The 287,550-nt window shown below is 38.6% G+C and overlaps 12 protein-coding genes and 1 non-coding gene across 22 annotated transcripts; 10 read left to right on the plus strand and 3 right to left on the minus strand.

Moving 5' to 3' along the window:
• Positions 1 to 38,913: 38,913 nt before the first annotated feature.
• On the minus strand, positions 38,914 to 54,664 carry LOC128615220 (ras association domain-containing protein 1). Of its 2 annotated transcripts, XM_053637113.1 has the most exons (7): positions 54,194 to 54,664; positions 52,962 to 53,500; positions 47,128 to 47,252; positions 41,376 to 41,480; positions 40,941 to 41,235; positions 40,378 to 40,493; positions 38,914 to 39,998 (listed from the first exon to the last, which is right to left on the minus strand). In XM_053637113.1, the coding sequence occupies exons 2-7, from the start codon at positions 53,269 to 53,271 to the stop codon at positions 39,852 to 39,854; spliced, it is 1,098 nt and encodes a 365-aa protein (XP_053493088.1). In that variant the 5' UTR covers positions 53,272 to 53,500; positions 54,194 to 54,664; the 3' UTR covers positions 38,914 to 39,851. The 2 variants fall into 2 exon arrangements, with proteins under 2 accessions (XP_053493088.1, XP_053493089.1); XM_053637114.1 differs by lacking the exons at positions 47,128 to 47,252; positions 52,962 to 53,500; positions 54,194 to 54,664 and adding an exon at positions 44,201 to 46,886.
• Positions 54,665 to 54,778: 114 nt separating this feature from the next.
• On the minus strand, positions 54,779 to 64,551 carry zmynd10 (zinc finger, MYND-type containing 10). The gene is made up of 12 exons (XM_053637112.1): positions 64,335 to 64,551; positions 62,063 to 62,171; positions 61,829 to 61,945; positions 61,690 to 61,743; positions 61,349 to 61,501; positions 61,003 to 61,091; positions 60,783 to 60,883; positions 58,110 to 58,282; positions 57,032 to 57,157; positions 56,541 to 56,662; positions 56,315 to 56,440; positions 54,779 to 56,094 (listed from the first exon to the last, which is right to left on the minus strand). The coding sequence occupies exons 1-12, from the start codon at positions 64,418 to 64,420 to the stop codon at positions 56,013 to 56,015; spliced, it is 1,338 nt and encodes a 445-aa protein (XP_053493087.1). The 5' UTR covers positions 64,421 to 64,551; the 3' UTR covers positions 54,779 to 56,012.
• A 1,178-nt stretch (positions 64,552 to 65,729) lies between these two features.
• On the minus strand, positions 65,730 to 73,154 carry nprl2 (NPR2 like, GATOR1 complex subunit). The gene is made up of 11 exons (XM_053636976.1): positions 73,075 to 73,154; positions 72,811 to 72,902; positions 69,837 to 70,005; positions 69,634 to 69,742; positions 68,820 to 68,956; positions 68,471 to 68,568; positions 68,347 to 68,383; positions 68,150 to 68,243; positions 67,309 to 67,423; positions 66,775 to 66,917; positions 65,730 to 66,683 (listed from the first exon to the last, which is right to left on the minus strand). Exons 1-11 carry the CDS (start codon positions 73,150 to 73,152, stop codon positions 66,616 to 66,618), a joined length of 1,140 nt encoding a protein of 379 aa, XP_053492951.1. The 5' UTR covers positions 73,153 to 73,154; the 3' UTR covers positions 65,730 to 66,615.
• Positions 73,155 to 75,351: 2,197 nt separating this feature from the next.
• Positions 75,352 to 84,414, plus strand: thumpd3 (THUMP domain containing 3). Of its 4 annotated transcripts, none has more exons than XM_053636904.1 (10): positions 75,352 to 75,422; positions 75,789 to 75,982; positions 77,789 to 77,866; positions 78,158 to 78,574; positions 79,733 to 79,863; positions 80,461 to 80,530; positions 80,616 to 80,731; positions 80,917 to 81,024; positions 81,730 to 81,853; positions 83,209 to 84,414. In XM_053636904.1, exons 2-10 carry the CDS (start codon positions 75,791 to 75,793, stop codon positions 83,410 to 83,412), a joined length of 1,440 nt encoding a protein of 479 aa, XP_053492879.1. In that variant the 5' UTR covers positions 75,352 to 75,422; positions 75,789 to 75,790; the 3' UTR covers positions 83,413 to 84,414. The 4 variants fall into 4 exon arrangements, with proteins under 4 accessions (XP_053492879.1, XP_053492878.1, XP_053492881.1 ...); XM_053636903.1 differs by having other exon boundaries at positions 75,357 to 75,422; positions 75,784 to 75,982; XM_053636906.1 differs by having other exon boundaries at positions 75,361 to 75,710; positions 75,784 to 75,982.
• Positions 84,415 to 84,858: 444 nt separating this feature from the next.
• On the plus strand, positions 84,859 to 94,725 carry LOC128614560 (prostacyclin synthase-like). The gene is made up of 10 exons (XM_053635963.1): positions 84,859 to 84,980; positions 85,556 to 85,679; positions 85,860 to 86,035; positions 87,909 to 88,055; positions 88,698 to 88,825; positions 90,049 to 90,224; positions 92,400 to 92,544; positions 93,181 to 93,362; positions 94,077 to 94,228; positions 94,560 to 94,725. The coding sequence occupies exons 1-10, from the start codon at positions 84,913 to 84,915 to the stop codon at positions 94,723 to 94,725; spliced, it is 1,464 nt and encodes a 487-aa protein (XP_053491938.1). The 5' UTR covers positions 84,859 to 84,912.
• Positions 94,726 to 97,256: 2,531 nt separating this feature from the next.
• LOC128614907 (potassium voltage-gated channel subfamily B member 1-like) lies at positions 97,257 to 139,188 on the plus strand. The gene is made up of 2 exons (XM_053636612.1): positions 97,257 to 98,374; positions 134,059 to 139,188. Exons 1-2 carry the CDS (start codon positions 97,820 to 97,822, stop codon positions 135,958 to 135,960), a joined length of 2,457 nt encoding a protein of 818 aa, XP_053492587.1. The 5' UTR covers positions 97,257 to 97,819; the 3' UTR covers positions 135,961 to 139,188.
• Positions 139,189 to 142,686: 3,498 nt separating this feature from the next.
• On the plus strand, positions 142,687 to 153,519 carry rae1 (ribonucleic acid export 1). 2 transcript variants are annotated; one of them, XM_053635719.1, is made up of 13 exons: positions 142,687 to 142,793; positions 143,409 to 143,520; positions 143,628 to 143,732; positions 143,824 to 143,916; positions 145,703 to 145,789; positions 150,241 to 150,327; positions 150,559 to 150,630; positions 151,230 to 151,337; positions 151,647 to 151,753; positions 151,849 to 151,924; positions 152,103 to 152,297; positions 152,558 to 152,643; positions 153,176 to 153,519. In XM_053635719.1, coding segments are annotated over exons 2-13 (1,107 nt in total). In that variant the 5' UTR covers positions 142,687 to 142,793; positions 143,409 to 143,430; the 3' UTR covers positions 153,177 to 153,519. The 2 variants fall into 2 exon arrangements, with proteins under 2 accessions (XP_053491694.1, XP_053491693.1); XM_053635718.1 differs by lacking the exon at positions 153,176 to 153,519 and having other exon boundaries at positions 152,558 to 152,647.
• Positions 153,520 to 155,440: 1,921 nt separating this feature from the next.
• rbm38 (RNA binding motif protein 38) lies at positions 155,441 to 164,585 on the plus strand. Of its 2 annotated transcripts, XR_008387041.1 has the most exons (5): positions 155,441 to 156,200; positions 158,225 to 158,348; positions 158,513 to 158,567; positions 160,893 to 160,999; positions 162,772 to 162,858. XR_008387041.1 is itself a non-coding variant. In XM_053635727.1 (4 exons), the coding sequence occupies exons 1-4, from the start codon at positions 155,988 to 155,990 to the stop codon at positions 163,088 to 163,090; spliced, it is 711 nt and encodes a 236-aa protein (XP_053491702.1). In that variant the 5' UTR covers positions 155,441 to 155,987; the 3' UTR covers positions 163,091 to 164,585. The 2 variants fall into 2 exon arrangements, 1 of the variants encoding a protein (XP_053491702.1); XM_053635727.1 differs by lacking the exon at positions 160,893 to 160,999 and having other exon boundaries at positions 162,772 to 164,585.
• A 16,883-nt stretch (positions 164,586 to 181,468) lies between these two features.
• Positions 181,469 to 189,772, plus strand: LOC128614437 (cytochrome b-c1 complex subunit 1, mitochondrial). Its single transcript, XM_053635714.1, has 13 exons — positions 181,469 to 181,581; positions 182,595 to 182,735; positions 184,038 to 184,124; positions 184,224 to 184,353; positions 184,637 to 184,835; positions 184,952 to 185,031; positions 186,074 to 186,189; positions 186,365 to 186,508; positions 187,262 to 187,422; positions 188,302 to 188,387; positions 188,864 to 188,952; positions 189,030 to 189,105; positions 189,214 to 189,772. The coding sequence occupies exons 1-13, from the start codon at positions 181,519 to 181,521 to the stop codon at positions 189,276 to 189,278; spliced, it is 1,437 nt and encodes a 478-aa protein (XP_053491689.1). The 5' UTR covers positions 181,469 to 181,518; the 3' UTR covers positions 189,279 to 189,772.
• A 14,271-nt stretch (positions 189,773 to 204,043) lies between these two features.
• On the plus strand, positions 204,044 to 207,896 carry cidec (cell death inducing DFFA like effector c). 3 transcript variants are annotated; one of them, XM_053635725.1, is made up of 6 exons: positions 204,044 to 204,281; positions 204,825 to 204,904; positions 205,035 to 205,176; positions 205,704 to 205,853; positions 206,814 to 207,004; positions 207,359 to 207,896. In XM_053635725.1, exons 2-6 carry the CDS (start codon positions 204,855 to 204,857, stop codon positions 207,546 to 207,548), a joined length of 723 nt encoding a protein of 240 aa, XP_053491700.1. In that variant the 5' UTR covers positions 204,044 to 204,281; positions 204,825 to 204,854; the 3' UTR covers positions 207,549 to 207,896. The 3 variants fall into 3 exon arrangements, with proteins under 3 accessions (XP_053491700.1, XP_053491699.1, XP_053491701.1); XM_053635724.1 differs by having other exon boundaries at positions 204,045 to 204,281; positions 204,804 to 204,904; XM_053635726.1 differs by lacking the exon at positions 204,044 to 204,281 and having other exon boundaries at positions 204,542 to 204,904.
• A 21,534-nt stretch (positions 207,897 to 229,430) lies between these two features.
• Positions 229,431 to 231,023, plus strand: LOC128614561 (G-protein coupled receptor 22-like). Its single transcript, XM_053635964.1, has one exon. It carries the CDS (start codon positions 229,431 to 229,433, stop codon positions 230,898 to 230,900), a length of 1,470 nt encoding a protein of 489 aa, XP_053491939.1. The 3' UTR covers positions 230,901 to 231,023.
• A 3,932-nt stretch (positions 231,024 to 234,955) lies between these two features.
• Positions 234,956 to 235,028, plus strand: trnaf-gaa (transfer RNA phenylalanine (anticodon GAA)). The gene has a single exon. It is a non-coding gene; the product is annotated as a tRNA-Phe (tRNA).
• Positions 235,029 to 266,677: 31,649 nt separating this feature from the next.
• ip6k2a (inositol hexakisphosphate kinase 2a) lies at positions 266,678 to 274,572 on the plus strand. Of its 2 annotated transcripts, none has more exons than XM_053635716.1 (5): positions 266,678 to 267,862; positions 269,941 to 270,154; positions 271,599 to 271,771; positions 272,044 to 272,219; positions 272,723 to 274,571. In XM_053635716.1, the coding sequence occupies exons 1-5, from the start codon at positions 267,652 to 267,654 to the stop codon at positions 273,311 to 273,313; spliced, it is 1,365 nt and encodes a 454-aa protein (XP_053491691.1). In that variant the 5' UTR covers positions 266,678 to 267,651; the 3' UTR covers positions 273,314 to 274,571. The 2 variants fall into 2 exon arrangements, with proteins under 2 accessions (XP_053491691.1, XP_053491692.1); XM_053635717.1 differs by having other exon boundaries at positions 267,795 to 267,862; positions 268,380 to 270,154; positions 272,723 to 274,572.
• The last annotated feature ends 12,978 nt before the right edge of the window (positions 274,573 to 287,550 follow it).

Consider the following 287,550-nt stretch of genomic DNA (forward strand, 5'->3'; position numbering starts at 1 on the left):
GGAGCTAACTGTATATTGGGATTGATAGTCATGAATAGTTCTAGTTATGATAATCATGATAATTTGCCGTTTTGCAAATTTATCTCACTTAAGCGACCTGGAATCCACCTGCAGTCTGTGGCTATAAAGTAGCACCACATTATACAGAATATCCTAATAACAATAGAGAAGCAGGCAGAACAAAGAAAGACTACATTCTTCACACTAAATGAACAAGAAGTCTCAGCACAGACATCTGCATGACTTACAGGCTTGCAGGAACCATTTTATGCATAATTATCTAATAAAATACTATTTAAATCCTATAAAGAAGCACAGAAGTGAAAAACGCTGTTGCAGCAGAAGTGTGGACAATTTATACCATTATTTATTTAATAAAATCATATTTATATATTCAATATTGCCATCAAATGACAGTCTAGCTTTTGTATTTACATTGGCCAAGATGTAAGTTTATATGGTTAAAACATTGAAATAACGTTGCTACAACACACAGTTACAGTGTGGCACTGAACATAATACACTTCCACAACACAGTGGACAACATACAAAATGTCTTTGTTATGCATGTATCCCTGTTCCCTGAGAAGGGAACGAGACATTGCGTGAGCTTCACACAGTGGGAAGCGCCCACGCGAGTGACTGGCATCTGAATCTTGTGTAACATCATGGTATTTATAGGCCTGCCGTGATCAAGTGATGTGCCAATTAAGTGCGTCACGTGATATAAAATGGCACCTGTGAACCACACCGTCTATTATCTGAAGCGAAGACGCAAATCACAGGCATGCCCCAGTATTACAATGGTACACAAAATCTCATTCCCTTCTCAGGGAACAGGATTACATGTGTAATCCAGACATTTCCTTTCAAAGGGAACTCAACGATGCGTGAACTTCACGCTGTGGGAACGAGAATACGTTCCCGAATCCGTCATGTTGAGGGTATGGCCTGTTCAAAAGTTCCAAGCCAGAGGGTCACTGCAAGACACTCGATCCCGGGGTGGAATGTATATCCAGGCTATAATATTGAATGAATGTGTGTGGCATAGACCACCATGCCAAAGTACACACATCCTGTAAGGGTGCCCCTTTGGACAAAGCCTTCAAGGAGGCAACCCCCTAGTGGAATGAGCCCTTGCTTCCACCATCCAATTAGAGATGAGCTGCTTCGACACAGCATCACCTCTACTGTCACCGCCAAAACAGACGAGCAACTGCTCCAACCTACGCCACTGGCCGGAGCGGGGGACGTAAGTAAAGAAAGCCCTTACTGGACACAATAGGTGCAATCTCTCTTGATCTGGTGTGCGGAACAGAGGAGGGCAGAAAGCCTGTAACATTTCCGGCTGGGCAGCAGACATATTCACTTTAGGAATATAATGCAGTCTAGGATATAGGAAGGCCTTGGCTAATCCAGGGGCAAAGTCAAGGCAGGAAGGGGCACCAGATAGAGTTTGTAGATCTCCTAATAGCTTGAAAGATGTCAGGGCCAGCAGAAGAGCTACCTTTAGAGTCAGAAACTTCTCTGAGGCTGGCTCTAAGGACTCTGGGGCACTTGACAGACCTTCCAGGACCACAGAAAGGTCCCAGAAAAGAATGCATGGCCTGCAGATGGGCCTCAGACACCTGACACCATGCATAAACCTTGATGTTAGAGGATGTTGCCCCACAGAGGCTCCATCAATAGGGGCATGGCTGGCCGAAATGGCGGCCACATAGACCCTGATTGTAGAAGGAGCCAACCCTGTTGAGAAACATCCTTGTAAGAACTCCAGGATTTGCGCCACTTGAGCACATACAACTTCCTCATGGATGTTGCTCTAACTTTCAACACGGTCTCTACAACCTCAGTTGAGAGACCAGAATCTATGAGCTGGTGCCCCTCAGGAAACCCACAGTTTCCATAGTTACGACCGAGGGTGATAAATCAGCCCTCCGGCTTGAGAGGTGAACTCGACACGATGGGGAAGGAACTGGCTGAACGTCACCGTTTGCCGTTTTGCCTTGCAAAACCTGTCGGCGATGGCGGTAATCGTGCCACCAAACAGGCCGGAAGGTTCAACAGGGGCATCCAGCAGGGAGACCTTATCGTTGTGAGGTATCCCTGAGAGGTTGAGCCATAGGTGCCTCTCCACCGCAACTAAGCTATCCACTGAACATTTGCTTGGTTGTCTGGAGAGACAAATCCATGGCATGGTGGTTTGAGTATTTCAGAAACTGGTGATCTCCTGGGATTTTCACACCCAACAGTCTTTTGAGTTTATTCAGAATGGTGTGAAAAATAAAAAACACTGATTGAGCTGCGGACACTCCTTTTGGATGAGAAAGGTCAGAAGAGAATGGCCAGACTGTGTCAGAAAGGCTTCAGTAACTCAAATAAACACTCTTTACAATGGTGGTGAGCAGACAAACACCTTAACTTGCATAACTCCTTGAGAAGGATAAGCTACAACAGCAGAAGACTACATCAGGTTCCACTCCTACAATGATGTTACTGTGTGCGTACATTCACCGAAATTGGACTGTTGAAGATTGCCTGGTGTTTTTTTTTTCAATTTTCAACTGACCAGTTTTGGTGAGCCTGTGCTCACCAATAAAGTGGTCTGCGAGAGTATATCAGTGTTTCCAGGATTTTGCAATTGCATAAATGAACAGAAAATTAAGCAAACACTGCAATATTCAGAGGAGCTTGCAATTTTTCACAATTGCCACAGATTTTCTGCCGATTTGGGCCAAGGCACATTGTGTGACGTCATTACAACACGCACTCAGCCAAAGCCCTGTCCGATTCACGTGTGTTGAATGTTTTTATCACTGTAAAAGACCATGCAAAACAATTTCATTCAATTGCAATTTCACCAAGTCAAGTCCTTTTCTGCAAAAAAAAACTCCACAACTTGCAAATTTTGAAAAAAGCTGCAGCAAAACCAAGCATTTACATACAGTATATATATATATATATATATATATATATATATATATATATATATATATATGTATATACACACACGCACACACATATATAGTGTATATATATAAGTTGTTGCTGTGATTTAATGTTCAGGAAAATAATAGACTATCTAACATATCACAATAAATAATAATGAAATGCTCTTCAACTTTCCTTTTGGGTAAAAACTGAAGCTAAAAAAAACATTCTGAGCTGTACAGGAGAATGTGGACATGATGTAGTGACCTTCAGAACTGTCATTATAGTCTCCCTAATTGGAGGACAGCTCTTTAGAGCTAAATAATTCACTGTCATTCTCTAGTGGGAACTCTGCCACATACTGTACAGAGATAAGCTGGGAAGGTGGTTAATATTTCATCAGCAGTGAGTAGAGGGGAATGCACATCTAGGCTGATCAAAAATCATGGATCTCTGGAGTTTGGGATGTAACGGTATAAAAAAATGCCTTACATCAGCAGAGCAAGAAAAGGTCGATATCCAGGCACACAGCAGAGCAACCTTTCACAGCTCAGTAATGAAGTGTGCATGGATGGATTCATTTGAACAATAAACAATTAACCTGGAGTAAATCTAACTGTCTTAACGCAGCATTGCAAATAATAAATGTGCACTGTAACGCATAGAGTGGTTGCCTATTCTCGGAGAATAAAAGTTGTTTACATTTTTCCATTCATATCCATCAAATACATGATTTCTGACTCTGTCATTATCAATCATCATATACAGCTGTTTTTCTATTTAAATGCAAAGCACATTTAAAGACAACTATGTTCCATAGAGACAAGAAGAACATAGTAGCTGAAGTTCTTTTTAATTTTTTTTTTCTTTCTTTTTCAGCAAACCTGAGAACAACCTACAAAATTAAACCCATAAAGCCATTCTAGACATTCATAATGATGGTGAGCAAAAATAACACTGAATGTTTTGGATAATATCCCTGTATCAGAAGGCATGTTTTTATAACTGTAAAGAAACTTCTGAAAATATGCCAGAGATTGAATCATTATTGAGATACTGATAATTTATGGAATTAAATTTTTCAAGAAATGAACAAAAATATGCAATGAGAAAGACGAAAAACACAGTGGCAAAAATGTAATATGGTCTTCAAATAAACAGCATTCTTTATTAACAGTTTTCTAAGCTATGTTTTTGCTAATCATGGTAAATGGTCTGCACTTATACAGTGCCTTTATAACCTTAGCGGTTCTACAAAGCTGTTTCTTATTCACCCATACACACCCACTCACACAACAGTGGCAACAGAGCTGTCATGCAAGTCACTCCTTATAATTATGAATGCGCTGCAAGTTTGCGTTTACACTTTCAAACGTTTCGTTTACGCTCTGCAAGTTTACGTTCGTCATTCTAGCACAAACCTCTCATGCGAGGGGGGGGGGGCTTAACTGTGATTTACTCTCATTGGCTGGTGAGATTTGGATCTGGACAGCTTCAGTGTCCAGTCGAGGAGGAGGATGACGTGGATGATGATGATGATGATGCCGCTCCAGAGAGCTCATCTCGAAAAAATAGTCATATGAGACTACTCAAACCTCAAATATTAATTACAAACTAATATACTGACTAAGTAAGTAATTTCCACTACAAAGTACAAACACTATAACTATACTGCATCTAGAATACTCTACAAAATTTCACAACACTGAAGTGTCTACTTCCTAGACAGGGAACTGTTGATCCAAATCTCACTAGCCAATGAGAGTAAATCACTGTTAAGCCCCACCCACACGAGAGGTTTATGCCAGAATGCTGAACATAAACTAGCGGAGAGTAAACGAAAAGTTTGAAGGCATAAACGAAAAGTCTGGAAGTGCATTCATAGACCATGATTAGCGAAGCTTAGAAAACTGTTTATTTGCTGTTAATTTGAAGACCATGTTTAGTTTTTGCCACTTAGTTCATTGTTTTCAGTTTCAGAGTGTTTTTCTTCCTTCTCATTGTATATGTTTGTTCATTTCTTGAAAAGTTATGTTCAATACTTTTGGCAAAAATTTAATTCCATAACGTTTGGGGTTTAGACAAGTATCCCTGTACATGTTCAAAAACAGGTTATTTCCACTTAAATATTTCACAGTCTTTAAAAAAAAAAAAAAAAAAAAATTTGAGAAGAGTATCAGGTCAGTTGTGCTGCTTTTACCTGGCTACTACAATGTTATGCGATGAGCAGAAAATGGGGACATCGTTTGTGAAAACCTTTCAATGCTGGCCCACTTTCCCCAGCTCATTTTTCATCTTCCTGCAGTTATCATAACTAACAGGTTTTTGAACCCTTTATTGACCCAACAATTGCAGAACTAAAACTACACATGAAATACACATTGAATGCATCGAAAGAGGAGCAAATTCCATTTTTGAACACAGCAAGCCACCAGTTTTCTAGTGCATACACTGAAACAGCATAAATTATGTAGTGTAACCTATTATTCTTTTAGTAATTTCATTATATATACTATGAGTGCAGCTCTAAAAGATGGAAACCAATATCTATTTATACTTCAAAAGAAACTTGTGTCTGCTTCCTGCTCCCTACACTTTGGCATGATATATGGGAAAAATACATTTAAATGAGGACGAGAGGTAACATTCACCATCTCTCTATTTCTCTCATTCTATCTCTTGCTCTGCTTGTGTGTGTGTGTGTGTGTGTGTGTGTGTGTGTGTGTGTGTGTGTGTGTGTGTGTGTGTGTGTGTGTGTATGTTTCTGTCTATACTGCAGGAGTGTTAGCCTCCATCTGCCCCAGACATGAGGGAGGAGTTCAGTAATTGCCTTGCAGTGATGCCCTGTAGGAAAGGAATCTAGGAAGAAAATCAAAATGAACCATTGCATTCCCACTGTATTTGCATTTTCATCTGCAAGTGTGCTGCAGCATGACCACCAAGAACATCATTAGCAAGGTAGACAAAGAGCACACATCTGACAGCATGCTGTGCACATGGACATATTGTGCTGTGGGTAATCTTGAGGTTCAATTTCCATTCCTGAATATTCTTAGTACTGTGCATAATGATTGTAATGATAATTACAATATATGATACATTTTATTTGTTTTTGAGATAAAGACTCCTCATAACTCTTAACGAGTTGCATCCTTTCTCATTACATAGAGCCAGATGTTCTTTCCACTGCCATATAGACAGCTGGAGCAATCATTATGAGACAGAACATATGTGTATGCATCTTTATTTGGGGTTAAACATCACTGTCATGGTTCCTGCCTGGAGTCAACAGGCAGGCAAGGGTAACAAGGGGAAATCTATGTTTACAAGCCAGACAGACTAGCAGAGTTCAAAACCAGAAACAAACAGTATAAATAGGAACTATGGGAACAGGAAATGGCTTTAAAAATGTAATACAAAGCATGCAAGACTTTACCAGGTACAAGGTAGCAACCATAGCTTAAACAGAGACATGGATAAGAGGAACAAATAATATTCTAAGACCATACAAGGAAGGTGGAAAGTGTAGAGGTCCAAACACAGGTAGAGTATGGAAAATGAAAGTGATCAAAAATCAGCTGTAACAGGCAAAAATTAATAGCTTTTAAGCTTCAAGCTCTGTGCATATGAATTTGGACACTTGCACAACATGTATATGCTTTGTTTTCTTCACTTTCCCCCTAGACACAGAAAACACAACTGAAATTAAACAAATTACTTTTTCATAAAGAAAATTGGAATTCAAAAATAACTCATAGCAAGTGCCCATCTGCTTCTCTTAAGAAACAACCAGCTGGCAGCCAATTGCCAGTTTCTTTTCAGTCAGCAAAGACCTGTACTATTCAGTGAACAAACACCTATATCACGTTTGACAAACTTGCATTTATAGTAATTGAAATGAAAAACTATTTAAAAGAATCTGATGCAAATCTGAAGACCAAATCTGTATTTTCCTCTTGTTAAAGTCAAAGAATGCTCTCCTTGAAATAATCTGCTGTAAAATCTGCTTTTTGGTAAACAATATGACCTATCAATTATTGATTGTCCTGACTTTTGAGGTCTGCAGTCTTTGTCTATTTACACTGACATCCAATACAAAATGAGCAAATATCTGGAGCAAAATATCTTGTTCCACAATCAATAAAAATGCAACTGTAATTATATAGGCATATAGTAAATGTGTAATATATTAAGTTGGTCAATAATTACTATAAGGCAAACAAATTACTGCCAGGTGCAGAGATGTTTTTCATTAAGTATCTAATCAGGGACAAGGTTTAGGCTGCATAGAAATTCACCAGAATTACAAGGATGAAGACAGTTAAAATGTTTTTTTTGTAATGATTGCTTTATATAATTTATGGCTTTTGGCAGATGCCCTTATCCAGAGCGACTTACATTTATCTCATTTATACAACTGAGCAGTTGAGGGTTAAGAGCCTTGCTCAAGAACCCAACAGTGGCACGATGGCGGTGCTGGGATTTGAACTCTGATCAGTAGTCTAATGTCTTAACCACTGAGCTACCACTGCCCATGTAATGAAATGCTTATTAAAGTAATTCTCCAAGGTGGGCTATACTGCTAACAGAACACCAATATGAGGCAACCTGAGGCACTGTGGATGTTCACAGCATGCTATAAAGTTCCCTAGAAAAAAAAAGAAAGAGGACCATGACAAAGAGCCTTACCCAACCTTCATGTGCTAATCAGCTTCCTTCTAAAAATACACATTCGGTATGCCACATCACCCCCATTCAGTCTCTCAGTCTAAATCTTGGATGCTGAAAGAATTAGATAAAAAGAGAACAGAAAGTCCTGGCTTTCCCTGTCGCAGTAGAAAATATCTCTGCAGGATTGAAGAGGAATTATTGTCTGCAGATAGGAGAGGAGTTAGTGGCTGACAGGTGTAAGGCTACAAGCTCACAGCTAACTCCAGTGTTGACCACTTCCTCACTCTGCACCCTGTCTCTGAGAAGACTTGTGTTAGTTACTCAGTGAAGATACATGCCAGCTGAGTGTCTATCACATGCTTCCCTGTGGAAAAGGGAATTCAATAAATCCTGTAAACCTGAGGCATTTAAAATGAACACTCCAGACTAGACAAATAGTGCAATATAAAGCGAATGACTGAAAATGGACCATTAATGGTATGCTTTCATTATAGTCTTTCACTATAGTATTATAGTCTGTCATTCCAAATGACAATATTTTAGGAAAGACACCAGTAATGTGTATAGTGCATGTATACACCAATCAACCATAACATCAATACCATGAAAAGTGATGTGAATAACAGTGATTATCTTGTTACAGTGGCACCTGTCAAGGGGTGCGATATATTAAGCAGCAAGTGAGCAGTCAGTTCTTGAAGTTGATGTGTTGGAAGCAGGAACAATGGGCAAGTGTAAGGGTCTGAGCGAGTCTGATAAGGGACAAATGGTGATGGCTAGGTGACTGGGTCAGAGCTTCTCCAAAACGTCAGGTCTTGTGAGGTGTTCCCAGAATGCAGTGATTAATACCTACCAAAAGTGGCCCAAGGAAGGACAACCATTGAACCAGTGACAGGGTCATGTACACCCAAGGCTCACTGATATGCGTAGGTAGCAAAGGCTGGTCTGTCTGTTCCAATCCCACAGAAGAGCTACTGTAGCACAAATTGCTGAAAATGTTAATGATGGCTATGATAAAAAGGTGTCAGAACACACAGTGTATCGCAGCTTGCGGGGCTGTGTAGCCGCAAACATCAGTCAGAGTGCTGAAGCCGACGCCTGTCCACTGCCGAATATGCCTACAATGGGCACATGAGCATCAGAACTGGACCTTGGAGCAATGGAAGAAGGTGGAAAGAAGAAATTTTCTTTTATGTGATTCATCATGTGGACAACAGCGTATGTGTGTGTCACTTACCTGGGGAAGAGATGGCACCAGGATGAACTATGGGAGGAAGGCAAGCCATCAGAGGCAGTGTGGTGCTCTGGGCAATGTTCTGCTGGGAAACCTTGGGAAACCTGGCATTCATGTGGATGTTACTTTGACACGTACCACCTACCTAAACATTGTAGACCACGTACACCCCTTCATGGCAACAGTATTTGCTAATGGCAGTGGCCTCTTTCAGCAGGATAATGCGCCCTGCCACACTGCAAAAACTGTTCAGAAATGGTTTGAGGAACATGACAAAAACCACAGCAAACCTTCAGAGGTCTTGTGAAGTCCATGCCTCAACAGGTCAGAGCTGTTTTGGTGGCGCAACGGGCAATTACACAATATTAGGCAGGTGGTTATAATGTTATGGATGATCAGTGCAAATCAATTCAAAATGTCAGCCAGGTATAATTACAAAGAGTCATGCACAAAACAAAATGATCTACTGAATATATACTGCAGACATAAAAATACTCTATATGTCATCAGCTGTAAAAAAAAAAAAAAAATTAAAAATTAAAAAAAAATAATAATAGGGCGCACGGTGGCTTAGTGGTTAGCATGTTCGCCTCACACCTCCAGGGTCTGGGGTTCAATTCCCGCCGGGGCCATGTGTGTGTGGAGTTTGCATGTTCTCCCCGTGCTGCGGGGGTTTCCTCCGGGTACTCCGGTTTCCTCCCCCAGTCCAAAGACATGCATGGTAGGCTGATTGGCGTGTCTAAAGTGTCCGTAGTGTATGAATGGGTGTGTGAGTGTGTATGTGATTGTGCCCTGCGATGGACTGGCACCCTGTCCAGGGTGTACCCCACCTTGTGCCCGATGCTCCCTGGGATTGGCTCCAGGTTCCCCCGTGACCCTGAAGAAGGAGTAAGCGGTAGAAGATGGACGGATGGAAAAAATTATAATAATTCTAGTTTATGAGTTCTGTCAGTCATTGCTAAAGGTTGGCAAATAAATACAAGGCCACTACTCTTTTAGTGACTCTTAAACAAAGGTTTTCTAATGAGCAACAATTCAGTGATGGAAAGAAAGTCATCCAGATTTATCTGAGTTATAAATTGACTTCAGTATCATTAGTGGAACTGATTGAATGCATTCCTCATATTAGGATAGTGAATACATTTGAATATTATTGGTTAATGGTGTAATTTAAATGGTAATGGTATAGTTTATACTTTCCTATATGGCTCTGTCTATCACCAATACATAGAGAAAATGAGACTCTATAATCTCACAAAACCTTGTGCTGCCCTACTTGATTGAAACCACTGCTGTCACAGACAAGGAAACACAGCTCTCCTCCTCTCTGAAACTCTTTCTTTCTGCTGAGTGAGCAGTGCATCCAATCTTGCTGGTATAAGCAAGTCAAACTGCACGGTTCCCTTTGTTGCGATGTCGCCCTCTACACTGGGATCTGTCAAAAGAACCTGTGATAATTTCACACTTCAGGAACCATAAACACTTCCGTGTCCATGCTTTTGTGTGGCTGCCATCAGAGCCATCTCTTGATATGTTGTTACACTGAATATAATCGCTGCCTGGTGAGCCTGGTGCTTCTCTTATCTGTGTGCTTTTAATAAATTCAAAACATGCAGTCAATAGTGATGGCAGCCACAAGTCTCTCACTAATCTATATATAGACAGAATCCAGACGCATGTCAGGATTATAGAGTAGCTTTGCAAAGATTTCCAGATGTTAAGTTAATTTCACTGTGACTGCCATAGCTGTGGGGAGATTAGCTTGTGTACAGCTGGCTTTGATCCCATAAACTAAATCAGCATAGACTGACGCCTGCTGATATATCAGTTCTTTAATGTGCTTCAAAAAGAAAAGAAAAGAAAAAAACTATCAAAGGGAGATGGGTGTAATGGACTGGAGCTAATATACCTCTACATTTGAGACTCTACTACAAACCACCCACAAAAGTAAATTGAACTACTGCATAGTCTGTACATATAATCCCTAGTGCAGGTGGCTCATACACACAGATTCTTTGCTGTTCTACTTCACAGTGAGATGCTTTTCTCTGCATCACTTCACACAAATTACAAAGTCTCTTAAAGATTTGCAATAAAATTTGCCAGGAGTCACTCATTTTTCTTTGTACAGGTCCTGCTGGAAAGACAATCAGGCAAAGTTCTCTGTCATATTCGATTGCTTTAATCAGCCCTCTGCCTCTCAGTCCTCCTCTCAAGCCACTCTTCAAAATCCTTGCTGTTACGGTGATAATGAGGATGACCATCTTTCAGCACCCTGGGTTTGTCATATTTTATTTCCTCTTCTTGTTCTACATTTTCTTCTTCTTTCTTATTTTTTTAACTTTTAAATATTGTCTATCTGGAATGTACTATATATTCCCCAGCATAGCAATCTGTCTTTGAAACATTTTGTTTGATTGAAATATTTCGTCTGAATATTACTTGTAAACGAACTCACTTTTCATCTCTCTTTTTCCATGCCATGCTCTCTGCCTCTCTCTTCCTGTGGCTAAATTCTATTCGTTATTTAGTACACTATTAGGTGTGCAGCCATTTTGCAGTGTCGTGAGAATTCCCAGGGGACAAAGTATATTCCCTGAATAGCTCAATATATTATACCCATAGTGCATTGTAAATCGACTGTACAACTGACGCACACTACTTGCCCACTGCCGCAATGCATAGCAATTTCTTTTACTGTAAATTGTACTTATAAGTATTGATACCTAAGCAGACAACTTGTTTAATGACCAACATTTTTGTGGTTTTAATACAGAAAATTCCTTGTTTGGTGGTTTCAGTTTGCTCTGTAATTTGTAACATTCAGATTGTCTATATAAATGTAGGTCACAATGATGTGTTTCCTGAGCACATACTTCTTTATCCTTTCTATTCATTCTTCCTGCTGTCCTTTATAGTGCTCTATAGAGAACATTCTGTATAGTTAACGGTGAACTAGTGAGTGATGGAGCAATCTCAGACACAGCGTCCATTTCTCTCATCACCCTACTCAGTGAGGTCTCCTACAATCTTTCACCTTATGCACACTGATTATTCTCTCGTTATTTTTCTATTAGATGTCACAATTTCCCACTTAATCAGCTACTAATTAAAATAACTTCAGAAGCCCTTCTGGAGTTTATTTCCCCAGAAAACCCACACCACTCAATTGGTGTACCATTTGGTCTAATTTAACGTCTTGAGTGTCAGCCTCAGTGGAAATGTCTTAGTGTGAAGATGAATCTGCCACGTGCTTCCCAGCTAAGAATTTCACAAGCTTTCTCTACTGTAAAGATAGAGACTTATTTTCCATGAAATTTTAATTTTCCTACACAGGGTGGAATGCCCACTTTACCATCTGTTAGCCATATATTATAACAATCATTGCATTCAGGATCAAGCCATTACATTAGCATTCCATATCTGATATGCCATTAGATACATTATACATTGTCAGACTTTCTTATATGTTGCATTGTGTGTTGAATGGATAATTAATCTTATGTGAGCTGCTTTAGCAGCATGGTGTCAAAATTGCAGGGTTTGCCTATATGTTGTAGGGTAGAGGATCACAACGCCTGTGTCTGGTCTCAGGTTGTCATGGTAATAGTATGAATGGCTGGATTTTCAGCATTTGATGAAGGCTTAGCAGAAATGGAGCATGGGTGAAATGCTGCACCAACATTTAAACAGAATATGTATGAAGTGCTGTAGTCATTTCAAGTTGAATATAATCATGTCATGTACTTCACTTGAACTTGCAGATCTCCACTACAGATTCTTTATATGCTTATGTGGAAAGCTTCTTTCTTTCACTTTACTTGTTTGATACAACAAAACGTAGAGCAAAAACTAAAAACACTGCAGCTGTTTTGAATTATCTATGGTTCAGACATTTACATACAACGGAGCATTAACATTTTGTGGTCTCTGTATTATAAGGTTCTATCTGGGTTAAGAATGAATGGGAGATAGAACCTTATAATATTAAGGTTATGAGTATTACTGTCGCATCCATTCAAGATAATATTGTTAATTTTCCAACACACAGATCCTAACACCTTCCCTGAGTCAGGTACATTACAATTACTATTTTATACTATATACTACTTACTATATAAGTACTTAGATGATATGCCATGGTAAGCATTCTGTCCCTGAAATACCAAAATGTTCTATGACTATCAAGCTAAAGGGTTTGCCAATGTGGCTTGTTTACTGAGCAAAATGTTTTAAGATGGACAATTTCTGAAAGAACAAAGGGCATAACAGCAAAGTAGCTTAATATTTAAATTTCTTGAAATCTGTTTAATTTTAAAATGAGTGAGACAGAGAAAGCCCTTGACTTTAGACCACTGTGGCCATAGGAAACTATAGAGATTATTTATGATAATGCATTTTACATCAGTCTGGGATAGATACAAATATTTACTGGAGTCTCTGCTATTGCATCATGGATACTACATCAGCTCGTGACACCTTAAGCAAATTCTCAAAGCAAATGGATTTTTTACAGACTTTTTCCTACCAAACAATTAACTGGAGGCCAAGTAGATGGTGTGGTTCCACACCATATTAAATCGTGGCCTCAAGTTACACAATTCATGGATACAAGGTACTTAGTTTTGGCTTTAGAATTTTAAGTCATGGCCTAAATATATTATCCTGTGGCCTAAATATATTCATTTATGGCTATATATTAATAAAACTAACCAAGGTGTCACCTCAGAGACTTCACAGATTTCACCCACTTTTAAGATTTAGGGTTCTGGTTAAAACATTCATTAATAACTCAGTCATGGAATACTAGTCATCACATTTTTATTATTAGCATTATATAGTGAACGTCCATGCCAGTTTGGTTGTTAACAAGTCTGCTAAACATACTGGTAGAAAATCCAACTTTATCTGATAATAACAGAGCAACCATTTGCACTATAGGAATATGTTAAACATTTATTTCCTAAATTCTAATAATATTCTTACAGGTATAAAACAGGTAATAATACATTACAGGTATAAAATAAAATATTGTAATTGATAATTTTTCTCCTGATGTTAGCCGATACATTAATCCTGTGTGAGGCATTTAGTTGAAATGTGAGAATTTTGAGGTCGCCAAGAAGTGGATTTATAGAGATGTTTTCCAGTATAACAGGCATACTCCCAGAATCTCAGTTCAGTCATATAATCTAAAATTGTCATGATTTTTTTTTTTCAATGACAACAATGGAATGAATTTTGTATATGAGAATCAACGTGAGAGTAGTGGCAAATACGTTTATGCTGTCTTTGTATGTTTTGATTGATTTTATAGAGGGTTTTATAGGGGGGTTTATGGACAGCTAACAGCATTATTGAAGTGGACAGTCAAAGCCAGCCATGAAGACCTGTGTGTAAACAAACTGCTGCTATCATAAGAATAGTGTCTGTTTACATGGTCACCAAATTCAGAAGGAACAACAACAGACGGCTCTGCTTTCAAATGTGCTCTCTGGATTCAGAAAGTTGGAACCCGTCTTGGCCCTGCTAGTGATCTCTATGTTCCAGTCTCGGTTGCAGTTGCCTCAGCCAACATAATTATCATACACCCATTACATCGTTTCCATCCTGGAATTTTGATGAAAACAGGGATTCAGTAAAGTTTAATCATTGCTGTCAGAGATTTTCCCGAGCACCAGAGCAAGCAGCGCACTCAGCGGTCCAAAGCGCGGCAACATGATTTTGACATTGAGTGTGTTTACTGTTTCACGTGTGTTTGTTTTGGTTTATATCCTGTCTCCATCCATGCCATATGACTGGTTGTGTCCTAATCATTCTCATCTGCTCCCTATTACCTCCTCTGATGAATCTGTGTATTTAAACCCCTCATGTATCTTTGTTCCTCGCAATGTATTCTGTTTTGCCACCAGAGCCTTACCAAGCCTGCAGTCTTTGTCTGCGTTTCATGGTTTTCAATCCTGTTCCTTGTTTCTCATTTTGCTCCTTGCCTAGCCTAGTTTATGTTGTCTATAAATCACCTGACCCTCACCTGTTTTGGATATCGAGTGTGCCTCATGTTTTGGATTTGTCTGCCTGCCTCTCATTAAAGCTTTCAACTGCACTTGCATCCGTCTCCACCTTGTTTACATGGCAATCGCATTATTTCAGAAACAAAGTCCCAGTGTGCCAATGCCTCTTCCACTCTGGCAGCAAGGCCTGCCAGCCACTTTAATCCTTGTTTTGATCTCCTAAACCCTGTGATGCCTGGTATTGAGTAAGGCCCCAGAGATCAGCAGCACAATGCAGAGGAAGCCCAGAGTTCAGCAGCATGGTGAGCGGTATAACTTTGAACCTCATCTTCTTGTCAAGGGAATGGCACGAAGATGAGAGAGAAGACTTTTTCTTTTCGAAGGCTGGGCTGCCAGGACACAGTGATTATGAACTACAGTGTAGAGTATAGGGCCGTGTGGATTTAAAAATGAAAGGAAATACGCCACTATTTAACCAGAAACAACATTTAATAACAAAGAAACCTTCTTAACTGTACCAACTACAAGCACCATCTGGGTCTAAATTATTCCACAGTATGTCATTACAGCTCCACAGGCAAATGAAATATTGAAAGTTACTGCTCCAACCACATTTATAGCTACCTAGCATTCCTGCAGTAGACATTCTAAGGATGGGTTGCATCATATTCTCTCACGTCTCAGTCACGGGCAGAGTGGGCTCAAGGATTCACCTCACATCAACCCTCAGGCCACAACCCTCTTATCTGGACCACCTGATGTCCTCTCTTCCAATGGTTGGAGTTACTAATAATACTAGCTGATGTACTGACAAGTTGCTGATTGCTGCAGGGCTGAGAAAATGGATGGAGGGAGCATTCGGTCACTTGCCATTTTAAAAAGAGGACTTTATGAAAGCCTGCAGAAAGGCACAGAAGTGAAGACAACTGGAAGCTGCAGAATCTGCTGACCAAGCATCACAGGGACAATGGGAGCACATTTGGCTTCCTGGAAAGCTGCTGTTTGCCCAAGATCATTTGTGGTGTTGTGACCCTGCAGAAATCTCCATGAATCTTTAGTATAATTGGTGCCATCTCCAACTAATCAATAATCCATTCACATTTCACAATGTGAAATTCACAACAAATCATATACATTTTTATACATTCACAAGGAAACACTGGCCTGTTCAGAGTTTGAGTCTTTCTTAATTCTTATTATTAAAGGAAAACTCCACCCTGAAACATTAAATATGTTTATATTGAAATGTTTGTGATGTGCTTAGTGATTCTAGTGCTATATTTGATCTGTTCCTATGAGAAGTTAAATGTTTTGTACTGCGGACATTGCTAATGCAGTTAGAATGCCATTTAGGAGAAAGTTTTCTCACTTATCATTTCCCAACTCAGTTCAATGTCTTATTAATGAGACATTCATCATAGAAGTAGTGGAGACAGCAAAAGTTGGACTCCAATTTCCAGAATGCAATGCAGCTATATGAAGCTCCTTTGTTGATTTACTACAGAGATTCGGTTCGGATATTGGTGATCTACGAGATGACAAGCACGATGGTGTTGAACATGGACAGCATCAGCATGAGTAAAAGACTTGTAACTGTTTGTGTTTGAGGCAGAATATACCGATAAGGAAGTGAGAGTGATGGAGAGACTAAATGATTGAAGAGGTGCTACAACAGTCTCTTTGGGTAAATATGAGTTCCCACAGGCACCACTATCAGTGAACAGTCAAATGGTATTGTGGATAAAGTCAAAAAGAGACCAGCTTGTTGATAAAAGCTGTTTAAATCAAAAAGGTAACCTCAGAATTTAATCAAAAAAGTAATCTTTTGCGCAACTGAAGATTGTATATTGATTATAAATATTAATATGCAAGTCATTCAGGGTGAAAAATTTCTTCCAGGTTGGTGAGAGTGCTCCTGTTCACTATTCATATAAAAAACCTCTTTTGTCCTGTGAATGAACTGTATGCTTGTGGTTATAATGTGCTAAGATGACTGACCAAAACCTGCTATGTGTGTAGGTAATGGCACACTGTCTCTATCACTGCCTGTGTTCTGTTCACAGTATCCTCAAATGATTCACTGTGGCTTTTCTGAGGCTTTTATGGCATGTATTGTGTATTCCAACACAAGCAAACTGGGCTGCAATATACCTAAATTACTGCCTGTGGCTGTATCATAGTAGTTACTGGCTTTTCAATCTTTAAACAGCTCTATCATTAACCCTGAATGTGCAAGACTGGGTCTATATGCTGTCCTTAATAGCTGTAATAACTGTGAGGAATTGTTATGTGTCGTAAGCTATAAGCTCATCCATCTAACATGGCTTTTCTGTCATTTACAATGTGCAGAGCAAATTTGAAAACTGAGCTTCACAAGATCTAGATTAAACTCTTTGAATGTTTTCTTCATTACTTTATATCATTATATAAACTGCCTTTATAAAATTGTTCATAAGAAAATACTGCAGGCACAGTAGTGCTCAACTGCCATGAAAAAAATCACTCAGCCATTAGAAGTGTAATATATAAATACATCGCACGAGGTATGAACTCCTGCTGGTCAGACCATACCTGGATTTCATTATTTTATGTGGTAGAGTTTTAAGACTGGTTATCGTAGATATGTCTTATTTGAAGGTATTGCTTTTTCCCCACACACTCAGTAAGCATTATTAGATTTTAAAAAATTTCCAGAAGCACACTTTGCTCATATCTCTCACAAACTCAGTAGCAATGTTATAAACTTGATCCTAAATGTTGGCATATAAAAAGATGTGAGCAGTGCCAAACCTCTCCCTGGAAACAGATTTAGATTGAATCCCAGTGTGTGTGTTTACATGCACATTAAAAATCTTATCACAGTAATAATGGATTTTGTCCATTATTAATTTATTTTAGTACTCATATAAACTGCACAGTCTGATATTATTAATTGAATTAAAGTCATTACTGGATTTCAAGAACTCAGGTGAAGCCATCTGAATTTTAGCCCAGTAATCAGGTTATTCAGCTTATCTGTATGGTTGGTTGGATGTCGTTTAGCTTTCATTTACATTTTCTACATGTAAAACTTGACAAGAGAGACAAAACTTATCTCAGCCAGGTCAGTTGTGCTCCAACAAGTCAGAAATTCAACATGATGGATTAAATCTATAGACTGTGTATGATGCAGAATTTATCAGCTCTACTCTGCATACTAAATAGTTTAACTACTTTTACTTACACTATTTTATTTTAAAAAAACAAACTACTAGGAAATATAGTTTTAGTATAGTTTTTAATATACAGTGCCCTCCACTAATATTGGCACACTTGGTAAATATGGGCAAAGAAGGCTGTGAAAAATTGTCTTTATTGTTTAACTTTTTGATCTTTTGTTCAAACAAAAAATTTACATACTCTGCTCTCATGGATATCAAACAATTGCAAACAAAACACAGGTTTATCAAAAAAAAAAAACCCATATCTTTGTTAAATATAGGTGTGGAACAATTATTGGCACCCTTTCAGTCAATACTTTGTGCCATACATCCTTTTGCCAAGATAACAGCCCTGAGTCTGCACCAGTAATGCTTGATGAGGTTGGAGAATACATGGCAAGGGATCTGAGACCATTCCTCCATACAGAATCTTTCCAGATCCTTCAAATTTCGAGGTCCACGCTGGTGGACTCTCCTCCAGTTCACCCCACAGGTTTTCTATCGGTTTCAAGTCAGGGGACTGGGATGGTCATGGCAGGACCTTGATTTTGTGGTCAGTAAACCATTTTTGTGTTGATTTTGATGTATGCATTGTCCTGCTAGAAGATCCATGGGCCATTTTAAGTTTTCTGACAGAGGCAGTCAGGTTTTCATTTAATATCTGTTGACATTTGATAGAGTCCATGATGCCATGTATTCTAACAAAATGTCCAGGTCCTCTGGCAGAAAAACAGCCACAAAACATTAAAGAGCTACCACCGTATTTAACTGTGGACATGAGGTACTTTTCCATGTGGCTACCTCTCTGTGTGTGCCAAAACCACCTCTGGTGTTTATTGCCAAAAAGCTCTATTTTGGTTTCATCTGACTATAGAACCCGATCCCATTTGAAGTTCCAGTAGTGTCTGGCAAACTGAAGATGCTTGAGTTTGTTTTTGGATGAGAGTAGATGCTTTTTTCTTGAAACCCTTCCAAATAACTTGTGGTGATGTAGGTGACTTCGGATTGTAGTTTTGGAGACTTTCTGACCCCAAGATGCAACTAACTTCTGTAATTCTCCAGCTGTGATCCCTGGAGATTTTTTGGCTACTCGAGCCATCCTCTTCACAGTACGTTGAGACAATATAGACACATGTCCAATTCCAGGTTGATTCATATCATTTCCTGTTGACTGGAACTTCTTAATTATTGCCCTGATGTTGGAAATTGGCATTTTAAATGCTTTTGCTATTTTCTTATAGCTACTTCCCATTTTGTGAAGCTCAACAACCTTTTGCCGCACATCACAGCTATATTCCTTGGTCTTACCCATTATTATGAATGACTAAGGGAATTTGGCCTATGTGTTACCTCATATTTATACCCCTGTGAAACAGGAAGTCATGGTTGAATAATTTCCTGTTCCTAGTCACCCAAAATATCAATGGGAATATACTTCAAATATGTTTTTTCATATGAATTCATAGGGTTGCCAATAATTGTTGCACACCTATATTTAACAAAGTTTTTTTTTATAAACCTGTGTTTTGTTTATAATTGTTTGATATCCATGAGAGCAGAGTATTTTTGTGATTTATTTGAACAAAAGATCAAAAGGTTAAACAATAAAGACAATTTTTCACAGCCTTCTTTGCTCATATTTACCAAGGGTGCCAATATTAGTGGAGGGCACTGTAGTAAAAATATAGTTTTGGTAATATAGTATAGTAAAATAAGAATTTCACCAGAGAGAGAAAAGTGCTATGTTGTTTTTTTGTTGTTGTTGTTTGTTTTGTTTTTTGTTGTAAGGATTTAAAAAGACATTCCTACTAGTTAAAGATGACAGATTAATGTAGATTAATAAAAAAAACAAAAAAAACAATAAAGTTTATGATAAAATTAGGATTTCCACCACCCCCTTGTAGTTTTGGAGGATTAGTATTGAATAGTTCTTTCACAGATTAGTGATGGAACCATCTGTATTATGTAGTATATCATTTTAATTACATCAGTTTAAATTATTCTTGTCTTGATTCATCACCACCGCTTGTTCTAAAATCCTTAATTCTGTGTAGTGAAAGAAAAATGATTACTAAAGCACTTATGAATGCAGTGATCGAACCACTGCCAATGTCTTAAGTTAGCAGATTACTTTGTACATATAAATGATAACTGCTTCCAGTGACCTTATGTCAGACATCTACTGATGTAGACAGATACTCTGATAGATGCCCCCAGTCAAGTGAAACTATTTCAAATTGAAAATAACACATTTTATAACGTATATTTTTATTGCATCTTACACAAGCATAAAAATCAATAGGTTTGTTAAATTAATCAGTAGTTTTGTTTGAAGAGAATTTAAATCATTTCTATTGTGTCCTTTTATACATTCTTGCTTTTCACCTGGTGCAATAAGAACTGCTGAACATGTACTGTATGTTTGTGATAAACATAGTAGTTTGATTGAGAACTGAAAGAGGCAAAGTGCTCCAAGCCTTTTTTTGATGTTTCAGAAGGCTCAGAGGCTTTGTATGCATGAGTGCTCATCGGCCACAGCCAAAAGCAAATCATTTACATGCACAATGTTAAGTAGATTGAAAGAGTCTGTTTTTAAAAAAAATGTTTTTGTTTTGTTTTGTTTTTTTGCAGAGTAAGATGGTGTTTTTGAATCTCAATGTTGAACTTTCCTCTGCAATACAACAATAGAATCCCCCTTGGGAAACACAAAGAATGAAAACCCACACAGCCCTCGTGAGAGTCACAAATGCTTTCAGACAATGCTAATCAAACAATGCTGCCCTCTATGCTATATCTTTTTATGAGGTCTTTATATGTGTGCATGTAATAGCCTAAGGAATTGTACTGTTCACCACAATACACAGAAGCACTGCATACATAAACAGTCTAAACACTAAACTAGGACATGCAGGAATGAAAGAGCCAATGTTGTTGAGCCAGTACAGGTTGATACTGTGTATGAAATTCAAACTGATATGCAGGTGGACGTTTTTAAATGGAGAATCAATACACAGCTCTAATCAATAGGCGCTTCTAAAATGCAGACCTAAGTATAGCCGATCAATGTTCAATAGCGTTCTGTAGTGTTGAAACTCTGAACTCTATGGTGCTTACATCGGGTAGAATCCTCTAAATCTTTCTAAATATGACCTCATTCCATGATGTGCTTGACTAAGTCACCTACAGAGCATGCAAAGTGTGAGAGAGCAACTGTGTGTAAATGCTGCAGCTTCAACATCCAATTCCGTGTCTCCCTCTGCTCAGGCATGACATAGAGGTCCAGCAAACATCACAGAACAGGCCCAGGAGCTCCTACAGAGCCAGCCATAAAGGAAGGAGTGAGCTAGATGGCATGTTGCTGTAAGGCTGTGTGAAATAACATCCGCCCAAGACCACCCCACCCCCTGGAGTGAGAATATGATGTAACATCAATCATGATATTGCTTCACTGCTGAGTTATTGCCCCTGGAAATAGGGTTAAGAGTAATCTCATCAAGTCTGCAATCGGTCACTGCATTCTAAGATGTCAGCCAGCCTTTTCCTTAGCCGTGGCTTCCTGCTGTTGTGGGTTGGAGTAGACTAGCTTAAGATTTATTCAGCCCAGGTTGAAATTTTAAGACTTTCATTTGTACAAGGATACATTTTAGGAGCAGTTTAGTAATAGCATAATGTGCCACTGTGTGACAAACTTCATATTACTTTCTGTGCAGTGTTCCAGAGTAAAAGCCACACTCTCTGATATTTGATAGTCTTCAAACAATGCCTTTTAAGTGAACAAGAAACTCAAAGTACCTTTTCTCATATTACCATGTACAAAGTCTAAATGTAGCTTTTGGAGCATTAGAATATGTTTTGTCCTTTTAGCTAAAGTATTCACCTTAGAGAAAAATTACTTCCACTTTAAAACAGTATTTAAAAAGTAAAACAAAATTAATGACTGTATGTGATATAAAATTCCAATATAAAATTGTTTATTCTGAAACCCTACTGAAGCAGTAAGAAACACTGTGGTTAGAGACAGTGTGCTGATAAATTACAGGCTATAGAATCGAACCCTAGGAATAACATCAAGAAAACAACTTTACTTGATAATGGTAATTTTCAAATGATGATGTTATATGTTTCTGCTCAATTTAATATATAATGCACACTTTAAAATATTTCAGTGAGTCTGCTTATGCATTGTGTCACGCCTCTTTTTTCCCACAACTCACAGTGTGGCAAATCTGCAGTTACACAAAGCAATAAAAGTGATAAATAACTTCAAATTATGCAGAGAGTAAACAAGTCTTAAATATTTCAGGAGACTCTGCAAGATGAAAAAAGTCTGGAAGCAAGAGAGGCAAAAGCTCAACCCACTATAATGTGCAAGTGTTCATTTTCAAAGGGAACTCAACATTACGTGAGCTTCACGCTGTGGGAAGCACACTCGCACGTGACCTGTATCTGAAGTCTGTGTGAAATCACACCTATTTACAGGCCTGCTGTGGTAAGGTGACGGTGCCTGTAAACCACGTCATCAGCCTTATTATCTTCAGCGAAGAGCGCATGTCGATTGTTTGTGCGAATGCTCCTAAAAACTCCTAAATATATATATTTACATTACTGTCCCTTTGCAAGTCAGAGAGTTCAGGAAGTGTGTTACTCCTTGCTCACGTTTTATTACGGACGTGGACAGACACACTGACATGTGGTGGCAGCCCTTGAGGGGGCTGACTGCGTGCACTGTGAACGCTTCACAATCAGATAGCTCTGCTCTCAGATCTCTTGCTCTGTCCTCCGGATCCGACTCTCCACTTCTGGTTTTTGGAGCTCACCTTGCGACTACTTCTTTTGGTATGGAGTCAACCCACCCTCTCTGACACCGAGGAGCCGGGGGGGGGGAGCCAGTGCACCAAAAATGGAGAGCAGCTCTCAAGCATATAAAGAGCTACTTGAAGTGATCACTAGGGCTGTAGAAAAGCTGAATTTAGACTGGCCTGGGGAAGAGGAAGTGGCTCATAGCAGGCTGGACGAGCGCTTTGTCCCCAGTGAAAATAAATCTCCCTCACACTGCAGAAAACTCCCCTTTTTTTCCAGAAGTGCATGATGAAATACGGGGAAAACCGTACACCAGCCATGTTTATAACCCATGACGTCGGATTATTCAGCCACTGTGGGGAATGAACAGTATGGGTATTTAGCTATGCCGAAGGTGGAGGAGACGCTTGTGAGCTACCACTCTGCATCAACGACAGGGAATTTAAGGGGGCCGGCTTTGCCATCCAAGCCGGGTAAGGCCACCTTGGCATTGGTTGGCAACGCCTATGTGGTAAAGGGTCTCGCTTGTGGGTCACTGCATAGAATGGCAGCGTTGCAGGCCTACCAAGCAGACCTTCTGAGTGAGCTCTACAGTGGGGAGGGAATTGGGCCTGAGGCAGTGGCGGTGCTTTGCCACGCCACAGATTTGTTTCTTCGGGCGAGCAAGCAAAGAGGCACCTATGGCTCAACCTCTCAGGAATAAGGGATAAGGATAAGGTGTCCCTGCTGAACGCCCCTGTTGAACCTTCCGGCCTGTTTGGTGGTGTCGTTAACGCCATAGCCGACAGGTTTCACAAGGCAAAACAGCAAACAACAGTGTTCAGCAAGGTCCTTTCCCCTTGTGGGCCAGCACTAGCGCGAGGGAGGCACAGAAGGTGAGTGTGGTGGCCTACCTACCCCCACAGAAACCAGGGGGGCCAGGCAGCCACAGTCACAGCCTGCTAGTAGATCTGATCTAAAAATGATCATTAATGCCAGGCAGGCAAAGAAGGAGCGGTCCTGATGGGCTGTGGAGGGACATATCAAGGGACGTAAGGTTGTTAGGGCAGTTAGCCCAAATATTACTGTAGGGCCCCCCCAGCCAATGTCGTCCCAAGTTTTCAGTCTTCTCTGGTCAGTGAGCTGTCACAGGACATTAAAAATTTGATGCTTTCCCTCCAACAGAATGTGGAAAAGTTAACATCACTAAAAGACCATTTGGCAGCATGGAAACTATTGCCAAATGTGTCTTCATAGGTTCTGAAATGCATGGATGCCGCTCTGGCTCCAAAGCAACTCCAGGGCATCCATGTACTAAACTATCTGGACAACTGGTTAATTCTAGCACAATTCAGGGAGTTGGCAATTCAACATCGAGATGCTGTTCTCGTCCAAATGAGGAGCTTGGGGTTCAGGTTGAACCCCAAGAAAAGTATGCTTTTTCCACTGCAGAGTACAACTTTTCTAGGGGTTATATTGGATCCTACAACCCCAATTCCAAGTTACAGCGTTACAAGTTGGGATGCTGTGTAAAATGTAAATAAAAACAGAATGCAATGATTAGCAAATCTCATAAACCCATATGTTATTCACAATAGAACATAGGAAACATAAAATGTTTAAACTAAGGAAATGTACCATTTTAAGGAAAAAATAAGGTAATTTTGAAATTGAAGGCCGCAACACGTCTCAAAAAAGTTTGAACGAGGGAGAACAGCTGGAGGTGACATGATTGGGTATAAAAAAAGAGTATCTTATAGATGCAGAGACTTTCAGAAGTAAAGATGGGCAGAGGTTCACCAATCTGCGAAAAACTGCGTCTACAATTTGTGGAACAATTTTAGAATAATGTTCCTCAACGTAAAATTGCGAAGACTATGAATATCTCATCATCTACAGTACATGATATCATCAAAACATGAGGGCATATCTATCCCCAACACATGTAAGATCAATCCTATCAACATTGAGCAAGATAAAGCTGGGTCTGGGCATCCCCTCCAGTCTCCAGCAGCCAATGTCATGCAGCAGCAGTTAACGTTATTCAGCAGCAGTCAACATCATGCCACTGGGCATTTTGCACATGAGACCATTTCAGTGGTGGCTGAAAAGTTGGGGGTTTCTTCCAAGGATGAAACCCCTGAGAGTAATCAGTGTCACACAGTGTCAGTAATCAGGCCAACGTGCTCTGAGAATTTGGAGTTGTCTCCGGTTTCCAGTTTCGGTCACACTCTAGGGGCATCTCCTTAATGCAAGACGGTAATGACAGACACCTCCCTCAAGGGTTGGGGCGCGGTCTTAGACAACCGCCCAGCTCACTGTCTCTGGAGTAGCCCTCATCTAGAGTGGTATATAAATTGCCTAGAAATTCTTTCTTCCTCAGTTCAGAGGTCACCATGTGTTAACTGTGACAGACAACACAGCAGTGGTCTCACATATCAACTACCAGGGACGGTTAGGTTCATGCCCCCTGTTCAGGCAGGTGCAACTAATTCTTCTCTGGCAGTTTTTGTCAGTGAGTGCAATGTACATTCTGGGCAACCAGAATGTGGGGGCAGACATCCTGTCGAGGAAGGGGCTGAGGGCCGGTTATGGAAGGCTCCATCCACAAGTGGTGGAGTCCATATGGTGGAGGTTCGCTCAAGCGGAAGTGGATGTATTTGCCTCTGAGGAGACAACACACTGCCCACTGTGGTTTGCCCTCACTCCTTCCACATCACTCGGGCTAGACACCATGGTGCACATGTGGCCAAGGTCACATCTGTACGCTTTTTAGCGTGAGTTCGCCAAGACCGTCTAAGTCTGCTACTAGTAACACTTTATTAGCCAGCTCGAATATTTCTCTCAGAGATAATATCCCTGCTAGATGGCACTCCTGGGAAGATTCCCGTCCGCAAGGCTCTAATGTCTCAAGTCGGAGGGTTGATTTAACACCCTCGGTCAGAACTGTGTGTCTGGCCCCTGAGGGGCACCAGCTCATAGATTCTGGTCTCTCAACTGAGATTACAGACCACGCATAACTTCCTGGGACCTTTCTGTGGTCCTGGAAAGTCTGTCAGGCACCCCATTTGAGCCCTTAGAGTCAACCTCAGAGAAGCGAGTAGGAAATCTACAAGCTCTCTCTGTTGCCCCTTCCTGCCTTGACTTTGCCCCTGGATTAGCCAAGGCCTTCCTATATCCTAGGCCACATTATATTCCTAAAGTGCCTACGTCTGCTGCCCAGCCGGTAGTGTTGCAGGCTTTCTGCCCTCCTCTGTTCCTCACACCAGAACAAGAAAAATTGTACCTACTGTGTCCAGCAAGGGCTCTCTGTACTTACTTCCACCGCTCCAACCAGTGGCATAAGTTGGAGCAGTTGCTGGTCTGCTTTGGCAGCGACAGTAGAGGTTATGCTGTGTCAAACCAGCATATCTCTAATTGGATAGTGGAAGCAATCGCTATCACTTATGAGGTACACAGTCTCGCTATGCCTCTGGGCATAAGGACACTTTCCACTAGGGGGATCGCCTCCTCGAAGGCTTTATCCAAAGGGGTACAATTACAGGATGTGTGTGCGGGGTGGTCTGAATGGACACATTCTTTTGATATTATAGTTTGGACGTGGATTCCATCCTGGGCTTGAGTGTCTTAGAGTGAGGTTTGGGGTCTGACCTTTTTGAATAGACTATACCCTCAGTATGACAGAGTGGGTATGCTCGTTCCCTCAACATGAAGCTCACGCAACGAAGAGTTCCCTTTGAAAGGGAATATCTGGATTACACATGTAACCCTGTTCCCTGAGAAGGGAATGAGACGTTGCGTGGCTTTATCATACTGGAGCATGCCTGTGAATTGCGTCTTCACTTCAGATAATAGAGGGTGATAACATGGTTTATAATTATGGGACGCACGAAATGCCCTGTCACCTGACCATGGCAGGCCTATAAATAGCTGTGATTTCACACAGACTTCAGATACGGGTCACACACGAGGGTGCTTCCCACAGCGAGAAGCTCACACATCTCGTTCCCTTCTCAGGGAACAGGGTTACATGCATAATCCAGACGTTTCTTTGACACATACAGCAAATTCAATTTGAAAGACCCTAGCTATGTGAGCAGGAGGGATTTTGAGAGTGTAAAATCTCTCAAATAATAAAAGCCAACATTATGTAAGGGCTTGAAGATGATCAAAAGAATTTTTAAATGGACTTTTTATTTGAGCAATGGTCAGTGCAGCCAAAGCAGGGTCGATATTTTAGTTCTGTAGAGTTCTGAGATTTTTGCAGCACCACTTTATCAGGCCTGTGGATTTAGAGTTTGCTGCAAAACCACCTCTGTATTTCTATAGTACAGACGTGACGTAACAAAGGCATGGATTCATTTTTCAGTAGTGTCAGTACTGATTGATAATATCACTTTAGAGATTATTTTTATGAGCTCTTGTTTATTGTGTTAATGGTATTGAAATAAGACTCGGAGAGAAATTTAAGTTTGCCTTTAGATTCAAAGCAAAGATGTGGGAAGTAGGGGTACTGATGATTCTGCAGCTCAACCAACTTTTAGGATACCTAACTGAAAATTGCAACTGTAATATTAATTATAATATATAGATAACCTAAACAAATAAAGAAATAGGCTAAACAAAGAAAAACTTAGCATTTTGGGTGGTTTTTGAGTTTGATTGTTGGAGATAGTATGTATACAACAGCAATTTGCTAATGATTACAAATTTTTTTTATTAATGAATGACACACTACAGTCTTTAACTGTTCTTAGTTACATTTAATGTTACGGAGTGTCTGCGAAACCTGGGTTTTCAGGACAAAGGAGTTTTCACTTTCCGGTTTCTCTGTAGCATGACATGCAGTGTCATATCAAGGTTTTTTTTTGTCTCATGAACGACTGTTAGCTGCTATAACGTAACTAATAACAGGAACTAATTCCTGTGTCATTAAACTTACTGACGTATACAAAACGATGATACTACTTCAATAAGTGTCTCCTAATGCAAATCTTCACCATATCCACAATTATACACTTTTGTTTGTTACATAACAACACGTTTTAAAAATGTTTACTAAAAAACTCAGCTAAAAGAAATTCTTTTTGACAAAAATATATGAAAAATTATCATTCGGTTGTGACGTCATAGCGCATGCTACGTGCGCGCTCCTTAAAATTCCAGCATCCCCAATGAAAAGCACTTCCCTGTGTCCCAGATTCAGAGTAACTAAAAAGAAACTACCATAGCAAATGCCTAAAAGGAAAGCTGCCAATTTACTACTGTTTAGGAGATGAAAAATGTCTTATTTTATTCTGGTTTATTAAACAAACTGTTTAGACATTCACTGACGGAAAATGAACTTCTAGTAAAATTACCTACTAAAATTTACTTTCAAAGTATCTCTTTGATTGACACACGGTTTTACATTGTCGGCTTCACTATTACATGTGGTTATGGTTTTCACAACAGGTGAAGTGAATAACATTGATTATCTCCTTACAATGGCACCTCTCAAGGGGTGGAATATATTAGGCAGCAAGTGAACAGTCAGTTCTCCAAGTTGATGTGTCAGAAGCAGGAGCAATGGGCAAGCATAAGGATCTGAGTGACTTTTACAAGGGCCAGATTGTGATGGCTAGATGATTGGGTCAGAGCATCTCCAAAATGGCAGGTCTTGTGAGGTGTTCCCAGTATGCAGTGGTTAGTATCTACTAAAAGTGGTCCAAGGAAGGACAATCAGTGAACTGGAAACAGGCACCCAAGGCTCACTGATGCTTATGGGGAGCGAAGGCTAGCCTGTCTGGTCTGATCCCACAGAAGAGCTACTGTAGCACAAATTGCTGAAAACGTTAATTGCTGAAAACACTGGCTATGATAGAAAGGTATCAGAGCATACAGTGCATTACTTGTGTGCCCCAGATCTGACAAGAGTGCCCATGCTGACCCCTATCCACTCCCGATAGTGCCTGTAATGAGCACGTGAGCATCAGAAATGGACCATGGAGCAATGGATGAAGGTGGCCTGGTCTGATGAATCACATTTTCTTTTACATCATGTGGACAGTTGGTTGTGTATGCATCGCTTACCTAGGGAACAGATGGCACCAGGATGCACTATGGGAGGAAGGCAAGCCGGCAGAGGCAGTGTGGTATTCTGGACAATGTTCTGCTGAGAAACTTTGGTTCCTGGAATTCATGTTACATTGACACATACCACCTACCTAAACATTGCTGCAGACCAAGTACACCCCTTCATGGCAATGGTATTCCCTAATGGTAGTGGCCTCTTTCAGCAAGATAATGAGCCCTGCCACACTGCAAAAATTGTTCAGGAATGATTTGAGGAACATGACAAAGCGTTAAAGGTGTTGACTTGGCCTCCAATTTTCCGATCTCAATCCAATCAAGCTTCTGTAAGATGTGCTGGACGAACAAGTCTGATACATGGAGGCCTCACCTTGTAACTTTTAGGACTTAAAAGATCTGTTGCTAATTTCTTGATGCCAGATACTACAGCAGACATTCAGAGGTCTTGTGAAGTCCATGCCTCGACAGGTCAGAGCCGTTCTGGCAGCACAAGGGGGACCTACGCAATATTAGGCAGGTGGTTTTAAGGTTATGACTGATCGGTGTGTGTCTCTGTATGTACATTCATCCAACCATCCATTTTCTGTACTGCTTATCCTGCACAGGGTCATGGGCAGGCTGGAGCCTATCCCAGGGGACTCAGGGCACAAGGCGGGGGACACCCTGGATGGGGTGCCAACCCATCACAGGGCACAATCACGCACAGATTTACGCACCCATTAACACACTAAAGACAATTTAGATGACAATCAACCTACAATGCATTTTTTTGGACTGGGGGAAGAAACCAGAGTACCCAAAGGAAACTCAACGTGCACAGGGCAGAGGCGGAAATTGAAGCACCAACCTTGGAAGCACGAGGCAAACATACTAATCACTACGCCACCATGCCTCTCTCTCTCTCTCTCTCTCTCTCTCTCTCTCTCTCTATATATATATATATATATATATATATATACACACACACACACACATATATATATATATATATATATATATATATAAATGCAAGCACACCTATATACATACACCGTTGCAATATGGTAGAAAGTTTACATTTTCTGTAGTCCTATATTATAATTGTATCTTATTTGATGTTGAATGAGTTTATATGAATCTGGGACTTTCCCTTTGTATACATGAAGGTTAACCGAGTCACAAAGAAATCTCAAAAATATTATGTAAGGCAAATTGTCTTCTTAGTTTTATATATATATATATATATATATATATATATATATATATATATATATATATATATATATAGTACTGTTGTATTGTTTGCAAAATACAATGTCAAGAACTTTGCTCATGTTCTACCCAGCTTGTGAAAGAACACAATATTGCATAAGACAGTAAATATTCAACAAGATATGCTATTTTTAAAAGATTTTAAAAATATGCATCAAAAGCAGAATTTCAGGTTTTAATGTACCTTGCAGAGTACTTTAGATTCAGAAACTGTGTGGATAATTACCCACTACATAATTCCCCCACTCCTCTAGCAGATCCCAGTCACACATTCACACACACAGCACCCTGAAGAAGAGTTGAGAGGTCTGTCATTAATATCTCTGCAGTCTACTCTCCCTAGCCAAGACATCAGTCAATTAGCATGCTTCCAATGTACCTATAGCTGAGAAAAGCCATGTGTCCTTCTCCCCAGGTTGTCGCCTTTGCATTATTAATTGGAAAGTTCAAAGTAAATAATTACATCTCATTATCAAAACCCAGGAATCTACACTGGAGGCTTTTTATGTCTCTCTCTCTCTCTGTAAGGATGAGGTGGCTGAGAGCAAGAAACTAGAGCTGTCACTGGCAGAGATTCAGCAGAAGATAAAGCAGTATACTGCTCAGATAAACAGCAACCTCTTCATGTCTCAAGTAAGGACTTGCTCTGTCTCTCTCTCTCTCTTTCCTTATTCTTCTGACTCACACTCACTCTCTCTCTCTCTGCCTCTTTCTATAATAAGTTTTTGAGCTGCCTCATTTTTTTTGCAATGTTAGAATGAGGCAACACCTTCCAGGCTGTGGCATGCTACATGCTGAAAGCAGAAGGGGTGAGAATGGAACAACCCATATGTAACACCATTATATACAGGGATATAGACTGGGGAAATAATAAAACTTTTTGTCCCCCTGGCTTATTTGGCTCCAGAAAGTGTCCAGTTCATGGGATAACTATATCACTGTTATTGGGGAAACCAAAAGAAGACCCATAAACGCTGACAGATATAAGTCATCAACAGCATGTAAAATCCATGTTTAGTTCTCTCTTGTGAAATTAATGATTTTTCATTTAGAAACAGCATGAGGTGTATAGATACAAGATCTCCCACCAAGCAATTCTGTGAAATGAAAGGCCCTTGGCAAATCACTTATTGCACTCCTCATTCATATCTGACCATGAACTGCATTTGAATGAGAAGTCTGAATGCTCCCTTGCATTTCACTAACATTTTTTTAGAATCACGGATTTGCTGATCTTTTACAGCTAAATTTCAACTATGGTGACCTTTTAACCTTTGAGGATTTCATTTGTTTTTCAATCACATGGTTTTGCATAAGGCTCACAAGTTTTTTTTTATTCTTTTGTCTTATTGTGTCGTCTACTTCTCTGAGTGGATATGGAAAGTGTGATTAAATGGATGATAGTGATGATGAGCTTGGTTGGAGGTGAGGTTGATGGGGGACATCATGCTCTGTGTGAGACTGATGTCGATTGCCTTAGCAAGGTGTGTTCTTGCCTTGAAACTTGCCATGACATTCCCTTCACACTATACAAGGACTCTATCAGATGCTCCATGAGAAATAAAATAGTATGGATTTGTACTGCATTAAGAGTGATAGTAGGTCTTTGGTTGTGAGATTGGTTTGCATGCCTTAATTCATCTATTCCTATAAATGATAATAAACAGCACAGTCATGTGATCTAAAAGTATGAATTAATACAAATTAATGTCAAAGGTAGAGTAGCCTAAATAGTGCACTATAAAATAGAGTATTCTCTTCTTACTCCTATCACTAAGCAACGTACCAGCCAATAAGGTGGGTGCATGTTCATGTAGAGAAGTCGAGTTCTGGAGTTCTCCTCTGAGCGGGTTGAAGTACTCAGCAGCACAGCGTAGCCAGCAGGGTGAATACATGCTGAGGCAGGATTCATGTACATCAGAAGAGGCATATGCCAAACAGTGACAGGACTAACAGTCAAGATACTTACACACTCTGTGAATACATACATTTAGGAGGAAAAATGGATATGAACAAAAACAAAAATTTTTGTAAGACATCATGCCCAGTTTGGACACAAATCTATTTTTAGTCTTTTAATGTCTCATTTCTATCTGATATGCCTCATTTGCAGTGCTGCATCTTCAGAAACCATCAAAAGCATTTTAGGTGGAACGTGTGGTCCCTTTTATCACTTGTTTGTCACTGCACTGCCAGCTCACTGTTACGCTTTGTAACTAAGCATTCACTGCTGAGGACTTCTTAAAATATGCTTTTTCCTTGTCAATCAGATTTGAAATCAGCCACAAAGATACAGTTGAACAAACAAACCTATTGCAGAGAAGAGAGCTTTGGATATAATTGCAAACAAAGCCTGTGGTTTGCCTTCCAAATTTAATGATACAAGAAGCAGAATTAATGGGCAGGGTCAAGCCTAATGGGTTCATACCCAGAAACCAACAAACCCATGAACCATCAGAAACCACCCAAAATGAGCCAATGCAGAATGCACGTCACACAAAGGGTCCATTTATTTGGTTTTAGAGACTACACTGTTAATATCACCTGTCTAAAATAAGGGCAAAGCTGCATTGCATTTGTGTGTACAGTGAGGGAAAGAAGTATTTGATCCCCTGCTGATTTTGTACGTTTGCCCACTGACAAAGAAATGATCAGTCTATAATTTTAATGGTAGGTTTATTTGAACAGTAAGAGACAGAATAACAACAAAAAAAATCCAGAAAAACGCATGTCAAAAATGTTATAAATTGATTTGCATTTTAATGAGGGAAATAAGTATTTGACCCCCTCTCAATCAGAAAGATTTCTGGCTCCCAGGTGTCTTTTATACAGGTAACGAGCTGAGATTAGGAGCACACTCTTAAAGGGAGTGCTCCTAATCTCAGCTTGTTACCTGTATAAAAGACACCTGTCAACAGAAGCAATCAATCAATCAGATTCCAAACTCTCCACCATGGCCAAGACCAAAGGGCTCTCCAAGGATGTCCGGGACAAGATTGTAGACCTACACAAGTCTGGAATGGGCTACAAGACCATTGCCAAGCAGCTTGGTGAGAAGGTGACAACAGTTGGTGCGATTATTCGCAAATGGAAGAAACACAAAAGAACTGTCAATCTCCCTCGGCCTGGGGCTCCATGCAAGATCTCACCTCGTGGAGTTGCAATGATCGTGACAACAGTGAGGAATCAGCCCAGAACTACACGGGAGGATCTTGTCAATGATCTCAAGGCAGCTGGGACCATAGTCACCAAGAAAACAATTGGTAACACACTACGCCGTGAAGGACTGAAATCCTGCAGTGCCCGCAAGGTCCCCCTGCTCAAGAAAGCACATATACATGCCCGTCTGAAGTTTGCCAAGGAACATCTGAATGATTCAGAGGACAACTGGGTGAAAGTGTTGTGGTCAGATGAGACCAAAATGGAGCTCTTTGGCTTCAACTCAACTCGCCGTGTTTGGAGGAGGAGGAATGCTGCCTATGACCCCAAGAACACCATCCCCACCGTCAAACATGGAGGTGGAAACATTATGCTTTGGGGCTGTTTTTCTGCTAAGGGGACAGGACAACTTCACCGCATCAAAGGGACGATGGACGGGGCCATGTACCGTCAAATCTTGGGTGAGAACCTCCTTCCCTCAGCCAGGGCAATGAAAATGGGTCGTGGATGGGTATTCCAGCATGACAATGGCCCAAAACACACGGCCAAGGCAACAAAGGAGTGGCTCAAGAAGAAGCACATTAAGGTCCTGGAGTGGCCTAGCCAGTCTCCAGACCTTAATCCTATAGAAAATCTGTGGAGGGAGCTGAAGGTTCGAGTTGCCAAACATCAGCCTCGAAACCTTAATGGCTTGGAGAAGATCTGCAAAGAGGAGTGGGACAAAATCCCTCCTGAGATGTGTGCAAACCTGGTGGCCAACTACAAGAAACGTCTGACCTCTGTGACTGCCAACAAGGGTTTTGCCACCAAGTACTAAGTCATGTTTTGCAGAGGGGTCAAATACATATTTCCCTCATCAAAATGCAAATCAATTTATAACATTTTTGACATGCGTTTTTCTGGATTTCTTTGTTGTTATTCTGTCTCTCACTGTTCAAATAAATCTACCATTAAAATTATAGACTGATCATTTCTTTGTCAGTTGGCAAACGTACAAAATCAGCAGGGGATCAAATACTTTTTTCCCTCACTGTACATATAGAGAGTCATGTGCTGATGAAGCATGGAGCAGTGAGTGGGTTTGCTCTTTACTCCATCTCTACCCCTGAGCTGTCATGTCTCTTACATATCATTATTTACTTAGACTTACATCACCTGACTCAGGTCTGCATCTACTCAAGACGACATCAGGTACAAAGGCTGAGGGAGTCCAATATTAAAGACAAACATAAACATGCAAATAATCATAAAAGCACAAGTGAATGAGTTTACACCTTCTAAATACTGCATATCCAGTGCAGAGCACCACATTTGGAAAATGGCCTGGCCTAGATTTTGAATGAAATGCTAGTGGTTTTAGCTCACATTAGAGTCTTTGAAACTTCGGCTTTGTTTATGAACTTGTTCTCTGGTAATGGGCTCTTTAATGTTTTAATCAAGTTCATGGACTTATTTGTTGAACTAAGGGTAATAGTATTTTTCTGCTGTAAACACTTACACTCACACTCCATGCTCTTGTATGTGTGTGTGTGTGTCTGTGTGTGTTTCTGTGTGTGTAGGAGAAAATGTTCATGAGGATAGTGATTTCAAAGCACCTTTGTTTGTGGTAATCAGAGCAACCAACAATCCACTTGAGAGACCAAAAAAACTATCCTGCAGGTATGACGCACACTGACTCATCGTACTGACTGCTATATCACAATTTTATTAACAATGACTCTTTCATTCAAAATGATTAAATGTTGAAGACATGTTATTTTCATAAGTTCAAAGCCATTGTATAGATTTAAAGGCTTCAGTTACGTAAGCAGGTGTAGGAAAATAGACTTATAGGCTTGGGGCGGAAAGAAAAGGAGCGAGTGAGAGAATGAGACTGAAGATTCATACTTCATTACAAATACATGTGCAATGCATTTAATATTGTGTTAATTAGCATAACATTTTGTGTCTGTCTGTGCAGCTTTGCATGTTCTCTCCTTGTCCATGTAGTTTACCTCATTAAAGATACCTATTGGCCATGCTAAATTGCGAGGTGTGAATATGTGTATATGGTGTCCCATCCAGGGTGTATCTCCGCCTAGCACCCGGTGTTCCCAGGAAATAATCCGAATTCACTGTGACCCTGACCAGGATAAAGTAGTTACTGAAGATGGAAGATGAATGAATGAATGAAATGTAAACAAAATGTTGAATGTTCCAACTTGTTTACGCCAGTGGAGAGTTTGATGAACAGTCTTATCTTTTTTCATGCACTGATATTTAAGACAGTGGCCGGATAATCTTGTAAAATTCACACTACCTCACCAGGGCCTAGTCAGTAACAACATCTTGACATAACAGCATAAAAGGTTTTAGCTACTGAGTTCAGATCTCTTGAACTGCTCCCTCAAGTGCTCATAATAATCTCCCATCTATTATCCAGAAGTTTTGATATATAGTTTTGTCAGACAATCAATTTAATTTCATTGGATTTATTTCTCATTCAACTGTATTGCTCACTTGGCTTCCAGTCTCATTATCATTAACTTGCTTAAAAGCAAACAGAAATCACAGTCTGCATTCAAATCAGAGCAAACCACACCCCAGCCAGCCCAATGCAGCCCTGTGTATATTAAATAATATTTGATCTTCATGTGGACCCATCCAAAATTGATTGAGTAGTAAACAGTGAAATGCTTTTCAACATTTTGGCTGTTGTAATCAATAATAAATGTCAAATGTGTAGATGGGGCATGTGTTAGCGGCACAAAGCAACTCACCTATGCAATTAACAAAATTATGGCATATTAAAATTATTAATATAGCATTAGGTACACCCAGAATGTGTGATCTGTGTATGTATCAAGAAGATGAAACATGATTCATTTTAATTTCCCTCTGCCATCTGTTTCTTGCTCTCCTCTCAGAAGATGCCTTCTTACCTGACAGGGAGTGTTAATGAAGAAACAACTCAATGAATTAAGTTTAAAAAAAAAAAAAAGAGTAGATGACACAATATTATAAATAAACACCGCCATGTTTTAGCTTTCCTTTTGAGCATATCCAGGCGTTTAGCCTTGTCTGTTTTTATTTCAGTTTATGGTGGAGAAACCTTCTGACATGACTTTACCATTTGTTGAGTTTGCTTTGCTTAGTTTAATAATCCAATGGCACTTAGACAACAAGTGTTAACTTTTCGAATTCATTATTCATTTGGATTGAAGCAATAAGCTTGCTCAAGTCATTTTTCACTGTCCAGCACAAGCTTTAATTAAGACCATATGCTTCAGAGTGCCAAAAGCCTCAGTATCTGTAGCGGTGGAAAATAGGTTGGCTGGCTCACACATACATGAGCTAACATCTCCTTCCCTTACTTTTCCCTGTTGGCCTAACATTTTTAGGGAATCCCTATATGAAAAGGGGCTCTTGCTAAATTATGTGTTTACACCTGATCATCCTCTCACCTACTCATGCTTTACTAATGTCAAATTGTAAACAAATCAGTCCAATACCCTGATTGAGCAATCAATGTTTACCCATGATTCACCCATACAGTTCATTAAACTGCACCTCCGACGGCACAGAGTCCCAACCCTGGTGCTGGATTATCCCCTGTCCTGGATATTTTAATGTTTTCCCTGATCAATCAACTAATCAACTAATAAAGAGCCCTTCTGAGTTAAAGTGGGCGTGAGCAGGATGAGGGTACTCCAGGATCAGGGTTGCGCATCCTGTCTAACATCCTACCGTTAGGATGAAACACTAAGATACCTGTTGGAAATGAGGACGTAGAGGCAAGAAAAGAAGGGTTACGATTTCAATGTGTATTTTTAAACTCGACCAGTGTAGACCTACATTTATAGACTAATTGCACATTAGTCTATTTCTAACCCAGCAGTGCATAATTGTTCATTACTGCTTTCCTCAGAATTTTTAAAAGCTTTTCTCAGGCCCATTGTTTTGGATATAGTATATCTAGGTCCTTCTCCATGGAAGATATGGTGCATAACTGTCCATTAGGCGTGTGAATGACATATTTGCTGTGTAGTAAACACATGCATGTGTTGGATTTCAAAGTTGACCCATTTGGCACTTACCGTCTGTGGTTTCAGTTTACAACTACGTCTGTTGATATTTGCTTTCTTGCGAATCGTCGACTTCCCCCGAACCGAACTCTGTCCACAGGACGATTTAATTTTTTTGCAAGAAAAAGACGCAAATCTTATAAATCTCGGAAACTAAAAAAAAAAAAAAAAAAAAAAAAAAAGAGAGAGAGAAAGAAAGAAAGAAAAAAAAATCTGTTGCGCTGTCCAAAAACAGAGGTGCTGAGAGTCGTGTAAGACAGTATTTCTGTGTGTGTCTCTCTGTCCTTTTTTTCTTCTCGTCTTCTACTCCGGCTGCATTCGCTCGCGACCGAACCGCCGCTCAGTCACGCTGATCCGTGTCGCGTGCAGTTCGAGCTCGGGAGGATGACTAATGTTAAGCAGCAGCACCGTTAATGCACACGCGCACTCTGACACAAACACCGTCCAGGAGTAGCACGGGTGTTTCTCTGCATTCAGCGCCCCCGACACATACACACACTGCACACTCCAGCGGTGAATAGGCACACACCACACGCCAAATGAAAAAAGTTACTCCGAGCACGCGGCTAAACCGAAAAAACTGCTGATTTTTGTTGGGGTTTTTTTGCTTGCAATTTGCTGTAATGAAACGAGAAATATCCAACCCCAGTACACACCTCCCTTGATGCCTGGGACTATTTCTACATTAATTTGCGACAAAAATACATCTTTCATCTCTTCTTGAGAAAGAGATCTTTTACTATTTTACTGTTACTTCACCCTGTCAAACATTTATTCTGTGATTCAAATCTTTCCAGCAATCAACTTCAAAGCCACACGCTACATTGCTACATACAGCACCTCAGACTAGCTAAGACTGAAAGACAAAAGAGCTCAACAAAATATTTATAGGCTACTGTTACTGTTAAGAATCTCTAAAGTGGCTTTTGTTGTAAATTTATATATAGCGTTTGGGAATGCCCTAAGACTTGTGAATTCCGAGACCTATGAGAATAAACAAGTACGTCAGGTTATGAGTATTCTAGCTTAGTTATCTCTTGCCATCTACTGGAGCATATGTGCTTAGATCAGTTTTCTTCCACCACCTTGTTGTAGAACATCTATCCATCCATTTATTGTACCGCTTATCCCACAGGGTGACAGGGGACTGGAGCCTCTCTCAGGTGACTTGGGTCACAAGGCTGGGGACACCTTGGACAAGGTGCCAACCCATCCCAGGGCACAATCATACACACATTCATACACTAGGTACAATTTGGACTATTAGCCAACAATGCATGTTTTTTGGACTGGGGAAGAAACCCCTGAAGCACAGGGAGAACTCCACACACAGACAGGATGGAAGCAGAAATCAAGCCTCCAACCCTGGATGGGAGTGCTAACCACTAAGCCACGTGCCCCCTGTTGTAGATTATCATAAACCAACGTTTTAAAGTTAAATCAAAAAGTTATTCATTCAGATTCCAGTGTTGTCATCAAAACTGAGTACTTACACACGATTCTGCAATTAATTGGTCCAATTCAAGAACAGACACAGCCAATAAAAAGGAAATCATTTATTGTGGGGTGGGGGATAGTGTCAGATAGTTGGGAAGGCTTCCAAAAACTTAAGTGCACATGTGAAAAGGTAAAGTTTGAATACTGTGCAACAAGGTGACTCACAAAACATACATATAAAGGACATATAAAGTGACAGAACAGCTTTATTAGGTATGCAACAAGAATGGAGTTAATACAAATAAAAACATGGACAAAAACTGTTTGTTTGAGCACAGTGTTCCAAGAGAAGTACAAAAATTAATGTAAGCAAACCAAGCAAAAACAATCTAGAAGTAGTAAGTTAAGGCAACTGGTCTTGTTGCTTTAATGCTGAAGATTTCACCACTCATCTAAGGGGCTTCATCAGTTCAACTGAATAATCGGGAATTCCCCGGCATTCCCCACCACTCAGTAGTACTGAAGGAGTCGGATGGATGAGTTACGAGACATTTTCAACATTGCACAGCAGGTCCAGTCACATGGACTTACTACAACTAGATTCTTCAATAACCTGGATATGAAAGAAGAAGAAAAAACTCCATAGTCTCATGGAGAAAGAAGAGATGAAGAAAAAAGTAAATTTAAAACTTCACCAACAGTGAAATCAAGAGAGTCCTGTGTAGTCTCCATAGAAACACACTGTTCTATCTTGAGTACTCTCTACACTCACTCGAACAAATCACACACCATTCACGACAAGGTGTTCTATTTTCACTCGTCCATTCCCCAGTATGCTTTCGCTCGCTCTCAGTCACGACTCATTCTCTCCATGTACGCACATCTGGTTGCGCACTTACATTTCCACACGCGATCACACTCTCGCTCTCTCTCTCACACACACACAAATCGCACTGATGCTAGTCCGTATGGATAGTTGGACATGGTGGAGACTGAGGCCCCCTATTGGCCACTCATCAGTAAGACAGGCACTGTGAAGTGATCAGCCAGGTTTGGTGCTGACCAGAGCTTGCTGGATGCGATCATGAGCGACTGCATAGCGTTGCATGATCTGCTTTACATGTTCCTCTTCCTCTCTCTTCAGAATGCGCAGAAAATTCTGCAGCTCCGGCAGAGAAAATGCATCCCACTGAGACAAGAGCAAATAATAAAGTCAGCGATAAGCAACCATGTAATTAATAATGCATGAGTACATGATAGAATTTTGCACTAAGGTCTCTCACTACAAAGCAAGGACAACCTCAAGGGAAAACTTCAATGAATCCAACCGTCCTAACGAACAAAGCATTATGTCTAAATGAAGTGTTTCTGCAGACAAATTTGCGTTTTTTTTTAAACATGAAAGGATCCTTGCTATCAAATTACTGAGCATCTTGGTAAGAAACCTGAACATTAACAGGAGATGTTGCAGGTACTGGAAATTGGGAGATTATATACTGAGGTAAAACTGAATCAGCAGATGTGTTAATCGTGTTAGGGCGGTGTGGGCTGTGGCTGGTTTTCCTTACATTGACTTCTCCAGTCTCATTCTCCTTTAGTACCAGACTCAGGACCTTCTCGTTCGGACCAGCACACAAACGCAGGAACAGTGGACACTCATCATCAGGCAGCTTCCTTAGGTACACTGAGAAAGACAGATGAGCTCAATGAATTTCAAACCAAGACAAAACTCAACTCTACCAGAAATGGTCTGTCTTATGAAGCAAATACTCCTAATGTTAATACAAGCTTAATCTTCCTAACAGGCAGCCTTTTTTTGAGGCAGCATGGTCAGCTGGAGTTGTTGACTATAACTATGAGCGCACAATGCAACACAAGCTTTGGCAATGCAACTGTCCCACCATTTGTCCTGTCAATAAAGCACCTTGAACTGAAATGAACTATGAGCAACTTTAGAGGTTGCATTCTTTCAAATTAATTAAACTGTAATGTATATCTTTAACTTAAATAACAGTATAACTAGAAATCAAACTACAAGTTTATAATAAACAGTCAGACGATGCATCCAAGGTCACTAAGTAAACGGCATTCTGATTTTGTCAAAATTAATTCAAAGGAAACATGGCCATACCTTGGTCATGGCGCTCAGTGCGCTCAAACAGTGCAAACTTTGCAGGATTGTCGATAACTGTGAATTTCTTCAGCAGGGCCTGAATCACTTCTTGTGCACGAGTTCGAGAGCTGATGTGCAGATGTTTGGCCGTGTCCTTTGGGAGGTAGAAGGACGTGCGTCTTTTCACTGCTCCCCCCCTCTTCCCATTGGCTGGCTCCTGAGATGTAGTACCCTTTCGTGGAGGTGGAACAGACACAGGCCGTACCAGCTTCAGATGAACTTTGATGAAACCATTGTAGGAGCCATCTTTGTTCTGTGTAAGACAAACAAATAACCATGGGTCAGATGATTATGCAAAGGAACGGCTAAGTAAAAATCAGCATAAGATAATCAACTTGAAGGTGATGTAACTAGAAAAACTGGGCATGTGAATTTGTGAATGTGAAAACTTACCAAAGACATGAAGAGGTTGCTGTTTATCTGAGCATTGTACTCCTTTATCTTCTGCTGAATCTCTGAATGTGACAGCTCTTGTTTCTTGCTCTCCGTCACCTCATCCTAGCAGACAGACAGACAAACCATGAGTCACAAAATTGTGCATGACTGACCGGATAAGAGTTCATGTGAATGGGAGCTTAATGAAACAAGCTAGCAGAGTGTCTAAGTATCTGAATTGATCACTCATCCTTACATTATAAAATCTCTTAGAGAAGCCCATTTTCCTTTATTATGCATTTTTTCTCTAAACCACACAGTTTCTGCTGAATTACCAGAATAGGAACTGTCAAATGATTGTCAAATACTCTGGTAGAGGTAGTTTCAGAAACAGGCTGTTCTGGCTGTGTATCAAACAGCTGAGAGAACAGCTGGGGACAACTGACACAGTTCAGTTCCTCTTACAGTCAATTCCTCCACCATGTTCTCAGACACACAAACACACAAGAGCTTTTACTATATCCAGTGAGCATTTTCACATCCTATAAAACGGCCCTTCTGAAATCAAAATCAAACAACAGTAATAGTAATAGAATTTGAGGCTGTATGAGATTTCTCCAAACTTGTGAAAATGACCCAAAATTGACTACAAATATATAGAAGCAGCATTTCAGATGCACTTTGTGACACTTGCGCCAAAATATGTGGATGTTAATTATGTATTTATTTTACTTCTAATATTAATACCCTCCTATAAAAATCAATTATGCCATCATTTGGCATTCTGCTTTGAATCGAGTAAAAGAAGCCCAGTTCTTAGAAAGTTGCATCAGCCTCTGAACACTTCCTATTGAATTTAACAGGGAAAAGACATGATGTCACCACCAGCCAATCACAAACTTTGGCCCATCCCATTATTCAAGAGCATGAAAGTATGTGGATGGTTTCAGAGGACAGTCATGCATGTTTTGGCTTTAAAGCTGGAATTCCTGTATCCGGTTTGAGTAAAAATAGCCTCTTCCTCTCTCCAGTCTCGCACCATGGAAAGAAAGCTTCCTTTGTGTGCCTTGCTCACATGTGGGTGTCAGATGGTGTCATTTTTCAAGTTTCGTCATCCTTCCTGTTTGTGCATTACTACATCTATATCTGCATTTATCAGAAACAAGTTGCTCTACAAGCTGTGTTCACATGCATTATATTCTCATGCCAAAATATTTCTTATGCACTTGAAAATGTATTCAGTGTTTTACAAAGTTCTACTGCAAGTGCTAGAGACTTTGATGAAATCAAGGAGACTCAAATTAAAAAGCAGACAATAAAAAGAGAAGCAATTCAACCTAATGGATTGGTAGAATTTTTTCATATGGCACCACTGACACTGATTTAAAACCTCACTGAACCAAGATGAAATACATCTATTGATCCTAAAAGCCTGCCATGTGACTCTGGCAACTTCTTATGTTTGCTTATTAATAGTCTGCTTAGATAAAATTATTAGATTAGATATTAGACCAATATCTGTAAATTTTAAGTGACTGCTGAATACAAATAGTAAAAAAAGGGAGAGACTGACTAATCAGATGAAATTCAAGAACAAGAAAATCCAACTAATGTTTCGTTTGTGGTTCAAAGATTATTCATCCATCCATTTTAAATACTGCTTATCCCACACAGAGTCAAGGGAGAGCCTGGAGTCTATCCCAGGGAACTCAGGGCACACCCTGGACATGGTCGCAACCAAGTAAAGGGTACAATCACACACACATTCACACACTACGGACAATCTGAACCTGGAGCTGAGAGATGATGACACTACCTGTTGCACAACTATGCCACCCTTATAGCAGTATAGCCTAACCCATCCATTTTCTATACCGCTTTATACAAATGGGTCACGGGAAACCTGGAGCCTATCCCAGGGAGCATGGGGAACAAGGCGGGGTACACTCAGGATAGGGTGGCAACCCAGCGCAGGGCACAATCACACACACTACAGACAATCTGGAAATGCCAATCAGTCTACAGTGCATGTGTATGGCATGGGGAGGAAACCGAAGTACCCTGAGGAAACCCCGTGACACGCTCTGCGCACACAGGGCAGAGACGGGATTCGAACCCTCAACAATGGAGGTGCGAGGGAAAGCTGCTAACCATTAAGACGCCGTGCCCCTCGGTTCAAAGACTATATCATTAGCAAATGCAATAAACAGGAAACTGGTTACATTAGATAAACCAGACTTAGTATCACATAAAAGAGGAAGTGGTTTCAAAATGAGCATGAACTCTCAATGTGTCATGCATGACAGTAATAAGTTTTTCAGCTTTTCTAATGAATCATCCACTTAACATTTCTTCCCTCCTCTCTCCCACCCCCTCCTTCAAACACGTCTGTAGGCCTTCCTGTCCCCCCCCCCCCCCCCCCCTTTTTAACAAGTTTTCCCCAAAGCTTTTTGTTAGATAAATACAAAACATACAGAACATACTAGACATACTGGCTGCAGTCCATCCGTAAATAAGAACACACTTTCTAGAGGGCAGGAAAAACGTAAACGTTTATCATTTAGTCTAAAAAAAAACTGATACTGTAATCAGCCGAAATCCTTTCAGAGTGATTTTCAACATGGTAAATAAAACTACTCGGCTATAATGCACTCTTAAACAGGAATGGGCGGAAGTAAGGAGCAATGTTCCGGTCAGAGGAGATAGCCACAAGGAGATGTTGCCTGTGATGTTTCTAGATGTATCTAGAGCAACTTTTCGACAATGTGAGGAAAAAGTCTCAACAGGAAATGAAACAGCATCTCAGAAGCCCTTGTACTGAGTGCGGGTTTGATCGAGCTCACCTTCTGTTTTTGGGGTTTGTGAAAGAAGGAAGTGCGCGCGGTGAAATACTGCTCGAGCTCCGAGTCCGAGTCTTCCTCACTGCAGTATCCGCTGCTCGCCGAGCTGCCCCAGGTCTTCTCAAAAGACGGAGTCTGGTCGACACAACTAACTCCACTCATCGCGAAAATAAAGTTTGCGAGTGGTTACAAGTTGCTAATAAACCGCTATTCAATTGTGGGGAAGGCTTATACGTAAACCGATTCAACACACAGTCGTTTTCTACCCAAATGAACAGTGTATATAATCTAAAACCTGTAGCTCTTACTCTGCTGACCGTCTCGATGTATCAGGCGTGGATGAAGTATTAACCCACGTTGCTCTAGCCTTACACCGGAAACGCTCCGCCCTGGTCGTTAAAATTGGAAAATATACAGCTCAGGCCAAAGCGCGCTGTGATTGGCTCTACACAGGAAGTTCCAACTCGACGGTTACGACATCGCAATGCGCCATGTTTACTCAGGCTGCATCTCAAACCGCTCCAACTGGCCATATAGTGCACTACATAGCCCAAAATCTATTAGTCCATATCACTGACTAGTGCACTTCTGTAGGGTATAGAGAGGGTTTTTTCGGTATGTAACACAAACTCCAATTTCTGAAAATGCCCGTTTTCCCCCCGCGGAATTGGGATACTTTTGAATGACGTCTTTTTTGTCCGGCGCCGGATGTGAATTGGGTGTGTTGTATACATTAGATCCTTGATTCGGGAAGCAGACAAGGGGGCTGTGATTTCTTTTTTTTTTTTTTTTTTTTTTTTTTGCATTTGCTTATGTGGTAATAATATCCACTCTTTTCAAAGTAGTTTTTTTTTTTTTAATTATTATTAAGTTTATACAGTTACTGGCCTATTTGATTGGTCACATTAACTGAATGGATTTAATCCAAAAGTCAATATCTCAGATTATATGTACACCATGGACAATATCAATTGGAATCTAATGACAATCTAAATTTCTCCAATAAACAGACAAAATATTGTTCTAAATATTTAAATAATAAGTGTGATATTTGAATAGATAATGGGAGGAAGTCAGTGGGCTTTTTTAACAGTTTACAGAGTCTCAAACGGAAATAATTAACTTATGCCAGATTCATCCAAGATAATCACAAACACACATGGAAACCCATCCCTAAACATTTTTAAGCATTTGGTGTCAAAAAAGGTTCTCGCATCTCATATATTTCCCTTCTGCCACCCTTCTCAACATACAGACAGGTGACAAATTAAAGGGGTTTAGAAAATAATTGCTTTGCTATGGGGCATTTTGCTAATACGATTTCAGTCCATTTGTCCCGTTAGAAGGAAGTGTCACTGAATATCAATACAAATTATTCAGATTCATCATCTTCATCCCATGATTAAACATTTCTACCCTGATGGAAGTGGTCTCTTCCAGGATGACAATACCTCCATCAAAATTGCACAAGGTGTTAGGCATATGCTAATTATACTACACGGTTGCATTAGTAACATGGCTGTTTGCCCTATGATGCAAAATTAATAGCCACCATAATGGCTTTATGTAATAGCTTAATTTTTTCTCTATAGTTCTTTATATTCACAGAATTTGAGTTAAATATCTACAACACAACAATGATGACTGCAATAAACATACACCGATCAGCCATTACATTAAAATCACCTGCCTAATATTATGTAGGTCCCCCTTGTGTCACCAAAACAGCTCTGACCTGTCGAGGCATGTACTCCATAAGACCTCTAAAGAGGTATCTGGCACCAAAACGTTAGCAGTAGTTCCTTTAAGTCCTGTAAGTTGCGAGGTGGGGCCTCCATGGATCAGACTTGTTTGTCCAGCACATCCCACAGATGCGCAATCGGATTGAGATCTGGGGAATTTGGAGGCCGAGTCAACACTTTAAGCTCTTTGTCATGTTCCTCAAACCATTCCTGAACAATTTTTGCAGTGTGGCAGGGCACATTATCCTGTTGAAAAAGGCCACTGCCATTAGGGAATAACGTTGCCATGAAGGGGTGTACTTGGTCTGTAACAATGTGCACTGATGCACTGTGTGTTCTGACACCTTTATATTATAGACAGCATTAACATTTTCAGCTATTTGTGCTATATTAGCTCTTCTGTGGGATGAGACCAGACGGGCTAGCCTTCACTCCCCACACATATCAATAAGCCTTGGGTGCCCACTGCATACCAGGAACACCCCACAAGACCTAACGTTTTGTAGATTCTCTGACCCTAGCCATCACAATTTGGCCCTTGTCAAAGTCACTCAGATCCTTACCCATTTTTCCTGCTTCCAACAACTTCGAGAACGGACTGTTCACTTGCTGCCGAATACATTCCTCCCCTTGACATGTGCCATTGTAATGACATAATCAATGTTATTCACTACACCTGTCAGTGGTTTTAAAGTAATGGCTTATCGGTGTAAGTTAGATAGGATTCAGTAAGTGTGCAGTAGTTAAATAGGAGAAATAACAATGTGATTTGAGTCAGTATTGGGGTGGCAATTGGAGTGGCAAGGCTTATTTCAGATGAGGTAGCTGCCACCCTGTTGCACCCATAGGACCACACCCCTGCCTAAGTGGAATTATAAATTAGGTATTAAATGAAAACTGGGACTTCAAGCTGCAAAATTTTGCTCATGAAAATTATGATCTCCAGTAAATATCTGCGATTTGTTATGGGGACACCATAGCAGAGCCAAACTGTTTAACATTATGACTGTGTCACAGAAGGTATTAAATGGCATGCATCGACATGTACTTTTGTTACTACTTTAATGTTGAAGACAAAGTCACGATAATAACGTACAAATAATTGTGCTAACTAGTTAAATCAACTATTAATTATTAACAAACAGACAAACATATGCAACCATACCAACCCTCAAATATATATCTTACCACGTTGGTGTCAGTTTCAATGCTGTCCTGGACATCACTGGATTGATCGGTTGTAGAGGCATCACTCTGATTACAGTTCAGTTTAATGAGAGCTCTACAGCGGTAATGGCAGGTGAACCTACAGTCTGGCAGACACAATTAGGTGAGAGATAATGAGAAATTTGATATATGTTCTGTCATTAGATACCAGAAACATATCTGAAGCAGATTAAGTGGAGTAAAGTGCAATTCTGATACAGGCAAGAAATTTAGACCATTAAACTGATGACAGGTAAATAATAAACCATGTCATTTATCATAATAAAACAGTGAGCGGGAACAAAGGAGCTTCTCAGCACTTTGGGATATTTATAAAGAGAAACAAAGCTGTACTGTGAGAGCATGAAGTGTAGCACATAAATAAAACAAATCTCACAGAACGCTGTTAACGTTGTTTCTTTAAGGTTACTTATGTTTAATTAGGCCAAAAAAGACCAAACCCTAAAGTGTTTGTTTCCAATTCCAATTCAGTCTCCATAAAAGGTAGGAAATTTGTTTTTGGATTGTTCCGATACATACAGAAGCATACGTGCATAAAAATATAAAAATCCATGCATGGTAAAAGTAGGTACCAATTCCGTGAGCACTTAACTAACCCCTAAAATGCCAACCCCCACATTATTTAGAAAAAAAAAACAAACAAAAAAAACCCACCTTACTCTGGCTCTTACACCTCTACTCTGTGCACTTTGCTTCTCTAGAACTCAATTATAAATCTTATATGGTAGCACTACTTGTATTGTTCTTCGCTTGATATATCGCTTTGGTTGCATTTCCTCATTTGTAAGTCGCTTTGGATAAAAGCGTCTGCTAAATGAATAAATGTAAATGTAAATATGTAAGTATTCAGATAATAAATAAGTATAGTATATAATACTGAAAGTGTTAATATTCAACCCCTGAAAGTATGAGGGCAAAGTAACTTCCTGTTCCAATATACATATTCTGTGAACGGGGTAAACCACCATCACCTCCTAAATACATATTTATTTGTCTTTGAGACATTTAATGTATGAAGAACCACAGAATGTTTAACCAAGCTTTCTTAAGCATGTCACTAAAACATTTTCTGGTTACATTTTCTTTTACATTTATTCATTTAGCAGATGCTTTTATCCAAAGCGACTTACAAATGAGAAAATATAAACAAAGTTACATTTTGGTTACATTTTACTATAACAATAACATTGGCCAGAGAGGAGAAATTGCCTATGTATTTTATAATATACAGTACACAGTATAATGTTTAATTATACACATGTTTGTATTTGTAATTGTACACATGTTTAATTGAAATGTGTGTTGTGCTAACAGTGAAGCTTAACACTCAGCATGAATAACTATGTTCGCACAATATTTAATTCCACTATATGTACCCTCATCTCAGTAGGTATGTGACATTATCCTTCTGTCATGTATTGTTCTTTTCATATTATAAAATTACCTAAACCAATTCATAAATCATTTTTAATATTGCATATGAACACATTCACAGTTAGAAACAACCACTGCAATAAGTAACATCTGTCTAGTGTAGACATTCTGTCAAGTGACATACATTGCAACAGAAGTAACAACAGAAGTAAACACACTCAGCCCCCATTCAGACTTTGTATTAACATCCATCTAGAGTGAGCAAATCACAGATCTAAATGTGTCTTGTGATCCAATCCTTCAGGCCACTTGTGGAGCTGGTCTGGGATGCATGTGGCTGTGTTGCTATTTGGCTGTATTGTTATTTGTATTGTGCATGTCAGTGGGTCTGATGCATCCCTGTCCACATCAGAAGACCACATACTTGTGTATGAAATGTTTTATTTAGGGGTTTTTTTTTCAATTGCGTGATTTGTTGAAAACACATGAAATGCAATTAGCTGAGCAGACATTACACAATATGTGGCCCAGCCTGATTCTAGTATGAATATAGCTTTTATCTGTTTGATTAGGAAATGCTATCTGGCAGCTAAATATAAAGCCTTGTTTTAAATTGAGGGTTTTAAAATGACATTTTGTAGTGTTTGACAAATCTGGCAACCCAGCTAATTTTTTTTTTTTTTTTTTTTTGAAGTACAAAATTAAAAAAAAAGAAAGCACTACATGTTACATTCGACAGTCAATTCTATTTCTTTAATATGTAATATGTAATGACCTACTTGGAGATCAGGCTGTATTGTTATTGCCTCATGTGTGCACTGTTCTTCAATGCAAATGCACTGTTCACACTGGAAAGCTGTAGTCATTTTATATGGTAGGTTACGTATGATCAATTTTATTTTTCACTGAAAAAATAGTGTTTATTGAATTATAAATTCTCTGCTATTTCAACTAGGGAATAAAACTTCCAGATGCAATGGAAAATCCAATACCATGACATTTCACATTGTGATAAGAATTTGATTTATACTGAACATTTGTAAAGCAAAAATATGTATAGATTATAACACACACACACACACACACACACAACACAGCACACAAAGCACAAATAAAGGTCAGAGACAAACCTTCATCCGACAGTGAGCCTTTGAAATAAGTTTGAATAACAAAAACCCACAGAAGGGAATTTTTGGCTGAGGATAAAGCTTTAGAATGAGAGGTTCCTCTTTAGTTAACCTTCCATATTTATACATTAACTACAGGAACCATAGGCAAAACATCTAAAACAACTATTCAAATGTACAGCTGCCAGCCAATGCCAGTCAAGAAGGAGAAGTGCAAATGTCCTGTTCAGGTAAAAGACTGAGCCAGTGCAGCATTGACATAAAATGGCAGCTGTTTCATGTTTTCTCCAAAAGAGCAGACAGCGTAGAAGCAGACAGAATAGAAACCACATGTTGAGACTTAAAAAGCGAACAGTATAGTTCAGGAAAGATCAGAAATTCCATGAATGAAATGAAATCTAAAATGTTCTACAAAGAGTTAAACAAGAATGTGTAAAGAAATGTTTGTAAGTATGGAAATAAAGCAGTGGAACACAGTAAGACAGCCACCACAAGTGGGGGTGAGAGGTAAGGGCAAGAGTCTGTGAGAGAGAAAGAAAGCAAAGAAAATTTGCTCAGCAGGAAACATGCTGAATTCATATATACAATTCTGTGGTTAACTAATTTGTTCCACACCCACATCTGTGCTGAAAAGTACATAGGCATGTACAGCATAATTCCATTCCCACACACGAACATAAGTGAACTCTGTCATCTAGATCAAATAGTTATAGGCAGGTTTTATGGTTATGGTTCTATTTTCACTGTAGTTAATATACTGCATGTACACATGAGAAGATTAGCACTGTATCAGGACATTGCTAATGTTTGGTTACAGAAGCAGATAATGTTGGCACTTTTGATCATACAGTATGTGCCTCTTTGCTATTTTAATTTTGGAATCATGCCATTAAGGTTTCCTCCAAAGTGGAAGCTATGGTTCAATGGTGATGTGGTAATATTCAAATATCTTTGTCAATACACAGAGCGGTCTTTTTACAATTTATCATGAAACAAATGCAAACGTTCAGCATTCTGTCTCTGAAATGTCCCAAGTTTATCCCCCAAGTTTAAAATCTGAGCTCAGCTATGTGTGTGTCCATTTCGGTCTTAATTATTTCAATAATGCAATCCTATTTATCACTCTATAAAATATATTAGAATATTCAGTTATGACAGCAATATTATGCATTACTAAATAAATATCAATATCTAAAATGGGAAAACATTTATACATTTTCAAATAGCTCAATTATGGAATCACAAAACATTCACAGTAAATGAGAAAGGAAAATAAGTTCAAAAAGTTAAGTATGACAGACACACACCAGTCATAAACCACCAAAACTTCTGTCAAGATCTGACTGGAGATATCTGAAATATCTGGTCGTGCAAATAGCAAAAGGATAACAGATAAGATGGTTGTGATTTCAAATGAAGTTTTAAAAGTGGTTGTATATCTATTTGTTTGCAAAGTGTACTTTTTAAGGACTTCAATGAGAACTACAAGTGAAACTAGTATTGACAGTATTGAGGAAGTGGTGGCTCAGTGGGACCTCATGCTCTGACCCCAACTTCCCAAGTTGGGACATGCAAGGAAAAGAATGTCATTGTACTGTATGTAAATATGTGGCATTAATGGCTTTCTGCAATAACAGTACAATCAACTTTGAACCCATTGTTACAGTATTGGTATATCACAATATTTGTTTCTGTCATGTAATGGAGGCTGAGACAGAAGACAGTGCAAGTTAAGTAGTTTAATAAGACAACAACAATAGTCCAAGGGAACAGGCAGAAATCAATAAACAAAGACAGGCAGAGGTCAGGCGATCAGGCAAACAGTCAAACAAGGCAAGGCAAAGAGACAAGGTAGTAAATATGAACAAGGACAAAACCAGAATAAGCAAACACGGTATCAAAGCTTGGAACCGACAGAGACAAGGCAACTGCAAGTATACTTTGCAAAGAGTGAATGCATAGAGAGTCATTTTAAACTGTGGTTGTGATTGTGTGAGTTTGGATGTCGGTGTGCATGATTAGAATGAAGGTCAGTGTTCTGGGAATTGCGGTCCTTGGCGGCCATGTTTGTAGACCGCAGTGCAGGATGGGAAATGTAGTCACTGGTTTGCTGTGACATGATTTGGAACTTTATGTTTTCTAAGAGGATAATGTTAAATGTCATTTTAGCACTACAGTGACAAGTATTTCATTAAACAAACTTGTAAAGCGTGTCACTCATACTTCATTACAACAATGTACTTTTTTTCTCTGATTTCATGACTGGACTGTTCACAAGTTTTAAAAAGTATGCTTCTAGTGTTGTTTCTGAGTAATCATTTTAAAAATCATGCATCTCACGCCAATCCTGAAAACACTGGGCGCAATTCAAGAATACGTTCCAGACATACCAGACACCCCTTGATTCACACCTAGGGGCAACAGGTCTCTAAATATTGGCATGTTTTCAGGAGGTGGGAAGAAACTGGAGAACCCAGAGAAAACCAATACGAACACAGGGAGAACATGCAAAACTCCACCCAAGCTGTGGACCCTGGAGCTGAGAGGTGGTGACTCTGCCACCCCTATAGCAGTAAAGCCTAATCCATCCCTCCATCCATTTTCTATACTGCTTAACCTACTGGGCCTATCCCCGGGAGCATGGGGCATAACGCGGGGTACACCCTGGACAGGGTGCCAATCAATCGCAGGGCACAATCACTTACACACACCCATTCATACACTATGGACACTTTTGACATGCCAATCAGCCTACCATGCATGTCTTTGGATTGGGGGAGGAAACCAGTCTTTCGATTGGGGGAGTACCCAGATAACATGCAAACTCCGCACACGCAGGGCCGCGGCGGGAATCGAGCCCCCAACCCTGGAGGTGTGAGGCAAACGTGCTAACCACTAAGCCACCATGTGCCCCAGTATAGCCTAATGTTATCTGTATAACTGTGTCAGATTACATTTTCACTCCATAATGGAATATTTTCATAGTTATACTTTTAATGCATGCTGTTTCACAAAACACTCCTTCAGCCCTGTTTGAACATATACTTACATAATAGACCTTATCCAATGGTTTAACCCCATCTTGTTTTTCATATTATTCAGTTATTCATCTTAAAGCATATTATTCAGTACCTACAACTAGTTATTCAGTAAATATTATGGAAATAATAGCTAAAATTTGACTTTGCTTGCTTTTATATGGATACTGTTATCACAGACCACACAATTTTCATTAATAGCAGACATAGTACACTACTATTACACACACAACCACATAAAGAGACCAACACTCACTGGCACAGCGCAGGCTTTGTTTGTACACCCCCCAGATGAAGTCTCCACACAGATCACACCAGGTGGGTTGAGCATGGCTACAGGGATGGAAGTCGTGCCCTTCTCCTGTCTCTTCAACCAGCTGTGGGTCCTTCAGGGTGTCTCCCAGGAGCCTGATAATGCGCACACGGTTCCAGAGCTCCGGGAATTTTCCTGGGCTTATTCTCAAAGCATTGACCCTCTCTAGGCGAGGAGTCCGAGGTGGTAAAGAATCAGCAAGCTCAATGCGCTCCTCAAGCTCCTCAAGCTCAATCAATTCCCCCAATGACATGATGTTCTTCACAGCTTTATTATGCCCCTGTGTTGAAATAAACTGTCTTCTGGGTCTTTAGGTCATAGTATGCTGTCTGATTTGGAGTCGACTGACTGCAGGTGATATCCAATTCTATTTAAGACAAATGTCTGAATGAGATGTCTAAGGCCTTTCATTGTTTCACAGTTGGAGACAGTGAAGGTCTAGCAGGTTCTGAAGGCTTGTGTCAGCCACTGAATTTGTACTTCTGGAAAAAAATATATATATAAAAGCAAACTCAGCATTAAGTTTTGACATTCGTTAACACGTTTAGCTTTTGGAAACATGCCCGTCACATTTGCCTTAGTGTCTAAAAATAAATCAAAATCATTACAGTAACATTAACATTAACAATAACAATAACATTCTAATGGTTTCCATTACAAATACCATTACAAACTATCAGCTAACCATTAAAATAATATTACCTTTACCATTATTGGTCCTTAATGGTATCCACTAGACATAACACGCCACCACTAGAAGGCAACAAATTATCAGGAACCATTATACAGTCCATTAAAACCAATACATTTTCCACTATAACCATTAAAACCATTACAAATTCTATGAGGGTTTCTGTTGTTATTTCCAGTAGGGTAAAACTGCTTTCCTAAGGCGTCTGAGTGGAACTGTTTCGAGTTTAGTTAGTCTGGGTTTTCCAGCAGTTGATGTGCGAGTACTGCATAGTTTCAGTTACAGTAACAGAGACTCAGAGGAAACTGAGAATCTTGCCCTTGGCTTATATTTTAAGAGACAAAAGGAGAGACAGAAAAAAAGGACTTGAGAGAGTCCCATGTCAGATTACGGAATTTAATAGTGAGTAATAAAAATGAATGCAGATATGAGATATACGTCAGGGTTCAGAGATATGTGAAACATGAATTTTGTAATGACCTACCTAAGCGAACAGAATGATCACTGCATTTAATCTGAAAAGATCCGTTCACAAGAAATGGTCGGTCTGAGAAAAAATCCTCCAAAACACACAGAGGCTAATAAAGTGCAGAGGTTCTACATCACGACACCCGTGTCGGAATCGTCTGGGTAAATAACTGTGTAGTGAAAACAGAACCGTTCATTCTTATCACTTTAACTGCTGGAAGAAAGTTGTGAGTGAACACGCCCAGACTTCTTGACCAGTTTTCATCTCGAGCTGCATTTTGTTTTAATCCAGCGCGGTGTCAAAACTGAAACAAAACAAAAAAAGTCCCGTGATATCGCTGTAGTGCAGAATTTAACGCAATAATGGAATGGATTCGCGAGCCACTTCCTGGGAGTGTGTGCGGGTGTGCAGTTCCTCCTCCTCGGGTCGCTTAGCCGGGACCCCTCTTCTCCGCTTAGCCACTAGCATGCAAGTGTACATGCGTTTTTAAATCAGACTGACACGCTTAAAATCAGCGTAGCATGCAATTCTGTACATCCGACGAGTCTCTCTCTCTCTCTCTCACACACACACACACACACACACACACACACAGTGTAGTCAAACTCGAAAGGCTGCTTTACTGGCATGACAAATATTTGTATTACAGACTTTGGGAACAAATTAGAAAATAACTACAGAAAAAAAATAAATAGAAACAAACTCTCTCTAAATTCATTTCAGTTGTGAGTTGTGTGTGTGTGCGTGTGTGTGTGTGTGCAACATTCACCCTGGAGCAACATGCTCAGAAAGCTCAACACTGACTTAGAAATCTTCTCAAACAGTTAAAACAATGGTGGTCATACCTACAATTCCCTTTTAATTAAAATAATAATAATAATAATAATAAAAATAGCACAAAAAAGTTCTCAGTAATTCAAAAAGTTACATTTAAGTTCATGCAGTCACACACAGAGCTCCTCCTCTTCCTCAATTTCCATCAATACCATAGCAACCCAAGCTATAGATCATTCAGAGGAAGGTTTTTATAGTCATTTTGTTCCACTGATCTTATAGAATATAAAGTGTAACCACAAAGCTGACTAATATTTCAATGCGTGTAACTACAAAACGTACTAATGTTTGGATATGTTAATCAGGTATAATCTGGTATGTATACCCAACAGTTAAGAATTACTTGTGGGAAGCATTATCTAAATTCGTAGTACACTTGTTGATCAAGAGGTATTCTAAGTGTGTAAATTAAGAACCTTGTGTTTGTCTAAAGCAGCTTCACTATGTGGCAATAAAAAAGTAATTAGACACATACCAGAACTGGGTTTCTAAACAAAGCCCTCTAAGCTTGCAAATTAGTGTCAAAAGAAAAGATAAGAATTCAAGGAGGAAAAGTACAAAGATGAGAATATAGGGTGAATTATGTAACAAAGTGAAAAAACCTGGTCTGGTAAAAATTTAAAGAAAATACAACTGACTACGCATGCACCACAAATATAAGGTATCATATGGATATGAATAATTAGTTAAGGCAATGGAGATTGGTTTGTTTAATAGAACGAAAAGGTGAATGCCCCGCCTAGGGATAATTTTACTGTATCAGAGAGGTATATAAAGACATGTTTGTGTGTGTATAATTCAGACCCTCTGCAGACTCTCTCACTTTATTGTTTCAATAAAGTTTATTTACTTTTTGACAACTACAAACCCTCTGTCTCTGAAGTTTTTTGCCTTAGGCTGTAAAGATTGTTTTTCACGACGATCTCTGTAAGAATGAATATAAAGTCTCGATCTCTTTCCTATCAGTAAGCGGTGGAGTCCCTCGGGTCTTGATGTTCAGCTATTTCTGTAGTTCCTCTGTGGCTTCTGCATTCATTTGGCATGCAAGTTTGTGCTTGGGCCAGTGCTTCACCTGGCATTCTCTGTGAAGAAACACATTTCTTCATTAGTGTAGTCTAGAGTTAACTAAAGTGTAGTGTTTTCACTATTCCGGATGGTGAATAATGGTACACGTTTATAATAACATTTTATCACAAATTTATTATTCATAATAATATATGTTACAATCAAAGCTGGGGTACTCTTATTCTTTTAAAACAATAATATTTTTGTTTTAGAGTGTGTTACGCTGATGTATGACACCTGTTGCAGTACCACTCTCCCTGGCAGCGGGAACAACGCTTGGCCCCCACCGCTCCACACGCACCACACTTCGGTTTATCTGGGATGAGACACTCCAACACATCAGATTTATAAATCTCACCCAGCCTGATGATAACACACACATATACACTGAATTGATAAGTGTTCCAATGTGAGATGATACGGGATTGTAACGCATGCAAAATATTTTAAATAAATGACTTACCTGTTTGCTTGTTCTCTCAGCTCATCCACAGATGGGTTGAACACCTTGTTCACTTGGTGTTTAGCTATGGCCTTCCATTTCCCAGAATTCTCTGCGGCAATCTCATTCCAGATCTCTGGTAGCTGGATGTACATAATGAAATGAGTCTTTATTGGACACATATACATTACAGCGCAGTGAAATTCTTTCCTTCGCATATCCCAGCATGTTAGGAAGTTGAGGACAGAGCGCAGGGTCAGCCATGATACAGTGCCCCTGGAGCAGAGAGGGTTAAGGGCCTTGCTCAAGGGCCCAACAGTGGCAGCTTGGCAGAGCTGGGGCTTGAACCCCTGACCTGCTGATTAATAACCCAGAGCCTTACCACTGCAGGCACCACTGCCCCCAATGCCCCCATGATGCATAGTTATAATGTAAACATTTACTCTATCAGATAATGAATGTCAGTTTGTAGACATAACTCCTGAAACACAGCACAAGTGTGTGTATGTTACCTGCTCAAGGATAAGGTCTTTTTTTGGAGGTGCAGGGTCTGTAACAGCTAAGTGGCTGAGGAAACGCTGAAGATCAGCTAGATTTGGCAGCTGATCGATAGCAACATCTGTCAAAAATGCACGCAGCTACAAACACCCAAACAAATACACACACAGAAGAACAAATGATCATCATACAATGACGCTTGTCTAAATTCTGTATGGTTGCATGGTGTGTCTTATTGGGGAAAAAAATAATATTAAATGCTCCACTGTGGAATGAGCCTTAAATACAGACTAGATGAACAACAAGGAAATAACAAGAGGGGAAAGTAAGACAACAGGATAAAGAGGGGAAACAGTGCTAAAAATAAAATACAGCAGCACCACACATAGTGTTTTACTTATCAGCATGAAGATAGATCAGATAAGACTTCATTAGACAATGACTTGGCACAGGATGAGAATGACATACAGACATCACATCCTGAAGGATGTTGATGATAAGGTAAGGCTAATAATGTTCAATAGGACACGAAGGAGTCACATTTACCATCACCTTTCCAATATGGTATTATATAATAATGTATTATATAAGTACATGTTGTTAAATGTAATATGGCTATCACTGTTGATTACCAGTCTTTAATATTTCTGCATATGGGGTTGGGGGATAAGTCTTCTGCATAGCACCACTCTTCCACTTTAACATGAGTTGGTGCTATTTAGCAAGCAGAACACAATACTAGAGGTGTGTCCCAATTCGCATACTTATGCACTATTCTATGCCGTTTTGTAGTATAAATAGTGCAAGTATTGTGTTCACACTGAAAATTCCAAATAGAATAAGTACACTTTAAATACCCGGATGATGCACTTAATAAACCGAAAAACAAAGTGTGTAATGTTGGACATTTCATGCACTCAACGGTCGCAGCTTTAATTATGTAGCGGAGGGGCTATCAGACTCCGATGCGAATGAAAAAATAACCTTATAAAATTCATACACTACACGGTTGAGTACATAGTGCATAGTATGTAGTGGGTCATTTGGGACACAACTTAAGGGCTTAATTACTTCAGTACTGGTATGCTGTACCTTTAAGAGCTGGTTTTTGTTGAAGTTGTTGAAATCATATTTCCTCTGGCAGTCTGGTTTAAGCAGTAGATTCAGCAAAGTAATCCACACCTGCCCTTCCACTTTGGTCATTTTTAGACTGTCCTCTGCAGGGATCTCTTTCCACTCCCCAGCCTCATACGTCTGTAGATTACCTACAGAGGGAGACAAAGCAAAATCATCTCTTTTGTCTTAAAACAGGTGAATTAAATAGGCTATATTAGATATTTAGTGGAGTAGTGGATGTTTATTTAGGCCATTTCTTTTTCATTACATTCCAGACCGCCTGGCCATTTTACTTGGAAACAGGTGGAGTAGTGGGTAGCCTAAAAAAAAGCTCCTGCTTTCATAGGCTTTATTTGCCTCGTTCCCATTTTCATTTTGCAGATGAGTTGAAGAAGTGAATTCAAAGATGCACACTAATCCTTCATTTTTTGCTAATAATTTTTTGCTAAGTCTGTTTTGCTCTTCCTGCCCTGTTTGACTGTGTCATAGGAACAGATACATGTCCTGTTGTACATGTTGGCCTGCAGCAGCATTGTTTCTGTGGACACAGAGTATAACTAATTTCATAAATTCATAACATGTTTCACAGTTCATGGCAGGATATCAAACTATTTGTTATGCCATGCCCAGACATAGCTGGATGATGGACATGGTCAATGCCCAAATTGTTTAGGACCCGAGCATCTTTAAAAGGCACCTACAGAGCCTTGCTCTAAATGCAGCACGATGCTGATAGCAATGTGTGAAGAAGGCCTTGCAGGTTAATGCAATGTATTACACTACAGCATAATACATTGCAGAGCTCAGAGGATCTTATTATAGTACATATTTGAGTACTAAATACACCTTAGGGGAGAGTGGTGATAGCCTGCCATCACAGAATTCTACTTATCAGAAGGTAATGCAGGATTGCAGCTCAGCTGCAGCAGTTAGTTAGTTCATAGAGTTAATGCATTTATCACTCAAACACAAAAATAGTTATCAAAGTGTTTTTCTGTTGGATTTTTTTTTTCTAAACTAGTGGCACTAATTCACGTTAGGCTTATTGTACATTTAATTATTGCAATGCTCTATTATTGCATTCCTACACAAATGTAAATAAATTTAAACCATTAAAGAACGTCTTTTAACAGAAATTGGTTGATAATTGGGTTCAATTAGACTAGATACACCCAAGCACAATTACTGTCAACCCTGTTGAATCTAAACATCACTTAAACAGAACCTTTCCAGCAATGTGAAATAGGCCAGAAAGTCTCAACACACTATGCTACAATGAAAATAAATTCTGGAAGAAATGAAAAAGAAAGTTATTGAAATATATCATTCTAGAAAGGGTTACAAAGCAATTTCTAAGGCTCTGGGACTCCAGTGTTCCACAGAGAGAGCCATTGTCTCCAAAATGGAGAAAATCTGGAACAATGGTGAATCTTCTCAGAAGTGTCTGTCCTGAAACATTCCTCCAAGAGCCGATGACTCATCCAGTAAATCACAAAAGAACCAAATGAACATCAAAGGAACTGCAGGCCTGGTTCGCCTCATATAAGTCAACATTCATAATTCCATCATTAAAAATATACTGGGCAAAAATGGTGTCCGTGGGAGAGTTGTAAGGCAAAAACCACTGCTAACCAAGAGGAACAGAAAGGCATGTCTCCCCTCCAAAAATAACCTTGCTGACCCCCAAACCTTTTGGGATAACGTTCTATAGAGCCGAAAGTGGAACTTTTTGAAAAACATGGGACTGGTTACATCTGGCATAAAGTTAAGAAAGCATTCCACAATAAGAACATCATACCAACAGTCAAACACGATGATCAGACATCTGTCTGCAATCTGAAACTCAATCACAACTGAACTGTGCAGAAAGACAGCAATATACAAAAACAAGTCCACCTCGTAATGGCTCAGAAGAAACAAAATTGAGGTTTTGGAGTGGCCTAGTCAAAGTCGTGACTTGAAACCCATTGAGATGCTGTGGCAGGACCTTAAACAGGCAGTTCATTCTTGAAAGCCCAATTTAGCTGAATTAAAGCAATTCTGCAAAGAAGAGTGGGCCTAAATTCCTCTACAGCAATGTGAAAGCTTGATCTCCAGTTATCTGAGCATTTGGTTGCAGCTGTTGCTCTAGTTAGTTGTTGCTGCTAAAGGTGGCACAACCAGTTATTACGTTAATGGGGCAATTCCATTGTTGCATAATCTTTTTCTTTCAATAAAAGAAAAGATCATTTTAAAACTGTTTTGTGTTTCCTCGTGTTGGCCTTGTCTTTTGTTGCATTTAGTGTGACACAAATTAAAGGATATCAGGAGGGGGCACTGTATGTACTTTTTTTATGACACAGATATTATATCCTATTTGACTGGTCACATGAATTGAATGGTTTTAACAAATAATTAGAGCTATATAGAAAGATAACTTGAATCTAATAATTTTAATAAAAATGCGTTCTTTGAGTTGAAAATTCAGGAAGAAAAAAATTAGCACTCCAATAAATAACCTAAAATGATTGTGCATGGATTAAATAATGAGCGTAATAATTTAATAGTTGAATTATGTTTATAAATCCGTACTGAGATGGTTTGTACACTTATGTTTACTGTTAAAGTAATAAAAAAGTGTTTAAGAACCCCTGCTTTAGCGTTACTAACCTCCAGATCTACGGCTCCAGGGACTATGTTTTACAAGTTGAACCAGTACACAGGGCAGGTTATGAATATTCAGCATCCTCGTGAGAACACTCAAACTCAAACTGTGTCAAACAGAACAATAAGAAGCATCGTCTTTAAACAGCCATTAGAACGAAGGTTTGAGCAAATTCTGTTGTATAATGTTCTGAACAAGCCTAAAAGCAATATGTAGGTCTCAAACCTCTCTACATAATCTGTAATGTAGCGTAGCACAGAGAGAGCCTTGAGAGAGATCGCAAATTCTAACATTGTGCTCTGATTTTGCAGATCCTGTAACAGATAACCATAAAGATATTAAAGTATTGGGGTGTAAATAGATTTCAGTTCACATTTCTGAAGTGTGAAATATCCAGAATGTTGATGCAAGCCACATTTCAAAACAGTCCCTGGTTATAGTAGTGTACATTACAAGCTACTGTATAAGTAAGTAATAATTCAGCTATTATTCAATCAATCAAGCTGTGAATGGTCATGGTTAAGATTCAGAAAAATTTTAATGATTTTTTCTAACACTTTTGCTCCTTTACCTGTACAGAGTTCATGTTTAAGACCTCTGTGTGTGAGGTTCTGTCTTCAGTGGGGATTTCTCCCCGGGCACAACGCCCTGCCAGCAGAGTCAGCTTACGATGGCAATAATCGACAAGGTCCACAACAGCACCCTCTGCTGCCTCACATGATTCCTGCAATGTGCCAAACCTTAACATTCACAGCTTCACAAATCTCTTTACTTTGAGCAACCATGTTTTATACAACAGGATATGTTGTAGTCAGGGTCTGTCAGGAACATATGCATTGCTTCTCTCTCTTTTTTTTTGTTTTGTTACATGTCTCTAACATTTAAATAATCTAAATGAAAAAATGTGCTTACTTTATGGTATAAGATCGTCTCCAACAGATTTATGATTGTAACTTCATGGCGAATCTGAGAACATTGAAAAATATATATAACATCGTTATTAATTTTAATGTGAAATTTTCATTTCATAAGTTTGGAAATGTGCACATACCACAATGTGCAGTGGAAAGCTGCTCATTGGGCTAAAGTCTTGAAGCTTGCAGATGATAGGGAACACTTTCTGCTTCCAAACTTCAACGAGTATCATTCCATGAACCAGTGTGGGGATCTGCACATGACACATTCCCCACAAATCATTCATCTGTATTCATCTTATTCATATTAAATATTACTGTCCAGCTGTGAACATTGCAGGGACTCAGAACAGCCGCTCCACTTGAGTTACCTTTCCAAGTGACACAAAAAGGTCTTTGATAAACTCCTCTTGATTAGCGCGGGCATGAAGAATTGCTTGCATATTGAGTTTCTCAATGTATTCATGCTGCCGAAACCACCTATTGAACAGAATATGTTAAGAATTTAAGCAGCTACATACAGTAGCAAAAGATATTCCTGATACAGTCTGACTGTTTGTTACAATACTGCCTCAACTAACTCCAACAGACCCCAACATTTTGAACAGTAGTTGGCAATCCCTAGTCCCTAGTGCAGTGGTTCTCAACCTTTTGTGAGCTGTGGACCCCTAGCATATTTCAAACAATCCACAAGGACCCCCTCACTCCACAACAATTATAGGCTATACATTTAACAGTCATTTCTGTATATGTGACTTTCTTTTATTAATATTTAACATAAATAATATTAACATTGGACATTTAAAATTGAATCAAAACATTTCAAGATTGAATTTTTTAGTTCTAGTTAGTTCCAGTTACATTTATATAGCAGTTTTCTAGACACTCAAAGTGCTTTACATAGTATGGGGGGGGGGGGGTCTCCTCAACCATCACTAGTGTGTAGCATCCACCTGGATGATGTGACGGCAGCCATAGTGCACCAGAATGACCATCACACACCAGCTATCAGTGGAGAGGAATGGAGAGTGATGTAACCAATTCAGGGATGGAGATTATTACAGGGCCATGACAGATAAGGGCCAATGAGGGAATTTCGGCAGGACACCGGGGTTATACCCCTACTATTTTACGAGAAGTGTCCTGGGATTTTTAATGACCACAGAGAGTCAGAACCTCAGTTTAACGTTTCATCCCAAAGACAGATTTTTTACATTTTATTGTTGGTGGGACATTAAATTTGACTATCTGAATTATCTTTTATTTTATCCATCAATGCAACACTTGAAATTGTCTAGAACTCATAGTTTTTTGTGAATTATCATTTCATTTGTAAATAAATTTTAAATAAATCCATCAATGAACGATCGTCAGCTCAGCTAACACGATATTTGTGAATGCATACATATAACCAAATTGGTTCATTTTAAAACATATAGTAAATTGTTCTAACACTTGATAGGCGTATGATATATTTGAAAATATTTTGATATATTTAAGGAAAAAAAATTATATATATATACATATATACAAATATATATATATACATATATACATACATATATATACACACACACACACACACACACACACATATATATATATATATATATATATATATATATATATATATATATATATATATATATATAAAATGTAAAGATTTTTTAAAATTTTACACGGACCCCCTGTAATTACGCCACGGACTGCACTAGTGTACTTAAAAACAAAGATGTATCGTAGTGAGTCAAAATATAAGAAATTATTTAATTATGTCCTTAAGTCTCCACAATTTTTGATAAATTAAAATAAATATCACTTTATATTACTCATCCATTTGTTATTTATTAACTACATTTATTTCTTAAATCCTTGCTTTTTTTTATCTGCACTACAGTAATAATTTATCGATTTCTCATTTCCCATAATTTTTGAATACGAGAATAGGTACGTGTCTAAAGGAACTATTAAAGCACAGGAATAGTACAACCAAATTCAGCTAATAACTGTATTACATTAGAAATCAGGGAATCGAAAAAAAAAATGCCATTGCTGTACTTGCTTTGTTAGTGTTATGGTTCTCAAAGTGTGGTTAGAGGACACCCTGGGTCTGTGAAGCACTGCCAGGAGATCTGCATTTATTTATTTATTTATTTATTTATTTATATAAGTTAGAGTGGTGCAAATCACAACCCACCATTACCAAAGCTATTGTATTTATTATTGAGGTATTATAGTTCATTTGAATTGAATGGGTTTAATTCAAACCTCACTAACTCAAAAATAAGCAGTTCTATAATGTGAACTTGTATGTACATATTCTGTAAGTGAAAAGTTCAGGAAAGCTCGATGTCTGTAGTAATAAATAGACAAAATATTCTTTTACAACACATTTTAAATAATGCTCATGAATGACCCTGTACTGATGGGGTCAGTGGAATTTGTTTTGTGTCCCAGGTTATTAAAAGTTTGAGGACGTAAGTTCGCGTGATTAAACATTGAACACGTTCAGACAACCGCAATATGAACATATCCACTGTTGGGAAACAAAACTCAAACACATGGCAGCTGGTTAAACTCGGGGATATACAGTCACAGACCCAGCTACCGCTGAGTGCTAACTATAGCGCTGCTAAAGCTCACCTGGGACTCCCAATGTCGCGCAGTGCTACTCTTTCCAAACCTTGGATGTAACCTTCAGCCTCTCCGTACAGGAGCAGAGAGTCCATCACTGCTGCTTAATGATTCGCGTAGGGGAACAGAGGTACTTAATAAACTAGCTTATCCTTCTTCTTTTATTTTCTACAACGCACAAAACAGACCTGCGTACTCAAGCTAACGGTGAAGCCTCGTTACTATGCCAACGAGTACACACAGACTTGCGCACGCACTCACAGGTCGAGAGGGAAAAGCGATACCATCGTTTTCTCCCCCGATATTAAGTTATAGCAATAATAGTTTATACACTCCCGGTGTGTATAAAAATAGGGCATTTGAGATTTCTACAGTAAGGATTTAGACATTGGAATACATTATTATTATTACTATTATTAATATTATTATTATTATTTAAATATATATGAATATATGAAATAATTTATTTAAAACTGTTTCTATCTGTCTATCAATCTAACATATATCTATCTATCTATCTATCCACCCACCCACCCACCCACACACACACACACACCCACACACACACACACACACAGTGGGGTCCAAAAGTCTGAGACTACATGGAAAATTTGGGATTTTTAAAAACATTTTTAACATTTTGGAAATTCTAAAACAAAACAAAACAAAAAAGGAAATGTAGAACATCTTAACTATTCAACATTTAAGATGCACTATTTCTATGTCCCTTTTGAAATGTAAGCAAATTTGTGATATTGACCATGTTAACTGCATTGTATATAAGTTCAGATATTCTGTGAATCTTATCCCTTCCACTGAAGCAAATGGTGAGACGGCACAACAACGGATTCGATCTAACATGGACCATAAGGTTTTACACAAACTTGTGGAGTCTGTGACTACTCGAGTGCACACTGTCATTAAAGCAAAAGAAGGGACGTACCAAATACTAAAAAATTCTGAAATTCATGTAAATATTTCAAAGATTCTTCTTTTCACTCAAGTTATTGCTGATAAAATCATTTGTAATGAAAATCTTTCACTAGTGGTCTGACTTTTGGTTTTATATATATATATATATATATATATATATATATATATATATATATATATATATATATATATATATATATGAGAGGCTTTGATATCACTTATAACATGTTCTCTCTCTCTCTCCATCTCTCTCATTCTTGCCTGTGTGTCTGAAGTGGACCAGCAGGCAGAGGGATATGGAGGAAGAAGCAGTAGATCATGTTCTGCACATCATTAGTACATCCTACATTTTATGTTTGATTAAAAACAAATATCACAACATATCAATATTTGTATACAAAATTAGGGTTGAGCTTTAAAGAGATCTGCCCAACCCAGGTTATATGTCCATATTTTTACTGTTATTAGTGGAAAATAACGTGAGCAAAATCAACATGAAATTTACAAAATTTGTAATAATAATATAATATAATGTATAATAATATGTTTGAGCATATTTATTTAATATATTTTCACACATTTGTACATACAAGCTTTGAAATACAACTGCACATTTCAGCACTTAAAAACATGAAAGCGAATATTCTTCAAAGAACCAGAATATTTTAATCAAAACCAGGTTGCCTTTTCCAGAAAATTCAAGGTAATGGCTTCAAACATGCAAACAAATTAACCCTAAAAAGTCAGTAAACTGGTCACAGGATGAATGTTATGCAATGTCAGTTTCTAGATTCTAGGGTAGGGGAGGCCAAAACTTTTTTTCTGTGCTGTAAGGTTAGAAATGAGGGCAACAATTTCCTATCAAGATGATGGAATAAAGAAAATGGAAAGATCGGAATGTATATATATATATAAGAATCCAGAGAGTAACTACAATATCTACTTATTGTAGATAGAGTAAAAGTTAAGAGAAGTGCACAAACTTTCTAGAGAAACTTAAAAATGTAGTTCCTTAACACTTGGGTAAACTTTAAAAATGAGTTCTACGGGTACCAATAGTTGTGGTTTTGTTAAACACTGTATATGTTAAAGGTTAGATTTCTCTCATATATCAGTGTGAGATTAATCTAGTTAATGACAAATACCCCCCACCCCCACAAACTTTTTTACCCATCTTTTCCAAGGGTGCCAATAATTCTGGAGCCGACCGTCCCAGGCCCTGGGTAAGGGTGAGCCACTTAACACATCTGCTTATTCGTCTCAGGCTGTGGTCCCAATGACTGCCTTATAGCTCGACTGCGTGTGCTGGTCTACCTCATCAGATAAATTAATCCACAAATCCATAATTATGATGACATCACTTCCAGCAGATGATAATATTGGGGTCATTTTCTAATCGCTCATCCAGCTCCTTGTAACTCATTCCTGCAAAAGTGGACAAAAATAAAGCTCAGTATTTCCTTATCTTTAAACCCTACTGCATTTGATGAAAGAAAAAAACAATAGAAGCACTTGCCAGTTTTGCAGCAGATCTCATCATAACTGTGGCAACCAGTATAAAGTTTTGGAGGACGACTCCTCTCATCTCGAACAATTTTAACAGGATATTTCTGCAACCGGCGAATCAGGCCCTTCATTAAACCAAACTGGATCAGCTTCCTACAATCCGTAAAGCATAAGCATTCATGAATGGGCATTAACTTCCCTAAAGCTAAACAAGATATTTGTCAAGATCTAAATTAAATCAACTGTCATTAGTCATCTACTAAGCTAATAAAACCAGAAACAAAATAAAGATTTTAACTAAGTAAGAAGGAAAAAAGGAAATACGCAGAACATAATAAGACAGTTACATAGCCAAATGATTGAAGGAAATAAGTGTGGACTTGGTGATAGGTTCCAGTAGGACAAAGAGTTAAAAGAAATAGCATAATAGTCTCTTTAAATTAACATTATTTAAACAAAACAAACCCTTTAACCAATCCGAATCGCATACTATACGATTATTAAATGTCCAAATAAGTGAGAAAAGAAATACCTTAACGCTCACCTCTCGTCTACTCTTTGTAGTTGCTGAGCATAGCGGGAACACAGGTCACGTACTGTAGTTCCTGGAGTCAAACCACAATAAAGCTGGAAAACATCTCGGAAGCTCACTCGCTGTCCTGAAGTGCCACAAAACACACACACACACACGTTTTAGTACTTGTAAAGACCTATATATCAGAGAAGGAAAATGTTTATTTTACTAGGCCTAAATAATTCCTGACTCAAACACCAGTTTACACTTTAACTTGAGTTGAGTAAACATCACATATTTTGAGTTATCGGTTAGAGAGCAGCAGATAAGAATTCCCATGATCCCATGACAGGGGAAGTGGTAGCTCAGTGGTTTAGACGTTGGGCTACTGATCAGAATGTTATGAGTTCTGAGGCCCTTAACCTTTGACTGCTCAGTTATGTAAATGAGATAAATGTAAGTCTCATAAAAATCCCTCATCAGTGCAGTGGTGATAAATGGATTCCCAATGATTGTAAGACAAAAAAACATGCATCACAACTTGAAGTACAAAATACTGAGGTCTGAGTATGCAGACTATGAATGTGTTATCATATTTGGAAGATATTTTTATCATCATTATTCATCCATATTCAGTCAGCGCTTTATCCTGGTCGGGATTGCGGTGGATTCGGATGCTATTCCAGGAACACCGAGCACAAAACAGGCATACAAAACTATAACATTACCATACTCCTGAACTCTAACCATAATGATATGCACAAAATAGAATATTTTAACGTGTTTATTTTTGACAACAGGAAATCCCTGGCACATTCACACACCGAAACACTGGATTAATTCAAATTTATTCAAAGAATTCCCTGCTTACCAGGTTTACTGACATAATGCAGGCATTCTTCCTGAACAGCTTTGTCATCGATCAGGCTCTGGACTTTAGGTGTTGGGCAGTAAACATTAGAATACTAGGAAAATCAAAGATAAGAGTTAGCATGGAAAAAAAAAAAAAAACCAATCACACGAATCAACAGAATATGATTACGATTTTTCTAAATCACTGCCACACACCTGAAATATTGACACTAGTGTTACTACTCCATAATACCTGTGAAATAAAGTGTTTAGTCTCTGCTCAGGAATTTTAGAAAAACATGTGTTATTTTCTGCTGCTGTTCAAAAGGGAAAAACTCACAGTAAGTTCTGAATGGCGATTCGTACTAAGTTTAATTCAACATCAGCCTCAGCAGAAATCTTCTGAATGTGTCGATATCCATCGATGTAGGGCAAAATCTACAACACAGTACAGTGAAATAATAGCAATGGCATCAATATTACATAAGGTGCCACACCAGTGGTACTGTCCTAATCATCTATTGTCACTCATATAATTGACCCAATCATCTATTGTCAGATGTGCAAAAGACCCACATCATTATCATGTAGTACATCAGTTCAGTCATGTTTCACTCATGTTTTTAATCACCATAACTTTCACCATTTCGTTCCTGTTTCCTGTTTCTTGGGGAAAAAAAGATGGAAACCTGCTGTGTGGTGAGATCCCACTGAGACTTGATATAACGTTCCTTGGTTTGAGTGAAGACTGGAACATCATACTCCTGAACAATGATGGGATCTTTCCTCTGCTCGATCAGCTTCAGGTGAATTGTATTCGACTCATCTGTGTTAAAATAATAAAACAATAAAAAAATAAAATATTTTATTGACTGTTTTTCTCCAATTTTTAGATGAAAAAAATTATGGAAAAAAATTTAACATAAAGAGAGATGACAGTGTTGACAGAAAAAAAACTGGCTGAATGCATGTTGCGATGACGTCATATGAATCGTCTTGGCCCAAATCTGCAGAAAATCTGTGGTAATTTTGAAAAATTGCAAACTCCTCCTAATATTGCGGACTTTGCTTGATTTTACGTTAATTTTTGTAATCGCAAAATCGCTAAATCCTGGAGGGACTGAATAATACTATCTAGGGTTTTAGTAAAAATGACAAATAGTCTACGCATTAGATGAACTGCGAATTCTACACGGGTGTCTAATGAGAGTGTGCGTATACAGTGCATCCGGAAAGTATTCACAGCGCTTCACTTTTTCCACATTTTTTTTCCACAATACTTATGTACATGTGCTTTTTTTGTTTTTTTATTTTTAATAAATTTGCAAAGATTTCAAACAAACTTATTTCATGTTGTCATTATGACGTATTGTTTGTAGAATTTTGAGGAAAATAATGAATTGAATCCATTTTGGAATAAGGCTGTAACATAACAAAATGTGGAAAAAGTGAAGCGCTGTGAATACTTTCCGGATGCACTGTAACAGAGAACGATATACGCACCAATAGGAAGAGTGCAGGCTCCTGTTGCATTGAGCTCCTCAAGTAATGTAGACATGATGGGCAACAGCTTCTGTTTACTCTCCTCATTTGAAATAAAGCCACTCTCCAGCTAATAAAGTGAAAGCTATGTTAACTCACATAATTATATTCAACTTCAGTCCTTTAAATCTTAAGCTGTCATCTGTAATCATATTCAACTTCACCTCCAGAGTTGTGAGGTATTGTGAGAGTTTCTTGACTATGGGCTCAAGGGCACATGTCTTCGTCTGAGCATCACACACAAGACCTAAGTTGAAAAGTAAAGCATTGCGACTGTATTTTTTATGCTCTATGCACACTGGACACCCAATTAGCTTCTTATCCATTGCAGTCCTAGAGGGGTCAGAAACAACAAAGGTCTTCAGTGTAATGCAAGTTAAGATTATAACATATATAAGATATATAACATTTATATCACAGCACTGAGTATGTTTACACGCACGTCAAATTCCGTTTAAGGTCTATAATCGGGTTGCAGCCATATTCTGAATACGATGTTTATATGCGTACAGGCATCGGAATATTCCTGTAAACATGGCTATTATAAGTATGCCTGAGTTGTCATTCATAAATACCTAGCCTACAGCTAATCATCTGTAAGCACCCACAATTTCTTGCAGACTGAGCAAGCGCATATATCTCCTTTCAGTGGATTTTCTGAATAAGATGTCTAAAGGCAACAAATTTCTGATTAAAACAGGCATATTCCAGGGGTGGGAATCAGAATTTGGGGAATCAGAATATTGTCTTAATCTGAATTGGGCAATTGGATTGTGGCGTTTACACTAATTCGAATACCGCCAAATTCCAATTAATATCGGAATATTGATGTGCATGTAAACACAGTCACTGCTGAATGCTTGATACTGATTAGAAGATGATTGATTAGTTTTCTATAACAGCATGAATCAGATCTTAGTTCCAGATGCTGCAAACATGCTTATTCTAATCTGTAATCAATTTTATAGTAACAGCTTACACAGGGATTTATATGGCAAACTCTTGACATGAAAAGGATTTTTTAAACATATGCAATTGTTAATAGAGTGGTTTGAAAGGGTGACGTTTATTTAGCATTTTTAAAGGAGTCTCCAGTGTCAGTACTTAGAAACAGTAAAGCTGTAACTAAGTTCTTGGTCATGGGACAGTCTTCAGGACAGTTTACCGTTTCTCTGTAAAATGACAAGCTGTGTTTTGTCTTAACTTCAAGAGAGAGAAAAAAGGAGAACAACAGTTTATATGCTGTAGCAGAAGTGATAACAGGAACTAACACATTTCATGGAAGTTCCACACGACATACAGTGGTGCTTTGTTTGTGAACCATTTAGCATTTTCTATATTTCTGGATAAATATGACCTAAAACATCATCGGATTTTCACACAAGTCCTAGACCCAATAAAACAAATGAGATAAAAATATTATACTTGGTAATTTATTTATTGAGGAGAATGATCCAATATTACATATCTGTGAGTGGCAAAAGTGTGCGAACCTTTGCTATAAGTATCTGGTGTGACCTTCTTGTGCAGCAATAACTGGAACTAAATGTTTCCGGTAAGTGTTGATCAGTCCTGCACGTCAGTTTGGAGGTATTTTATCCCGTTCCTCAGTACAGAACAACTTCAACTCTGGGATGTTGATGGGTTTCCTCACATGAACTGATTGCTTCAGGTCCTTCCACAACATTTCTATTGAATTAAGGTCAGGACTTTGACTTGGCCATTCCAAAACATTAAATTTATTCTTCTTTAACCATTGTTTGGTAGAATTACTTTTGTATTTAGGATCATTGTCTTGCTGCATGCCCCACTTTCTCTTGAGAGTCAGTTCATGGACAGATATCCTGACATTTTCCTGTAGAATTTGCTGGTATAATTCAGAATTCATTGTTCCATCAATGATGCCAAGTCGTCCTGGCCCAGATACAGCAAAACAGACCCAAATCATGATACTACCACCACCACATTTCACAGATGGGATAAGGATCTCATGCTGGAATGCAGTCCAAACATAACACTTCTCATTGAAATGAAATATTCTATTTTGGTCTCATCCATCCACAAAACATTTTTCCAATAGTCTTCTGGCTTGTCTACACGGTCTCTAGCCAACTTCAGACAGGCAGCAATGTTCTTTTTGGAGAGCAGTGGCTTTCTCCTTGCAACCCTGCCATGCACACCACTGTGGTTCAGTGTTCTCCTGAAGGTGGACTCATGAACATTAGCCAATGTGAGAGAGGCCTTTAGTTTCTTAGAAATTACCCTGGGCTCCTTTGTGACTTCGTGGACTATTACACGTCTTACTCTTGGAGTGATCTTTGTTGATTGATCATCCAGGGGAGGGTAACAATGGTCTTTAATTTCTTCCATTTGTACACAATCTATCTGACTGTGGATTGGTGGAGTCCAAACTCTTTAGAGATGGTTTTGTAACCTTTTCCAGCCTCATGAGCATCAACTCTTTTTCTGAGGTCCTAAAATATCTCATTTGTTTATGCCATGATACAATTCCACAAACATATGTTGTGAAGATCAGACTTTGATAGATCCCTGTTCTTTAAATAAAATAGCATATTCGCTCACACCTGATTGTCGTCCCATTGATTGAAATTAACTGACTCTAATTTCACCTTCAAATTAAACTGCTAATGCTAGAGGCTCACATACTTTTGCCACTCACAGATATGTAATATTGGATCATTTTCCTCAATAAACAAATGATCAAGTATAATATTTTGTCTCATTTGTTTAATTAGGTTCTCTTTATCATCTTTTAGGACTTGTGTGAAAATCTGATGATGTTTTAGGTCATATTTATGCAGATATATAAAACTTCTAACTTTCGAGCACGTCTGTTACTATATAAAAAAAAAAAGTCGTTGTTCTATAATTAAAGATAAAGTGTAACCATTGCCAGATTGCTGTGGTATAAGAGGAATAAAACACTACAGGAAGTGCTGTTGGAAAATAGGGGTGGTAATGTCATCACACCACAACACTGATTATTTTCCTAGAGCATCATGCCCCGTTGTGACTTATTCTTGATCTTGTTGAATATTGAAATACACTTTAGAACCACTCTCTGTGTTAGAAAACACCAGCCCTATGAGGGCAGAATCCTAAAAACTGAATACATACACTGTAATGAGCTTATTCTGTAGCTCTGGTTTGGTGATGATGTATACTTGCACTGTATCAAACAACTCCCTTGATATATATTCTTCAGGAACCTGCAATAAAAAAATAAAAAGACACCATTTTAACTCATTGGTACAGTCTGGATTGTTGTTGTTGTAAACATTGCCAGCAAGAGCACTAGCACATTTAGCAGAAGTCTGTTCACCAGTCAACAGATTCATTGCCTCTACATGCACCCAGAACGCTGTTGCTTTATCTTCTCACCTGATAGGTGATTTTAGGTCCAAGAGTTGGATGAAATTCACTAAAAAATACACACTCGATTTGCTTGTTAGTGCCCATGATCGTCAATGTGAAGCAGACTACAATATTGACGGCTAGGGCTGCAGAATTCTCGCCGCTCGGTATTTCAGAATAAAAGTGCTAGTGAACGTACACTGAACTATTACTTCATAGGCCATGTTATAGACTTCAATGGTTTGTGGCCAAAATATGTGCTTTTTGAACATCCTATTTCAGATTTAGTCTCCCTTAGCTGTTATAATAACCCCCACTCTTCTGATAAGGCTTTCAACTAGAGTTTGGAGAGTGGATGTGAGGATTTGTAGGCATTCAGCCACAAGAGCATTAGTGAAGTCAGGCACTGATGTTGGGTGAAGAGGTCTGGGGTGCAGTAAGCTTTCCAGTTCGTCCCAAAGGAGTTCACTGGGCTTGAGTTCAGGTCTCCGTGCAGGCCACTCAAGTTATTCCACTCCAAACTTGGCAAACCATGTCTTCATGGGGTTCGTTTTGTGCAGGGGCATTGTCATGTTGGAACATGTTTGGCCTCTTAATTCCAGGTATGAGAAATTTTAATTTTAGAGTGTACAAACACATCCTATACAATTGTGTGTGTGTCCAACTTTGTGGCAACAGTTTGGGGAAGTCCCTGTGACTGTCTGGTGTTCACAAACCTTTGGCCCTATTTTACTGACAATATACCGAATCATGTTACAGCTATAGAGTTATTCAAGTTAAATTATATTAATGTTTGAGAAGTTATGGTGTAAAATTGCTGTCAGTGTGTGAAATTTTGTGAAGAGGTGTTTATTTAATTATTAAAGTCAATTTACTGACAGATAAAATTTACTTAAAACACATAAATTTCTCATATGATAAACATAAGGTTCACATAGCTTTTCAAAAACATTGGGGGTTCTGTGTCCACTGAGTACTAATAGTCCCTACCAATGTTAAAACCAAACATACACATTGAAATTGTATGCACTTCCTTTAATTACAAGTTTTCCCACATTATATTTACAGTAAGTCATATCTTTAGCATAAAACAGTGAATGGGACTGGCTGTATCATGTGTAATTTACTAAGAGATCTTAACAGTTCTGACACAGACTGGCATTTTCCATTTAAGGTGCCATAGATAGATAGCTAGATAGATAGATAGATAGATATCTGTCTATCTATCTATCTATCTATCTATCTATCGATCTATCTTATCTTATCTTATCTTATAATATAATATATAAATGGGGTTGTTCAAAATGCTACAAGGTCTTGTACAAAGATAATTTTGGTCACATCAATAATTTTTCAGATTTTAGGATAAATTGCATCTAAAAATGTCTACTCTTAAAGTATTGTAATAAATGTCAAAATTTCAGCAATGTGTTTACACAACCAACTTTACAAGATGGCTTTAACTTCACCCACTTGACACAATCACGTCATGTCATATATCCCTGAAAAGCTTGTTTCCTGCTATGACTATCAAATTATGTCATTATGAATAAATAAATAAGTAAACCACACTTACTAGTGTGAAAAGCATTGATAACTGTTGTATTTATTATATTTTTTAGACTTTTTTTTTTACTAGTTTTATTTTTTTTAAATAAAGTATGCCTCTATTTTATGCATGTTGAATTAGATGAAGGCTCGTTTGCATATATGCATTACCTATTAACCTGTTGTGTCTTGCCTAAACTTGTAAAGTGCGAGCACCTTACATACCATTCCGACACCTTGATATTATCACAAGAAAATAATCAACGAGGTCTTCAAACAACAATTATAACTAAAACTCTGAATGTATGCTCACATTGACTGTTTTTGTAGATTTTTTTTTGTTCTTTCTTTATTCATGTTTTCAGGGGAGGGGTGTTGTATGTAACTGATTTATGTACCTGTTCTCCTTAATTCCTCCCTTTGTTTTTCTGTTTTTCTCTGGTATTTTTGCCTTCGCACTTTATTATGTTTGGCTCTGAATGAGAACTTGGCTATTATCTCCTGGCATATCCTGTTTGTTCTGTATACAATAATAATAATAATAATAATAATAATAACAACAACAACAACAACAACAACAACAACAACAATAATAATAATAATAATTGTTATTATTATTATTTTCAATAATGATGATGGTGATAATAATAATAATAATAATAATAATAATAATAATAATAACCGTTATAAGCCGTGACTTTTATCAAACACACACCCGGAAATAAACTGCTCCAGTTTTTACCGTTACCAACTGTGGGGGGCTTCGTGAACCTCTCTAGACCCGGAAGTTTTGAATGACGAGTTCAGCTTTTAACACGTTGTAGCCGGTAGATTATCTGACTGTTTGAATTCACTTGTTTACTTGTATATTTATAGTGTATTACTTTTAATTCCGTAATCTCGGTTCGTTGTCCTAATCGAAGAATCTTCTAAAGAGAAAGAGCAAAGTAGTGAATATTTCTATAAGTGCGCGGAGTGTCCATACAGTAACCAGGCTTGCTTTGCTAGCTATCTAACATGGAGCTGTACAAAATGAAACTGTCATGCAGAACGAAAATAGTTCATGAGTGCTGATATCTGTCTCTAACACGCCGCTAGCTGGCCCTGTAATAAAAGTAATGTCTGTACACAAATAGAAATGATACTTTGCCATCTTCTGACTTATCATACACATCCTCTATTCCGCAGGACAGAAATGGCAGAAGAGTGTGTTAATGAGGGAAAGGAGGTGCTCCAGTCCCTCACGGTCACTGTAGGAGCTACTGTTCCTACAGGCTTTGAACACACTGCAGCCGAGGAGGTGCAGGAAAAAATAGGAGCCATTGCCAGAGTTAGCAAAGACCGAGGCAGAATTTATTTCGAAATTACTACAGATCATCTACACAAGGTCAGTGTGTCACAGCTGCAGTAACAGCTCTTCAACTGGCAGTAGTTTTTCCTTTCCAGTATTCTGGCCTGATTCCCTTCTGCAAAATTCCAACTGGAATTCCCAGTGTACATTAGCACACACACTCACCATCCACTTTATGAGGCTGTCATGGGCACAGACTCATCCAGACTGGATAAAGACCAGCTAATATTTCCCCTAATCTTCAACTGATAGCCCATGATAGCCTCAGATTCCTGTTCTTGGCTGACAGAAGTGGAACCCGATGTGGTCTTCTGCTGTTGTAGCCCATCCACCTCAAGGTTTGATATGTTGTGTGCATGTTGAGATGCTTTTCTGCTCACCATGGTTGTAAAGAGTGATTATATGAGTTACTGTATCCTTCCTGACAACTCAAACCAATCTCGCCATTGTTCTCTTATCAACAAGCCCCCGCCCCCCCAACACAAATACAGTTATAAAAATGCATACAAATATTAGAAAGCTAGTCTGAAGCTTGCTGATCCATGAGGTTAGACTGAACAAGAAGTTTCTACATTCACGTATGTATGAGCAGTCCTAAGTAACTGCCTGCTCAGGCTAAAAGTTTGTTTATGTTTTGGAAAATAGAACCAACTGAATTTATTAGAAAATACGGAGGACAGGTGCAAACAAAAGCAATAACTATGTCTGCAGGATTAAAAACCCTCCTGCGTATATCTCCAGTTGAGGCAGGTTAAGGACTGGAGCGATATAGCTGTGGTTGAGGAACTGTCAAAGCCAGAATTCACAGACCATGCTGATGGTGCTGAGATTTGTAGCACTGGGGTTTTTGTTTGTTTGTTTGTTTGTTTGTTTTTTTCAGTGTTTTCTATTGTTTTCATGGTGGTTAAAAAAAGCCTTTACAGCCTAGGTCATGCCCACTTCTGATATAAACGTGAACACAGATACAAGTATTTGAAGCATTTAACTGATAAAAAATACAGCCGAATAGGATTTTGTATACTATTTGAGGGGTTGGAAATGCTGTTATAATTGTTTGAGAACTGCTACACGTTATTCATAGAATAATCATGACTAAATTGAAATCCTCCAGGTAGCAAGCTGACGTTGACCCAGTGCTTGTTTTGGGTGTCTTTGTTGGTGCTCCGTATATACAAGGAGCACTTTTCAGTGATAAGTGGGCTGTAAGGGGTGGAATGATACCAAATTGGGCTGAAAGTAAAGAAATAATTCTGTTATGTGTGTTAAACCACGGATATATGTGCATTAAATCAACACACTGTCTTGAGATTACGTAATAACTGGTAGTTAAGTTAAGTCTGTAGCCATCTATTTACAGAAAAGATTTTGGGCAGGATAGACGTCCATTACTGGTAAGCCACTTCAGCCTTTTAGCTCCAATGCAAAAAGGATCAGACATCTAATATGTACTGTGAACGCTTAAATATCATCTTGCCTCCAAAATGTTACCATAATTGACCCTTGTGTGTCCAAACTCTCATGTGACCGCATTTAACTTGAAATAGTGTGCTATCTGAGATGCCAGAAATGTTATGTTTTGCGCAGTGACCTTTTCAAAACAACTCCTTGTGTGTCTGTTAACTGGCGCCAATGATTCAGTAGACTATTCATGTGCTGTTTTGTAAAAAATATTTACAAATATTTTGAAGGATGGGTGTTTTAACGAGGTTAAATGATTCATTATAAAGGTCACCTGCATGCCCTTCCGTAATAGTGATGGTATTTTGTACTCTTACTCAAACTACAACAAAGCCACGCAAAAATGTTTTATTACATAGGAATGAGCTCTGTTTTCCTTTTTAGGTGCACCATTTAAAGTCTGTGGATAATCTCTTTGTCGTGGTTGAACATTATGATAATTATCAGTTCAAAGAAACAAAGGTAAGCATTTCATAACCGATTATATTATGTGTGTATATGTACAGTGGTGCTTGAAAATTTGTGAAGCCTTTAGAGTTTTCTATATTTCTGCATAAATATAACCTAAAACATCATCAGACAAAAATATTATACATTTATTTATTGAGGAAAGTGATCCAATATTACATATCTGTATTACACTGTATTAAGCAAGTGATGTCTTGAAAATATGACATTTACAAGTAACTTTTTTTATTACGACTTAGGACGTGATGTCCTTTGATGTCTGTTGACAAATACTTTTCCCATTAGGAAGAAGCTTTATTAGACCTGCAGCAGCTTGCTCCTGTGTTGCCCTGGAATAGTGCTTTGGAGGTCTGGAAAATGAACAACTCTCTGAAGAAGAAGAGGAGCCGCAGGAGAGGAGCTGCGGTCCCCAAACCGAAGCCTTGCGATGCATCTGAAACTGAGAAACCCCAAGCCGAACCTGATGAGGCACAGCTAAAAGAGAAGCCAGGAAGTGCCTGTCCCGAGCAGGAGCCCAGTCCTGAAGGAGCGCAGGACTCCGATATTCAGGAGACAGAAGCTAAGCCTCTAAAATTCCGTGTGACTTGTAATAGAGCCGGAGACAAGCACAGCTTCACTTCAAATGATGCAGCGCGGGACTTTGGTGGTGCCGTGCAAGAGTTCTTTCAGTGGAAGGCAGACATGACCAAGTTTGATGTGGAAGTAAGTAAGCCTAAAAGTACATCTATTACACTGGAGACTGTAGTGTTACATTTAACTAAAAATAAATAATGCTTGTAAATCCTTATTTTAATGCTTATATGTCTGGGAATGCTGAGAGAGTATAAAATGATTAAGATATTACTATATGATTTTCATAAAGCCCTGTTCAGACAAGATTAGTTTTACGTGGGTGCTACTTGGTGATTTTTTTATTTTTTTTTCTGTTCAGATTGGCAAAGTCTGTATTGTTCTTTTTTGTCCCATTTGATGAGGAAATGAGAACGAGGAAATCAACCGTGTTCTGATCATTTGAGTCCCACACAGATTTTCTGAAATATGACACTGCAACTGCCTGCTGAATTGAGTCATTTTCCCCGTTCTGACAATCAAAAAATAATGAATGCATTGGAGCCTCTAAAAACATACCTGCTGTGGGCTGTTTATATGGGTCATATAAATGTCAGGGTTCTGGCTTTAAAAGAAAGCTTGTTAAAACTTGTTCTGAGCTTGTTAAAAGAAAAAAGAACTAATAAAAGGAATGAGCACAATCTTGCTGATGTAATTGGCCTTTTATAATGACCGCTACAGCCTGTATAAGGCTTTACTTTATGTTCATATATGCCGCAATATTATGATTGTGGTGTTCTTTAATTAAGGAATAAAACATGGATATAACACATTAATGAAACTTTTAATGATGGGTCATTATTATATTTTTTGTTTTGTTTTGTTACATTTCATGTTGTGGATTGTCCATGAGACAAGTTAGTTCCTGTTATCAGCCGTAAATACCACCAGCCTTTCTTTTTTCTCTCTCTCTCTAAAATAAACAAGCAAAAATAACGCAGCTTGTCATGTTACAGACAAAGCAGAAAGCTTGTCCCTGGTTAAATCCTCACCATCTGGATATGGGTTTTATCACAAAGATGTGCAAGCATTTAATTACAGATGTCATCCTTCAGATGCTTGATACATGTCATCCTTCAGATTCCAGTTGAAATTTTATCTGTCACACACACGACCATACAAAGTAGGACTTGCAGTGAAATGCTTTCTTCGAAATGCATTCTAGAATTTTTTATTTATTTTTTAAAATATAATAGTCTGTTTCTGTAGTCAGTTTTGTTGAATTATTATTATTTTTTTAATGTCATTAAGGTGCTGTTGAATATCCACAACAACGAGATGGTGATTGGCATTGCTCTTACAGAGGAGAGTCTGCACAGAAGAAACATTACTCACTTTGGCCCCACCACTCTGCGCTCCACCCTGGCTTATGGGATGCTAAGGTCTGACAAAAGCAATTAACAGTCTAAAAACACACAGGTGCACTTTACCAGGCAGTTATTGCAAATGCAGAGAGCTTCTATAGTAGCTTTTCAACTCGATGGCTAGGTTTACATGCACATCAAATTCTGATTCGGGTTGCAGCCATATTCCAAATAGGATGTTTATGTGCGTATAGGCATCGGAATATAGTTGCCATTCCTAAATACCTAGCCTACAGCTAAGCATCTGTTAGCACCCACAATTACTTGCGGACTGAGCATGCACATATATCCTTTCAGTGGATTTTCTTAATAAGGTATTTAAATGAAACAAATTTCTGATTAAAACAGGCATATTCCGGGTGTTGGAATCTGAATTTGGGAAATCATATTATTGTCTTCATCTGAATTGGGCGATAGGATTGCTGCGTTTATGACTCATTCCAAATAATATTAGAATACTGATGTGCATGCAAAACATAGCCATTGAGACAGATCCCTCAGATTATTTAGTCTGTGAATACTATCAAATAGGATCTGATTGATATGCAACAGTGTGAAAATGCTAGATTCCGTTATAAAGGTCAATGCTGTTTTCTTTTTGTTGTTTGTTTAAAGACTTTGCAAACCACAGATATCAGATGTCATAGTAGACCCCATGTGTGGCAGTGGAGCCATACCTTTAGAGGTGAGTAGTGCATTGAACTGTTTTTGTGAATGAATGTGTGTTTTGTGTGTGTGTTTCCACATTTAAACCAGTTTGACTTTTTTAGGGAGTTATTGAGTGGTCAAATTCATTCTTCCTTTCTGGAGACAACAATGACATGGCCATCAGCCGAACAGTTAATAACATCAACCATATTGTAAAGAAAAAGAAAGATGGTGGCAGGTAAGCCTGTAAACGCTATCCTTTTACACGGTATTTCAAATTATTTTTTGAAGAAATCAGAAAATCAGGTATTAGCGAAAAATCATATATTAGTAGAAATGTTATAATTAATGTATGACACTGTACATTTGTACAGGACTCTAATAGGAAAAGTAATGCTTACAATGTTCCATGTTTTCATTCAGCACTTCTCCAGGTTTATCTATAGACACTGCACAGTGGGACTTGTGCCATTTACCCTTGAGGACTAGTTCTGTGGATATCATCACCACTGACATGCCCTTTGGAAAGAGGTACAGTTATACTATCTAACCAAAGCTATATATGGAATTTATATCTAGCTGCTTTATATATATATATATATATATATATATATATATAAATATATTATATATATATAAATATAAATATACTATTTTTATATATAAAAATAGTTGGTGGGTTTTTTTTTTAGAAAAGATTGTCTAAAGTTGTTTTTTTTTTGCCATCTCTTCATTAAAAGTCATTATTTAAACAGATTTATTTGAAACAAGTAGTGTAGGGGTGTCTGGAGCCTTTGTGGGTGTAGGTTTTCATTCCAACCAAGATGCCATGTCTGAGTCTATTGGCAGCCAAGATCAACTGATTAAACAGGTGTGGCTCCTGCTTGCGTCGGAATGAAAACTGAACCCACACACCAATGGGTGTAGAAGATTGGACACCACTGAGGTAGTGGTATCACTTTCTGTTAAAGTAACGAAGTAAAGTAACGTTTCTTGGTCATGTTTATTGATTAAATGTACCAGACACTTTAGAGGATGCTAGAAGTCTGACTTGGAAAGCTACCCTGCTAATAGCTTCAGTACAACTGGTAGCCTGCATACATACTAGCTCATTTATGTGTTTTATGGGTCATTATACTGATGCAATTCAAAGAAACCTTTGTCACTACATATTCTCAGGCCAATAAATGATCATCTGTGGATTATTAATTATGTGTAACTGTATTATCCTAAAAGAATGGGCTCCAGGAAGAAGAACTGGGATCTGTATCCTTCTTGTCTTCGGGAAATGGCACGGGTCTGCAGGCCAGGCACAGGACGGGCTGTATTGCTGACCCAGGACAAAAAATGCTTCACTAAGGTATGATTTGTTTACATGTTTGTACAGTTGAGGCCAAAGGTTTACATATATCTAGACTAAAGACATTCAAACTCAATTTTCCACACATTTCATATTACCATACATTTATTTTTTTCCAAGTTAATTACGGCGTCTACTTTGTTCAAGTTAAATGTAATTCTAAAACAATTGAATAGAGACGGATTTATTTTTGCTTTAATTCACTATATCAGAATTTCAGCGGGCCAAAAGCTTACATGCACCAATCTCTTTACACTTCCTTGTGTATGATCTGTTACTATAGAAACAATAACATTTAAGAATGATTGCATTAATATTGACCTACCATTCACGTTAGAGCCGGAACTACTATCCGAGCCATGCAGTTATACGAATGCATACCATCTGACCAATCAAATTCGAGCATTCATACCACACAGACACTGCATTGTTCAGGAAGGAGTCACAAATGAACATCAACGGGTGCCAAAGTATGTACATCCACCATTAAGATAGTCCTACATTGCCATGGCCTGAAAGGGTGATGCATAGTTAAGAAGTCCCTACTCCAAGACAGGCATAAAAAAAGTCAGACTGAAGTTTTCAGGTGTTCCCTAGCCTTTTGGAGGAGTATTCACTGGTCACCTGAAACAAAATTGTAATTCAAGGAGGCCCACAAACATGACTAGGTTACACCAGTTTATCAGGAAGAATGAGCAAAAATTCCTGTGACAAGCTTGTGGAAGGCTACTCCAAGTTTTGATTCAAGTTAAGCAATTAATGGGCAATGCCACAAATACTAACAAAGTATAAGTCAACTTTTGACCCCGAGAAAATCTACTATAAATAAAAGCTGAAATAAATCTGACTCTTAGCTATCATTTTGAAATGGAAATAGGGTAGATACCCTAATTGGCTTAATACAGGAAAAGTATGGTCATCTGAAATGTGTGGATTTATGAAAAACTGAGTTTGAATATCTTTAGCAGGCAGATGGAAACTTTTGGCCTCAGATGTATATGTTCTGATATTGTAAAGCTATACAAATTCAGAGAGCTAGGGTTAGGGTTGCAGCTTATTTGACAGCTTCTTTTGGTAATAGCAACACCAATGCTTTAGACTGACAGAAACCTGACTGTTTGGTATGACACAGTAACTAAACAAAACATGTCATAATTTGAGTATATCTTGGGTAAAACATCTGAAAGTTTCAGATTTCATGCCCATGTCATATGATCCAGGAACAAGACTTTCAGTGTACTGAGATTATCAAAAATAACCTTGGTTGCTTAAACAAATAACTTAAGCAGTCGAGCATAGTGTATGCAATAATGGTAATCCCAGAGTGTGTGCTCATGTGTGTTTATTCTGCACAGGCCCTATCACGAATGGGAGGGCTGTGGAGGAAATCACACACAGTTTGGGTGAACGTAGGAGGATTGCATGCTGGCGTTTTTGTGCTTCGCCGCACTGCAGCGATTTTTGGTACCACTCCAGAAGATGTAAGAGAGCCTCATATGGGATGTGAGTCACAAGAAGTCAACATGGAGGAGAAGGTTCAGTCAGCAAGATCTGAATGAGTTACTGTTATAATTCAATGCGTATGATTCCTGTAAAAGTTTCACTCCATCATTTCTGTTGAAGTACAATGTTCTTTTCACATATCAGCAACACAGGATATCTTGGAACGCTTTGTTTGTGGAAATATTCATGTATAAAAATGTATATTACTGAAGTGATTTCAGACTGAAGTGTGAATAATTAAGTTCAATAAATGTGGAATGATTTCCTTCCAAGTGAAACAGTTGTGTGTTGATGCCCCAGCTTTGCTCCCAGTGTCTCTGCGGGCGGTATAGGAAGTGGTCTTACATTGCGTAATCATTTACTCTCCCACACATTGCAAGAAGATTTTTTTTTCCCAAAGGTTCTTGAGCTGTACATGACATCATTCCTGGAAGATGTTTTTTCCCCACAAGACATGTCATTGTTTGGTTTTATTTGGTGATGATTGGAAACAGTGACTCCGCAACTTCCAAAAAGAGTAGTTTAAAATAATTATGAACAGTAAATTTGCCCTGATATTTTTGGCTTAAGATTTGCTTGCGAGAGAAATGTATTTCATGGTTTTCATGTAGGGTGAATTCAGATATACTGGGACAGTTTTTGAATTTCTACCTTGTCTAAACTTTCTTGAGGTAGAATATCTAAAAGATGAATTAATAAATGAATGGGTATATATGACTAATATCATTCTATTTTGCTTACTTCATTGGAAAACTCTTTTAAGACTGTCCCAAGTAACGTCGTGAAAATGAATAAATTATGAACATGTACTTGTTTTGAACTAACTTATGTTTGTTTATTTTTTTACAGCAGTGTGTATTATACATAAATGCATAATAAATATATATAATACAATATATTAGTCATTGACATTTTATAACGTAATGGAAAAAAATCTAACCAATGCATGTCATTTTCCTACTTTCGGGTGTGAAGTTCCTGTTTAATGTTTACCACACCCCCTTATATGATATATATAGATATATCATCTCTAGAGAGAGAGCCCATACACACACATATTCGGTAGTGAAATACATGGCAATTTTTACGTATGATTTGCTAGTTTATTTGATTAAATGTCAAAAAATATCAAATATCAAAAAGGTGTGCATTATCGCTGACACCTCCATGAACACTTTCCAGTTGGTTTTGTGACTGTAAGTCATTCTCTTCTAATGCTAATGCTATTGAAGTTAGAAAAGTGTACACCAATGTCGTATTGTAATTTTAGAGACCGGTCCCTTCATTTGCGAATATCGAGCGTCCAACGTCAAGCCAACTTTATGCCAGTGTTCATACATCATAATATAAGTGATTATGATCAAACTGGTGTGTGAACACGCCTTTGGCCAGCGCGTACGCGCACACCTCTCCATCGTGAATGACTCTCATTACGTGCGCTATAGCTGCAGCGCGTGTGACGCATCTTCCGGTCCACGGATCAGCTATATAAAACCGTGCAGGTTGACAAACAGTAGTTACACCACTTATTCATTCGTGCTAGCCGAGGGACCGTCATGATTTGGACAATCATTCTGCTACTCAACGGGATACTGTTCTTTTATTTCCTCTCTAATAGGACGCGGTGAGTGCTGATTTTATTTAAAAAGAACCACAGAGTATACAGTGATAATTACTTAAACTTTTCTTTATTATCAGAAATATTTCTCGTTTGTGAAATTCACTGAGATTCACCAGTATATTTTTAAATGAACTTATAAATAACACAATATAAATAACACAAATGAGGACAATAAATAACAAAGCACAAATAACAAAACACAATAAATCATTTTTTTTTTTTTGCTCATTGAATACTTACTACATGAATCAATATGCAATTTTTAAATATGGCTTACATTTACATTTATTCATTTAGCAGACGCTTTTATCCAAAGCGACTTACAAATGAGGCTTTCAAAAGCAAATTTTAAGACACACATGGGATGATTAAGATGTGACGAACTCTGTTTGTCAGTGTTTATTTTTGACAAAGCTCTTACTAGTACATTGTTTATTAAGAAGTTAAATTGTTATGAATCATATTATGCTGCTGTTACTATGGAAGCATGATTTGACATGAAACTAGTGTTTGACATTCATTACATGAGGGAGAAAATTGATTCACCAACTTCATGTAAGAAATTGTTCTGACTTCAGGTCCAAGAGAGAACCACCTTTGGACAAAGGAGTTATCCCATGGTTGGGGCATGCGCTGGATTTTGGAAAGGATGCTGCGAAATTTTTAACAAGAATGAAACAGAAACATGGAGACATATTTACGGTAATGCTCAAGTCTCAAGGCATGGACTCTTGTCCAATCTGCCTAATTTGCCTCTCACCATTTTATCTTTTTCTTTTTATACCTTTTAGACATTTTAACTTACAACTGAATGCTCTGTGTTTGCTATAACTGCAAACCAGTTTCTCTCAATTTCACTGTACGCTACTCTGATTCTTCCAGGTTCGTGTGGCTGGACGTTATGTTACCGTTTTACTGGATCCCAATTCCTATGATGCTGTATTTCAGGACACAGCATCTCTAGACTTTTCACGATATGCTCAGGTGCTGATGGACCGGATTTTTAATTTGAAGCTTCCAAGTTACAAACCTGACACAGAGAAGGCTATAATGAGAAGGTACAGAGTTATACACATTGCATTAATTCCTGTTTCATTTTTAGTCACTGTTCTGCGTAGTTCCATGACTTTCTTTTTCACATTCGATTAGCTTCATGAATTGCCAGTTTCCCCATAACCGTTTGCATATTGGAACACTACTGGCTGTTATAGTTTATCATACAATAACACTTGCCTGCCGTTCCCAATACAGGTTTTTATTGAAATTTTCAGTTTCCTGCGGTGGCAGTTTTTGCACTTTTACCAGTATGAGCACTGAAATTAAGTCTCAAATTAATTTAAGAACACATTTCATAAAGTTAAGGCTGACACTCTTGTACACAGATTTTTTTTTTTAAAAAAATGGGCCATTAAAATACACTTCTGTGACATGAATGTAATCTATTTAATTAAAAATGGTGAACATCATGATAAAGCAGTGCATCTGCTCTGAGCTATATGTATTTCTCCTTTATTTTCATCTCCACATGTCAGCACCACAGTAAAGCATACAAGCTTATTATATACTAGAGCCCTATATATGTGTGTGTATGCATGTATGTATGTATGTGTATGTGTGTGTGTATATATATATATATATATATATATATATATATATATATATATATATATATATATATATATATATTATCCTTCTCTCTTTCTCTCACACCTTCCCTAAATGTGTTTATGGAAGCATTAATGGTTTAATCTAGTGTAAATAAGGGTGTTGTGCAACATGTGTCTGCTAGTGTAAAGTCTTTGAATCACACCCAAGAAATAATGTACTTAAAGCAAATTTGCACAATCCAGTGCTTTTTTTAACTATCATTGAGGCTCAGTGGCAAATCATTTACATCTGGAGCTGGTACAACAACCAGACAGTTGGAGGGTAGTTCTCCCAGCCTTAAACCCCCACACTTACTGCCTGTAAGCTGAACAACTAGGCTACATTGAACATGTTGGTATCATCACTCTGTCAGGAATCACTCATCTAAACATTTACACAATAATAAATTACTCTGACACAATAGCATTACCATAGACATTGGCCGCATATTCTAGATGTTAACAATGACTGCAAAGATAAATATGAACTAATGACTATGGCAACGATAAAAGATCTACAAACTTGAATAAGAATAACATCATAGGGTGTGAATGAAAACAAAAAGATTTGTTTTGTGCTGTTAATAATTCACATTGCATTGAATTAACAGCTAGAATGCAATAAATCCAGCAACATGAGCTTATATGATGTCTTTATGCACATTTTAGTGTATTCACATATCAGTGTACTTTAACATATAACTGGTATTTCAATCTGAGTTTATATATAGCATAGTCTTTTAGACTCTAAGGGCTTACTTTTAATATTTTAAGTAATGGCCTACTTAGTGAGGAACCGGTTTCCTACTGAAGGGATCGTTTTTTGTGAATTGCTTTTAGGAGTTTACTGTAATTACTTTTGGACTCTCCCTTTCTTGTGGTATTTCTACGCATGCACTGAAGGTGTGGCCCATTATGAAATTCAAATTTGAAAGTGCTTTCAGCATTTGTTTTCACCCAGATGTTTTTTTTTTGTTATCACAGGTAACATGCAAATCTGAACAAACACCTTATTACATCACAGGTAGTGTTTGTGGAACAGTGGGCGCTATACATTGTAGGTTATCACGACATCTTATAACGCGCAACATGATTCCCTAACATGTTGTATCAGGTGCATTTTGCTTACTAGGGTTACAGAAAAACACCCCGTTTCCTTTACAACACAGAATCCTCTTTCTATAGTCGAGGCCAAAGATACAAATCAGGGAACATGAGCATGGGTGTTTTTATGTTTTAAATTTCTTTGTGCACATTCCACAAGTCTTTAACTTGCTGTCTGCAGACATTTCCAGGGCGAGAGCCTGTTATGCTTGAACCACGTCATGGAGAAGCACCTGCGAACACTGCTAACACTGGAGACAGAGGACCTAAACCAGTCTGACTGGAAACAAGACGGGCTCTTCCACTTCTGCTACAGCATGATGTTTAGGTATAGCCCATGTTAGTGGATAATGCTAAAGTGCCCGTAGCGGAAGACATGAAGATACCTCCAATAAACAGTTTATACACAGAGATTTTTTCCGCATTATACTATTTGTAAATAGGAAGCATGACGAATGTGGGTTGAGTTGTTAAAAGAAACAAGCCATAAGACTGGAGAAGGGCACTTAGGAGTGATTTGCAAAAATAGATTTTGTTAGTTTATTTAGATGCACTGTTAATGCTTGCTTTAAAAATACATGCAACATGTATGCTAATTTAAAGTAAACTGTAAAACAGAAGAACAAACAGTCATTCGACCCTTAAGTTCATCAGTAAAGGTATGTTTTAGGGGGGAAAAAAACTAACTCACTAAACAACACTAAAAGGGTCATCAGTTTGTCCCATAAGTGTTTAATACAGAACCCTATGATAGTGTTTTACTTTCATAAAATGTTCCAACTAGAATACTTCCTAGAATACTGTATGAACTAGAATCTATACAAACTATGTATTTAAGGAAACATTTATGAACATCCAGAGGACACAGACACTTAGTGAGGTCACTATAGTCAACTAAGCTTATGCCGATTTGTCATGCCCTGTTTTTTGGGGAGGTTTAAAAAAACCTTCTGTTCCCGCTCTCTTTTAGGGCTGGATATCTCACACTCTTTGGTGGAGAAAAGAACAACAATTGCGCTGATGCCGCCAACGTTTATTCGGAGTACCACAAATTTGATGGCCTCTTGATGAAGATGGCTCGCAGCACTCTAAAGTCTGGTCAGTTAAACACAACTCTGTCTGTTATCCTTAAATGCCTTTATGCTGATAATGTTCGATTGTTCTGTAAATTTGTTTGTTTGTTTGTAGGATTATGGTAAATGTAAAAAGGAACATGTTAAAGGTTTTCTACGGTTACCATTATCCCTGTTAAAGGCACAACAAAACATCTGCATTGTTTTCTAATGCTTGCATGGCAACATTTTATAAGGCATAATAATGTCACATGATGAATACGGCAATTTTCTAAATACTGTTAAGAATTGCGTCAATTCTCAGGAGTGCCACCAAGTTATACAAACTCCTGGGATGATGTCATCAAATATAGCTGTTTTTGTTTTGTTTCCATGGCATCTGAATGAGCTCATTACAAAACGTCCTGTACGTTACGTGACACCAGCAGTGACACCCTGTAAAGCAAAGCCATGTTAGAAAGACTTTTCCCTACATGTATACCCTCACAATGATCTCAATACATTTACATTTATTAATTTGTCTGGTGCTTTTATTCTGAGACAAGATATAACTAAGCAGTTGAGATTAAGGGCTTTGCACCTGGATCCAACAGTGGCAGCTTGCTAATGCTGGGATTTGAACTTTTGATTTGATCAGTAGCCCACAGGCTAAAGCACTAAGTCACCACCACCATAGACTTTATAGACTTTGTTCACTGTTCATATTCCCGTCACACTGAACAGACTGTCTGGTTTCAATCTTGGTTGTCTCATTACAGTCATGTCTGATCTTGACTCTGTTACAAGGAGACAATTCAACCAACCAAGCATTAACTAAACCCTCAGCATTCCCACCCATTCAAGATATCACTCTATCAGAACATTGTTGATATGACACACTATCTTTTTTTTTTCCAACCACCTCGTCACTTGTTCCCATAGCTGTGTCATGACTGTCTCATTCACTTTGGCATCATGTCTCGGTTTTCATTTCTAGCTAAGGACATGAACGCTAAGTTTATTGCTGCTTTTGTTTTGTGTGGACAGTGTGTAGACGGGTATGAATTACTTCAGGCATTTCAGGCTGTTGTTTCCCATCCAACCTATGAATCAGTTGTTTATAACTCGCTCACATTTCCGCTTGCTTTGTTTCATAGATGATGTTAACCACTTAACTTTCTTACTTAAGTCTCACTCTAGTCCCTCTCTCTCTCTCTCTCTCTCTCTCTCTCTCTCTTTCTCTTTCTCGCTCTCTCTCTATCTCTGTAGGGGAGAAGCAGACCACAGGCTTGGCGAAGCAGAGGTTGTGGGAGTTACTGGCACAGGCTGGATTGAGGCAGGAGTCCAGTTTGTGGCTGCAGAATTATAGACATCACTTGCAGGCAGAGGGCGCTGATGAGGAGACACAGAGAAAGGCCATGCTACTACAGCTTTGGGCCACACAGGTCAGTGAGTAACCCTAACCCCAATTATTACCCTAAATCTAACCATAATATGATCACAATATTTAGCACTCGCAGGTGAATAAGCAACCCTGATATCAGTGTCAGCCTTGTTTCACTGATGGTTTCCACAGAGTGTCTGATGTCTTTTGTATATTTAGCTGACCTCAAGCTTAAAAATATTTTAGGTTGCGCTGTGATTGGCTATACACCCTTCTGTGTCTATGCACTTCCCTATACTTGTTTCCGATAAGAAACCAAACATATAATATTTTTTAAGTGATGTACATTACATCCAGTGTTTAATCATGATCATATAAAATGTTTATATTTCTTCAAAACATCAATATGGTTTGTATTTATCTTCTTTATATAAGTCCACTTACAACTCAGTATCTTCAAAATAATTAATTCATAATAAATAAAGGCATGGGATGGGAACATACCCTGGATCCACTACACAGCACCTACACACACTCTCTCACACACACACACACACACACACACACACACACACACATACACACACACTGCTATGATAGAGTGCTGAGTTTCAGGGATAATTGCAGAGTGAACGTCATCTGTCAGGTCACGTATTTTGCAATGTTTATTTTAAAGCCTGAATTATAATTATAGCGTGTAAATATAACCCAGTTGATGCCTGAGCTATTTTCAGCATTTTTACATTCCTTTACATGTGTCTAAGCCCTTTGTTTTCCTGAATGCTGTGGGGCATTCTTCTTATTGCACTTGTGTTTGTAAGAACGCACCATAATATAAGCTGCTCTAACGTCAGTAAAGCTGTCGCAGCTGCCACAGGAATGATTAATCAGAATTCATGAATCATGCACAACACCTGGGCTGAACAATGCAGAAATGTTGACAAGACTAAGAAGCCTGTGTGCATTGCAATCTGAATGGCACAAATGGTGCAGAAATAATAAAGTGTTTAGAATTCCACTAGTATGACGACAGCCAGAAAATCACTGAGAGCAAGAAGCATTAAGACTGGCTTTGGCAAATGAAACTCAGATTTGTCAAGAACCTTAAACATCAAACCAACATTTTCCCATTCGTTATTATTTGTTCTTTCCTATCAGTCCTCATTTCTCAGGTGTCTGTAGATATAAAGATTTATATACAGTAGCTCATTTCTACCACACTCTCTGAGAGAAATCAAGAAAGATGGGATGAATCTGTGCAGTCATATGTCCAGTGGGAGCTACACAGATTCATCCTGTCTTTCTCAATATTTCTCAGTGTGAGAGTGTGGTAGAAATTAGCTACATAAATCTGAACAGGAGATTGTTTGACAGGTTGGCCAACCAGCCAGAGGAGAGCACTGTTGAACAATATTTCTTCATTTTCCTCTAGTTGAATTCAAGTGATATGTCACTCTGCTCATGCAAGTTATGAAATGAAATCAATGTATTTGAAATGTATTTTGTATCTTATATTATCCATTCACTTCATGTATCCTGTTTTGGCCTATTTTAGTTTCACCAGTGCAATATAGGTTTCTGTCATTTAGTTTATAACCTACAACCAACAATTCATAAATGCATTTTAAAATGAATATTTACATATGTTTTCTGATATGTATTTGCTGTTCCACCACTGGTTATGCTGCATGATTTCAATTTTTTTTTTTCCTGTGTATACATAAACATAATTTATAGTTAATATGTTGTACTATATCAGCCTTTTAAAGTCAGCTTGAATTCATTCTCAGGTCATGGTCCATTCATCCAAGTGCTCGTAAAAAATGTGCTGGCCATAGTTATGTTCCATATTTTTAACATTCTGTCCTTCATTTGCTCCCAGTGGACCTCCTTTTATAGTAAGCACTTTGACATTGGTGCTGTGAGGCTAACCAGATTTGAACACTACTGTAGATCATCCCTATTGTCCGAGGACATGTTCTTTTTTTGGCTCCACTTATTGCGCTAGCTAATATACGGCATACTGTGCTTATCAGTCGTAAGCTTCCACTGTTATGACAAAGAGTGATTCAAATTGTCTTCAGTCTTATTTAATATACCCATACACCCCAGTGTTCCACTGGTCGAGGAGGAGATGGGCCAGAATGATGTAATGAAAGAAAATGTTTCATGATAGTTACATACTGATAAAGTTTGGAGAAGAGCTGTAATGTTGCATATTGTTGTCTTCCTTCAGGGTAATGTGGGCCCTGCTGCATTCTGGCTCCTGGCCTTCCTGCTGACCCACTCAGAGGCCATGAGGGCAGTGAGAAAGGAGTTTAATAGTGTCACAGTGCCTGGAACCAATACACTCAACCCCCAGGACCAGACACCTGTTTTTGGTAAGTTTTATACTCGTCTTAAGAAAAATAGGGATAGTGTTTGTCTACTTCATCTGTTCTGAGAGGAATTTCAATTAAAGATAATACATATCTTTATTATACATTAAATATCTTATTCTTAAAGAACACAAATCACAAATGTGGTGGTTCTTAACCTGTGATTGGCCTAGCATTCTCTACCATGGTATCCTGTTTCCAACGATTTGGCGCACTCAGTTTCTAAAATTACTCTAAGAAGGAAGCTGTGATACACTAAGAAATGTGACGTCTTTCTAACAATGACGATAGCGCATCGTCATATCGCCCACACTACACAGCTCTAATGTGTCTCCAGGAGATTAACCTAAGGTACAGATTTAGCCTGCACAGAAAAGAACAGTGCAAAAGAGTCTTCAAGGTCTGATTCATGTAAGACCAAAGGTTGCACCAGGCAAACACTAGAAAATAGTCCACTCAACAAGTGTACCTTCTGAGTGTCACTGAGAATGTGTGTCTGTCTGTCTGTGTGTGTTTGTTTGTTTGTTTATGGAAGAGTATGGTCTAGCATAGTTGGATCTCACCAAGGAAATTATACAATATGTTATTATTGTAAGGTTGTAGTTCATTTATAATGTTGCTTTTCAAATGTTAATTTAGACAGTGTGCTGGAAGAGACTCTCCGCCTGACCGCTGCCCCTTTCATCACTCGCGAGGTCCTGCAGAACAAGACACTGTGCATGGCAGATGGACAAGAATACGACCTGAGGAAGGGTGACCGTCTCTGTCTGTTCCCTTTCATAAGTCCACAGATGGATCCAGAAATACATTTTGAACCCGAGGTACACTACACAGAGTCAAACATATAAACACACAATTTATACTCATGCTGTACTTCACAAATATAACTGTACCAGTAACACTATTGTTAAAAAAATACATTCACAAAACAACACTGCACCAACCCCTTAACAAACAATGACTACATGAATGGATACTGTTATCATCAGTTTGTACTTTAGAATGACCAAAACTGCGCTCATAATTTTCAGCAGTTCCTGAATGACTATTTTCAGCTGTTTCTCAGTGTCGTTTAAAACACCGGATTGTGTCTATTTGTCATCCAAGTCATCAAGAGGACTGTGAGTTTACATATTGTGAAGACAGTGTCCTTTCTTTCTCTCACAAAAACACACACACTCAGAGTTCAGACTTTACACTTACTATGGATTACTCCTTGGAAAGGTTTAACCCAGGACATGTGCCAGCCATAGGATTAAGATGCAGTGATAATAGAAAGAAGCCAATTGGCGGAAAAGCCTTGTTACACGTCTGCGTCATGGCTACTATTACCCTAACAAAGCTATCAGTTCGGAAAATCTCACCTGATGACAAATGTAATGACAACGCCGTGGTGACCTGATTGCAGGCGATCCTGACTGGCTGAATGTGGCACATTCTGTCAAATGCTGATCTCTCACAGATTAGTGAGAGAACATGTGTGTGTGTACAAATCATGTCACTTATCCGTGTCTCCTCTGCTATTTTCTTTACAGAAATTCAAGTATGACAGGTTTCTTAAGGCAGATGGAACAGTGAAAAAAGACTTCTTTAAAGGTGGGAGGAGACTGAAGTATTATACCATGCCTTGGGGAGCAGGGACTAATGCGTGTGTGGGAAAGCCATTTGCCATCCAGTCCATCAGACAGTAAGTATCCTCTGAGATAGAATGCATTCCCCAAAAGAATTCAAACACCCTTCAGCTCACCTACTACACCTAAACACAGAGGGCCACAGAGATTAAAATTCACACATACACACACACACACACACTGATCATTAATTAGCATGTTGTAAAGATACAAAGGCCATTTAAAGAGATATACAACATTACCGTTGTAGGCAAACATGTCCATGTCCCAATGCTTGCACTTTCAAGTTTGCACTTGAGTAAACCATTTTAAAGACATGACCATGAAAACCTGTTCAGCGCTGAAACCCTTTCAACATATGCCATTCTGTCTTTCTGTGTTGTCCAGGTTTGTGTTTCTGGTTCTGTTCCATCTGGACATTGAGCTTCATGACCGTGAAGCTCAGGTGCCTGAAGTGGATGTCAGTCGCTATGGTTTTGGAATGCTACAGCCAAACAAGGAGCTTCAAATCCAATACAAACGCAGAGACCAGCCTTTTTTCCAACCCAGATAACCTATACATATTTATTTAACATTTTCTTTTTCATATATATATATATATATATATATATATATATATATATATATATATATATATATATATATATATAATGACTGTACATAATTGTGTATATATTTCAATACTTTGTATTTTACTTGGATTTTTTATTGTATATTATCATTGCCACATTATCATTGAAAACTAGAGGAAAAACACTATTAATGATGTTTTTAGGCATTTTAAGGGGGTTTGAAGGATTATAACTACAGTATATTGTCTGGTTCTAACCATACATGCAGCATAAAAGTTTGATTACAGGCCACAGAGCTGATGGTTCTAATATCTGTACTGCTTCACTACAGTCTGTCACTGTGCCCTTGTAGGCACTAATCCTAAAGCTGTACTAAATAAGAACAGGACATGAGGATTCCCTATTTAGACTGGTTAGACCCTTGTTATGATGGTTCTTAATTTATTTAAACCTTTATTAAATGGTTTTAACTGAAACAAAAAAAAATGTTTCTTACAAAGAAAAAAAGAAAGATGATTTAATGATTAAAGCAGCATTTACTTTGGCCCTGACTACCGCAAAATATCAAGCAATCGAATACTGCCTTTGTTTCTCATTTTTGTGGATCCTGACTTATAATGTTCCAGATTCTTGATTAAAAGTGCTGTTTTTTCATCATTTCATAAATTACTTTGGGGAAAAACAAATCAGCAGCCAAACGAGGTACATGCAAAATGTAATATTATTTAGGAAGGAAGTGGAATAATTAAAAAGAGATCATTAACACTGTAAGGCAAAATGTATGACTCACAACAGGGTTTACCTATCACTGGTAGAAATGATGCACATTTGTAGCATTCATACATTGTGTGTGTGTGTGTGTGTTGGGGGGTTGCATCCCCTTGGGTTGATTTTTTTTAATCAATAGTTTACTACATAAACACTCATAAACAAAGGCACTGAATTGTACTTTTCCTTTTTGTTAGGGTGGTTCCATCAACTACATCTTTTCTGCCTATAGTATGTATCTTTTACCTGGAAAGGTGCATGCTGTGTACCTTTAATTAGCTTTTAAAGTAAAGTTTTCAAGGTACATCAGTGGTCCTTAAGGTGCAATTATGTATGTTATATTGTTTTTAAAAGTATAAAAATACATACTAAGGATGCCACCTTGATGGTGATAAGAATAGCAACAGGTATAGTTTGGTACCTTTATTTCAGAGAGAAATAATGTATTATTTATGGGTAATAATATTACATGGAAACATTTACTTTGTTTAAAGAGCAGATCAGTTTATTTGCCAATCACAATACTCCCTATTCCACATACCACATGTCGAATGAGAAATAAGTTACAACAGTGGTGGGAAGGTGAGGATTAAATGGAACCTACAGAACAAACACAGTCCACAGATAGGAAAAATGTCCAGAGCAAGATTCACCCAATATATGAAGCTATCGAGGAGCCTAACTTGCATCCCAGTGGTGTGGCACAAAAACAGCCAGAGGGAGAGGAACAAAAGAAGCATTGAGGGAACGAGAGAAGAGCAGTGAAAGAGAGAGGGGGGGAGAGATGGAAAGAAAGAGAGGAGAGAGAGGGGAGAGAGTGAGAAGGTGGGGGAGAGGTAGGGAGAAAGAGAGAGAGAGATAGGGGGAGAGAGAGAGAGAGAGCCCTCCGCCTCTCTGCAGATGTAACGGAGCGGAAGCTGCTGCCGTCATGCGCGTGCAGTCTTCATTAGCAGGTGTGGAAAAGAGCTCGCGCGAATGGGTTTCGTATCGCAAACTACTTGTTGACGATCAGCGTTTATGAGAATCAAGTCCGAATGGAGCAGCGAGTCAGAAGCAGCAGTTTAAGTGCTCGAGCATGCCGTGGAGGAGGCGATGCTCCGGTAACCGAGGGAAAAGCAGAGGAATAGCTGAAAGAGAGCTCAGCCTCTTTCTCCTGACTGACGACCAGCTGAAGCTTTTCCGCTCCTTTCCGCCTTCAAGCTGTCCGAGTGAGTCGCCTTGTCTGACACTGTCACATCTCACAGCAATATTATTATTATTATTATTATTATTATTATTATTATTATTATTGTTGGTGTTGTTGTTGTTGTTATTATTGTTATTGTTGTTGTTGTTGTTGTTATACCATGGTTACGCAGGTGCCATAGGTCTGATTATTTTATCCTATATATTATTATTTATATTATACTTGTACTCATATGACCATACGAAAATATAAAGCAACACTTTGCTTTCAAACACATGTAAGATACCGCGTGCGCTAATAGTCTGTTAGAATATTTACACACTTCATGACTATTTTACACCACAAGTAGTTTTTTTTAAGTGCAGTAAATTTGCAAAGAGACACATTTAAGAACTTTAGGCAGAAACAAAGCGATGTTTATTTGCGTGTTATAAAACAAATTCTGTTCATATTCGTGATTGCGCTTGAATCCACCCCCCCCCAACCCCCCTACATTTTAAACTTTCCACTATTTGTATCCAAACGATCTTAATAATAATCATTATTTTATAAAATGTTTGCCTAGTTCTCCAAGCCAGCGAGCAGCTTTCCGTTTCCAAATCGCCGAGTGGTTAATCTCTGGTGTATTATAAACATAACCTGCTTATCTGAGACAGTATAGGGCCATGATCGCTTTAGGGGAGATGAGTAAGACAGAGGAGCACCTTCAAATGTCAAACTGGAACACATTAACACTTTAAAGAGTGTCTATAGTTTAAGCATTTAAAGTCGTTTTCAGAAACTGGCCTATTACCAGAAAAGTGGAAACACGTTGCCGAGAATAAAACGGTTTCTCTGGTTTCAGCACTGGACAGCGATCGTTTCGAAGGCAAGTTCCCTGCAGTCCACACAGAAGCGGATTATCATCGAGCCAGACATTCTCATTAGCGGATAACGAACATGGCCTGTGTGCTGTTTCCTTGTTCTTCACATTCAGTTCTAAGTTTAAGTCGGTTTCACATCCCTCCTTTTTTGCAGCTGGAAGAATGAAGGAGAAGAGAAGCAGATTTAGGCGGTAGTTCTCTCTTGCACTTCCAACTGTTACTCTTTTGGGCAAGGAGGGATCACTAAGGAGAAAGGAAATGATTAAGACCGGGTCACGCTCTACGTCCACTATGCCACCTGAGCCAGTGGAGATCATCCGGAGCAAGGCGAGCTCACGCCGCGTGCGCCTGAACATTGGTGGTCTCCTGCATGAGGTGCTGTGGAGGACTCTAGATCGGCTGCCACGCACACGCCTTGGCAAGCTGCGAGACTGCAACACACATGACGCCATCATGGAGGTGTGTGACGACTACAGCCTGGAGGAGAATGAATACTTCTTTGACAGGCACCCAGGTGCATTCACGTCTATTTTGAACTTCTACCGCACGGGTAAGCTGCACATGATGGAGGAGATGTGTGCACTCTCCTTCAGCCAGGAGCTTGACTTCTGGGGTATTGATGAAATCTACTTGGAGTCATGCTGCCAGGCACGTTACCACCAGAAGAAGGAGCAGATGAATGAAGAGCTGAAACGTGAAGCTGAGTCCATGCGCGAACGTGAGGGTGAGGAGTTTGACAACACATGTTGCACAGAGAAGCGCAAGAAACTTTGGGATCTCTTAGAGAAACCCAGCTCTTCTCTAGCAGCAAAGGTATGTGCTGGTATGGATTTGTCTATGTGTTCTCAATTTGTTCCATGCTTTAGGTTGAGTAAACTGTTATGCTGCGTGTTGTTTCCTTTCACGCTGATATTTATTTAGCCCAAGGATTCTCAGCTCCAGTTCAGACCCACAGTTTCAACACAGTTTCAAATTCTCCTTGCACCTACAACCCAAATCCAGTTTATCAACAGCTTGCTAATTATCTGGTGAGCTGTATCCAGTGTTTGCACACAGGGAATATTTGAGAATATATGTGGGTCACAAGAAGCTGAGAGTCTTGGTTTTAGACAGATTTAGGCTCAGTAGGCGATATCATTCATTCACTGAGATTTTTTGGGGAAAAATCACCAGGAATGTGGCCAGGGCCTTTCCCAGTAGCTTGTAACGATGGTGTAATAACCCTTATGATATTGGTGTAGGGCAAAGTGACAGTGCTCTAATTTGAATTATATAGAAGCGGTGTAGAATAGTCAATATCCTTTACTCTACTGTGTGTTCTAAGTAAGTGTCATCATATCATTTTCCACATCAAGCTAACTGCAAAATGGCATGCTGATGAATTCAAAGTAATGCACCAAAGTATCCCTGAGCGGCCTCTGGAATCAATCTAATGGAGCTTCAGGGGTGTATAAAGCACTTGGTCCACCAAAGGAGATGAGTTTGCTATTGTCAGACAGTAGATTTACTTATCCACTAATGGTTTTAAACTCTTTATTTTTATGATCTCCTGACACTGAGTTCAAAATTACACTCCCACAGTCCTGTGATCATGCATAATAAAGTAGTGTAGTATCTGCATTACATGATAGAGGTTGGTAGTCATCTTTATTATATGTGGAAGAAGTGAAAAAATATGCCTCTTACTGTAGTAATACTTTTATTACCAGTGCATAATCTGGGACAACTGTAATTATTTAATGTGTATTAGAAATGACGGTCAAGTGTAATTAGCAGTCCTCACTCATGTCAAGTGCTACCCTGTGAGTAGCACACTTAGGGGACATTCATCACTTTGCAATTAGCTTAAAAGGGCGATCCATTTTAAAGTCAATCAGCAAATCTTAGTGTTAGACAACTGCTCTCAAGAACGATATAATATAGGGAACTGTTGACAGAAGGACTAGGAGACAAAATGCATGGTTCTTACTATTACATTAACTTCTGCTGAAGTGCTGAAGTGTTAAACTGTGTATTTCAGCACAGTACTGCTTTGTTAGCTGAAGAAGTGTCTCTAATCAGAGTTCAAGTTGAGTAATATTCTTTTCATACTTAAGGGTAGTCTTTGGTATGCTCACAAGAAGGCATCTTGCTGTGAGAGCTGTGAGGTTTTTTTCAGCACTCAGTCACATACTTTTCTCAAGTGTTTGTCTCTCAGACAGTTTTCTAGACACAGTCTAAGGAACAGATGAGGAGCTAAAAGAGGGCTTATTTCGCCAGAGACATCAGCATGAAATGTTTTATTAACAGGTCTATACCCTGACAACTTTTCTAAAACATAGACATTAAGCAGTAAATTATTTCTAATTCTTATGTAGACAGTTATTGATTAGGAATACCTGTGCTAAAATAAACATAAAATACATTGGCATGAAACCAAAATGTAAGTTTTGTGACTTTTAGTATGAATCTGTCAGACTTAAGGTCATCTATAAGCTAGTGTTCTAAAAAACAATGACAAAATTTGCATTTAGAAGATATATGCATTCAAAATGTACAGTCTCTCTCTACTACCAATACGGATCAACAATTTTGATGACATCATTCTGCACTTCAGTATCTCATCAGATTTTCTGTCCAATCAAATGCTCTCTAGAATCTGAATTGTCTCACACCTACAGTTGTAAGTTTCCTGATTGTGAGGTAAGCTAAACGCTATTGGCAATTTAAAAAAGGGGGTGGGGCCAACCAATATGTCCTACCCTGACGTCTTGTTTCAGTGGGAATTACATCAACACATCGAAGAACACTGCGCGTTTCAAGGCACTTCACAGGCACATTAAGTGTTGTATCTGGGTCATCCAGTAATTGTCTGAGGATTTATATATTTACAAGGCTAATTTGGCTTCCTTTTCAAATTATTTTAGATGCTTGGTAGATATTTTACTCCACGGTGCTTGCGTATATAAATTAATGTTATCAATGTTTAAATATAGAAATTCCAGACCATCTCTATCTACATCAATAAACTTTATTCAATCCATGTTTCTACATTATTGGTTTGTGGTATGAAACAAGCCAGTTAGCTATAGTCTGAGTCAATACTATGAGACGAACCTGATCCTCCTGAATATTCTCACCTCCATTTGCCCTCATACCCCAGGGTGAAATATTGTTTCTATAGGATCCTCTCTGGATAACCTATACATATTGTTGTATATCTGAAGCTCTGGTTTATTTTTTCAGGATACAAATCCATATAACTGATTAAACAGAATTAGAGCGCACGTGTGTGTGTGTATGTGTGAGAAAGAGAGAGGGAGAAAGCTTGGTGCCAGAGTCACGACATTGATTTCATTGCTTATGTTGACAAACAAGCCCCCAGTCTCGTGCCCTCCTCTCAGTGTAGTGGACATGGAGCAATAAAAGTGTCAGCTGCAAGTTTAATAGCACCAGAGCAATAGCTTGCTTGTTTCTCTGTGTTTAATTGTTGGCCAGCAGGACTGAAACTGCTCTACGCCCCATCTACAGATTACTCTGCATTCATTTTTCAGTGCAGATGAATATTTAATGGTACATTAATTAAGCTCGACTTTGTGCCGAGGCCAGGGAAGGTGCAATATGGACTATCCATAACTCTCACTGTCAACCTTTTGGCATTACTGTAGAGTTATCACCTCCCAAAATACATACAGGAGACAGAATTCTCTAAGGGTGTGATTTTTCACTATCAAAAAAGGTGATGTGAGCCCTGTTTTTTGTAGCATGTTATTTCCAATTTACACAAATTTGTGCAAATATGGGGCACCTTATTCAATGATGCAAAAGAGAACTGTTTTTATGTATCCCTAAAAACATATTTGAGATTATTTATGCATATAATATGAATGGGCTGCTTTACTATATGTACTATGCCTGTGTTATGTACACCGCTGGAAAGCAGGCAGTGAATGAGCGCTGTAAAGTCATATTTTAACGCTGTGCTTCAGAGGCTGACAGTCATTTGTATGGGACGTAACCCCACATAAGGCCGGCTTTTTGATTGCAAGTCCAAGACTGAGTCCAATGCCAGAGACTGCATGTACACGGTATGTATACATGCAGAAAATATAAGCACAAAAAAGGTCAGGACAGTCAAGCTCAAGGATTATCCTTTTTTATCTTAAATTTGTGAACTGAAACACAACAAAAGTATGAAAGGTCATATTTATTCCAACCCTAAACAATGGGCTTGCCATTAATAGAGGACGAGGATCAGATTTTTGAGGATTATAAATGATTGCCAATATGTACACACATACACACACATCTGTACAAACACACACACACACACACAAACAGATATGACTCAGCAGAAACACTTCTATTGTTTAGTGACATGTCAATTAAAGGTTTTGATTTCAACCAAAGTCAACTCTTTCACAGTTTCTAAGACCAAGTGCCATCTTATCTCAGAGACGACCTATACTTTCCCACTCATAGACTGGTGGAAGACGGGCACACTCTGTCCTCTAAAAGTCAAATCCTGGAACCTAAAACCACTGCAATGCTCACTTGAGGAAAATAACCATTTAGAGACTCAATGAAAGCTGATTCTTCGAGTTATCCACCTAGCCTTGGTACATTAATCGAACTTGTATTTCAGATTCGGACATTTGATATTTGAAAACTGAGCAGAGTTGAAAAAATCAGTGCCCTTTTTCCGTTAAACAACAAATAATGCTTCAATATAGAAAATGTGGAGCTGAAAACTCACTTCCTGACTCAAAATGTTACCGGTGTTTCTGGGAGAGTTTATATGTGTATTAACCCCCTTAAACACTCAAGTCACTGTAGTAGGTCCAGACTTCTCAACATTTCTCATAAAATAACTTACCTATTATTTTCACTGCACATACTGAATAATTTGTAGTAGTTACTGAGAAACATGTATTATGGTGAAGTACATACTAAACTGGTAGTTTAAGGGATTAAGCAGAGCTGGATTGAGCAGGGGAAGGCCATAATCAGTATCTTGAAGTCTAGAGCACATCAAATACACACAAACACACAGATACTCTCATACCTGAAAGATTAATAGATGACATTACATGGGTGAGGCAGCCTAAAAGATTGGTGAGAGGAATAATTGCTTGTGTGTGTGTGTGTCTCAGTTCCTACTACATCCACTGTAAATCTATAGGACAGCCTATCCACCACCCCACAAATTCATTCCCTATATATCACCTTTTAGAAAGACATATGAAGACACAAAGTCAGCAGAGAGTGTTGATTTTCTTTCTCTTCCAGACACTTACCCAAAACATGAAACCTCAAAGACTGCGCTGTTTGCGTAGTAGAGTAATATGTGGCATATACAGTATAGTGCATAGTTTTAGTGACGGGGAGCTTTGTTTTGGTTAATATTCACTATCAGATATGATTCCAACACCCAGCAGCAGCAAGTCTCCTCTGACAGGTTTTTATAAAGATCTATCTTAATCTTCTGAACTTGTGTGGAAGAAGGCTATTTTTATCTCACTCCATAAATTTGGAACACAATACCAGACAAGAGGAGCATGGAAAGACAAGGCATGGTTTTTCACCAACAAACAAATTAGTATTGTTAAAGCCTGACATCCGTTTGATCAATGACCAGCATCCCATAGTTACAGATGGGCAATGAGCAGGTTAACAAATCTAACAGCTGACAAGAAGTGCAACTCAATAGTGTGAATTGCTGCATCAGCTGGAGTCTACAATTAGGTTTAGACGGTTGATGAAGCAGCTTGTGTTTATTTCACATGTTTTATTAAGTAAGCCAATGCACCAGTTTTTAAACCTGCACGGAGCCAATTACAGTGAGGAATGCTTAGTGGTAGCTTCCATAAACAGTAAAGATTGCAAGGTATACTGGTTGTGATGACTTATTGCTTTAGCTTCAGATAATGCATTAATTGGCATGTGAGGCACTTTTACAATGCATTTAATATGCTTCATTAATCAGAGTTGGTCTGTGCACATTCAGGTGGTTTTTGTTTTGTGTGGTGTACAGATTACTTCGTTCACTGACCAAGAGATTCTCATCTGGACCATCCTCATCAATTAGCTTTTTACTTTTGCCTCTGACTCTACTCTAAGCCTTCTAAAACGAATTATTGTTGACACGTGATTAATTTCTATACCTAAAAGTCAGATTACAATTAAAGGTGTGTTGAGAGTCCACGCTGAGAGAAGCAGTTGGGTGTAATTAACACATTTGACTCCCTGCAAAGTGGCTCTGGTATTAGAAAATTAGAGCCTGCCAGCCAGTTCACGTTGCCAGGGAGAGATGTGACCTTTACTAGCATATCACCAAAAAGGGTACAGAGCAGCTTTAAAGTAAAGACACTCCTTCGCCCATGAGATTTTCGTCAAATTTGGACATACATATATGAGTGTGACTCAAATGAAACCTTTATTTTTATTTTGCATTGTTTATTGCAAATAGGAGTCACAAAAGTGTATCATTTTTGTACATAATATCCATTTCATTCAATGCAAGTATTCTAGCACTTAATGAGTGTCCAGATTCCTCTAGAAAACAATTCTCCTAAATTGTAATTTATGTTGCACTTATGTCACAAGGTTTTCATTTGGCACACATATATACATAAGTACAGTCATGTGAAAAAAATAAGTACACCCCATGGAAATTGTTGTTGTTGTTTTTTTTGACATATTTGGACAAGCCTACATTTGATCCTCTTTGAAACAGTGCCCATTAATAAAGTTGAAACACTTTATCAAATTACATAAAATTGACATTTTGTAGTAATTTTCACAATTTAAATTTAAAGACAAAAGATCAGTCACATGGAAAAAGTAAGTACACCCCTACATTTATCACACCTTCAAATCCATAAAATTAGAATCAGCTGTTGAAGATTGGGTGCCAGTGATTAGGGAGTGCAGGTGGAACCTGTCTTATTTATACCCCTCACATCTTATGTCTGGTGTTCCCTTTGCTATTGAGGTATGTGGTGTCATCATCCCAAGATCTAAAGGGTTCTGTTAGGCCTTCAGAAAAAGGATTGTGGATGCCTATGAGTCTGGCAAGGGATTTAAAATGATCTCCAAATTATTTGAACTACATATGTCAAAAAAGCCAACAATTTCCATGGGGTGTGCTTATTTTGTCACATGACTGTATGTTCAGAGCTGAATAAAATCATAATATATGATATATATATGGCCAAAAGTTTGTGGGCACCCGACCATAACAGGATATGCGTTTTTTGAACATCCTATTCCAGATTTAGTCCTCAACCGCAACTCTTCTGGGAAGGCATTCCACTCAATTTTGGAGCGCGGCTGTGGGGATTTGCCTATTCAGATACAAGAGCATTAGTGAGGTCAGGCACAGATGTCAGGCAAGGAGGTTTGGGGAGCAGTTGCCATTTCGGTTCATCCCAAAGGTGTTCAGTGTAGTTGAGATCAGGGCCCTGTGCAGGCCACTCAAGTTCTTCTACTTCAACCAAACCATGTTTTCATGGAGCTTGCTTTGTGCATAGGGGCATTGTCATACTGAAACAGGTTTAGGCCCCTTGGTTCCAGTAAAGGGAAATCTTAACTCTACAGCATACAAAGGTATCTTATATAATTCTGTGCTTCCAGCTTTGTGACAACAGTTTGGGGAAGGCCCACATATGGGTGTGATGATCATGTGTCCACATATTTTTTTTATATTTTATTTGAGTATTTGGAGACATGTCAGATAGATAGTACATAGATGGTTCTGTCAGTCATATCCTGTTTGTAACAGGAATGATTCATTTCTTTCACTTTAACAGCAGACATGCAGTGTAGTATCTTCCTTGACCTAAGATCATTTCTCTTCTTAATTGAAATAGAGGTAATGTGAAAAGCTTGTAGACGTTTCACAATGGCAATTAACTAGCCATTCATTTTAGCATTAAAGCCTGCTCCCAGGTCAGAACTTAATGTAGAGAAACATACAGTACAGTAAAGAAGTGCCTGGTGAGAGAAAAGCATCTGAACTAGGACTTGTGAGAGGTCAAACATGACGGCCGTCGGTCTCTGGATTTCATTCATTATTTACAGTGGAGCTGTCAACCATAACTGTAATCATCAGTCAAAATGTAGGGAAATATGGGAGCTAATAGTGGAGCAGGAATGGAAAGGTGCTGCGGTAAAAAAAAATCTACAGAAATAAAAAGAAACACAGAGGGAAGACAAAATAAGAAACGATACAGCATCACTATTTAAGTCACATTTCAAAACACATGCACTCTTCTAGTGCTATTTGATTATAGTGTATAGTGGGTTTACACTGAAAAATACCAACAAAAAAATTGCCAAATAAATAATGTGTTGAGCAATCAACACTAACCTGTCCCATCATGCACCAGGAAAATGAACAGGAGGGCTTGCAGCAGAAAGTGGACAGAAACAACATGACCAACAAGGGCAAAGGGTGTGTCTGTGGTGCCACTTTTGTCTCTGCCTAAAAGTAGTGATGTGTTGTTCATGAACGATTGGTTCATTTTGAACGAATCTTTAATATGATTCGCATGTGCTGCAACATCCCCATAGGTTCTGTACAGGAAACAGAAATGATTAGTTCATCTCTTGAGTCTTTGGGTTCGAGTCGTTCGTTCTTCCGATGACCGCCCCATAGGCAATGCACCATGCAGTAATGGAAACGGGATGAACGATCGACTCGAACCAGAAGATTCGAGAGGCGAACTAATCATTTCTGTTTCCGGGGAACAAACGTGAAAAAGAAAAGAACGTGTGATGTGACAAAAGAAAGAAGGACTCGGATTGGGAGGTGAGGTGAACTAACAGACTGAATAGCCTGAAGACCTAATGCTAAGCTATTAATTAATCATTTCTGTTTCTCATAATTCGGCCTTGGCTGAATTAGCCTATAGTTTATTTTTTATTCCAAATGTGATTAACATTTGCGTAAGTACTAGATGTGTTGGGGAATTTAAAATGTCATAATTTAATCATATTCTGCTGAAATGAACGAGATGACTCGAAAAAAGATTTGTTCATTTTGCTGAACGAGATTCAAAGATCCGAGTCAGTAAAATGATCCGAACTTCCCATCACTTCCTAAAAGCTGTTAATTGCTTTTGATTGTTAATGTACATTGCTATACATTAAAAAGAAAAATACACCCAGTACTGTTAGTTATATTAGCTAGTTAGTCAGGGAGTACTACAATCATCTACAATTTCTAAACATTTGAAATCACTGAAAATGATATTTGTGGAATAACAATTTATTTAATATGTCCATACCAAGTGTAGCAGAGCACATGCAGAACTTATTACTTATCCAATATGCCCTGGAGACGTTCATTCAAGTATTGCACATTCACTAGATCTCCCAAGCCAATATCAGCACTTAACAGGAAGGGAGCCTGGGGCACTGGGCTAGCAGAATGCACCAGCACTAAATCTGAATCACTGCAGTGATCAAGACGTCCACTGCTATCTTCTGATGATTCAGTGTCATAAACAAATACAGAGCACCACATTAGAATTAGCCAGATTTTCATTTGCTTATGTCAGTGTAACAACAGGGAATTATTAATAGTATTATTAATAGACACTTCAACATGGCAAAGGTAAGAGCTGTCTTTCAATAAGCATCCTACTGTGTTGTGTTCTGGGACATCTGGTGCTACAGAAAGAAAGAAAAAAATATATAATTTAAGTACTTAATTGAGATTTTCTTTTCCTTTCTTTTCTTTTCTTTTCTTTCTTTTTTTTAAAAAAATATTTCCTTTTTTCATGTTCATCACCCTTATATCTCACTAAAAATATGAATGATAAGTATGACATTCAACTTTGACCGATAAAAGATCATAAGCTAATGTTTTATTGATACAGTTTTCTATGTATTTATTTTATGCAATTACCAGTATTGTAAGTCTTTTTCTGTATCACACAATAGTAGGCGTCCACCAATATGTGAAGTCTGCCATATCTTTCCTATCTGCAAATCCAGCAGCATTGCTAAGTATCCTCGTGTGCCATGCAGACGGTGCTACCTCAATTCAGTACATAGCGAGATAGCTATGTACTGATTACAACCAGTAATCCGAGGCTATCCCCTGTGTCCCAGCTATCTCACAGATATAAAATTTTACTGGCCAGATTTTAACCAAGGCATAGGGTACACCTTGATAAGTAGTGTGATTCTGTGTATATGCAATTAGTATATTAATTATCCCGATCCTTGATTAGTTCTATTAAAAACATAACACTGCATCTCAGACAAATCTCTTCCCCAAAAAGTAGCCTCGCTTTATATTGATGTTGTCAGAATGGCTACAAGAAGCAACAGTCATATAGTTAATCGTTCTGCTTCGCATAGCATTGATCTGTCAATAATTACACAATGAAGATTGCAAGTCATCCTATTTCTACCACCTTTCCAAAAGTCGTGATAAATAAGATATCAACTGGATGAATGAGTGGAGCCAAGAGACATAGAGATGAACAATGACCTAGTCATTTCAGGCATTTGTCAGATCATTATGCACCAAATGAAATCATTTCATCAGAGTTATGGTTGTCCAGTGGTGGAGTGGCTCTATCTGCTAATGAAAAGTGGGGCTGAGGCAAAGGCTGGAAGTCAAACTGCAGTGGAAAGCACTGATCCTTTCAGTGTTTGGTTAACCAACCATTGTAAATGTCTTGTTTTAACAAAGAAACAGATATGGCCTTGCAATCATTTTGCTTGTAATGGTCAGTAAGTAAGCTATTTGTTAATTAATTTTCTGGCATGTTGCTGTTTAAAATCAAAACCTCTCAGCAAATTAGTAAAATGGAGAGCAGCGTGAGTGTACCTAGAGCAGGGAAGAAATCCATGGCTCTGCTATCATGAGATTCTTGTTTAGAAAAGTATGAGGCACTGTCATCAGCAAGAGCGGCATCACAGCACACTGTGTACCCAATTACACAACCAGTGCATGGCGTTAGCTTCAGCTCAAACACAGATGAGCTGGTGATAAAAAGTCCCTGTTGCTATGCAGATGGGGAAAGCCTCTTTGGCTTCACATTTGGGCAAACAAACAGAGAGAGAACCCTCAGCAAACGTTTACTCTATGTTAATATCCCAACCTTATTCACACAGTGAGCACCAGGCATCTAAGATTACAGTGGTAACAATGGTCACAATCATACACCTGAAATGAGATAGCAGAGACAAGCAAAAATATATATATACATTGCATGGTCAGCTTACAGAAACAATACAATATAGTACAATAGTGTAGCCTTAATTGACTGTCTGGGACCTGGGACCTGCAGTGACAGAAAAGTCTACAGATGAATGGTGCATTTAATTTTTGTCATGGTCTGTATTCCAAATAAAAAAACTCAGATTTTACATTCAGTGTATTTGCTAATCTAGAAAATCCATAAATCTGGTGCACAAAACAGACCTTGTGGTAGGTTTGAAGGCTACATGAGAGTATTTTAAAATTCAAACATTAACTGTAATAGGAATTCTGGTTATTATTAGTACTCAATAATGGTCTAGAATACTACAGAATCATGTGATTTGAGACACAATGCTAGTTTTTTTTTAGTGGAAATAGATGGATGGGGAAACTACACTAGTGCTGTTTGTCAGGATAGTGAAAAAGACTAACGTAATAATATGCAATTAACATGAACACTATTCATTAAATGTGGCTTATCTGAATGTAAATAAAAGTAACAGAACAGAATTTCTCTCGTAACCCCTTTTGTAAATCAGGTGATCCCCCACGTGGGACACACCTATCTGGCTAATTAGGATTAAGGTTTACTTGTTGGCTTTTTAAATCCTGTTACATAGCTCGCAGGGAGAAACTCACTACTGGGATGTCTGAATAAATTGACTTCAATGAGTGAGTGAGAGAGAGTCTTGAGAGTTTTTTTATGTAAGTGTGAAGTATTTTTCACCTTTTCTGTCTCATTGCATGTAGTAATTGCAGCCAAGTAAAATGCATAGCATGTTTTTCTCAGGTTTGGCATTCCCTCCACTCCTGTGTTCCAGATTTCATTGTATATTTAGGGGTATTGAAGCAAAAGTGTCATCCATGTTTGGGTTCTATAGATCACCTTGCTCTGCAATACCTTCTTAGATCAGGAAAAAAAAACATATCAACTGACTACTAAAGACATTACTAAGCAGATGCTTGGCTAAGCCACAGATCAGAAAGGAGTTTCTGAATCAGTGCCCCCATCCAATATCATCATCTACAGGAAATCCAATATCTAAGGAAGTTACACAATGGGTTGAAGATTGTAATAACAATATTCACTCAAAGTGAATGACCTTCTTTACATGGAAAATATTAAAAGCTGGTACTCTCCTTAGAATCTGAGAGGATACCACAGTATAGAGTCAGGTTCAGAGAGAAACAGTGCAGTGGGGGAATATTTTGTTTTTGTGGTGATGGTCAGTTAGGAAAAGAGAACAGAGAGGAGAGGAGATGTGGAAGAAATAAAGAGGGAGAAAGTCTGAAGATGACAATACAGCTTGGAAGATGTGGTACTTGTGTGGGTGTCTAGCTCCACAGTGACACATTTTCCCCACAGACTTCTGAAAATGCCTCATAAAGTAACACATTTGTGTCTCACACTCATACAGCAAAACTGCAAATCTGGGGTTGTGATGTAAATGATTTGTACTGATAGGAGCTGAATCATTTGGTCACACTGCATCAGGGCACCTCACAATCAACTGATTTCCCAGAGGGATTTGTTCAGATTAATGGGTATGGCATATGAAAGACACTGGTAGCACATTGATGTTATACCTCCGAGACCAAGCGAGCCCAGGTTCTCAAGAGAGTTGGGAGATAGAGAGATAGAGAAAGTCTGAGAGTCTGGTCTTTTGTTGATTACTGTCACAGCTGTGTCCATGTGTGCATGAGAAATAATACAGGCATGGCACTGGGTCTGATCAATGTAATAACATAAAAAAAATTAAATGGTAATAGCCATTACCTCATTTCCTTCTGCTGTAGACCATTGTAAATGGTGAAATATTGTCATTGTAAACATTGTAATTGAAAGATATTTGGGTACATTGTTGGGTTTTCTAGTGGAGAAAGCAATGAGCTAAACTAAGACAGCTCATGACAGGACTGCTCTCTTTGAGTATCATAACCAACAGATGGTGAGTCCATTTTCAATGGCAAAATCTGATACACTGTGAATAAACATGTTACCAAATGAAAATCTAGAAATAATACAGAAACAATGGCAAAATCAAGTTTGCCTGTTGGAGTCAAAACATTATTATTGTTTTGGCTTAAGGTCTCAGTCTAACGTCCAGGGTGCCGTACATGAATGATCCCATACACATATACAGTGGGGGAAATATGTATTGAACGTGTCAACATTTATTTCAGTAAATATATTTTGAATGAGGCTATTCAGATGAAATTTTCATGGACATTCCAGCAGGACAACGATCCAAAGCATACAGCAAAGGAAACGCTCAATTGGTTTCAGAGAAAAAAAATCAAGGTGTTAGAATGGCCCAGTCAGTCACCTGACTTGAATCCAATTGAACAAGATTTAAAGACAATATGTTTAGAAGAATGGGCCAAAATCACACCTGAATACTGCAGCCGATTAATTTCTTCATACAGGAAGTGTCTTGAAGCTGTCATTACAAACAAAGGCTTCTCCTTCTCCCAAGTATTAAATAAATTTCAGTTAGCGTGTTCAATACTTTTTTCCTGTGTCATTCCGCTTTATTACAAATAACTTCATATATTTACTGAAAATAATGTCAACGCGTTCAATATTTATTTTCCACATAGTACATACAATTAATTCTATTAAGAGCAGAAATGTGTAAGTGATTGAATGTATATCTTATATATGAACAGTAGTATTTAAGAACACGCTCTGTACATAAGTAGGACTGGTGACATGACAGAGAATGAGGAGATAGAGGGAAATTTTTCTAGGTCAGTACAGAAATGCATTCTATCTAGACCGGTTTCTATTTAAAACCAGGCTTTAGGATACAAAACACCTGACTGATATCCATATTTAAAAGAAAAAAGATTTAACAATTTGGGAAAAGATCCTATATTTAGAAGATCAGATGAATTGAAGAGGCTCATGAGATGCAACAGCAGAGGCTACTATAGTTTCTACTTTATAGTAACACAGAACCATGAAATACTCATAAATCAGTATTGTCTCTTAGACATTAGTCAGTTCACTGTATACAAATCCAAGAGCATCCTGAACCTTTGAACCTTTTCTCTAATTATTAGTTCCAGTATCTGCTCCTGCTTAGTTCCAGACAATGCACAGTGTAATGCAGAACACATTATCATGCAGGAAATGCTAAACAAATAGGTACACGTAATTGCTTTATAGTTCACAAAGTTTCTAGGATGTTGACTATAGTTTCTATAGGTGTTGACTTGGCATCCAAAGTATGTGTGTGTGTGTGTGTGTGTGTGTGTGTGTGTGTGTGTGTGTGTGTGTGTGTGTAAAAAAGCATCTCTTCTGTTACCCTTCTGACTCTGGGTGGTTTATTCAGAATGCCATGTTTCAGTAATTCTTTGGTGACTGTTCATGTCTTAGCATTAGTGAGTCCCAGTGGACTGCTGAGACAGAGACACACCCTCTTTTGGGCTTCTAGTGCAGTGTTTTCCCACAACCTTCTAAAACATTTAGAAAGTAGGCAGAGACATTTCAGAATGTTGCCTTTGGTCATTGTTAAGTGGGCCAGCATTACCACAGTTGTCACACAGAGGGTGTACAAAGTCAGGCACCCTCTCTAGAGAGAAAAGAGTGGTATAATGAGAAAGACAGAGCAAAGAGGCACTGCCTGTAGCCAGAGGCACAAGTCTTCATCCACATACAGAACCCCCATCACTGCTGCACTATTTCAACCTCTATCTTGTTTTTATTTCACACTTTGTCCTTTATATCCTACCTATTTTTTCCTTCATATCTAGCCAGTGTCCATCTCATCTCATCTCACCATGCCTCTCTATCTAAAGGCTTTACATTGTATGGTTTTGTGATGATAATGCTGTTGCAGACAAAAACAACACAAATTGTGGAAGAATTCCTTAGCTGTGAGTTAAAAATTGTGGTCTTAGATTGATTAATTATGACCAATGACAGTTGATAAACCAACTCTGGTAGGAACGTGCGTCTAAAAAGTCACCAATATGAGCAATATTTCATCATAGGATTATTGTGAAAGAATCTTAATCATATAACTCAACTAATAACACACATACACATAACTGCTATCACACAGAATTTGCCATAGGATTTGACCAAGGTATTTATTGGCATCATCTAATAGAGTGTTACATGCAATAAACTTTTAAAACTACTGTCATTACACTTAAGCTCTACTACATTTACATTTATACATTTGGCAGTTGCCTTTATCCAGAGCGACTTACATTGACTGTATCTCATTTATACATCTGAACAGTTAAGGACCTTGCTCAGGGGCTCAGCTGTAGCAGCTTGGCAGTGCTGGGATTTGAACTCATGACCTTCTGATCAGTAGTCTAAGTCTTTTTCTAATCTGTATTGTAGCTGTCATATCCATAGATAGGTTTTAGTTTTGTAACATTGATTTAGTTTTACAATTGGGAATGACTGTCAGTATGTCTAAGCAATACAGCTCCATGAAAAAGTAGAGCAGTAAAGGTGAATGCGTGACCACTGTTTGGTGATCTTTATGAAATTGTGTTCTCTGCCCATTGCTCCAGTATTATCTTTACAGATTAAATTTTCTGAGCAATTCTACTCATTAAAAGGAAACTGTGGAATAACTGATGGAATTGGGTTAGTTCAAATTTAGCTGGGTAGGATGATCAGCTTTAAAGAGTGTTCTGAAGAGTTCCTAATAATCTCTTGTCATCAGCAAGCGCTCCTCAAAACAGCATTGTAATCATTCCCAATTAGAGATCATGAAGATAATAGATCTGTGCTATAAACAACCTTGGAACCCTGCGGGAGCTATTCAGACCTTCAAAATGATCACAGCCACATGCCTCGAAAAGGAAATACTTCACTGAGCTTTGTTTAATTCTACATTCAATCTTGATTTTATTGCAAACCATGGTTTAATTGAATTGCAATAACATGAATTTTTATCACTTTGCCCTGTGGGTTAAGGAAAGTGAATTCTGCATTAGTACCTTAAAAACTATTAGCCTTATGGTGTCTGAACATGGGCTGGTCCATACTTTGAGGTAGCCCATCTTAGAAATGAAGTTAAAACAGATTATATTTATATACAAACAGGTGGCAACACATCTGTTCTGCCTGTACATTAGCATTTCCCAGTTCCTCCACTCTCAATTCATTCAGGAAACCTCATTCAACAGAGGCTTACACTTTATAAGAGTTACTGATTCAGAAGTTTAGGCATCAGTTATTGTGGACAAACAGGCTATGATTTATGTTGCTGCTTTCTACAGTGGCATTTAGATTTTGCAATGCTGTACAAGTCTATTGAAGAAAGCAGGTCAGAGACGATTGCAGTTGTTGAACTGATTTAGAGGAAGAAATCTAGTCCTATAATAACTCATCAGAATGTACTCTCTGTTTTTGGTAATCAGGGATGCGTTCAACAATTTTGGTAGATGAGGATTAATCCCGTCATCTACATCAAAACACACTCAGGATTTCTTCTCTAATCTTCATCAGATCTTGAACTCTGGGCTTTTCTAATGCCAAGACGCAATCAATGGATGGCCATGTTCTTTTTTTTAGTATAAGAAAGTTTGGGAATTGGGTGGTCTAAATAGGGCAGAGCTGAATAAATTTACACAGTTTTAGCAGCTGATTTGTTTATACTGCAGAGACAGTAATGATTAATGCTGTGGCACTGACAGAACTGACACATATTCATATATTCATACATGTACAGGAAGAAGAACAACATAGATATTTGATGCATGTAATGTGCAACCATGCATCTTTTCTAAATTATTCACCATGTTAAAAACACTACAGTAAAAGCAGCCTTCCAGCCCGGTGAGTCTGTATCATCAAAGAGCAGAGTGCAGTAACAGCAGAGGCATGGAGAAACACACTTTCCATGTATGGCAGAGCCTGGCTGATCCAGCATGCCGAACTGAGTGTGTGTTTACACTGTGTTAAATGGATGTGGGCAGCGTGCTGTGTGTCACCCACACACACTGACGTCTGTTTGACGAGTGAAAGTGTGTGTATGTGTGTGTCTGTGTGGGATAGGTGGTGGGGGTGGGCTTTTAGTTAACTATTAGGGACCATATGAGATGTTCTCTTCTATGTTCTCTGAATCTTCCTGCCACTTATGTGTTTATAATATGATGGGTTCGTTAGAATTTCACCGCTTGTTTATTTATTTATTTCAAATTCATTTACATTTTTAGGAGAAAAAAAATCACACACTTGTAATGCAAAGAATGTTTCTATGAATGAATAAACATTATGAAAGAGCATGCTTTCGCTACTGAGTACAAAGACTACACTCTGGCTGCTAGACACACCACACATACCCTGCTACAATTTACAGTTTTGTTCCACTTGCAAATCAGCGCCGCTGTTTGCTTCTCTTTATACAATAATGACAACATGCTACTGGAAAAAGTCAGTCAGAGAAACAAAATTGAAGAAAGGCTAGAGAACTGGGATACACTTATAAACTTCATCTCCAAAAAACACTGAGCACTGATACTGCTTCACTTCCCAACACAACTTTACTAATGGAATAAAAGTCTTCAGTGATTGTACTATGTAGTTATGGAAAGAGCGAGGTGGAGAGGGAAAGAGAAACTCGAGCAGCCAGAGTAAAGCAAACAGCAGAGAAAGATGGAGTGTGAGTGGAAGGAAAGCAAAAAAAGATGCTTCTGTGTGATGGGTCCATAGGGTCCTGCTGAGCTTCAGGTTTTTTCTTACGCCTAGAATTAATTATTCACTCCAGGGCACCGCCTCAGAATGAGACACAAAATCCTCCTGGAGTTCTCCTTTTCTAGGCCTTATTCTACTGCACATCTCTTGAGGCCAGAAGGACTTCCTTCACTTCCTGCACAGGGTCTCCAGATAAAGTCTCAGAACTCCACATCTGCAGCTTTGTGAGAAATGTGGCACTGTGTTGCTGTAAGCCCACTTGTTTAGTTTCTGTGAAAATGTGAAGAGCTTTAGTGGAGCAGGTGTTTTAGCTGGAATACAAAAACTAAAACTGCAAAGCCTGCCAAATCAATCAGTTTATTAATGATAAAGTATTCATCCAAAAAGCATTTACCTTTATATCAAAGTGCTGTTGCATTTTCAGTTCTGGTCAGATGATGATTTATTTTCTATAACAGCAGCTCTGAAAATAGTGCTGGCTATAATTCACATCACGGGTTTATATTAAAATAACAAAATATAGTTTGTATACCTAAAGCTCATTTACAGGGACGAAAAATAACATATTGATATTTCACAAAAAATTTATGAAAACATATTTAAAAAGTAATTTTTTTTATATACATTTTTATAAGTTTTCTACCAAGTGCTCTGCTGCTCTCCATCTTCAGGACAAAAGGGCTTTGCACTTTTTGCTTTTTTGGTAACATGACAAGCTGTGTTTTGTCCTGTCTTATAAACTTCAAGAAAGAGAAAAAAGAGAGACAGGTGAGGGAACAATGTTCATAGCTGCTATGATGTAGGCTTGTGAATGTTCAACATTAAATATAAATATAATTATCAACTATAGTGTTTATATATATATATATATATATATATATATATATATATATATATATATATATATGTAACTATTAACATTAATGTAAATGTAATTCACTTGTAATTAACAGAGTGATAACGCATCGCACCAACCTCAACACTGATTATTTTCCCAAAGTGTTTTATTCCTTATTTTATATAACACCTTCCATTTCCCAGAATCTGTGATTCTAATCATTGTGTTTCAGTTTGTTTTGTACAACAGTTTTTGTTCATTCTTAAAAAGGGTACAAAGCGGCAATCAGTTTAAGTGCCAGTGAGCCTCGTTGAAAGAAAGAGACAGTCGGTGCTTCTGCTAAAAAATTTACCATGATTTTATCCAGTCAGACTTTTCAAAGCATGGGATTCCCAGCCTTTGCCCTACTTTTGCATGTTTTTGTTTTTGTGTCTGCATGCAGTCTATGATCATTACCATGACAAACATTAGCTTCAGTGTGAGAGCTAGTGTGTATTTCTAAGGAGCAGAGCATTCTCATTAAAGCACATGCTTGGATTTATTCCTATAATCCTCTAGAATTAATTACCAAATTATATGTTGTCATATGAATATTTTTTTATATCATTGGTTAGTTTATACTTTATGATGGTCTTGCATTCATCTTTTTTTATTTTTTATTTTATATATATATATATATATATATATATATATATATATATATATATATATATATATATATATATATATATATATATATATATATATAGCGCTCTGAATCACTGAAGCAGGCCAGTGCTCATGCCTGTTACTCAGAATTTCCCTTTCTAGCACACCACAGGAAGTGCATTCATTATGTAGACTGGTTCTGTCTATGAGGCTGGAATACTCAAGGTTGTTGCCACAGAAATATGTGGCATCATTTTCAACATTTCTGTATACATGGCATAACTAGAACTGTGAGGTTCATCATGAAAATCTGATTAATAATGAAGAGAGTTAAGCGACCAGGATTACTGTTGAAGATATATACTTCTCCTAATCATCATGAGGAATTTCATCTCTTGTATTTATTACTCTCTGGTAACAAAATGCTATTGTGAGCTACATGCAGGAGTGCTCTTCTTCACCGTGCAGATTCATTTGATGGCTGCAAGTAATGCACATTCAATGAGAATTCTGTGCTGCATCCCAAAAAGAATTCTACACACTACATAGGATGGTTAACTAGCAAACACACCATAGGTGATCCAGCATATTATGCAGTAGGGTGAAATGCTGTTTGGTACATGCACCAATTATTCATGGCTCTGGGGATATTATTTGCTGTTATTGTGTTGTCCTCTGATGTTTACAGAAGTGTTATGAAAATAGAAGCTTCATAGTTTTTTTTTTTTTTAATTATTCGATTAACCTGCCTGGTATAACCGAGTATGAAATGCATAAAGTACAGAGAAACATACCAAAAACTCTCCTTAGCCACTAGCTAGCTACGGTTACTACACCAGCTAGCTATAAGGCAAGCTGAAGCCAGGATTGAAACACATTCAGCTCATATACATTTGTAAATGCACAAAGTACAGAAAAAAACACAAAGCAGTTGGATTAACCAACCTATACTTATACATCTGGCAACCACAAAATTTTCATTGATACATAGAGTGCTAAATGGTGTAGCATACAGTTTGCATTTTCAGAAAACGTAAAGCAAATAGACATAGCTATAAGCAGATCTGTTGTAACTTTCGTTAAAAAGAAGAGGAAAAAGCAAGCACGATAACTAGTTCTATACAGTCTGGAGTAAATTTAAATAATTACTTATTCTGTGGTGATTAATTAGGCTATTACATTAGGCTATTATAATGTGTTCTTGTAGGTTATACTTTGATGTATTTTATACACTGTTTTGTGTTTCATTCACTTTTTCAAAAGTCAACATTCACTCTAATCCAGTTAATAACAAAATCATCACATGATTTGGTTTAAAGGAAAATTGATCTGATGAATCTGATTGCTGTTTGAACATATTGAAGGTTTTGAGTAAATTAACTGATCTTCTACGGTGTGAGTCGGTCCCAGAAGCTGCTATTATTAAGTGTTTACAGAAGCTGTAGAAGAGTTGTATGTGTATATGCTCTTTTTCATGCAGGCAGTAAACTAAACAAAATATCTGGTATCCATGCACGTCTTCTCTAGCACTGAATGTATATGCTAGGGTTAAAAGCTGTACACAAGTGACACTGGGGTGTGAAAAAAAGTAGATTTTATGTTCATGTTGTAAAAATAAAGAAAATGGTGGAAATGACAAGGGTAAAGGTCATGGGTCAGACACCCAGTGCACATTCCCACCATTCTCCCCAGTTTCAAGTATTGTGTATGGGAAGCTTTTGGGAAATACATTGCACATGTTTGTGCATGGGCATGGTGACTTAGTGGTTAGCATGTTTGTCTCGCACCTCCAGTGTTGGGGTTCAATTTCCACCACCGACCTGTGTGCGTGGAGCTTGCATGTTCTCCCTGTGCTTCGGAGGTTTCCTCCCCCAGTCCAAAGACATTCTGATTGGCATACTCACAAGCCCCACAAATTTCTGTGTCTGGTTTTTTTGATCCTTATCTGTCTGACTCACTCGTCTGAGAGAAGGACTTTTAATTAGGCAGTGACAGGCATGCAAGAGTTCAGCAGGGATTTTCTTGGCATGCCTTCTGGTTCTGGTGTTAAACAGGTCAGGAAGAGTGGGTGGATTAATACTTTTCTGCAGACTTTATAATGTGCTGTAACTTGTGCATGTCATGTTTGGTGGGAGAGTACCACAAGGTTCTTATGGAGCTAATCACTTTTATCTTTATTTATTAATTGATATATTTATCCATCCATTTCCCATATCGCTTATGCTACACACGGCCGTGGGGGAGCATGGAGTCTATCCCAGGGGACTCGGGGCACAAGGTGCAAGACACCCTGGACAGGGTACCAACCCATCGCAGGGCATAATCTCACACACATTCACGCACTACAGACAATTTAGAGATGCCAATCAGCCTACAACATATGTCTTTGAACTGGGGGAGGAAACTGGAGTACCTGGAGGAAACCCCTGAAGCACGGGGAGAACATGCAAAGTCCATGCACACAGAACAGAGGCAGGATTGAACCCCCAACCCCAGCGGTATGAGACAAACGTGCTAACCACTAAGCCATTACCAATCAATTTATATGTTTATTTATTTATTTTTATTCATTTATTTATTTTGTACAAAAAAGAGTTGATATAAATGTTTACAGTCAACTCTGGTGTTTTCACCATTTTCCGCTTCTAGTTCTTGCAACTACTCTAAAGGACCAGCCATTCTTACCATCTGTACACGCTTATCCACCTTTTTGGGTGAAACTTATGCCAGTTGTATTGTGCAAGTATATGACAAAGGGGTTCTTGGACTCTTAACTATTTTATTGACGGATTTTTATCTTCTTCCCAAACTTGCTAAAGCTATTTGCAATAAAATAAGTGCAGCAAATCCTTACCTGATTCAGATTTTCAGTCACCATGTAATTTGTGACTGACAAAAAATAAAATAAATAAATAAAACAAATAGACCTATATACATTGTAACAATGTATCTGGTGTGTTGAAAAACACAGCTTCCTGCTTAAATATAAAGTGCTGTAAAAATCAGTCCTAAAACCTGGAAATGAGGTAGCATTGAAGCACTTCTGGTTCCATCACCCCAAAGTCAATGGGTTTTTTGAATGAGTTTTTGGTTAAATGCTTGAAATAAGGTCTGTGGTTAACACAAGCTCAAGATATTTTCACATTTTATACTATGACATAAAATACATCAGTAATACCCCACTCGTGATTTTGTTAAGCTTTTAAATGTCTTGAAAACGGTGGATGCTAACAAGTGGTTAAATGGGACTACAGTGGTTTTCAAGGACATTAAACGTCAACACGCTGAATTCATCTACTACAGCCTCGCTGTGTTTATACTCGCGCTCTTGCAAACTATTCCAACTCAAACTTTCCAACTTGTAGATTTATCAATTTATAGTAGTTTCCAGTTGTAGTGTTTTTTAAAATAAAGTTTAAATTAGTTGTCGGAATCTTAGTGGTGCTGATGTTGAAGTCATGTGACCGTGGTGTAGTTCGTTTATAGCCTAAAATTAATTTTTTTAATTTATTTTACTTCTGGCATCGTGTCCATTTGTGAAGATTATCTTAATGAACAAAACGTGTAAGAATCATAACCTTTTGTTGGTCACACAGCTTATTTTCTACAGTAGTCTAAAAGCCAATGGAAAAATCCTATTCAACCAGGGTGATGCTAACTTCTGAGTTGGCCTACAAAAATATATCATCCCTGCAGCACTTTATTATGGTAATATATACCCTCCTAAATTGCATTGGCAGATTGAAGCTCTTTTATCTGTATGTCTGTGACAGAGTAACATTTGTCTGTTACATGGTTAGGTATTTCAGTACATATTGTTAAGCTGCTTCCTGTTTCTTACCATATAACACATAAACTGGCACCATGACCTTTTTCTACACTTTGAGCAAATTAATTCTCCAAAGGATATAATAATTAAAATGTGCTGTTAGTATCAGAGTATCAATAATGTTGAGCAGAACTTGAGAAATGCAATGTCTATGGAGAGATGTGGGTCAGCTATAACTTACACCATGTTAAACAGTTTTCACAGAATTTCCATTGTTAGAGGCATCATAAATGTCATGATAAACATACCATTTTGCCAGAGATGTAAAAATAAATATACACAAACTATTTGTATTTGTAAAATACCAAACTCATCAGCCTACCTAACCTTAAATAGAAGTAAGCACAGCATTCCCTATTTCTGAGCTTGTCTTGAAGAGAAGGTTTTTATTTGTTTGTTTGTTTTGTTTTTTAAATGATTGGCTAGAAGCACAAAAAAGGTTCTTATAAAACTTGTTCGGTCTTTATTTGGCAACATGACTAGTTTAAATTAGTAGGGCATAGTTAGAAGATTTAAAATATAATATAAAAAATATAAGCTAGCTATATTACTTAAAATATAATATAAAAAATATAAGCTAGCTATATTGCTTATCACCAGATAAAACTAGCCAGCTTGGTCAGAAAATAAATATCAAAGACCATTATATAATTAGCACAAGCAGATCTGGCTAGCTAATGGTGAACAAATGTTGCATGCTTGGATGAGGTCCGTCTGTATAACCAGCTAACTGTAGATTAATAACCAAGAGAAGGAGTAAGTCAGAATTACTGAGATGACCATGTTTATTTCTCTTTTTTTATGGTGCTGGGTGGCGCTTTAGCTTTTGTATCATGATTAACTAAAGTGACGGTTAATATACTCTACTATACCAGCCTATAACTGCATACCACAATTAGGTTAACGCAAAAATGATTACATCTACATTTTTCTCATTATCATTATCAATATTTGCTAGAGGTCAAAGTAATTTCATGGAATGTGGTATATCATTATACTGTATATATCTAATAGCACTAAATTTTCATACCACAAGAAACTGCATTGCAATACATTACAATGTAGCCAATACACAAAGTTTCAAATGTCGCTTTGAAAGCTTCCTTTCTCTTCCTGTGCTTTGTGACTATGTACCACCCAGACACAAAGTCCTTAATACTGAGAACTGCGTACATATATTACTAGACAAACTCATGTTACAAAGTTTCTCACGATTTCAAATAAAGTATCAACAATGCCCTTTTTGTGAGTCGGCTTAGTCTTTTGAGTGTGAATGACCATCCCTGAAATCACATCTGTCTTCAGCTTCCAAGCCCTTGCAAACAGATGAAAGATGAACACCAATATGGGGGGATCAATCTGACCTTAGAGAAGCCTCTCTCTCTCTCTCTTTCTCTCTCTCTCTCTCTCTCTCTCTCTCTATTTCCACCTCTCTAAACATCATCATAACCTGGTGAGCTGTGATCACAGCTCAAAATGTAGCCACAGTGCTATGGCTCTCCAACTTGCTGTAATCTCCTTTACATTAATTATTGAGTTCAGGGGGTGGGGGAGGGTGTACATTTGTCAAGCATATAACATCAAAGGAGTCATTGGAGTATATGTGTGCATTCATGTGTCATGTTTCTGTATTTAAATCTTTATGTAATAAACTCGTATACATTTGTGTCAAAATTCATGTGCCTTGTACACAGCATACTGGTGCATGTGTTTTTAGACTGGTGCACATTTCTGTGTTTTCTAGACAGCTGGTATGTCTGAAATGTTGCGATCACCTGTGATTTAGCCTAACATCTAATTAACACTGTAAGACTTTGAGAAAAACAGTTGGGGAAGTTTAAATTTGACCCTGTATCCTGAGGATTGTTTGCACTGAAGGCATAAGGCAGCAGTAATGCAGCTAATTCAGTGTTTTGTTTTAGTTACTAGTACTAAAACTACACACTCAAACAAAATTAGTTACAACCTAGTACAATTTTGTATATAGTCTCCCACCAAATGTTTTTGGAGCTCTGGCACTGGAGCTGTTCTTCCTGTGTAGACTGCCAGGTGGGCTGTTTATGGCTCAATGGTGTAGATGCTTATTGCTTATTATTCTATATTAAGCCCCCATCTGTTTTACCTGGTGATGCTCAATTATGTGGATACGAAAGAACAAGTTGGAATAGGAGACGCTACGAAACCATAAATAGATGCATTTGGGCTGGAGACTTCAAGCCCAATGGGGAGTACAAAACTCAAAGCTGTGCTATGATTCATATGTTCAGAGGTGTGAGTTTTCAAGCTTCCATATAAAACTGTTTCTTTAATGTGCTATAGGAACAGAGTTGTCATTTAGCTCAGAAATAAGACCAACAGCTCATAAGATCAAACGTATGGTATCTCCTTTCTTGCATTGAGCAGGGATGTATTGCAAAGAGGACTGTTTTCCTTAATTGCACTGAGGACTGCTGTCACTAATTGCACCGAGGACTGTTGTCTCTTCATGGATATGCTTCATCAAGTGATTTCCTGAATGAGAGAGTCATCAGTGCCCATGGAGTAGTATACATGAATTAGACAGTGTCTTCCTCTGATCTGGCCTTTAATCATTGTACTAACAGGAAATTTGACTATAAAAGATTATTGACTATAAAAGGAGAATTAGGAGATGAAGGCGAAATGAAATAAGATTTCCTAAATATTAGGCAAAAGAGAAGAAGAAGACTTCTAAATGGCTGTGATGTGCAGGAAAATGTCTCATGAGTAAAAATTAGGAGTAATGAATCAGGCCAAAAAAAAAAGGCTGAAAAGACAAAACATGAGACATAAATAAATGGATAAGGAAGCCAAATCAGACTCAGAAAGACTGTAGGTAAGGAGTGTAGGAAACAGAGGTCTATGGAAAACAGTGGAAGAAACAAGCAGGTAATGTAAGTGCCAGGCTAGTGGCAGACGAGCATTCCCCGTCATCATAACCTGGTGAGCTCTGAGCAGGTTGTCAAGGAGATGGTAGGCGGGATGGTGTGATCTTTTTGTGTCAGTGTGTTCACACACTCTTATGCCAGCAAGGGAACCCTGCACTATGCTTGCCAGAGTTGGAGCAGTCTCAAAATCCACAGACAGACATACTGTACAGCACACAAAATTGAATCCAGACAAATAAAAAAAAAAAAAACATTTCTGAAAAATCCAGTCAGTCTCACATTGAAGGAACACATCTGATGCCAGGATCATTTTACTCTGATATAATATGGGGAAAATCCATAATAATAAGGGCACTACAGTGTGGTCAGAGATATGCAGAAATACCTTGTGCTATGCCACCTGACCGCCTTTTAGTGTCAGTGATAAGAGCATAAAGCACAAGAGACAGTCACTTGATCCTGCTTGTAGTAAAATGGAAGCACTGCTGTAGTGCCATCTCTGATTACAGGAAAAGGCCAGACATTCTTATATCCTTTTGACTTAAAAATGAGTCACTTATATTTGCAAAACATAATTAGCAAAAGCAATTAAGAACATGTCAATTATTATATTTAAATTGGGTTCTCACATAGTAATACCATGTCCAACTGTGGAGCCATGGTCCATAGATTGACAGTATTTGGTCTAAAGTATTTATGTAATCCACCACTGATTTTGGAGTAATAATGAGTTAGTTTGGCCATTGAGTCAAGCAGGAAAGAAACAATACTATATAATCATATGAGCACAATAGCCACAGATGGGATTTAAATTTGTCGTAACTTTATAGGATTTCATTGATGAGGAATAGAAATTACGGACTATTAAATATAACACTCGGAATAGGAATAAATCATTATAAATCCTCCAAATACCTTGTAAACAAGAATAAAATACAGTCTATACAGTAAGATTAGTAGCTTCTACAGCAAACAGCATTTTGAAGCTCAGCAGACCAGTACAGATAAGAGCTGAAATTAGGGTTTCAGGCTAAATACAAAGCTTTAATAGGAACTTACATGAGCATTCTACCAACATTTTAAAGTACAAATCCCTCAGCCAGATTGCTGCCTTCTCCTTATTTGCTCTCCTAGTATTATTTATTTCCAGGTCCACCCAACTGCCTACTACACACAACCTCAGCTCATTGTATGCCCACTCATCCTTACATCTGTGGTATGCTTACTTGCAATCCTAGCGTCTGGAGAAAAGCCTCATAGTCTGTCCAGATTTCCCACCAGTTCTCAGCAGAGTTAGTGTGCTATCAAATTCTCATCCAGTTTGTTTGGACGACTGTCTGAGTGAGCTTATTAAAGGCGCATTGAGTCATTTTCCTGTGGGAGATCAGATGAACAGCTTTCTGAGTTCCACTGTGCTTCCGTTTAAATTTGTACCTTGTGTGCAGTAAATAAGACGACAGTCATCTACTGATCTCCTTTTGAGGTAACTGGAGTTTAACAACCTTTATCACTATGCATTCTGTGAACCAGGGTCATTATCATGATTGGGGTATTCACCAACAGGAATGAACTAGAAGCCTCAGACACTCCACTCATCAGATGCAGAGCATCTGATATCTTTTGTACTCTTTTTTGGCCATACTCTTCAGGATCTTGAAGATTGCAATTGGATTGGCTCTCGGTACCTTTGTGCATCAGATTTCAGTGGGAGAACAAACATTTGAACAAAATAACACAACAGGTGTGTGGTATCAAGACAGCAAATAGGCCATTCTTAGCCACATTTATTGACAAACCATACCAGATTCTCTGGCAAACCTAGCGGTCTGTCTTGAAAGCACCTTCACCTTCAAGAGAGGAGAGGGGGAGAGGAGGAACTGGTACTAAATCTGTGCCCTAGAATATTTCTGGGGAAAAGCAGATAAGTAAAATTAGAATCCCTATTAGTATCAACACAGATTTTGTCATAGGCAATGAGAGGTGCACAGCAATAATGAGAGAGGGACAAAAATACACACACCAAACGCCCACTGTGGTGCTCGACTCTCCATCTACCTGCTAATGAGAACATGCAGATGCTTAGGAGGCTTCAGGCCTTCCAAACCATTAAGGTACCAACAGACCAACTTCACACACATGCACGTACAGTGTGGGAAATATTGAACTATTGAAGTATTGAACACGTCAATATTTTTTTCAGTAAATATATTTCCTATGACGCTATTCACATGAAATTTTCACCAGACATCAGTATTAACTCACGAAATCCGCAAATATATATTAAAAAAATACAAACATTAAAGTCCATAAATGAAGTTATGTGTAATAAAGAGGAATGACACAGGAAAAAAGTATTGGACACGCTAACTGAAATGTATTTAATACTTAGTGGAGAAGTCTTTGTTTGTAATGACTGCTTCAAGACGCTTCCTGTATGAAGAAATTAATTGGCCGCAGTATTCGGGTGTGATTTTGGCCCATTCTTCTAAACATATTGTCTTTAAATCTTGTTCAATGGGATTCAAGTCAAGGGATTGACTGGGCCATTCTAACGCCATTCTCAGAGTTTCCTTTGCTGTATGCCATCTTGATTTATATGGAGGATTGTATCTGACAATAATAGAGTTTGTTATAAAATTATTATTAAAATGTTTATCAAAAATGGAAAGACCATTTACTAAAGGTTGGGGACTTAAATCATTAATATCCACAACTGAAGATTTGGTTAATGTTAGTATGTCACTGTGGATAGCCTTAATTTACAAGTGTATAATTGCCCATTCTTGTCAAAAAGCTGGTTTACAATTAATATGGTATGTTGGAACCAATTCTCCATGTGCAATGACTTGTTGTTATAAATTATAGAAATTGTGCTTGCACAAACGTGACCAGTACAGTAATGCATGTTTGTGATAACAAGCCAGGCTAAGCTGTACTTGACAGTTAATACCATGGATTTTTATCATGTTGGGGGCGGGACACTTCAGATACTAGAGAGCATTTGACTAGACAGAAAATCTAATGAGAAGCTGAAGTGCAGAATGATATCATCAAAATTGTTGCTCCGTATTGGTGGTAGAGAGAGACTCTAAATTGTGAATGCGTATACTATAATCTTAGAATTGTGTCATTGTTTTGGAGTACACTAACTTATAGATAACCTTAAGGCTAACATATGCATACTTAAAGCCACAAAACTACAATTTTGATTTCATGGGGACTTTCATGAAAAGTAGCGATGGCAATGCCCAAAGACAAGGGAATGGTGAGGAAGAAATGGGAAAAAAGTCAAACGGGAAAAAAGTGATGTATGATGTTATGCACATTTTAGTCCCATAATTCTTATTTCAACACAGCAAAGAAAGGTAATTTGATTCATAAATCTCACTCCAGCCAGGAAGCCAAAGCTGGCAACCCTGGTTTAATTTTAGCAGCAAGAAAACTGTACTGTTGTGAAAAATGGAATGCTAGTTGCGCCACACACTGATAAATGTTACTATGGAAACCAGTAGTAGGAACGCCTACTGTCGACGTCATGGTACAGCGACTTGCAGCGATAAAATCGCTGTATGTGTGAATGTATCTTTACACACAGCTGGATATGGGAATGTCACTTCTGAAGCATTGTCACACTGTCACAGTTTTAGAAGAATTATGCTGCACTTACTCACCACTGACTGCTTCCACAGAGACGAAAGACCAGTGTGTGTGTGTGTGTGTGTGTGTGTGTGTGTGTGTGTGTGTGTGTATGACGACAGTAATAGTCCATTAGGGCAGGACATTCTCTCAGTCACCTGCAATGATTGTGGTGCTAACAATCCCATCAACCTCATCAACTGTGGCCAGCTGGTGGATGTAGATGTGTGAAGCAGGCGAGAGGACGCACTACAGTGAGTGCAGTACAGGCAGTGCGTGTGTGCACTACACCAGAGTTACCATAAGTCTGCTGTACCCGTGTTCTATCATGTCAAAGTTTTATATAGACCTGTAACTAACAGGCTTTCTAATCTTACCCTACTATATAGACAGCGCCACCAAATAAGCAACAAGGTTTCATCATCAAGGCCACTCCTGTCATATTACCAGTAATTACTGTAAATCAAGCAGAGACCTAGACTGGCCTTCACTGTAGATAGATAAATAAATAATGAATAAAGAGATCTAAAAGTAATGGCTTTCCATGCTAGATAGAGGCCACAGAAGCTCAACCCTGTTGTGCCTAATTTATTTCGAAGGTTTGTAAGGGAATGAGTGGACAAGGACAGCTTTCTTCCTTGGTGGTATTATTACAGTGTCTCATAGTGATGCAGAAGCACTGTTTACTCTCTGTGTGGTTACTTTTTTCCCAGACTAATGAAAGCATTGCAGTGGGATCCTCCTTTGCACCAAAGCACATTTCTGTCTTTCAGTCTGTAAATCTCTCTCTCCCTCTGTCTGAAAAAAAGACAGCTAGGCCATTTGTGAGTGCTGATGCCTGTTTTACAGTCGAGGCCAGAAAGAATATTGATTAAAAGGATGAGAGGAAAAGAAGAAAGTGTGAAAATAAAACTCTCTAACTGCCTTCCCTTGATTGCGTTATTGTGTGTGTGTGTGTGTGTGTGTGTGTGTGTGTGTGTGTTTACTGCTTGGTGATAACAATATGTGCTAAAGTACATCTGAGAGTCCTTTTGTTCATAAAACGCTTTATTTTTGTGACCCAAACAACCTCGTTGAATCGAAAGCCATGCTTAAAATTTTACGCCACTGTTTCTAGAGAAGGAACAGGAGAGAGAATGAAAAATACATACCATTAAGTAGACAACTGAAGCACAAGTAACAGGATTAGATCCTTCCATCTGTGATTCTTTAAAAACTAAACAGCATGGGCAGATCAGAGAGCGGGAAGAGAATTCCCTACTCACCCCCTGCTGACAAGAAAGCTGTGAAGGTGAGAGGAACATGCTGTATATAGACAGACAGACAGACAGACACACACACACACACACACACACACACACACACATATACACAGACAGAGGAAAAATACCACTTGAGCCCAGTAACTGAAGATCAGAGACAGTCGCATCCTCTGCGAAAACTTTTTGTTCAAGACGGCTTTAAATAGTAATGCAATCCTATTATATTTATCCTCTGTCGTCCTTTACCCTAGGTAGCCATGATGTTTCCACTCATTTATTACTACCTTCATGATTATCTTTCTCTCTTTCTCTCACCCACTATCCCATACAGTAGTATCTCTATCTTCACATGGCTCCTTACTTCCCTTCATTTCAGGCCTTACCTGCAGGAGAAGAATTGCATATCTTTATCTGTGCTTTATATCTCTCTTGCTGTTTCTGGGCTAATCACACAAGTACTCCACATATGCCCCCTTGCACTGATAATGTATTAGCCTTACCAGCAATATATGAGACACCATCCTATCTATTAGACATTTTTTGCTGCATCCCGATTCGCCTACTTATACTATGCACTAAAAGTATGTACCTTTTTGTGAAGAAAATATACATATGTACATACTTTTGAGTGTGCAGCAAAAGAGTATGCAAGTACTGGGACATATTAACACGTCATGTAACGGAAGAGGAAGTTGTTGCCTAGTTACGCACACTTTCACCGTAAACAAACTCCTCGTTGCATTTCAGTTGTGGGAAATATTAGCTGAAAAAGTGTCCACCGATCCACACTTTGAAATTCTACCAGAAATTTTAGACCATCTGGGTACCATTGGGATTCTCATTTCAACATACTATCATTTGGGACACACTAATTCTAATCTCGGATACTATTTTGGATGGATAGTAGGTGAATTGGGAGGCAGCATGTGATTATATTGCTTATTCATATGAAATTATACAACAAAGATTCATAGACGCAGAAAGCTCTCTGAAGTTCAAATATGCAAACACCACTTCTGCCTAGACAGAGCTGATAATCCCAGACACATTCATATGAAAAAGAGTACATGCAATGAGTTATCATGTAAGCTTAAGCATATAGGCATTTCTGGTTTTATTTTAACACATTTTTCAAACATCAGTGATTTCTTGAATGACAATTTTGGTGCAAAAATATTGTCATAAAAATGATTCCAATTGTAGCTCCAGTGATGGAGCCTTCTAAATAAAGTTTTATGAGTTGCTCGCATGAAGTGCCTTTTACATGCAGCCTTTAATAAGGATTGTTCATATGGAGGTGGATCTAATAGTTGATTTTGGAACGCTACAACACCAAAAAAAACCAAAAAAAAATCTTTACTCTTCCAGACTTTTTAATTATAATTTAATAATAAGCTTTGTAACTGCTTTTTGTATTTTCACCAACTTTCTTGTGTTGTTTTGAAAGCTGTTATTCCACATGATGATTGATGACAAAGAGATTTTACATGTATACAACATCAATATTATTACTCACTGAAACAGGAAATGGACTAATACAACAGCCTGGAGAGTTCATGGAGAGTGAGAGCAATTTTAAAAAGTATTTTCAATTTGTCAATTTAATCAGTCCCTCCGGAATTTGTAAAAATAAATAAATAATAAAATTACCGCAGATTTGGGCCAAGACACATCATGTGACATCACTACAACGCGCATTCAGCAAAAGCCTTGCTCGATTCACATGCATTGAACGTGAATACAGCTAAAAGGTCTCATTTACCGACCAACATCACTGCGAAAGACACTGCGAAATTTTTTGCAATTGCAATTTCACCAATTCAGGTAGTTTTCCACAAAAAAGGAAACTGCACTGCAAATTTTGAACGAGAAAAAAACTCAGTTAAATCCTGTACAGACTGTTTCATTTCTTTTAAATATTCATACTTGCCAATAAAAGTGCAAAGGTCATTTAGCAAAAAATACATTAACATAATCCAATCTGAGCTCATGTCCACTCTCAAATAGCGATGACATTGAGATAAAGGAAAGAGAAGGGGAAGATAAGGGGGAGAGGAGGGACGTGACCTCCTCACGTGCCTCTCAATGTCACACACACACACACACACACCCCTCTTCTGAGTGCTCTTCTGAGAAGCCCCTTAAGAAGATAAAATATTCAGGTCTGGGTGTGTGTGTGTATACTGACTATACAATGCAGTCCTTGTTCTACAGATGGAACCCAGAAAGTTCCAGTATAAGGTCACACTTGAGTCCTCAAGTAGATGAGTGTGTGTTGTGAGACGCTGGTGCATCTCTCAACACCGCTCCTGCATATTCTAGTGACCTACTACACTGACTCTCACACTCTCTGAAAAGTACCTTGGAAATATTCCCATTTCTCTGCTTGCCTTATCCTGTTCCTCACAGGCCCCAATAAAGTGGTATTCTCTCTAGGCAGAAAAAGTTTATTTTACTTTAGAAATTAGAATTTGGACACGTGCTGGATGCATTGACCCCAGTTTGATGTTCATATGGATATGTGTGTACCATGTGTGTGTCTGATTCCACTTCATGAAGCACATGATGAGATGATTTCCATCTAGGATCATATCCCTCTGACCTGTGTGCACTTCACGTGTCAGACTGACTACAACTGCCATGTGTCACATCTGTATGTCATGCCACATTAGCACATGATTTTATTATAGTGAAACACTAACTCCCTGTTCCATGTAATGTAGAAAAAATTAGATCAAATGCATGCAAAAGTGAACTGAATCCAGCTACAATATTACTGAATATCAAATGCCATGATATTTAAATGCATGTTGTGTATAGAAGGCGGAAGAGGTCAAAAAAATATATCTTAATATGACAAAGAACCCAAAGGCAGGCATTTAAAATGGATATTGGACATCCATCCATTTTGTATACTGCTTATCCTACAGGATCACGGGGAACCTGGAGCCTAACCCAGGGAGCATCGGGTACAACGTGGGGTACTTTGAATTGATTGTACCCGTACATTCCGACGGGTACAGCGTCGGAAATTGAACCACCAACCCTGGAGGTGTGAGGCAAACGTGCTAACCACTAAGCCACCATATGCCCAATATTTAAAATATTACTTTTAAATAATGTTTTTACATTATTTAAAATTGTTTATAGTCATTGACTTTGATAATGAGGTCTACATGCTGTGATAGATATTTACACCTAGACAGCTAAACCTAAAAATATAAAAATAAAAAAAAATCCTTAAAATCATGCTATGGTGTATATTTTATATAGCTGTATCTGTTCATAGTGTTTACACATAGTTTTTCACAGAGTTGTTGCTCTCTCTGTTTATCTCTGAGCTTTCAAAACAGATCCAGGTTAATGGTACATGCATCAAGCATAATAGTGCCCACTCTGAGCTCGAGCGTTAGCCATGCTAGCATCTCTGTGAAGATTTCTTCACCAAAGCCTAGCAGAGTGAGTTGTCTCTGACTACAATGAAAACAGAGGAGTGAAAGAAAGAGAGTGGGAACATGGCATATGTAAAAGAAAAGCAAAGAGTGAAAAGAGTAGAAAGAACAACTATAAGACCAAGTCAAACAGGGAGGAGAAAGAGAGGAACAGAGAGAGCCTGTATCACAGCGTTGTTCTGAAGAGACAGTGCCTCTCAACAATCACAGCCTGCTGCTGTCACCACAAACAAGTTCCATCTCCCTCATCCAATCATCCTAGTGCCACTTCCAAAGCTCTGCACTCTTACTGTCATTCACACACACACACACACACAGTATGCTCTGTGCTGGTTACCATGGAAACAACACGTCAGAATATGTCGGCTATGGATTTATTTTGTAAGACTCTTTTTGAATGGGATTTTCATTGGCAGTGTATATCTGCCACTGTGACTGGTCAGCTACACTTGTATGACAATGTTTCTTGGCAAGTCAATGTTTTGGAACACTTCTTTACATGAAATGTGAGTAAAAGTTGGGTACATCAGTAGGTTTTGTACTGTTACACTATGTGACTAAAAGTATGTGGACACCTGACCATAACACCCATATATGGGTCTTCCCCAAACTGTTGCCTTAAAATTGGAAATAAATAATTGTCTAGGATGTCTTTGTATACTGTAGCATTAAGATTTACTTTAACTGAAACTAAGTGGCCCAACCTAAACATGTTCCAGCATGACAGTGTCCCTGTGCACAAAGTGAGATCCATATAGACATGGTTTATCAAGGTTGGTGTGGATGAACTCAGATGGCCTGCATGGAACCCTAACTTCAACCCCACTGAACACCTTTGGGATGAATCGGAACACCACCTTTGTGCCAGGTCTTCTCATCGCATCTTCTCATCTTCACATCATTGCTCAAACCCCTGTGCACTTAAGGGTGAATGAGCACAAATCTGCACAACCATATTCCAAAAAAATATGGTGTAAAGCCTTCTCAAAAGAGCTGATACATTTTCTGCCCCTAGCCAGTTCAGGTATCTCATGTGTTCCAGCTCAAGCACACCTGGTGCAACTAATGAAGCCATTGATTAGTTGCATCAGGTGTGCTTGAGACAACAGCTGTTTTGCATATTTGTGCTGTTGTGAGGGATTCTATTCGGGGGGTTGAATAATTTTGAAACCGGATTATAAGTTAACTGTCATTATAAGTTGCATTTTCAGTTGAATTTGGGGAAACCACTTGAAGCATTTGTTGTGTCGAACTATTTCAATTGCTTTTGTTTGATTTGTTCATTGCAAACAATAAACCTGTTTTGCAGTAGGGGTTGTATAATTTTGATTGTAATTGTAGTGTATAATGTGGTATTACCACATTGTTTCTGGGGTTTTTTTTGTGGTTTTTTTTTTGTATTATTTATTTATTTATTTATTTATTTATTTATGTGTTGATAGTCTAAATTTTTTGGATTGCCATAACTCTATACAAAAAGGAAAACAATAATTAGCTCAATAAGAGAATTATGTCCCAAACATCAGCTTCAGAAAAAGACTTACCTTATTAGGTCATTCCATGCTGATTTGAAAGGAAATTTTACATCACCACTTAAGCAGATGCAATCAGATCTTGAAACATTGAGGGCCTTACTTGTTCTGGTCAGCATGCTAGACTGCAATTTTTTTGCAAATTGTTTGCCAAGTTGATTCTTTGAAATTCTTATTTTCATATTCAGTGCTGCATTTATTTGTACTTATTTGACAGACACTTTTGCCCAAGTGACTTATAACTGGGGTATGATCCGGTCCAGGCATGTAGATGGGCAATTGAATGTTATGGGCCTTGCTCCAAATTTGAACAATTATTACATTTACATTACATTACATTTATTCACTTAGCAGACGCTTTTATCCAAAGTGACTAACAAATGAGAAAAGCACAAGCAAAGTTATTAAAATTATTACCATTCATTCAGAACCTTAACTGCTGAGCCACTTTTCATAGTCTTTTCTATTGTTTCATGGTCTGTTTTTTATATGACTGACATTTTCTGGGTTTGTTTGTGTTTTCACAGGTTCTGGCCATCATCTCAATCCTGTTTATTGTTCTCTCAACCATTGCTTTATCTCTCAACACCCTCCCAGAGCTTCAGGATATAGACGAGTTTGGGCAAGCAACAGACAACCCTCAGTTAGCCCATGTAGAAGCAGTCTGTATCGCTTGGTTTACCATGGAATATCTTCTTCGCTTCCTCTCCTCACCCAATAAATGGAAGTTTTTCAAAGGCCCATTGAATGTCATTGATCTGCTAGCCATTCTTCCATACTATGTTACCATCTTCCTGACTGAGTCCAACAAGAGTGTACTGCAGTTCCAGAATGTACGTCGAGTGGTGCAGATCTTTCGGATTATGCGAATTTTAAGAATCCTCAAACTGGCTCGCCACTCGACTGGGCTACAGTCACTCGGCTTCACATTACGTCGCAGTTACAATGAACTGGGTCTGCTAATCCTCTTCTTAGCCATGGGCATCATGATATTCTCTAGTTTGGTCTTCTTTGCAGAAAAAGATGAAGATGACACAAAATTCAAGAGCATCCCAGCTTCCTTCTGGTGGGCCACCATTACCATGACAACTGTGGGTTACGGAGATATTTACCCCAAGACTTTATTAGGAAAGATTGTTGGGGGACTTTGTTGCATTGCAGGAGTGCTAGTCATTGCCCTACCCATTCCTATAATTGTAAACAACTTCTCTGAATTCTATAAGGAACAGAAAAGACAAGAGAAAGCCATCAAAAGGCGTGAGGCTTTGGAACGAGCTAAGAGAAATGGCAGTATAGTATCTATGAATATAAAGGATGCATTTGTTCGAAACGCAGAACTAATGGATGTAGTAGTGATGGAGAAGACAGAAGAAAACATGGCAAAGACAGACAAAGTGCAGGACAACTGTCACATGTCACCCACCCGCTGGAAATGGACACCTAAGCACACTATCTCAGAAACCAGTTCCAATAAGTCTTTCACTGGGAAGGAGCAAGAATCTCTAGTTAGAGCCACCAGCCCAAGCAGTCCACAACATCTTAATGTCCAGAGGCTGGAGGAGATGTACAGCAAAATGGCCAAGACCCAGTCCCAGCCCAACCTGAACAGTAAGGAACAAGGTAATATGTCAAAATTGTCAAAGAGAAGAGATGAATTGGAAATGAGAAGCATTACTGTTAATCAAACGCCCACCACAACAGAAGGCGTGATGGATATGAGAAGCATGTCAAGTATTGACAGCTTCATCAGTTGTGCTACAGACTTTCTGGAAAGCTCAAGATTTTCACACAGTCCCATCTCAAATCAGCCTAGCCGAGTCAGTGTCAATCCGGGACTCGAGACAACCCTTGAGTACGAGACTATGAAGAAGCCTGTTGGTCCACTCAAGCCTGGACGAACATTATTCTCTGACAGTCCTCGTGGTCTTCGCATCAGCAACCCTCTGAAAACAAGGTCTCTCAAGGTCAACTTCTTCTCAGGAGAAACCACAGGTCCTACTGCAGGTTCAGCTCAGGGGGGAGGCACTGCTGTGCTCTCAGAAAGTTCTGATCGGTCCATTATGAGTCCAGAAGTATCTGTCTATACTACTGCCAGCAGCAAGACTCCACCCAAGACTCCTGAGACACTTGTACCAACAGTTTTCACATTTCATGATGCATCAATCAGCAAGTACATTGATGCAGATACAGATGATGATGACCACCTTCATGATGGACAAGGTTCTAGTCCTTCTGAATGTCTGTTAGGTAATACAAGCCCCAAGCTCAGCAACAGTTCTTACCAAAGAGGCGCAAACCACCTTGATTTGTCTCAGAGAATGCTGGGCCAAAACAGTCTGTTCTCCTTGGAGGGACATTCAAAGGGACAAGAGAATCATATGATTTCAGGAGACAGAGGACACTCTAAAACAATAAGTGAAAATAATTAAAACAGGGAATGTAGCCTATAACAACTGGAAGTATAGAAAGTTGATTACTATAAATTAACTAGCATTATTCTAAATCTACACAAACCGTAAGAATGCTTTACATGGACAGAATAAATACCGAGTAGATGTGATAGGAGAAACTTTTAGCAAACTGTTGGAATTACAGAAACATCCAGCCAAAATGCAGTTCAAGGATATTGTTGATCGACATGGTTGATGGTTGAAATGAAATCCAGCCCAAATAGCCTCCAAACACAAATTGTAGAATTAGACATTTACTAAAGCCATTTAGTGCAAAGAGCCATTTTTCTAAGTATGATTTTTTCCTCAAAACAGGCCTTAGTTTTATGTACCAACAGTAAGAGCTGTATGTGATGTACCAGTACATGTTGCAGGTATGTGTATTTAACCAAAAAAGGGTTTGCATGTATAAGAATGAGCAAGAGAAACCAAAATGATAAAGGAATATGTTAACAACTGACAACATGTAAAAGACATACTGTCTTGTGTAAACACATCCTTCGTTTTTCCCGTCATTTTAACCCAAACTTTCATAAACCTTCCTCTGAAGAGATATGCAAGCGGAGTGATTTCAGAGGATACAGGCACTGTGATTTGCTGTCTTTGGTCAAATCATGTTACAACCCACTCTTGAGGAAGTAACGTGTTGTCTGTTTTACTTATTCGATTATGCATTCAGCTCAATTTGTTTGTTTTACCTTTTTTTTTTTAAATGAATGTATGAATGTGATTGTGGAATTCCTCCTCAAATGCTTATAAAACACAAATGCATCGTCTACAGCATTTGTTGAAGCCATGCTCTTCAGTTGGTGGACTGATATTTATCAACATGGAGCACAAACCACTGTTTCCGAAACTGATAGGACAGCACTGAAAACACTTTTTACAGCATTTCGAAATGACAATAGAAAATTTGATGTTGCTGATTGTATAAAAGAACAATGCTGGGAGTCACATACTCTTCTAAATGATAGTTAGATACTTCAGCAGTTGTGGATTACAATAGACTTTGGTGTGGGTGGGGTGAAGAATTGTAAATGTATATTTTTAAAATACTTTCTAGTCGATGGAAGTAGAGAATGGAATAAATTATGCGAATCTCTTAGTTTTGCATAGTATAAAATATTTATTTTAAAGGGATTGTATTTACTAAATAATTTAGCGAGAAAACCTCTTTGTATTGTTTGCTACTGTCTCCTATATGTCTATGTATATGTTGTGAAATACTTCTGTCCTTTTGTTCACTTATCCTTTGTATGATAAATTAAGCCAAAGACATGTACACTAATGAGGCTGACACACACCATCCCCACACTCTCTGGTAATGTCTCTCTGGACAGGTCTAAAATTCTGGCGCACCCTAAAGCAATGGAACCTATTTGTTTCAGACTCTGTATTTTAGGGAGATTTTTGATACTGTTTACTAACTGCCACAATTAAGAAACTATTCAGCTGAGCATAATTCATGAAATATTCACTGAACAGGACTAAAGAGCTTTAAAAGCTTGGAATTATAGCACATTAACACATCTTTCACATCCGATCTGCAGAAAATACTGCCTTGCCTTAAATCATCATGAATTCTCAAAACTACATAAGTTAGACTCAGTGTATGTACCAATAATAGAGAAGAGTGTTTGCTACCTTAGAAGCCATAATACACAGAAATGCACCAATTTGTAAATCAACAATGCAATGAGACACAATGTATACAGTTATAAGCACACAAGCAACCACAAAACCATCACCTTCAACACACACTAGGGAAAGACTCATTTTGAGACTCTCTTAGTGTCCCTCCTGCCCCTGTGTCTGACAGATTTAGGCCACATCCATTTCATCTAATTGATTCAAGTCTTTTCTGCTCCCCATCACATGAAAAATTTACTGCCAGTCATAGTGAATCCATTAACATAGGTGCTAATTGCAAACCGTGTTAATTTATAGCCTGACCTCAGAGTGATGCATGACCAGTTGACTATTTACTTGCTTTTTTTCATGGTTTTGCTCAAGCAGTGTCTATGTCAAAAAGTGGAAGGCATTTGATTGAGAAGTCATTACGAAAACTCAAAACTCTACATCTAAAATTCTGTGCACGAGGCAGACGAAAAATAAGTTTTTGAAAAGAAATTGAGAACTCATTTACATGACACTGTTCATTTTTTTTTTTTTTACATTAAAATATGTGGATGGTTTCTTGATTTGTCTATCTTTACCTGAAGACAGAGAGCCTAAATAAATCATAAACAAGTACAGCAAGCAATAAGAACAAACCAGGCTAGAGATGTTTTGTGGTCAAACCACAGAGGTCTGACAACATTAACATCAATTAACATCTGCACCAAAACGGTCTGGCACTGAAAAGCTGTCTGGCCTATTGATGAAGTAATGTTAGTAAGAGTCACATTAAATTCCACATTTTTTTTATCCCGAATGAATCACACACATTACTGCTTTATTCACGTATTACTGTTTGCCCACAAAATCAATGTAAAAACTGGAAATAAAGATGTTTTGTTTAACCTATTGTGCAGTGCAAAAAACACCCTTTACTCAAGGAGTATGGTCCAAATATAATAATAGCCTGAAAGCCCAGTAAATGAGTTATAGGTTATTGACATTTTTTATATTGAAAATGGAAGAAAGGAAGAAAGAAAACAAGATCCATCAGAAATGGATTAGAATAGCTTTCAGTGCTAAAAGTGATACACTGAAGTCAGAGTAAGATTATTCCAAATAATGGCAGGATTAAATGACTGCAAATCATTTGGGTTAATGCAAATTCAAATGATTATATTGTAGACTGCATTCTGTGCTGATTCAGCAGAGCTGCTTGCAGGAACAGATTAGTATGTAAAGATTTGTCTTCTTCTTTTTCTTCCCACACACACACACAAGTGGAACTTCACTGAAATAGTGCTCATGATGGCTTCCATTTTGATGACATTTTGATAAATATGTTTTAATTTGGACCCAGCATTTGTGCAAGTCTAAAAACATTCTGTACCATTTGAAAAGTTTAGGTTTAACCTTCTGGTCCTTCTTGTGGTCTGACACCAGCATCAAGATAAATGTACAGTATATTATTAAGTACATTATTATATTTAGTAAATAAGGTTATTTGTGATTCATCATAATTGGCAGATCATAAACAAAACAAACAATTTAGCAGTAGTGCTTCCCTGCCATAAATAGACAAAAAGTAACCATAATTCAATACCTATCAAAAAACGTCCCTGCTGAAAAACAGATCAATAGAAATCATCAAAGAAATTGTAATGGTTTCCACTTCAAATATCACCAGAAACCATCAGCTAACCATTAACCAATTCTGGTCCTTAATGGTATCCACTAGACATAACATGGCACCAATAGAATGCAACAAATTACCAGTAGAGACCCACAGGTGTATTTACAGTATCCATTAAAACCAATAGAATTCCCATTATAACCGTTAAAACCATTACACATTCTATGAGGGTTTCTTTTCTTTTTTCTTTCTTACCTACATTACTTACAGACTGGATTACGCTCCCATGTTTGAAATACAATTCTAGTCTGCCCTCGTGTGGTGGCCAAGTGAAAACAACTCTTAACACAAATGACACTTCTGCAACTGTTTTACTTGGAGTAGAGTTAGTAGTGATAGCAGTAGGACATTATAACAGGAAACAGCAAAAAATAAATAAATAAATAAAACAATAGCACAGAAGCTTAAATGAAGTAAATAAGCTGTCTGTAGATTTTATCTGAGGTAGAAATTGCTGAGCTGGTGGAACTGCATTATTGGGCTGAGTAAGAGTATGTGATGTACAGTGCCCTCCACTAATATTGGTGCCCTTGGTAAATATGAGCAAAGAAGGCTGTGAAACATTGTCTTTATTGTTTAACCTTTTGATCACAAAAAACACTTACATGGCAGAAAAGAATAAATATAATAAAATTATACGTATAACAAAATCTAAACAAAAAAAAATACAATCAAAAGACAAACTTTATATATAAATATTTCCAAATCCAATTTCATTCTTTTTCATTTGTAACAGGATTAGATCGAATTCCATCTCTTTCCTCCAATATCCAAACCACAATTTTTTGCTGGTATTGGCGTAATAGCAATCCTGGGCATCAGACCAATGTCATCTCTTGTTATATGGCATTATTACCTTTTAAACTCATTGTTTTTTACTTTGGTTTAAGGTCATACAGGTAAATCAGATTTTGGAGGGGGATAAAGCGACTGACAGATAGACAGCAACCATTTAATGAAATATTTGTAATGTATCAAACCTTTAATTTTTTATTTATTTATTTCTTTTTATTATTATTATTTTTTTTTTTTTACAAAAATTAACATTAATAGAAACATAAATATATTTCCTGCATTCTTCTGTGTATTTATTAACTTTAACATTCTCAAATTCAATTACACTTCTGTCTAGCCTCAGGTCTTGTATGTGGGGCTGTGGCTGTACACCACGCACTGCTTCTAGTAACAGTACATTTTTTCAGAAACTGTACTTGTAATTATTTATACATATTAAGGAAGATTTGTCAAACTATTTTAAGACCTAATTTACATGATCTTGATCAACTTGATCAAACATGCTAAAATGGCAGTGAATAGGCTCATTACACAAACACTTGCATGGTTTTTCTTAGTACTGCTGTTTCCAGTTCTTTCACTACACTCATAATGCTTGTATTTTACACACCAGTCTTCAAAATGTACGCTTTTAAAATGCGTATTATATATATAACTCATATAAATAACTTTTATAAATATAGCAAAAGTAGTTAGAGAAACATAAATGACAAGTTGCTGTCTCACTGAGTTGCTCTGATTGTTGATGAATGTACGGTCTAATGAATGTAAACAATGCTGCCAGAAACGCGACAGCTCCACTATTTCAAAAACGTAAATGCATCATAGCACTGAATACAAGTTGTCCATTCTCACCCAACCAATTGTTGCTTTACTGGTTGTCAAAACAAAAAAAACATTGTACTATGTTGCAGTGTTGAATGCTTAGACACTTCCAGCACACTGATTAATTATTAACACAACCAGGGCAGCTAAATTCAGATTAATGGCAGTTACCTGGATGTGCCATTTAGTTTAACTATAATCAAGTGACATAAATTGATATTCCTACATATAAAAATACCTTTAATTGGCAGTGTAATTATTTTCAATAAGCACAGTAACTACTTTAACCCGAGATCATAATAATACCTCTAAGAAATCCTCAAACTGCAGCATTGGTTCAACATCCAGATATGAGATTGAGAAATTTATGGATTGGGCCACATAGACTTTTCAAACCTAAAAAGAGAAATGAGTTTTATGATTATTGTTACAGTTAATATTCATGCAACAGTTTCAGAAACAGTTTCTTTTTTACAACATCTCCTCTGTTTGTTTGTTTGTTGGGTTTTTTGGGGTTGTTGTTGTAAAGTAAGATGAAACTATTCATCATTTATTTCATTTATTTATTTATTTATTTATTTATTTATTTTTGTAATTAGAAAAAAGTACAACAACATACATACAGGACAAACAAAACAATAAGCCAAAAACAAACTTAACAGGTATTGCATGTGATTATGTGAAGTGTGTGTAGGTGTGAGGTTGTGTTGTGCATGTACATCTCTATTCAGTATTATATATATATATATATATATATATATATATATATATATATATATATATATATATATATATATAAAATAAACTATGGGGAACAAAAAAAAAAGAAGAAGAAATAAATAAACAAAGGAAGGAGGCATATGGAGGAGATACGGGGATGGGCCACCATCCAGGGGGAATCAGAGTAGGACAGAAGGGCAGGACAGTAGGACACCCCAGCCAGGACCCGGACCAGGATACATCTTCGCAAACGAGACCTGTATGTCACACTCCAACCCCACCAGGGAGGGTCATCCCACTGGACAATCTTCTTCTTCAAAAAACACACATTTATTTCAAAGTATTGCCCACTCAAGTCATTTTGACAGATACTGCCATTAAATTATTTTTGGCCTTCAATAAGTTGTTGCAAAATTCTAAACATATGATATTTGTTTTATTAAACCGGATAAGTAAGAATGTATATGTTATTCTTCTAGGAAATGTTCTTATCCATAATCCTGAGCTTTGAAATCTGTATATCTGTAACTCTGATTTTCTTAGAATATGTCAAAATCTTTAGACCAAACACGAGAACTTTAAGAAATTGCACCAACCACACAACAAAACAAACTTGTCAATACTCAAACTACTGAAGAATACACTTCATCTCATTTGAATGAAAGCCACACCAGCTTTTTTTAACTGGCTAATAAAAATTAAATGTGGAGGTCCTAGGCAAAATACCTAAAGGTTGGCAGGCCTAACACAATCTCACCTCTCGCACGTGCTACCTGCAATTCTTTCGCACCGCACTAGGGGGAAGGAGTTTGAATAACTCTGCTTTAAACAGTTAAACATCGAACACTTCAATTTAACATTGATAAACTATAGTGATTGTGTGCTAATTACATTGTAACAGCGACATTTCCTCACTGCTGTTAGTCGTGTATGTGTCTATGTGTAATAATGAACTAACTCATTCAAATAATTACATATGGACAAATAAAACTGGGGGGGGGGGGAAACTGTTGCGAATTGAAAATGACGTCACGATTGAGGCTTGGCTCTAATGTGGCGTCATCGATGTGCGTCTCACATTTGGTGCAGTGCACTCGTTTTCATGGCGCGTCAAAAGTCCTGAGTTGGTGTTGATTTTGCTGCTTTCTTCTGAATTTGCATGGTAAATTACCGCTTACCAGAAGCAGTGTTGTTACGAGATCAACTGTGATTTGTATGCTATTTGTTATTTTGTCCTCTGTGTTTGGTTAGACTGACGAGGTTGCGTTTGGGCAGCAAATTATCTGGTTAGCTAAAATGTGTTTTGGTGTGGCTATTAGCTAGCTAGCGCGTGTGATGAACCCCATACCCCCCCCAATACCACTAACAAAGCTAGCTGACGCACAGTTATGTTTATCGAGTCAAACTATGACGGTAGCGTATTTTTGAGTCTTATATAAAGCTAGGGTGAATAAAATAGGTACCTTCTTTAATTTGCTAGCTGCTAACTGCATGTTAGCAGTTTCGGCGGCGTCATTTTTCCCTACCCGTATTCCTACAAAACCCGCCTCCTTTTTAGGATTGGTTAGGAGCGTATTTTAATAAGTATACATGTCCAATCAATGAACCGTTTTTAATATAAACGATCAGCCTTCAAGGAAAAGGCGGGGTCTTTTTTCGGAATACGAGTGGGGAAAAACATCAGTTCTCGGGGCACGGGTATCATTCAGGCCTTTTTTGTGCTTGTTTTGGCACTCTTTGCACTTCAGTGCCTTTACCATTGCTGTTCTCTCCACAGTTATCTATCTCAATAACTTACAATGAGCTTGTTTGGTACAAGTTCTGGATTTGGGGCTGGAGGCACAGGTGTTTTTGGCAACACCACGACAGACAGTCATAATCCAATGAAGGTATACAGATTCAATCCAAAGCACTGTGCATCTCAGCTCAGTTGTAGCAATCCTTTTCAGGCCCGGTGTTTCTTTTCTCTAAACCCCTCTATATCTTGTTGATGCAGGATGTTGAAGTGACTTCCCCACCCGATGACAGCATAAGCTGCTTGGCCTTTAGCCCTCCAACGTTGCCTGGAAACTTCTTGATTGGTGGCTCTTGGGCCAATGATGTAAGTTACTAATAACATAAAGTGTGCAGTACACATGTTCTAAGATCTGCTTAATACATTAATATTTTTCTATTATGCTTTTTGTTGTTAGGTGAGATGCTGGGAGGTTCAGGATAACGGCCAGACAGTCCCTAAAGCTCAGCAGATGCACACGGGCCCTGTGCTGGATGTCTGCTGGAGTGATGTAAGACATGAGTATAAACAGAAATAAAGATAACACTCGCAAAGTACTAATTGTGCTACCCAGTACATAATCTACAATAAGTGCTGCCTCCGTTCTCAGTTCATAGATATGAAGGCTTGTAATGATAATGATAGTCTTTATTGATCACATTACAGCACAGTGTAATTCTTTTCTTCACATACCCCAGCATGTCAGGAAGTTGGGGTCACAGTGCAGGGTCAGCCATGATACGGCGCCCCTGGAGCAGAGAGGGCCTTGCTCAAGGGCCCAACAGCTTGGCAGTGCTGGGGCTTGAACCCCGACCTTCTGATCAGTAACACCGAGCCTTAACCGCCAAGCCATCACTGCCAAGATTGTACAAGACTTACTAAAAATGTTGGCATGTAATAATATGCTGTTACTTTACATAAGAGGGAAAGTGTAAACAATTTGCCTGATATAAGAAAATAAGTGGTGGAAAAAACCCCATTATTGTCAGATATTGGTATACTTTAGCTTACCTATACCATGGGGAGATTTCATATACCGATAGGTGACAAATTAAAGGGTAAAACCAACATCAGCTTGCTGGGAAACCAGAACAGCTTCAGTGCACCTTAGCATGGATTCTAGAAGTTTATAGGAGTATGATGGAGGAATAAAATGCCATTCTTTCAATAAATATTCTATTTTTGATTTGATACGGTTCAAAATCTCCCATAGGTGTTCACATAAGATGAGATTTTGTGATCATTTCAATTTTTCCCCACAACTCTAGACCAGTGCCTTTGTTTTTGTTTTTTTGCAAAAAGGGGTTTATGCACTGTAACACTATTATAATATTATAATATTATAATATTCCTCTCTGTGTATCTGTCGACAAACTGCAACTGCACTGCACATGCTTCACTGTCATTGAGTGTGTACTGTCAAGCCTGTTTATCCCATGGAAAGACATTAGTAAGCATACTGTAACAATACCATTTCCAACCCTGTTTAATGATGTATTTCCCACAGAAAGTCTTTGTCTTACTTGACCATTGGCCACTATCACTGATTTAAAAAAAAACAAGGAAAGAGAAAAAGCATTTCTAACTATATTAGCTTGCACTTGTGTTTAAGGTTGCCCAATGTGTTGTACAAAACATCCCAAAACAGGCTCAGTGCCAAAACAAAAAATGTGCCCTTTACACATCTTTAAAAGGCCAGTGTTCTCACTATTGTTCCAGAATGTATTATTTAACATCATTTAATTTTATGATTAATTTTAACAAAGCAGTTTTGAAGACCAAATTAAATGTGTTCCAAATATTATTACAGGTTATAACTAAAAAAAATATATATATATATATATATTGTGGCGTAAAGTATTGTGGTATTTCAGTGCCGATGTAATGCAGACGGCTTGTACACCGGATTTGTAGTGCAGTATAAGTAATAGTTTAGTTCAGTAGTGTAACTATCCATGAAAAATGATCTACTAAGATTTCAGGGAGCACTACATTTAAACACTACTCATGCACTTAACTAGTGCACTATACGGTCATTAGGATATCACTGTTGAGTATGGTTTTTAACCTGATGTACATTAGAGGCATCCCAAAATAATGAATGAATGCATCTGGTATTAAAGACAAGTATTTTTGTGGCCATTAGATAGCATTTAATAATAGTATTGTAAAAGGCAATATTGCAATAATAAATAACAATGGGAGTTGGTTTGCTGGTGCTGTTTGAAAGTACTGCACTGTGATACTTCCAGTGTGTAAAGCCAGTGTGTAACTTGTATTTTTCCCCATTTTAACAGGATGGAAGTAAAGTCTTTACAGCCTCCTGTGACAAAACTGCTAAGATGTGGGATCTGAACAGCAACCAGGCCATGCAGATAGCACAAGTAAGCCACATTTCTTTCAATGCAAGACTTATCTGCTCCGGGCTTGAAGGCCCACTGCTCGGCATTTTCAAGATTTCCTGTTCCCAGCACACCTGATCCTACTTAATGGACCATTAAGTGATGATTAATGCACTCGTGAAATATCTTTTTACACTTTCTTTTTAGTAGTGCACTATATATTGAATAGGGAGCAGTGGACTCTCAGGGCTGGAGCTGAGAATCCCTGTTTTAAGGAGCATGAGTGGATGTGGAAAGAATGAAAGTTGTAGAATTAGCAAAGGAAATTCTTTTTGTGATTATTTAGTTTCAGAATAAATTCCGATAAAAGAAATTGAAGAAGTTTTTGAGATTTTGAACAGTGTACTTTTGTATGGGAGTTGAGATTGCCAAGACTGCGAAATGTATACATAGACAACTTGGTCCGTACAGCCATGCCTTTTTCCAGATAATTGGCTTGTTTTCTATGGAAGCACATCACACTTACAATTCAAAGGAAAAAAATGAACATGTTAATATACATACACTGATCAGCCATAACATTAAAACCACTGACCGGTGAAGTGAATAACACCTGTCAAAGGGTGGGCTATATTAAGCAGTACGTGAACAGTCAGTTCTCAAAGTTGATGTGTTGGAAGCAGGAAAAATGGGCAAGTGTTAGAATCTGAGGGCCAAATTGTGAGGGCTGGATGACTTGGTCAGAGCATCTCCAAAATGGCAGGTCTTACTGGGTGTTCCTGGTATGCGCTGGTTAGTACCTAATAAAAGTGGTCCAAGGAAGGATGACCGGTGAACCGGCGACAGGGTCATGGGTGTCCAAGGCTCACTGCTGCACATGGGGAGTAAAGGCTAGCCCGTCTGATCCGATCCCACAGAAGAGCTACTGTAGCACAAATTGCCAAAAAAAGGTAATGCTGGCTATGATGATAAGGTGTCAGAACACACAGTGCATTGTAGCTTGCTGTGTATGGGGCTGCATAGCTCCAGACCGGTCAGAGTGCCCATGCTGACTCCTGTCCACCGCCAAAAGCACCTACAAAGGGCCTGTGAGCATCAGAACTGGGCCATGGAGCAATGGAAGAAGGTGGCCTGGTCTGATGAATCATGTTTTCTTTTACATCATGTGGATGGCTGGGTGCATGTGTGTCGCTTACCTGGGGAAGATATGGTATTAGGATGCACTATGGGAAGGAGGCAGTATGATGCATTTGGCAATGATCTGCTGGGAAACTTTGGTTCCTGGCATTCATGTGGATGTTACTTTCAGTTCAATTCAGTTTTATTTGTATAGCAATTTTAACAATGGACATAAAGCAGCTTTACAGAAATATATAAATTCAGGATAGAAATTTTACATGTATGAATTTGTCCCTAATGAGCAAGCCCGAGGCGACGGTGGCAAGGAAAAACTCTGAGATGCTATGAGGATGAAACCTTGAGAGGAACCAGACTCAAAAAGGAACCCATCCTCGTCTAGATGACAATGAATAGTACAATTTATTTAAAAAGAAAAAAAAAAATTTATTCCCTTCTATAATTTTGTACTACATGGTCAAACAGTGCAATTGTGTAACTGTAACTTCAAGTCTGTTTTGTTGAACTTATCCACTGTTTGCTGATGGAGACTTGAGTGCAAAACTGTACGTGACAACTGCAGTCCTAAAGCTATCATAGCGGAACTGTTCGTATGAATTGTGGTCCAAAGCCATCTTTGTGGTTTATAAGTGGTGCCATCCTCCGTAATCTCAGTGACTTTTAGGCTGTCCATGTGGGGCCATCCTCAGCAACAGCGAGTGACTTCCAATTGATGAGAACTCCAACCAGAAGTAGCTCATCAGTATGGTTCGAGCAGTTTCCGAGAGCAGAGGGGGTCAGGTTCACTTTGACACATACCATCTACCTAAACATTATTACAGACCAAGTACACCCCTTCATCAAAACAGTGTTCCCTAATGGCAGTGGCCTCTTTCAGCAGGATAATGTGTCCTGCCACACTGCAAAAATTTATTCAGGAATGGTTTGAGGAACATGACAGAGTTCAAGGTGTTTACTTGGACTCCAGATTCCCCAGATCTCAATTTGATCGTACATCAGTTGGATGTGCTGGACGAACAAGTCCGATACATGGCGGCCCCACCTCGCGACTTACAGGACTTAAATCAAATATTATCACAAGCAATGTGACTTACTTTAGTTCTGCTAAAATACTCTCCCTTGTTTTGTTTATCTCTACAGTGGGCTGCAGTTTTCCAACAGATTTCACTTGGTTTTTTTCCTCTTCAAAAGACATGGTGTCGAATGGAAAAAAAAAAAAAACACATAACGTACAGTGGGGGAAAAGTATTGAACGCGTCAACATTTTTTTTTCAGTAAATATTTTTCCAGTTAGTCTATTCACATGAAATTCTCACCAGACAATGGTATTAACTCTAGAAGTCCAGAAATATAAAGCGATCCAAACATTAAAGTCCATAAATGAAGTTGTGTAATAAAGGTGAATGACACAGGAAAAAAGTATTCAACACGCTAACAGAAATTTAATACCTCGGTGGAGCAGCCTTTGTTTGTAATGACTGCTTCAAGACACTTCCTGTATGAAGAAAATAATCTGCCAGGAGATTCTTCTCAAGAATCTCCTGGTAAAGGGCTCCATTTATCGTTCCTTCAATTATATGAAGTCTGCCAGTAACATGTGATGAAAAACAGCTCCACACCATGATACTTCCACCTCCAAACTTCACTGTTGGTATAGTGTTGTTAGGGTGATGTGCAGTGCCATTTCTTCTCCAAACATGGTGTGTAGTATGACATCCAGAAAGTTCAGTTTTGTTCTCGTCTGACCAGACTACACTCTCCCAGTATTTCATAGACTTGTCCAAATGAGTTGTAGCAAACTTTAAACAAGCTTCGACATGCCTTTTCTTTAGTAATGGAGTCTTATGCGGGATGAGCGTGAGCAATGGAGTGCATTGCCTATTGTTTTCTCTGTGACGATGGCACCTTCTGTCTCAGTGTTTCTGGAGCTCTTTCTGAGTGGTCCTTGGCTCTTGGGCTGCTCTTCTAACTATTCTTCTGACTTCCTGGTCAGAAATCTTGCGAGGAGCTGCTGTGCGTAGCCAGTTGATGGTGGAGTGATGCTGCTTCCACTTGCAGATAATGGCCCCAATGGTGCTTACTGGAGGATTCAGAAGTTTTGAAATATATCTGTATCCGGTTCCATCAATATATTTTGCAACAATAAGTTTGTGAAAGTCTTGGGAGAGCTTTTTGCTTTTACCCATCATGAGATGTTTCTTGTGTGACACCTTGGTAATGAAAAGCCTTTTTATAGACCATCAATTTACTAACCCAGCTGATATTAATTTGCACAGATGGGAGGTTTAATTACTTACGGATTTCAGCTGATTCCTTGCCTTGCCTTGCCTTGCAGAACTGCTTTTTCTTGGCCTGTTCAATACTTTTTTTCCTGCGTCATTCCACTTTATTACACAACTTTTATTTATGGACTTCAATGTTGTGAATTCTTTATATTTGTGGATTTCTTGAGTTAATACTGATGTCTGGTGAAAATTTCATGTGAATAATCTAATTGAAAATATATTTACTGAAAAAAATGTTGTGTTCAATACTTATTTCCCCCACTGTATCATGTAATATTCTGTCAACAATGGACATTTCCTCTGTGTCCGCCATTACTGAAGGAGCCATTAAATTCTTCATTATCCCCTCCCCACTCAAACTCACTGCACATTTTAGGAACACTATTAAGTCAGTGTGCTCAGGGGAGGCAAGTGAGATGCTGCTTCCCTCTGGAACTCGTATCAGGGGGTGTTGGACACTTACTTTTGAACAGTGTGTGTTGTACAGACTAATTGATCTCATATTCCATTATATTTGTTTTATTTTATTTTTGAACAATTAATAGTTTTCTCATTCAATTTTTTTTGAGGAGACAATGCCTGAGGAAAGGCCCCTTATATACATATAGAGTATATCTCAAAAAATTTGAATATCGTGGGGGGGAAAAAACATATCCCCGTAATGTAATTCAAAAAGTGGAACTTTCATATATTCTAGTTTCATTACACACAGTGATTTCAAAAGCCTTTTTTTGTTTGTTTTAATCTTGATTACAGCTTACAGCTCATGGAAATCAAAAATCCAGTATCTCAAAATATTAGAATAAAAATTTCACATGTGGGGAAATTGAATTTTAATCATAGATCACTTGGATATTAACTTGCTTTTAGGTTTGTGTGTGATATGGTACTATTACTGTTTAGTTTTGTTTTGGGGTTTTTTGTTTTTTTGCGGGGGGGGGGGGGGGGTTAAGGAAAGGCTTTTGACGGGCGTTAAACAGTAGGCAATTTACACTGGCTATATAAAAACCATACCCAATGAGTGTGTAATAAGTATGTAATTCTAATATTTTTTGTTTTTGTTTTATTTAGCATGAAGGTCCAATCAGGACAATCCACTGGATAAAAGCCCCAAACTACAGCTGTGTCATGACGGGTAGTTGGGACAAGACACTGAAAGTACGTCATATTGTAAACACTCCTTCTAGTGTAACTAATTTTCTCCTTTTTATTTTTAATTCTGTTTTCCCCTATTTGGACCATTTACTTATTCTAAGGGCTCTTTTTGTATACTGACTTCGTAACATTTTGTTGTCCATGGCCTGTTTGGTTTGGCTGCTTTCTGTCTGTGCTCTATGGTTTTAATACAGTTGGGATAACTGATAACATTCCTTTCTCCATGAATGACAGTTTTGGGACACTCGCTCTCCAAACCCCATGATGTCCCTGCAGATGCCAGAGAGATGTTACTGTGCTGATGTGGTAAGACACTGATTACAGAAATTACACTCCTTTCTTTTGTGTTATAGTTTGCAAGAAAACCAAATAGGGGCCATGCTGGTTAAATGGTTCTCAGTAAAAATGTAATGAAGCTTGTAAGCATACATTTTTCTAAGCTGTCTCTATCATCAGGAGTGTAGTTCTCTTGTTTTTCTTTAGTCTATAGATGAATTAATCAAGTTCAACTTATTATTATAAACTTATTATCCAAGTATGAAATAAATTGTCTGTGGCTGAAAAGTATACATACACACAAGTGAATGTGATTTTCTTCCAGCCATACATATTCTTGAATCAACATCTTTTGTTGTTCCTGTAACGACCATGCAGTGTCATCTGATGTCATTAATATGTGCCTGTTTCTTCTCTCAATTCTGGGCTATTTGAAAATTCATCAGCTAATTACCAAGGTCTTTATGTGCTGAATGTTTTTTGTATAACTTCAACAGTGGCTTTTTTTTGTTCTGCACTCAGCCAGGTTTGTTCAGGTTTTGGCTTCACAAGTATTTTGCACTTCATCTGCATTCAACAGCCATTGTAAACCCTGTTTCTGAAATGATTGTGTAGCTCTTTATGTTCAGGTGTATCCTATGGCTGCGGTGGCCACTGCAGAACGAGGGCTAATTGTGTACCAGCTAGAGAATCAGCCATCTGAGTTCCGGCGTATAGATTCACCTCTGAAACATCAGGTTGGGCCTAAGGTTTCTTTGTTTTGTAGAAGTTGAGCAGCTTATGATAGATCTAGATATTTTAACTTAAAAAAATAAAATAAAAAATAAAGTAAATATAGGCATAGATATGCTGTGAGACTTGCATGTTATGTTAACCATTCTTTGGATTAGCTTCCTGCTATTTCTTTAATTATTTTTCAGATTTTGAGGATATACAATAAAATAAATTGTGCTGCTGCTTCTTTATTTCTTTATTACAGCATGACCAAGTAGGTGTGAAATTTGTTTAGTCTCCAACTTGAAATTTGTGGTCTGTGTTTTGTACAGCACCGCTGTGTGGCCATCTTTAAGGACAAACAAAATAAACCTACTGGATTTGCACTGGGCAGTATTGAGGGGCGAGTGGCCATTCACTATATTAACCCACCCAATCCGTGAGTTTACAAAAGCAATCCAGCCTTTTCTACACTGACCCACTACCTCATGAGAAATATGAACAGTTTTACATATATTTTTATTGTGTTCATAGCGCCAAGGATAATTTCACCTTCAAGTGCCATAGATCTAATGGAACAAACACCACCACACCCCAGGATATTTACGCTGTATGTATTCTAATCTGCTGCTGTTAATATTTATCATCATGGTTCTGTGGGTGTCTTGTACCTAGTCTTAAAACTAGTCATCACAAGGAAGTGCTGATTTCTGCATCAATAAATGGTGCATGCAAGTAAAAGCCTCTGATGTTACAAGTGTGTGAATTTCTGTATTTTTCTGTCCCAGGTCAATGCCATTGCTTTCCATCCCGTGCACGGCACGTTGGCCACGGTGGGCTCTGACGGTCGCTTCAGTTTCTGGGACAAGGATGCTCGCACGAAGCTGAAAACCTCCGAGCAGCTTGATCAGCCGATCACAGCTTGCTGTTTTAACAACAATGGCAACATCTTTGCCTACAGCTCCAGCTATGATTGGTCCAAGGTATGGTTTATCAACAAACATCACAGTGGTAGCCATATATGGGGGGTGTAATCCTTTTCTCTTAAATCCACAAACCTAGAGCTTGTGTTCAATTCTTGAAGTTAGACATGGGCTTAAACCAAAATGGTACCCTATTTGATCTGTTGTGGAAGGCATTATTTCAGGCTCCATGTAGTGTGATACACAGGGAGTAAGAAGTAAATTGTAATTCATTGCTAGTTTCCTGACAGCTGCCATAATGCCTAATCTCCCTCTAATAGGGACATGAGTACTACAACCCCCAGAAGAAGAACTACATTTTTCTGCGAAATGCCGCTGAGGAACTCAAGCCTCGAAACAAGAAATGGTGAGAGTGGGATTTCCGTTACCATGGAGATGGTGTCTGTCGCCAGGCTTCGTTGTGGTCTCCTCTCTGTGCTGTTTTGACACGTGTTCTTCAGCATCCCAGTATGCTTTGTATGAACGGGAAAAAAGGTGGATTTTTAAGGATTAGGAAATGGGGAAATATTTCTCAGAGCCTGGATGTTGTATTCTGTAAAATGCTACATTTTACATTGGCCATTTTGGAGTTTATTGGGTTTGTTTTTGCTTATTGGAGAAATTTATTGCACCTTCAAGCTGTATTGAGAATTAGTTGACTGAGTATTTATTAAGATGATTCCTGGTTTAAAATAAAGAGTAACAAACCTCTGTGATCTATCTTCAGCTTTCCAAAGACAGTAATTAAAAAGAAAGAAATGCAAGAGAATAGTTTTTTTTGTTGGAAACCAAGCATGTACTTATGGGAGTGAGAAGAAAACAACAATAAACATGATTTTAAAAAGACAAAAGAATGCTGTTCTGCATTATGACTGACCACTTGCCCTCCTGTCCTTTAGATCCTGTCAAGCTGTTGCATCTCGGAAGACCTGCTTTAGCATGTAAATATGGGGGAAATTGAGAGACCGTCTTATGACCAACATCTGGACCAATGACATGGCATTGCATACATTGTATGGACCAATCAGAAAGGGCCAGCTACTCCTACACGATGGTGATGACAGCAAATTGCTTTTGCCCTGCACGAGAGAAGCCATGTTTTAGTGTTCTTGGTGTATGTGATTGTTTTTTGCTGTCTTTCATAACCGCAGCTTTTTTATTTCTTTTTTTCACGGTTCCACCACTTCTTTGCTGTCATAACATGGTGTAGATTGAAATGTTAATAAATGTTTCAAGGACTCTGCATGTAGACATTTTTGTTCTCATGGACTGGAGGAATTGACGAGATGAGAGGGTATCATGACGTGTGTGCTTCTAAACCATGATACTTTAGACTTGTAATTGAAGGATTAACTGGGGAAAGGCCCAAGCATTTTCTAGTCGATTCTGAGAAAGATAACATATTGATCTGACTCTGCATTTTAACTATTTTTGCTGTTCACTTTTGTCAGATCTCAACATTTGTAATAATGGACTATAATTGCCGTCCTAACAATAACCGTGTTGTTATTATGTTGCTACATTTAAAATAAGCAATTCTGATAGCCTTAAACAATGCAGACAAGAGAGCCCCCAAGCATCAACTCTGCTTTAAAGATTAATGTCCACTAGGAGGCAACGCTTCACTTCTCTGCTTTGTGTTAAAGCATGGCAGAATCAAAGCACACAGATCAAAGTGAGTGAGTGCATCAGGTGAGTCAGTGATAAAAAGTAGGGGAGAAACACTGGCAACTTATCAGTAGGATATGAACAGCAGGTTGTGGGAGCTACAAAGGGTTGGAGTGAGAAGACTTGCATGACTTGAACGTAAAGGTGTGAGAACTACCACCTTGCTGTGGCCATAAGAAAATCACTTTACTTTCAGCTGGGGCTTTGACACCTAACAGAGAGACTTCAATAGGCTGTGGGAGGGAAACTACCGAGACCAGGCAGTCTTCAGTGTGTGAATTTCAGTTCCTTAAATCAGTAGATCTCAAAGTGGGGTTCAGGGACCCCCAGGTTATGTGTCTTCACAGAAGGTGATTTTTTTTCTTAGAGTAGTAGTGGTGATCCAACCTGATCAAAGCTTTGATATTTATAATTGAGATCTTAGTTATTAGCATGCTTAATTTAATTGGTCTAATCCAAACATCTCTAACACGTAAGTAGGCCTATATGTAATGTCAGCTTGGACCTAATGTGGAAAGTGGAAAGTTCAGGAATAAAAAAAACTCTATTGTTCCAATAAATAGCCAGATTATTACGGTACAAATTTGTGGGTTTGGAGAATTTATTTTACAGTTAGAGGGGTCCCTGACTGCAAAGAGTTTGCAGAACCCTGCTTTAAGTGACCCTTAACACCACTTTATTAGTGAGGTAAGATGGCACTGCTCCTCCTAATACCATGAACCTATTTGTACGACATAGTTAAACAGCAGCTACAGCTGGCACAGTTACATGAGTCAAGGAGTGAATGGTTGTCAATGGTGATACAAGCCCTGGCCTGTTCTCCTTGTTGTCTAGAGGCTTGGTTGATTGATGCTGTTCTGAAAGGCCTTTGTGACCATGCATTTGGGTTAAAAGAGCTGAAGATCATAATCCAGACACAGTGTCATAGACCTGTTAGGCTCAACGGGGTTAAATCTTTATGATCTCATTACCTGTAAATGCTCATAGTCAGTACTTATCTCTAATACATAAAGCAAATGTTTCAGAGAGACCTCTACTTTTACTCTCGTGAGCTCTAATCTTTAATAATGGGGGTGTAAATTCAACCTCATAGTGGTCTGTTGGCATTAAATGGACTTCCAAATGCAGTCCCTGGTGAATCATTTGTTGTCAGCATGTAGTATGATCATGTTCTAGCCTCCACATACACACAGTCACTATTAGGCTACAATTGGGCTTACTTTTATGAGGAATTTTTTTAAGCAGTATCGCTTATTACAATGTGATTAAGGCTAGTTTCATCTTCAAGGAATAAAAGGTTTGAGCTTTTATTAATTATGGAAAGAAATAAAGTATTACTGCGTATAACTGAATTGAATATATATATATATATATATATATATATATATATATATATATATATATATATATATAAAATATTTTACATTCACTTTTACAGCAGTACCGTTGACATAACCAAGTCATTTTTTCCGAAAGTTTATGGATTTTTTTTTCCTGAATTCAAAACGCTGCCGGATATACTTTATTCGACCAGGGAAATAAAAACACTTTTGATTAAGGGCACGTTGTCTAGCCTACAGTGGCCGTTTTTCTTTGTTTGGCGCAAGGACAAAAGCAGGTGCAAGTTTACGCGAGGGTGGACGCAGGGGGAGGAGACTGTACCACAGAACAAAGTTTTCTGATAGTTTTTTTTTTTTTTTTTACAAAAGAGGCTTCATCCCATTGGCTAACATGAACAATGGGCGTGGTTTTTACGAAACTGTATAAATACACGGCGCCCGGAAGAAAGGAAAGGGGTGGTAGCTTATCGCAGTTAAGTGCGTCTGGCGGTCGTGTACCAGGGAGCGCGTTCACTACTACTGCGATGGTTTGTATTGCGTAGGAAGTTTAAGGACTAAAGAATTGAAAGCCTGGACAATCGAGCCGCCTTGTATACAAAATCCTCATATTTTGACTCCCTGACTCTTTTTACATGCCGGGATATTTTTTAAAAGACTGATTGTGGGGGAAAACCGCGTCCGTTACACAGTTTGAGAGTATCCAATGCTTTTACATCCGTGTATGAACGGCACACTCGAAGCTATGCATCCAACGGGAATCCAAAAAGACACTACTTTCACGAAGATTTTCGTCGGGGGTTTACCCTATCATACAAATGATGCATCTTTGAGAAAATACTTCGAAGCATACGGAGACATAGACGAGGCTGTGGTCATAACGGACAGACAGACGGGGAAGTCAAGAGGCTACGGCTTCGTAAGTGACTCAAATGTTACTGATATTTAACTACTTTCTAATTCTGGTACCGCTGTGTAGTTTGTAAAGCAGCACTTTTAATCTAGGCTACCTTAAACAAAATATGTGAGCTCCCCAGCAGGCACTTCTTTCTTTGGGTATGTGATGTTGTGCGTAAACGCGCACGCGACGCGTTCAGGTTCGTTTTGGGTAGATAAGCATCTGTTTTCTGTGTTAGCAACAGAAAACAAAAGCAAGGGGTGTGAAGTTAAAGATTAAACCCTAATCCACCCCTCCATCCCCTTTCCCGAATGTGTACTTGCTGAATTGTTTCTGAGGCCACATTTTGCTAAGCGGTCAGTCAGGCTTAAAACAGAAGTGCGGCTGTCCTCAGTTGGGCAGCGCGAGCGCCAGCAGCTGTAAGGGCTTTATATGGTGAAGTTTCTAAATGATGATTTCCAAGCCTCCTCCTTCTCCTCCTGCTGCTTATTCATGCCACATTAATGAAGCTCGGCAGCACCCAGCCGCCTAGAAATGTTTACAGGATCTTAATGGCCGTCAGAGAGTGGCAGTTTATTTTGGCCTAAGATGGAGCTGTACGTACTTTTACTAGCCTAGATCTTATTCCTCCAGTGTTCCTTCTCCTGGAGTTCTTGTCCTGGTCGCTTAAATAAGCTTTTGTATTCCACTTTGTTTGCTTCGTTAAAAAACAAAACTGTAATGTTGCCATATACTCTCAGAAAAAGGGTACTAAACTGTACTTTAATATGTATCCTTTACCTAGAAAGGTGCACATATTGTATTTTTAAAGCTTTAACCTAAAAACTGACAATCTACGTATGTCTCTTAAATAATGTTCAATGGTACACTACAGTATTTCCACTGTTTTCAAGTGAAAAACATATTAAAGCATTACAGAATAGTACTGCATTTTTCTGAGTGTGTATAATGCAGAGGTTAACATCTGGGCCCCCTCCTACTCCCACACACACACACACACACGCACACACAAAGAAAAGTGGAACTCATTTAAAAACAACTGGAGATTGTGTGTATATAATATAATATAATAATGAGTGAGAGCGTGTAAGTACCAGAGGCAGTAGAGTACATGCAGGTAATTAGTGCTAGTGAGGGTCACACTGAGCATTTTAAGGTCATACAGAATGTGTGCCATGTGCTTCTCATCGTAAGTGACACACACAAACAAATATGGAAATATTTATAGCAGACTAGAGTAATGACCAATTAATGGCCTGGAAGACTGTGCTTATGTTGCAGTCTTTTGTTATTGCTAGAGTTTTGCTGTTCTTAATGCAGCACATGGTGGCTGGAGGTCAAAAAGGGTAGTGTTGCATTGTTCCAACGGCTCTTCTTGGCTAAGTGTGTGGCAGTGCAGGTTTGACAGGCTCAGGGAGATGAGGGCTTCTGCCTTCAGAGTATTTGGTGGTCTGGGTGAAGATCCCATCATAAAAACCTGTTTTCCCTGAAAGCTTATTTTACCTTCTAACAGGATCGACTTGTTGCTCCTGTTTCGTTTTGAAACTATGAGAAAAGGATTGTACGTTGCCAAACTACGAATGCTTCCTTTTTGCCTGTAATAACTAATTATGTAAACAGGTACAATGCATAGTTTTTAAGTTGTACCAAAGGACATTAGCCGCAACTGTGGTTAATGTAACCCTTTAATCTCCCAGGGTTTTATTCAAGTGTCGATTCAAATAGCACTTTTAGTAACTACTATGACTTATTCACTAGAGTACTACAGTGAAACTGCATTATAGTCAGTAATGTAAGTTTTAACCCACCAATGGGCCCTGGATTAAAGGTAGAACTCTTTTGCTGTAATTGTGTAGTGTTTCTTTTAGTCTCTTAGCTTTAAAGCTAAAGTTGTTGTTTGGGTCTTCACTGAAGGCATCCCTGGTTGTTAGTTGCAAATATGTTTGCTAATAATGCCTCACAGGATTTTAGATTTTTGGCTTTTAAGTTTCCGTTAAAAGATCTTGTTTTTGTAGATGCTTACAGCACTCCGTTATGTCCTCTAGGTGACAATGGCTGACAGGTTAGCAGCAGAACGAGCCTGTAAAGACCCAAATCCCATCATTGATGGTCGTAAGGCCAATGTCAACCTGGCCTACCTCGGAGCCAAGCCACGCAGTCTTCAGACAGGTGAGCAGGGGTGATACGCACACTGTCGGAACATTGAACTTATTAGTTATTTCCTTTAGTTCCGTTTTCTCTTTTCAACTTCACCTAATAAAAAAAAATTGCCTGTTAAATGAACCATATACTGCATTGAAATGGCATCAATCAATATTTCTTGTGCTTTATAGGCATATCTATTGGTGTGCAGCCAGTTCATCCAGCACTTATCCAAAGGCAGTATGGGTAAGTCAGATGTCTGTGTCTCTGTGTTCTGTTACATTCTGTTTTTTTCTGTTACATTCTGTTTTATTCTGTATGGTAGCAAAGAGACATTGTCTTACAAACCCCAGTGGATCTTAACAATGACTGCACATACTAAGGAAACTGAACAAGTTCCTTGTAGCTCTTTGTCATGACTGGTCTACTCTTATGTCTGGCAATAAGTCTCATTTCTAGTCTCATTTCTGTTACAGCAAGTTCCTGATTTTTGTTGCTTCAGTTTCTATGTCTTTGACAGTAGTCAATTAGAGAGAGATTTCAGAATTTATATTGTAGTCATTTTTTAACATGGTTTTAAACATAATTATCCCTGTTTTGCTGACCATATTTGTTTTAGTCTTTTGGTTGATGGTGTGCATGTATCCTTTGGATATCCAAAACATGCACACTAGAAGCCTAATATGAGATTTTGGTTCTGTCTGGGTGTATTTTGCCCTTGAGGCTTGGTGCATAAATTTGTATTAATCTATGAGGCCTACATATCTGAGAAAAACCTGCCCTGTGAGTTTATAGTCCATAGTTCCAAGCCATTGTTGTGGACAAAGCAGCTAGTGTTGCTTTATCACCATTTTATTTGTCTAATTATCGTTTTAATAAGAAGAAACACCAACAGTGTTTCTTAGCAACCTTTTAACTGATACAAACTTTTATTGGCTTGCTGGGTTTCAAATAGTCTGTTTGGTTTGCCATGGCGACAGACTGGTTCTGAACAAATTTTTACCTGCTTATTAACATGTTCGTGTGAGAAGGACCGAAAACGTTCCGTCTGTCGGTGAGTTAGTTGCTGTGGTAACAAGGTGGAGCAGTGTTGGGGAGGGGGACCTGCGTTTCTGCCTGTATGACAGGTGCTGTCTCATATTTCCTCAATTACACCCTTCATACACATCTACCCACCCTTTTTTACACACTTGCACACCTGTCGCTTTCCCCCATGGAGCTCTTTGTCTCCTTCTGCTCAGAAATGGATTGCTAGGATGGCTAGAAGGAGGCTGTTTTATTCCCTCTTTAACTGTGTTTTTGGACCTTTGTGTCCCCTACCACACGTGTTCTCACTCTCAAAATGTAAGAATCAAAACTACCAGGAGTATGTAATACAGCCACACATTCCGAGTCATTTAGTTTTGTGTATATTTCTAGATATCAAATGGTCCTACAGTCATTGGCCGTCTTGACAGTATTGTGTGACGTTTTCTAAGCAGGTGAAATCAGTCAAGTTGTCAGCTTAGTGATTAGACTGGGGCCCTGAAAAGTGACACCACAGTGAGAGTTGGGGGGATGTGGAGTAAAGGGAGGGGTTGAGGGTCACTGGGTTGTGTACTGAGTAAAGAGAAGAATGGAAATGTTTAGGTGATATGAGCAGAAAGAGGGGGAGATGGGTTCAGTGTAGTTCCTTGAGCTTCAGCTGCTAGATGTGTGAGCTGTTGCCTAGTAGCTCTATGAAATATCACTCCCTCTCTACAAGTTCAACACTTTCCCTCTATAATAAGAACACATGCTTACGAAGACGAAGCACAATATCGCAAGCCGTCGATGCACATTCAACATATTATGTGCGAGGTCATCTGGCTACGTTATTGTATGGGCGTACGCACTGGGTATATGTGAATGCCATCTTTGTCTTATAAATTTTTGAGTACACTTTAGAAGGTAAGGTAAAAAATTATGTGAGTTGTTTTCTATTAATACATGTGTGTATTGAACTATTGTGTATGTAGAATTAAAAATAAGCTACTTCACAGGGTTGTTTGGCTTTAGTGGTGATCAGCAGTGTGTGGCTGCTATTCAGCAAAAAAAAAAAAAAAGTAATGTTTGAACATTTCCTCATGGTGTGGAGTTCAAGAGTAAAGTGACTTCCACCAGTCAATTAGTGCACAGCGTAAGAGACCACTGTGCAAATGTGACCTGGCAACTGCCTAGTGACTGAAGAGGTGTGTGTGTGTGTGTGACCTTGACCGCTGTATCAGCTAAGCCTGGTCTCTGGACTTTAAACAAAGCTGCCTGTTACTTTATTCAGTCCATGCCTCTAAGCTGAGTGTTTGTGTGGCCAGTGCAGTAGGCAGTAGTCGAGGATCACAATGCCAATTTCTCTGTTTTGCTGTGATGTGTGTGTGTGTGTGTGTGTGTGTGTGTGTGTGTGTGTGTGTGAGAGAGAGAGAGAGAGAGAGAGAGAGACCAAGAGAGCGAAGGAAAATGCTGTATTTTTTTCTTGTATCCTCTGATCTAATTCATTATATAATCACATTTTCCTCTAACCTAAACTCTTCCATTCATGCTCTGTTACTTGGCCAGTTGATGGAGAGCATTACTGAGGGAAGAAGACACACAAGCTCCTGGGTACGCTGGGTCTAGTGTGGAGGTCCAGATTGGGTACCACTCGCCCTGACCCCACCCTTAAGGTGCCAGTCATGGCTTGAGAGTGCAGTGTAGTGTGCTGTGACAGTTTGAAGTGCTGTGCGCATGTATTACAGTAAAGCTTATGCTGATACATCTTTCATTCTTTGTGACCTTCGCATGGTTTTTGGTTTGCAGTGCTGACTGAAGTGATTTACTTGTGTGTGTGTGTGTGTGTGTGTGTGTGTGTGTGTGTGTGTGTGTGTGTGTGAGTGAGTGTGTATATGGGGGAGGGGGCGTTATTGGATGTTTTGCACACACACCCTCCGCCCACACACCCTTTCCTGTGTTGAACCATGGTGTGTACAGTCTCTCTTTCATTTATGCACACACAAATTCTAAAAGTGTATATCATCTCTGTGTTATGTAAATGTGTTACTTTTAGTGTAGTGTTTTTGGTTCACAATATCTGTTTGTGTAATATATTCTTTAGATACATATTCAATTCTTAATCTTAATTTTTTTTTAGGGGATATAACTATACCCTCTTTAATCCCCTGAACTCTGGAAGGAACTGTGTGTAAATGATTCCACACTTTGACTCAAGTTGTCTAACTTAATAATAGCTCACTTGTTTTGCATTGTGTTTTTTCAGGTAATTACTAGATAATAAACTCTGTAAAAGAGCACGGTGATTAAAATGCAACCTGTCCCCCTTGCTTGCTAATTAGTTGCTAGTAGGGAGAGTCATATACACATGTTATGTTATGTTATGTTATATTCTATGATAGCAAATGTCTGTTATGTATTTCGCCATATACAAATAAGAAAATGGCAGGAGTCTTGAGTGTGACCCAAGATGTTTTTCAGTTCCTGCTGTTGGAATAGGTGTCCCTTATGACATTTCTTACCATTTCCCTTGGGAGGTTGTTCTGTTTTGTTTCCAGGTGCAGCATCTTGAGACCCCCACCTCACCACGCCTTCCCACAACTCCCTACATTCTGAGAGAATGATGCGATTTTGTGTGTGTGTGTGTGTGTGTGTGTGTGTGTGTGTGTGTGTGTGTGTGTGTGTGTGTGTCTGACTTTTTGTGTAAGAAATCCTCCCCCTTACACAGACACATTCTCTCCAGTCTAAGGGACTCACGAGGGTAGATTCAGACCTTGTTAATAATAGCACAACAGTCTGTGCGGGAGAAGAGGTGAATCTGTCCTTTCTCCACACGGTTAATTACCCTTGTAGTGCTAAAAGCTCACTTGTGAATACTGCTACATTTGCGCCATTTCATATAAACATGCTGTTGCTGGTGCCTGCACATTGGCACATTGCATTGATCTCATTGTTAGTGCGTGTGTGTCATGCATGTGTGTGAGAGAGACTCCTAGCTCCCACTGAATGAGTGAAAAGTAGCAGCTGTTAAAACACTTGTGGGTGTTGGTTGAGAGAAGCTGCCAGAAGCATCTGTCTCCCACCTCTCTTGCTAAGAACCTGTTCCAGCTACCAAGATTGTTGAATTTACACAGTGTACATGTTCCTGTTGTTGATGGGATGCTCCATAAACCTGCAGAACAAGCTTCGCCTTCCTGTCTATTTATTTCTGATTTAATTTTTATGTAAGGCTTGGGTTGAATGTTTATGCTTTAACCTTCTCTCAGGACTGATGCTTTCCCATCTTATTGATAGAGGTACAATAAGGATGTGAGCATATGGTCTTATCATTAATAAGATGGAGATTGCTAACAGGATTGGGAAATGGCTACTAATTCTCATTTGATCAAAGTCTGAAGAATGGTGTCATGTGGTCTGTTTGTGTTCACTCTTATCTCTGTGTGTGCAGGCTGGTGCCGCAGTATGTATACCCACAAGCCTTTGTACAGCCCGGCCTCGTGCTCCCTTCTCAAGTGGCCTCCTCGCTCACTTCTCCGTATGTGGACTACACTGCTGCCTATGCCCAGTACACCTCAGCAGTTGAGCACTACCCTTATGCCTCTTCCCCAGGTTTCATGAGCTATGGCTACACCAACAGCCACATCACCGGCCAAGCCTCCAACACCACTTCACTGCACCAGACGCTCACTAATACACCCACTGCTGCCACCCCTGCCTTCATCCAGTACCCACCACAGCAGCATCTGCAACCCGAGCGTATGCAGTGAGGTCCACACGAGCCAAGTGAGCTCTGAGGAAAAACACGAGGCTAAAAACTATTGCACTGTCACATCAGGATTTGCTTCCGGCAGCTGAGTCCGGAGATAATGAAACTGTGCAGTGGCTTTAAAAGAGCTTCCAGAAGCACTGATGCTTTTTTTTTTTTTTTTTACAAATTTCCTTCAACATTATTACTGTCATTACTATTATTCATGCTATTCATTATCATAAGCTTAATTGTATTAATGTTTCTTTCTTTTTTTTGTGCTCACATTATATTGTTAAGATCAATCAGAGTAAGGTGCCTCATTGTATAGAGTGGAAAACAAAGTTAAGGAAGACTGTACAGTCATACACTGAACATACACTGAGGCTTTAGAAAGTTTAATTAGGGTATTGCTGCTTAAGGACACCGGGGAAAGCATTTGAGAGAATGGAAAGTCAAAATTTAAGGTTATAGACAGGGCAGAACACAAAATCAGAGAGGTGGGGAAATGGAGATGCAACAGGACATCCATACATGCACAACAAGATGTTGGTACTAAATCAAGGACAACATGGAGAGCTTCAAGCTACTGCTACTGCTTAAAGACACTCAAAAGCCCCTCCAGGATTACCCTTTTTTTTTTTTTTTTTTTTTTTTTTTTTTAAAAAATAACGAAGAGGCCTTAAGACTAGAATCTTTCTTTAGATGTAAATGACCATTTTAGCATTTGTATATAGGGTGAACTGTGAATAAGCCACCACCTGCTTCCAAACAAAATAAACCCCAGTCTACAGACCTCAGACTTGTTTAAGTCCAAAGACTTGTGATATGGTATTTTAGAGTAAGGGTGCTAATTAAAGATTTCGATCAGGTTTCTGTCCATGGTGATGAATGTGACTTTGTCATAATGCAAAACTGACTTGGAGACAGGTGTCAAGTTCAGGAAAAGCACTGAATGTGCCCATTGTTTGGATTGTGGATGAATGGAGATAATCATTACATGATGCAATAAGCATTGGATTTTAACATGTATGGTAGCTGACACTGATACCTACAGTACATCAGTTTTGTATAACTGTTAAAACTAATTGTAAAACGTCTTTTTGAATATCTCTGAACAGGGGTGTTCTTTATGTACAGCTTTGTCACAATTTAAAGCATTTTGCAGTATTTATGTTAAGATATTTAAGTGATCTGTGGTACTTTTTTTTTTTTTTTTTAATAAATATATATAAATTGTTCACTCGGTACACCAAACATGCAAAACATACAATGTTTTAGGCTTCTGGTTGCCAAATATGAACATGTATATAGTTGATTTAGCATTCTTCTTATACTAATAATCCACATGTGCACCTAAAAATGTTACGTTGATTTTTTTTTTTTTTTCCGTCTCAGCTTTCACCTGGCACATAATTGCTCTATGAAGCATTTTTATGTCACATCATTTCACTATCTGCAAAGAAGCCATACCAAGAAAAGTCTTGGGGAAAAATAAAGACTTTATACTAAAAATAGGAATGCAGTCGATTGTTCTTACGTTCTTTTGTTTGCACATGTCTGCTTTTGTTTTAGGGAAAAATACACTTCTGTCTGTTCTGTATACTTTAATTAAAGCAGTCCTCTAGAGTCTAGACTGTATTCAGGGATGTGCAAAACTGCTCGATGACTCTTCAGGTAGTATATTACTTAGTACCAAATATAAATTAAATGCATAAATTAAGCTTGCTTCTTACTCATTTGATCAATGCTATTGCTTAGTTTCCATTGTTATCAGGTGTTAATAGTTACATGTATCAAGTAGAAACAAAAGGAGGGCAATTTTTCTTTAGGGCCTGATTAGCAGTGATTATTTACTGTTAAATGTAATAAATGACCTACAATGCTGACTCTGAATGGCATCATGTGCAGTAAAGACAGGCTTGTCTGGCATTATATAAGCATACTCTGAGTATGTACGTGATGTTTGGTTAGGTCATGGGGAAGGGGCCCTGCTGGTTATCAGGTTTTAACACAAGCAGTGGCCTCAGGCACGCACTGTTGCATTTGCCAGCTTTTCAGGGGGAGGCGGTTTATGAGGATGGCTTATATAAACAGTGGATTAATATTTTCATAGTCATTGTCAGTTGCCAGGCACTGTGAAAATACCAAGACAAGTTTATATACAGCCAACCTGGCTACTTAATGTATTTCTGTTTTCTTTTTTATGAAGAAAAATCTCTCCATTCTTCCCAAATGAGCTTTGTGTAGTGAATGTATATTTTAAGCATTTTGAATCTCAACTGTAGGGAGTGTGATCCACTTTAATTCCATTGTAAATGCGTCACTTAGGTTCTTCTGGGCAATCTGGAGGTAGCTGCATGTCCTGTTGTGCAGAGATAAATACGAGTGGAAGTGTTTGTGAAGCTGTTGTGGTGTAAAGGAGTCATGGTGTTAGCTTAAATAAACAGCTCATTTAGCTCATTGTGTACTCAAGATGAAGTTATGGCTGTTTGCGCAGCTATGGAATGAACATACTGAACATATTTTTCCACTGGGCTGTATCTGATTGTTTGCAGGGTTTATCTCAACCGCTAAGATGCTAAGGATCTTGTGTTGGGCTAATCTGAAGTTCTAGCAATATTACTGTGCGCTCTATACCACGTTGTTTGTTTCATCGTTCATACATGCATCGCAAGTATATTTGAAGTCTCTTCCTCTTAATAGAACTCACTTATGTTATTCCTTCTTCCTCACAAACACCTCATCGCCTTACGGTCTTTGCGCTTCTCTATTTTCATTGTCATGAACTGATTTTATTGGACTCTCATTTCTATAGTCTGGTATGCTACTTCCCTTATTCTCTTTATTCATGTTTGCCTCTCTTCCTGCTCTCCTTGCCACACATTTACAATAGAAGGGGTGTCAGGCTTGAAGTGAGTGCCAGCTTGATAAACCACAAGTAGAGCTTTATGCTGAATCATTGACATACTGTACATATGCCACTGTGGCTGCATTAACCTTGATATTTCCAATCTATCCAGCAGTCACACTTTCTATTCATAATGCCACACTGCCTAATATCTGACAGTCATTAACAGAAAGGTACTTCAATATCTAGGAGCTCCTAGCCTTTTGATTTTTTCTTTCTTTTTTTTTTAATTCACAGGGGTAAGCATTGGTCTCCGATGCATACCACATTGTTTATTTGTATATATTCATGAGTAGGGATGATGAACAGTGTATCAGGCCCTGTATAAACTCATTTTACTCACATTTATCCTTGCAGATCAAATCCTGCTGTAGGGATCTTTGGATTAGAATTGGTCCAATCTGGCTAACGTCCGGAGACACTCAGCATGGTGTCGTGAGATAGTATAGACACTATATTTAGTGAACCACTCAAAGATGGCGACACCAGGCCACTAACCCACCTCATTTTATTGCCTCTGCCTGTTGTCACTGGCTGTCTAACTGAGATAAAGATTGGATTGGGTGGTGAGGGGAGGCTCAGAGACACCAACTAATGAAACTTTCACACACACAGTCATTCCTTTATATGTCACACTCTACATACTCTTTCCTGTCATACTTTAGTTTCTCTATATCACTCTCCCTTCCTAACTGGGGTGAATGGGGCGTAATTACTATACCTGGACAGATAAGATGAGTAATAGCAGATGAAAATTGAAAACAGATAATATTAACAACATGCCGTGGTGCTTTAAAGAAAATTTACATAAGTTTGTATGTTAATCATTTAATTTAAATGTAGTAATCCATAGATTATATTATACTGTAAATCACAATCTGTCAGAGGTGACAGTGGTAAGGAAAAACTCCCTGAGATGACATGAGACAGAAACCTTAACAGGAACCAGACTCAAAAGGAAACCTATAATCTTCTGGGTGACACTTGATGGGGCATTTTTATTGAAAAAATCGTAGTCAATTTTATCTGAGCCTTTTATGCAATGCAGCTTGGATCACACGTCTAAACTTAAGCTGGATAAGTAAAAGGAAGATATTATGTAAGTGTGTGACAGAAAGAGATAGATGGAGTGATAATGAGATATAAATACATGCAAAAACCTAATGACTCAATTCAGTTTCCTTGCATGATTCCCGTGCTGGTCAGTGACATCATTTTGCAAGACATAAAAAGAAACAGTTTGTGGCTTTACTGCATTGGGGATAAAGCCCCTGTTGACTACTTGGTTGGTTACTGTTGGTTACTGAATGATATGCTTCAGTAAATAACAATAATAATCTGAATAATCTGAATGATTTGACTTTAAGCAGTTACATAGTCTAGGTTGAAGACAATCATAACACAACATATAACTTATTCAACCTACAGAGCCAGAACATAACCTTGATGTTATTTTAATAGAGCTGTAATTTTTATTCTTTTTTGTTTAAAAAAAAAAAGTATACATCAATGAAGAAACTGTTGTTTTATGAACTGTCACTTCTATAAATTAGTCCCCTAACATGTTTTGCATAGTTATGTCATACAAAAAGAATTGAATGTGTGAGTAATAATTCACAAATGGTATATCTCATGTTACAATTTTAAATATTTAGTTCAATTCCGTTTTATTTGTATAGAGCTTTTAACAATGGACATTGACCCAAGACAGCTTTATAGAAATATATAAATGCAGAATATAGATTTTAAATGTATGAATTTATCCCTAATGAGCAAGCCAGAGGCGACGGTGGCGAGGAAAGACTCCCAGAGACACTATGAGGAAGAAACCTTGAGAGGAGCCAGACTCAAAAAGGAACCCATCCTCATCTGGGTGACGCATGAAATACTCATGTAACGCTCAGAATTTTCACAGTTTGTAGCCGCTATTCACAAAGCAATTTAGTTTTAGCTTCACACTTCTCTGTAGCTGTCCAGCTGGATTAAAAACATTAAAACTATGAGACTTTTCATGTTGCAACTGTGCACTTTGACCATGTGAATAGTGATGTGAAAATGTAGCATCAAAATTGTAAGTATGTAAACTGTCATTTGTAAGCACTAGAGTAGTTTTGAACATGCATATGTAAGAGGTAAATTAGGATTTGTAGCCGTAATGTGAAGGTTGCATACTCTCATATTTGATTATTACTTAGTGATTCAAATCAACTGTTTTGTTTTTTGTTTAATAAAACGATCTTGCGCTTGCATTACATACTATTGCTTTTGACAGAAAAGTGTAGGATCAGGTCATCAGAACTTGGGATTGAGTGGAGAAGAAATGAGTAGTATCAATCCGTCCACCAAAAGTGGAAATATGAAAGAAAGAAAAAATCATATTATGTAATATATGAAACAAGCAGTATGAAATGAAAGAGGTATTAAACACTAAAATAGTCTACTGTGCTATTAGAAAGATGATGTGTTTGATATGTCACTTAGAATAAAGTTCAATTTGAAGTATATGACCCCCTCGCCTAAGAAGTAAGGGCTGATTCAGCCTAGGGGACAGTACGCATACACAGTATTCACTCTATCTCAGAGATAACATTAGTATAGAGCCTAATGTAACCTCTTTTGAGTCTACAGACATCATTTCTCTCTTGCCTTTTCTCACACATGCTTCTGTGGGGGTAAGCAGAGGTTTTGTGTGTGTTTTTTTTTTGTTCTGCGCCATGTCCTTATCTGTGGTTAGCATGTGTTCAGAGCAGGCAGGGCCTCCTCTACACTCCCCCGATTAAGCTTCCTCCAAGAGATGAGGCCAGACAGGTGCTTGTTTTCACAGGACTCACACAGACTCACAATAAATTAAAAGGAACACACCAGCATTTGTCAACCTAATATCTACCTACAGTTGTGGTCATAAGTTTACATACACCTTGCAGAATCTGCAACATGTTAACAATTTTTTAAAAATAAGGGATCATAAAAAAATGCGTTTTTTTAAAATAACTGAATACTGCCTTGAATAAGCTATTTCACATAACAGATGTTTACATATAGTCCACGAGACACGATAATAACGTACACAAATTAATTTACACAAATGAACCAGTTCAAAAGTTTACATGTGTTTGATTCTTAATATTGTGTGTTGTTATCTGGACGATCAAAAGGAAAGAATATGCAGGACGTGGAGGATTTTTCTGAAGAACAGTGGGCAGTTTAACTACTCAGGAGAAACCAGGGACTCATGAACAACTATCACAAAACATAAAAACAGTTGTTGATCATCCAGGTAACGACACACAGTATTAAGAATCAAGTGTATGTAAACTTTTGAACTGGTTCATTTGTGTAAATTCAGTTAGTATTGTGTCTTGTGGACTATATGTAAACATCTGTTATGTGAAATAGCTTATTCAGGGCAGTACTAAATAAAAACAAAATGCAATTTTTATGATCCCTCTTATTATTTTTTATTTTTAATGATTAACATTTTGCATATTCTGGCTTATGTATGACCTACCTACTGACAGATCAACAATCAATGTTCGATGATAGTTGTTCATGAGTCCGTTGTTTGTCCTGAGCTGTTTGTCTCACTCACTCACTCGCTATCTAGTGTGTGTGATTATCATGAACAATAATTTTGCTGTAGTTTCCAATAGTTTCCCTGTATTAAGAAAAGAAAAGTTATCCTGAAAACTTAAAAACTCATTTATAAAAGAAGTGTAAAGGAAGACAATACCATTTACATTTACAATACATTTTTAGGTGAAACATATTTGTGTTTCATTCACTCTTCATTTACAAGTATTTATAAATTGAGCTAACAGTCTCTATCATTTGTCCTTTAAGAAGACCTTTTTCAGTGGGAAGAATGTGTGGTCATGTGTTTAAGCAGATGTGTGAGTCTGATAACACAACGCACATGGATAGCACAAAACCTAAAATTAATTTCTGGACAAAGTTAGACAAAAGTATTTAAGAATCACCTTAATAAGACCTTCTGTTGTATCTAACAGGCTTTTTTTTTGTTGTTGTTGTTGTTCTTTTCTTAGTACCAAGAAGCATGTCAAAACTCTTGTCTGTTGTAAACTTCAATATGCAACAGATGGGGCAGATTGCTTTAAATTGCTTAAAATTGTCTTAAAAAGGACATCCAGGCAAATGTCACTTAGCATTAGCATTTATGATTCACTCAGGTCGTCACACTATAAGCTATGGAATATAGAATTGCTCTGACTTATGCATTATTGAAATTGAAAGTGTGTGTTAATTTCTGTGCTATTACTACAGGTTTATCAGGAAAGGAAAATGAAAGTTATCATAGGTTTAAGGTCTTGTACTCAGCTTATTAAATCCTCAGACTTGGATATAGAGCCAATATAGATCCATATGCATTTCAGTTATGAACATGTATCTGTATGTGTAAATGTGGATGCACATGGACGTGCTGTAGGAAAACACCAACTAGATGCACGGTTTACTACAATACACAACACACGTGATGCCACCAGTCAAATCCTAAAGTCCTCACAGTGCAACAGCTGTCCTACTTAGTGGCTTAACCACCTTACACATACAAGCACAGAGAAAAGGAGGGTATAAGAGCATTATTTATATTACACAAAAGGTTGTTATATGCTAGTTTGTTGATCTATAGTGCAAGTGTGTGTGCTTGTGTGTGTGTGTGTGTGTGTGTGTGTGTGTGTGTGTGTGTGTGAGAGAGAGCACTTAGTTCAGAAGGTGTTGATTAATTTTCTATAGCAGCAAGGCTCTGACAGTACATCTGACTGAAGCTCAAATCACAGGTTTATTTTAATGCACTGTTCTAATACATTACCGTTTCTATAGTAACCGCCCATACACAGGGACTTGTATGTTGGATGCTCCACATAACCAAACCACATTAACAAGGAAAAATATATCATTGTTTGAGATGTTCGTTTAACATTTATTGACGGAGTCTCTGGTGTAAGTGCTTCATAACGGTGAGAAAGTTTTCAACTGCAGTAAAGTCTTAAGCATAGAGGACTTTGCCGTTTTCGTCTTCTTGCACTTTTTAGATCTTATTAACTTCAATAGAGAGAGGTAAAAAAAAGAGATGCTGGTGAGGGTACGGCTGTAGCTGCTATAATGTAAATGATAATAGGAACTATTTATTAATATCCATAACATACAACTGTAAACGGTAAAAGTACGACATGTCATTGATTAATAAATTCTAAACTGTAATTGTTGTGGTATAAGATGAATAAAACACTTTGTGGTAGGTTAGGAAAATAAGCAACTTTGCCGTGGTAATCACATCACCCTGGTGTGGATTATTGTCCTATAACAGCAAAGAACATTGTGTTTTATTCCTTACATGCAATCCTTCTCTTATTTAACATGGGCAATACACTATACAAATAATCAATGCCAGTATTTACAATGTATAGTAACAGTGTCAGATTTAGCCAAATGGCTAACTTTTATCTACTGTGCCTGGGCAGGCTGATGTTCAAAGAACAAAATAGAACAAAAAGAACCTGACAGGACAGAGAGAAAAATAGTCCACAATGTAAGTTGTTACACAGCACACAAAATAACAAACACACTAACACACATTACACAATCCTGACACTAATTATAGTGTGTGTGTGTGTGTGTATATATGTGTGTGTGTGTGTGTGTGTGTGTGTGTGTGTGTGTGTGTGTGTGTGTGTGTATCATATATATATATATATATATATATATATATATATATATATATATATATATATATATATATATATATATATATATATATATATATAATGATGGCACTCCTAACTTTCCAACTATCACGTTTTTTTTTCTTTCTTTCTTTTCTTCTTTCTCTTAAATTAGAAGGAAATTTGTTCCGTTTGAAAAGCCTTTTCGTTTTTTTTTGGGAGAGAGACCTCCCTGTGCGACAGTATGAAATGGCAGGACAAGGCAACAGGTGTATGGAGGGGGAGGACTATTTCAAAATGCTTCAGTGTTGTCACTGCTGTCTTTCAGAAACAGCTGGTTCAATTGCCTCCTGTCACTACTAATCATCTGGAAATGGCAGTTGTACAGAGCAGGTTGTGACATTTGGAAGGTCATCAAGGAGTGGTTGATGGAGAGGTGTGTGTGTGTGTGTGTGTGTGTGTGTGTGTGTGTGTGTGTGTGTGTGTTCTGTCTATTTATTTGTTGCCATGTACTCAAAATCAATCAGCCTGGGTAACTGGTGATGGAATTTTCTCCATATTCATGTCTTTACTGGGTTCAGGATGTTCGGAATGTATTTGTGTACATTAAAAGCTTAATAAAAGTGGTCTAGAAAGAAAATACACCAATTGTTGACCAAGAGCCAAGTTCAGTTACTCCTAAAAAAAGACATTTTTACATGATTGTGGCTGGGTTTTATCTCCTTCAGGGAGCAAGGACGACTCAGTTGGGCTAAGTTATAATTTAAAGAGCAAACATGACAGAGTTTTCTAAACAAAGACAACAAAAGAATCCCCTGAAGGAAGCCATGTTGCTGCATTACAGCATAACTGCTCACAGAAGCCAAAGGCATCTCCTCCTTGTTGCAATGCCAGAACGACATAGCTCTCTCTTTATCTCCTTCACTCTTTCATTTTCTCCCTCTCTCTCTCACTCATGTGCACGCGCCCTGTCTTTCTTGTTCCCGCCAAACTCTCTCTTGATCATTCCCTATTTTAGTCTGTCTGTCCTTATATTGTTTGCCTCTGTACAACCTCCACCATTGCTTTTTCCAACAACAGAGCAAAAGGTAAAGCTTGTTCAAACAGACTGTTGCTGTGTTGCCTCTTTGACAAGGACCAGTGAAGCTGGGGATACTCCACTTACTTCTACACACACACACACACACACACACACACACACACACACACACACAAACCAGTTCCACCACAGTGCTTTATAAGGACAGGGAGAAAAAAGCCTAGCCAGCACTAAATTTAGAACACTTCTGTTGTGCCTCTGTTCCCTCTCTCTCCCTCTCCTCCTTTCTGTCTTTTTTCCCTTCCATCCCATCCCTCGTTCTCTCCCTCTCTGTGGGTGGCAGAGAAGCGAGCACATAACTGATGATGATAATAATCCACAAGATAATAGCCAGGCTAGTAGAAGGCGTCTCCGGATTCCTCTGGTCTACACAGCATGGGAGCATCACTAGCACTCGCATCAGCATTATCTCTACACAAGAAGGCGTGCAGGAAACTGGGGCTTGTGCTTGGATTTAGAGATAAGAGATAAGATTCCCATTACTGTTCATTTCTTTTCTTACACTGTAACAGTCATGGTTTTACATGCTTCTGAAATGGTTGCAGATCAACAAGATACATAACGTATTGCTCAAAGACTTGTGTTAGTGTATACAAGGAGAAAAAAAAAAGAAGAGAGCAACAGTTTTAGAATGTTTCAGGCTCTAATCTAACAGTCTCACTTTCCTTATCTTACGATGAGTATCTGTCTGTCAAGGTGACGTGACCCATACAAGCCAAATGTACTGCAAAGCAAACAAATGATCTAACAAAGTGGCACCACCTCAGCTGGAGCAAACCTTTAAGTTGCCTTTATCTATCCCTCATTACCCTGGTGACACTAACAAACCACAGTTGTGTGTTGGTTGGAAACGGTAGCTGGTCAACAGCTGCCAGCTCTGTCCTCAGTTCACTCAGTTCACATACACACACACACACACACACACACACACACATAATGGAGTGTAACGTGAGGGATTTTAAGACAGTTGTGTGATAGAGAAATAGAGACAATTGTGTAGTAGAGATGATCATTTCCCAAAGGAAGGATTACTGTGAAATGATTTTATTTTAATGCACTCAAGGCGAAACAAAAAAAGAAAATGACATGTAATTAAGAGTGTACAAATCAGGCACTTACTGGATCCCAGTTGTCTCAATTAGCTGGATTTTGAGGTTTGATTCGGTTGTCATGGAAACCTTACTGTAAAGTGGGTTGGGTATTTAAATGACAAAACACTGGTGTTCTTGATCATTTTGAAATCAGTGTTTTGCAGTGTTTTCTCACTATGTGTCACCTCATATGTGCGAGATATGACTCAGTGCATGTGCTACTTGTTTTCTAAATTATTTTTTCCCTTGCTTTCATGAAGGACATCAATATTTCCGGAGTCTGTATGCCAGGATGTATCTCTTTAAGGGCACTTTATGTAATACATGTATTTTTATTCATGCAAAACATATATACATATGGCACATATAACTCTAAATAATATTGATTTACCCATATGTCCATCCATATGCTACAACATAGTGCGGTATGTGGTTATTCACTGTCATGCAAGCACACACAAACACACATACACTGTTTTTCTCTTGGCTCATCAACACAGACACATTACATTCTCACTGCCTTTTATCCTCAGCCCCACATACCTCATAGTTTGGCACTGAGTTTATGAAAATAAGGCTCTCACAAACACCCATTCATGCTGTCGCTCACGCACATAAATTATTTGTCTGGAAATGAGTGCAGTTGCATCGTCACCAAAAAAAAAAAAGTAATACGGGCCTACAGAAACCTGTCCTATTTAAAAAAAGAGAAATTGTCATTTGCATGCCTTGTCAAATTAACTGGGAAGCACACAAACCCTTCAACTGCCATTCAAATTGCATGCAAATCATATTCAAATGGCCACCAATGAGGAGAGGGATAAAGGGTGTGGTCTATAAACCACTTCTGGGTGGATTACTCATTATTCATGTAATACAAAACAAAGAAAGGACTAGAAGAAGGGGTAGAGATCAGGTTGAGAGAGAAGGGTGAGTGTGCTTCCTGAAAAAAAAAAGGAAAAAGATGTAGGAAAGAAAAATGTGGAAATCAGAAACTAAATGTTCTCAAAACTGTTTGAGAAAATTCATTTGTGCATCTCTGTTGTGGTTGCAGTCTATTTAAATGCACATGCAGGAACACACACACAAACACACACACACACACACACACACACACACACACACACACACACAATTTTATTCCCCAGTACAACCCAGCTCTGGGAATGACAAACTATGACATCACGATTGTTGAAACATTCAATTTCAGACAATAGAGCTCTGTGATTACAAGATATGGGGAGTGACCTTCCTTACACAGAGGGCTCTCTCTCTCTCTGTCTCTCTTTCTATGTTTCTCTCTCTCCCTCCCTGGAATGCAGGGATGGAGGTGGTGTAGGAGGAAAACTGGAGATGTTTCTCTCAAGCTCTCGTACAAAAGGTCCAATACACAGTCTTATCATCATACATTCACACTCATGTATAGACAGAGCCAGCTACATGGTGCGCATACATTATGTTGTCGTGTACAGACCACAGACATTCAAACACGGACTTGACTAGACCATCCATACAGCCATACATTTCAGCCTTACATTTCACCATAGTTGCCTACTGATAATTAGCAGTTCTCTCTACAAACTGACAACTCAGTACTATTATTCAACTATTTTTCTGGTTCATCATCAACTCTTCAAGCTTCCTCCCATGAAGGACCCATAAACCTCCCATAAATGTCTACTAGCTACAACAACAGACTACAGTGAAACACACACACACACACACACACACACACACACACACACACACACAAAACAAACACACTAGCTTCTAGTTAGAAGGAGCGTGGTGAGTCTTGAGGTGGCCATCTTGCAAAAAGGTGTCTCTCTGTTGAAACACCTGCGCAATAAAGCAGGTGAGTGGAGTAGTAAACAATAGAGTCAACAAACCCCTCATTATGATCCCATCACTCCAAAAAGAAGAGCTCAGACTCAATAGGACATTCGGCTGCCTGTTATTTTACATTTAAAGACAGCAAATAATACATAGGCAAAGCAAAACATTAATGACTGGGCCTGAGGCTTTTAACCACCTGTTCATCTGTTTTGCTGGTTTTAAGCAACAGGTGACTATAGTCCTTTGTTTTTGTATTTATACACAAAAAAAAACCCTATTTTGTAGCTAGGCACGTCCTCACCTTCTTTTATTCTCCTCTATTGATCAACATCCAGTTTAAGCCCCCTTTCTCTGACATTTAAGGCCCAGACCCTTCCCTCCTGCAGTTTCATTCGGGCCCTGCAGTGGACTGCATGTGAAGCTCCACCACATCTTTGCTCTGTTCACTAGTGACCTCTGGAATAAATATCACTTGCTACCTTACACAATCCTTAATAGCCAAAGGAGCTTGTTTTGTTTACTCTTTGTCCATATTTTGAATGTATCTGGCAAATCCATGTCCCTGTGGAATGGACCCAAACATAAATCCTAATATGGAATATGAGACTTGACTTTATTTATGTACCATGGCTTACTCATCTATCTGTGAGAGTGGGGTTCTCTCATTCTCTTGGAAAGTACCTAGCAGTGACAAGGTTTTTTTTGTTTGTTTGTTTTTTTTATTCATATGTTTAGGCTCTGGATCTAATTCTGACTTTATTAAGAATTACCTCGACAATTATAATAACACACTATTAAAATATCCAAAATATTCTATTATATAACAACAATAGCATTTGTTAGCCGTTAACTGTCTGGTTAGATTCCAACCATCGTACTGTTGAGTCAAAATAATTTGCAAAGGGCGTCATCTAGCGGACATAAGCATATTGCAGCTGAGAGGGAGGAAAGTTGTTTTACTGGTTGCAAATGCCTTTGTGAATTTTATAGTTTCTCTATAGTTTCTATACAAAGCATTTGATGATAATGCATATATACAAATAACAGATACATATATTATATAATAATGGTTTAAATAACCTCGAGTTAAATATATTCCATTATGACTTTGTTTTGTAGACCAGATATATTGTTGATGTTGGGGTGAAAATTTGAGGTGGAAAGGCAAGTCACCCTTGCAATGGACTGAAATAGTGAGGTCTATGACATTGATTTAAACTGTTTTGATTAATGAATCAGCATGTACAGTTGGATATTTTAGTTAATAAATGTAACCGTTTTAAATACAGTTGTGTTCATATATTTACATACCCCTTGCAGAATCTGCACAATGTTAATAATGAAAAGAAAAAAAAGAGGGATCATTAAAATTGCATTTTGTTTTTATTTAGTCCTGCCCTGAATAAGCTATTTCACATAACAGATGTTTACGTATAGTCCACAAGACACAATACCAACTGAATTTACACAAATGAACCAGTTCAAAAGTTTACATGCGCTTGATTCTCAATACTGTGTGTTATTACCTGGATGATCAGTGACTGCTTTTATGTTTTGTGATAGTTGTTCTTGAGTCTCACTAATTCTACACTATATTCTCATTCTAGATTTAGTCCTCTCTTGGCTGTTATAAAAACATTCACTCTTCTGGGAAGAAGTCCCTTGTTTGTCCTGAGCAGTTATAAAATTGTTATTATTTCATCTTCTGGGAAACTTGTAAATATCTTATGTAGCTTCTAAAGGGCAGTACTAAATGAAAACAAATCACATCGATCGTCTTGTTCAAAAGTTTACATCCCTCTGGCTATTAATGTAGTGTGTTACCTTCTTGAGCATCAGTGAATGTTTGCGCCTAGTTGTGTATGAATCCCTCAATTGTCCCAAGTGTGAAAACATGGATCTCAACATCTCAATGTGTAGGACGTGGAGGATTTTTCTGAACAACAGTGAGCAGTTTAACTGCTCAGGAGAAACAAGGGACTAGGGTTATCACAATACCATAAACATATCTTACATACTATACCAGCTGAAGTATCACAGTACCAAGTAGTATCACAATACCACACAATATTGTGTTGATTCATAATTCTAATCTACAAAATGAACCAAATTTACAGAAATACATAAATGCAAATGAGAACAGACAGACCAGACTTTTCTGTGAATGCTTTATTAATGAGAATGAATAACTGGCTATTGGGAAAAACTCAAGAACAATCATACAATTGGCAAGCAACTAATTCAAAGTGCCACTTATTTAATCTATTGTTCCCTAGGGCAGTGAAATCATGCAAATGGAAATTGTCCTCAGAACACTTAGACTGAACACATCATTAGGCTTAAATAAATTTGGAAATTAACTCACAATCACACACGGCTAATTTTATAGGGTTCCTACAAATGCGTCATAATGAAATTCCAGGACCTTTAAGGACTTTTCAAGCACTATTTTTGTTTTTGTTTTCAAGAACTATACAAGAGATAGTCATGTTGTCAGACAACGGAAAGAGTATGAAATAGTGATTGATTTCCAAGCCATTTCCATGCTTCTGGAAATGCTAAAATCCAATTCTGCATTGCTAAAATCCTGATTTATAACCACGACATCCTCCGATAAAATCATTATACACATAAGTTAAAGACAACGGCTGTGCTGTGATTTTGGCTACATTTACAGGTAAAATAATCATTCAGAGAGAAAGTAAGAAGTGAATGAATGTGCTGCTCTCTCTCTCTCTCTCTCTCTCTCTCTCTCTCTCTCGGGGGCGGGGGGTGACTAATTTTAAGTGAAAGGATTGTATTTAATGATGGAAAGTTTGGATAATGAACGAGTCATTTCGTTCATTTCAGCAGAATATAATTAAAATGTTACATGTTAAATTCCCAAACACATCTAGTACTTATGTTGATCACATTTGGAATAAAAAAATAAACTGTAGGCTAATGCAGCCAAGGCCGAATAATGAGAAACAGAAATGATTCATTAATAGCTGAGTCTTCAGGCTATGCAGTCTGTTAATTCACTTCACCTCCCGATCTGAGGCTTGTTTCTTTTGTCACGTCTGTTCCCCGGAAACAGAAATGATTAGTTCACCTCTCGAGTCTTCAAGTTCGAGTCATCCGTTCATCCAGTGACCGCCCCATAGGCTGAATGCAGTGAAGCTGTGACGTGATGAACGAATGACTCGAACCCGAAGACTCGAAAGGTGAAGTAATAATTTCTGTTTCCTGTACAGATCCTACGGGGATGTTGCAGCGCATACGCGGTCAACACAAAATGAATGAATTGTTCTGAGACAACTCGTTGTTCCCGAGTCATATTAAAGATTTGTTCAAAATGAACAACACATCACTAATTGTATTCATGTTCTATCGAAAATAAACACTTTAAAGCTGTTTGTCAACTTTGTATTTGTATTTATTAACTTTTAATAATTTAAGCACTTTCCAAGCACCGCTAGATGCAAATGTAAATGGCTATTTTCAAGCTTTTCCATCACTTACATTTCAAAAAGCCAAATTCAAACACCTTGTACAAACCCTGGTTTTAGTGTTTAGGCACAGCGGTTAGCATGTTAGCTTGCTTACTAGCAAACATGGCTAATTTTATTATTTACACACAGCGGTTAGCATGTTGTTAGCTCGCTTAGTAGCAAACAGGAAATCTTTAAAGATTAAGGTGAAGAATTTTGGCTAAATGAAGTGTCTTACCTGTGTATTTGCAAAAGCAGTGAGATGTGTCATTTTAGCGAAAATAGTATTAACTGCCACACATACAACATTACTTACAGTACTACCATACTGACTATACTAACGTTTAAAAAATATAGTGGCATCTGCGGTATTTTGAAGCGTTAGTATCGCGATACTACCGTAATACAGGTATATCGTGCAACCCTACAAGGGAGAAATGAAGCTTTTCAAAGCTTCGAATCAATTGAACCAATTCCTTGGCAAATGATTCACTGTTTCGAAGCTTTGGAAACACCACACGCTGGCGACACCTGCTGGTCAAAACAGTGTAACAGCAACGAGATCTAGGCCCAAACATAATGACACCTTTTACAAAACAACTGCAAATATCTTCACAACCGTGTAATGTTTTCAATATAATTTACAAATCATTCAATACCATTAAATATTAGTGCTTGTATTCTGACCCGAAGTCAGTTAAAACAATATTAGTTCATGGGTTCACTTTGAAATCAACATCCCCTAGTGGCAACCATCGGAGTTTTGAAATGACGTAACGAAGCCTCGTTTGCTGAAATCACGTGACTTGCCCAATTTGATACACGCTCCGAACCACTGATTCGAAACAAAAGATTCATGAAGCAGTGTTTCAACAGCGACTATCACTACTCCATCCATCCATCCATCCATCTTCTATACCGCTTATCCTTTCTTCAGGGTCACGGGTAAACCTGGAGCCTATCCCAGGAAGCATCGGGCACAAGGCGGGGTACACCCTGGACAGGGTGCCACCATCACTACTCATGAACAACTTAATGCATTTAAGCATTAATTGCTATTAATGCTAAACTGCAGAAGAAAACACAGCAGTGAGAAAATGAGAACATCTCAAATATATATTGATCAGTATAATCAAGTGGTAAGGAACTTGAAGATGAGAAATAACTTTGCAGCTGCAACAGTGGTTTACCAGCTTGTGTTTTTGCAGACTAACAGTGCAGAGGCCAGTTCTGGGACAGAAAAAAATGTTTACTGAAAATGAAGAAACTATCAGATCTGTATTGCATTGCATATCGTAGTATCTATGAAGTTATATGATTATTATAGGTAGGATTATAGTAGTTAATAAATACATATTGCACTTTTTTTCTTTCTTGAAAATAGAACAAGTAATATACATCGCATAGCATACAGTAGTACAAAACAGTGTGGCATTAATTGGTAACAGGGAATCCGAAAATTATATTATAATATTTTTAAAATATTAATGATTTTTTTTTTAACAATTTCAAAGAAGATATAAAACAATCAAATTCCACTATAAACATCCTAAAGACTGGGGATGAATGAACATACTTTTGTTTAGGTAGGCTATATAAAATGTTGCCATTAGTATAAAAAAATTAACAACGTATTCAAGGCCTTTGTTAGCATTGTTTTCATAATACACAATGGCAAATGGAAAAATCATTTAATGTAAAATAGTGTTTAATCTTTACTAAATTAAAGATCAATTCTGCCAAAATTCTCTCCAAAAAAACTTGGGATCATTATTACATTCAAAAAACAAATGCGTCACCAAATCTCTCATTTTTACAAAAAAAAGCATAACTCCTCAGTATCAGAGTATCTTGAAATCAAAGATTTAACAGGCTAGATGGTATGCAACATTTTAAAATGGATTTCTTTAGTTTTATTATTAATGCGATATTTAAAGGGGATTAACCATGCAGTCTTCCAATTAATATTACCAATAATAGAGTTCCACAAAAAATTCCTCTAGGTAGCCTACTATTTTATTTTGTTCTTGAAAAATCGTACGAACGTGTTTATTATTGCTTTATATATATCAATTCAACACCGTTTAATAGGCTACTGTATTAAATTTGGGTTATTCATGATTGTAGAATAATATACAATATGACTTTTAACAAGCTGAACCAGAGTATAGGGAATAACTTTAACAACAGAGTTCAATTAATTAACATGAAATGTACGTAAGTTAAAATATTTCCATAATTATAATACAAGTTGCACTTTTGGGCCGAGTGACGTCATAGCTTACGTTAGGTCGGGGCTTTGACGTGTACAGCGAGCACGCGCACGCGCTCCACTCTTCAGTCCGCCGTCAGGGAAAAGATGGCCGCGTCCGTGTGCAGATTCGGTGGAGCCGTGGGCCAGGCTCTGGCTAAAGCTCGGAGTGTGAGTAAACTGTGCGTCCAGTTTCTCGAAAACGCTTGAGGAGCTCTCAGAAAACACTTTAGGAGCTTTCAGTAAACGCTTTAGGAGCTCTCAGTAAACGCCTTGAGGCTAAAAGCAGGTTATCGGCTTCTGAAGAAGACGTTTGTCATTCATATGACTTCCGTTAGTCTTCGGCTACGCTGAAGACCATACTAGCTAGCACATTGTATCGAAAAACTACAACAGCACCAAGCACATTCTGCTGTGCACTGCTGTTTACACAATACCATTTATTTCGGTAGTGTGTTTAGATGTGGGGAGCTAAACAAAACAAAACAAAACGGGACTAGTTAGCATAGCGGTTAGCTGTTCCGTGTAGCTAATGCTAGCTAGCCGACATTAGAAGGTCAACAAATCCACCGAGTAGTTTCAGACTGGTTTCAAACTTGTTTCTTTGTCGACATGCAGCAGCGCAGTGATTCTGCAAAATTAATAGCCGTGTTTTTGTGTTTGGTTTAAAGACTAGAGTTAGGTGAGTGAAATACATACCGCTTACAAGGTCATATAACACGACCCGGTTATCTTAGCTATAGCTACATTACAAACTAGCTCATTTGGAGGGCTAGCACACAAGATCTTTACATATTTTTCAGCAATAGCGTTGTTATTTCAGTCAGTGAATCTTAATTTGTAGCCGTAAAGGTTTTGATTGAGGCTGAATAACCCATTAATCACACAGTTTATTAGGCTAAATACAATATTAACAATGCATGCCTTTGCGCATGCCAGTACCCAGGGCAGGTAACATAAAGTACATGTTTAGTGCTATCACTAGATTGATTTTGCTAGATCAGTCCTGCAAGTCCCGATCCAAAACTGCGATTTTTGAAAAAGCCCTGATCTTGTTTTCTCATAGACTGGAACTGGTACAGTGTAGAGGTGGTTGTTGTTGTTTTCTGATCTGTTTGCCAGTCTTGGGACTAGGAATCTGTGATCATGTTTCAGTGTTTGATTTTCTCTGTCTGGGTCTATAGCCTGTTTTGCTTTCTCTGAGACGGGGACAAGCAACCGTGTCTTATGCCCAAAGCCTGCTGAGTGTTCCAGAGACGCGGGTCACAACGCTGGAGAATGGACTGAGAGTGGCATCTGAGACGACGGGTCATGGCACCTGCACTGTGAGAAATCCGCTTTCTTTATCAGCTGCTAGACAAACATCTTTCAGTTTGGGAACCCGAGAATCAAAGACAGCTCATCAAATTGCCTAATAATAAAAAGTCATTCACATGTACAATGTGAACAGATTGTTTGTACGCTAAGCTGGTATTTACAGGTGCATCTCAAAAAAGTAGAATGTTGTGGGAAAACTTAATTTTTTTCTCTCATTTAATTCAACAAGTGAAACTTCCATTTATTCTAGATTCATTGCACATAAAGTGAAATATTTCAAGCCTTTTTTTTTGTTTTAATCTTGATGATTGTGGCTTACAGCTCATGGACATCAAAAATCCAGTATTTCAAAATATTATAATAAAGAATTTATAATAGAGAAATGTCAGCCTGAGAAGAGCTCTAATCAGATAATTAATTCAAAACAGCTGCAAAGTTTTCTTGAGCCTTTAATCTCTCTGTCTGGTTCAGTACACACAACCACAATCATGGGGAAAATTAAGGTAGATTTTGCATTTCATTTGTAAATCAAGGTCCCAGAGTCTGGAGGAAGAGTGAAGAGGCACAGAATCCAAGTTGCTTGAAGTCCAGTGTGAAGTTTCCACAGTCAGTGATGATTTGGGTTGCCATGTCATCTGCTGGTGTTGGTCCACTGTGTTTTCTCAAGTCGAGAGTCTATACAGCATCTACCAGGAGATTTTAGAGCACTTCATGCTTCCATCTGCTGACAAGCTTTATGGAGATACTGATTTCCTTTTCCAGCCGGACTTGGCCCACAGTGCCAAAACTTCTAGTAACTGGTTTGCTGACCATGGTGTTACTGTGCTTGATTGGCCAGCCAACTCGCCTGACCTGAACCCCATAGAGAATCTATGAGAGACACCAGACCCAACAATACAGACGAGCTGAAGGCCGCTATCAAAGCAACCTGGGCTTCCATAACACCTCAGCAGTGCCACAGGCTGATTAGCTCTATGCCACGCCGCATTCATGCAGTAATTCGAGCAAAAGGAGCCTCGGCCGAGTACTGAGTGCATAAAGTAATATACTTTTCAGAAGGTCGACATTTCTGTCTTATAAATTCTTTATTGTAATATTTTGAGATACTGGATTTTTGATTTAAATGAGCTGTAAGCTGTCATCAGCAAGATTAAAACAAACAAAGGCTTGAAATATTTCACTTCATGTGTAATGAATCTAGAAAATATGAATGTTCCACTTTTTTAATTAAATTATGGGGGGAAAAATGAACTTTTCCACGATATTAATTTTTTTTGAGATGCACCTGTATGCCTTTGCTTGTCTCCTAGGTTGGCCTGTGGATCAATGTCGGTAGCAGGTATGAGTCTGAGAAGAATAATGGTGCTGGATTCTTCTTGGAGCACTTAGCTTTCAAGGTACAAATAGGTTATCCTATTTATTTGTTTGTTTGTTTGTTTGGATATTATCTTGTCCACGCTATTTTAGGCACAAACATTTTCTTCTTTCAATTCTAGGGCACAAAGAAACACCCCCAAGCTGCTCTTGAACAAGCAGTAGAGTCAATGGGAGCTCATCTTAGTGGATACACTTCTCGTGAACAAACTGCCTATTACATGAAGGCCCTCGCTAAGGACCTGCCGAAAGGTAAGATGAGAATGCAGACTCTCTTCTAGTGTTCTGTCCATTTACATGCCTACAGAGAACTGCAAAGTTTTCAACATGGCAATACGATTCCTGATTTATCGGCATGTTGATAATATGAATCATTTTTGTATCAGAGCGCTGGTTTCATGAATAGTAGCATTCAGACTAGAAATGTATACTTTTTTGGCAGTTATCCTTTATACTTAAGCCTTGCAGCAGTATTATTATTTTGGGGTAAATTCAGTCTCTTACACTCACATTGACCGAGTTATGTTGTGTGTAGCGGTGGAGCTCTTGTCGGAGGTGGTGCAGAGTGCATCTCTGAGCGAGGCTGAGATAGAGCAGCAGAGGGGAGTGGTGCTCAGAGAGCTGGAGGAGGTGGAGGCCAGTCTGCAAGATGTCTGCTTGGATCTGCTCCATGCCACGGCATTCCAAGGAACAGCCCTGAGCCAGAGTATACTGGGACCCTCTCAGAATGCCAGGTACACACACACACACACACACACACACACACACACACACACGCACAAAATCAAACAAATTGTATTGTGTTGGTTGGTTAGTTAACTGACCCTCCTGTTCTACCTTGCTTTCTAAGGACTCTGACACGTCAGGATCTGGTGGAGTACATCAGCAGTCACTACAAGGCTCCTCGCATGGTGCTGGCTGCTGCTGGAGGTAAAGTACAAGCCTCTGCTTTTTACCGTTAACTCTTTATTATTAAGAGCTATCCCTGTCCCAAAGGGCAGTTTTTCTTTGCAAATAAGACTAACACAGGAGCCAGGTGAGATGATTGTACTAACGACATTAAAAGAGACATTTCTGTGTGCAGTGATACCATTAAATCCAGCATGAAAGCAGTGCTTAGATTAATGTTGTCTGATCAGCTGTTTCATACAACTGCAATGAAGTTACTGGTGAAGGGGGGGAAAACATTCAAATATTGTCAACAAATTAAAAAAGACCAGACAAAATAAGTCCACATTGACTAAATTAAACAGAATTTAATTTGAACTAAAGTCCTCCTTTAATAAAGTCTGTCCACTTGGTGGCCATCTTGGCAATGCTCTCGAGTAGTTGTTTTTCACTCGTAAGACCAAGGTCCTCTACTTAAACGAGTTGAGGCATATATGCCAGAAACAGATTAGCAGAAGGTACATGCGGAGTTGATGTTAAGTACATCAACTGGATAACTGTTACTAATGGATACAATATCTTTGGCTCCATTAATATGAAAATTATTTTCCATGGTGCTTGTTCTACCGTGCATGGACTTTTCTTTATTACAAACTTAGAAAAACACTCTATATGGGCGCAAATGTCGACTTAAGAAACTGATAAACCAGACTATTTCGGTAACGTCTTCACCAAAAAGGTGACTTTTAATTGCGGGGCACACTTAATAATACATAATACAGCCGGCATGTTGAGCGTTACATGTAGTCTCGTTCATATTTTTGTGACAGTGTGACCACGTTGTCATATTGCTGTCATATTTTTGTAAAATAGCCTTGAAAATATGTTATCAATGCATTAAAATCCTCTATGATGATGCATGCTATATGTTTAGAAAATGAAAATGCAGTTTTTGAGAAATGTGTTTATGCAGGTTAGGAAGTCCAGCAGCACGGCTTAAAGAAAGCCCAAAGCTGTACTCAAATCAGAGTAATGCAGCAGTAGTGATGAACTGTACGTGATCAGTGACTTTGCTTTGGTGTAGGTGTGAACCATGAGGAGTTGGTGGGGCTGGCCAGGCAGCACTTAAGTGGTGTTTCATTTGAGTATCAGGACGACGCTGTGCCCCTGCTGTCCCCTTGCCGCTTCACTGGCAGTGAGGTGAGAAGTGTTATATGTGTGAAAAATCCTTTTGTGTGTAAATGTGTATTCCTCCCCATATTGGGTGTTGGATGTGTCACAACCATCAAATAGAATTTCAGTTTAATGTATTGGCAGTTCATATTCGCTGATCTTTTTCATCTTTCTTTGTGCACTATGTTTCTGTGTGATTTAGGTTCGAATGCGTGACGATGCCATGCCCCTGGCACATGTCGCTATTGCAGTAGAGGGGGCTGGAGCTGCCAGTCCTGACATTGTCCCACTCATGGTTGCTAATTCCATCATCGGCAACTATGACGTCACATATGGAGGTGGCAAGGTTAGTTGTAATGTGTCACTCTGATAAAGGTGCTTCAGCATGCTTTTTTTTTTTTTTTTTTTTAAAAAGTACACTATCGGTTAAAAGTTTGGAGACACTCGACTGAAATGTTTCTCATGATCTAAAAAACTTTTGATCTGAAGGTGTATGATTAAATGTTTGAAATCAGTGTTGTAGACAAAAATATAATTGTGCCAACGTATTCATTTCTTTCATTAGAAAACTAACATTTTATTTGCAAAAAAATATATTATTTAATGGATGACTTGTAGCGAAATATTCCGAAAAAGCAGCCAATACGTGTCCAGCGTAGGTGGAAACTCCTTTAATACTGTTTAAAAAGCATCTCAGGGGATTCCTGAAGAAATCGGGCGAGAACATGCCAAGAATACGTTTCTGGAAATTCTAGGCAAACAGGGTGTCTACATTGAAGATGCTAAAATATAAAATTATGTTGATTTATTTTGGATTTTTTATCACAACATAATTCCCATAGGTCCATTTGTGTGAGTTCTGATGACTTTATTATTCTAAAATGTGGGAATAAAATAAAGAATAAAGGAAAAAAAAAAGTGTTCAAACTTTTTACGGATAGTGTACATGCAGAGAATGTTTGGTTTACATTTTGAATTAAAACTGTTAGTTATATGGACAATCACTTGATTTGGTTTAAATGCTTATGGTGTTATTTAATCTGGTGTAGAGAAATATTAATGATGCTTGCACTAAATTGTAAAATTTGTGTGTGTGTAGCACCTGAGCAGTCGCTTGGCAAGTCTGGCTGTAGAGGGCAACCTTTGCAATAGTTTCCAGTCTTTCCACTCCTCCTACAGTGACACTGGACTGATGGGCATCTATTTTGTCACAGACAAACACAAGATCGAGGACATGATGCACTGGGCTCAGAACGCATGGTAAGGCATCATTTATGCTGCGTTCAAGGTGAAGTTGCAATTCCTCGTCTATAACCAGTAAAACCACTGAAAACACCCCGTCAACTTGAAATTTTAATTTGGGATAGACTTCTCAACTCCGAATACCTTCCATGTTTACTGAATGCCGATAAAACAACATGGCCACACTCGCACTGTGAACAGTGTAAAATCCCCATTCTATACTTTTAAATGATTTTAAAGCAGTATTGGCAGTAGATCAACTAATATACACACAGTACTTGGTTAAATCTACAGCATTGATCATACTAATTGCTGTTTTAAGTAGGTAATCATTAATGTTCGAGTTATCACTAATGGTAGCTGGCTAGGTTGTTGCTGAGCTGCTCATTATTGTGTGCTGGCTAACTTGTTGCTAAGCTACATGCTGTTGTCCGCTCTTGTTGCTGTACTGCAATTTCCTTCCAAAATGTTACATGAATGTTTGAAGTTCACTATAGTAGAACAGTTACTGGTAGCCTGTCAAGCCTGTGACTATTAAAGTGTGGTTAAAGTAGCTTTTTATTAGCTCTGACAGTCAAACAGAAGACACGCTTTTATGGAGGCAGCTATGTTGTTTTTTTTCTTCCCACTTCATGTATCCCACTTCATGCATCGAACATCCTGAGGTGGGAAATGACATTATTACAACAGGCCCATTACCACTTGCTAGACGCCACGAACGCAGCATTAGAGCTTACAAATAATTATTTTATTTTTTAATGTGTCAAATTTTGCAGGGACGTCTGTAGGGGTTTTGGCAAATCTATAGAATTCTACTTACAGATGTTTATCCATTGCTCTATGACAGTGCTGAAGTTATTGTCCTGTTTTTTTTTTCTTTTTTTCTTTTAACTACAGGATGAACTTGTGCACCACAGTGACTGATAGTGATGTAGCCAGAGGAAAGAATGCTCTGAAGGCCACTTTAGTAGGACAGTTGAATGGTAAGACACACAATTATAGTTACATGGATATATACTTCAGTTAAACTGCTTATACATTGCCGGTTTAATTGCATGCTAGGTCTGTGATATGCAGCTGGTAGTGTTGTACACACACCATAGTTGTGTTTGTGTGTTTCTTTGCTGTTTTTAAACACCGTCTGTTGTTACTTTATTAGACACACTTGTTAGTCCAAGGTACTGTATGTTTTTCAACTTGTAGCTAGTCTCTTTCCATGCACATGTCAGTGACACTGCTGTGCTAACTGATCTAGCACACAAATGTCTTGCAGATACACTATACCTAGGCATACCTAGTCAAAGTAAAAGCTCCCGAGTGGCAAGTGTTCACTCGATCATCCAGAGATCGCTAGTCAAATCCCAACAATGTACCAGCCATCCGTGGCTGGGAGTCCAAACAGTTTTCTGTCGAATATTTGAAATCTTTGTTTTACTTGTGTTTGTCACTCCCTTTTCAGGTACCACACCAATCTGTGATGACATAGGCAGACACATTCTTAACTATGGACGTCGCATCCCTTTGGCTGAATGGGATGCCAAGATTGATGTAGGCCTACCCTCCTAATAGAGGCTAATGTTATTGTTGTAATAATATATTATGATAAAATTATTGTTGTTTTTTAGGCTGTGACACCCAAGATGTTGCGTGACGTTTGCTCCAAATACATCTATGACAAATGCCCTGCTGTGGCTGCTGTTGGTGAGTTGTTTCTTTCCCTCAGACACTTGACAGTACTCGTTTGAAACTCTCTGCATTTAAACTTTATTGGACTCGGTGTAATTTAGTGTAATTCTTTCTCCTCTTCAGGTCCAATTGAGCAGCTTCCTGACTACAACAGAATGCGCAGTGCTATGTACTGGCTTCGGTTCTAAACGCTCATTTAATTTCGTCAGATTTCCTGTTATCTTACCTTCTTTTATATTCTGCTCCCCACTCTGCAAACAAGCTCCACCTACTCCTTTCATTCCTTATTTTCCTTCCTTCTACTATGAAAATCCATCCCTTCTGTTCAGTAGTGTACCTGGCTCTCCACCTCAGTACTGTTCAAGAGGAATACACACAGAAGGAGCTTTCAACCATACTCTGTGTGTGAGTATAAACCAGAGTGAAATTGATGTGGGTTTGGTGATTTAATTTGGATTTGGTGATGAATTTTCATGCAGAAAATAATGTAAAATAAAGGCAGATGAGGTGGTGAAGACGGGGGTAGAATACATTTGTAGATGGAAGATGCAGGAAAATTAAGTCCAACATGTCAGAAACAGCAGAAGTATTTATGATCTAATGTGATGTTTTGTTTCTGTCCTTTTATTGTACATAACAGAAACTCCCATTCTGGATTCCAATAAAACACTGTAAACGCCAAGGTATGGTGGTTTTAGGTTGTCTTGGTTTTTTTTTTGTTTTTGAGCATTGATTTTTTCATTACATCAGAAAGGTTCAATATGTCAACAAATGACCAATATATCAATTTTTATTGCAGTGAGGTACATAAGCAACAGTGCAGGCAATAAAAATAAACAGGCAGCAGTGTTAAACAATCAGACCTCAGCTGATTTTCACACACTATATACATAAGACCCATGAGAACACTCACTCTATTGTTCAAAATGTAACTGGGTCACAGAATTGAAATGATGAGTGTGGGAGAGCAACGTAGTAAAGGAGAGGGAGCTTTACCACAGTGATGTCTAGTTATTCAATCTGTTCTTCACAGTAGAAACCACAGCTACAGTATGGCTTGATCAAAACAGATTTCAAGAGGACCCCTGAATACAGTAATAATGGTCCCTTTTGCTATAGACCACCTGTAAACCTGTTTTAAATTCTAGTGAAAAAATGGTATCTAACTTCCCCCTCAATATGGTCACTCCTGATTCCCATTCACTAACCAGGCCTTAAGGCTAGTGGTTTTGTCTATAGCATATGTAACCTTTTGTAAATATTTAAATTAATATTTTCTTATGTGTAAGGGTTTGTTGACTTTTCTGCTAAGCACCATGTCTGATATAATAGCTAACAGGTTTTCTTTTAGTACTTCTGTTTTATAATGGAATTTGTATTCAGTACTGGATTACTTTCGTCAATAATTTACCCCACACTGTCACTCTTATAGATGTGATGTCATTATGCCGATCAAATGGCACTAAATAGTGTTGAGTCACATCAAACCGCTGTGTTTTAGGTTGTGACCACATCCTGCGTCAATGCGGTTTATCATCACCGTTGAGTATGACCGTCTCTAAGACACCTCACATGACAGCCACACACTGTCATCAGTGTATGATGAGTTCCATCAAGTTCAAGATAGCCATGTTATTTAGGGAATGTCTGTTCTTATACCCATTATACACTATATGGCCATAAGTATGTGGACACCTGACATGGTCTGTGTGGAGTCCTTGATCTCAACCTCACTGAACATCTTAAGGAACACCAACTGCACCAAAGGTCTTCTCAGTGCTTGACCTTACTAAGTCTCTTGTGGCTGAATGAGCACAAATCCACAGTGTCACATTCCAAAATCTAGTGGAAAGCCTTCCCAGAAGAGTGAAGGCTGTTTATAAAAGTCAAAGGGGGATGAACTCTGTGTTAATGCCATTGTTTTCGAATGGGCACATATGGGTGTGATGGTCAGGTGTCCACAAACCTTTGGCCATACAATATAGTGTATTTATCACAGAAGTTTTATAGAAAATGTGATTGACTGCTCAGCATATGCATCAGTGAAACAACAAAAATTTCAATTTAACTTTCTTTCAGTGCAGTTGGAGTATCAGTTTAATACCTGTTGCTTATAAACCAACTGAGCCAAGAAGCAGCTCTGTCATGTATATACAGATGTATATACAGATGAAAGAAAAACTGCTGAAGGCTCCTGAGTGGCACAACAGAAAAGCATTCACCGTATAGTTTGGAGATCCCGGCGATGCCACAGCTATCTGTGGCTAGGTGTCCAAGAGAGCAAAATTGACTGTGCTCTCTGGGTGGGAGTGGTGACACTAGCTAATCGTGGGCGTGAGTTCATGCATGAATGCAGAAGGGGGAGGATATCGAGTGTTACGCCACCCTTTTACGCAGCATGAGCAGTGGTTCAGAAAGATGTATTTGGTGGCTTCACGTATCGCAGAGGAAGCATGTGTTCGCTTTCTCCCTCCCAGGTTGGTAGCTGTTGTATAATAAGGGAGAGCATGCTGGTGGGTGGGAATTGGCCGAGACCAAATTAGAGAGGAAAAATTGGTGGAAGAAAACCCAAAACATGTTGTAAGGAGCATTTTGCTTTCATGGTTTGGGTTATCCTAGAGGGAAGTGTCACTTTAAATCAATACAAAGTTATTCTGATGTTGCACATTTATCCTCTGTTGAAACAGTTCTATCCTGACATCTAAACAGATTCATGAACAAGTCTTGAAAAAAACTAAATTTCCTTATAAGTGTCAAAATACTTACTATACAGACCAATAAAACTACACTGGAATCCCCTCTAACCTTCGTTTTATTTGCGTTTTTATTTGGATTCTGTACTGTGGTGCAGTCTTCTAAGGCTTCTTGGATAATTTGCTACATTTCTTCAGTCTCTGACAAAATCATACACAGCCTTCATATTTTTATCAGAAACATCATCTATTACTTAATATGGTTGGTTATGTAATATGTGTTCTCTCTCTCTCTCTCTCTCTCTCTCTCTCTCTCTCTATATATATATATATGGTCAAAAATATGTGCTCGTTGCAAATCCATGGGCATTAACGCAGAGCTGCTCCCCCCCCTTTGCTGTTATAATAACCGCCACTAAAACTTTGGTATTTGCAGAATTTTTGTGTATCATAAAGGATCCACACTGCCAATGTGGCAAGTGAAGACCACAGAAAAGTATTCATTGCATTTGCCTGATTACTCCTTTTACAATGTTTGTACAGTAGAAATTATTCCACTTTTATTTGATTTGTATTATTCTACTTTTACTTTAAAAGTAATAATGATTTACATGTATTTTGTTCAGAACATGGACACGGACATGTCGTAAGGGCTAATGTACGAAGAGGAAGGAATTGGCTATTCCTACAAATAGGAGGGATAGTGAGAATGGGTTAGACCTTACTGATGAGTGGACCAATAATGCAAGAAGTGAGTTTCAACTTATGGACTGAAGACCGGACATTCTCCTTTAGGATTTTCTGGCAGAATTAATGCTTCCTTCAATTATTGCAAGTTGCACAGGACCTGAAGCAGCAAAGCATCCCCACACCATCACACTTCCACCACCATGCATGACTGCACATATGTTGTTCTTTTTGTGGAATTCTGTGTTTGGTTTATGCCAGATGTAACAGGGTCCCTGTCTTTAAAACAGTGCCACTTTCAACTCATCTATCCACAGAACAAATCAAAAGGTTTGAGGATCATCAAGGTGTGTTTTGGCAAAATTCAACAGTACAGTTTAGTCTAGCTGAACCCCATTATGAATGCAGTTTCATAGATTTGTGTAATTATTAATTATGGGGGGCAGATACATTTTCACACAGGCCCAGTTGGTATTGGATATCTTTCTTGCTTCAATAAATAACATTATCGTTTAAAAACTATTTTATGTTTATTCAGATTGCCTTTGTTTTATCTTAGATTTTATTTTAATTTCTGAAACAATTTAGCATGAGATATACATATAAACAGAAGAAATCAGGATGGGGCAAATACTTGTTCACAGCATTGTATAATAATATGGCTGATTGGAGTATGTGTCAAATTAAAAAGCATTCCTGCTGCCCATGGTGCTGTTCTGTCAGTTTCTGATTGGAGCTTTAAATATTACTCACCATTACAAGCATGAGGGTAATGACGTTGGCATGTCTGTGGTATTGCAACCTTTGGGTTGTACTGTGTGTGTTCCTTGAATGTAGTATTCCCAGAGGGCATAAATGTCTTTAGAGTTAGTAAAAAAACACATGAAGAACAACAACAAAAAGAAAATAGTGGACATTTCATTAGTAAGATGAAGATATTCTTTTGATGTCTATTACTGGAGGAGAAGAAAGATAGCCTTTCCTAATTTGGACTTTGCTAAGTTCCCACAACAGGCTTCCTGTAGTTGCTCACATCAGATTTAAAACCAAAAACAGACAAACGTCCAACAAATCTGGAAAAAAAAAAATGACATCACATGAAAACATCTTGAGTATATTCAAATTGATCTAGTGTTTCCTATTATAAAGTTACAATAAATCAAATATCAGATTATTAAACATATATAATGTATATCTTATTCTATAGATTTAGCTTCTTTCTAGAAATAAATGCTCATTTACAAAATTATGTCCCAACAGAACAAGAATGTTTCAAACTTGAAATTAGTAACCATGGTTAGAATTAGGCTTAATCTTTTATTTGGTTTATTGTAATCTTATAATAGGAAATACTAGCTACATTTTGCTGTCTTTCCACTTACTAACATTGTTTGCAGTGTTTTTGTTTGCATCCCTCGAGGTACAAGGAAGACATGCATCAAGACTCTTCTCTGTCCTGGCACCCAGGTGGTGGAATGAACTTCCGATAACAGTATGAACATCTTCAAACAAACTCTTTACATGTATTATCATGTCTTTGTCTTAGCGTGTTTCCTTTCATGTTATACTAATCTCCTCCTATAGGGTTTTAGCTCAGTGGTATGTTGAACCAATTAACTAGCATGAGGATGTGTTTTTGATGGAGACTACAAAGGATTTCTGTAAGTCACTTACAGAAATTGTAGTTTAATTGTGTCTGCTAAATGCTGTAAATGAAAATGTCTTCATTGAGAATCTTCTTAAAGCATGGCAAGTGTGTGACAGACCCATGTTCAGTTTCTTCCAAAAGAAGCACATTCACAATCTTTTTTTTTTTTTATCAGCAAATGTCATCTTTGTTTTCTGGAAAAGATTCAGTAGGTCCTCACTGATACAGAAAGCATTCTAAATCTTTATATGTACTGGTATAGTGCTCAAAACATTCACATCTGTATTCATAGTTGAATGAAAACCAGAAGTGGGCATGGTCTATACCAGAAGTTGTTTGTTTGTTTGGTGTTTAAATTAATTTTAGCCCCATCACTATTCTCTGGCTTATATGTAAAGCTCAACATTACAGTAAAAATCTTGCACTCACGTGACTTTTTTTGTTTCATCTTGTGGGATCACAGTCCCAATGCACACACCTAGTCTGAAGCTTTCTCAAAAAAAAAAAAAACAAGAATACTCTGCCTATTGTTTGTGTATGTATTTATATTCCTTTAGGATGCATTGTCTGTTTAAATATATTCATATTCAGTTACATCCCTAACCCACATGTAAGTACACCATATCTATATATCTTCAGCATCTACAGTCATGAAGACAGCACTGTGGTTAAAGACTTGTGGCATGTTATGATAATAGCTAGAACATTAAAACCCCAGAGGTCCTTACAGTGCCTTGTTTGTTCAGACAAAGAAAATCGTCCATACTTTTTTTTTCAAGCCTCAAATCCTGCTTTGAGGTTCACCAGAGATTTCAGTGTGATCTCATAGAGGTTTGAGAAAGCTTTTAGAGTCATCTCACAAAATTTAGAGCGTCATTATTGCCAGCAGTGTAACAGTGAAACCATCTCAGCAGAACAGCGGTGATGGCAGCAGTGTGTAATTGGGAAGCCTCTCATCAACAGGTCCAAGAACTGAGGGGGAAAGGAAAGAGAAAGTGTCTGTACTTGGTTTTAGTCTGATGTCTAATTTGAGATTAGAGAGGAAAAAAAATCAAACACACTAATGCTTTTGAGAGGCAAAGCCTCATCCTTTCCAACTGACGTCAGTACCTTTTTTTTCTGTTGTTTTTTTTTTTTTTACAGAGAATAGTCACATGCTGCATTTACTAAGAGCTAAAGACTGATAGACAACTTCAAAAAAAAAAAGGTTCAATGCTTATTGATATAATACTAATTATCCCGAGCCATTTAGCAAAGTATCAGATGATGCCACTCTTATTCTTTCAATGTTTCAAAAACAGCCTATGAATAAGCCTGCTTAGAGAAGGAGACGTCAGTAGATATTTATGTACTAAGAGGATGCTGCAGGTTCTGGTAACTGCACTCTACAGGGTGCTGCTTAAGCAAGAAGAGAGGAGGCCAACTTGTCCCTTTTATTAAATGCACCCAAGAAACAATACAGGATATCTCTAATCACTGATATGTATTTTTAGACAAACAATGAGATAGAGATGAGGGAGGGGGAAATGAAAAGAGGGTAAGGAGCATAAAGAGGAAAGATAGAACAGATAAACAAAGTGTGTGTGGGGGGGGGGGGTGAAGAAATGGGTGATGCAGTGGTGAACGGAAAGACGTAGGCAGAAAGAGAGAGAATAAGGGTGGGAGAGGGGGTGACTGGCAAAGGGCGAAGAACTCCACATGAAGATTTGTCGTTTTGTGGTAGAGGTCTGGCTTTAGGGAGCTGTTCGGAGAAGCAGAAGAAGGTGACCAACACTGAAAGAAAGCTTAGGAAAGAGAAGAGTGAAGTAAAGGTGGAAGAAGTGAGAGAAACAGTCCCTATATAACTTCATACAAAGAAAAAACAGAAAGGCAAAAGTTTACAACGCACTGCAACAATTCAGGTAAGACACTGGGTAAGTAGATAATGGAGCTACTGGGGCAATGATCTGTGTAGTTATTTATCACCTCTGCAACAGCTTTTGTCATGTAAATCTTGCTTAAGAAAGTTCATCCTTGATGTAAACTCAGACACAGTAAATTGGTCATTTTTTAAAATTCCTCAAATGAAGTGAATTCATATGCTTACTTCAGTTAGGAAGAAATACTACATGGCACCTACTGAGGTGAAGATTCAGGAGGACTTTATTTGAGTAGATGGCAGGTAGATCTTAAGTGTTTATATATATATATATATATATATATATATGATCCTCATCTGACTTAACATGCCACATATGATATAGACCGTCATATCTGTTGTATACAGTACTAAATGGAAATACAGTCATTTGCACGTTCTTGTCATTCTGAATATCTACGTTCAATGTTTTTTTTTTCCTCTCATGCTGTTCTATTGTTCATCTCCTCTGACTCACCATGTTCCTCTCTTCCCACCATTAAAGGTGTGTGTGGTTTGGCTCTGGTGACCATGCGTACAACATTGATGGGTTTCTATCTGCTGCTCCTGCTCCTTCTGCCCTACACTTCTCTCAGTCAGAGACAGAGCTACAACGCAGTAACAGATGAGAACGACGAGGAGCGCGATAAGATGTTTGTTGATGTCCTGAGTCGCTTTGGAATTGAAAGCACTCAACTCTCACCAAAACAGCGCCTTGAGCCACGGGGAGTGCGCACCATGAGTCCTATGTCATCAAACCCTAAACGAGCGATGCAGGGCTCACGTTTTGCGCTCTCCCTTGATGTACCCACTACCATTTTAAGTGTCCTGATAGACATGGCCAAAGAGCATGACATGCGGGCCAAGGCTGCAGCCAACGCCGCGCTCATGGCACGCATTGGTTAAAGGAAATAGACAAATAGATATTGTACTTGTGGACTTGACTCGCAGACTAGCAGCAAAGCAAGAGATATGAAGTAACCAGGTGATATGTTATAAAACGAACTGTACTGAACCTGCACCTGGCAACTTTGTGGAAACTTAAATGAAAAGAAAAAAAAAAAGAAACTCTAGAAACGTGTTTGTCTAATCAGCCAAGTCAGAACAGTGTGTTTGTCTGAATAGTATAACAGCCAAAGAGAGGACACCAGCAGAATAAAAATGGAGGCAGGCTATTTAGATCTCTTTGTTTGTTATGTGTATACTTGTATAATAAATTGTGCTAATTTGGCTCTGTTTGTGTCTGCTTGTTGTTATGTTGCTCATGTCATACTCATGGAATTAATTACAGAGATGATGCATGGAGAAGATTGAATGGTTGAGATGGGTGGTGATGTGTGACGGATAAGAGAACAATGGAGGGACGGATATTGTCTCCACAGTGCAATGACATGTTGTAGTACTGTGAAAGATCACATTTCAATAATTAAACTCATAAATATGAAGGTCCACAAACAATGCATGGAATAAAGCGCGATTCAGCAATAATAAACGTGTTTTGGGATATTATATCAAAAATGAAAATTAAGTTGTTCTCAAAGCAAGTATCTATATTTCAATCAGAGGCTAATATTAATTATCTGCAACATGGCAATTAGAGGGACATCTGTGTACAGCACAGGATCTCTACTGACTAATATGCATCACACACATTTTTATGAGTCTATTTTAAACACTAGATATGGATATGCATAAATAAGATATGCATAGATATGAAGATATGCATATAAGTAATGAATCCCTTAATCTTCTGCACTCTGTGTGTGCTTGCCTGCACTGCACACGCGTATCTTTCAGTGCAAATCCAGCAGTTGAGGTAAGACTTCATCCAGCTCTTCTCATGTTATCTTCAGTGGGTGTAATCAGGCATAATGCTCCTTGTCCCATGTTGTTTTTTTTGGGCTGAAAACATAATAGTCTTTGTCCTTTTTAATTAGTTGCTCCTGTAATCTGGTCTGATATACAAACAGCAATTTATGTTGTTGTACAAGATTTCTTTACTCTCTACACAGAATAAGAACTTTAAAACGATAGTTTCGTTATGTAGTACAGTTGTATTTAGATTGTCTTCTGCTTTTGCCACAGAATTTAAAAACTGATTAATAAGGCTGCTGCATTTAAGTGCATTGTAAATGTAATAGTCCACAACCAGCAATGTTTACTCTGTAAGTTAACATTAGCAAGCATTCACTATCCATCCATCCATTTTCTGTACCACTTATCCTACATAGGGTCACGGGGGAATCTGGAGCCTATCCCAGAGGGGACTCAGGACACAAGGCGGGGGACACCCTGGACGAGGTGCCTACCCATCGCAGGGCATAATCATACACACTTTCACACACCTATTCACACACTATGGACAATTTGGAAATGCCAATCAGCCTACAGTACAACGCATGTCTTTGGACTAGGGGAGGAAACTGGAGTACCAGGAGGAAACCCCTGAAGCACGGAGAGAACATGCAAACTTTGCACACACCGGGCAGAGGCAGGATTAGAATCCCCAACCTTGGAGGTGCGAGGCAAACGTACTAATCACTAAGCCACAGTGCCCTCCATTTTTTTTTAACTAATCAGGGTTTAATCTAATGTAAGGGTAGTAAGGAGGATGTCACTCACAGTAGGTCGTCATCTGGGTAGCATGAATTTAATTCTTTTTAATATGGCATAAAATATATGCTGACACAAAACCACAGTGTGCCCTATTGGACCTTCTCCCCCAATTATTTATACAGTAAACTAGCACTAACCAATCACGTGTTCATTCTTACATACCGGACACCTGACTAACACAGATGAAGTCACTGGTGGTTTATGGCATAAATAATAACTATATTTACACGTATAGATAAATGCACACATCAGAGTACCCTGAAAAGTAGTGTTTTTATATGAGTTGTATAATAAGCATATATTTTCATAATAATCAAGTTATATAGAATACATTAGAAAAACTGAATTGCACCTCAAGGGTTGAGGGTTCAATTCCCACCTCCGCCATGCATGCACTGTAGGCTGATCGGCATCTCTAAATTGTCCGTAGTGTGTGAATGGATGTGCAGTTGTGCCCTGTGATAAGTTGGCACCCTGTCCAGGGTGTCCCTGAGGCCCGCCTTGTGCCCCAAGTCCCCTGGGGTAGGCTCCAGGTTCCCCACGACCCTGTGTAGAATAAGCGATACAGAAAATAGATGGATGGATATACTAGTATTTGCTTTAGACCAATCAACATACAGTACACACATATTCACTTGTTAAATCTATAAAAAATACTATTTACCGATATACTATTTTGAGGCGGTAAACACATCCCTCATATCACGAATGTTAGCTAGCTAGATTGTTGCTAACAAAAGATGAATGTGGAGGTGGCCATATTTTCCCACTTTATAGCTTGAACACATGACGTAAATCCGAGGTGCAGCATTTGTTTCTGGGCGTGAAATGTATTTCACTTCAGAAGAAGCAGAAAGTTTTTTAATAAATATTTACTCCAAGCTTAATATTCCCCAATACCTTAATATAATAAATCCTGCCCACTAACTCCACAAGGCCATGATACAACTTCAAGTCACCAAGCAGGTGGTTTCTCCCATCTTCTTGTTGGGAAGAAGATAAGGCTAAAAGTTTTTGTCACTTCCTCCACTGTTCTTAGCCTGTTCTTTTGTATTGTAAAAAAGGGGGGGGGGGGGGCACTCCAGTTTATCAGCACGAGGTATAAATAGAATAGAAAATGTCTAATATATATATATATATATATGAATAGAAAAATAAGAATAATAGAAGTAAGAAAATAATAATAATGGTAATATGTACACTATGAACACCTCAGTGTATGTACAGATGAATACAAATATGAATATATACAGATGACTAACACCTCGTTTATATACAGATAAGTGATAAATGGATTCTTGCACAGTTCACAGTAGAGGGTGAGCAACAAATAGTAATAAATGAATAAATATACATAGTGCAGAATTTTATGCATGTGTTGGCTGATGTTGCAGAAAACAGCTAGCAGTGCTACATTATGTTGTTATTGATAAGAGACAAACGGAATATTACACAGTTCACAGTAGAGGATGAGCAACAGAGAGTAATAAATGAATAAATGTTCATATTGCAGAATATTGTGAGCATGTTGGCTGATGATACAAAAAAAAAACAGAAAAACAATTGTGGACAAACATAAAAAGTGAAAAACAATGAGCAAGCAAACACAGAAGAGAATTACATAGTACAGATAGTAGGCTACAGTCACTGAGAAAATACATTACAACAGATTAGGACATTGAGGAAACAGACACGTTTTCAGTTGGGATTTGAACTCGGAGATGGATGTGATGCTGTGAAGAGTCAGAGGGAGTGAATTCCAGAATTTCGGTGCTACAACACTGAAAGACCTGCCACCCCATGGTAGAGAGACGAAATCTAGGGACAGAGAGGAGTCCGAGCCTAGAGGACCTGAGAGGGAAGCAGTTCATTAAGTGAAGTGATTTAAATGTGATCACTGTGTTGTTCCACTGCTGTGGATCAAAGCGCTTTCCTGAAGGATCTCGTCAAACATGTCAGAAAGTGAAGGAGTTTGCGCCTCATTACTTGTACGCACTCGTTTCTCTGGCACACTTTACTCTGTGCTGCGTGTCGATCCTTCAGCAGATGCATTCATTCATCACCTCCAGCTCTGCCTCTATCATTTCCTGTGCACGCTGCTTTTCCTCCACGTCAAAGTAATGCTGATCTAGTAATGTTGCAATGCAGCGATAAGCGCCGAGCTCTGAGGGGCGGGGTGAGGTTACTCACTGTTTCAGCTCATACTTTTTCTCTTTAAGACAAAAACCGGAAATGCCATTTTCGACGGCCGCGGCTTCGGTGCATGCCTAATTTTTTTATTTTATTATTATTTTTTTTTATAGCACTTTAAAGAAAGATAGCTGGGTCAGGATTAATGCTAAAAGTAAACCACAAATAAAAACCTTGTCACGCACTGAACATATTTCTGGCCTCTTTCAGCACAAGACGGTTTATTTTGATTTGTCACTATGCACTCTGCTGAAATTCCCGGGATAGAAAGGGCTGAAGTGCTTTATACTCTCCACATGGTGTCATTAGTTCCACTCGAGCTGAAGCAGGTGGTTGCTATGTTGCTGCAGAGTCCATTGTCAATGACAGACGTGATCGAGACGTTATCTTCTGACCTGCAGCTCATCATAATCACTCTGTCTGGTGTTGCTCATCAACGTCACCAGATGTTAAAGATTGCTGGTGCTTAACATGCTTCATGGGATTTGACTTTTCTTTTTATTATTATTTGTCATGGGCTGGTTGGCTTGTTTGTAATGCTCTCTGTTTCTGATCTGTCTCTCGATGTGTTGGTCTTGGGGTTATTTATTTGGTGCATAAATCTATCAATAACTAGGGATTTGCTAAAGTACAAAAGTACAGCTGCTCTCCCTTGATGCCAGTTATGTTTTGTAATGTAGTGTGTGTGTGTGTGTGTGTGTGTGTGTGTGTGTGTGTGTGTGTGAAGGAGAAAGATAGAAGGTCATACAACATTAACAGAGTGACACTGTCATCTTAATGCCCCATCTTCTCCTCAAATCCCTGTAGATACTCTCATTATCATTGCACTATGCATAATGTACATGGCTGCATGCATGCAGAGAAAAAGAGGGTTATACTACAAACATCTTAGGGAGACTGGTGTGTGTGTGTGTGTGTGTGTGTTTAGTTTTTAGTTTTTTGTGCAAGGACCAATGATAATAATACATAAAGATTGGCATAATGTATACGTGCAGGATTTACTTACGAGTCTCAAAATTTTCAGACATCTACTGGTTTCACATCTTATGCCTTCAGAAGCACTTTGCACAGTTTAGGAAGAACTTCTTCTGAAAATTCCTGTTTCTCCGAAAAATTTGTGTACTATGCTTAATTTTTAACCGCATCCACTATGCTTGCAATTTGATGGATATAGCTTTTAATAAAATGAAAAACTAAAACAGACAAAAATATCTATTTTAGATAGCGTGGTTAGGAGTAGAGTTAGGGGGTTAGGTATAATTGTATAAACATTATTTAAAGACCTGGCAGAAATAGTAAAACCAACATGCCTGGTGATTTAATTTTAAGGGGACCAATAACATGTAAATCAGTAAACAAACTGTTTTATCTTGCATGAAGTAATATAGGTTTTGGAAAGAGAGGTTAACGTTTAGGCTTAAATTATTGTGTAGGCATAAACAAGCCGCATTTAGCCACATAGTTCAATGGAAAACCACTACAGAAATATCATCCCAAGCATCTGTGTATATGCAAATAGGTTTTTAAGAATTTTCCATGGTTACAGACTGTGCTAAAAGTCCTGGCAGTAGAGAGCATGTTGAGAAAGACACACTCTACTAGGCCAAAGTATTGCCTGAGGCGCCAAACTGTCAGCCAGGATTGGCCCTGACTTAAAAGGTCATGTGCAAGAAGATGAAGAAACAATAATGTGGCTTTATACCTTGGTATATGGTATGCTCCCTAATGTCCCAAAAACTAAATGATCTCTCTCCATCCATTGTTAATCTGATCTATCATTCAGGGATCTGACAGACAGCTTAATTTCATGTATTAAACTAATATTGAAGTTTCATAAGAACCTGAGTATTGGCATGGAATTATATTTTGTCTTTTCTGTTTCGGACAATTCGGCAATCTCTGAATTTATGCAACATCAGTCCGGTGTTAAAATGAGGCTGAAATATAAGACCACACCTAAGCATGAAAGAGTGGTCACATGACAGTGAAGTCAGATCAGGATCTATCTTTACAGAACATGCCAGATAAGAGACTCCTTATAAGGAATTGGGAGTTATAGTGCTTTACGTTCTCTATCTAATGATATCACGAGTGGACTTTGGTCTTACACGAAGGAAGAAATGGACAGGTTTATGTTTGGGGTCCTTTTTTTAAACCTATTTACATCACCCTTACATGTAGGTTGGTAAATAAATTCAGTTCCACCTCTAATTATGAATTAATTGGTACAGTTTCACATTCTGTTTTCATACTGTGTATTACAGACCACATGCCAAGAGCTCCTATGTAACAAAGTTTATTACATGCTGTAAGTATTCATTTTGTAAAATAAGTTTAACTTGTTGGTACTGCTGCTGGTATTATGATTTTTAAAAAGAGTAAATATTTTAAATATATATATATAGAAAATTGGCAGGCACAGTGGCTTAGTGGTTTGCCTCGCACCTCCAGGGTTGGGGGATCGATTCCCGGCTCTGCCCTGTGATGTATGGAGTTTGCATGGTTTTCCTGTGCTACGGGGGTTTCCTCTGGGTACTCCGGTTTCCTCCCCCAGTCTAGAGACATACGTTGTAGGTTAATTGGTATCTCTAAACTGTCCAAAATGTATGAATGGGGGTGTGTGAGTGTGTGTGCGACTGTGCCCTACGATGGGTTGCCACCGAGTCCAGGGTGTCTCCCGCCTTGTGCCCCGAGTCTCCTGGGATAGGTTCCAGGCTCCCCGCGACCCTGTGTAGGATAAGTGGTACAGAAAATGGATGGATGGAAGATTGAACAAGTTTATTAGAGATTATGTTTTTCATGAATATTCCAAGCTTTAAAGCATTTAAATAATTGTCTAAAGATCATTTACACTACTTTTTTCATTTCATTTACATCTCTGATTTTTCATTAATAAGGTACACACTGTACACTTAGAAAACACTCCTATATTTTTCACCTGAGTAATGTAAATATAGTGTTCCTTTAAACTCATTTAAGGTACACCAGTGGTTCTTAATGTCCAATTTACTAAATATACCTTCATTGACTCTTAAAGGTACACAATATTTACTTTCCCAATTGGAAAAATACAAAAGATGTTCCTTTAAAGGTTCTTCCCTAGTCAGAAGCAATGACTCAGTTTCGTGCCTTTGAAACAGATCATTTCTATAATCATAGGAAATAAGTGACAGGTGAAAAAGGTGCTCCTGGCACAGCTCATAATAGGATGTTTGGTGTGTGGGAGGCTTTCACAAAGCCTTGCTTAACACAACTGTAACCCATATCCTCCTCCCTGCTGTCAGACTGGAGCAAAGGTCAAAGAATGAGTGACGCAAGGGCACCACAGTATTAGAAAGAGAGCAGGCACGCAGAATACACTGACATTTCAGGCACACAGTGATCTGACCGACCAACACAAGAGAGAAATCTCAGAAGATTGATATTGAAGGAGAAAGACCAGAGATCTAGGTACATCAAGGTAAAATGTGTTCTGTACACTTTCACTCACTCATTTTCACTAACTGCTTTATCCTGATCAGAGTCGTAGTGGATCCAGAGCCACAGGGCTTGGGGCTGTATAGAAAAATCTAATATTTCCTTACATTTCTGTGCAGTATCCACTCCATTGTATAGTCTTGTATGTGAATTGGTGATGGAAATTATTTATTAAGTTAAAACAAACTTGTACTTTAAACACGTTTTTATAAAAAAAAAAATAAATAAAATAATAATAATAATAATACACTAACAGTTCATTATGATGTTCGAGCTCCTTCTATTTTATTTTTCACTTTTTTCTGTGTTATTTTTTTAATAAGACTTCACTTTTAAACTATTTATTGCACTTATTAGATAAGCAATTATAGATGAAATACTGTTTGGGGGTTGTTAACTGTTAACTTCGCTAGCTATAAAAAGCATCACATTTTCTTTCTTGCTGATTTCATACATCTATTTCCACCTTTCTGTTTATCGTTCACTCCTTTTCCTGTTGTCTTAGCTATTTTGGTTTTGTCAAAAGTCCAAACTCAGGCTCTGCTGGCTGAATAGAATGGATTACGCCAAGAAGTCTCTCAATCTGTTCTCACCTTCTCTCTCCAAGTGAGTGTCTTGCCAATGTCTTTACAGTATTTACACTGTTCATTATCATAGTTGTTAAAGGATGTGTACTGCCTTATCTCCTTTGAAAAAAGCCAATACTTGTGTATGCTCTGTGTGTACGTGTTCACAGCATATCTACCAGATGTGTAGCAGCCAGTGCATCTGTCCTGCCCAGTTTTAACCCGCGCCCCAGACCGTTCCGTGTCACCAACTCAGACCGCTCTGTAAAAAAAGGCATTATGGCAGATGGACTGAGAGACTTAATGAACAAGGTGAGAAGAGGAGGAGAGGAGAAGGAGGGGGGACTGGTGAATGAGAAGGAGGGAGGGAAGCAATGGAAGGACGTTTAAATAGTCCATTTTTGACAGCTCCTCAAAATCATATTCACCTGTGAGTCGTAGAAGGATGAAAGAATAGAGAACAACTGAATGACTCAGATTCAGACACAGAAAGGCAATCAGAGAAAAATGAAGAGAGAAAGAAAGCAAGTGGAAAATATAAAAAAATTGGTACTGATGTGGTCCTGATTCATCTATGATTTATATATGCTGCTGTGCAACTTTGTCATGCCTGTTCACAAGTGTAAAAGGAGATCAGTGTAGACATTTTAGACTCATCAGACAATATGGTAAAACCCTATACTGTGGTTTACAGCTTCACACTGGCATTTAATGGCATACATTTGTGGTGTATTTATTTAAAAGTCTTTTGAAACCTTTGCCACTGAAATGACTTATCAACGCCAACATGCCTGAGTCACGTTCTCTGACTAGAGACTCTTTTGCACTTTGACCCTCAGACAATGGATGCGTTCAGTGTGTCGTGCATAGCAGGCCTGGTGCTGGAAGAAGATGGGACAGGAATAGACACAGAGGACTTCTTCCAGACCCTCAAGGACAGCACTAGGCTAATGGTCTTGGAGAAAGGACAGAAGTGGATGCCTCCGCAGGTACTAATCCCACATTTCCAGATGCTGACAAAAAAAAAACCTCAACATGATTTCATGAAGAAGCTAACATGGAATAACTTAAGAAAGGGGATTTATGACAACACAGTCATCATGCCATGTTATGTTAGACAATACATTTTTGTTCTATTATAGAACTATGAAACTAAGCATAATACAAAATACCAAAGGTGCTTTCATAGTCTGTGATGATTTATTCCATAAACACAGTGTAATTATTTTATTCACTGTAGTATATGGAACTACTGAAAAACAGCCAAGCCACATGCCCAATGGCAGCACAAGTACACACTAGAGATTTCATTTCCTCTGCTCTAGATTGGCCGACAAGTCTCAATAAGAGCAGCATTTAGGCACCACACTAAAGCTTCTTAATTTGAATGGTGTTTGCCCAAAGCAGCTAATTTACATACACACTTAATTATGTCTGTAATGATTTACCGGTACCCGAATAACATTAACCTTCCTGTTTACTTAGTTTTTGTCATGCTGGGCCTGTCACATTAGCATATGCTTTTTCCTCCTCTCTTTGTTGTCCATCATTTACCATCACCCATTATTTTAAATGCATTAATGTGTTTTTGAATGCACATCAGATTCATTTTCAGGGCACTGAACCAAAAGACTAGAGGAGAGGAGAGGAGACGGAGGTTGATGAGGGCCAATTTGACCCTGCTCTTACATTCATCCATCACATTTTGACAGATACTTACAAAAGTTAAATACAAAGACATCCCCAGAGCTGGATTTTCACTCCACACCTTGCCCCAGGCTTTTTTTTCTGATGTGTTGCACATCAGTTGATATGTTGAAATCTATGATGGTTCTGAAGGTCTGTCCTTCAAGCACAAAATCCTTCATTGTTTTGGACTGTAGAATCCACAGTACTCTTCTGAAATATTAATGCAAAATGGCACTCTGAAATCTGTGATGTCTTTACAGAGTGGTAAATCATGGGGTCAAGCTGCAGAGCGCAGGACACAGCATAGGAAGGACCTGGCCAAACTGACCCTTGACTTTTACAAAAACCATCCAAAGGAATTCATTGGCTGCCTGAATGTACAGATGACTCTCTATGGGATGTACTCTTTGTCATATGACCTGCAGTGCTACCATGCCAAGAGGATGTTGAGGTGAGCAAATTTATTCTATATCTCGGACACATAAGTGTATCAAAGCCAAGATTGTAGTCAGTGGTCATGTGTAGAATATAGAACAATGCTAAAACACTGTTACAGAAGCATTTCACAGCATAACTATTGATGAATATGAGCAAAGAAATATATAAGAGGTAACACGTTCATGGAATAGGAGCAAATGATTACAGAGATGTGAGCCTATAGTACAATTTTAGTCAGTGGTCTGGAAAATAGTTTTATGCTGCAAAGTATAGACATAGAGAACCAACATAGAGACAAGCAGACAGACAGAGAGTCATTCTACCCATCAATCAACAGTGGTGCCTTTTCTTGTCTCTGTGTTTACAGGGAGGCTCTACGATGGACTCTGTTCAGCATGCAGGCCACTGGCCATGTTCTACTGGGTACTTCATACTATATGCAACATCTTATTGATGAGGATGAGAAAGCTGAGGCACAACTGACTGCTTGCCAAAACACAAACAAACCATTACAGGCCATTCAGTGGAAGAAAACTGCAGCTGACCACAAAAACTAGAAACTAGAAACCTGGGAGTTTGAAAGCTTTGTTTTTGACGAATCAAATGGCCTGGAAACCCTTGTACCGTCATGTTACCTATGTTATTGGACTGTATGTTACTGGACTATAATCACAGAACCATACATGCCATACTTTCTTTCAAAAGAAGGGTCTTTGGATTTAACCAGGAATCCATTGTACCTGGTATATTTTGCTATTTGCACATGTCTGTTTAACAATGGAATTATTCATATTTATTCATATTTCTAACTGCTAAGAATTACTTACATTTTGTATTGATATTGATTGTTGTGCCTATTGTATTATTTCCATGAACTTGAATTAAATATTGAGTTTTAAAGCTTCTGAGATGCTCACACAGCCTTCTGGTCTGAGTATAGCTATGTACATACAGTGGTGCTTGAAAGTTTGTGACGTTTGCTAGAATTTTCTATATATCTGCATAAATATGACTTAACACATCATCAGATTTTCACACAAGTCCTAAAAGTAGCTAAAGAGAACCTAATTAAACAAATGAGACAAAATGTTATACTTGGTCACTTATTTATTGAGGAGAATGATCCAGAATTACATATCTGTGAGTGGCAAAAGTATGTGAACCTTTGCTTTCAGTATCTGGTGTGACTCCCTTGTGCAGAAATAACTGCAACTAAATGTTTGTGGGCTGACTACTCCTAGCAAGGGTAATAATGGTCTTGAATTTCCTGCATTTGTACATGATTTGTCTGACTGTGGATTGGTGGAGTTCAAATTCTTTAGACATGGTTTTGTAACCTTCCAGTAACTGTTGGAAAGTCCTGCACAGTGGCTTGGAGGAATTTTAGGCCATTACTCAGTGCAGAACAGCTTCAATTCTGGGATGTTGGTGGGTTTCCTCACATGAACTGCTTGCTTCAGGTCCTTCCATAACATTTCTATTTCTATTGTTGGTCAGTGTTCTCATGATGGTGGACTCATGAACATTAACATTAGCTAATGTGAGAAAGGCCTTTAGTTGCTTAGAAGTTACCCTGGGTTCCTTTGTGAACTCACAGACTATTACATGTCTTGCTCTTGGAGTGATCTTTTTGGGTCGACCACTCCTGGGGAGTCTGTCTGATTGTGGATTGGTGGAGTCCAAACTCTTTAGAGATGGTTTTGTAACCTTGTAACCTTTGTAACCTTTGTCCGTGCCATGATACACTTCCACAAACATGTGTTGTGAAGTTCAGACTTTCATAGATCCCTGTTTTTTAAATAAAACAGGGCACTTACTCACACCTGATTGTCGTCCCATTGATTGAAAACACCTGACTCTTTAATTTCTCCTTCAAATTAACTGCTAATCCTAGATGTTTACATACTTTTGCCACCACATATATGTAATATGGGATAATTTTCCTCAATAAATAAATGGCCAAGTATAATGTGGTTGTATCATTTGTTTAATTGGGATCCTGTTGTCTACTTGTAGGACTTGTGTGAAAATCTGATAATGTTTTAGGCCATAAATTTATGCAGATATAAGAATTTATGCACCACTGTATGTGTCTCAAATTGTGTGTGTGTGTGTGTGTGTTGCATAGAAAGGGGAGAATGAGGCGGGAAGGGGATGACATGCTTGTCTAACTGGCCTGGGCCGTAATTGGCCAACGAACGGGTGCTTTCCCTAATCCCACATCAGCCTGTAATTGTCTCTGAGGGAAAGTGCAAGAAAAGGCCTGGTGGGATAGAGACAGACAGAGAGAGAGAGAGAGAGAGAGAGAGAGAGAGAGAGAGAACATGAGAGTATTACCAGATTTAGGAAGGGAGGAGGGGAACTGTGACGGCATGAGAAACAGAGATAAATGAGGAGAGAAGAAATATAGAGAGATAGAAAGAAAGAAGGAGAGAGAGAGTGTAGAAAGGCACAGCTGGAGGGAGTAAAGTGGAAGGGACGGAAATGATCCCTTTCACAGAGAGGAGAGTGGATGACGCATTTGGATCCTGAACCCAGCACTCCATACCACTCAGTGTCCTTTCCAAATCATGCCCATTCACTCGCACAATACTCCAACCACAGCCTCACCACCAACTGGTCAGTTTGGCTGCGGTGAAATGGCGAACTAGACGAGTGAGATCAAAAGACCGTGAGACACATCAAGATTTCATTAATGATCCTGTTTCTGGAGCTGAAGCATTTAAAGTAGATGACACGAAGTTAATACTTGTGTTGTACCAAACTCAACTTCACTAATGTAAGATTTCTCTCTAGTTCAGGCAGCTGCTCTACAATTACTCTACAGCATAGTGGTGCCCGGGTCCCAAACACCCTGTAGCACATGAGCCAGCTAATCAAGGTGTAAAATCACAGAAATTTCAGAAAGCCAGGTGTGAGCTATTGCAGGATATGACCGCTCCAGGAGCAGACATGCTTTTTTTAACCATATAATTTTATCCATGCACATGTCAGTGGTGTGTCCAGATTTTTAGACATTTAGACATGGACTGGCAATGGAGGCTAATTATATTTTGACACTACTGCCTTTGCAGAATATCTGATTTGTTTCTCTGTGCAAAATAAATGGCCATAAAATAACATCACTGTATAGGTTTCATAGTTTTTCTGTAATTCCTATTACTTAAGGGATTTTTATTTCATGTACCTATAATGCTTCAGTTGTTATTCAAAAATCCATGAGCCAGGCATGTTGCATTAAGTCTGCATGAATTGCGTAGGAGTAATAAACCTCATGGAGATGTGGGATTTAAGGTCAGAGTTGGAGTGGCAGATAAACTGGCAAAGCTCATTTCAAGGTTGGCAGCTTCCACTCACAACCACATGGTCACCACTATAGCTCATTTACTTGTTTGTTTTCACCCAGTATATGTGTTTTATATCTGTTTGCTCTGTGAAAAGGTTTCCCTAATATACGTACATCGTTTTAATAATCTGAAACTCCATAACTAAAAAAGAAATGGCAGAACAATTGTGGGGTTTTTTTTGGTTTTGTTAGTGTTTTTTTGTATATCAGTCTTGATGTCTATAAGCATTGCAGAATGCACCCACTTTCACACAATCACCTTTTTATTTTAAGACGACTCCCTTCTTTCTGTAGCCTAAAGTATATTTTCTTAGGTTTATATTGATTAGGTTGTAACCCTGAATAAACCAAAGATTCTGCTTGTTACATATGCATTTCTATTAACTATGGATCTATGAACACAGAATAATGACCAGGGGCAGTGAGAATCACCTGGATACCTTCGTGGGCTTGTGTGCATGTGTACCAAGACCTTCCAAAACAAAGTAATCACTTTTGTGCTGAAATATCCTGGTAATTAGAAGAATTCATGATGCCATCAATCTTCACAAGAGCCCCTGATCCCATCAGCCGCAAAATAGCCCCAAAGCATCAATGATCCTCCCCCATATTTTACAGTGAGTACCAGGTGCTTTTCCTTCTATGCAGTCTGCTGTTGTCACTAAACATGCTGATGATGTGCATAACCAAAAGTAACATTTTTGTGTAACAGGAGGCCAATTTTAGTTCTAGGGACACTTAGTAAAGCTCAAGAGTGGCATTTTATGATGCAAGAGATGCCCTTCCTGCAAGACTTAAATGCTTATGTATTGTTATACCTATTACCTGATTTAAGTAATTTGAAACCATTTGTCTATTTTCTGTTGAAAGGTTTTGGGGATTTTTCACATTGTAATAAATGACAAAGGGACTTTACATGTGTGCAACATCATGTTTATACCCCAGGGGAAACAGTACAGGGTTAAAGGTGTGACCAGAACAAATTTTTATCAGAACAAAGATACGTGTCCTTTTGTTTCTCTGCTTGTTTAGGGGAAAATTGTATTATTGTTTCTTAAAGCCTTTTTTTTTTTTTTACACATAATTTTTGCTCATTTTCATGAATGGTGCCAATAATTCTGGAGGGCATGTATATGCACTGCTCATTTACAAAGAACATTTTGAATTGCTAAGTGTCCCCAGACTTCCACAGTCTAACATATGCAGCTTAACATACACAAACACGCGCTCATCTTGTCATACTATGTATTTGAGCCTCGACTAACCTCTCAATAGGCTGTGTGATGCTGCATGAGGAATTCAGTTTGTAGTGCTGCTGAGAGGCGAACTAGTGTAAATGAAATGTGGCAGACAGATTGCCATCCAATTCCGTCCAGTCGAAACGTGTTTCTCTGCATTTTCATTAATAGGATTGCGGGTAGCCTTAATAGAACATGTCATTTAATAAAACTTATTCTCACAGAATAGCATCATTATCAAGTGCCATGATAGGTTGTGATCCAAACATGATCCAGAGCTCTATGAGAAAAACCAAGGAATGGCATATTAAAATGGCAAGAAAGAAGAAATCAAAACTTAAGCACTCATCATTTTCAGCCGTGGCAGCACCAAACAAGAACAATAATGGTGTTAGCCTTAGAATAACTAACAATACCAACTGTGACATCTCACATTTCCATGATCTCCAGTTCAATCCTGAGCTGATGATACCGACTGTGCTGGGTTTTGCATGTTCTCTTTATCCTGGGTTTTCTCTGGGTTCTCCAGTTTCCTGTCACTTCCGAGAAACATCCATGTAGGTGGATTGGCTTCACTAAATTCCTACCAGTGTTCCCACCTGTGATAAGCTCCGGATCCACCACAACCCTGACCAGGATAAAGTTGTTATTGATGAATGAATGAATTGAAACAGGGGTGACACCTTTATTTTGGGTGAACCAAGAAAACAACTTTTTAAAAACACATTGAGAAATGTGCATAACTGTTATTTTTAATAGAACAATAATTATAAAGATAATAATTCGATGCAGAACAGGCCTATATTGACACACCAATAACACTTGAATGCGGAATGGCAAAAACAAACAGTTTACTATATAATAAAACAGTACATAGCCTCCTTTTGGTCAGTTTTATGAGATGCGACCGGGACAATTAAGCAGCCACAATACCTGTCAATAAATCAAGGGAAATTTTAACACACTTCAAATGACGCTATCACACCAAACATTTGCGATCATACTTTCACAAGCCTGGCTTTAAGCAATAACAAGACTCGTGATTGTGATTTTCAGCACTGATGAATCCTCAGACATGTCCACCCTTGAGGTGTCCCGGATGACCTTGTGCGCGTGGTGTAGCTCCTCCTCCTATTTCTGCGAGTGTAGTGCCGAGTTCAAGAGCTGCTTCCTTTCTCACTGTGGAAGTTTAGAGATCACATGACTCGTCTATTCGAGTGATTTAAGACTGCACTCTTGTGTTTTATTGCCGGTGAATACCTGATTTATCAATGGTAATTAGGCTAATAATGATCCTATTTCAGTACCTATAAAATAAAAAACAACCAAAACAGCAAAAGTTGCTTGTTAGTCTAAAGTAAACATCAAAGCTAATGTTTTGTGAAAAAGCATTAAGAAACATTACAGGTGATGCTTAATAAAGTATTTCAATATAAATACTTATCACCACCGTTTGCTGTTTTCCACTATATTTCTTCTCACTCAGTCATAATTAATGTTCCCTCAGGGTTTTTTTTTTTCTTTCTTTCTGAGGGAAACCTATTTCTATAGAATTGTCCGCCATTTGAGCATAAACACCATATGAGCCACACAGATTAACATGAGCTAGCTAGCCTGGGAAGACAACTCTCAGCAGCATTGCTATGCTAACAAGACGTAATGCGATTGTGGGAGGTGTTGAGCAATTAAGATAGCTTGCTAAGCTCACAGCTAGTTGTGGCCAGCGGGTTTTGAGTAGTGAGATTCTTTGAAATGTTGACTACAATCGTACCTGCTGCCACACAAAATCTTACAACGCTCACCCTCATCCTGGAGAAAAAATATAGCACTTATCATTCTCATAAGTAACAAGTATATCATAAGTAACTCAATGGGAAATGAGTGAACTCTGAAATATAGATGTTTCCTTGAATTATTTGTGCATATGGGGACTCTTGGGGAGCTTATATTGTTCACTAACTTTAACCTCCATATTCACAACACAGAGAAGTGTTAAAAATGTCAAACTTTTTATACATATTTTTGTGCCAGCCTTCTGCACGGGAGCGTGTGCACAGCTTTGAATGACCAATGGTCATAATTCAGCAACTCGGGTGTCATGTAAAGCACCAAGCGAGTACATTTATGAGTTTGGAGGTTGGTGTAAACCAGTTATACACTACTGAAACAAATGAAAATCTCCCATCATTAAAAAAATAAAAAAAACTCTTTGATCGTGAGTTGCGATCGCTGGTCTTAGAACCTATTTTGTGCCATCGTGAACAAAGATGTCCGACCACACACTTCTGGCAGTGTCAGAAATTTCTTATTAAAATTTCTTTGTAGAGTGTGAGCACTGCTAGGACACTCACCTAAAAGTGACCAATAGGAGGATGGCATGACACGCTTATAAATATGGTGCAGGCAAAAACATATTAAACAAAACATGTTTATGGAAAGAAAATGATCCTTATTAATCCAAGCTCACTTTGATGGTTACTTCTGTTCATTTTCTCCAATTGTGCTGATTGATGACATGAACAGAACGTAGTCATTTTCATTCATTCAGTCTACCATTAAAGGGTTTCCATTGTATCATATGACATGGAGAACACATGTTATTGGAAAAGTCTGTTATAGATTTCGGGCAAGGTTTTACTGGGATCATTTCATGTAGGATTAATGAACATGTAATCATATTAAAAGCCCGCTGAAATCACACCCTGTAAACGCGTCTTAATTGGATCGTAATCTGCATTCACGACAATTCGGGCAGCACGTGAAGGCAGCCTGTGTAACTCCGGCGGCCTCTCCCTCCTCCTCGTGCCTGCAGCCGTGTCGCTATTGGTCGGCGCACGCACACAGTCTGAGTTCCAGAGCCGGTGCGCGCGCTGCTACTCCCGCCGCAGTGTGCATGTGCTTCGGAGTCTGCCTGATACTACAGCACGTACCTGCAGCCTCCTGCTGGCTCGCCGTACAGCGCGCATTTAGATCGTTTGCACGCAAAATGCCACGCTGTAACCTCGGATGGTTATAATATGACGAGCTATTAAACTTAACACGTGGCACACAATGATGCATTTTTTTTTAATGATATGTTAAATCTAACGCTGTAGGTTCACGACACGTAAAGAGCAACCTGTCCAGGAATGTAGCGGAGACTCCTGGGCTCACGAGGTAAGTTATGGATAGTTGTGAACATCTCTGTCACCACCATGGCATAACACTGCGGATAACATTTTACCTCTTGCACATGCATAAAATATATTTATGGTATTTGTGTCCAAGTGCATGATTATGATTGTCAGATTTTTTTTGTAGCTGTGAGCAAATCCATAGAAATGTATTTTTAACCCCGGGAAAAGAGCTGTCTTTAGTTGTTATTTAATATTTAAAAAAAAAAAAAAATACATGGCGAACTGTTGTGTTGTTGTTGTTGTTGTTGTTGTTGTTTTCATCACAACGCATATTTACACTGTAGTGTCTGTTTGGAGTCTGCTCAGTCAGTAGCTTGTTGTATCTGCATGATTTGTGCGCAGTGATGTATTCATCCAGATCAACAGATATAGCAAACAGTGCATGACAATCGTGTTGGAAGCTTATAAAGCTTAGAACAGTGCTTAATTAACGATAATTTTTTTTATTTATTTAACCCAGTGACAACGGGATGAAATTGTCATCTTTAACCACTTAATTGATTTTCAGTGAGCAAATAAATATTTAGTGTTTGATCTTTGTTTTTTGTTTTTTTTTTCTTCCACATAATTGTTATTTGCTTTAAATTCCCAAGTCTGGGACGTATTGATGATCGCACACTTCTCACGCTTATAGCACAAGAATAGATTAATAATCAGTTTAATGTTGCATTGATTTCCATGAAGCATGACAAAATATCATATCACAATTCTAAAGCATGATGTGTATCATGATATATGGGTTTGCTAAGAATTACAGTAGTAGTAGGACCATAAATGTGCTGCATTTAAAAAATAAAAAGGTCAGTTATACTTTTGTTAATTTTTCCTAAAAGAAAATGACATTCATATATATATATATATATATATATATATATATATATATATATATATATATAACATTAGTTAAACATTTTTACAAAATCAAAAACTGTAAAAAAAATAAATTAAATAATAATAATAATAATAATAATAATACATTCTAACATTTTACCATTTATAAGGTAAAGATTTATGGTACAAAATTTTATTTACATGTTATTTTAAAACTGTTATTTAAAAAACATTGTAAACAAAAAATATCCAATATCTCAGAAGTGTATTATGACATGATTTTACACTACAATGCCATTATCATTTAATCTTTTGATTTTTTGTTTTTGTTAAAAAAAAATCACAAAAATACTCTGCTCTCGTGGATATCAAACAATTACAAACACAACACAGGTTTATCAAAAAAATATATATCTTTGATAAATATAGGTGTGCAGCATTTTTTGGCACCCCTATGAATTCATATGAGAAAATATATTTGAAGTATATTCCCACTGATATTTAAAAAAAATTGTACACCTGGGTGTCTAGGAACAGGAAATTGTTCAACCATGACTTCCTGTATTCACATGGGTATAAATATGAGGTAACACATAGGCCAAATTCCCTTAGTCATTCATAACAATGGATAAGACCAAGGAATATAGCTGTGATTTGAGGCAAAAGGTTGTTGAGCTTCACAAAATGGGAAGTGGCTATAAGAAAATAGCACAAGCATTGAAAATGCACATTTCCTCCATCAGGGCAATAATTAAGACGCTCCACAGCTGGAGAATTACAAAAGTTAGTTGCATCTTGGGGTCAGAAAGTCTCCAAAACTACAATCCGAAGTCACCTACTTCACCACAAGTTGTTTGGAAGGGTTTCAGGAAAAAAGCCTCTACTCTCATCCAAAAACAAACTCAAGTGTCTTCAGTTTGCCAGACACTACTGGAACTTCAAATGGGAACGGGTTCTATGGTCAGATGAAACCAAAATAGAGCTTTTTGGCAATAAACGCCAGAGGTGGTTTTGACGCACACAGAGAGGTAGCCATATGGAAAAGTACCTCATGCCCATGGTTAAATACGGTGGTGGCTCTTTAAGGTTTCGGGGCTGTTTTTCTGCCAGAGGTCCTGGAAAATTTCTTAGGATACATGGCATCATGGACTTTATCAAATATCAACACATATTAAATGAAAACCTGACTGCCTCTGCCAGAAAACTTAAAATGGGCCGTTGTTGGATCTTCCAGCAGGACCATGATCCAAAACATACAGTTAGAGTCCACCAGCGTGTACCTCGAAATTTAAAGGATCTGCAGAGATACTGTATGGAGGAATGGTCTCAGATCCCTTGTCATGTATTCTCCAACCTCATCAGGCATTATAGGAGAAGACTTGGAGCAGCCTTCTTTGCTCATATTTACCAAGGGTGCCAATATTAGTGGAGGACACCGTATATCATCATATCACTCAGCCCTACGTTCAATGTAGTTAATAAGCCTTAATGTTTGGAAATGAAAGAGTTTCACTTTACACTGTGAAGCACTGTGAAGCACTTAGAAGCAGTGATGCAGTGTATGAGCCTGATTATTAAATCAGAAGTTTGATGCAGGGAGAAAAAGAAAACTATCGTTACCGTCTATGACATACTAACCACACACTATCCAAAGAAGCACACATAAACACATGAAAATTTGTCTACAGAGACCACAGATGCATAATTTCTCAACCCAGAGATCATGTATACTTCCCAGAATTCCCTGAGACTTGGTTTCCTGGCCCTCTAAAGCCTCGTGAGGAAAACATACTTTCTACAAGCATGGTTCAAGTGAAAAGTTAACAAGAGTGAGAAAATATCCTGTGTGTAGACTGGACAGACATGTTTATAATTCTAATGTGCAATTATATTGGTACTTTTAACTGTTGAATGCTCTCATGCAAGAATGTGATGCATTCTGCATAAAATATACACATTATACTGTACATGCCTCTGTATTTTTGTAGCATGTCTTCTCTTTGATGGGATCCCAGAGTTCATACTGCATCAATATTCCACAACCTGCTTGTTTGCTTTTGTTTTGCTGCATATAGCACAGCGGAATTGATGCCTTCCCTTCAATTTTACTTGTCTGACAAGGGTATTGTATGATGGAAGAGCAATCTCTTCTCTCATTCCGAAGAAAGCGAGATAATGTGAGACGGTTTAAAGTTCAAGGGAGTGTAAGGGAAAATCGGACAAGGAGAGAGAGCAAAAAGTACCTCATGCTTGCAGAAGGAAAATCAGAAGGGGCCAAGCACCAGATGAAAGGATATATGCAGTGGAGGAAAGGGAAAAGGTTATGCAGAAGATGATGAGGTGAAAAGCGCATTTGAGAGAGGAGTGGAATCTCAACGACAGGGTTGCTTGCTTGTGTGCTTCCAATATGAATGGAACTTAACCTCTTGACAGACAGAGACATCTATTACCATTAAACAGTCTTCTCATCTTTCTTTCTTCCTTGCTACCTCACTCACTCGGTTGCCAGGAGATGAATTAGATTAATTGTGTTCTAATTGCCTCTTTCTCTAGATAAGAAACTTCATCATTTCAGCCAAATGGCTCCATGTCCGAGACTCCCTCTATCTATGTCCATCTTTCTCTCTTTCTCTGCTTTCTGCTTTTGCACGCCATGTTTTTCCTATTTGAAATTCCCTAAAAGCTTAGCTTTGTATTATTAATGTGTATAAAAAGAGAATATTCACCAGTATGAACTGACCTGAAATTCTTAACGTTTGTTTACATCCTACCCAGTCTCAGTCACGGGCTATAAATGTGTCGTTTCATAGTTTTTTCATTGTATTATAATAGTGTAATATAATACATAGCACTCGCTGGTGCATATCAGTAGTCAAAAATATTTAAATGTTTTAACCAGAGGCCATGATCTGAAATTATCTTCCTAAATAGAGACACACATTTGGCTGCTTTGGTCCTTCGTTGTCGCTTGTTGTGTGTGTGTGTGTGTGTGTGTGTGTGTGTTGATAATGATGATATGTCTCTGTGTAAACAGCTTGTGGCTTGTCAAATGTTCAATAATCTGAAAGCAGGAGAAAAGACATCAAACCTCTTACCTGTGTTGATGGGTTCTTCAGTGTGTGCTGTGGTAATGTGATGCGCATCTTTTTAACAGCATATTCAGTAAGAACACCTACTGCTTCAATGTCAAAGCTTGGCCTCAATGGCTTTATTCTGTTCTCTGGATGTTTTCTGGCAGAGTACAATTGCATGTGTTGAAACGGGCATTTGTAAGATTTATTTTGCCTCCACTTTGACATTTTGCTTTGTAATTATTAGAGATGTCACCAGTCTGACACCCAGGATTGGTATCAGGCCAATACCAGCAGAAAATGGTGGGGAAAAAAAGTATAAATTTGATTTGATTCTGTAACAAATGGAAAAGATTGTAATTGGGTTTGGAAAATATTTTTTAAAAACTGTAAGTGTTGACATGTAAAGAGACTACATGTCTGTATTTTTTGTTGGGATTCATGTTTATTATATTCATACTTTACACTTTACTATATTTTGCAGTGTACAGTGCGCTCCACTAATATTGGCACCCTTGGTAAATATGAACAAAGAAGGCTGTGAAAAATTGTCTTTATTGTTTAACCTTTTGATCTTTTGTTAAAAGAGATTCACAAAATTACTCTGCTCTCATGGATATCAAACAATTGCAAACACAACACAGATTTATAAAAAAAAAAAAAAATCTTTGTTAAATATAGGTGTTCAACAGTTATTGGCACCCCTATGAATTCATATGAGAAAAATATATTTGAAGTATATTCCCATTGATATTTTGCATTTTTTTAGTACACCTGGGTGACTAGGAACAGGAAATTGTTCAACCATGATTTCCTGTTTCACAGGGGTATAAATATGAGGTAACACATAGGCCAAATTCCCTTAGTCATTCATAACAATGGGTAAGACCAAGGAATATAGCTGTGATGTGCAGCAAAAGGTTGTTGAGTTTCACAGAATGGGAAGTGTCTATAAGAAAATAGCACAAGCACTGAAAATGCCCATTTCCTCCATCAGGGCAATAATTAAGAAATTCCAGTCAACTTGAAATGTTATGAATCAACCTGGAATTGGACGTGTGTCTATATTGTCTCAACGCACTGTGAAGAGGATGGTTTGAGTGGCCAAAAAATCTCCAAGGATCACAGCTGGAGAATTGCAGAAGTTAGTTGCATCTTGAGGTCAGAAAGTCTCCAAAACTACAATCTGAAGTCACCTACTTCACCACAAGTTGTTTGGAAGGATTTAAAGAAAAAAGCCTCTACTCTCATCCAAAAACAAACTCAAGTGTCTTCAGTTTGCCAGACACTATTGGAACTTCAAATGGGATCGGGTTCTATGGTCCAAAATAGAGAAAACCAAAATTAAACCAAAATAGAGCTTTTTGTCAATAAACACCAGAGGTGGTTTTGGCACACACAGAGAGGTAGCCATACGGAAAAGTACCTCATGTCCACGGTTAATTTGGATTTGGCTTTTTAATGTTTTGGGGCTGTTTTTCTGCCAGAGGACTTGGACATTTTATTAGGATACATGGCATCATGGACTCTATCAAATATCAACAGATATTAAATGAAAACCTGACTTCCTCTGCCAGAAAGCTTAAAATGGGCCGTTGTTGGATCTTCCAGCAGGACAATGATTCAAAACACATCAAAATCAGCACAAAAATGGTTTACATGGTCCTGCCATGGCCATCCCAGTCCCCTGACTTGAACCCCATAGAAAACCTGTGGGGTGAACTGAAGAGGAGAGTCCACCAGCGTGGACCTCGAAATTTGAAGGTTCTGGAGAGATTCTGTATGGAGGAACGCTCTCAGATCCCTTGCCATGAATTCTCCAACCTCATCAGGCATTATAGGAGAAGACGCAGAGCTGTCCTCTTGGCAAAGGGAGGTAGCACAAAATATTGACTAAAAGGGTGCCAATAACTGTTGCACACCTATATTTAACAAAGATTTTTTTTTTTTGAAAATCCCATGTTTTGTTTTCAATTGTTTGATATCTACGAGAGCAGAGTATTTTTGTGATTTTTTTTTAAAACAAAAGATCAAAAGGTTAAACATTAAAGACAATTTTCACAGCCTTCTTTGCTCATATTTACCAAGGGTGCCAATGTTAGTGGAGGGCTTTGTAAATGATTTTTGTGTGAAGGTTGCAGGTTTCTGTAAGTCATGTTTCTAACTATGAGGGTTTTTTCCCCTGTATTTTTGAAGTGCTTTAGTTTAAAACCGATTTTAAAGCTTTCGGCTGATATCATGATTTCAGTATTGGTATTAGAAAAGAAAAAGTGGTATCATGCTATCTCTAATAATTATAAAAAGTTGTTGAGTGGTTGTTTAGAAAAACATGATGTAGATTATTTCCCATTTGGAACCAAAGGACATTTTCCTTCTTTTACAATAATCATCTGCGGGTCTTTTTTCATTATCAGTGTAGTTGATTTTCTGCTCACTGTTTATTGTATGTAATCCTTCTGAGGTAAATAATGAACATGTATATTATAGTAATACAGTACACTGATTAGTGGCCTTGACTACAATGGCAAGAAAAGAAAAGCAGGTTTCCTCAGCATGCACTTTTCGTTACACCATCAGACTAGGTGTGTAATTGGGTCTACTGATTTTTCAAACTGTGGATGAAAAGGTCATGACCATTCCCAGCCACACTGTGTGCACGTTTATACTACACTCTCTAAATGTGATTGGAGATGGTTTGAAATGGCTAGAATTCACCTATGCTTTCATGGGTGTGTATCCCATCGAACGGCTATTTTTGCTCCAAAAATGGGCCATTACTGTCAAATTGGGATGTCAGATCTTATCTGTGGGCTTCACCCAGTAGGGGAAGTGTATAGATTTTAAAGTATTAATAACCATACTTTATTGACCATCACCAGACATCACCAAGGGGATCAGCAGTGTGACATAGTGTGAAGGGACGAGTTCACATCACATTTCACTGTAGAAGAAACAGAAATGGTACTATTAATGGGAAAATATTGAGAGTTAGGGTAAAATGTTTTGTCTAGTTTTATCCAATACACCAAAAATAGCAGTCTCTCCCTTGAAAATAAATTGAGTGCAATCAGCCATCTGCCATGCATTTGATCTGAGCGACACAATAAGCTTTCTCAGTATGTCCAGTAATTCGTTCTTCTTAGCTGTGAAACCAACTCATACGTCAGATCCATTCAGAGCTTTACAAAACAAACACAGCCCTGTCTACATGTCGCATGGTTTGACAATGTATGCAGACCTTAATAACTCATTAGGGTGATATAGTGTGTCATAGCATATACGACTACAGGGGCAGCGCCACCGGAACACAAGTCGTCTGAGTGTCTCTGATGAAAGAGGAGCTCAGTAGCAGGAGACGAGCATACAGAATTATGCTGTTGTGGTTTATGGTGAGGTTTCTATAATTGGTGATGTTTATGATGATATTTCTATAATTGGTCTAGATACACGTTGGTTTGATGCTTTATAGTTTGCGCAGTGATGAAGTGTGAGACATTGTATTTAGTTGTAGCAGTCATTAAAGCAAAGCACATAATTAGAAACATGATATACTGGTCCGCCTGCCCTAATCAACACATAGTGTTTTATGGTGTTGTTATTTTGTAGCATCAGGATGCAGAATGGTGTCACGTTTTATGGCGGATAGTTTCAGCTGTAATGAAATATTGTGCCTACTCGTCTGTGTGGGCTGCCATCTCTATCTCTTGCTCTCTCTTTCTGGGAGAGATTTATGAGTGGGAGGTGTGTGGAGGAGCAGAGGGCAGATGAGTTCAGCATAACACTGTACTTACATTTTAAAAAAAAACATTTATCTCTTACTCTTTAACACTTTTTATTATTCTATCCTTCAGTTGCCCCTGCACGCGCAATGGAAATTGTGAAGCATTGTAGAAAACATGTTAAGAATGCAGCAGTCTGCAAGAATGACCATCATACCATCTCTAATTTGAAAACATGACACATTTTGTCATATCGTAATGAATGTACATCTGTTTCTTAATTAAAATGTCATTACACTCAGGAGTAAATCAAGAAAATTGCTTTCTATTTTGTCGCGCTCTTTAGCAGTCAATGGATCTTAATTATGAAGAATGTGTGTGAGGAAAATGATTTGGAATTCTCAGAAACCTTTAATGAGACCGTGCCTTCCTGGAAACTGAGGTCCCAAAGCTACTTCTTAACTCACGTGTCTAAAGATTGCGTTTGACATGTCTGCAACGCTCTCACCATCTGGTTAAGTGAACAAAATAGGCATCGTGAAAACACAGCATGTCAGAATGATCAGCTCTCTCAGGCAGTTTGAAAGGAGGTCATTCTTTTATGAGGAGGCAAACACAGTAGGTCAAAAAGGATGTCATTCTCTAAACATTTTATTCAAGTGGATTTCTTTTTTTTTTCTTTAAACCATAGAGAAGTAAAGTGAGTATTTTGCTCTATGTTTTGCTTTCAGTTTATTGTAGGCTATAAAGTGTAATGCATTCATTCTCATAGTAAGTGATGTTTTGTATGCGGTGAGTAAATGACTCTTCAGTGTCCGGATACAACAGCACAGAAACAGGCATTGCACCTCAAGGAGTTCCATTGAATTTTACCTTGCAACACACATGCCCCTGTACTATATATGTGAGAAGGATATACAGCCTTTAACTAGACGCTTTAGTCATCGGTGTCATAGAGTCTTGGATTTTTAACATGACTGCTTGAAGTGAAATCAATTAAGTAATTAATTCTGTCGGTGGTTATGGTGAGACTTAGGACTAGCTTCTATGGTGTAACCATTGTACTAGGAACAGCAAGGAGTGATTAAAACAGATTACTAGACCCTCGTACACTACAGGCCAAAGAATTGGAAGTAACACTAATTTAAATTAATGACAGGATAAACTGTTTCACCAAAAATCTGCAACAGTTGTGTACAAAAGATTTTCTTTTTCATCTTTTTTTTTTGTTTTGTTTTGATTAAATTCTGTAGTTATCAAAATTCATCTTTTGCTTTAATAACAGCCTGAAATACCTGAGCAATCCAATCCATGAAGTTTCAGCAGGTGTGTTAATGGTATGGCATAATATCTTCTTTTTAAATCCGTTCTTACCCCAATGTGCAATAGGATTCTATGAATGAGAAATTCAGTAACTGTGTGAGCTAAACGCTTGACTTCACTGTGACTAGATGTCAATAAACATGTCCTGTGTTGGTTGTTGGCAGATTAGATAGATAGATAGATAGATAGAGAGAGAGAGAGAGAGAGAGAGATGGATAGAGTGGTGCTTGAATGTTTGTGAACCCTTTAGAATGTTTTGCGTAAATATGCATACATATGACCTAAAACATCATCTGAAATCCTAAAAGTAGACAATGGGAACCCAATTAAACAAATGAGAGATGGTGGTGGCAAAGGTATGTGAATCTCTAGGATTAGTAGTTAATTTGAAGGTGAAATTAGAGTCAGGTGTTTTCAACCAATGGGATGACAATTAGGTGTGAGTGAGCACCCTGTTCAATTTAAAGAACATGGATCTATCAAAGTCTGATCTTTACAACACATGTTTGTGGAAATGTATCAAACAAAAGAGATTTCTGAGGACCTCAGAAAAAGAGTTGTTGAGGCTCATCAGGCTGGAAAACTTTACAAACCATCTCCACCAATCCACAGTCAGACAGATTGTGTACAAATAGAGGAAATTCTAGACCATTGTTATCCTCCCCAGAAGTGATCAATCAACAAAGATCACAACCAGGAACTCAGGGAATCCTGAATCCATGAATCCACCTTCAGGAGAACACTGAACAGCAATAGTGTGCATGGCATGGTTGCAAGGAGAAAGCCACTGCTCTCCAAAACGAACAGTGCTCCCTGTCTGCGTTTGCTAAAGATCACGTGGACAAGCCATAAGGCTATTGGAAAAAATGTTTTGTGGATGGATGAGACCAAAATAGAACTTTTTGATTTAAATGAGAAGTGTTATGTTTGGAGAAAGGAAAACACTGCATTCCAGCATAAGAACCTTATCCGATCTGTGAAACATGATGGTGGTAGTATCACGGTTTGTTCCTGTTTTGCTGCATCTGGGCCGGGACTGCTTGCCATCATTGATGGAACAATGGATTCTGAATTATACCAGTAAATTCTACAGGAAAATTTGTAAATGTAAACGCACAACAAATACAGTGTAAGGGTGTGATATGGTAGGATAGTGCACTGGGGTGTAAACATTGCAGGTTAACTGTAAGGCACGTATTAAAACCTAAAAAAACTGCAGTTTGATTTTGTTCATTTGGCCTGTAGTGTACCTTCATACCAGGGGACTTCATTAGGAAGTGTGTGTTAGCTGGAGCAGCACCTGGGCCTCTCGCACACACACACACACACACACACACACACACACACACACACACACACCCCCCAGCAGCATTATCAGCGAGCCCACAATCGACCATACAGTCTGTGTATATGCAGTTTCCTATTGCTGGGAAGAGTCTAGGCTTTGTTAGAGTTAATAAAGTATTTAGAGGCTTAAGCAGTGGGATTTTAAGTTTATATACTAAGCAGTTATATACTCATGTCCACTTATAGAGTTGAATAGCTTGACCCACTTAAAGAGGAAGTAAAATCCAACCGATCGTAGGAATAATCAAGGACATACAGAGTAAGTGAGTGTAGTGTCCAAGGTAAGATCCATTGTAGTGCCCAAAGTAAGTACATTGACACCTCTCCCACAACTATTTACTGATTTGATATTATTTTATGCTGAGGTTACATTTAACACAAGTTTATCAGTATTATGTAGTGTGTATAATTCTACATCTCTTATTTGATGGCTTTGAGGTGACTAATATAATATATGTACATACTGTCAGTTGGGGAAACAGAGCACAAGCAAAAGGATTTTTAAAAAATCTTATTCTTTTATCTTATTCTTTTTACTCTTAAAGAGAAAGTGTATGCAACACATGAACATTTTAGACACAGAACCATTTTAAAAATGGAAAAACTATGACAGTTTGGGTGTGCATGCTGGAATTTTAAGTAACAAGGTAAACATTTTAGGGTGTTTTCACACTTGAGTCCTCTTTAAAAGAACTGAACTCAGACCCCTTGAAGTGGACCAAGAGGAGAACAGAGTGAAAAAGGACCCACTTCACTTTACATTCACACTGTCCCTGCTCCTGAAAGAGGACTCGAATCTTTTTTTAGTCCACTTAAGCAGTAATGGGGTCTCAGACCTCTTTGTGTTCATACTGTTGCTTTTTAGCTTCTAGTCCTTTTGCAATACTGTGCATTGTGGGTACAGCAATATTGTGCAGCTATATAAATAGGTAAAGCAAGTTTGCAATGAACATACCATTACCATCCTTGCTGATGTCAACACGTCTTCCCTCTACGACCTCCATTGGGTTCACGCATGGGCTTGTACCAAGAATTTCTTCTAGTGAGGCCACTTGACATCGGCTGACTGTCCACTAGATCATAGTTTATCTCGTGTGGCCATTTATTTCTGGTGTAATTGTTTTCACTTTAACCCGGCACTGCAAGGCGGTCTGCTTAAATTCTGTCTTTCGGCTTTGCTGAAAATTGAAGAAACACAAGCACCAAGAGACTGAGATTTTTAAAGTAGGACCTCACTGTGTCTTACGAATAGCTCTATATATGTAGCACTCTATGTACACGTATCATTTTCTTTTCAGCTTTTATATATACTCATTTGTGGTTAGTGCTTGGATTCTCTCTTAGACACACACACACACACACAGTCCCCAGATCTTTAAGCCATCAGAAAATCAATGCCTGCTCTTCTCTAATCTCTTGTTCATGAGCATTGTGCAGAATAAAACTTCCAGCAATTTATACCTTAAACTTTTGACAGGAAACTGAACTTGAGGCTGTAGCCACAAATTTGTACAAATGTGTAAACAGTTTTCTGATGTAGTTCCACTGTAATCTTGAACTGGGAGCAATTCTGTGTTCTGCTATCACTCGAAAAGCACCTCCCTAACTTCTCGTCTCCTGCTCTGAGTCTTTTCCTTTTCTTTTAGTTGCTTCACTGGTGTAAATGCACAACCCTACATTACAAAGCAGAATGTTTTATCAGTTGAGGTTTGTGGTAGGTCCTGCCCCTAAGCTATGATTTGTCTAATATACACACCCTCTTTGCAATTAACCTTGCTATCTCCACACTTAACTACTCTCCCTCTGGCCAATCTTTGGCTTGGGCGGTATCAAATTGTATCTTTTTCTAGGTGGTCAGGAGTATATTGGCTGGCCTACACAGTGGCACCGACAATAATGCTGCTTTATCGCGACAGAACAGATTAAGGAGGGGGAGCGATTGTGGCCTTTGGGAGCTCGGTGCCTTCAGTCTGGGCGAGAAAACCACAGCAGCGTTTTTACTCCTGGAGCGACATGTTTACCTGTAAAATGAGATTGCCATCCCATCATCCTCACTACGCCTCTATCTCCCCCTTTCTCTCCCCCACTTTCCTTCATATTGTCCTGTTTTGAGACCAAGAATCACAAAGCCAATTCCACTGTCAGAAGGCATCAATAATGGAAGTGTCTGTACTTAGCGCATCAAATGTGCTTTGTCATTGGCCACAGTATAAGAGGAGAGCGAAAACAAAACACTGGGCCCTTTCACTTGTCAGTTATTGTCTCTGTGTCCTCATCTCTCTGACACAGCAAACATCAGGCAGTCCACTCACGCTCTCAGCCAGCTTGAAAATCTGCACTACAAGCTGGGAGAGAGGAAAGGATCAACGGGTGATGAGAGGAAAGGAGACAGAGAGGGGGAGAAATGGATAGGAGCAGAAAGAGGAAAGGATACAGGGAGAATAAGGAATAAGGAATTGAGAGAGAGACACAGATGAGGATAGGGGAAAAGAAGGGGATAAGGGACCAAGAGAGAGAAAAAACATCACTCAGCAATCAGTCTTTTCCCTCGCATTTCCTATATACCCCTATATTACGTCTCTATTATCCAGGCCATTTGTGCACCATTATTATTGTGTCTGACTCATTTACTCTGCCCTGCTATATCTGAAGAGAGGAATATTTCTTTTCTCTTGTCCTGAGGTGACCACAGTTAAACTGTTTTTAATCATTTTAGACATGCAATGATACTTTGGTAATACGATACAAACAATAAAATCAGAACACATCAGCGACGTTCGGCCACATCTGGCCTCCTGTTAAGCTCACCCCCTAGCCCTGTTGCTATGGCAACGATAATAGGAGTGAATAGTAGGCTATCAGTCTGAGAAAATGTTTATTTGGTTCATGCATACATAAGTACAAAATATTAGTTTGGAGCTAGGGCAAGTGACTGTATGTGGTTCATAGGATGTCATTTTGTAGGCTCTCTCCATGAAACAACAATAAGGATCTAAGATACAGTGTGGTTGCTCTTTACTGAATCCTTCAGCAACTTTGTGTCATCGGATCAACTGAGACATTTAGTTCACTTGCTGCCTCTTATTCATACTACAATGAATATAGTATCCTGAACAGATAAAGCTTTTTATAGTAAATAACAGTTTGTACTTAGCTGTAAATAATATCATTTATGTGTGATGCTGAGCTTTTTTAACAACAGCAAATTTATTTATGTAAATTTGTGAAAAGCTCCATACATGTAAAAAAAAAAAAAAAAAAAAAAAATGAAACAATTGTCTAAAATGTAGCGGGGGAAATAATAACTTAATTTACTGCTAAAATGTACCGTTTTACTTTATCATACATGATACATTCCTGAAGGTACTGTATATATATTTATATACCCTCAATGATGAAATATAGTGTGCTGTACAGCAGCCTTCTGCTTTTAGGTACTATTATTAGTATAGTTTTTGGACTGAAGAGTCAAAGAATCAAAATGCTCTTTTTGAGCTAATAAACATGATAAATTTTCATATTAATATAGCTTTTTAACAGTCTGGGTCTGTGACATTTTATATTTATTCATTTATGCAATGTAATGCTTCAGTATCCCAAAGCATATCATGTTTCATTTACATATTTCATATTTTTGCATCATTTAGCTTGTCTCTGCAGTTAGAGGCTGCATCATCTGAAAGTTTGGCAGATTCTGTGGCCATACATGGCAGCCTTTCTCCATAAGCTGCAACAACTGATGCTCATTATACTGTAGGTGTGTGGCAGTTTGGATGGCAGGGCCATATGTAGCAGCTGGAGTAATGTCAGTGTAGCACCGCAAGACATGCTCACAATATCGTCTCTACAGAAAAATGCAAAATACCAAATTTGATGGATACCTTAGCAATTATGTGCATTCAGAGTCATTCAGTAATGCAGGAATGAGCCAGCAGGGTCTGTTTTTGTAAGGCTACACGTGTGCACACTAACATCAGCACAAATCTTTCTTTGATAACCAAGGCAAGAATAGAGAGCGACCCAGAGAGAATAGATTGCTAGTGTGAAGATTACATCCTGACACAGCAGCAGTTCTTTTACAGACAGGAAAGAAAACTGCTAATCAGACTTCTTCTCTAAAGTACAAGAATTACATTAATTAAGGATTTTTTTCTATCTCATCATTCATGCTCAGGGTTAACTCTGTATAGCTGCTCATTGTCTGCATGTGATGTGCTTTATCTGCCTAAATCCCTTGTGTTTTATTATTCTAGAACTCCCTTCCCCTTCCTTGTTGACTGCATGGTGCTCTGGCAACGAGGACCCATTATGCAGTGGGCCAGTCATCATGGTCCTGCCTAAGGGGTGACAGGACTTGTCAAAGTGCATGAGGTCAGCACCCAGACAAGATGGGGACAGAGAGTTACACTCAGCAGCTCCAGCTGGAGACCAGTGATGGGGCTGGAACGCTGGCCAGTATCACCAGTGTGGAGGGGCCAATGGGAGAAAGTGTCGACACAGGGTGGTACATGCCTTATCCAATTGGTTTCCAGGTGTCACTTACCTGCTTTCTCTTACTGGAGCTGGTTCTGGGCTTTAGCAGTAACTTGACAGTGCTAGTGCTTTACTGCTCCCAGTCCAACCTGGTTGATTCTGTGAGTAACATGGTCACGGTCAACCTACACATCCTGGACATTGTTGTGTGTGTGCTTTGTCTGCCGTTAACAGTTGTTGTGGTGTTGCTGCCAACGGGTCGTAACCTGGAACTTATCTGCTGCTTCCATGAAGCCTGTGTCACATTTGCAAGCATCTCCACAGCCATTAATGTGCTAGTCATCAGTCTGGATCGCTATGACATTTCTGTGCGGCCTGCTAACCGGTTCCTCACTCCTCGATGGGCAGCGCTTCTGTTGGCTGCTGTATGGGCCGTGTCTCTTGCAGTTTTCTTCATCCCCTTCATAGAGGTGGACTTTTTCTCGTCAGAACCAGAGAATGGGTTGGCCAGCAGCTCCTTGGCACCAGCTTGGCGTAACAGGACACTACTGTGTGTGGGAGGACAGGGTTATTACACAGCCCTCGGAATGTACTACCACATCCTACTGCAGGTGCCCATTTTCTTTGTCACAGTAGTGGTCATGCTCTTCACCTACTCAAGAATTCTTCGAGCACTCAACATTCGTATTGGATCGCATATGAGGAGGAATCAGCATCGTAGTGGAGCAACCGGTAGAGGGCGCCAGAGGAGACGGAAAAAAAAGGCGGGCTCAGCGGATATTGAAGGAGGAGCCCAAACAACAAATCAGACTAAGCAACTGACACATCCTCCACTCATCACCTCGCCAGTTCCAACCCCTACAGCCACCTCACCTCCACCTCTGTCATCTACTCCACTGGTTAGTGCCAGCACTGCCACAGCGTCTGCTCCAGCAGTAGGTGTTCAGGCTTCAGTTTCAGCCATCATTGCTCTTCGTAGAGCTGTAAGGCGGCACAGAGATCGGCGAGAGCGTCAGCGACGGGTCTTCAGAATGTCCCTCATTATTATCTGCAGCTTCTTAGGCTGCTGGGCACCTATATCTGTGGCAAACATTCTCATCCTAACTCTAGGTCCCAGCGATACTCTTGTTCGAGTGCGGCTTTGGTTCTTGGCCATGGCCTATGGCACCACCATATCTCATCCACTGCTTTATGCCTTCACAAGGCAGAAGCTCCGCCGGGCTCTCAGGGCCAAAGTAAAGAAGCGGGTGGTGTCCTTGCTGCAAGTGGACCCATCCCCAGGCGGAACTGTTATCCACAATTCCTGGGTAGAGCCACGACAGGGACGTAAGATTCGTTTAGAAGGCAGTGATGCTACAGATCGGTGTCTAACCGAACCACTTTGAAATAAAGCAACAGGACTTTTGGTTTGTATATTCGTCCAATATGACAGCACGTCAAGAAAAGATATTGTGTTGTGGCCTTATTAGGCAGCGTCTGAAGTGTGCTGTCCAAATTAATAAACAGGTCACAACGAACACAATCAATGGACTCATAATAATCAGTGAGCTAAAAATGGTTTAACGTGTATTCTTTGCAAGTTGTGTGCTGATTTACAACGTTAACAATGTTCATTATTTACCATTTTACTCATATTTAAAGCATCGTTTTTAATGTGAAAATGATAATGAAAAGCTGGGGTATTACTGAAAGGTCTATTTTAAACTGGTTTTAATTTGTAGTATACATTTTTGGTGCAAACACCAGGACCTATTTATTTATTTATTTATTTACTTGTTTGTTTGTTTTTTGTTTATGTACTATGTGATATAATTTATGTAATTTATTTATGTAATATACAACATGTAATTGTGCAATATGAATTTTCTTTATTTTGGCATAACTGTGCATATCACGAGATATTTTACAGAATTGTATGATATTCAGTAATAAGCTAATCTGCAATATTTGCAACTTGAAGTCGAATGGAGAATGGCACAGGTGTGCCAATTAAGCAGCTCATTTGTTTGTTAACTAGGATTCTTGGTAGAGATAAGACACAGAAGCCACCTCTGGGCCTCCTTAGCAGCTGTTGTTTAGGAAATAGTAGCTATCACCAGCGAACCATGAGGAGAGCATGAGGATAAGGCTGATGCGAAAGCTCAAGCGTTCGGTTATCTAGACTCGACCCTGGCCTCCTCTTATACACCTACACATGTGTATTTCATACTGATTTAGATATGGACATTAAATGCTCAATAGCCTGGCAGCACAGTGTGGACTTAAGTCCATGTTTACATAATGGTAAACTTGCTCTTTGAGAGTACTCACCAAGGCACTAATCTTCAATAGCAGCTTACAGTAAACTACATGTACAGTAAATATATATTTTGTCATTTAGTTGCATGTGAAAGCATTCTCTACTACAAGGGCAAATACATTCTAGACCATGCCTTATATCTCCTCAAAAGAGTACTGTGGTGTTGAATGTGTTTTAATTTTCCACATAGACATTTCACAGGGAATGAAAGCGTTCCTAAATACCACATTATCTATCACTAGTTAGTTCTGCAAAGAAAATGTCTGTTCTGCAAAGGAAAGTCTGAGTCTTCCTTGGGAGATGATAAGTTCCTCTACAGATTTATTTTTGGCTGTTAATGAAACACTGAAACCTCCAAATTGTAGGTGTACACCCTGGCTAATGCTTGGTTCTTGTTAGTGTATCAGTCCAGGTTTAGTCAGTGTGCATTGCTGAGGGTCGGTGTACATGTTAGCAAGTAAACGCAAGGGAGGTGTATTAGTATATATTTTTATTTTTTTTTTATGAATCGGTAAGTGTATAGTAGATGCTAATCACTGTACATACATAAATGTTTATAGAGACAGTATAGTATGTGGTAAGTCTATAAAGACAGTACCATGTTTACAGAGTCAATATCAGAAAACACAAGACTAGGCACGTCCGTAAACAAATATTAAACCCTACATGGAGAATACCTTACATGACCTTTTAACATAAACTATGTGGAAAATTGTGATCTTTCCAGTGGGCTCAGTGAATATCATCTAAGGATAAAGGTCAATGAATCCAAACTTTGTATAGTTATATTCTAATTGTTATACGTGGGCTATATATAATAATTATATATGATAATTGGTGCATAAAACTAGATTAGCTTTCTTTAGCTTTCACTGAGAACATAAACTAAATGGGGCCTCATTTGTTTCTGAGCAGCATAATAAAACGGCTGAACAGCTCTGATGCCAGAGAAAAAAAATTCCCATGAGGCCACTGCACACCTCCCCAGACTGATCACACATTAGCTGGTTACTTTGGAGTCCATATGGAGATGAGACGATCAGAGGGAGGTTTTATTTTCCATCATTAAGTGTCAGTGGCACAAGCTCTACAGGATCACAATGTAATCTTGTTGGGTATTTATGAAGTTTTTTTTTTTTTTCCCAACACATACACTGTTTGTGTTGAGTCGGATGCACATCTTTTGACCATGCATTGCATGTTCTATAATGTTGTAATTATTGTACGATAATGTCATCGTGCTGTTTTAACGTATGTTTAAAATGTGTATATCAATAAATTTCAGTTTCATTTAGTTGACATGTTATTCTTCATAGACTCATGTATAATCCTGTATCTTCATACAGTGTGTCTGTTGATAGATAGGAAATTTTCAACTCAGTACAACTCAGTAATGGATAAAAAACACACACACACAAAACAATAATTCCCAGATATTAAATATTTCCACTTTCTTTCCCTGTAAAACTCAAGCATTTGTGAGTTTGACTATGTGGGATATCGGTCTATGTTTCCAGTAAGATAGCATGAAAGCAGTGTGTAGGCTGTACCACCAGGGAAATATACACACACACTCTCTCTCTCTCTCTCTCTCTCTCTCTCTCTCACTCACACACACACACACACACACACACTCAAAACCCTGATGTGATGGCACAGGCCTGTAAAAACAACACGTAAAGGTTTCTCAGGGCCATAATGTAACATCAGACTCATAGCTAAATTCTGTTCTATTTGCAGTTTCCTCCTACAGGCTTATGTTACTGATTTAAAACTCCATGGCAACATTATAATATAAAAGGCCTACCAAGTTCCTAACCCAATATAACATTCATTCATCTAAAGTAACTGCTTTATTCTGATTAGGGTTGCAGTGGCTCCAGAGCTTTTCCTGGAAATACTGGGCATGAGGAGGAAATACACCCTGGATAGGATGCTACTCCACTGCATGCACACACGTTCATATACTCAGTAGTGATGGGAAGTTCGGATCATTTTACCGACACAGATCTTTGAATCTAGTTTAGCAAAAGGAACGAATAATTTTTCGAGTCATTTCGTTCATTTCAGCAGAATATAATTCAAATGTTACATGTTGTATTCCCCAACACATCTAGTACTTACGCAAACGTTGATCACATTTGGGATAAAAAATAAACTATAGGTTGATGCAGTGAAGCTGTGACGTGAAGAACGAACGACTCGAACCCGAAGACTTGAGAGACGAGCTAATCATTTCTGTTTCCGATACAGAACCTATGGGGATGTTGCTGCGCATGCGCGGTCAAACATGAACGAATCACTTTGAGACAACTCGTTGTTCCCGAGTCATATTAAAGATTCGTTCAAAATTAACGAATCGTTCATGAACGACACATCACTAATACACTAGAGAACACAGTTTAGATGTTGTGTTTAACTAAAGCTTGTAACTCCACTATGAATTTCCAACCTTCGACTAGGAAACCCCCCAGAAAACCAGGAAGGTCTCCTCATTCCCATGTTCATAAGGCGTCAAATCAACATGACTACTCGCAGCATCAACAGTAAACAAAGTAACACTTCTTTATCTCTCATACTAAAAAAAAGTCATTTGTAGAATTTAATGTTTTACCCTTTACGATGTAAGATGTTGATGAATTAAATATAAGTTGTAAGTTGAATAAAAAAAAACACTTCTTTACTTTTGAATGTTATACATTGCTTTACATCGGTCAACATACAGACATATTATCTTATACAGATGATATAGTTTGTTGTTTTAAGCCGGTAAATGCATACTTTGTTGCGTCCATATTTTTCCCCACTTTGTAGCCGGATTGCTCTAACTTCTGGGTTTAGTTAAATACAGGAAGAGCAGCCAATCCACCTGTTTTTAAAAGGTCGGAGGAAACTGAAGAACCTAGAGGAAACATTACTCCACACAGACAGTAACCCTAGCTCAGGGACCAACCCTGGATCCTGGATTAATAAAAGACTTTGGAAGTGTTTAGTTGTTGGAACACAACTCAAATTCACGTGTTACAAAATCCCACCCTGTTTTGGTGTAAAAGAGCTATCTAATAGCTAATAGATAATTTCCCTTGTATTCATTACTAAATATATATATTATATAGTAATACATTAGATGCAGCGTTCAAGGCCGAAATAGCTCAGTTGGGAGAGCGTTAGACTGAAGATCTAAAGGTCCCTGGTTCGATCCCGGGTTTCGGCAGCAGGGTTGTCCACTTTTCTTCTTTTAATTTAGATTATATATTTATGTATATGTTTAATTAACAATTATCATGTTTTTGCTTTCAAGTGCTTTCGTCTGAATTAGGACACCCTTTATTCGGGGGCTTTATTCGCGAATACACTCTGTGATCTTACATGCACAGACATGTATCATAATTTCCCTTGGTGTAATTGGTGCCTTGGACATCTAACATTAAACGTTAAGTTGAACAATAACAGTGACATACATTAAACAGTATAAGGTGCGTATGGACTGAAATTAAACTAGACACATTGTTATGAGGTAGTGTGTAAATAGCATGCTGGTGTACAGTGTGTGTGTGTTCAGTGCAGGATATCAGTGTTGCTGATGTTACTGTAGTCCAGATATAATTCATTGTGATTGTCTACTAGCTGTAAGATAACTAATGTTAGTAACATTCTGGCTATTTAAAGTGGTTTAGACAAAAAAACATCACTCTGTCCATAGAGTTCCAAAATACATGCCAGTGAATGAAATCACATTTCACTGAAATCCGTTACTTCCTTTTCTGCTCGGTGACTTCTTGGAATTTTTTTTTTTTTTTTTTATAAAACCACGTGTAAAGAAAAATTGCCTCGGTTTAATTAAATAATAAAATTTACCACTGGGTGGCGCAAGAGCCTCTAAAATTGAATTTGATTTGGACATGCGGATATTGAGCTCTCGTTTGTGTGTTTGTGTGTGCATCAAACAATCCAGACATCTGTCTAAACAGAGTACAGTCCTAAACAAAAACTGGTCCAATAGCCTCGGGTTAGACTATGAAAACAGGAAGCTTGAAAAACAGAACAGATATATATATATATATATATATATATATATATATATATATATATATATATATATATATATATACATATATATATATGTGTGTGTGTGTGTGTGTGTGTGTGTGCATGTGTGTGTGTGTACCTTGAGAAGCCACTGTGTAACACTGAGCAAACCATAATTAACTTACTGTATATGATTCAGTTAGGGGTTTACATGAGCAAAGATTGATTGTGAGCAAGCTACTTTCAAAGAGTGGCTTATTTAACAATATACAATACATATACATAACAATATGATACATTTGCAGTTTTATAACAGGTGCAGTACCAGCAGGTCCTGCTTACACTACACTTTTAGAAAGTTTTGAACAAATAGCCAGAGGATTGCAGTGTCACTGGCTAAATGCCAATTGCATAGTGCAAGTGCACAGTGAATACTACGTTAGGTGCACTGGCTACCCGTTGTGTACTTTAATGAAACTGAATTAATACAAAGAAGTTAACAGTTCTCCTAAAGATATATTAGATTTCAATGGTACGGAATCAAATGGCAAAAATGTCTTTTAGTAACACCGTAACAAACAAGCCTGCACTGGAAGAGGAGAAATGAGCAACTGCACCAAACCAGGTAATGTATACATTTTTTAAAAACCTGTAGGTTTAATGTTTTGCATATTCTACAGTATGAATTGTTTAAAAGCTCATCAAAAATTAATATTACTCTCTTGGTGCTCCTGAATTTTAAAAATATATATATTCAAATGATATCTTTAGCCTATAACATTTAACATGTAATATTTCTTATGGGAAACTTAAAAACATGATTTGTGGGCTAATTTCATGTACGATGCAGAGACCTGTCATATATGAGCATTACTACATATATAGCTTGATCAACAATTTTAAACATGCGTTTACATTAAGACAATTAATATATAAGAACGAATCCAACTAGTTTTAACAGTAGCAGTATGTTAAAGGCTTTAGGGGTTCGAATCCGGCAGAACTATGTGTCTAACTGGCTGTAGAAAACATGTAGATACAGAGACATTGTTGGTCAGAGGTCAGTTAGGGCCACAAAAGCAGCCCAGAATTTGCGTCATACCCATTCACAGAAGTGAATGGTCTCTCTCTTTTTCCTTATTTTTTTCTGTCTCTTTCTCTGCCTCGTTTCCCCAGTGCCCCCATCTCTATTGATGTAGTCACCTTTGGGTGAATGAGCCTGATGCTTGTGAGACAAAGACCAGCAGGAAATGTACAGGTCAGGGGTAAATGTTTTGAGGTGCTGTCCAGACATCCAGAGAACACTGAAATAGGCTTAAAAAGAGGCTTTTGGACAATGTGTACATGTGTGTGTGTGTGTGTGTGTGTGTGTGTGTGTGTGCGTGTGTGCGTGTGTTCTCACTCTCCTTCATCTCTACATCCGTCTCCACATGAACCTTTTAACCAGGCCTTCCAGGAACTTCAAGGAAATGTGTCAACACACACACACACACTTTGGCCAATTCAATTTGTTATCTTAAATCAGTAAGCTGAGGCATAGTTTGAATAAAATGTTTGGTTAATTTGCTCTAATTAGTTTAGATCATGGAGCTCACACTGGTTCACTGGTCCATTTGGCCTCCAGATAGGGGCTTACATAACTGCAACTGACACACAGAGTTCAAGAAAACATTGCCTAGAAGAAAGCCAAAGCAAAGTTAAGATGGCAGCAATAAGCAAGGATGGAAACACGAGAAGAGAGGTGGAAATAAAGATGTACCACTGGAGGCAAGAGCAATCATGATTGCCATAGTAACAGAATGAAAGAAGCTTTCTACTTTAGGGTCAGGAAATCACATGTGCTGTTGCTTTGACACACATTTCAGACTACAAGGTGAGCAAGGAAGCCAAACTGAGATGGAATCCAACCAAAATCATCCATTTTCTGCATTTCGTTTTACTTTTCTTGCTAGATGATGCCACCAGTGAAAAAAAAAATCATTGTGCATTCATCTTCAGTAACTGATTTATCCTGGTCAAGGTCACGGTGGAGCTGGAAACTTTCCCGGGAAAACTGGGTGGAAGACAGAACAAGTTACCCTAGATGGGATGCCAATCCATCACAGGACACCATGCACACATACCGTATTCCACCTTATGGGCAAATTATCATAGCCAATCCACCTATGTGCATGTTTTTGGATAGTTGGAGGAAACTGGAGAACCAGTGCAAACATGGGAAGAATATACAAAACTCCACACACTCCAAAAATTTCATATAAATTAAGGTCCATTTAAGTAAAATATATAAGTTCAACAAAAAGCAAATAGGTAATGTTAAATAGGTCTGTGTTAAACTCATTATATATAAATATGTGCATATCCCTCCTATTTTGTTGGTAAAAAAGATATATCCATTATGTTATGGGTCAAAATGACTTCCACAGTTTAAATACACACACACACACACACACACACACACAAAGCAAAGATCAGCTTAAAACAGTAAACCTTTATTATGGCTTGTTGATATATTTGCATATAAGTTCATGACCGTAAATGAGGAAAGTCAAAAAAATTCAAGGAGAAAAAGAGAGATTAACCAGTATTTCAGACATCTCAAATGTGGAAATGGGTCAAATTCACCCATAACCTAATAGGAGGGATATACGCATATACAAGCTTAATGTATTGTAGTAACATGGACATTATATCAATATGTAAAAGCTACATATTTTATGTAATTTATGTGGAAATTCTGCCCTTAATTTAAATACGTTGGCCCATGACATAACACAAGCTCAGTATTGAACCCAGGACTTTTGAGCTGTGAGGTGACAAAGTTACCCAGTGGTGCAATGAGCTCAGCTGCCCCAATGAAAAAGATGGAGAGGAAAAAAAAAGAATATTAGTAAGGTGTTGAGTTACCACTGGTCATCAAAACACATTCCATGTGCCTTGGCATAGACTCCACACATCTCTGGAACTGCACTGGAGGGATAAATACCATTCTCCCAAAACATATTCCCTGTTATGATGAAGGTGTTAGAGAGTGCTGTCTAACATACAGTATCCATCCAAAATCTCCCATACATGTTTATTTGGGTTGAGATCTGGTGACCGTGAAGGGCATAGTACTCATTAAACTATACATTGAGCCCTGAGCTCTGTGGATGTGGATATTTTCATCCTGGAAGAGACTACTCCCATCAGGATAAAAATGATGTATTATATGGTGACTCATTTTGAGCCATTTTGTTCTGCACAGGAGTATAAGTGGTTCGATATGATACTGTTTGTTTGGCTCTTCAGCATAATCTAATCTTTGTGTGCATTTCTATGTGCCTGGTACAGAGATTTCCACACTCAGGGCCTTGCCTACGTATCATTGTTATCACTGTTGAAAAAGTTCATCATCACCAGTGTGTGTCACCTTTGCATGTTTTTTTTTTTTTATTATTATTAATGTAGTACATTTATTTTCAACAGGTGAGCCTTTCATTACAATAGTGCGAACCAGCACATTAAAGTCAAATGTATCAATCAGCGTCAACAAATCAGACCGATAACAAGCTCACACCTTTTTTATATCTTCCACTGGTACACCCTAGTCAGGGATACCAGGAAAAAACACCACCTATCCACTATCAAAAAGTAATCATGATCTAGCACATAGAAGCACTTTTGTCCACTCACTTGCTCACTTTCAGTAACCGCTTTATCCTGATCAGGATTCATTCATTCATTCATTCATCTTTACTAACTGCTTCATCCTATGTCAAGAATACAGGGTACAATGCAGCACAACAATATAAAAGAAGTTTTGAACCAGATGATTAAAAAAATTATTACATTTGCTTTTTTGTTTTTATCAGCCTGAATCCATAGCAGTTATGTTAAGAGTTTGAGAGCAGAATATGAATGACTTTATTTGTGCAAGGAGTAGAAGGACAGTTGTGTTTGAAGAAAGATGTCAAGAAATATACTACCCACACAATGGCTTTGACCGGCTGTGTTCAACAGAGTTCACAATCTGATACTCTTTAAGCACTATTGATAGATCCAGATTCATGGTTTTCATTATTATACATCATTGCATGTCTGAAAGTAACAAAACCACATATTTCCTGAAGTAGACTGTGTAAATAGTTATAAGCTCTAAGTTATTTGTCCACTAGCTGTGTTCCTAATCCCATGACTCTCGACAGGTTTCAAAAGCATTGTTAAAATTTGTCGCAGTGGTTGATATCCTTACTCGTCATTATCAGTTATATTTATTACTGAGCATTTATATTGTAGTTATTAGCTTTATTGTATGTCACTTGAATTGAATGAGTTATAGCCCAATCACAATAATACAAAACAAGTACATGTTTATAAAGTAAGGGCTTTTCAAGGGTGAATAATGTATGGTTTCACATAAAATCTTCAGCTTCAGCTTTAACAGAAAAACTGTTCCAAATTTTCTAAGAAGTCAACTTGAATGTAACGACAATTTTAATACCAAATCTGATATGTGAGTGAAAAGTTCAGGGAAAAAAAACACTTTAAAATAATTTCCTCTGTATTTAAATAGGGAAATGTTAATAAAATAAATCTGTATTGAGATTCTGAATAAAACAAATGAAAAAAAAAAACAAAAAACAGTTATAGTGGTCCCTCAATTAGCCTAGCATTATTAACTCTATGAGCTTGTCGGTTAAATAAGATGTTATTTGGCTAGCTCACAAGGGTCTAACACATAATGTACAAGATAGCTTTCACTCACACACACTAAGATAGCAATATTTAAAATGTATATATTCCTATACCCATGGTTCTTTTGGTGGCTGTGTAGTTGTGGGACTACGGAGACAATAATGATGCAAGCAACAAAGCGTGCCTAACAATTATTTCTTGCCACTATTTTTAGAACTGGCTCAAAATTTCATATTTCCCTACCATATGCTAGCATATGTCTGAATGTCTACAGACAAATTTAAATCACACTGCATTTGACATGTTTCATTCCTAGATTACATCTTTATTGCACAGCAGTAACACTGATGACGTGATGTATTAGCGAGTGATGTCTCATACAGTAGCTCACTTTCCCGTATGTTCATGTTACAATTTTTTTTTATTCACTCAGCAGATGGTTTCTTCATAGCATAAGCGTACCAAACATCTGGTAAGGGTTTACGGCTATTTCCCTTTGCACAAGACAGACACGTTTCTGTTTTCTTGCTTTCTTTCTTTTTTTGTAAAATAGAAATTTATGCTGTGCTGGGTCTCTCTCTCTCTCTCTCTCTCTCTCTCTCTCTCTCTCTCTCTCCCTCTCTCTCTCTCCCCATATATTATGTTTCTTACTTATGTAAGATGGATGATGAATTAAGCAGCTAATCACTGATTTAAAAGGCCATGATACTGTAGCAGTGAGATTACTCATTAGGGGTGTGTACATCATCAAGAATCTCATGTTGCTTTTTATATATCTTGCATAGGTTTTCTGAACACTAGGTTGTTGTTTCAGCTCTATTGTATTTGTGCCGCGGGCTTTAATCATTGGGGCATCTTTATTTTCGATTTGCATTGCAGCAATATGAAAACTTCCAAACATGGTGTTCTTTTTCATAATTGTGCTTCAAATCAGCAAAAAGAAGGGTATTGTTTACCATTGCTTCTCTGCCATTTGAGCAGGTACACAGCCTGTCTGTTGTGTGTTCTAGCTTAATTGTAAGATACCAACATGCTATAGCAAACAGCATAGACCTTAAAATGTGTATTATTATGTGTAAATCAGCGAGCAAGTGTAGGTTGCTTTATCTTTGTTTATGTGACTTACTGTGTGTCTGTCTGTATGTGAAATTAGAGAGCTATTTTTCCTTGGCAGTGTTAATGGGAGGGTTTGGGTTACGGCCATGCCTGCTTGACTCTGGTTTCCAAAAGTGACCTTGTCACTGGGCCACTTTAACATGTATTATTCAGAGTTAACCTGAACACTGTGACCCTGCCTTCACACTGAGCCTTTTTAGCCAAACACTCACTGCCGATTTTTAATGCTAATGCCTTTTTAGTCATACATTCTGTTATTTTTATTCATGCCAATTTGATTACCCATTGACACCAAATGTATAGGTGTTTTGTATTTGTACTTTTTCATTCATTTATACACCATTTGTGTACACTATTTTCAGAGTACCAACAGATTCATTTTATCTGAAATATTTTAGTTAGTACTAATAGCCAAAAATTGCCCTAAACAGCTATTGATAGGCTGGAATTGCCATAATAACTAGTACAAAAAAAAAAGCTTTGCTAGGAGCAGGAGTCCATCAGGAATGTCACTTTCCCTCAGAAGTGTTGTTCTGAGGGAAGTAAAACCAAAAATATAATTACACTGTAATTACAATTATCGACAATAACCATTTTCATAGAATCTGTCACAATAAAAACGTTAACATTTCATCACATTTTTTTGTGTCAAAAAATTTTGACTTTCAAAGTGGTGAATGCCACAAATGTGGTCAGTAATACCCCATCTGAATGCAGTATACAATGTGCCAGTGAAAACTCCAAGGTGATTTCCACCTTGAAGATCAGAAAGTAATCCACATATACGTATAAAATTAGATATGTATTGCTTACAACCTTAAGTCTTCTTTGGTAAGAAGCTTGGCACATCAGAATTTGGCATCTTCTCCCACTTCTTTCTGCAGATTCTCTGTCATGCTGAATCAAGAGGATCTCTGTACTGCTATTTTCAGTTCCATAAAGTTGTTCAATTGATTCAAGTCCAGGCTATGGCTGGATCACTGAAGCACATTCACAGACTCTTCATGAAGCCACTCTTGCATTGTCTTTGCTGTGTGTTTTGGGTCATGGTCATATTGGAAGGTGGAACTTCACCCTAATCTGAAAGCTTTTGAGCAGGTTTTTCTAAGGGATGTCTCTGGACATTGATCAGTTTATCCTTCCCTCAAACCTGACAGGCCTCCCAGTCCCTGCTACTGAGAACCATTCCCAATCCATATTGCTACCAACACCACGTTTCAACATAGGGATGGCTGGTTTCATCCAGATGTGAAACTTGACATTCAGGCCAAAGTGTCTAATCTTGATTTTATCAGACTATAAAATCTTGAAAATCCTTTACATGGCTTTGGGAAACTACAAGTGAGTAGTCAGGGACCTTTTTTTGATAAGAAGTGGCTTCTGTCTACACACCATACAGGCTTGATGCTGAAAGGATGGTTGTCATTCTGTCAGGTTCTTCTATCTCCACACAGGACCTCTGCAGTTCTGTCAAAATAACCTTGAGGTTGGCCAGATACGAAAAGAGTCTTGCTGGTTTCAAAAGACATCCATTTAACAATGATGGAAATTTTGTTTGATTTCCTGGATCTGAACCTCATGGCTTGTTTTCTACACCATCTGTGGCTTTTCTTGACAGAGGTTTGCCTAATCATATAATGTCCTAAACTGAAGTTAACCACAGGGGAATATTAATCAAATCGTACAGTTTGAAAAGACACAGTGTGAAAAGACACAGTGCATTAAGTTTTTGCCTGTGACATGCTGGCATTATCATTTACCGTAGAGGCAGCAACGGGATACTTCCACTGCTGTGCTGGAGACTTCATCTGAATGAAGCTCTTACGTCAGTGGCCAGGGAATTCTCCCTATGTGGGATCACTCGCCATAGATTACTTTTCACCCCTCTGGAATTCAGATAAAGTCATGAAATGAGAAACCCCCTGTTTTTCTCACAAGGTGCTTGAAAGAGGTGATAAAGGTAAAGGTGATAAAGTGATATAAACATGATAAAGTGCACTGGGGAAACATGACAATGTTCTGTCTATCATTTAGGAGAAGAATGGTCGGAGAATATATTAGCGTACCCGTGTGTGTGTGAGAGAGAGAGAGAGAGAGAGAGAGAGAGAGAGAGTATGGGTTTAGGAGGGTGATCTTAAATTTATTTGAAACTGGTGACAGATTTGCTGAAGAAGATTTGTACTGGGGTGGAGTAATTGTTGACATATACACTGATCTCAGACTCAAGATAAGCATATCTTATATATTATAAAATAAGTATAGCCAATGGAAATTATTGGCATTTTTTTGGACATATTTGGACAAACAAACATTTGATCCTCTTTGAAACAGTGCCTATTAATAAAGTTGATACACTCAATATAAAATTGACATTTTCTAGTAATTTTCACAATTTAAATTAACAAAAAAACAGATCAGTCACATGGAAAAAGTTTGCATGTTTACATTTATTACACCTTCAAATCCGTAAAATTAGAATCAGGTGTTCAAGATTGGGTGCCAGTGATTTGAACCTACTTAGGGAGTGCAGGTGGAACCTGTCTTATTTATACCCCTCTCATATCTAGTGTCTGGTGTTCCCTTTGCTGTTGAGGTGTGTGGTGTCATCATGCCAAGAAAGGGTTCTATAAGGCCTTCAGAAAAAAAGGTTGTGGGTGCCTATGAGTCTGGCAAGGGATTTAAAATGATCTCCAAATTATTTGAAATACATCATTCAAATAATGACATGTAAGAAAAATCATCTACAAATGGCACGGATTTCAAACGATGCAAAAAGAAGTCTCCAAGAACCCCAAAATTTCATCACAGGATCTGCTAGTAAATCTTGCAACTGTTGGTGTCAACGTGTATGCATCTACAATCTCAAAAAAAGATCTGCATGGGAGGCATGGCAGGAAAAAGCCTTTGCAAGACTATAGTTTGCCAGTGAGCATATAGGCAAAGATCAGGCCTTTTGGAGTAATGTGCTCTGGACAGACGAATCAAAGGTAGAGTCGTTTGGGCCACAGTCACAGCAGACATGTTTGGTGCTGACCAAAAACAGCTTTTCAGGAGAAGCACCTCATACCAACTGTGAAACACGGTGGTGGAAACGTTATGGTTTGGGGTTGCTTTGCTGCCTCAGGGACTGGACATCTTGCATTCACTGATTCAACTTTGAATTCTGCATCATATAAAAGAGTGCTTGAAGATAATGTGAGGCCATCTGTCCAAAAGTTGAAGTTGAACCGAAAGTGAACCTTTCAACAGGATAATGATCCTGAGCACACGAGCAAATCCACCAAAGAATGGTTCAAAAAGAATAAATGATGGGTTATGGATTGGCCTAGGCAAAGCCAAGATTTGAATCCATTGAAATGTTGTGGGGGGATTTGAAACGGGCAGTACATGCAATAAAACCCTCAAATATCTTGCAACTGAAAGAATATTGCATGGAAAAGTGGTCAAAAATTCCAGCAAGCCTGGTGAACAATTATGCAAAACCCGCAAGAAGTTATTTCTGCTAAAGGGGGCAATACTAGCTTCTGTGGCCGAGGGTGCACTTACTTTTTCCACAGAATATAACATCTATTGATATTTCTGTTGAATAAATGATTGGAAAAGCTACTTTTTCTTGTGGTTTTATTCAAGTATATCAACTTCATTAATAGGCACTGTTTCAAAGATGATCAAATGTTTGCGTGTCCAAATATGTCAAAAAAGCCAATGGGGTGTATATAAGACTTATATATATATAAGACTTTGTTTATGGATAGGCAATCTTTAGTTATTCACTTTAGTCTATCTAGACCTGCTATCTAGTAGCTATTACTTCATCCTGGCTTCTATTTCCCATTGTTTTGCTATGAGTCACTCATCTGCTGTTAATCACAGATATCATCTGATATTTTGGATCTGATTTCACAGGTCCCCACCCATTCCAGAAAGAGGAGAGGGACACATTGTTGGAGGAGTCCAGAAAGAAGGGAACTCAGAGGGAATCCCATGTAACTTATTTAAAATCCATCTTTGCTCTGCACTCCATGTTCCCTCTTTCCTTGCATTCCCCAACACCTGCTTGTCACTCTTTTGATTAACCAATAAAGCCAAAACTTCAGCATGCATACTCTGTCCTCTCTTGCATCTGTTATTTATATTCTGGAGAATGTATTTATTTATTTATATATTTTCATCTGGGATTTGGCTACTGCTGAGGTTAACCATTTAAAATAACCCTCCATTATAATCTGGTCCTTTCTCATCTGTTTTCCAAAACACATCTTCCCTAAACTTGCATGAAGTACAGACCATTAACAGACAGTTGGTGGGTTGTTGACATTCAGTGTGTATAGTGTGGCTTTTTTGTGCGTTGCATGACCTGTAGGGAGTGACTCTTTTTACTCATATGAATAGATGAAACTCTACTCCATCATGCAGAGCGTCATTATATCAGTACCGGTTATATGCATACTGACGTCGGTGAATGGCTCAGACTGTTTAATGACAAACAGTTCAAGTGTATAGCCTGCAGTGAACCAGGGCTTGTATGGCTGTTATTGAGCCACAGTCTTTAACCTAGCATGCTAATGATGATGAACAAACAGATAAGGACAGGCAGGTGTGTTTGTGTTTGTGATACAGGCAGAGTGATACTTCGTGTATATGGTTTTGCATTCTCCGGTTGCTTAGACGCAGATTAGGAAGCCAGGATCCTCTGTTGGGATTTCATGAGCCGTTGTTCTGTTCCTATGTCTGTTTCTCCCTAAGAGGTCAATGTTCTCAGAGCTTTTTGTTGGGCCTTTGCCATGCTTATATTTAAATCGTGCCTCTGCGTTGGCACGGACAATATCATTTCTGGCACAGATCCTCTCTGTGTCAGCCCACCTCCTGCTCAAAGCAAATGTTTTCCTCTTCAAAGATGCTTTACCCTCCTTAACACCATCCTCCACAGTGCCGCGTCTGAAAGCAGAGACTGCAATCACCTCTTTTATCTTGTCCGTTGTTTTTAAAATTATGAAAGGCATCTTGTTGATTGCTCTGTGTCAGGTTCCATGTGCAACAAGTGTTGGGTAAGTTACTCAAAAAAAGTAATCCATTACAGATAACTAATTACTACTTTAAAATTATAATATGATTACATTACTGAAGTACTAGTATTACATTACTAAAGTTGGATACTTCGGGTGTTGTCACTGCTTGTAGGACTACCAGACGGATATAATATAAAACTTTTCTAACTAGGCTAGTTTGGTGTCACTAGCCAAGGGGAGACACAACTAAGCTATCATTGTATGGGTTTAGCTGCTACAATGCCATGCAAAGTACATTATCTTTCCTTATGATCTGCTCATATCATGTTCACGTAAACTGGAACTCGTATGGACATTTACACACCTTGTTTTCCTTTTCAGCATCAGAGGATGTAACTGTTTAAATTTCAACTCCTTTACTGGTTTAAAAAAAAAATTAAAAATCGGCATAGATACATTTTTTCTCACACTGACTGTAAGCTAGCGTTTGACAGAATTGAGAGACTGTCAGCCAATAAGACACAAGTGTTTCCATGTATTTTCCTGTAAACCCTGTCTGATTGGTCTCGTCTCCCTTCACTGAAGATATAAAATTACATCTTACTTCTTTTACTGACGTTCAGTTACGTAGTGACAAAATGGAGAATCCAAGAAAAAATCTTCAGGGCTACAGTCCTGAATGCCCATGCCAGGTTACACCCCTGGCAGCCTCGCAAAACATGATTTATTTTAAAAATGCATTTTACTTCATATTGTTTTCTTAACAATAAATTTGTAATGTAAAAAAGTAATGTAGTAACGTAATTTTATTGACATCAGTAACTGTAATCAAATTCTATAAATTTAAAATGTATTGCATTACATTACTGTGTTATCAGAAAAAGTCATTAGAATACAGTAACTTTGTAACGTGTTACACCCAACTCTGTGTGCAACTCAAGAGAATAGAAATTCTATTAGAGTTCTATATCAGACTCTCTCTCTCTCTCTCTCTCTCTCTCTCTCTCTCTCAGAAATCAGAAATCTTCATGAAACACATTATATACTGTACATACAGAGCCCTCCACTAATATTGGCACCCTTGGTAAATATGAGCAAAGAAGGCTGTGAAAAATTGTCTTTATTGTTTAACCTTTTGATCATCTATTCAATAAATTCACAAAAATACTCTGCTCTCATTGATATCAGACAATTGCAAACACAACACAGGTTTTTCAAAAAAATTATCTTTGTTAAATATAGGTGTGCCACAACTATTGGCACCCTTTTAGTCAATACTTTGTATTACCTCCCATTGCCAAGATAACAGCTCAGAGTCTTCTCTTATAATGCCTGATGAGGTTGGAGAATACATGGCAAGGGATCTGAGACCATTCCTCCAAACAGTCCATATTGGTGGACTCTCCTCTTCAGTTCACCAAACAGATTTTCTGTGGGGTTCAAGTCAGGGGACTGGGATGGCCATGGCTTGATTTTGTGGTCAGTAAACCATTTTTGTGTTGATTTTGATGTATGTATTGGATCATTGTCCTGCTGGAAGATCCAACCACGGCCCATTTTAAGCTTTCTGGCAGAGACAGTCAGGTTTTCATTTAATATCTGTTGATATTTGGTAGCGTCCATGATTCCATGTATCCTAACAAAATGTCCAGGTCCTTTGGCAGAAAAACAGCCCCAAAACATTAAAGAGCCACCACCATATTTAACCGTGGACATGAGGTACTTTTTCATATGGCTACCTCTCTGTGTGCGTCAAAACCACCTCTGGTGTTTATTGCCAAAAAGCTCTATTTTGGTTTCATCTGACCATAGAATTTAATCCGTTTTGAAGTTCCAGTAGTGTCTGGCAAACTGAAGACCCTTGAGTTTGTTTTTGGATGAGAGTAGAGGCTTTTCTCTTGAAACCATTCCAAACAACTTGTGGTGAAGTAGGTGACTTCAGATTGTAGTTTTGGAGACTTTCTGACCCCAAGACGCAACTAACTTCTGCAATTCTCCAGCTGTGATCCTTGGAGATTTTTTGGCTACTTGAACCATCCTCTTCACTATGCATTGAGACAACATAGACACACGTCCAATTCCAGGTTGATTCATAACATTTCCAGTTGACTAGAACTTCTCAATTATTGCCCTGATCGTGGAAATGGGCATTTTCAATGCTTGTGCTATTTTCTTATAACCACGGCCAATTTTGTGAAGCTCAACAACCATTTGCTGCACATCACAGCTATATTCCTTGATCTTACCCATTGTTATGAAAGAATAAGGGAATTTGGATTATGTGTTACCTCATATTTATACCCCTGTGAAACAGGAAGTCATGGTTGAACAATTTCCTGTTCCTAGTCACCCAGGTGTACTAAAAAAAATTAAAATATCAATGGGAATATACTTCAAATATATTTTTCTCTCATATGAATTCATAGAGGTACAAATAATTGTTGTACACCTATATTTAACAAAGATTTTTTTTATAAACCTGTTTGTGTTTGCAATTGTTGGACATCCATGAGAGTATTTTTGTGAATTTCTTTTAACAAAAGATCAAAAGGTTAAACAATGAAGACAAATTTTCACTGTCTTCTTTGCTCATATTTAGCAAGGGTACCAATATTAGTGGAGGGTACTGTATACTGTATATGTACAAATAAATTAGGTATTGTCATTTTTGTGAAAGTGAGACCCTCTGCTGTAACATTTAAAGGTTCTCCCAGGGGCACAACCCACACAACCCTTCAGGGTCCTAGATGGAACTTTTTTTTCCTAATCTACCATTGGTTCTGATGAGAAAATAAATTATGTACAAGCAAAAGTTTATTTTGTTGCCTGTTGGGTCTAGAGCACTGGTTTAACTCTGTCTTTGCACATAAAGCTTTAAAATCCTTCCATGCAGCCAGCCCACACAGTGCTACACTAAACTAGAAATATCAACGTGACTCAGCTTTTCTTTCATGAAGGTGCCAGCACAACTATAGAAGAAAACTCTATAGCTGGTACACCTAAACAGTGAGTATTGACAACATCTCATGGAAAGCTAATGGCAGTTCAGTATTCAAGAACAATGAATGCAGTTCAATCAAATATTAACATTTATTCCACTCCAATGCTCAAGGAAATTATATACGTTTTAACCTGAGTGATCATTCAAAGCACAGTCAGTTGCACAGGAAAATTCATAAATTGTTGGATAATGCTGAGGATGTAAAACCCATGTCACTATCAAGTCAAAAATTATTAAGATAACATTGATAGATGAGCTTCAGGTTATACAGCCAAGCTCTAGAGCTGTGATCAATAACCCTTTTGCTGTGAAACTACCTTCACACAAAAATCAGTCCCAATAATTTTCCAGTAGATCTGTGTCAGCCAAGCAGACTTGAATTCCTGAATCTGAACTCTATAGGACGGTAAGTCTCTGGGAACAGGGATGATGATCACTGCACTAGATGTTACCACAACTGGGTCTTGTAATGCATTTATCTGTTCATTTATTTTCAGTAATCACTTTCTCTTTTTCAGGGTTATGTTGGGTCTTGAGCCTATCCCAGGAACACTGACAACAGAGCAGGAACACACCATGCACACACTCATTCACACATATGGGATAATTATTGTTGCCTATCCACCTACTAATATATTTTCGGGAGTGGGAGAAAACCGAGAACCTGGAGGAAACCCACATGAACACAGGTTGAACATGCAAAACTCTGAACAGATGACACATTCATTCATTCATGAATGTAGCACAGGCCTGTGTCACTACACAATATTGCCAGTTGTTCAACACATACATAATACATTTTCTGGCAGCAAAATGTGAAAATGTATTGCCTGAAGCTACACTAATAGATAAACAATAGCATCACACCTGACCAATACACTCAAATGAGCTTGTTGAACATCCCATTCCATATTTAGTCCCCCTTTGCTGTTATAATAACTTCCACTCTTCTGGACCTCGCTTTGTGCATAGTGGCACTGTCATGCTGCAACAGGTTTGGGTCTGTTAGTTCCAGTGGAGGGAAGTTGTAATGCAACAACAAACAAAGGCATGCTATACAATTGTGTGCTACTAACTTTGTGGCAACAGTTTGCGGAAGGACCACATATGAGTGTGATGGTCAGGTGTCTGCAAACTTTTGCCCATATAGTGTAAATATATGGATACCGAAAGGAATTTTACAGATGAACATGTAAGGGAAAAACAAACCTTATGAGCATGTCATATCAGCTCAACACCTACAAGACTAGCTCTGTTAAAGTGTCTACTTACAGTATATTGATATTATTCTGGATTAGGACTGCTTGATCCCTCCCTCCTATCTGAGCCTGCCTACCCTGAGATAGCTCTTGGATATGGTTGTCATAGCAACTTGAGAAATTGATTTTAAGAATGCATGTTTCAGGCTAGACATAAATTATATGGCAGGTCTTACTGAAAACTTTTACACTTATGTTCAGAATGTTAGCAGCCAACTTGCCTGTGGGTGTGACCAGTCCCCACAGAAGAAAAACCCAGGATGCAGAACATTGACCACCATGGATCGTGGATCATGGATCATGTGTAGCTGGATTAACAGAAGCTATGGATTTTTTTGTAGATATTTTGTAGAAGCCTTCCTTCCTGCAATCTTTCTCCAATTTCAGGAATTACTATCACATTCCTATTCTTTCCCCCTGTCTGCCATCTGTTTTCATAGGCATGTTTAACTCTTTCTTGTTTCATTTTCTCCCTTATGCATTTCATCTCTTCTTTTAACTCCACATGCTACTTCTTCTCCATCTTCATCTCTTTCATATTCCTCTCTTTTTCTTATTGCCAGTTTTCCTCTACATTTGCTAGGTTATTCATTTTAGATGCAGCCAGTATTAACCCAAGAGGGGGTGGATTATGGCATGTTTTAATAGCCTCAGACTGAGTCAGGTTCATTCATGGGGATTAACTGGGCCATTGCGACCAAGTCATCATAAAGCTCACCTCAGGAGGACCTGCATATGAAAAAAGCACCAAAAAGAGTAAAGGTAGCTGGTGCAAAATTTACATCAAAGCTGTACTACACGTGAAAAGATTTTTATTTTTATGCTTCCCCTATTCTGTTGCATGGGTTTTCACTTTCTGTTGTGTGATAATGAAATCTCAGTCCAATTACATCTCCTGGTTATGCTTTTCTCTTATTTTAGAATAGCTAATTATTCACTGTCAAAAGCACATACTTGCATACTTTCCTCACTTTCTCTATTGTAGTTACAAATAATTTCCACTCAGTCATCCTAATGAGAATAAAAACAGGACAATGGTATACACAACCCTGTGTGTGTGTATGTGTATATATATATATATATATATATATATATATATATATATATATATATATATATATATATATATAAAGATATGTGAAAATGTGACAGTTTTGACCTTGTGGATACATTTTGCATGTCCTCATGAGGATGATTGCTCCTAAACAAAGTGTTTATTTACTTAAATAAATAAATAAATAAATAAATAAATAAATAAATAAATAAATAAAGGACCTAGATGATTTCTTTTAAATGATTGAAGTTAAGGTTACAGTTAAAGATGGGGTGAGCACAGGATTATTTAACTATAGTAAGACACAAATAAATGTAAATACATGTAAACACATGATTGCGTGTGTGTGTGTGTGTGTCTGTTCGTGTGTATCCTTATATCCAGCCAGGTGTGGAAGCAGCATGACTCTGTATTTTTCCATTGTGCTCACTGCAGCTGGAACTGATGCAGCACAGAATCTCAGGTGTGTCTTGGTCAATGAGAACATGGCGCACACAGCCAATCAGCAACCACTCTGAATGTTCATCACCCTCTTTCAACCAATCCGCTGTAGTTCATATCACCTTGGCACTCTTTCAGAATCCCTCAGTCTCACGGGCACTCCTCCAATCTTAACTGAGAGAAAAAGAGAGTGCATGAGAGAGATGTTAATATCACATTGCTTGGTAGGTAAGAGTTTGTATGAAAATACTAATCAAGTCTGAAAGAGAGCTTTTTTTGTGTGTGTGTATATGTGTATGTATATGTGTGTAGATAAAAGAGCTGTAAAAATATAATAACAACAGGTTTGTAGAGAGACTATGAAGCTAAAAGCACACAGGTCTGGGCACAGTTTTAAGGATGCTGAAAAAGCAGACAGGTATTTTGTAGATATTTTGGTGCACTTATTTACTAACACACACACACACATAGACACATTTGGCTCCTCTAATGACACATATTGTACATGTTAAATACAGTATGTGTTCTATTACTTTTTAATGGAAATAGACTATAAACAAGACGAACACGTTTCCGCGTTAAGCCATCATCCGTGTCTTGCGTATATACAAAAATCTCTACTTTTAACAAGTTACAGGAGGGCCATGTGACGTAGGCCACCATAATTGCACATCAGGTTAAAATAAGACACCCACACATACACACACAAACAAACAAAGTGGGTTTTTTGTTTTGTTCATTCCTATTAAGTTTTATTCGACTCGCACCCAAAGAATTGTTAAATATTAGAGTTGAGCTCATTTGTGCACAAGATTGTTTGACATTTCAACCCACTCACATTTTTAATAATAAAAACAAGCATTTTGGCACACTGTTACAGAGCCTGGCATAAGTATTCACGCCCTTTTTATCTTTTCCACATTTTGCTGTGTTACAAAGTGGAACTCAAATGGATTTAATTGGGATTAAATGTCATGAATCTACAGAAAATAGCCCATAATATTGAAGTGAGGGATCAATATAGCTGGCAAAATTATTTACAAATGCTAAACATAAAATTCTTAATTGCATAAATATTCATTCCTGTTGCTGTCAAACCTAAATTAGTTCCGCTTCAGCTAATTAGAAGTCGTATAAATAGTTGAATCAAGTCAACCCATGTGCAATTAAAGTGTTATGTGATCTCACTATTCAGTACCTGTTCCTGGAAAGCCCCAGAATTTGTTACAGAACATAATAAATCACCATGAAAATCATGCTCACACTTCTCTACCTAGGCTGATTACATTGGAGATGTAAACAAAATGGTGTGTTTTTTGCTCAACATAAGATATCTCTGCCACACACACTTCACAACCAACACACTTTACTAGCATCCACATTACATCCCAAGACATAAATGTTAACAACTGGTGATACAATTATACAAATTTATATCATGCATGATAACAGACAACATGCACTAACACACTACATAGTGCAAAATATTCTGCTCATTTGTCTGTTAAAATTATTCACGAGAGCTGGTGATATAGGTGGCGGTTTATTATGTCAAGAAAGATGGACAAACTAATCAGAGTAATCAGTTCTCATACAGCACTAAAAATCTACAAGTAGAGTTGAGCCTCATCTTGGCACATTGTCACTGTGTGCATATTTTATCAGGAATGCACTGCTAGCCTGGAGACACTATTATCTAACTGTGATGAAATCCTAAAACATATATTGCTAATATGAAGCAGTGCTAAAAAATATTGCTTCAGATTATGACTGCATTCTTAGCCATATGATGCAAGTTTGCTAGCCAAAATAACACCGCAGTAGCTATGCAGCTCAATTCAAGACCAAAATATGACTAGAGGATAAAGAAGCATTTTTATTTCCTGGATATTTCTGTGTAAATTTTTACCAGTTTTTGAACTTCGAACAGCATGTTTTCAATTCTTGCACTGAGGAAACATTTTCTGTACCATTTATCCTACACAGGGTCATGGGGAGCCTATCCCAGGGGACTCGGGGCACGGGGCAGGGGACATCCAGGATGGGGTGCCAACCCATCACAGGGCACAATCACAAACGCATTCACACACTATGGACAATTTAGAGATGCCTACAGCCTACATTGGCCTAATTTGGACTGGGGGAGGAAACCAGAGTACCCAGAGGAAACCCCCAAAGCACATTACAAACTCCGCACACAGTGGGTGGAGGTGGGAATCGATCCCCTAACCCCGGAGGTGCGAGGAAAATGTGATAACCACTAAGTCACTGTGTTCATTTGAAACACAAGACATTCCAGACCCTTTGACAATCATTCATGGACCTATAAAAAGCACCATGGGTATACACATCATAGCTTAGACACAGACATGGCCTTTGTGCTTATTGGGTTACCAGGCTGATATTCTTCATGTTCAGTCCTTCTTACCCTGTAGCTGGATCACAATGTACTCAAGTCCTGCCCTGGCACCACCTGATACAGCTCTTTAATGTGCTTGTTAAAACATTGACAAAGTCACCAAAAGAAATAGAGCATGTGAAATACTGTATGTTCTGTCTTTCAGGTTCATACCACCGACCAGTGTCAAGTCTTTTTCAAATCACATTGAGACTGTTAAGTCAGTTCAGTGTTATTTATTTTTTACATGTGAGATCAAACGTGAAATAGCAGAGAATACACACAAAACCCGCACTGAGCTAGATAGCATACTGTACTGTTTTCAGCTCTGTGGACAATGTTGATACTGAACAGGACATGGTCCAATACACTTAGAGCTGCAGGTATGCATACACAAAAGCACATACTTAAGAATGATAGCGATAGCATCAGAATGTATGTGTATAGGTATATATGTTGGTTGGTAGCCACACATGTACATAACAAGATCAAATATCTCAGGTAAGTTGACAAATTCCAGACCTGCTGTACCGCAAGCACTCAGTTGGCCTATTTCATTATGATCACATTTCTGTTAAAGCCAGGCTCACATTGCACTTCGTCTGCTCCTAAGTCCTTAGAGTGCTATCTCTTTCTCACAGCACATGAGGCCATGCCACAACATTCCTCTCTCTGAACACTGTCTCCGTCTCTCTGGCATAGCTTCAGTAAGTACTCCCCGGGTGATACACTAAGTCATTATGGCCTGTATAATTTGGCCCATATTTATTTGTTCCATTAATGACACACTTGCTATGTGCCTGTCTGACTGGATGACTGGGTGTTGTGGCGAAAAATTGAAGTTAAGCATTTCCAAAGTGCCCTATGTTTAATTCTTTGGTTTGTAGCTATGATTAACATTTGCATTCATTATGAATTTGAAATTTCAATTCCTATTTAACCCCATTACTATCTTCCATAATCTATTATCTATAATAAGGGAGGTGGTATAGTAAAACACCAACATGCCCAACACAGATACTGTACATCACTCACATACCCAAAAACTCACACATAGATTGGTGTGCTTAGATGTTCACACGCTGATTGATATTTTGATTATGATAATCAGATTTACACACCAAGTCACACTGGACATATGCAAAAGTTTTAATGTTGAGTTTAGATCAGGGAAAATCATGTGTACATCTATTACAGTGTAGAAATGCAGACTTTTTTACTGGTAATACAGCTGGGTGTTTGGTGCTGCACACTATAGATTTTCAGACATAAATGAAGATAAAAATTAACAATATTCACTACAACAAGTAGTGAAAGAAGAATCGTAGGACGTGGTTAGCTAACGAAAAACTGCATAGGTACATTTGTGGCATCCTCCAGGGTAAAAGTGTTGCATCCACCATCCACCTTGATTATTTTTTTGGTTGTTATTCATAATTAATTAATTGACTCACTTATTCATTCATTCATCTTCAGTAATGAACAGTTCCCTATTCTGGGAATACTGGGCATGAGGAAGGAATATAATCTGGATGGGATGCCAGGCACACACACATTCACATGCTCATTTTCACCAATGGGGGTATTTAGAGTTAAAGTAGTCCACCTACTGTCATGTTTTTGGAGCTGGGAGGAAACTGGAAAACCTGGATGAAACCCATGTGGACATGGAAGAAATGTGCAAAACTCGACACAAAGAGTAACCTGAGTTTAGGATTAAACCGGGGACCCTGGAGCAGTGAGGCGGCAATGCTACCCACTATGCCATTACATTATACCTTTATTTCTCTTCTATTGTTCTGGTGTAAATATGATTGAAAGAAATATAAACCATGTCTGCATTACTGGACAGTTACCTCGGATTCATTTGTTGGCCTGCTTGTTGCAGTGACTCTGTATGACTCTGTATGTCGAACAGATTTCATACACTTAAACACCATTGTGGCTAATACATTACTCTTTAGCACAGGGGTGTCCAATCTTATCCGCAAAGGGCCGGTGTGAGTGCAGGTTTTCATTCCAACCAAGCAGGAGACACGCCTGATTCCACCTGTTTAATCAGTTGATCTTGGCTTTCAATAGACTCAAGTGTGGCTTCTGCTTGGTTAGAATGAAAACCTGCACCCACACCGGCCCTTTCCGGATAAGATTGGATACCCCTGCTTTAGCATATTCACTCACGAGGCATATCTTTGTCAAAAGAGTTTTAGATTTGTGTTACTGTGTGTTTGCTACACATCGGCCTGTTCACAGGTATGGGAGGTCCATTACAGGCAGACTTATTAATAAAAGTTCCTATTTGAGGACACACCTTAGTAAATCTGATTCCTGTTCTGTTTATTTATAGCATTATGTTAACAACACTCTGCCAGTAAAAAAAAAAAAAGGCCTGGAATGATTGAAGCTAGAAGAATGACGTGTGTGCAGGGGTGTGCAATTGTGTGAGACTCACGTGACTAAAACGTGACGAAAGAAAATATATTGATAAGATCCTTCTCTGTACCAGGCACTGTTTTCCTGGTTCTTTTAGGCCCACTCTCACAGAAACACACGCTCCCACTCACTATGCCGAGATGAATGCACTCTTCAGACACGGAATTCCTCAGACAGCCTTCCTGAGACAACCTTCTGTGTGTAGCTGCACGATAGTGAAACAATAGGCCTCAGAAAGCAGTGTACTCAGAGCTGTCCACTGGCCCCTTACCCAGAACGAGTTCTGTTCAGTGTGTTCTTGGAAGTAAGGCGTGGAGAGCAGAGTGGGCTGACAGACTGTGGCTCTGGTTTTTAGCTAGCAGCATGCAAATGGAGCTCACATGCTGCTCTGAACAGGAAGGGTGAAAGGCTTGAGAGAGCACAACAGTGTGTGAAAGATTAATTACAGCCCTGTTTTACCGATTCATGAAATGAAAAGAATAGATGCGTGTGTACGTTTCTATATGCGCTTTTTATACTCGTGTGGCTACGTACAAGTTGTATGTCCTGGTGCTGCCAAATTCCTCTAAAATTGCAACTACATTTTAGTTACTTCAAATATTTGACATTTCAAATGACATTTCATGTACAGCAGCATTTTTATTACAGAACACTTGTAATCTGTAATAAGAAAACACTTTTTCTTATGCAATTCACTGATATTCATTTTACAATAAAAGGTATTGGTTGTTTATTTCTTCATATATTTATTTATTTAGGGCATGGTGGCTTAGTGGTTAGCACGTTTGATTTGGATTTGAATTCTGCTTGTATGTTCTTCACGTTCAGAAGTCCGAAGACTTCTGCCCTAGGGAGTGCGTGTTCTGGGGGCATGGCATTGGAAAAAATACAGAAGGGAGGGGCTGTATTTGTTTGAAGTTTCTAAACAGCTAGCTTTATCTACAGTATCTGCTACCAAAACTGTACTTTTAACCATAAGATACTTTGTTTAGTTTTCATTCGTTCATTTATTAATTTATTCAGTTTCAGTAATCTCTTCGTCCTGGTCAGGGTCATGGTAAAAAAAAATACAGTTTGAAGTACAAATACACCCTGGATTGGACACCAGGCTATTGCCGGACACAACACACACACACACACACACACACACCTTATTGGAGAAGCTTAAGAGGATGAAAGTGTGTGTCCCATGTGTGTCAGTATGTGTCAGGAGATAACCAGATTTACCTTCTGAAGATTCACACCAGGCTTCCTGTTGGATGTACTGTGAGGTCTCTCTCTCTCTCTCTCTCTCACACACACACACACACACACACACACACACTTCCAACATGTTTTTCAGCAATATAATGGATAATGGAAACTCCAGACCTGAGTGTGACCTCTTTCACACACACACACACACACACACACACACACACACACAGCGTGCGCTCTTGAGATGAATGGTCTGCTCAACTCAGCAGGATGTGGTATGATGTGACTGGAACAGTCAGGATATTTTAGAGAAAACTCAGATGTTTTCCAGGATAGCTGTGACAACTACATCTCTCTCTCTCGCTCTCTCTTTCTCTCACACACACACACACACACACACACACACACATAAATGCACATACAGTATCTCACAAAAGTGAGTACACCCCTCACGTTTTTGTAAATATTTGATTATATCTTTTCATGTGACAACACTGAAGAAATTACACTTTGCTACAATGTAAAGTAGTGAGTGTACAGCTTGTGTAACAGTGTAAATTTGCTGTCCCCTCAAAATAACTCAACACACAGCCATTAATGTCTAAACCGCTGGCAACAAAAGTCAGTACACCCCTAAGGGAAAATGTCCAAATTGGGCCCAATTAGCCATTTTCTCTCCCCGGTGTCATGTGACTTGTTAGTGTTACAAGGTCTCAGGTGTGAATGGGGAGCAGGTGTGTTAAATTTGGTATCATCACTCTCACACTCCCTCATACTGGTCACTGGAAGTTCAACGTGGCACCTCATGGCAAAGAACTCTCTGAGGATCTGAAACATAGAATTGTTGCTCTACATAAAGATGGCCTAGGCTATAAGAAGATTGCCAAGACCCTGACACTGAGCTGCAGCATGGTGGCCAAGCCCATACAGCGGTTTAACAGGACAGGTTCCACTCAGAACAGGCCTCGCCATGGTCAACCAAAGAAGTTGAGTGCACGTGCTCAGCGTCATATCCAGAGGTTGTCTTTGGGAAACAGACGTATGAGTGCTGCCAGCATTGCTGCAGAGGTTGAAGGGGTGGGGGGTCAGCCTGTCAGTGCTCAGACCATACGCCGCACACTGCATCAAATTGGTCTACATGGCTGTCGTCCCAGAAGGAAGCCTCTTCTAAAGATGATGCACAAGAAAGCCCGCAAACAGTTTGCTGAAGACAAGCAGACTAAGGACATGGATTACTGGAACCATGTCCTGTGGTCTGATGAGACCAAGATAAACTTATTTGGTTCAGATGGTGTCAAGCGTGTGGCGGCAACCAGGTGAGGAGTACAAAGACAAGTGTGTCTTGCCTACAGTCAAGCATGGTGGTGGGAGTGTCATGGTCTGGGGCTGCATAAGTGCTGCCGGCACTGGGGAGCTACAGTTCATTGAGGGAACCATGAATACTAACATGTACTGTGACATACTGAAGCAGAGCATGATCCCCTCCCTTCGGAAACTAGGCCGTAAGGCAGTATTCTAGCATGATTACAACCCCAAACACGCCTCCAAGACAACCACTGCCTTGCTAAAGGACTGGCCAAGCATGTCTCCAGACCTAAACCCTATTGAGCATCTGTGGGGCATCCTCAAATGGAAGGTGGAGGAGCACAAGGTCTCTAACATCCACCAGCTCCGTGATGTCATCATTGAGGAGTGGAAGAGGACTCCAGTGGCAACCTGTGAAGCTCTGGTGAACTCCATGCCCAAGAGGGTTAAGGCAGTGGTGGAAAATAATGGTGGTCACACAAAATATTGACACTTTGAGCCCAATTTGGACATTTTCACTTAGGGGTGTACTCACTTTTGTGAGATACTGTACATACTGTAAAGACACTTATTGCATTTTTTTTTTCAACAAAGACTTCATATAAAACCATAATGAACTTTCCTTTACTTTTACACTATCTGTTGTTACCCAGATGAGGACAGGTTCCCTTCTGAGTCTGGTTCCTCTCAACGTTTCTTCCTCATATCATCTTAGGGAGTTTTTCCTTGCCACCATCGCCACCGGCTTGCTCAATTGGGGTAAATTCACACATTTAAAATCTGTATCCTGTGTTTATATATTTCTGTAAAGGTGCTTTGAGACAATGACCATTGTAAAAAGCGCTATACAAAAAAAATTACTTAATTGAATTGAATAATTGATTATACAATAACCAATAAGTCATACCCAACCCTGACCTGATTTACCAGCCTAATGTGTGTCTGTGATTTAGTGTGTATTTCAATATCTTATTGGCTTAGTGTTGGGTACGTTGTATCATGGAGAGAGACCATCCCTTACTCAACCCATTGCCAAAATTGGTACTTTTATGTGACCTAAGTAGGTCACCTGTGTTGGCACTTGCGTGACATGTGTGGCTAATATAATGGAGTATTTTTATAATATGGGTGTTGGTGCATGTATTGCATACTTCAGGTGATGGAGTGCTTTTAGAGAGAGAGAGAGAGAGAGAGAGAGAGAGAGAGAGAGAGAGAGACTATGACAGATTTGACCTTGTAGGAACACTGGGCTGGTCTGTATGAGGAAATTGCTTCTTTTTTTAATTAAAGAAAACCCTGCAGCTTTTATTTTGGAAACAGCCAAAACATTTCCTTTTGTTTACTGAGGTTAAAGTTAGGGTTAGATTTAGATGTACGCATAGCATTAATTAGCTGCATTAATAATTATATTAGTGGAAGTTCCTTACAAGAATAGCAAGACAAAAGGGTCAGAGGTTCAGATATCCTACCTTCCAGGATCTCAGAGCTGAAATACACTACAGGCCAAACATTTAGATGCAACACTAAATCTATAATACTGAAAGACAGTCATTTTTATATTATCATAGCACACACAAGGGTTTAAATATAGGAAATATTGTACAATTCTAATCTGTTTTCCCTAAAATCCACCAAAAATATTCTTTTTTATTCAAACATTCCATACACAAAGTTTCAGCAGGTGTGTAGCTTTGGCCTGAAACAAGACTTAACGACACTGCAGATGCACAGTGATACATTTTCTACTTGACACTTTTTACTGGGTTTGTTTTAAAGAAAGTTCAACAGAACATGTTATATACTGTATATACACACAGGGTGTCCCACAAGTCTCCATACATAGGGAAAATTAACACTTTTTAGCAAAATGTCTTCCAAAATTGTTCATACTTAGTTTATATTATATATACAGTATATTTTTCAGATCGCTTTCAAGGATGCCTTTGATAAAAGAAGAACGTATAATCCTCATGGCTGGATCAGGAAGCTGTCGCAAGGTTGCTACGGACTTTAACAGGAAACATGGTGAGCACATCCCACGCAACACTGTTGCCAAATTTATTAACAAATTCGAAAAGACTGGAAGTGCTGCGGACCACCCGAGACGTGGACATCCACAAACATCCACGATGAAGGCACAACCGACATGGTGCTGGCAAATATAGTCCCGGGTGTATGCATGGAGATTTTAATGACACCCTGTACTGTTCACTGTGCCATATCCTAAGGATTACCTACAGTGTGCTGCTTTATTACAAATATAAATTCTGCCTTTATGCATACCCTCCTCCTTAATACCTTTTCCTCAACCAGAACATATTGGTTTGGATTTCAAATACATGCCGAGGGTGACGCCCCCTTGTAGCCACCTTTAATTGAGCCATGGTTTTGCCAACAGCTTATTCTGGAACAGCACCCACCTGACAAAAAAAAATCCAACAAAGCAAGACCAAATAGTATGAAATCTCTGATACACACTACAAAAGGATTCAATATGTTGTAGCTGTTCGTAACAGCACTATACTATAACAACCCATTTTTAAAATACAAACGTCTTTCTCATTGATTGTCACTGCAAGTGCATAGCTTAGCTTGATGAAATCGCACTTGTGTTACACAGTTACACAGCAGGATATGAAAATATTTTTTTTTTTTTAACTCAAATTCTAAAAAGGATATATATGCACAATAAATATATGGGTTTATTTTGGTTGTGAGTGTCTGTGTGTAAATATTTTGGACACTTTCACTGATTATAAAAGTTTGAAACTCACTGGAGTGTGTTGTGCTTAGCTGTGTTGATATCCAGATTGCAACCCTGTGGGTTAGTATCTACAAATCTATGTATGAGCTTTTGTTTGTGACTGATATGGCAGGTATGGTGATGTATTATTAGACTGAATGTCTGGCTGTAGATGGTATTCTTAGCTCAGGTATTACTCAGTAATCTGATGGGGATTTGCTCTGAGCTGTCTGATCATGAGGGTAAGTGTGTCCCACTGTTTTCCACTGCCCAACTGGGGCTGAGCTTTAGGGGTATTTGGTCATAGGTTGGTATGCTTATTTAACAGGTATCAATATAACCTGTATTTAGAGTATGACCTCATTGGCTGTAGCTATAAATGTCTGTGTGTAGTGGAACATCTTATGCCTGAATGTGCATTTGTTTGTCACAAACTTACAAGAAAAGGCCATTTGTACATTTTTGGGTTTCCACATGTTCCTGTATTAATGTTATTGTGTCCATCTGTAGAGAGTGGCAGATGATTTTCTCTGAGTGCTTCTTTCTTCTTCTCTTCTCTCTCTGACCTTCTTAGCTCCTCTCAGGAGTCTTTAAATCAATCAGCACTTTCATATTCTCTCTCTCTCTCTCTCTCTCTCTCTCTCTCTCTCTCTCACACACACACACACACACACACACACACTTTTTATTAATGCCTTTTTACTGAAAGGCATTAATTATGTCCTGTTGTGTTTTTACATGTTGTGCTGATGGCTGTCTGTTGACCTTCTGCCCCCGACCACATCCACTAATGATGAACTTAGACAGGAATTCAAATTCCAAAATTCCAAATTCAGTCTGTCACACATGTTCTGCACGTAAACCTACTCAATACATATCACTCACATATTACACCATGCATACCATACACAAAGTCACGCAACGCACAGCAGATGAACAGGACAAAACACTGAGCTATCCTTAGTATAAAGGTGCATATAAAAAAATTTTGAATATCGTGGAAAAGTTCATTTTTTCCATAATTTAATTCAAAAAGTGGAACTTTCATATTATTCTAGATTCATTACACATAAAGTAAAATATTTCAAGCCTTTTTTTGCTTTAATATTGATGATTACGGCTAGAATATTTTGCGTTTCATTTGGAAATCAAGGTCCCAGAGTCTGGCGGAAGAGTGAATAGGCACAGAATCCAAGTTGCTTGAAGTCCAGTGTGAAGTTTCCACAGTCAGTGATTATTTGGGGTGCCATGTCATCTGCTGGTGTTGGTCCACTGTGTTTTCTCAAGTCGAGAGTCGATGCAGCGTCTACCAGGAGATTTTAGAGCACTTCATGCTTTCATCTGCTGACAAGCTTTATGGAGATGCTGATTTCCTTTTCCAGCAGGACTTGGCACCTGCCCACATTGCCAAAACTACTAGTAACTGGTTTGCTGACCATGGTGTTACTGTGCTTGATTGGCCAGCCAACGCGCCTGACCTGAACCCCATAGAGAATCTATGAGAGACACCAGACCCAACAATACAGACGAGCTGAAGGCCGCTATCAAAGTAACCTGGGCTTCCAAACACCTCAGCAGTGCCACAGGCTGATTACCTCTATGCCACACCCCATTCATGCAGTAATTCATGCAAAAGGAGCCCCGACCGAGTATTGAATGCATAAATTAACATACTTTTCAGAAGGCCCACATTTCTGTATTATAAATTCTTTATTGTGATATTTTGAGATACTGGATTTTGATTTCCTTGAGCAGTAAGCTGTTATCAGCAAGATTAAAACAAAAAATGCTTGAAATATTTCACTTTATGTGTAATGAATCTAGAATATATGAAAGTTCCACTTTTTGAATTAAATTATGGCAAAAATTTACTTTTCCACGATATTATAATTTTTTTGAGATACACCTGTATGTGTACACTTTACACAAGAAGAACATTGGAATAGCACACAACATTGGTTGTCCAACTGTTTTGCAGTCAGGAATATATTTCCAGTGTAAAAAAAATAGACCAATGTAAACTAAGTAAAAAAATAACAGACCAAAAATAAAATTAAAATAAAATAACAAAATAAAAATTGAAAAGTCAAAATTAAAAAATGCCTGTTAGAAAAAGGTGCAACACTCACTCTATGTCATTATAGAAATATATATTGGAGCCTTCACTTCTGGGACTTCAGTATCAATATCTCAGTATCCCACTCTAAATCATATCATTCCTTAACTTTAGACTTGGCCTTTATATAGGGCTCTTATTGGGTTTCCGGGCCAGAGATGTCCTGTATGACTGTACGTCTCACTACATAGCTAGATCCCAATGTACTCAAGCCTGGATTAAATTAAGAGGGGTTGAGTGCTGCCCTGGCACCTGACTGAACTCATTGTACTGTGCTTTAAAGGCCTGACAAAAACATCCAAAGTCATTGGGTGGGTCAAGGCCAGTGCACTCCCCTTTTTTCAGTAAGCAACAATACCTGCTGCAATGTTGGTCACACCCATGCCTGGTCTAGCTTTACCTCCCCAGAAGTGCACATCTTTTTAATTACCGATTACCACGAAACCCAAATACCACACCTCACCCAACAGTTACATGCAAAGTCATTGGGTTATGCAATTTTAAGAATTGCTCCTTGTTTGGTTTCTTTTTTGGTCTACTTTATCAATTTTATGATTAGGTCTTCATTAACAAGTTCCGTTAGCATGTTATCTGTATCCAGATATAAATAGTTTTGGAAGGAACAATACAATTAAGTGGTGTTTTTACACCAGAAATGTGATCTATTTGGCTTCATTTCATTGTGATACTATCTCATTTCTCCTGTGCAAAATGCAAAAAGTTATATACAGTGTTATGACCAGCCAGCTCTCAATATGGCACAAGTGAGACCACAAGAAAATATTTGACTGTACAGAGAGAGTATGAGAGGCTGTGTAGGTTATCAATCAGTGTTCAAAGAACCATGTAAAATCACATTGATATGAATTAGATTATGTTGCTTTAACTTATGCTGTATTGACATTGATACATTTGTTTATTAGTTGGTTGTGAAATATTGGTAAAACCAAACCAAGCATTTTCAGACCATTATTAATTTGACACGTCTGTACCCAAGTATCTGTAATATCAGACGTACTTGGATGTTTTAGGCTTAGATCTTCCCTGCTGTGTACAGTAATACCTCTCTTGTGTGTCCCATAGCCCATTCCTCGACTGGTGAATTCCAGCATGTGGGATTAGAGAGATTAAAGTAAATTGCCTGACTGTGGTGCCACAACACACAGCCAGCAATCTCCTCCACAAATTGTCTTTATTCTATATATACTGTATAGCCTGCTTTGAATGCACTGCCACGCCGCCTTGAAACAGTAGTATTTGCGACATATTTCTATTACAGCTAAGAAATCTATAGACTAACACTACATTCTACACCTGCTTCTCTCTTTATCTTCAACTATACATACCTCAAACACTCAGTTGCCCCCAAACCCAATTCCTCTGCCGAACTGCCGTAGGACCAATTAGGTGTTATTACGGTGTTGTTTATTTCCAGCACAGCATTAACATTAACATTGTAGTGACACCATAGTGTCCGTGCTGTTGGTGTGAGTAGTGTGAGTGCTGTCAGTATTGCTAAGATTTATTTTTTTTTGAACACCTTATTCTCACTGCTGGTCATGACATGGTCAGACACTGACATTAAGGAACGTATAAAAGGTTCACACACACACACACACACAGGCATTGTGCATAGAAAAAGATGGGCTATAACCTCGATCTGTTCATCTACACCTTCTAGCAATACTGCTCTGGTTGATACACCCATATCAGCACAACACACATGACTATGCTGCTATTGTCCAATACTGCCACTGCTGTGCTTAGAATGGTACACCACCCAAATATGGTGGTCTCTTTCCATTAATAGACAGGACAGGGGGTGGCAGACAAGTTGTACACATACAAATTGCTACATGCAAATCTACAGACAGGTGATTAAAAGCAAAAACAACTTAAAGCGATTTAGTAAGGTGCTGATCCACCACAAGTCACCACAAGAGCTTCATTGTAACTTGGCATAGATTCTACAAGTGTCTGGAAGTGCACTGGAGGCTGAATACTGTGCTTCCAAAATATATTCCTTCCATTTGTATTTTGACAATGGTGATGGGGAGCACTCTCTAACACATCAGTCCAAAATTACCCATAAGTTTTCAGGTGGGTTGAGATCTCAAAACCATTCACTGACCAGACCCTAGTTGCCCTGTGGATGGGGATAGAATAACTTTGTATTTGCAGTGTCCCTTCCTTATAAGGGGACAACAAATGGACCTAAACCATGCCAGCAAAATGTCCCCCAGCATAACAGAGCCATGAGTATTTCACTTTTGTCATCTGTCCGGTATCTGTAAGTACCGAGACAGAGAGAGAGAGAGAGAGAGAGAGAGAGAGAGAATGAGAATGTGTTTCTAATCCCCTCTTGGCTACTCTTTATTTTTATTTTTTATTCATCTGCAGTGTTTCAGCTGCCTTCCATTTAAATAGCCAGAAAAACAGCTGAGTAGCTCCCCTCGCATAGTTTCTATACCGCTTTCTCTTCCTCTTCCTTTCCTCCCCCACTCTTCCTCTTTCTACCTCCCTTTGTTTGCCTGCTGCTCTCTCAGTTAGTTTCCACCAACTACCTTCGTCGGACTCTGATTGGTCGGTTTGTTTGGGAGGCGGGGCCACTCTTCGCCTAGTTACGTTTTTATTTGTCCAACACAGAGCTATGAGGTGTCATACTGACGGTGCTAAGCTTCGTGAGCGGTCAGACGACGCTTAGAGCTTTCGGTTATTATGTGTTAATAAATAGGACAGTTAATATAATTTTTTTTATTTAATTTTTTTTAAAGGTTGTCAAGGTGGTGTGTAAATAGTAAAGTGGTTAAGAAAGCACTCCGTTTTGTCGTTATTTGGGTCTGTTTCTGTGTTGCGTCTTCCTTCCTGTTTTGTTCAGTCAAGGAAGAAACGACAGCGCGAGCCGAAAGGACGTCAGAAGGTCCGACAGAGAGACAGCCTCTATCTCTCACCATCTATCGCTCTATCTGTGTGTCTGTCTGTGTGTGTCTGTCTTTCGTCCTTGGTTGTCGTGTCCTCGGGTCTGATTGTGTCCCGCGGAGTCTTAATGCCCGCGGAGGATGAGCCCAGCCATCGAGGGGATGGAGCCAGAGCAGCCGATGGCTTTGGGGAAGGGGGTTCTCCTTGAACCCTTTGTGCACCAGGTGGGCGGCCACTCGTGCGTGCTGCGCTTCGGCGAACAGACTATCTGCAAGCCGCTCATCCCCCGGGAGCACCAGTTCTACAAGAGCCTCCCTGCGGCCATGCGCAAGTTCACCCCGCAGTACCGAGGTAAGCAGCCAGCTGGGGCTAGTTAGCTAGCTAGCTGATTAGCCTGTGGCCTGTTTCTCTCCCTACCTGCGCTTCTGCGTCCAAAGCCGTGTAGTGTGTATTAACTGTATGTTTACTGTACTGAGTAGTCTCAACACTGCGCCGATAAAAAATAGTCCTTAACTAGCCTACATAATAAATACATTAATAGCTGGCGTACTGTTTACTACGGTGTATTAGTAAGCGTTCATCGACCTCGTTCCGTGTAACGGAACAGTGTGTGTTTATTTATTTATTTATTTATTTATTTATTTTACTTTTTTGTATTTGTTTGTTTTAATTCTGACTGTGTGCGCAGTGATACTTGTTTACGTCCTGAAGATGTACCGTAACCGCATCAGTGCAGGTTGAGTTAAAGGGACTTCTTCCACGTGACTGCGCTGTAGTCTAAATGCCAAATGGTTTCCTGTTTGACCTACAGTGCTAGACGTTACTATTTTATACCATAGGCAGTGCACTTAGATTGACATTCATCCAGGTTTCTTGTTGGTGTTGGATTCTGGACAAGAAAGGTCTGGGTTTGATCCTCACAACATCTAAAGATAAGCTGGAGTCTGAAGAGGAGAAACATGACCTCTCTGGATGATCATTAAGACTGAACGAACCATTAGCAGCATCTAATTCTCCTCTTTTTATTTTTTAAAGGAAATATATTGCATGGCATGACATGTTCATGTGACCAGCACACAGCGACATGGCTTTATTCATGCACACACTGCGCACATATCCTGTAATGCTCTGCCTTGAAACCGGACTGTTCCCAGTAACAACGCTTACATTACAGCTTTCACTTCCTACCTTTCTCTTCTGCTGTTGTACATAATCTGAATGTATAGCATTATCATGCTTAGTTGGAAAGATATCTGCTGCTGTATGTTTAGCAGTCTTTAATTATATCCGTGTCTTACCGCTGTTATGATCCGAGGAGCGTGTACCCAAATTTGCCATCATTTAAAATGTATTGTGCTTCTTCTCTAGCTCTCTGAATTTGTATGTCTCTCAAGAGCTCTCTCTATTTTTATCCCCCCCCCCGCAGTGTTTTATCTACCGTATTTAAACCAGACCGAGTGTAGCTTACAGGACTTAAGTTAAAGTACTGGACTGGTAGAATTGGGGATGCAAAGATTAGAGAAGCAGGCAGAGCTGGGAAATGTAATTGGCTTTAAGCTCACCTCCTCTAAGAGACTTTAAAAACAAACAAAAAAAACTTGACCCTTTTGTTGTAATAATTATGAACTGGTTGCACTCTGCCATCATTTCTTTTCTTTTACTGAAACTTTTTTGTTGTTGTTGTTTATGTACATTTTGCTTGTATATGAACAATGGGTATAATATTTATTATTTGTACAAAAAGATGCAGAAATGCCCTGTGCAAAAAAAATCTATATTTTTTTACCAAAACACATCATGCTTGTTTCTTGAATGTGATTTTTCGATTTCTTTTCTTTTTTTTTTTTATCTTTATGGCTTTTTTTTGGGTTTCTTTAGCAGGGGATTTCTGTGAACACTTATGTACTTGCTCTTTTTGGTTGAGTTTGATTTAATAAATCGTTTGGTTTTCAAGTTTTCCGCCTTGTGTCCTTTCTTGCTGGTATAAATAAACAATCTCTTGTTAATGCTTTTGGTGAAGAGAATGTATATTTCCGCAGGCAGATGAAACATCTATATTGTGGCTTTTGTTCCTTACCCCACACCCGATTCTCTTTGTTCCTGTCTTTTTTTTTCTTCTTCTTCTTTTTCTTTCTTCCCCTCTGTACCTCTGTTTTCTGCACACATCTCTTTCCCGTTCTGTGTTTTGGACTTGTCTGATCTCTATCAGGTTAACTGAGGGCTGTGCAGGTGGCTCTGTAACTTTTGTAAAATGCTGGAAAGCTTGTAAGAACGTTAAAAAAAAGACTGGAGTGGGTAAGATGGCTCAAGATTTCCCAGTCTGCCTATTTTTGAGCTGGGAAGTCTGACTCTGGTTGTTTTTTTTTGTTTTGTTTTTTTGTTTAGTTTGTGAAATTAACTTCTCTATCTTTCTTTTCCTCTTTCTGTAGGGGTGGTGTCAGTGAGCTTCGAGGAGGATGAGGAGGGTAATCTGTGTCTCATCGCCTACCCGCTGCACAGCGACCTGGGTGATCTGGAGAATGTGGACCCCTCATCCGACCTGGAACCTAAGAATAAGATGAAGTGGTCCAAAAAAATGTTGCTGGATAACGAAGGCTACAGCAAGGAAAGGGCCAGACACTCACGCAAGGACAAAGACAAGAGGTGAGGAGACCTTTGCGTGAAAACACGAGTAAAGTACATCACATCCTTCTTTCTTTCTTTCTTTATTTTTTTATTCAGAAACATTTACGTTGAAACTTTCACACTAGCCTGAAATCCCTGCGTAATATGTCTCAAGGACAATCGAAGCCATTGTCGTGTTTACTTGTTGTCAAGTGTTAAGTGTAGCTAGTCAGTTTGTCTTTGCTGTTTTATCTAAAATCCTGTTTGAGCTGGATTAGTTTTACCTGAGGAGGTACTATAATTTGAGAGATTACAAAGAAAGAGCCATGATTTTAATCCAGTGCCAGTTTCCAAATATGAAAAGTAAAAATTCCAGTGGAAATGACCTTTGTGTATTTCAACGTTCACATGGATCCGTCTATAATAGAAGTCTATTTAATGCAACCTCGCATTAATGTAATCCGTAAAGCTGGTCAGAGACTCATTTAGGTGCACTGTTGTTTTGTTTGAACGTCTCATAACACTGGCATATACACTCCCTGAGCACTCCATGAGGTACACGTACTCAGTCATGCAATTATCTAATCAGCCAATCGTGTGGCAGCAGTGCGATGCATAAAATCATGTAGATACGGGCCAGCAGCTTTGGGTAATGTTCACATCAACCACCAGAATGGGGAGAAAATCTTATTTTAATGGGTGGGTTTTTTTTTGGTAATTGTATTTATTTTTTTGACTATGCCATGATGTGCTGGAATTGTGTGATGCAATCATGTCAACATGGACCAGAATCTCAAAGGAATGTTTCCAACATCTCGTGGAATCCATGCTATAACTAATATTGAGGTTGTTTTGAGAGCAAAGGGAGGCCCTACCCAGTATTAGTATAGCGTTCCTAATAAAGTGCTTGTTGAGTGTTTTATTTGTGGTCATTTGGATAAATTGCATAGATATTCATCCTGTTTGAATCAGACAGTCATAAAATTACATTAACAAACATTCTCTGATTAAAAACTCATCCAGCTTCAATAGCGATGAAGCCAACTTTTGTACTAGGAGTTTACCACAAACCTAACATCAAGCTGTCGTGTCTGAACCACAATGCAAGCACTAAACAGAATAAACACAATACTGAAAAATTCTTATACTACTTTAGTAATCAGATGACAGTAAAATGTAAAGATGTGTGCAGCCACCAAATGAAGAAGTCATTGCAAGGGCTTTTCAAATCTAGGTTTTTGGACAATATTTGTCTTGCCTTTCAATATCTATAAAAATGTCGGCATGGTGTCGGTTTAATACAGCATGGCTATAAATCGTAATCCTGTACATGTTTGTTGGTTTTGTATGTTGGGGATGCTGTCATTTTGTGGTGTGAACGTTTTAGAAGTTATTAGGTAGCTAGATACGCTGTTGGGTTTTCTAAATGTGCGAGCCTCTCACTTATTTTTTTATTTTATTTTTTCCCTTCCCCCACGTTCAGTTTGAAGCGGGAGGAGGAGCTGGAGTGGTTCCAGCAGGCTGAGGTGCTCTATTATAGCCTGGAGAGGAGTAATGCTGCTGCACCACAGCTCAAGCACAACCCCTGGAGCCTCAAGTGCCACCAGCAACACCTGCAAAGGATGAAGGAGAACGCCAAGCACCGCAACCAGTACAGTATCCTCCAACTGCTAAAGACAGCTGGGCAGTGCTGTGTTGTGCTGTCAGTTAAGCCCCATTGTGTGGGAGGGATATTAAGATTGCTGCGAAGGTTTTGAAAGGTGGTAAAAAATGATTTTTGTATTCCTCTGTATGGAGTAAACACCTTTTTAAATGGTTTAAAACTGTTTGTCTGTACAGTTATAAGCTGACTTGTGTCGGAGATGCTTTGTTATAAGAGCCACAGCATTTTTGTAGAGTTAGTTTTCCTTAACCCAGCCCCTTCCTAGAGTTTATCCTGTTGGAGAACCTGACATGGCGTCACACGATGCCGTGTGTTTTAGATCTGAAGATGGGCACACGGCAGCACGGTGACGACGCGTCCGAGGAAAAGAAAGCCATGCAGATCCGCAAGTGCCAGCAAAGCACATCGGCCAGCATCGGGGTCCGTCTCTGTGGCATGCAGGTGAGTTTCCACTCAACTCCTTACAGTTTAAGTGTCTGCTGTACTGTAGCGAGAGAGAGAGAGAGAGAGAGAGGTCGAGGTCTTCTTTCTTCCTTTTGTCTCTCTTGACCTGACCTCGTGGTTGAATTACATTTGGCCTGCACAAATTGTACGTATGCTTCTATATTAAAGTGATCTTGAAGTGATGGTCAATATTACACATTTGCTTACATTTAAATAGGGACCTAGAAATGGTGCAGAATTTTGAATATTAATTATTCAAGATATTAAGCATTTCTTTTGTTTTAAATATTTCAAAATTGTAAAACTTTGTTGTGTTTTAAATGGGGGGAATTTTTTCCCCCGAGATGTCAGTGTGGTCTCAGACTTTTGGACCCCACTGTATGTATGTAATCAGAGCTGCTGATGGCTACATGGTGTGGGGTGGTTTTAAGAAAACATAACCTGAGCCTGCATAAATGACAACTTCTGTGTTGTAGTAATGCAGCTCTCGTTTTCTGCAGGTCTACCAGTCCGACTCGGGTCAGCTCATGTTCATGAACAAGTACCACGGGCGCAAGCTGACATTAGCTGGTTTTAAGGAGGCTCTATTCCAGTTCTTCCATGACGGCCGGAGGTTGCGGCGTGAGCTCCTCTCCCCCGTGCTGCGACGTCTCCGAGAAATGCAGGCCGCCCTGGAGGCATGCGAGAGTTACCGCTTCTACTCCAGCTCACTCCTCATTATTTATGATGGAGACCCGCCGTGCTCGCGCCGCTCTACTGAGGACCGCCTTTCCGATGAAGAGGGAGAAGAAGAAGAGGAGGAGGAAGAAGAAGAAGAAGAGGAGGAGGAGGAGCAAGGCGCTTTTGGGTTTCCTCACAGCACTGGAGGAGCGTGTGGGAGCAGCAGTAGTGGTGCTAGCAGTGGTGCGAACAGCAGCACTGGGAACTCCAGGCCTGCGGTGGATGTGCGAATGATTGATTTTGCCCACACCACATGCCGGCACTTTGGGGAGGACAGTGTAGTGCACGAAGGCCAGGACACAGGATACATCTTTGGCCTACAGAACCTCATAACCATTATCTCACAGTTAGAGGAGCACAGTGCCGATTGAACTTGGGCTTTTGCTTGCAATATTTAAACACAAAAATATACAACCTAACTGCAGATTGTGAGATTAAAACAATGGGAGTTTGACTGTGTCAGTCTCTCTGTCAAATACCATTGTCTCTTTTTTTTTTTTTTTTAAAAAAGCTTTTCTTTCTTTCTTTCTTGATTTCTTTCTTTCGATCCGTTCAGTGCCCATAAAGGGGCGTTAAGCAAGTTGCAAGGTTCTTTTCTGTCTTATGTTGGTTTTCCTTTTTCCTGTTTTATAGAGGATTAAAAAGGGTTAAAAGGGGAGAATACTGGCGACATGACAGTGGTTTGTTTACTTGACTGGTAGCCTTCCTCACATCGCCCTCTCGCCCTCTCGCCCTCCCCCTCAAGTTTTACATCCCTACATTTTCTAAAAAGCATTTACTGGCAAAGAAATGACAAAGTGTAAATAATCTAGAATCTGTGAATCTAGTCCTGTCCATTCCAGAAGAATGATGTAGCGCTTCAGATTGCACTCGGTTATTTGCTCGTATGAGAGTAAACGGAAGGTGGAGAAAGGTTGCTTTGCTTTTCAATAAGAAATGACCACTCTTACAACTTTTTCCACTGTAAAGAGAGAAATATATTCGAGTAAGCAGTAGAGGCACACAGAGACTATAATAGAGCTTTTATTTATTTGACATACTGTATTTCTTATATAAACTAAAAAAAAAAATACAAAAACAAGTGGTGACATGAAAACTACATTCCATGTTATTACGATTATAATGGTTATAATATTAGTATTTGACATGTTCAAATACCTGTTATGTCAACAGTATGTTGGAGGAGAAATAAAACTGTTTTTTGTTAAATGTGTTATTTGGTTACTTTCATTATAATGTAAATAATTTTTACAAGCCTTGTAAGACTATACAAAGTTGTACATGGCATGGGAAGGAACTGTTTATAACCTTTTGTTTGTATTGCTGACATGGTGCTACTGTGTTGATCATATGGTTTGAAATATAATTCACATGGCTACATTGCTTATAGCAGCAACACTAATGTTTATGAGGGTCAAGGTCATTTTAGAATTGGCTGTGACACTGTAGTTTGGAATAATGAGGATGTAAGCAAACAGTAGGCTGTGTGTGTGTGTGTGTGTGTGTGTGTGTGTGTGTGTGCATGTACACATACACACGTGCGTGCACACACACACGGCTAAAGACAGCCTACTGATAAATCTTCCAAAAAAATTTATGCAACATAAAACAAAGGCAACCTGAGTAAACATTATAGATTTTTTTGTTTGTTTATTTTACTGAAGCAAAAAAGTTATCCAACACCTATTGTCATTGTGAAAAACTAATTGCCCCTTAAACGTAAAATCTGGTTGTGCCAACTTTAGCAGCAATAACTACAACCAAATGCTTCCAATAACTGGATATCAGTCTTTCACTTACTTCTAGGACTAGCTCCTATGCTTTGGATCATTGTCTTGCTGCATAATCCAGTTGTATTGGTAGAGAGCAGAATTTATGTTTCCCTCAATTATTGCAAGTTTTCCAGGCCCTGAAGCAGCAATGCCCAAATCCCCACACCATCACACTTCCACCACCATGCTTGACCATAGGTATAACGTTCTTTTTGTGGAATTAGAGTTTGGTTTATGCCAGATGTAACGGGATTCCTGTCTTCCAAACAGTTCTACTTTCGACTTATCAGTCCACAGAACATTCTCCCAAAAGGTTTGAGGATCATCAAGGAGTGTTTTGGCAAAATTCAGATGAATCTTAACGTTCTTCTGAGTTAGCAGTGGTTTTCGCCTGTCTCTTCCATGGATGCCATTTTTGCCCAGTGTTTTTCTGATAGTGGAGTCATGAACAGTGACCTTTATTGATGCAAAAGAGGGCTGTAGTTCCTTTGATGTCCTTGGCTCTTTTATGACTTTCTGGATGAGTAGTTGCTGTACTCTTGGAGGAATTTTGGAAGGTCGTCCACTTCTGGGAAGGTTCACTACTGTGATGAGTTTTTCCATTTGGAGATATCAGTGCTCACTGTGCTCCTTTGGAGTCCCAGAGCCTTTGAAATAGCTTTGTAACCCTTCCCAGACCTTCCATGCTCATAATTTCTGGAATTTCTTTCAACTTTGGCATAGTGTTTTATTGGGTAAAACCTTTTAACTTCATGCTGTTGAAAAAGTTCTATTTAAGTGTTGAGTTGATTGAACAGGGTTTGCAGTAATCAGGCCTGGTATACAGGTGCATCTCAAAAAATTTGAATATTGTGGAAAAGTTCGGGGTTTTTTTTGTAATTTAATTCAAAAAGTGGAACTTTCGTTCTATATTCTAGTTTCATTACACAAAGTGAAATATTTCAATCCTTTTTAAAAATTATTTTTAATCTTGATGATTATGGCTTACAGCTCATAAATACCAATTGATTAGTTGATATTAATCCATTTAAACCACTCTCACATTTCTGACCTAACATACCAGCCAAAACTGCATATTTCCTGATGGAAAGAGATGTCATATACTGTGCATACACACACAAATGTGTACACACAGAACTACCTGCCATTTGCATTCAGCTGCAGAGGTCTAGCTCATCATTGTTTGCACATCATGCATTCTCACTGGGGCTGAGCCCCCCTAAGGGTAAAACTATAGATTCAACATTGGGCTACATAGATATTTTAGAAAAAGTTTCATTCAGTTTCTACTACTAAGTATTATATTAGCTATTTCAACTGACAACATTTTCAAAAAGTGGTAAATTACGTCTGTAACTGCAGCCAAGCACTCTGACTCTCACACTCTGCAAGTGTGAAAGGCCACTGCAACTGCTGCCAGAACTGTAATGAGGGATTAATGAATTCTGCAGTTGATCAGCCTGGAAACTATGCAAACACGTTTTGCTTCATTACGGAATGGATCCTGTCATGTCAAATCAAAGCAATAGCAGTCACTGATTAAAAAGCTGTAGAAGCTTGTGTCTGTTTTCTGATTGGCACAGATTAAGCTACATGAGGCTTTCTGTTTAAAAATGAGGCACGTAACGTCTCATTGGAAAACATTGGAAAAGAGCTTACAACATCCATCCATCCATCTTCTACCGCTAATTCCGGTAAAATAGTGGTCAACAGAGAAAACATTCAAACATTAAAAAAAAAAGATGTTTTGAAATCACCTCTTTGAAATCACCTCTCCGGGAACCGTCACCTTATCGTGGTGGGGAGGTTTGTGTGTCCCTATGAACCTGAGGGCTGTGTTGTCTGGAGCCTTGTGCTCCTGGTAGGGTCTCTCAAGGCAAAGTGGTCTCAGGGGAGGGGCCAGACTAAGAAGGGTTCAAAGACACCCTCATAAAGAAAACAAAGAGAGGAGGAGTTACCCTGTCCGGAGGAAGCCCCGGGCCAGCGTCTGGAGCCGGGCCCAGAGGAAGGGCCCGACTGCGAGCGCCTGGTGGCTGGGTTTGCCACGGAGCCCAGCCAGGCAAAGCCCGAAAAAGCAACGTGGCACCCCCCTCTCCATCCTATGGGCCCACCACTCATGGGGTGAACCATGGGGGTCGGGTGCGCTGCTGCACGGGTGGCAGTGAAGGTAAGGGGCCTTGACGGACCAGACTCAGGCGACAGGCTGGCTCTGGGGACGTGGAACGTCACCTCTCTGTGGGGGAAGGAACTGGAACTTGTTCGGGAGGTGGAGCGCTACCAGTTAGATCTGGTGGGGCTTACCTCAACACACAGTCTCAGTTCTGGAACCGTACTCCTGGATAGGGGATGGACTCTATTCTACTCTGGAGTTGACCAGGGTGTGAGGCGCCGGGCTGGTGTGGGGATACTCACAAGTCCCCGGTGGAGTGCCGTTACGTTGGCATTTACACTGGTGGACGAGAGGGTCGCCTCTTTACGCCTACGGTTTGTGGGGGGGGGAAACTCTGACTGTTGTTTGAGCATATGCACCGAACCCCAGTTCAGAGTACTCGGCCTTCTTGGAGACCCTGCACGGAGTCCTGTATGGGGCACCAGTAGGGGACTACATAGTTCTGCTGGGAGACTTCAACGCACACGTGGGCAATGATGGAGATACCTGGAGAGGCGTGATTGGGAGGAACGGCCTCCCTGATCTAAACCCGAGCGGGTGTCTGTTGTTGGACTTCTGTGCTAGTCATGGACTGTCTATAACAAATACCATGTTCGAACATAAGAAGGCTCATAAGTGTAAGTGGTACCAGAGCACCCTAGGCCAAAGGTCGATGATCGATTTTGTAATCGTATCATCTGATCTGAGGCCGCATGTTCTGGACACTCGGGTGAATAGAGGGGCAGAGCTGTCAACTGATCACCATCTGGTGGTGAGTTGGGTCAAGGGGTGGGGGAAGACTCTGGACAGACCTGGAAAGCCCAAACGGGTAGTGTGGGTGAACTGGGAACGTCTGGAGGAGGCCCCTGTCCGCGAGATCTTCAACTCACACCTCCGGCGGAGTTTTTCTGGCACACCTGTGGAGGTTGGGGGCATTGAACCTGAGTGGGCAATGTTCAAAGCCTCCATTGCTGAAGCTGCGGCAGAGAGCTGTGGTCTCAAGGTCTTAGGTGCCTCAAGGGGCGGTAATCCTCGAACATCGTGGTGGACACCGGTGGTCAGGGAAGCCGTCCGACTGAAGAAGGAGGCCTTCCAGGATGTGTTATCCCGGAGGACTCCGGAGGCAGTTGCAAGGTACTGACAAGCCCGGAGGGCTGCAGCCTCTGCCGGGAAAGAGGCAAAGCAGCAGGTGTGGGAGAAGTTCGGAGAGGACATGGAGAAGGACTTTCAGTCGGCTCCAAGGTGTTTCTGGAAAACCATCCGCCACCTCAGGAGGGGGAAATGGGGAACCATCCAAGCTGTGTACAGTAAGGATGGGACGCTGTTGACCTCAACTGAGGAAGTAATTGCACGGTGGAAGAAACACTTTGAGGAACTCCTGAATCCGACTAACACTAACAGTCCAACTAACAGTTGAGGTGGTTCGGGCATCTGGTAAGGATGCCCCCTGGGCGCCTCCCTAGGGAGGTGTTCCAGGCATGTCCAGCTGGGAGGAGACCTCGTGGAAGACCCAGGACCAGGTGATGAGATTATATCTCCACACTGGCCTGGGAACGCCTCGGGATCCCCCAGTCACAGCTGGTTAATGTGGCTTGGGAAAGGGAAGTTTGGCGTCCCCTGCTGGAGCTGCTGCCCCTGCGACCCGATAACGGATAAGCGGTTGAGGATGGATGGATGGATGGTTTTGAAATCATGAGCTTTGAGTTTCGTATGAGCAATTCAACAAAAAAAGGAAATGAGACAAAATGGTAGGCAATAATTCACCTGCCAGTGCAAAAGCCTCTGGCAGTTACTAGCCTAATAACAGGGTTCATAATGTGCATGCACAGGTCTGTAGAGCACTGGATAAATCTTTGCACAAACATCTCATGCGCCTCTGCTTCACAGCAACGAATGCCAAATGAACACGATGTACATCATGAGTGTGCTAAGTCAGGAAAGCTCATGTGCTATACACCAGCTGCTAGAGAAAGCTTAAGCATTGTGTGTCACACCTGAAACTGCAGCTTATGTGCTTTAGAATGAGGTTTGATCGAAGGAAGGTTTCATAATGTGTGTTTGCATTAGAGACTGAGCTTAATTCTGTGTGGTGATGGTGTCCTGCTTCCTTTAGTTGATCTAATTGTGCTTTAGGATGGTCACTGGGCCATAGAGCACAATCTTTGGATGATCCCATTCCGAATTTGCTTGTCTGTGTGCTTGTCTATGCGTGCATGCAAACCTGCATGCAAGTGTGTATGTGTTTGAACAGTGTGTTTGCCTGGTCTCGGGTTTCTGTGTAAAGCTGACCTGTTTCATAATTGTAAGTTACCATGGCAACTGAGCAGGGCTGTAGTTTGCACTTCTCTGATGCTGCGACTCATTCCTGTGCAAAAGTCTTAGGTACCCTAATTTGTTTAAATGCAAATTTTGTCTTAGATGTTTAGGACTACTGCATTATTGGGTGAGAGAAAGCATTTTAGGTTTCCAAACATAATTTTTTTGACAAAGGTTAAATGTTATAGAAAAATATTTGTATGACTGAAGAAATATTGGCACCCTTGGTAAATATGAGCAAAGTAGGCTGTGAAAAATTGTCCTTAATGTTTAACCTTCAATGTTGTGGTTAAATTCACAAAAAACCTCTGTTTTCGTGGATATGAAACAATTGCAAGCACAACAGAGGTTTAACCAAAAATAAAGCTTTGTTAAATATATGTGTGCAACAATTACTGTCACCAGTATGAATTCATATGAAAAAAATATATGAATTCATAGAAGTATATTCATCAAAAAGTATATTCCCGTTGATATATTATTATTTTTTTAGTACACCTGGGTGACAAGGAACAAGAAATTGTTCAACCATGACTTCCTGTTTGACAGGGGTATAAATATGAGGTAAAACATAGGCCAAATTCCCTTAGTCACTCATAACAATGGATAAGACCAAGGAATATAGCTGTGATGTTCAGGAAAAGGTTGTTGAGCTTCACAAAATGGGAAGTGGCTATAAGAAAATAGCACAAGCATTGAAAATGCCCATTTCCTCCATCAGGGCAATTATTAAGATGTTCCAGTCAACTGCAAATGTTATGAATCAACCTGGAATTGGACATGTGTCTATATCGTCTCAATGCACTGTGAAGAGGACGGTTCGAATGGGAAAAAATCTCGAAGGATCACATCTGGAGGATTGCAGAAGTTGCGTCGTGGGGAGTTGGGAATTTGGAACCCTTGGAAGTTATTTGGAAGGGTTTCAAGAAAAAAGCCTCTACTCTCATCCAAAAATAAACTCAAGCATCTTCAGTTTGCCAGACACTACTGGAACTTCAAATGGGATCGGGTTCCATGGTCAGATGAAACCAAAATAGAGCTTTTTACAATAAATGCCAGAGGTGGTTTTGGCGCACACAGAAAGGTAGCCATATGGAAAAGTACCTCACCTAACCCTAGAAATACCTGCGGGGTGAACTGAAGAGGAGAGTCCACCAGTGTGGACCTTGAAATTTGAAGGATCTTGAGAGATTCTGTATGGATGAATGGTCTCAGAACCCTTGCCATGTATTCTCCAACCTCATCAGGCATTATAGGAGAAGACTCAGCTGTTATCTTGGCAAAGGGTGGTAGCACAAAGTATTGACTAAAAGGGTGCCAATAATTGTTGCACACCTATATTTAACAAAGATATTTTTTTTGGATAACCCTGTGTTGTGTTTGCAATTGTTTGATATCTATGAGAGCAGAGTATTTTTGTGATTTTTTTTTTTTAACAAAAGATCAAAAGGTTAAAAAATAAAGACAATTTTTCACAGCCGTCTTTGCTCATATTTACTAAGGGTGCCAATATTAGTGGAGGGCACTGTATATCAGTTAATGCAGAAATACAGCATATGAAGTCAGTATATTCAATGCCATCCATAATCATCACTGGGGTCTAAGAAAAAAAAAGCTAGGCTCATGGAGCCTAATAGTTCTGCTCTATAATGGGTCAGTGGGATTCATTCAACCTGTTAGACTCACTGCCGTTGTTCTTTTCCCCAGAATAGATCACTGTGGAGACGCATTGTGTTGCCTATTTACTTTGTCACATTGTACTTGGTAGGCCAAGCACTCAAACACCCATACACTCACATTCATGTTTCCTCCTTGTTTCAGATCTGTACCCATTGATCATCTAAACCAAACAACCAATTGATCAATCAATCAATCAATCAGTCAAACAGCCAGCCAACTAACCAATCAACCAATTCTTAAATATATAACGTGATTTGTACTTCTCTTGTGACTTTTCATGTCTTGTCCCCAAGCTTTTGTTTTTACAATTCTAATCTTCATTCTGAACAATTGTGTACTTCAGATATTCTCTCTATGTATCTTTTTCCTGTAAACACCTTTATTAGACAATAATGAAGCAAGAATAAAATCACATAATATAAATATTATTCATTTTATGTACAAAAAACAGCTGATGCAAAAAAAAATAATCTTCTTATTTTTAAACCCATTTACATGTCTATGTTGGTGTGTGCTGTGTTTATTCCACTAGTATTAAAAGGTGAGGTTGCATACACGTGCTGATTCACTTCCACGTTGTGTTATTTATACGCTGATTAACTAGAATAAACTAGCGTCAATATGATTTGTGATTTTACAGTGTATTTAATTATATGTGTTATAATCATTTTATATATATATATATATATATATATATATATATATATATATATATATATATATATATAGACTCTGCACATAGCTGCCATTACCCCTGCTTAGTGGAACATATTTATTATTACAGTAGATAGAAAACGAATACACACCCTTTAAAAAACTTAATGGATTTAGAGACATGGAGACAGCATTTAATCATTTAATTGACAGAACTGAAACATCTTCATTTCTTAAGAATACACCCCCGAATTAGTATTTGATAGAGGCACATTTGGCAGTAACTACAGCTACCAGTCATTGTGGGTAGCTCTCCACAAGGTTGGTGGACCTGTTTTTGAAGATTTTCCCCCACTCTGCAGAACTGTTCAAGCTCAGAGAGGTTATTTGGTTTTTGCTGGACAGCAACCTTCAAGTCATACAATATGTTTTGTATTTAGGTTAGGGCTTTGACTTGGCCACTCCAGAACATCTACCTTGTTCCTAACAAGCCAGTCCATGGTAGCTTTGTCCTTATGTTTGGGGTCATTGTCCTGTTGTAATAATAATTTGCCATTTTCCCTAGATTTTCTTGATTTCATTAGGTTCTTCCCCAGGATCTCCCTTTATTTGGCTCCATCCATCCTCCCTTCAATCTTGACAAGTTCCCTAGTCCTTGCAGATGAGAAACATCCCTACAACATTATACTGTACTACCACCACCATACTTCACAGTTGGACTGGGTATGTTTTGGCTTATCGGCCATTTTGGCATTCATCACCAAAACAATAAAAGTCTTACTTTGGTTTTATCTGACCACAAAACCTTCTGCCAGTTTGATGCAGGATCCTTTAGTTGTCTTCAAATTTGGCCAGATCTGTGCAATATCTTTGATATAGTTGTGTGATACACATGTTCTCCTCTGTTAGCTATAAATTACTGTAGGCCTTTCAAAGTTGCCATTTGGTCCCTGGTGACCTCTCTGACCAAGTGTCTACTTTCCCATTTCCCATGCACTTTTCACTCCTTAATCATTGACTTAATAGTGCTCCTGGATATGTTCAAAGCCTGGGGAATCTTTTTATATCCCTCATATGATGTGTACCTTTCCACAATTTCTTTTATCGCAGAGTTGTTTTGGGAGGTCTTTAGAGCCCATGCTGTTGCCTTGTGTGGTTCTGCACGTGAAAACTGAAGGGCCATAGTAAACAGGTGTTTTCATTCAAACTATCAAGACTGTTAACTATCAAATTGCTGTGATTCCATACAGGTTTTGAACAATGAAGTGATTATGTGACCTTGAAGGCAATTGGTTATACCTGAGATAAATGGTAAATGGCACACTTATATATCGCTTTTATCCAAAGCGCTTTACACTGTGTCTCATTCACCCATTCACACACACACCAATGGTAGCAGAGCTGCCACGCAAGGCGCTAACTTGCCATCGGGAGCAACTTGGGGTTCACTGTCTTGCCCAAGGACACTTCGGTATGTGGAGTCAAGTGGGCCGGGAATCGAACCGCCAACCCTACGATTAGTGGACAACCCGCTCTACCACCTGAACCACAGCCGCCCCTGAGATTGTTTAAGGGATGTTATAGTCAAGGGGTTGTACACTCAAACCAAGATATTGTAGTTGTGTGGTGTGTACATTAGCTAGCTAATAGCTTTATTCTATTTTAATTCCAGCATATAGACCAACTAATCATGACAATAGTTAAAGGGTGTGTATTCATTTTCTATCCACTGTATATAAATGGAAATACAAGCAGCAAAGTTCCATATTTCTCAAATCTACACAGTACAGAATGCACAACACTAATTTATGAGCTTGCAACATACAAGATTATAGTATAAGGCATGCTACTCTACTGACTCTAAATTGATGATGAGCTCTATGTTCATATACTGTTGCTTTGACTTTTCTGTCACCACCAGAAAATGCTTATTCGTGGTATTGTCATGTCATGGCCCCTTGTTCCCCTTCCTGTCTTCTTTCCTCAGACCTTGGCAGTTAGTGGTTGCATTGTATTTTCCCTTATTATTATCTTTGTAAACAGTTCTTCACGTTGTACTGGTTTTCATGGCGCTTAAGGGAGTCTCAATTCTGCATTTGTGTAAATGTTGGAAGATAAATTCACCTACCAGATGCTTACAGTGGCCATCTGTACAGTATGTTACATAAATAAAGAGAGAAGAAGAATACATTTAACCAATCCTCTCCTGTTCTTCACTCATCCTTCACTGAATTAAAATAAATCTAGATACAATTATGTACAGATAAAAATGTCTAGGCTGCTCTCTTGATGAAAATGAGCCATAGTGAATGCATAGCATCACTATACAGTTTTACTACTATTCAGTACTCACATACAAAACAGCAACAAACAAAAACATTTAGAAACAGATACATACTTTATGGTTAATTGTTCTGTAAAAAAAAAAAAAAGTCCAATATCTACATCTAAAATAATATTCCTCATGAATGTCATGAAATTCATACCACAGCAGTGCACTCGGAATACAAGTTATCTGATTTATATTGGGAAATTATATTTAAATATAGCAGGTTACTGGTTTAACCTGTTTTAAAGTGACAAAAAGGTGACCACAGGATTACGGGTTGCAGTCTCTTTCTGGTACACCAGAACAGTGACATATTAAAGGTTTTTTTTCTAAAATATACAGTTTTGACTTTGATTTATTGATTAAGGAAAGAAAATACCCTCCTTCCTTTTATTCTGTATGTTTGCTTTGTGTCGAAATTAATTTTTAAGCATAAAATGCAAAACAAAACTATAATTTAATCTGAATGAAACCCATTTTATTATCACCTAAATATTAGAAAATCCTATATACATTCACTTTATTAGGAACACCTGCACACCTGCTCATTTATGCAATTATCTAATCAGGCAATCCTATTGCAGCAGTGCAATGCATAAAACTGTGCAGATACAGGTGAAGTGCTTCAGTTAATGTTCAAACATCAAAATGTGATCTCAGTGACTTTGACTGTGCCATGGTGGTTGGTGCTAGTTTGAGTATTTCAGAAACTGCTGATCCCCTGATATTTTTATGGATGTCTCTAAAGATTTTAGAATTTTGCACAAAAAAAAGAACATCCAGTGGGACGCAGTTATGTGGGTTACAATGCCTTTAACAATGCCTTGTTAATAACAGAGGTCAGAGGAGAATGGCTAAGCTGGCTCAAGCTGACAAGAAGGCTATGGTAATTCACATAACCACTCTTTACACCCTTGGTGAGCAGAAAACCATCTCAGAATGCGCAACACATTGAGCTGGATTGGCTACAAGAGCAGAAAACCACATCGGGTTTCCTTACCTCTCCGGAAACAACAGAAATCTGAGGCTACTGTGGGCACAGGCTTACCAAACCTGGACAGCTGAAGATCTTCAACTGCCTACTGAAAAGGTAAAGAATGCTACAAAATACAGGTTTTTGTAAATATTGAACAAAATGATTCCACTTTATTATACGTTATAGTCTACACTGCTGTGCTGATATAGAATGATAGACATAAACACACTTGTCTGCCTTTTCATAGCAGACAGCCAAAGCACAGATTACAAATTAGATGTAGTACAACCAGATTTTTTTTTTTTTTGTAGCATCTGATATGTTTGTAATGTATGATGTTCAATCAATGATTTTCTTAAAATGAACCTTAAAACTGTATTACTGCAAAATCAACAGCATCTCTTGCATGCACAGGCCAATAGTACATTCACTGCTAAGTAGTGAGCAAAACATTAGTGCTAAAATGTTATCACATGGTGTTCAATTTGTGTTGGAGTCAGTAAAAGAGGGCAATCAATACCTTAATGTTGTCTTAATGTAATTACTTTATAAAATGCAGAAACTGCTACTGTGATATTTCTGCAAATAAATTCAGCACTTCTGGAGTAAAGAATGAAAAGCTGCCTGTTGTTTCTGAGGTTCCAGGTTGTGACTGGAGCTTCAACATAGACAGACTGTGACAGAGTCTAGCCATGAGTAATGAATACCCCTCAGTACTGACCATGACCAGACACAGAGAAATAGAAAAGCAGGCCACGAAAGAATTAGAATCTTACATAACAGTTGCAAGGACAGAAATAGCAAATTTGCAGCACAGAGCAAGATGAACACCACACACACTAACTACACACCGTGTCAACATGTGTTAAATTCAGTATCACAGTTAGTTTAACAAGACCATTATAATGCAGTGATGCTTATTTACATAAATACTAGATTTGTCAAATGTAGTCAATTTTATTTAGCACTTTGGTTTATACTACATGAAAAAACAAAGTGAAACACAAACAGAAGCAAATCTACATTCTTCCAAATCACACACACCAAAAATTCCTTGTTGTCCTAAATGCCATACTGTCCTCTGTACTGTGAATATGTGTGTTTTATAATCTCAGTCTAGCCTCATTTTTAATCTCAATGCTCTCTGCAATAACAGACCCAGTGCAGTGTTGTTGCCATTTCCTAGGCAATGTGAAAACCACAGCTGACTCAGAGTCACGTTTATATAACTCGTTCATTCATTGTGTAGATCCAGCAAGTGGGAGAGAATGGAATGCTGGGGGTTTGAATGACAGCTGGCTTACATGCGAACTAATAGAAAGAGTGAGGGCACATGTAGGGGACTAGATGTTAAGACAAATTGGAAGAACATGAGAGTTAAGCACTGTTGTTTTTGGGGTTTTCTTCACAGCTCTCACAATGTTTCAGCCATCGGCTGTTGTTGTTTATTAGACTGCTGTCACTTTAAGACCTAATGCACAGATCCAATATACTGTATTGACACACCTCCGATTTTTTCCCCAACTGTTTACATCCACTTAAGACATAACCGACTGTGTTTGCATGAATACTCGGCCAGACCTGCATTTTGACATGATGTGTGTGTATTTATTTGACCGTCCAAGCGTAATAAGCTGCTAAAGAGAACTCAATTCAGTACTCACATGATGAGGTGTAGATGTTCAGAGCTATTTATTGTTTAAACAATCAATCTAACCGGACACACCTGGGTAACAAGAAACACCTGTCAGTCACGTGTTCCAATATTTTTGCTTGGGTGGTCTGGTACAAAATGTGCTATGTTCTATGTCATTTAACACATCTACATATTCATCTTTTGATATCAAACCCGAATGTTTAAGCAATAGTCTTCATATATATGTTTATATTAAGTTATATTCATTAAATTTTAGAACTGCTTCCCTTCTGGCATGTAGACATTACATGGTTCACAGACTATTATATAACCGCATTGAAAGCACATCTCTTCACTGAAAGGCAGAGAACACACACCCACACACACAAACACACCTTTTGTAGAGCTTGCTACAGTATGATGTGTCATTCCTGGCATGGATCAATGCTTAAGTGTGTCAGAATACAGCTCTTCAGTATCTATTATTTTATCATGAATCTGAAATTAAATATCACACTGGGACATTGCCTAAATTGCTGTATGAACATAACACCATTATATCATCAATTAGATTTAACCTGGGGCCAAATTCTCTGTTTGGGCCAGACCCCTTGCCCCACAACTGATATCTCAACACACCACACATCTCACCTCTAACTCTTCAAATCATGCAGGCTTTAACAAGGGTTAAAAATAATAATGTATTAATAATGGGTACCAACATTCAGTGAAAGATGATTACATTACATGGATTGATTTTTAAATTTAAAAAAACAGTTAGTCCTGCATTTCTATTAGACCAATTATAACATAATTACCTTGTACATCCTACATAATGCACAAAACCCTGCTGAAAAATCCAGAGCTGATTGAGCTGGCCAACCATCCTTGCTAGTTGGTTAGTTGTTTTCCTGCTTCCTTATTACTAGAATAAATTGATCAATAAGTGCTTGAGATTTTCTAATGGTCTTACTGTTGTGTCATTTCTTCAATGAAATTGACTCAACTCAACCGTTGAGTCATTTTCAAATTTCCAGTTTGAAAAGTTCGGCACATGGTGGCTTAGTGGTTAGCACATTCGCCTGGGGGTTAAATC

Source organism: Ictalurus furcatus, chromosome 11, assembly GCF_023375685.1.
Source record: "Ictalurus furcatus strain D&B chromosome 11, Billie_1.0, whole genome shotgun sequence".
Classification (NCBI taxonomy): Eukaryota; Metazoa; Chordata; class Actinopteri; order Siluriformes; family Ictaluridae; genus Ictalurus; species Ictalurus furcatus.

Coding starts and splice junctions, on each gene's coding strand:
- LOC128615220 (XM_053637113.1), bottom strand. CDS start 53,271: ATGTCATTGGGGGAATTGATTGAGCTTGAGGAGCTTGAGGAGCGCATT. Junction 47,253..52,961: donor ACAAAGCCTGCGCTGTGCCA/GTGAGTGTTGGT, acceptor TGTGTCTGCCAG/ACTGTAGGTTCACCTGCCAT. Junction 41,236..41,375: donor GCAACCTCTTCATGTCTTTG/GTAAGTTTTCAC, acceptor TGTCTTACACAG/AACAAAGATGGCTCCTACAA.
- zmynd10 (XM_053637112.1), bottom strand. CDS start 64,420: ATGGACTCTCTGCTCCTGTACGGAGAGGCTGAAGGTTACATCCAAGGT. Junction 57,158..58,109: donor ACAAAAACCAGCTCTTAAAG/GTACAGCATACC, acceptor GGGTGTTTGTAG/CTGCGTGCATTTTTGACAGA. Junction 56,441..56,540: donor CTGAGAGAACAAGCAAACAG/GTAAGTCATTTA, acceptor TGTTATCATCAG/GCTGGGTGAGATTTATAAAT.
- nprl2 (XM_053636976.1), bottom strand. CDS start 73,152: ATGGGCACTAACAAGCAAATCGAGTGTGTATTTTTTAGTGAATTTCAT. Junction 72,903..73,074: donor GACCTAAAATCACCTATCAG/GTGAGAAGATAA, acceptor TTTTTATTGCAG/GTTCCTGAAGAATATATATC. Junction 70,006..72,810: donor CAGAATAAGCTCATTACAGT/GTATGTATTCAG, acceptor TGACCCCTCTAG/GACTGCAATGGATAAGAAGC.
- thumpd3 (XM_053636902.1), top strand. CDS start 75,734: ATGATACTTTGCCATCTTCTGACTTATCATACACATCCTCTATTCCGC. Junction 75,983..77,788: donor CTACAGATCATCTACACAAG/GTCAGTGTGTCA, acceptor TTTCCTTTTTAG/GTGCACCATTTAAAGTCTGT. Junction 77,867..78,157: donor ATCAGTTCAAAGAAACAAAG/GTAAGCATTTCA, acceptor TTTTCCCATTAG/GAAGAAGCTTTATTAGACCT.
- LOC128614560 (XM_053635963.1), top strand. CDS start 84,913: ATGATTTGGACAATCATTCTGCTACTCAACGGGATACTGTTCTTTTAT. Junction 92,545..93,180: donor GGACCAGACACCTGTTTTTG/GTAAGTTTTATA, acceptor ATGTTAATTTAG/ACAGTGTGCTGGAAGAGACT. Junction 93,363..94,076: donor AAATACATTTTGAACCCGAG/GTACACTACACA, acceptor TTTTCTTTACAG/AAATTCAAGTATGACAGGTT.
- LOC128614907 (XM_053636612.1), top strand. CDS start 97,820: ATGATTAAGACCGGGTCACGCTCTACGTCCACTATGCCACCTGAGCCA. Junction 98,375..134,058: donor GCTCTTCTCTAGCAGCAAAG/GTATGTGCTGGT, acceptor GTGTTTTCACAG/GTTCTGGCCATCATCTCAAT.
- rae1 (XM_053635718.1), top strand. CDS start 143,431: ATGAGCTTGTTTGGTACAAGTTCTGGATTTGGGGCTGGAGGCACAGGT. Junction 143,521..143,627: donor ACAGTCATAATCCAATGAAG/GTATACAGATTC, acceptor TTGTTGATGCAG/GATGTTGAAGTGACTTCCCC. Junction 150,328..150,558: donor GTTGGGACAAGACACTGAAA/GTACGTCATATT, acceptor CATGAATGACAG/TTTTGGGACACTCGCTCTCC.
- rbm38 (XM_053635727.1), top strand. CDS start 155,988: ATGCTTTTACATCCGTGTATGAACGGCACACTCGAAGCTATGCATCCA. Junction 156,201..158,224: donor AGTCAAGAGGCTACGGCTTC/GTAAGTGACTCA, acceptor TATGTCCTCTAG/GTGACAATGGCTGACAGGTT. Junction 158,568..162,771: donor CTTATCCAAAGGCAGTATGG/GTAAGTCAGATG, acceptor CTGTGTGTGCAG/GCTGGTGCCGCAGTATGTAT.
- LOC128614437 (XM_053635714.1), top strand. CDS start 181,519: ATGGCCGCGTCCGTGTGCAGATTCGGTGGAGCCGTGGGCCAGGCTCTG. Junction 186,190..186,364: donor GCCGCTTCACTGGCAGTGAG/GTGAGAAGTGTT, acceptor TGTGTGATTTAG/GTTCGAATGCGTGACGATGC. Junction 189,106..189,213: donor CCCTGCTGTGGCTGCTGTTG/GTGAGTTGTTTC, acceptor TCTCCTCTTCAG/GTCCAATTGAGCAGCTTCCT.
- cidec (XM_053635725.1), top strand. CDS start 204,855: ATGGATTACGCCAAGAAGTCTCTCAATCTGTTCTCACCTTCTCTCTCC. Junction 205,177..205,703: donor TGAGAGACTTAATGAACAAG/GTGAGAAGAGGA, acceptor TTTGACCCTCAG/ACAATGGATGCGTTCAGTGT. Junction 205,854..206,813: donor AGAAGTGGATGCCTCCGCAG/GTACTAATCCCA, acceptor ATGTCTTTACAG/AGTGGTAAATCATGGGGTCA.
- LOC128614561 (XM_053635964.1), top strand. CDS start 229,431: ATGGGGACAGAGAGTTACACTCAGCAGCTCCAGCTGGAGACCAGTGAT.
- ip6k2a (XM_053635716.1), top strand. CDS start 267,652: ATGAGCCCAGCCATCGAGGGGATGGAGCCAGAGCAGCCGATGGCTTTG. Junction 267,863..269,940: donor GTTCACCCCGCAGTACCGAG/GTAAGCAGCCAG, acceptor CTCTTTCTGTAG/GGGTGGTGTCAGTGAGCTTC. Junction 271,772..272,043: donor CAAGCACCGCAACCAGTACA/GTATCCTCCAAC, acceptor GCCCCTTCCTAG/AGTTTATCCTGTTGGAGAAC.